The sequence below is a fragment of the Panthera leo genome, chromosome F2, assembly GCF_018350215.1.
Source record: "Panthera leo isolate Ple1 chromosome F2, P.leo_Ple1_pat1.1, whole genome shotgun sequence".
Classification (NCBI taxonomy): domain Eukaryota; kingdom Metazoa; phylum Chordata; class Mammalia; order Carnivora; family Felidae; genus Panthera; species Panthera leo.
Window position 1 is genome coordinate 9,835,238 of NC_056695.1, and position 288,358 is coordinate 10,123,595.

Consider the following 288,358-nt stretch of genomic DNA (forward strand, 5'->3'; position numbering starts at 1 on the left):
AAAGCTAGTGCTGACTTTATATTGAATGAATTGTCTTAGAAGAAGTCCCCTATCAGTTTGTGTTTAAGCAGTGATGACATTCAAACACAAAAGAGCCTCTGTGGACGATATTCATGTCCGGGAGTCTCACATCCTGTGCCTGGGATTCTGGGAAAGCAGGGAATTCTGGGGGATTGTAAGAATTCACAAAATGGGTTGCAAAAAATGTTAGACCTGTGGATGGGAGAAAGGGTTAAAGCTACTTCATGTTAGTGAAATACTGATGCTTACATTCTCCCTCTTAGAGATTTGCCATATATTATCACATGAAAGAGCTAGAGAATTCCTGCAAAGCAGTAATATGAACACCTTTGTGCAAATGTTACCTATCGAAAATTATCTCTTCCAATTCCACGACTGTGATTGCATCGTATCTGCATTTATAACATTGGAAACATTGTCAAATGCTTTGCTGACATCATTGGTCCTAACCAAAATGAATAATGGTATTTTGCACAGTTTTCAGAAACCCTGACAACTTTTTGGTTCTCTGGTATAGCAGCATTTTACCTGGAAGCTGTTTTAAAAGAAGCTGACAGTTAACTAAGACAGAGCACTAAGAGAAACGATGTTTATCATTCATTGCTTCCCTCTTCCTTATTCTGAGCCCACCAGAAGGGAATGAGGGGAAGGTAAAAGCGATAACTATTGAGGTAGGGACACATGGGATCACTTGCCCCTGCTGGAAGCAACTGGAATGCAGGGTAACCAACAAGCAAGACAGCCCCTCCGCAGATCTATTCTGGAGTTTGTCCAGTTTGGACAGCACTGACCACTGCTTTTATGCTCTGCTGGTATATATCTGGTGAGGGTCACTGATAGACGGCAGTTCTGTCATCACCCTGTCTCTGACATCCTCTCTACTGTGCCAGCATTTTCATTAGTCTTCTCTACTTATCAGAGGGGAGTCCAGTCATTAATAAAAGTGATCTATTTGAGCACTGTCTTAGACCTCAGCGTACGTAGTAATGACAAAATATAAACCTAGAGCTTTGCTCACTACGCATCAGGTACGCATGTTGCAAAGGCCATCCTTACGGGTTGTTTCTTTTTTCACACAAAGAGTAAAATGGAAAGGGTCCCAAAGGAATGAGGATTTTCTCCACTTCCATGGCTTACGATGATTTATTTCCTGATACGTTATCTCATTCAAGGATCCAGTTGTATTATCATTCCTGTTTTGCAAATAAATAAACCAAAGCTCAGAATGATTAAATAACTTGCCGCAGGTCTCAGAACAGAGCCCGAATCAAACTTAGATCTTCTATCTCCAAATTCCAAGCTCTTTCTAACAAGCCATGCTGCCTGTCCAAATACTGTTTTTCTCAATCTCGAACTCCATCTATCAGTCTAGTAATTCTATTTAAAAAGCAAAGACCACACCCAAAACCACAACCAAAATGACATGCGATTCACATCACATTTCTGTTGGACAGCACTGACCTAAGATTTGATGCAATCCCAATAAAAATCCCAGGAGGCCTTGTTGTAGAAATTGACAAGCTCATTCTAAAATATAAATGGAAGTACAAAGAAATAGGAAATGGCTAAACAAACTTGAAAAAGAACAAAGTTGTAGAACACACACCCTTTGCTTTCAAGAGTTACTAAAAAGTTGTAGTAATTAAGACAGTGTGGTGTGGGCATCATGATGAGCTTAGAAATTAATAAGGAAGCGTCAGAGTACAGAAGTAGATCTACACTATGCACAATAGATTTTGGATAAGTGTCAAGGTAATTCAGTGGGGAAAGGATAGTATTTTCATTTTTCTTTAATGTTTTATTTATTTTTGAGACAGACAGAGACAGAGCGTGAGCAGGGGAGGAGCAGAGAGAGAGCGAGACACAGAATCCGAAGCAGGCTCCAGGCTCTGAGCTGTCAGCCCAGAGCCCGATGAGGGGCTCGAACTCATGAACGGTGAGATCATGACCCGAGCCAAAGTCGGACGCTTAACCGACTGAGCCACCCAGTCGCCCCAGGATAGTATTTTCAATAAATGATGCTGGAACAATAGTATATTTGTATGCAAAAATAAAAATAAAATAAACATGAACTTTGACCCTTACCTCGCACTAAATATAAACATTTCCTTGAAATGAGTTACAGACCAAAGTTAAAAATAAACTTTTAAACTTCCAGAAGAAAAGCATGGTAAGATATATTCATAAAGTTGGGGTAAAAAAAATAATTCCTAGATAGAACACAAAAACGTATGAATCATTACATTGATAAATCGGACTTTATCAAAATAAAACAGCATCATTCTTTGAAAATACTGTGAAGAAAATGAAAAGGCAAGACACAGGCTAGAACATAGCCACCATACGTAAGTCTCACCGAACAACCTGAATTTGGAATGTATAAGGAACTCTTATAATTCAATAATAAGAACACAAGAACACTTAACAAATAATAAGCCAAAGATCTGAATAGTTCCATTACAAAAATATACATATAATGGCGTGCCAACGAGCTCATGAAAAAAATGGATGCTCTGGGTCATCCAAAGTGAAGCCACAAAGAAATATCACTATGCACCTGCTAAAATAGCTGAAATTAAAAAGATTGACTCTATTAAGTGTTGACAAAGACTTGGAGCCACTGGGACTGCTACACATTTCTGTTAGGACTACAAAAATGCCACAGACACTTTGGAAAACAGTTTGAAAGGATATATAGGATATAACAGTTTATAAGGATATAAAACGTAACATACACTCACCATGACCGGGCAATTGAATTCCCAGGCATTTACCCCAAGAGATGAGAGTGTATGTTCCCATAAAGATTTGTACTTGAACGTTCAGCACCTTATTCATAATAGCTAAGAACTCTTCGATAATAGCCGAGTGGATAAACAGATTGTGGTATATTTCCATAATAGGATGCCATGCGCCAATGGAAAAAAAAAAATGAACTGTGATACCTCTAACACCCTGGTCGAAGCTAAAATAATTATCTGAGCAAAAGCAGTGAGGCAGGAAAGGGTGAATGGTGTATAATCTCATTTTATGAAATTCTAGAACAGAAAAAACAGGGTATGGTAACAGAAAGTGGGTCAGGGCATGGCCCAGGTTTGCGGTACAGGTGGCGGGGAGATTGACTTCACACGGACAAGAGGGAATGTTTTGCGGTAATGCTCCGTATCTCAACGCTGGTAGAAATTGCATGGTTGTATGTGTGTGTCAAAGCTCATCACAATGCACATTTAAAATGGGTGTGCTTTGCACACCTGAAACTAATAGAACACTGTATGTTACCTGCATTGGAATTTCAATAACTAAATACATAAATATGCTCTATTGTATGTAAGTTACACCTCAATGAGTTTAACATAGTTCAAGTGTACGTGCAGAAATAGAAAAAAATTCCAGGTGCACATATATCAGTGTTATAACGCCCAGGCAGCAGAGTTGTGGCTGATTTTTACTTCCTTGATCTTGTTCTTCTGTGTAATCTAGCATTTCCATTAGTATACATAATGTTAGTGATAAAGAAGATTAAAAGTAAAAGTAATATCCATTCATTTAAAAAGAAAAAAAGCCATGGATATAGCTTTTTCATCCCCTGTAGTAATTTTCTTATTTAATCATGAGATTCTGGTTAGGCTGATGCATCACTTAAGCAGCTACCGAGCCCAGGTCCCCAGTAGGAGCGAATTGAACGGAAATGTTGCGTTCACTTTGGTCATCACCAGGACCTACACTGCCTGATCTGCTGCCTCTTGAGAATCATTCGGAATGTTCTCCATCAAGCCTCTTTTTCTGAGCCCTATCTACTAGGCTCTACCTAGTTTTAGAGCTCTGCAAGGCCTGTCAAGGAAAAATCCAGAGACGGACAGTAGTTCCAGAGGCAAAAACTGATTCTATCCAAGAACCATCGCAACAGGGGAAACCAAATCTCAGTATAGACCTAGGCTCAGTTCCACATACAGCAAGGAAAATTGGGCGTTTGTGGCCAAGGAGCAGCGTAAAAATTACTAAGAGGTGACGTGGGGATGGGGGAAAGGGGTTTCTGGCTAAACCAATTTGGCAGGATGCTTGCAGAAGGCAGGCAGGGTGAGCAGATAGCATGTGGGGTGGGGGGCTGGAGGGTGAGGAATGTGATCAGATATCAAGGGTGGTCAGATACTGAGGGCAGGGTAGTCTCACTAAACTGACTTCGCAGGATTCCTGCTCTTGAGATCAAGGCCCAAGGACGGGGCCCAGTCCAAAGAGGGCTTGAAGGAGCCTGATGAAAGTTAACTCTTTGTCGAGTGTCTTTTTTCGTCCCACTTCAAATTGCGTGCCCTGTGTTGGCAGGTTCTTTCCCATACGACCCGAGTGGGTAACAACTCCTGGCAGGGCAGGGCCACAGCCCTTTCCAGGGCCCTGTGTGTGCCCCTTGCTGGTGAGAGAGCTCCTCTCTCCTCACATGGTGCCGATACTTGCTTCCTGGGAAGAGGCCCAAATCTGGGGGGATCCCTTTGTGCAGTTTTCCCTCCTGTTCCGTTCACTCCTTGAACTCTTTCTTTCCTTTTTTGGCTAGCTTCTGCTCTCGTCTTACGATCGGAGGAGGCATTCCTTCCCTCACCCAGAAAGACAGAGGATACAGAAGCCTTACTTAATCCTTGTCACTTCCTGATTCCTCTGGCATCCCAGGCCTTTGGGGTGTGCCTCCTCCAAGAAAGATAAAGAAAACATCTAGTCTCTCTTGTACAGCACAGGAGACTCCTCCGGGCCAGGGTGACAGGCCTGACAAATGGAATCGAGGACAATGGGTGGATTCCCAGACAGAGAAAGGAAACTTATTACACCCCGGGAAGCCAGCCAGACAGAAGGCGGCGAGCGGGCAAAGGGTTCCCTATACGTCTTCCCGTCTTGCCCTCCGGGGTCTCTTCCGATGCCATTTTCCTCAGTCTTCTAACCACCATGTCAACAAACCCTAAGGAATTGCTGAGATGGTGCATTTTCGGAGAGTGTAGACAGGAGACTTGCACCTCCTGCTTCACTGGTGCTTCTGTTCCCACGATGGGGCAGGGGGTCACCGCATAGGAGATCAAGTCCTGGTGGCACTGAGGCCAGACTGGCATCCGTGACAAGTTCCGGGCTGTGGAAACTCGGCCCCAGGTGCCTGCGAAGTCTCCCAGACACGTGTTTACCTGGAGGGGCGTCGTTACATCGATTCCCTGTCTCCCCCAGTATAACGCACTGCCTTCTTGACTCTGAGTATGTGCTTGCGGGTAGAAGGAAGACGGGGGGACACCGTCATCTCGATAGGACTCCTATGGTTAGAGATCCGTTGCTAAATGATAGTCAATTTCTTTAGTTCTCATAGAAAAGAATAAACCTGAATTTAGTGCTAATGGGAATTTAGAAAGGCTGCAAGCCCAGCAAGGTCACTGTCATATTCAGTATTTGAGAAGAGGGTCTGTAAATGATGGCACAGGCCTTTGAATGGTGGGGAAATACACCCTCTGGTCCCGCACTAGGTATTTTCCACAAGCGAGGGCTCCTTGCTGAACAGGGGGTTTAATGGCAGAGAGACACAGCGCAATGCAAATATTATGCCAAATTCACATCCAAGGGATTGGGAAATGCAAGCTTCTCCTCTTTCCCTTTGCCTTTCCCTGTTACATTTAAAGGGGGAGCCTCACAACATGCCCTGTCTGTGATCAGTAGCTCACGCAAGACAGGGAGCATTCCCCTTTAACAGTTTAACTTGAACTCTGAGAACCTATGCGGAGCTCTCGCCCTTTCAGCTCAATGCTCTTTCGTCTGCAGGAAAGAAAGGCACAGGCACCTTAATTAAGTGTGATCAATGAGCTTACCCTGTGTAAGTTCTTAACGAGGTAGAAGATGGAAGAATATGTTAATCCATAATGAAAGCTGCCATTTTGTCTGCCATATATGGCTTTAGTCATTGAACAAAATGTGTTTGAGTCATGATCTTCAGTCACCCAAGAACAGGAAACTCATTTACTCTAAATAGGACAGCAAGGTAGAATCGTCCATTTTAAAATTCAAAAGAGATCCTCAAATGCATTTTTTGCTGACAGAAAGTTTGCTTAGCATTTCGGCAAAGCCGACGCACAATGGAAGTTGGGTCTCAGGATGATAGGAACGTTGCTACACGAAAGTGAAATCAGAATCGAACTATATGTATAACTTACCAACTTTCTTATTTTGGTCTCAAGCTATTTCCTTGGGAGGGAGTGTAAAATACAGGGAGGTGTTCTTTGGCAGTCTTTCTAAGAAACAAAAACAAATTGGGCTTTTGAAACATTATTATTCATGTGTTTCTGAAAATACTGAAGAATATTCGAATTTGTTCATTAAAATAATGAGATAAATAGGTTTGATATGTTGACAACTTAAACGTGCAATTTTCATTTTCATCAAATTTATGTCTTCATTCTGAGTGTAATAAGGAGCTATTCTGGGATTGATTGGCACTTATTATTAGGAAGGGGAAGGTAAGGTAGAGTTAAGGAGTCTTGGGACTATGACAATCTGTTATGTATGCTCAGGAAAAAAAAAGCTGTCATCATTGGTCTAAGCCTTAAATAATAGCACTCTGCACAGATTTTTTTTCTGGAGGGATCCATCCAACTCCACGATTCTGTAATTTTATAAACCGATTAAACTATATTCATTGGGGGAACAGCACAGTTACTCCGAATGTTCTGTGTTACTCTCTACAGTTCATACTCTTTTGCCTATTGGGATTTTAAAGATGGTACAATAGTCAGCATCACTGTGACCTCTACCAAGTTCTAAACATTTGAGAAATAAAATAATGGAATAAGGCAGGTGAAGACTAAGCCACGAATGTGGCTCAGACAAATGTATTCCTTCATAGTGAACCTAAAATCTCATCCGGGGCAGCTTGGGACAAAGAATAATGTGGGACCAGGACAGTCCCGCCCCTCACCTCTCCCCTATATTTCTCTCCCCCACAGAGCTTTCCCCTGGGGGGGGGTAGTCAAAGAGAACGCTTATTCTTTATAGACAACAAATTCCAAATGAAAGTGGCTAGCTAACGTGCTCAGATTCTCCTTCCAAGATCATCACATGGGTCACTCCATCTCTCTAGGAATGGAATGATTAAGACCCATAGAGGTACACTGATGTTTTTCTATCTGGAAGGGCACATCTGGATGGAATCATCTTCTGATACTGTCTCTAGTAAGACTATGGCCAGGTTTGTTCTGTGTCAAGGGTTGGGACAGTGAGATCATGACCTGAGCTGAAGTCAGACACTTAACCGAATGAGCCACCCAGGTGCCCCCATGGATGCCATTTTTAACAAAAAGGGGAAAGTAAACCACTGTTGATTCAGGTTCTCTACCTACTTTGGAACAAAAATTCCCAGAGTGGCCGTTCACTGGGCTCCTTTTTCCAAACATCTCAAAGCTTGGTCTGTAAAAGCAGTAACTAAGTTACAGGAGGAAGCTTAAATCTGTCCTTTTCTTCTCCAAAGTTTCTTAAGATTTCCTATTTTCTTCCAAGATAGAAGGATTTCTGGCAGAACTCTTACTATGATGTTTTCCACTTTGTATATAATCTTAACTTGAAAATGGAAGAGTGTTGTTTGTGGAAAGTCACAAACAAAGGAAGACAAAACAAAAACCCACTTTCTTAGCTCTCCAGCTGGTGAAGACTAGACCTTGGCAACTTTCTTTGATCTACCATTTTAAAAAGTACTTAATTCTGGAAAAAGTCATAAAGAAAAAATGTTTCATTCCATTTGAATTTAAGAGAAATGTTGGTAAAAAGTGAGAAGGGTACATAAATTTGAAAGTTGATTCAAATTGTTCTCCCAGATTCTCTCCTTCCTCTTACCTTTTTTTTTAAATGTTAATTTATCTTTGAGAGACAGAGATAGAGAGACAGAGCATGAGCAGGTAAGGGGCAGAGAGAGAGGGAGACACAGAATCCGAATCAGGTTCCAGGCTCCGAGCTGTCAGCACAGAGCCCCACACGGGGCTGGAACTCAGGAACCCGGAGATCATGACCCGAGCGGAAGTCGGAAGCTCAACTGACTGAGCCACCCAGGCTCTCCATCTCCTTCCTCTTACTTTCTTACTTGAAGTGAGAGCTTTATTTCTTTTCATTGAGAGCCGAATCTTAGTTTATAAGAGGCGTATGCTGAAATGCTCATTCATGGTTGTTTCCTCCATTTCTCTCTTCTATCTTTTCCTCCTTTTTGCCCTTTGGTTCCCCTCTGACCAGCTCCATCCAAGTCTAAATTATATAGTTCCTAAATTATTTAGTCATTATCATTTTCCCTCAGTGCCTAGGAGTCTTACTCTACAGGTGCTCACCAAGCTTCCTCCAGCCTCAGCCAGGAGAGAAGGACAGTGGATTTTTCTCTCTTCCACCTCATGGACAGGGAAAGCATTGTTCCCATCCAATCTCCGGAAGAGCGAGGCTACCTCTATGCTCATGCTCATTCTGAGAAAGGTGCAAGGAACTTACTCTAGTTAAAGGTGGGAGAGACAAACTCAGTCTTGTCACCAAGAAGAACTGGTAGTTTCTGTGGAGGTTTCTCTGCACTCAGAACCACGCTCCCTCTACACACACACACACACACACACACACACACACATCCCTGGCCCAAACCTCAGCCCCACTCGGACTCATGATTTAGGACTTGGAAGGTTCTGAGGGAGTATTGTCAACCCTACATCCTCAGGAATGCATCTGGTAATAACTTCCCTGCCCCCAAGGAAGCAAGTCAGGCACAGTTGAACTTGGAAAGTTTTCAAATCAACATGAAGTTTTACCCACAGACGTGACAGATTCTCTGGTCTCAAATCATGCCATTTAAAAAAAAAATTTTTGGATTTCTTAATTAGGTAGAGTATGTCATAAATTAATTTGCTTGTTTACAAACGTTATATCAGTTTGCTTAACCATGCTAAAAGATGCTATTCACTAGAAATATCAGTAGGGTAAAGAAACGCTTCTCTTCTGTTTTCATTTTAATGGTTTGGTAGGAAAAGAAAAACCAGTGGCGAGATCTTGAATTACACTCAAACAACAGAAAAAAAAAACTGTTTTCAAGGGAATTCTTAGTAGAAAATGTTGACGTACTAGTTCTCGGTTAAGAAGAATCCACTTACGAAAATATTTTCAATGGTCTATGGAACATCGTTAAACTCAAAAGAATACTCTTGGGTGAAATCAAAGTATCAGATTGCAATGCCTGGCTTCATTTATATGGTTGTCACTGAACTGATCTTCAAATCAATATTTCTACCCAGACAGGAAAGAAGTTACCCTGAGTCATAATACGTTCTTAGGACTTAGTCTCTATTTTCTTATCCAGATGCCATTTCCAAACCTGCTTAGCATAGATAATGACAAAGTCCCTTAGTCACGAGACTTCCTATTACAAACTATGCATGTTGTGGTGACGTGCCAGTTTTAAATCCCTCTTCCAGACTCACTTTGCACTAATTTTGAACTTGAGGCATTTAAAGATGATGCAATTTTGACCACCAATATGGTCTCCACTATACTCAGAACTCAGACACAGTTGTAGAGAGTTTTCCAAGTAGATTATTATAGATCCACCTCCCTGAAGATCCAATATGCTAGGTTAAATCAAAGAATAACAATAGGTAAAAGCATGCATTTTGCATATATATATATATATATATATATATATATATATATATATACACATATACACATATATATATATATTCTTTTCATTTACAAACTGAAACAAAAAGTAACTTGGTTTTGTAGGTCTTTATTGTCTGATGTCTATTCTTTCTCAGTGGTTCCTTCACACTTTGATAAAGTTGTTACAGTTAATGGCAAGATTGTGTAGGCACATATGTATGCTATGGAAATCTGTAGAAGTTTCCCTGGCTGATAAGCTTCAAGGGTAGCATATGGACTAGATAAACAAACTGTACACTGAGATAGATTGGAATGCTGAGCCCCCACTTAAATCTGGGAGCAATGAAATTCTTTTTCTTCTCTCCTAGAGCCAGTCGTAACTTTTCTGCTCCTATTACAACTAGTGGAAACCCTATTCATTCACCCAACATGATATATGTAAGATCAACTGATATATACTGGTGAGAATTTTTCCAAATGCAGGTCTTTCTTGCCGAGCAGGTGTAATAAATTCAGTTTTGTCTTACAGTTGCTTTCACATCCTTATTAACACTTGTTCTGTGAACTGTATTTGTCTGGTCAGACTATGATGTGCTTGTATTTGCCACACAGACAAAGAGAAAGACATCTTGATTCTGGTTTGCTCTTAAGCCAGTCTCTGAAACCTGTCTGAACCATTGCTCAAGTAGAAATAAATTTTTGTATTTATTTATAAGGTTAATATTCACATGATTGTTGTTATGACTAAATGGATAAAAAGCAGTGCAGAAACACTTTGTAAATTAAAACGTATTTACGAATGCTATGATGATAATAGTAGGTAGATGCATTTCTTATATTTTTCCTTAGATCCTGTTATAAAGACAAAGAAAAATTAACATTGCAGTAAAAGACTTGGTGAAAATAATGATAAATTTAAAAGTCTTACTTATCACTTTTGAAGTTGATGCTGTTTTTTAAGACCCTGAAATTCATTAACTTGAAAAAAGGATGTGCCAAAACAAAAACAAGCAAACAAAAAAAACATAACCTTTGAAAACTATCAATTTAAAATATCGTATTTTTCACTATCTATATTACCAGTCCACGTAATACTAGATATTGGGGTCAATATATAAAAATGCATATAGGACAGCTCCTAATCTCAAATAATATACAATTGACTTAAGCAGATAAAACCAATGCACACAAAACAGAGAATAATGTAATACTAAATGCCATGATTCAAGCTAAAATGCAATGTGAGTTTTAATAAACTATTATTAGTAAAGTAATTAGCATTCTTTGGCACTATTTTAAAACAGGAGAATCTCCGGGCGCCTGGGTGGCTCAGTGGGCTAAGCATCTGACCCTTGGTTTCAGCGCAGGTTGTGACCTCACAGTTTGTGAATTCAAGCCCCGCATCGGGCTCTGGACTGGCAGTGTGGAGCCTGCTTGGGATTCTCTCTCTCCCTCTCTCTCTGCCCCTTCCACTCTCTGTCTCTCTCTTTCAAAATAAATAGATAAACTTTAAAAAATGAAATGAAATGAAATGAAATGAAATGAAACAGGAGAACCTCAGTAAGAATGAAAGCAATCCATCATACTAAAAGAAATACATCATGAATCAGCCTGAAGGTATTATGAGCCTGAAAGTATTATCAGTTACATACCATAGGAAATTAGACTCTCACAGTTTACGTTATAACTATGTTTGTCTTTTAAAAAATCTTTAAAAGAGTTCATAAAGTACTCTTTGAGGGAAAAAAAATTGATTTCTTGAACAAAAGAGGCTGATTAAATGAGAAAAAATATTGAGGATAACAGTATTACATAATCACCTTCCAGTGGATTACCATAGTCTTGTTTCTTGTTTCTCTTTTTTTTTGTAATTTTTTTAATGTTTATTTATTTTTGAGAGAGAGAGACAGAACATGAGTGGGGGAGGGGCAGAGAGAGAGGGAGACACAGAATCCAAAGCAGGCTCCAGGCTCTAGCTGTCAGCACAGAGCCCGATGCAGGGCTCGAACCCACGAGCTGTGAGATCATAACCTGAGCCGAAGTCTGACACCCAACTGATTGAACCACACTGGTGCCCACTATTTCCTGTTTCTTAAACCAAGTTAAACGCAAATTTCTGGTCATAGAACCTAGAACCGTTCGATCAGAATCGCTGGTGGGTAGGGGAGTGGTTCCCATCTATCTGAATATTTAGCAAGCACCTCAGAGATTCTGACGCCGTTAATCTAGGGAAGACTTAAGAGAAACACACTCTAAGAGGAGAAAGAATTTATAGAGAACATGGCCTCTTATCACTTAAAACATTCTTAATTTACGAGTTAGAAAAAGTGTTTTATTTAGTGGATATAATCAGAAAGCTTACCCAGCTTTTAGACAATATACACATATCTCTCTTTTTTTAATATAATTTATTGTCAAGTTGGCTAATATACAATGTATACAGTGTGCTCTTGGTTTGGGGGGTAGATTCCCGTGATTCATCACTTATGTACAACATCCAGTGCTCATCCCAACAAGTGCCCTCCTCAGTGCCCATCGCCCGTTTTCCCCTCTCCCTGTGCCCACCCCCCATCAACCCTCAGTTTGTTCTCTGTATTTAAGAGTCTCTTATGGTTTGCCTCCCTCTCTGCTTGAAACTATTTTTCCCCTTCCCTTCCCCCATGGTCTTCTGTTACATTTCTCAAATTCCGCAGATGAGTGAAAACATATGATATCTGTCCTTCTCTGACTGACTTATTTCACTTAGCACAATACCCTCCAGTTCCATCCATGGTGCTGCAAATGGCAGGATTGCATTCTTTCTCATTGCCAAGTAGTATTCCATTGTATATGTAAACTACACCTTCTTAATCCATTCATCAGGTGATGGACATTTGGGCTCTTTCCATAATTTGGCTATTGTTGAAAGCACTGCTATAAACGTTGGGGTACAAGTGCCCCTGTAAATCAGCACTCCTGTATGCTTTGGATAAATTCCTAGTAGTGCTATTGCTTGGTTCTTAAACACGAACGTCACACTTGTAGATTTCACCACATTCAGTATCATATGGGCAACCATATGGGTCTATAACAAAATGAAAAGAAAACTTAAAAAAACTTAAAGCATGTTTGGAAAATTTAAATTATACTTTTAATTGTTTTAATTTTTTATTGGTTATTTATTTTCGAGAGAGAGAGAGTATGAGCGGAGGACGGGCAGAGAGAGAGACACACACAGAATCCCAAGCAGACTCCAGGCTCTGAGCTGGCAGCACAGATCCCAACACGGGGCTTGAACCCACAAACTGAGAGGGCATAACCTGAATCACTAGTGGACACTTAACCGACTGAGCCACCCAGCCACCCCTAAATTATACTTTTAAATAATTAATTTATTAAAGGCTATATTTTAAGGGAAATTAGAAAGTACCCAGAACTGAAGGAAAATATTACCTACCGAAATTTGCAGGATATAGCTCAAGCTGTACTTACAGAGAAATTTATAGCCATAAATTCTTACCTTGGAAAAAGAGAACGTTGAAATTTAATGAGCTAATTGTCAAAACTAAGACAAAGAGAAACATAAATTACTGGTCCAAAGAAAATGACAGTAATCAGATGATAAAAATAGGAGCAATAATTAAAGAACATAGCAACCACATCATAATGAAGATCAAGACAGCCAAAAATTGGTTTTTTGAAAAGAATACACTAAAATAGACAAAAATGTCTGCTGAAACTGGTCACGACAAAAAAGAGACGATACGCACACAGACAAATATGTTAACAGTGAAAATAGAAGCATAGCACATATAAATCATAGATTAAAATGGTATTGAGAGAATAACATGGATGGCTTTATACCTATGAAATTTTAAAGCTTGGCTAAAATGCATTGTGGAAAAGACTATTAAACAAAACTGGCTAAAGGAGAAACACACAACCTGAACACCTCTATAATATTTAAAGAAATTGAATCAGCAGCTAATAATCTTCGTGCAAAGAAAACCTAGAATTCGGTTGTTTTGTGAACTATGTCATTTTTTTTAAATCATCCAAATAAGAGGAAAAAGGGGAGTACTCTAAAGTTCATTTCATAAGACTAAAATTACCTTCATGCTAAAATTCTATAAGAAAAGCAAATAAAAATTATTTTTATTAAAAATAAGCTAATTCACTCATGTATATAGACTCAGAAATATCTTTTTTTTAAGTTTACTTATTTATTTTTGAGAGAGAGAGGCAGAGATGGAGTAGGGAAACAGGGAGAGAAAGAATCCTACATGGGCTCCTCACTGTCAGCATGGAGCCCGATGTGGGGCTTGAACTCGGGAACCATGAGATCATGACCTGAGCTGAAATCAAGAGTCAGAAGCTTAACCAACTAAGCCACCCAGGCGCCTTCTCAGAAATATCTTTTAGCCAAGTGAATCCAAGCCATATATGTCAAAGTGTAATTGATCATATCAAAGTGCTCTATTTCAGGAATCCAAGGTTAGTTTAACGTTAGAAAATTTACTCAATGGCTGAAATGAACAAATCAGGAGACTATAGATGCTGGCAAGGATGTGGAGACACAGGAACCTTCTTGCACTCTTGGTGGGAAGACAAACTGGTGCAGCCACTCTGGAAACCATTATGGAGGTTCCTCAAAAAATTAAGAATGGAACTACCCTATGACCCAGAAATAGCACTGCTAGGAATTTACCCAAGGGATCCAGGAGTGCTGATGCATAGGGGCACTTGTACCCCAATGTTTATAGCAGCACTTTCAACAATAGCCAAATTATGGAAAGAGCTTAAATGTCCGTCAACTGACAAATGGATAAAGAAATTGTGGTTTATATACACAATGGAATACTACGTGGCAATGAGAAAGAATGAAATATGGCCATTTGTAGCAACGTGGATGGAACTGGAGAGTGTTATGCTAAGTGAAGTAAGTCATACAGAGAAAGACAGATACCATATGTTTTCGCTCTTATGTGGAGCCTGAGAAACTTACCAGGAGACCATGGGGGAGGGGAAGGGGGAAAAAGAGAGAGAGGGAGGGAGGCAAACCATAAGAGAGTCTTAAAAACTGAGAATAAACTGAGGGTTGATGGGAGGTGGGGGGGGAGGGGAGAGTGGGTGATGGGCATCGAGGAGGGCACCTGTTGGGATGAGCACTGGGTGTTGTATGGAAACCGATTTGACAATAAATTTCATATTAAAAAAAAAAAGAAAATGTACTCAAATAATTCAGCACATTAATAGATTAAGAGAGCAAAAAACAGATGATATTCTCAATAGATTCGGGAAAAAAATTATTTACTAAAACTCAAAACCTATTTATGATAAACATTTAAACTCTTGGCAAATTAGAAATAGAAGATAATAATTCACTAACAGTTTACAGCAAACATACTTAATGATCAAATGATAGCAATCGGGAACAAGACAGTGATGTCTCATACCATCATTTGCAATGAACGTTGTTCTTGGAGACCCTTGAATTCAGGTCTGCATACATTGTACAAGAGACTTCCAAATGTCACCACAGCCATAGCTCCAGATACCAAGTGTCCCCTAGGGCAGAACTGGCAATTCACACACACCTGTCTTCCGTTGGAGCTGTTTTTCATACCACAGCCTCCCAGATAGTAACTCAGGTTTACAAGCATTGAATGGCAAACATCAGTTCAGAAAGATCTCTGTATAATCTGAGCTGAACCAAGTCCTTCTAGAATCGAGGAGACCTGAGGCCTATCATGATTCTTCAACACAAGCCAGGAGGCTATCTGTGGTCACTGATCGAGGTAGAGGCTCATAAAATCCCCACAAGTATAAAATCTGTGAGGTCGAAATGATTCCAGCCGAGGACATTCTTTAGTCATTGTGCTTATCTAAGAAACTCCTCAGCAGCCTCTCTCATTTCTCCCTTTCTGATTTCTGAAGACAAGCAATCCTGTCGTCCTCTAACAAATTACCACAAATATGGTTGATTAAAACAAAAGAAACTTAGATCCAGAAGTCCAAGATCAGTTTCCCTGGGCCAAAATCAAGACGTCGGCAGGGACTTGCTCCCCTCAGAGGCCCAAGGGGAATATTTTTCCTTAGCCTCCAGCCTCTGGTGGCTGCCGTCATTCCCTGCTTGTGCTGTATCGCTTCCATTTTTGCCTCTGTGGTCACATGGCTTCCCATCTTCTGGGTATGTCATTTGCCTCTGCCTGTCTCTTAGAAAGACCCTTGAGATTGAATTTAGGGCCCACCTGGGTAGTCTAGGACTATCTCCTCATGTCAAGATCCTTAATCCTATCTACCAAGATTCCCTTTCTCATATAAGGTAATATTTACACATTCCAGGGATTAGGACAGGATATCTTTGGGTGGCCATTATTTAGCCCAACATCATGAAGAGGAACTGGAGGTCCTGACTAGAAGACGACTCTGGCAGGGCTCCACTGGGCTTTACCTACGATGGCTACTCTCAAACAGGTGACAATATTAGGTTCTGTCTTTGCAGGCCAAGGAGTGATAATGCCTGTAGCTGCCATCATAGGAATGTGTAGCCACAACCTTGCAATTGTTGCCGGAATATATATATATATATATATACATATGTATATATATATATACACATATGTGTGTATATATATATACATATGTATATATATATATACATATATGCATACATAAGATACTTATTTTATAAGTATCTTATGTATATATATATATATATATACATAAGATACTTATTTTAATTTAACAGCACATCAGTAAACTCAAAATTAAGAGACACTTGCCTTCTGACTAGCACAGAACTTGAAACATAACAAAAGGTTACTAAGTAGGTGTTTAGTTGAGCCCCAAACCATAAAGATATTTGTCAAGGGAGGTTAGATAAGGAGAAAATGGTCCTCGTTTACTTTATTATAGTAAAAACAGCAGAAAACAGACCAGAATCTTCGTACTTGAGCAAGGGTTTTTTGGGTGCAAGGGGTAGAGATCTACTACCTGGGGGGTGGGGTTATTCTGAGAATATACATGGAGTACATAATTAGACCCAAAGCAGTTCCTCTTTATCCCTTTCTCAGACCTTGAGCATTTTCCTCCGGCTTTTTTTAAAAATTTTTTATCATTTATTTATTTTTGAGGGAGAAAGAGAGAGAGAAAGAGAGAGAGAATGCAAATGGGGGAGGGGCAGAGAGAGAGGGCGACACACGGCTCGGAATTATCAGCACAGAGCCCCACACGGGGCTGGAACTCACGAACCGTGAGATCATGACCTGAGCTGAAGTCGGTCGCTGAACCAACTGAGCCACCCAGGTGCCCCTGCTCAGTGTGCTTTTCTTCATGACTTCTTCGTGACTTCGGTTTGAGTGGGACCCATGACGGCTACCCCAGTCAGTTTGTCTCTCAATAGCTTTTGGTGATCTCTTTCTGAGTGATTCTACTTCAAAGGACAAAATGTCTGATTTCTCTAGCTTTTTTTGAACTAGAGCTACAATCAGAGATTATGGATTGGCTGACCTTGAAGTCCTCGTCAATTCCCATCCAAGGGCAGAGTGGGGAAAGGATTAAGGCAGGGCCATGTGCGAAAAAACATACCACCTGGGGTAGCAGGGGCTATATGAGGGTACGTCTTCCCATCCTAAACTTCAGATACCCTAAAACTATATCAACTACCGTCTCCTTTTGGAAATCTGGATCATTAAAATTCAAATGGCTCCTTATAAAGCCAGCATATTGTAAAGGTTAGAAATCTTAAAAAGCAAAATATACCATCTGGTTGTTATATTATAGGCATTTACTGGGGAATGGATTTTTTAAATATAAATATGCTCAAAATCTAATGTCACACTCACAGTATATCACTATTCTCTCTCTCCATCTCTTCGTTTCCAAACCTTCAACAGATTTACTAAAATTTCTCTTACCGTAACCTTACCTTCCAACTTCTCTTTGTATCCCCTCCTCTATTCTCACCGACCTCCTGGATTAAAAGGGTAGCTGAGCCTTGTGGGGCTTCGCCACCAAAAAAGGGCCACTCCTTGTCCCTTACCTAGCCATTTCTAAGATGCCTCACTTTCTGCTTTGTGGGAAGACTATTCTGAAGACTGAAGAAGTGAGAAAAAAACCAGAAACCAGTAGAGAGTTAAAAATCCCAAACCAGACCAGCACCAAAGAAGTTGCCAGCTAGTTCCTGAAAACTGTGACGTCAATTGTAGTGAAGATATACTTAGTGACATCCAGCTTTACACGTTGAGTCCCACTATGGACTGAGAATGGCGCAAGGCACCGCGTGAGGGCCGGACGGCCCTTGAACTTAGCAATTAAAAGAGACCTGGACCAAGTGACCACAATCTAAATTTCAGGCAGAAAAAGAGGTTTGAACCTAATGCAATAACAGCTAGAAGGATCTGGAAACATCGTCCTGGGTATTCGGGAAAGGTTTCCCCGAGCTGGTATCACGTTTAGTATATGAAGGATGTGGAAGAATTCCCCAGACAGACAAAGGAGAAGGGGGCAATTGCGGTACCTAAATATGCACAGAAGTATCAATTTGTATAAATATACCGAAGCCTACTGGTTCAGAACACAGCGGCTGGAATTTTCTGGATGCATGACAAGAGAAGGAAGGGTAGGGAGGAAGACAAGAAGCATAACCTGAAGCCACAGGGTGCAGGACGTGGATGGTCGGCCAAAGAATCTAGATTTACCTCTAAGTCACTGGAAGACCTGGAAAGGTTTGAGACAGAAGGAAACGATGATACAATTTGGGTTTGGCAAGGCAAGTGCAAGAGTAGATTAAAATGGGGAACGGTCTTCTGGTGGGAACTCATTTGGGACACCTTCACAACAATCCAAGTGAAGACGTAGGGAGGCCTGAAACAAGGCTCAGAAATGATTGGCATTGGGAAGGGGGTGGGGGGACATGTCAAAGGTGGAGTCAGCTGGAGTGTTCACACTGAGTAGGGAAAGGAAAAGAATCAGCCATCTTCGACAAGGCTTTGACCCTGGCTTGCTGGCTTGATTCAAAAGTGTAGACAAGGCTGTTTTTTAAATTTATTTATTTATTTATTTAGTTAGTTAGTTAGTTATATTCAGAGAGAGAGAGAGAGAGCGTATGAGCAGGGGAAAGGCAGAGAGAGAGGGAGAGAGAAAATCCCAAGCAGGCTCCATGCTGTCAGCACAGAACTTGACGTGGGGCTCCGTCTCAAGACGTGTGAAATCATGACCTGAGCGGAAATAGAGAGTCACTTACCTGACTGAGCCACCCAGCCCCTCCACGGATAATGCTATTAACGGAACTGCTCATGGAAGAAAGAACGGAGTTGAAAAGAGGTATAGAAAATTTGCGTTGAGAAAGGGGCCGGATGGGGTGGGTGGGGGTACAGGAAAGTACCAATGGTGAACTTCAAGGATTGGGTAGCATTTAAATGAGGCAAAACAACTCAGTGAGTATACTAAGAAACACTGACTTGTATACTTTAAATGGGTGAGTTGTATGGTACTGGTATCCCCATAAAGCTGTTACAAAAAAGGGGCGCCTGGTGGCTCAGTCGGTTGAGCGTCCGACTTCGGCTCGGGTCATGGTCTCGTGGCTTGTGGGTTCGAGCCCCGCATCGGGCTCTGGGCGGACAGCTCTGAGCCTGGAGCCTGCCTGCTTCGGATTCTGCGTCTCCTTCTCTCTCTGCCCCACCCCTCCACTCACACTCTGACTCTCTCTCCCTCAAAAATAAATAAACATTAAAAAAAAAAAAATCTGTTACAAAAAAAAGGTCAGGCCTGGGAGAAAGAATTTCCAAAATGGCAGAACAAAGGTAACAAGTTCAGGGAATAGAAGGTAAATATCCTTCAGATTTTTGTTTACTTTTCTTATTCTCTTATTTTTTATTCTTGTTTTATCATTCCTTGTTCTACTTCCAATCTCAAGTTGCCTGTTTTGCAATCCCCACCAAAGAGGGCCTGCAATTTCTTTCAAATGGACCCAAATTCTGATGATGCCGAGTCAGTAGTAAATTCACATATGCTAGCAGTAAATTCACAGATTCGCATTTCTCATAAAGGGAACTTGTGACTAGAGAGAAATTGTAATTTTTATTCGATGGAGCATGTGCAGAATGTCACAAGAATTTAATGCACTATCATAAAGTGAAGTGTTTTATTTACTGGATTTTTGTAAATGATTTTTAAAAACCACATTCGGAGGACCTTAAGAATGAAGCTTTTATTTGGGTAAACCGTAACCATACATAAATACCAAAATGCCTGTTGAGAAAAACTTTTTTATGTCCAATAAATGCATAATTCTGAATGTTTTTATACCAGTAATAAAGTATTTGGTATGCTTACTGACAGGTGAGGGACCCATGTGTGATTTCAAAATCATGTGATATATTTATACATGCTACAGGGTGACGGCCATGAATTTTCTATTAAAAAAAGAATGAGATTAACACCAAAATAGAACTATAATTTAAAATGGGGCAGGGAGGGGCACGACAAGAAGCCAATTCAGTGATCTTGTTAAAATGTAGGTCAGGTCATGATTATGTTGTCTCTTCTGCTCAAAACCCTCCCAAACCTTCCCATCTCATCCAGAATAAAGGGGGCCTCCCTGTGGCCTGTAAGGCCCCAGTCTCCCTGGACTTTCCTCACCCCTTACCTTCCTGTCCTGGGCTCCAGTTCTCTGTCCCCATGTGACATGCTCCTGGGTCTCTGGCTCTCCATGGGTCTTGAAGAACATACCTCTCCTGCCATATAGTCCTGGCCCTTTTTAAAAAAAAAATTTTTTTTTAATGTTTATTTATTTTTGAGAGAGAGAGACTGAGAGAACACAAGTAGGGAAGGGGCAGAGAGAGAGGGAGACACAGAATCCGAAGCAGGCTCCAGGCTCTGAGCTGTCAGCACAGAGCCCCACGCGGGGCTCGAACTCACAGACTGTGAGATCATGACCTGAGCCGAAGTTGGACACTCAACCGGCTGAGCCACCCAGGTGTCCCCAAACCAGTATGAATCTTAAGTACTGAAAATGATATGCATCCTCTAAAGGAAACAAGTATATGCAAGCATGTTTTTAGCCCAGCTATGGGTTCACTGCTGTTAACATCTGCTTATGTATCAGGTATCTATAAGAAGCTAACTCATCCAGTAAGGCTGAAATGCTATATAAACTTCTATATCAAAATAATTTTTTAGGAAAACAATCTTAGTGAAGTCTCCTGAATTCTTTTGCATGTGTATATATGCTTTCTGTAAATATATTTTTATGTTTATTCCTATGTGTTATACTTTTTGTTTTTTTGTTTATTTATTTATTTTTTAAATATGAAATTTATTCTCAAATTGGTTTCCATACAGCACCCAGTGCTCATCTCAACAGGTGCCCTCCTCAGTACCCATCACCCACCCTCCCCACCCTCCCACCCCCCATCAACCCTCAGTTTAGTCTCAGTTTTTAAGAGTCTCTTATGGTTTGCCTCCCTCCCTCTCTAACCTCTTTTTTTTCTTCCCCTCCCCCCATGGTCTTCTGTTAAGTTTCTCAGGATCCACATAAGAGTGAAACCATATGGTATCTGTCTTTCTCTGTTATGACTTATTTCACTTAGCATAACACTCTCCAGTTCCATCCACGTTGCTACAAAAGGCCATATTTCATTCTTTTTCATTGCCATGTAGTATTTCATTGTGTTTATAAACCACAACTTCTTTATCCATTCACCAGTTGATGGACATTTAGGCTCTTTCCATAATTTGGCTATTGTTGAAAGTGCTGCTATAAACATTGGGGTACAAGTACCCCTACGCATCAGCACTCCTGTAACAGTGTGGAGGTTCCTCAACAAATTAAAAATAGATCTACCCTATGACCCAGCAATAGCACTGCTAGGAATTTACCCATGTGTTATGCTTTCCGTATTGCTTGATTGTTAACTCTGGGTGCAGAGAATATTTATCTTTTTTTCTTGGTGTTGTTTTCACAAGTTTTACCAAATAGATTAGACAGCCCATGCTGTGTGGTGCTGAATGTTTGAAAGCACATAAAGACGAGGCTAAGGAAGCACCATATAATACGAACACTGTTGGCATAGTCCCCAGACTATCCGTTTGATTTTCTCACACTTGTTCTGTCCAGGGCTAACTCTTCATAGAGCTTCGCTCTGATTAAATAAATAAAAATTAATTGGAAATCTTTGGCATTTATGCCGTCTGAGAAAATAACGCTCATGAGATATCAGAAAACCCCCACATGCACATTTTAATAAGAGCCTCCATTTCCCAGCCCAAAGAACATCTGGTTCATTGGGGGACATATATCATGATGTTAAGAACATGAAGTGGCTAAAGCCGAAGAGAATGAAGTTCAGGGGAAAGTGTATTCAGCGTTATTGGAAATGTGTTTTATTGCAGAACAGTAAAGATTTATGACTGAGTCAGGAGGATTAGCAGTACAGTTTTCCCATTCTCTTTAATAAATAAATTATGTTAATAACAGCTTTAAAAAACATCAGCAAGGTACGCTATAATTTTTAAGTTACATAATAAATAGTGACTAGAAACATTACTAAACCAATTAAAATTTATATTTAAAATTCCCCACTAAATTTATCTATAATGATTTTTAGGGGTCTGTGAGGGTTTCCATCTTGCTGACCTGAAATTAATTACCGTTTAATGTGTTTTAGAGACACATGTTCAAATTTTTTAAATGTTTTCTTTTTTAATGTTTATTTATTTTTGAGAGAGACAGAGGCAGAATGCGAGTGGGTTAGGGGCAGAGAGAGACGGAGACACAGAATCCGAAGCAGGCTCCAGGCTCTGAGCTGTCAGCACAGAGCCCGATGCGGGGCTCGAACTCACGGACTGCGAGATCATGACCTGAGCCAAAGTCGGCTGCTTAACCGACTGAGCCACCCAGGCGCCCCTTAAATGTTTTATACAGATTATTAACCCATGTGACGTATTCTGCAGTCCACTTGAAAGGCATATTGAAAGTAAGAGGAACTAACAAAGAGTAGAAGTCTGCTGTGCATTCTTTCACGTCCTGAATCTAATAGAGTGTAAATATCACTCATTTAGAAAGTCGTTCTTCGAGGATCATTTCTCTGAGCCTAAATACAAGAGATTCGTAATGTTATAAAGACGAAGTTAAGCAGCCAATATCAGGGTGATTAGCTAACTGTCCATCATGGAAAACAGACTTTTCGGAGAGAGTGTAATGGAAGAAATATCTCAGGATTTATAGCAACTATTTGGACATCCAATTTCATAATATTATTTCCCTCTTCATGAGTTTGAAGAACCTGGATGGAATTCTAGGGGATTCTCAGAGCCCTGGGGTTAGCGTGGGGCCAACAAGCGAGTTTTTCAGAGGCAGGTCCTACTGTGCCTTCTACCCAGGTGAGCTCTGTAAACACCATCTGTAGGTTCCTCTGTCTTTAAATAAGTCCATTTGCTTCTTTCGGGGAGGTATATAATGTAAGACATTCACAGAAATGGGGTATAAATCATAGGCAATGCTCTTCCAACAATTCTACATTTAGATAAGTATATTCTCTTACAGCGACATTCAAATTAGAAAGCCTAGAACTTCTGGGAAAAAAACATGCTAAGCCCCCAAATATAAATACCCCAGCAATAAATCACCTCTTCCACAACTTTTCTCCCAACTTCTCAGCCCCTGTCGGACTATAGCTTGCCTCTCCAACTGACAGCCATCATGGTTTGTTAACCAGGAAGAAGCATCTGAGAAGCAAATATGGAGACAACCCTCTGAGGCTCGTTTGGGGATGTTTCCATTGACTCTCTGTGGCCCAGATGTGAGTTCTTACTTCCAGATCCTCCTCCAATATTATTCCTGCCCTATACTACGCTTTCTGGCCTTTTGGAAACAGGGCCAACTTTACAGAGTTAGTAGACTGAGTATATCCTGCCCCTTGGAGGATGTTGGGCTGGCTCCCTCTCCAGAAATGCTTCTCTTTATCCACTTAAGACAACTGACATTTCACCATAAAAGAAAACTTCACACCTTTGGGTTTCCAAACCAGAGAAACACCAATGGAAGGCTAAATGTTTCCATTCTTAGAAGTCTGATGGAAGCAAGGAATAACTCGTATGTTTAAAGACCAAGTTGCCAGCCTTCCCATTTAACAAGGAGGGGGTCCAAGTGTCACTTGGTTAACTTTTTCCCAAATTTCCATTAACATACTGAGTTGTTTTTTTTTTTAATTTTTTTTTAACATTTATTTATTTTTGAGACAGAGAGAGACAGAGCATGAACGGAGGAGGGGCAGAGAGAGAGGGAGACACAGAATCCGAAGCAGCCTCCAGGCTCTGAGCCATCAGCCCAGAGCCCGATGCGGGGCTCGAACTCACGGACTGCGAGATCGTGACCTGAGTTGAAGTCGGACGTTTAACCGACTGAGCCACCCAGGCGCCCCTGAGTTATTTTTTTTAAATATTTTAAAAAAACATATAAAAGTTTACATCTGCATTGTAGACTAAAAATTACAGAAAATGATATGCCAAGAGTCTAGGGCAAATTCTTGCTAACTACTGCGTTAAGAGCACTCCACTGAGAAAAAGAATCATGGGTCACCCCACACTGATACCGATACAATGCGACTGCGATGAAGGAATTAGGAAAACATTCTGATTTCTGCTACATCGTTCATTTCAACTTCCATCCCCACCACCCACCAGAGACTGAAACTTCCAGAGAAAAAAACACAGCTTGCATCTTAAAGGCCAAAAACAAAACAAACAAACAAACAAACAAACAAAAAACTAAAGAAAAAAAGACATTACAGACAAGAGAAGAGAGAAAGGTCCTCAAAGAAATTGCATATCAAGAGATTTGGTCTCTTATGTACCTAACCTGGACCAAAGGAACTACTTTCCAAGCACTGAGGATGCAAGTGAAAGAGAACAATACAAATCCCCCCTATTGCCTCAGTCTAAAAGAATGGCACTAGATAAGTATTGTATCAGTTGAGACTCTTTTCTGTGGGAAATGACAGAAGCCTAACTCACCTTCTGCCAAAGAGGGAAGTTTATTGGCTCAGATATCTACTCTGTGGAAAGGGCAGAGGTGAAGCTGGTCTTGGAGAAAGCCAAATACTACATCCGAGTATCTCTCCTCCCCGCCCCCCCCCACCCGCCCACCCTCCTTCTCTCCTTTTCCTCTTTAACTCACCTTCCTTCCCCCCTTCCTGTCTCCTTGGCTCCAGAACTTCCTCTCTCTGTCTCGTTCTCCATCGTTCCTTTGTTCTTTCGAAGTGCTGCACCCTCCACGTAGGAAGGGGACAGGCTACCAGCAGCCCTGTACTCCTACCTGATGGCTCTAACAGCAGAAGGAAAAGGAGTCTTCCCCGCCAGCTCCATTTTAATCTTGAGGGACACTGAGAGCCATGGCTTGGGCTACATGCCCATCTCCGTGACGGGAGAGAGAGTAACGTGAGCAACATGGCCTGAGTCAGATGTCCCTGTTACCAAGGTTGGGGGTGAGAGCACAGGAGGAGGTCAAAGGAAGGGAGAAATGTTTTCGAAGAAAAGGTGAAAAAATAACACCTGTGCTTACTGCACATGCTTGCAAACCATCGGAACATTTGTTAGGTCAGTATTAGCTTTCTCTCCAGGTATGGATTTGTTTTGTTTTGTTTTGTTTTGTTTTTTTACAAATTTATTTTGGTATCATTAAAGCACATTAAACGTCATGTATTAAAATGTACAATTTGATCAGTTTTGACACGTATACACCCTTGAAATCATCACCGCAATCAAGGTAACGGACATTTCCATCACCACCACATGGCCTCATGTTTCTTCGCAGTTTATCTTTCTCTATTCCCCTTACTGAAGCCGCCACAGACCTGCCTGCCATTACTGCAGATGAGTTAGCATGTTCTAGAACTTTGCCTAAAATGAATCATGCAGTAAAGGATCTTTGTTTTTTTTCGCCCTGATTTCTCTCACTCAAGATAATGTGTTTGAGAATCATCAGTGTTTTGTGTACACAAATAGTTTGCTTCTTCTCATGACTGACTTGAGTACGGATGTATTATAATTTGTTTATCCATTCCACAGTTGAGGAATCTTTGGGCTGTTTTCAGTTAAGACTATTACAAATGAAGCCATTATGAATATAATATATTTTTTGGAAAGTTTTGCTTTCCTTGTTAATTACTAAAAGTTGAATGACTAGGTCATATGGTTGGTATATCTTTAACTCTTTAAGAAACTTGCAAAATTTATCCAATGTATTTGTACCATTTTACTTTCCCCTCAGCAGTATATGCGAGTTCCAGTTCCTCCACATCCTCACCAACACTTGGTATGATCAGTCTTTTAACTTTTAGCCATTCTGCTGAGTGTATGGTGGTATGCCATGTTTTTCTGCATTTACCTCATGATCAATGATGGTGAGGATCTTTTGACATATACGTTGTCCATTTGTGGACTGTACATTCAAATCTTTTTATTTTATTTATTTATTTATTTTTTTTTTAACGTTTATTTATCTTTGAGACAGAGAGAGATAGAGCATGAACAGGGTTGGGGCAGAGGGAGAGGGAGACACAGAATCCAAAACAGGCTCCAGGCTCTGAGCCGTCAGCCCAGAGCCCGACGCAGGGCTCGAACTCACGGACCACGAGATCATGACCTGAGCTGAAGTCGGCCGCCCAACCGACCAAGCCACCCAGGCGTCCCTCAAATCTTTTTAAATTGAGTTGTCATTCGTTGCTAGAGATCTTTATATGTCCTTGTTATAAGTTCTTTGCCTAACGCACATGTTGTAAACGTTTTCTCCCAGTCTGTGAATAGCTGAGATCTAATGCAAAAAAATAAGTCCTTGGTGTTTATATGCAATTTCCAGCACAGAGCACCTTTGGAATTTCCTGAATGATAGAAATGTCTTTTTCTGTTTTTAAGTATAGTCCACACACAATATTGTATTAGTTTCAGGTGTACAACACAGTGATTCAACAACTGTATACATTATGTTACCACAACTGTAGCTACTGTCTGTCATCATATGCTATTATAATACTATCAACTATATTCCCTATGAGGTACGTACTTTTCATCCTGTGACTTATTCAGAACTATCTTTTGTTATTCATAAGAAGCCTCCCTCAGCCACTTTTGAATATATGCTAATGAAGGGACTTAGGTTAGGGCCACTAAAAGCCTCAGAATGGAATTGATCACAAGAAAGACTGATTAGATGATTGGAATTGTAAGCCCCACCCACCTATCTGAGGGAAGGGTCACCTGGAGATTGAGCTCTCTAAAAATTCCTGAACAAGGACATTTGGGAAACTTCCCAACTGGTGATTATATCCATGCACTTGGAGGGTGGCCTGCCCCAATTTCACGAGGTTAGAAGCTTCTGCACTTTGGATCCTTCCAGACCTTACTTTATATATGTTTTTATCTGGCTATCCATTTGTATCTTCCATAATAAACTAGTAAACATAAGTAAAGTGTCTTTCTGGTTCTATGAGCCATTCTAGAAAATTATCAAACCCTAGGAAGGAGTCATGGGAACTCTCAACTTATAGCCAGGGGGCCAGAAGTATGGGAGGTCTCAGAAATGCAGCTGGCATCCGACATAAGGGACAGTCCTGTAAGACTTTAAGTTGTGGGGTCTGTGCTAACTCTGAGTGGTTAGTGTCAGAACTGAACTGAATTGTTGAACACCCGATTGGGTGTCTGGAAAATCAGAGAACTGGTCGTTTGTGTTGAAAAACACCCCAAATTTGCCTTTTCGTTTTTTTAATGATGTCTTTCAAAGAACAAAGTTTTTATTTTGCTATAGTCCAATTTATCAATTCTTTCTTTTGTTTTTCATGTTTTTGGTGATCTAACACATTTTTGCCTGTTCTAAAATCTCAAAGATTTTTTTTTAACCTATGTTTTCTTCTGTGGATCTCAGAGTTTTAAAATTTGTATTTAACTCTAAAATCTATCTTGAGTTAATTTTTGTTTATGATGTGAGGAGTTGAGGATTTTTTTTTTTCCATACAAGTCCACAGTTAGCTCACCACTATTTGTTTACAAGTCTTACCTTTTCTACATTTAATTTTCTTGGAACATTTGCCTAAAATCTACATTTATATGTGTGGGTTATTCACAACACATGAAAGTAATAAGTACCCCAGCATACCTCCTACATTCCAGACACACTATTTATTCTGTTCCACTGATCTGTATGTTCACCTTTTCACTAATACAAATGTTTCAATTCTGTAAAATCAAATAGGGTGAGCCTTACTTGTGAGATTATTTTGGAGGTTCTACTAGGGGAGAGCAGCTTCTTGTATACCCTTGGCCAAAGAATGAACAGTCTTTCTCTACGGGGGAAGGTCATCCTCTCCCACCTAGAGTGCATCTTTGGAAGGAATATACATGGAATGGTGAGGGAGGAAAGGGACCCCTGCCTAGCCAGCCAGATCAGCCAGATCAACCCTGGAGATCAATGGAGTGATAAATGTTGCAGCCAGATGGCCCTCACGTCTGAGTAAGCCCTACTTGTGAGAGATTAATTACCTCTTTAAAATTGTTTTGTCTATCACAGGTCTATGGCATTTTAATACATATTTTTAAATTAGTTTTTAAAATTTATGAAAAAAAAGTCAACTGGAATATGGATTAGGACTGTATCAGATTGATAGATCACTTTGGGGAAACTTGCATTTTCACAATATTGAGTCTTCTAATCCATGAACATTGTCTATATGTCACTCTATTTATTTAGGTCATTTTTAATTCATCTATGCAATGTTTTGTAGCTTACAGTGTGGAGGTTTTAAACTTCTTTTGTTATTTATTCCTATGTATCTGTATCAGTCCGAGTTTTACATATATATGCATTTTTAACAGGAACTTGATCTAGTGCAATCATGGGACTCTCTAAGCCTGCCGTCTTTGTGTTTAATGCTGGAACAGAGCAGGTAATTCTGAATGGAAGATAGATGTAAAGTGAGGAACAGCAAAGACAAACTGAAACCCATAACTATAAGCCGAAACTTATGTGTATGAGTTGCCTGGAATCCAAGAGCACACCCTGGACCTTTATCAGTTCTCACCTCCACCGTGACAAATCGCATGTCCTACAGGAGAAGTCGACACCCTAAACCATGGAGATGAGCACACGTGTCTCAGCAATAGAAAAGCTGAAGGAGGATTTAAGGGTAAGTGGAGGACATACAGGCCCAGGTGTTGCCCCACACCAAGGAGGTGAGCCAGCAGGTGAACACCAACACGAGTGAGCTGCAGAAGCAGTTGCTTCGACCTCTGAAGCAAATACACAAAAGGGCTGCTTCTTCACTTCTGCATTCCAAATCTTGCACGAAAATACGACGGCGGTTCACCTGCACCAGAAATATTCAGGAAAGGGAACTCCAGGGAACACTTCATCCCAGATGAGTGTGACACATTACAAAACCACACCAATTATCTCCTTATCAACTTGCCACCCATACCTATCTCTTCAAACCACTCTTAACGTCCAAATAGAAATAATAGTAAAATCACATTGCCACTAAACATGAGGCAAAGAGTAAATACAGTGTAAGACTTTCCCCCCAAATGGATGCAAAGATGTGTTGGTGTCTCCGGTTAAATCATCTTCTTCCAGATGATTTACTCTCCTCATTTGACATTTTGTAATTTAAATACTGAGGTAAAATATAAACGACTATTAATATATCTCATGTTAACAAGGAGACTGGAAAAGTCGCAGAAAACAAAAATGTTGGTTAATATAAGCCTTCATATCAAGATAAGAAAATACTCAACTATTACAGTACTTAGTTCTCTAAATGTTCACATGATAATGGCTGGTAATTATAACTAAATTATTCTGCCACCCATTCAAAATTCCCTTTGCCTTCAGAAAGTGCAACAGTTGGTAATGGTTGGGCACTCTTGAGTGACTCAAACCTTCATTCCTGAATGCTCGAGTTATTAGCAATTCTTCCTGAATTGGGTTTTTGTAGTTTCCAATGACTTTAATCTCAGGACTTGAAAGTACTAAGAAATGCCCCCAAGGGATCTCCTACATTCCAGGCATACTGTTGCCTACCCCCACTGTGGGGTAGTTACCCAATTGTTCCTTAATGATCGTGATCAATCATCCCAGCCAATATAGTAAGGACTTTCTTAGCCTGGTGGTTCATTGGGTGAAGCATCTCAAAGTGGCCAGGCGACAGTCTTAATTTTCAGTTGAGTGGAATTATTGTTCTCACTCGTGGAAGACTGATCCTTTTGGAATAAAAGATGACAGAGTCTAAAGATGAAGACAGAGGAAGCACAACTTTTTCTTGTAGATCACCAGGAGTCAGAGTAAGGCATTTCCAATCCCACATTCCTGGATGCCTGAATCCCGAGTTTGGGGGACACTATTGATTTGAAGTACATACTGCATCCTGGAGGAAGTTTTCCTACCTCTCCAAGGTCCTCAAAAGGCCAGGGAATAGCCAGGATTAAAGCTGACTGGTCTCGACAGAAGAGGTCATCTCATCTACCTGATCATTAAAATTCTCCTCGGCTGACATCACTCTTTAGTAAGCATTCACGTGGAACGCAAATAGATTCACATTCTTCACCCATTCCGTCAGATCTACCCACTTTCCCCATCCCCTGATGGCTAGCATTTGCACTACCCTGATTGTGAAAGCCTCTTTAAATTGTGTGTGCCAAGCACCTCACTTGTCTCAGTCACTCTAGTCCTGGCCCAGGTTCATATCTCCACATCCAAATTACTTAAAAGACTAAGAGAATTCTATTTTCGAACTTCGACTGTCTATTTTTTTTTTTTTTTTTTTAGGAATTGAGGAAAATGGAAAAGATGCCAGAAGACCAAGGAGGTATAACTATTTACCAGTTCATAAACCATTCACTCATGAATCCCTTTATACAACATCAATAGCATGCCAGGCTGGGCAGTTTGGACTTTATGCTGAGGACAGTAGGGAGTCGTTGAAGAGATTTAAGCTTATGGGAAAAGGCTGATGTCATTAGATTTATAGTATTCATAGAAGTCTCTATGATTGCAGTGTTGACCATGGGAAAAAAGGGGAAGGGACTGGAAACAGGGAGGACACATTTTCTACCTGAATGAGCTTAAGAGAAGTGGTATCCATTATACCTCAGTAAAGCTTATAAGAAAAGAAAGAGTGTTCCGTTTTTCTCAAGCTAACCTAGGGGAGTGGCAGGGGGTGAGGGTATTGGAGTGGGAGCCAAAGAGAAGTTTCAAGGATGAGATAATACCAGCAGAGTCTTAGAAAAATAGGTAGAGGGGTGTCTGGGTGGCTCAGTCAATTGAGCATCTCACTTTTGATTTAGGCTTAGGTCATGATCTCACAGTTTGTGGGGTCGAGCCCCACATCGGGCTCTGCACTGACAGTGTGGCGCCTGCTTGGGATTCTCTCTCTCTCTTTCTCTGCACCCCTCCAACCCCCACTTGCAGGTGCTTGATCCCTTTCTCCCTGTCTCAAAATAAACAAACTTTAAAAATAAAAAAAGAAAGAAAAATGTATAGATAACTAATCGATTAGAAAAGAGGAAGGTGCATTCTAGGTAAAGAGCAACCTGATGATAGAGGGTCTAGTTGAAGAAGCAGCAGAGTACGACAAAGGCCGAAACCAAATCTCAGGGAACATCAACCCCTAGGGAAGAAGCGACTTTTTTCATCAAACCATGGGAAATTCCAGTGCATTCAGTGGAACTTACATATATGTCTCAGTACTAAGAGTTCTATTTCCTAGCTGTGGTCTTCAGGCAATTAATTAATCCAACCTCTCTTGGTTCCAGTTAAGTCTAAGGCACACTATTTTGAAGGTTGTTTACAGAATCGTGTAAAATCCAATTCTAAGCCCTCAAATGCTAGGTGCTTATAAGTGGCAGTTAATTTCATTACAATTGTTAAAAATGGTAACTTAGGGGCGCCTGGGTGGCGCAGTCGGTTAAGCGTCCGACTTCAGCCAGGTCACGATCTCGCGGTCCGTGAGTTCGAGCCCCGCGTCAGGCTCTGGGCTGATGGCTCGGAGCCTGGAGCCTGCTTCCGATTCTGTGTCTCCCTCTCTCTCTGCCCTTCCCCCGTTCATGCTCTGTCTCTCTCTGTCCCAAAAATAAAAAATAAAAAAATAAAATAAAAAAAAAAAAACGTTGAAAAAAAAAATGGTAACTTAAAGAATTATATAGTTATGTAAATTTGTGAGTCCCTCTCCAAAACCGTTAATTAAAGAATGTTACCCTGAAACAGAATCTTGAATGACCCTGTCTTTGGGTTTCTCTCAATGCGGTCCTATTCAAAGCATTACCGATAACTTCAACAAATCCTAGCATACTAGTTTATTAAATTTACGAACAACATAGAGCTTGGAGAAAAAGTATATTTGATAGCAAATTAGAATTTAAAAAGGGAGCAAAAATGACAGAAGCTTAAAACATTAGGCACAATTAGCAGACTTTAAAAATAATAACAGTAATAAATCCACGTTAACTTGCTTTCCATTCTTCAAATACACTGGGTCAATTCTTGTATCGTGGCCTTTGAGCTAGTCTTTTCCTTGACGGGAATGTTCTGCCCACTTGGCTGGTTCCACTGTGTCATTCAGATGTCAGCTCAAAGATCATCTTTTTTGGAGTGGCTCCCTTGAGCACCCCGTCTCATACAGCACTAGCCTCCTACCTCGTGGCAAGTTATCATATCACTTTCTATCATTGCCTTCGTTGCCTTTATCAAAGCCTAACAGGTCTTCATTTCACGAAGCTCGCTTGGAATACGGCAGGTGTTTCCTTTGCCCGGTGACCGTTTCTCTGATGACATTCACAAACCCAAGGCCCTACATGTATACTGTTAACTAGACGCCACGTCTGGACCCTGTGCCTGGGCTCCGTGTGCTCTGCTGGTCCCATACTCAATTTCCTTCTTTCTTTTCAGGAAGTGGCAACCTCCCAACGTGAAGAGCAGCTGTTGGTAAAAGTGAGGAGAATGAAGAGGGAGGCCATTTTCTGTTCTCTGAATGGGGCAGACTTGTTTTATCTTTTGGTTGGCAGGAAGTGAGGGGGGGAAATCGCCGGATTCCCACCTTTATTCTCACCAGCAGCTTTGCCCCATTTCATCCGACCAAATAGCTTCAGGCTAGCAATTGCAATTCTTAGTTCAACGCCACCAATCCCTTTTCACACCTTATGGAAAACTGTCTCAGAAAAGGGTCTAAGTGTTGCAGTAGGTTGACGGACAGCTGGTCCGTCTTTGGTCTTTGGTCTTTTCATTCTATTTGCAGCATCTTTATTTCTCTTTTAGAAAAGAAGTTAACGGGAGTCATATAGGAGCTACGGCACAGACTACTTTTTAACCACCTCAATCTCCCTACTAAGAACCCTTGGATTTCTTTTACTTGTAGCGTTGGCTACTTGAAGGGTAGGTTATTTGTTGCTCTTTTAACGCACCAGAGTGACTTGATCCTAATACCTCTTAAGCCCCACCGTGTAGGTTTGGTTTATTGTCCTAACCTGTTATGATCCCTTTAAAATCTGTTCCATGTTTTTCCTGTAATTACATGCAACTTTGTGCTGCTCGAGATGTCGTGGGTTACGTTCAAGTTGAGAAATTTCGCAGTGTTAATGTAACGTCTGTCTTTGTACATTTGAATACAATTTGAAGTGAAATATAATTGGCATCCAGGCATATATTTACATATATTTAATTAAAATGTAACACATAAAGATTTACATGCTTATATGTATTTAATTAAAGTATAATTTAAATGCGATGACTGGAAGCCTGCTGAACTAGCACAAAGTGAACTGCTGTGCAACCACCACTTATTAAAGAAACATCAAATTGTCAGCACCTCTCACGCTTTCCATGCTGCTTCCCCATTAGTAATGCCACCCCGTTCCCCTAAAGAAGTCCCTCCTATCCTGACTTCTAAAGGCATAGATTGGTTTTGCTTTTCTTTTTTTAAGTTTATTTATTATCTTGAGAGAGAGAGGAGAGCATGCGTGACCGTAGGGGAGGGGCAGAGAGAGAAAGGGAGAGAGAAAATCCCAAGCAGGCTCCGTGCTGTCTCACAGAGCCAGACGCGGGGCTCCATCCCGTGAATCGTGAGATCATGACCTGAGTGGAAATCAAGAGTCAGGCACCTAACAGACTGGGCCACCCAGGCTCCTCAGTTCTGCTTTTTATTCAACAGTTTATAAGGGGAATATATAGTACACGTTCCTTTGTACCTGGCTTCTTTTATTTAATAACGTGCTTAAGTTTCGCCCTTGTGGTTTTATATATCAGCAGCTTATTTATTCTTACATAAGTACGGTCAACTTTGGCAGACATTGATTGACAAAGTGCTTGTATAGACTTCTCTCCTACCAGTCATGTATCAGAGTTCCAGTAATTACACAAGCTGTCAGGTCTTTTGTTTTTTTTAATTTTACTCGTTCTTGTAGTTGCAGAGTGGTCACTTATCGTGATGTTAAACTGTATTCCCTGGTTATTGATGTGGCTGAATACATTTTTTTAAATACGCTTACTGGCCATTTGCATATCCTTGGGAATCCTGTCTAAGTCTTTGGCTCAGTTTTCGTTGTCTGTGAGTTCCTCGCATGTTTTGTACATGAGCCTTTTGTCAGTCAGATGTACTGCAATTGTCTTCAACTTTGTGGTTTACCTTTTGGTGAACAGAACTTCTTAATTTTGATGTAGTTCATTTTATTAGTCTCTTATTTTATGTTTTAATTACTATAGCTTTAATAACAACTCTTGGTACTTAGTAGTAAAATTCCTCCAGTTTCGTTCTTTTTCAAGATAGCCTTAAATAAAATTGTTGAGGGGCGTCTGGGTGGCTCAGTCGGTTGAGCATCCGACCTCGGCTCAGGTCATGATCTCGCGGTCTGTGAGTTCAAGCCCCGCATAGGGCTCTGTGCTGGCAGCTCAGAGCCTGGAGCCTGCTTCAGATTCTGTGTCTCCCTCTCTCTCTTCCCCTCCCCTGCTCATGCTCTGTCGCTCTCTCTGTCAAAAATAAATGAAAAAATTTTTTTTAATTTAAAAAATAAAATTAATTTGTTGAAAAGTTACTTAATTGTTTTCTTTGTGAATTTTTTAATCCAATGGGTTATAAGTTACTAAAAGCAAGACCATCATTTTTTCACTAGGAAAATGATCTACAAATTGTGAAATTATCACATCCGTCTGATAAAATGTCTCTTTCCCTGCTCTTTCCCGTGAACTAAATTAAAATCTCTGCTGACCCTAAAATGGAATCAACAGTATTTCTATCATACTTTGGCCTACAATCAATCAGGCAACTAAGAGAGTTCTAATTCACTTAGTAGACTCATGACCCTGTTTTAACATTAGAGAATCATATGACCCTCTACCTTCAATACATGGTCTTAATTACCCAGAATGAATTGTTTTCTAATTTAATCTTCTAGGACTACATGACTCCAAAGAATTTTTAACTATTTTACTTCTTAAATCCACAAAACTCTTCCCGATTGCAAAATAAAATATTTTCCTTTTCTAATTGATGTCACTTTTCTCATGTCTAGTCCTTTACAGAAATTCAGAACATCTGATCAGCCTGCTGTCTGCTGCATTCCTCAGACTCTCAGAAACTTTAAGAGTTGTCTCTCTTCTCTGTCCTCCTATGACCTGTTTCTAATTCCCTAAAAAATTGTGTCTGCTATCTTTAAAATGTGGTAACAGAAACTTAGACAAAACAGAAAGGAAAGGAAAGGCAACTTCTCAGACTTTGAAATTAAGCTTCTTCCAAACATACCTTTCCAGTATCCTGTTGAATTTTATGAAATGAAAGGTCTCAAGACTATCTGATATTCAGCTTATGAACTACTAAACTCAGTGGACCCTCCTTAACAAAATAGTGGTTGGCAAAAGCGTTTTCATCACTGGAGTCTTTAAGCAGAGACCATCACCCCATGATGAAGTAGGCACTTTGGGTATGAGATCAAATGAGACCTTCTCTAAGATCGAAGGCTGAGATTTTTTGACTCTCAGGATTTTTCCTTTTAGTACTTCCTCAACCTGCACCGTATTACATTTTCTGTTGTATTTATCGCTAGGGGTAATCATTTTGCCTTATTCTATATCATCCCACTTCACATCTATAATCCATTTTCAAGTCCGATTGAAGTCTGAAGTCTACTGAGGTTTCAAGTCCTTCTGAAGCCTACTTCAGAAATACAACTCAATTTCATGAAAGGTTCTTTCATCTTAATTACAGCCACCATGGTGTGAGTCACCTCCATCTGCTTCCCTGGACCACTGTAAAATTTCCATGTTGGTCGCCCAGCTTCCGTTCTTAGCTTCCGTTCCCCTATCCCCTGAAAATTTGTGACATCTCAGCTAGATTGGCCCTGCGGGAATATAAGGCAGATTATACAGCTTTCAGGAGGCATGCAGACTAAAATGTAAATTCTTTACTACAGTCCTACCTCTTCTCCAGCCACGCCTCCAACCTCTCCTTGCTCACTGAAGGTCTTCCTTGACTTAGATGGTGGGTTATGTCTCCACAAACTCATAGTAAGTTGAAAATACCGTACGTTGAAAATGCATGTAATACACCTAACTTACGAAACATCATAGCTTGGCCTCGCCTAACTTCAGTGTGCTCAGGACATTTATGTTAGCCTACAGTTGGGCAAAATTGTCTAACACCAAGTGTATTTTATAAGAAAGTGTTGACTATCTCATGTAGTCTATTGACTAGTATACCGACAGTGGAAAACAGAATGGTTGCAGGGGAACAGAATGGTTACAAGTATGTTTGTTGTTGACCCCTGTGATCATGTGGCTGCTTGGGAGCTGTATCACTGCCCGGCAACACAACAGAGGATCCTACTCCATATCCCTAGCCCAGGAAAAGAGCCAAATTCAAAAGTCAAAGTACGGCTTCTACTGAACATGCATATCGCTTTCACACTATTGTACAGTTGAAAAATCAGAAGATTAACCATCACATATTGCATCCTTCTGTACTTTTCTTCCTTTTTCTCAAACATGCCTAGCTCATTCCTGCCTCCCGGCATTTGCAATAACCATGCCCTCTGCTTGGAATGCCCTTTCCCCTTATCCCTGCGTGGCTGGTTCCTCCGATGCCATCTTCCCAATGAGACCTTCCTGACCACCTGACCTAACTCAATTCCGTGCCTCCGCAGTCACTGGCTTTCTACAGCATCATCTATTGAAAACAAACACACTCATCATCATCTAGAATTATCTTATGCATGTTTTATTATTTGATTGCTTTTGCTCTCCCACCATGAGAATACAGTACAAGAACCTTTGTCTGCTTGTTTCCTGTTGTATCACCGTAGAGAAACTTTACAATATACGTCGCTTGAATAAACGAGAGAATAAACAAATTACCAAATTAGTGAGTAAACTCTTTTTATGCTATGCCCATTCTTCCTGCATCTTCCTCTCCTGTCTTCCTCCTAATTCTGACTTGTTCTTGTAAAAACATTGCATGTGATTTATGCTTGTGGTTCGTCGAGAGCGTAACTGCTGTGATGTCATCTTGCTTTGTGAATTCTAAGAATCTATTTACACACAATCATGCAAACCTAACCTACAATATATAAATGTTTTAGATTTTTTTTTAAAAAATGTTTTAGGGGCGCCTGGGTGGCTCAGTGAGTTGAGCGTCCGACTTTGGCTCAGGTCATGATCTCACAGTTCGTAGGTTCAAGCCCCGCGTCGGGCTCTGTGCTGACAGCTCAGAGCCTGGAGCCTGTGTCGGATTCTGTGTCTCCCTCTCTCCCTCTGCCCCTCCCCCACTCATTCTCTGCCTCTCAAAAAATAAATAAACATTTAAGAACTTTAAAAAAATATCTTAAATTCTTTAATCTTGGATTGGTCACATTGTTATAAATGATTTGCCTGCCATTTGGTGAAGCACCAACAAATCTTTATACTATTGCTGCCATCCAAGGAGTCTTTTTAAATACTTGGAACTTCTCTTCTATAAAATAGCATTCTTAGATTCTCTTTTAAGAGTTTTGAAGCTTCTCTTATCAGTGCAGAGAAAAGAAATCCAAGTGAAAGGACCAGAAGCTGGAACTCTGTAGGCATATTTGTGGCTGGAGTTATTTCACTACTTCTGCATTATGTGGTTGACCTCAACATGTGGAAAAATACAGTAAGTCCCTTCATTGCACAGGGTATAGTTACAGTCTCATGTAACTTAGATGGTTTATTCTTTTCACAAATATTTCATGATAAACATCCAATAGGCCGAAATCTTTTCCAAATAATTAATGTGTATTTGCTTAAAGAAACAATTTTTATTAATAAAATTCTTTTAAACAAGTATGTTTCTGTCTGCCCCTTACCTCTACTAAAAAAGTTCCAATCCCACCAATGTGGGAAAATGTTTCCCGTTTCCTGAAGGCGTTTACTCATGGGAGTGTACAGAATAAATCAGATCTGTCTATCAGGAAAGACAGAAAGGAAGAATTCTGAGTGATGACTACCCGAGATTTGCTTACAAGAGGAAATTTTCAACTTTTCTACTCCAGATAACATAATTTCTCTACTATTGGATTAAATTAATGTATACAGTGCATCCAAAGTCTATGCCTCACATATTCCTTTTTTTAAAACTAGTTTTTTTAAAAACTAGTTCTAAGAACTCATCAAAATATTTGGTTTAGTTTTTTTTTAAAACTAGTTCTAAGAACTCATCAAAATATTTGGTTTAGTTTCTGACACTTTTAATGACCTAATCAATTTCACGAAAAAAATAATTAAATCATCCATTTTGGAGTTAGTCTTGAGGATCAACAGAATCTTAAAAATCTATTGTTTTATTTTCTTTGGGATCTTGAGAATTCATGAGGACCTAATATTGTTTTGCTATATCTGTAATATTAGACTTACTAATCTGAAGATAAAATTAAGATGATTTTAAAAACAGACCAAAACTTTTCCTTCCTCCAAAATCTCAAAATTGTTTTTAGGTACCATTTTAAAACATCTGTTTTATATTAAAATTTGTTGAATATGAAATCACATATTATGATTCGTATTATTATGTATTTCAATTAATCCTGTCTGTTTGTACCTTAAAACATTTTGTCTTACCATTTAATCATGTCTGTCAACAAGATCAAAAGTTCTCAACAGTAATATTGTATATTAAAGTTAGTGATAAATGCCCAATGACTGTCTTATGACTACCATCTAGCATCTTTTGAAACATTGTTTATAAGTAATCATTCAACTGACTGGTGTGCCCTTCACTGAAGATTCTTATTCTCGTCTCTTCTGAAGTTAACTTCCTTTTTTTAAAGCTTTGTCCACCATAGACTCTTAAAGCAGTTATCAACTGTTTATTTTATTTACAATTGTAATTTCTCTAACAGAAAAACCCTACGGTCCTCTTTTTAACCCTCTCATTGTATAAAGTCGTATTAAAATTTTATTTCCTCAAGGAAATTTTATAATCATCCTACATCTGACTTCTCTACACAATGTCTGTTTGGTACTTACTTGAAACTGATCTTGCATTATATTTATTCGAACTTGTTTGTCTGTTCCGTGTTTTCCTGAGTATATTCTATTACTTAAAGAAATAGGAAATTACCCATGGATTGAAATGACATCTTATAATTTGCTTATAACTCTGACCTCTTCCAGTCTTTCTTCATCATATGCACCAAGGATTCTCTACAAATTGCACAGATCATTGGAAAATCTCTCATTATGACCAAACTCAATTACAGATGGGTGCACCTCCACAAATTACATAATCACTTTATTCTGGGGTTGCAGTTAGGGCAGAAGATTGCAGCCTGCGCGTACCAATCTATTCCTCGTGCGGTGGTTTCCTAAAATGCTCTTTTAAATATAATACACTTCTACATTTAAATAGTTTTGTCCTTTAAAAGATTCAGTCATTAAGAGGAGCAAAGGCTTTCTCACTGCAATGATTAATGCATGTGCATATATGTTATGATCGGGAAGATAGAAGCTTATGAGCAACAGTTATTGACTCATATTATATAACATTCCGCAAAGTGACTTATAGTTACAGCATTGGATCTATTGCACCAGACAGAAAATCAGAGTCTGTGGGCGAAATTTCTAGCGTTGGGGGTGCTTTGTACACCCCATTAGGGAGGCCCGTCTGTAGTGTGGCCCGTGGAGTTGGGCACTGGAGGCCACTTGGTTTTGCATGATGGCCCTGCAGAAACCAGAGTGTAGAGGATATTACATAATTTTGAACTTCAGGGCCAGTCCTTTTAGTTAAATAGTCTTGAAACTCTGATGGATGTCTGGTCAATCTGTTATAGCCCGTGTTGTCAGAATGTACAATGGCCCTTACCAATCATTTTATTTAGTTGAGAATAAAAATTAAGATATAACAATAAAAAGCAAATTCTGTATTTAGGATATTTGTGAATAAAATAGAAGTGAGGCATAAAGCACAAAACGTAATATGACTAGCATCTAAAATTAAGGACTTTTACAGTCTAAACTGTCTGCAAATATGCCACAAACATTAAAAATTTATATTGCTTACATGAGTCTTATGTCTCAAAAAAGGAAAGATTTTGTAGTGACATTTCAGTCTCCAAAAAGCCCATCATTCATGAAAGCTAAAATTAATTATTTTATGCTGAATTAGTAGCATAGAAGCTTTTGTAATAGCATATAATCTTTCATGTGAATTATATATTCTGGGTTATTTCTCAGTCATCTAACAGTAGCTTTTAAACATTATTCAACCACATGAAACATTGAAAATTGAAATTTGTTACCTATCATATCAGAAAAAATATATACTTTTGAGCTTAAATCTCTTTAAAAAATTTTTTTTAATGTTTATTTTTGAGAGACAGAGACAGAGTGTGAGCAGTGGAGGGGCAGAGGGAGAGGGAGACACAGAGTCGGAATCAGGGTCCAGGCTCCCAGCTGTCAGCTCAGAGACCGATGCGGGGCACGAACCCATGAACCGTGAGATCATGACCTGAGCTGAAGCTGCACGTTCAACTGATTGAGCCACCCAGGCGCCCCTGAGCTTAAATCTTTTTTTAAAGGCTGAGGCACAGGAAAACAAACACTGACTTCATATTAGCTAAATGCAAATTAAGGAGTAGCTTGTTTATATTTACATAAGATAACATCTGCATTTCTAAAGCTATATGGAAAATGCAACATGTCAGGTGGGCTATACACTGAGGGGAAATGAGTGTACTTAGCCCATTCTAGCTACCCAAGAATATAAAATATGTATTATGTATATAACCTAGATGGAGCTACAGATAGCCCAAGCTATGCAGGAAAACATCTCTTGGGATTTTACAAGCTCAGTAACTTCCTCTGCCTATATCCTGTTGTATTTGGGGCTCCATTCTGGAATAACTAAAATCATGATTTCTGAAAAGCCTATTGGAAAAACTGTCTTTTCTCCAGTGAGAATCGGTCCTTTGCCAAATGTTAGTTGACTCGACATGCATGGGTTTATTTCTGGGCTCTCAAGTCTGCTCTGTGGGTCTATCTGTCTGTTTTTATATTAGCACCATACTGCTTGGATTACTATAGCTTTTTAACGTAGTTCAAAATCAGAAAGTGTGATGTCTCCAGCTACATTCTTCTTTCCCAGGATTTCATTGGTTGTTCAGGGTGTTTTGTGGTTCCAAATGAATTTTAGTTTACTCACTGGAGAAAAGTTAGTTTCTTCAATAAATCTTGCTGGGTTAAAATTGGATAGTCACATCAAAAAAGAAAGAAAGAAAAGAAAAGAAAGAAAGAAAGAAAGAAAGAGAGAGAAAGAAAGAAAAGAAAGAAAGAAAGAAAGAAAGAGAGAGAAAGAAAGAAAAGAAAGAAAGAAAGAAAAAGAGAAAGAAAGAAAGAAAAAGAAAGAAAGAAAGAAAGAAAGAAAGAAAGAAAAGAAAGAGAGAAAGAAAGAAAAAGAAAGAAAGAAAGAAAAAAGAAAGAAAGGAAAGAAAGAAAGAAAGAAAGAAAGAAAGAAAGAAAGAAAGAAACTGGGCCCTATCTTAAACCACTTACAAAAATTAACTCAAAATGGATTAAAGACCTAAGTGTAAGACCTGAAAATATAAAACTCCTAGAATGAAACATAAGGAGAAGCTCCTTGACATTGGACTTGGCAATTTTTTGTTTTTGTTTTGTTTTTGTTTTTGGATATGACATCTAAAGCACAGGCAACGAAACCAAAATAAATTGGTGGGGCTACATCAGACTAAAGAGCTCCTGCATAGCAAAAGAAATGATCAACAAAGTAAAAAAGCAACCAATGGAATGGGGTAAAATATTTGCTTACCATCTGATAAGAGGTCACTATCCAAAATATATAGAGAATTCATACAACTCAATAACAACAACAACAAAACACACATGCAAATAATCTTAAAAAAAACCCCAAATCATAGCAGCAGAGAACAAGCTGATGGTTGCCAGGGGTTTGGGGGAAGATGAGGGTGGTCAAAAGGTACAAACTTCCAGTTATAACATAAATATGTTCTGGGATGTAATGTCCAGCCTGGTGACTATAGTTAATATTGTTTTGTATATTTGAAAGTTGCTAAGAAAGGATCTTAAAAGCTCCCATCACAAGAAAAAGAAATGTGTAACTATGTGAGGTGATGGATGTTAAGTAAATTTAGTGTGGGGAACATTTTATTTATTTTTTTAAAGTTTATTTATTTTGAGACAGAGAGAGAATGAACAGGGGAAGGGCAGAGAGAGAGGAAAGAGAGGAAAGAGAGAATCCCAAGCAGGCTCCACAGTGTGAGCGTAGAGCCCAATGTGGGGCTTGAACTCATGAACCTTGGGATCATGACCTGAGCTGAAATCAGGAGCTGGACACTGAAACGACTGAGCCACCTGGGGGCCCCATAGTATCTACATACATGGAATCATTCCTTATTTTGTACACCTTAAATTTGTGCAATGTTGTATGTTAATTGTATATCAATAAAACTGCGGAGGGGGAGGGGGCAGAGAAAATATTAGCAAGGCCTTGTGATCCTGGAGGAAGAAAGCAGAGTTAGCTTTCGGGCATGCCCAAAGAACTGCTCTGTTTCGAGCTTCCCAGTATTCCAAAAAGCCCATTTTCCTGTGACTCCCCAACCACCTCCACAGCTCTGCCTGGGTGAGTCACGTCTCATTTGGAATTAAAACTGCCATCGCAACTCTTATTTTCTCAAATATAATATTTTCAGGTAGAGAACAAGAACACCTTATGCATAGGAAATTAACAGGAATATTTTGCTATTCATATTCTTAAATATGTGGCTTCACAAACTTTTTCAGACCCAAGGAAGATTAGATCTTCCCATAATTTTCCATTCTCATTCTCTCCCGGATTCTGATGTGCATCGCCAGGTGGGAAAGGTACCCTGCAGCCCGTCAGGAGCTGCACGGAGATCAGGGACTTCTGCCTGGCCTGTCAGCACTTCCCATGTTCCACGTGGTCAAGCAAGAATTACTGCGGTATAAAACTTTCGACGAGATCCCAGGGATTGGACGTTGATGAATATAAAGTGACATAATAATTACGCCACTATCAGAGCATGGATTTATCTCAGTGAATAGCTGGTGAAATTTTGTCAGCCGCTATGCAGTAGGGAGAAATTTCACAAGAGGGGTTAGCTGCACCCACTCTTCTCATACAGCTTACAGACTTCATGAGGTTAATGAAGAGCCACCCGAATACCACTGATTGAGCAGGACAATTTATTAGTGCGTAGTGAGGCCTGAGTTCAGAGAAATAGGCAATCTAATCAAATATAACGCAGGAGGACCTTCTAAGAACGGCATGATTAAGATATTTACTAAGAGGGGGGAACCCAGCCCATCCAAAATTCATAAGACTGTTATGGTTGATGGTTATGAGCAAATTGTGCTGGGTATTTAAATTTTCTACTTACTACTTTGCATAAAACTCTGAACTCACAGCTAACGAGGAGGTAGAGACTACCAGAGCGAGATGTGCTTGTCGATAAATGCCGTAATTACGTACCCACATTTTTGTAGCCTACGGTGACTGTGTGTAGCCACACTTCTCTTCTATCAGTGGCACCAAAATGGCAACATTTGCTGATTTGCTTTTCTTTCAAAGGATTTCAACATACTATGCTTTAGTCTTCCTGTTTACGGTCTGGCAGAGTTTGGACAGTTTTTGAATTGGGTGTGATGGTGAGCTGGGGAGTAGAGACATTCTCTTTATCGCCCCGTTCTGCCTCTTATTAACCTCCTTCCCTCGGTCCCTCTACCTTGTCCCTCTTCTGTGACGTGCTAGTCGGCAATTTGCAACTGCGGATGTTCGAAAAGGGTATCTACTTAGAAGTCTTGACTGCTGGTGGTGAAAGTAGCAGAAAATTTCAAATCTGCGTAATTTATGAGGCACCTGGCTGGCTCAGTCAGTTGAGCATCCGACGCTTGATTTCCGCTCAGGTCATGATCGCGGGGTCATGGGATCAAGCCCTGTGCCGGGTTCCGTGCTGAACATGGAGTCTGCTTAGAATTTTTTCTCTCTATCCCTTTCCCCTGTTTGCGCACACACTCTCTAAACAAGAGTATATGTGTATGTGTATGTGTATGTGTATGTATATGTATATGTATATGTATATGTATATGTATATACATATATATATACACACACACACATATACACACACACACACACATATATATACACACATACATACACACACACATACACACACACACACGTGTGTAATTTGTCAGGTAAATAAAATGAGTTAGTCATCGGACTAACTGCCCAAAAGATTGATTTTTACTAATTTGGGGAATGGAAGAATAATCATAGAAGAGGTAATAAAGAACACATTTGACTGGTTGTCATGTATTACACAGTGAACCAGGAAAGCTATTGTACTAAGTGCAGGTAAGATGTGAATGACTAAATGCATAAGTGAAAACATTGAAAATGAGAGATTTGCTGACAGAATGAGTGAGGGAGGATTGAGTGGGTGAACCAGCTAAAATTCGCATCTATACCAAAAGCACTCTGACATTTTGTTGCAAGTTCCTGGTAATTTACAGGTGATTTCTGCAAATGTCAGAAATACATTGCTCAGCCTTCGGATTACTACCAGGTGACTAAAAAAATCGAATGCCTACATGAAATTCTGAATATATCTTTACCCAACATTTAGAAACCATACCATACACTTTAAAAAGAGTTCAGGGAATAAACACACCCACTTTAAGCATGTTTTAAACAGAGGAAAATGGTTATTATGTATCAGTACCATCTGTGACTCAGAGACCTAATATTCCCTTACTTGTCCCCTTCTCCATGTTCTCTCTTGCTTATTACCTATTTTTACTGGTTGGCGTCTCCACCGCATAATGGTAGAAAGGAGCAGAAAAGTTCAAATTAGTTCATTTTTCTGGCTACTAATGAACTGGTTTAATATTTGATTAGGACGAGGTTTGAATTGAATTAGAGATTTCAGTTATTCATGCCGCCTCTGATTTTTGATTCCAGGGAAAATGAGAATTAGTGAGCTGTGTACAAAAGGGATTATAGTTCTATTAAGGAAGGAGCTTAATGTTCTAAGTTCACCTTGCCACAGATGGTTTAAAAATGCTGCGTATATGTGGCACATTATTTCCCACTATAGGAATACAGAAAGTGTGTATGTTAACCTAATATTCCATATACCGTGCAAGAAATGCTGGCAGCTTAATATTTTTCAAAAGTTTGGAAGATCTGGAAGTAAATGAAAGTTCTGAGCTAAATAGAAACAAGACTTCATGTATTTATTTTATAAAAGCAGACACATCTTCAGTCCTGATGCGTAGATCAGGTTTCTTTTTATGTTTTTTTTTTTTTTAACATTTATTCATTTTTGAGAGTTAGAGACAGAGTGCGAGCAGGGGAGGGGCAGAAAGAGAGGGAGACACAGAATCCGAAGCAGGCTCCAGGCTCTGAACTGTCAGCACAGAGCCCAGTGCGGGGCTGGAACCCACAAACTGTGAGATCATAACCTGAGCTGAAGTCAGATGCTTAACCGAGTGAGTCACCCAGGCGCCCCTAGGTCAGTTTCACAGCCTGAAAGGACCTAACAATGTCAAGCTCCTCTGCATAATTAACTTATTATATGCAGTATTTGGCAATCTAGGATGTCTCAGGAAATTTTTTTATCGTGGTTGCTGTCAATAATAGAATAGGAAAATCAGTTCATTCAGTTCAATTGAAAAGACAGCACCCATGTGCCCTCTGTGGTCTCAGCATCTGGGGAGAAGTTCCGTCATCAGCTCCAGCTCCTGGGTGCCCATGAGACCAACTTGTCCTTTATCTGTGCTGTTTACGACAGTTTCTGGCTCCTGCTAAAATCTAGGTTGAGTTCCCTTTTCTTGTTTGTGCTTCAGCTTCTCAAGAACTTCTGTAGGTAGTTCCCTGTATTCAACCCCCCGTTTCCTGCAGGGATCTTGACTGAAGAGTGGGGGGCATCAGTGCGGGGGGGGGCGGGAGAAGAAGAACTGTAATTATTGGCAGGTGGTGAGTGAGCATTGGGGGCATAGGAGGTAGCCAGATGGGGTCAGGTCCAGTCAGCGAAACCTTGGTTTGCCAGCATAACTCATTCCTGAAACATGCTTGGAATCCAAAGCACTTGTATACCAAAGTGAGTTTCAAGAACCATTGGCTCAGTGGTGATCATGTGACATTCGGTGTCACATACACTCCTATTACAAGACGTCGTTTGATTATCAAGTAAAAATTTACTCAGAATGTTTGCTCCTCTTATGGAACACTCACAGAACAATTTACTCTTGATCCAAGGTTTTAGTGTATTTGGGTTTGTTTGTTTATTGAAAAAAAATGTTTTGTAACATTTATTCATTTTTGAGAGCCAGAGAGAGACAGAGCATGAGCGGGGAAGGGGCAGAGAGAGGGAGACACAGAATCTGAAGCAGGCTCCAGGCTCTGAGCTGTCAGCACAGAGCCCAACGTGGGGCTCGAACTCACGAACTGCAAGATCATGACCTGAGCCGAAGTTGGTCGCTCAACCCACTGAGCCACCCAGGTGCCCCTGTTTGTTTATTTTTAATCTCCAATCCATTGCGGTCTGTTATTTGCATATATACTATAAAATAAAATATAAGGTCCCCGCAACAACAAATTGCTCTAAAAGTTTCTAAACTCCAGCTTTCACTTTCTAACTTCGCTTGTCCCAGAACAACAATAATCAATTTACAGACGACTGCTGGTGGGTCTACAGACGGCGCTCTGAATGCACTAGTCTGGTAGAGAGCTAGGAAAAAGAAAAAAAAAACCCTACTCTGAAGATCAGAAACTGAGGTGGAAGTCAGAGATCAAAATTCTGGAGTCCCTGACAAGTCAGCAGTAGTTGGGGACACGGAATTGGAAAACAGCGCGTAGGAAGAAATAGAGACAGAAGTAGAAACAGGCTGGAGCAGAACATCCGTGAACACTATAATGCAGCAGATAGTCTGAGAGAAACAAGAAGTAAAGTCGGGGAAGAGAGACCCCCAGAGGAGGACCGGGAAGCGTAAGCCCCACACCAGGCCATTTGGGTCCACTGAGGCATTCAAGAGGCCTCTTGTTCAGTGTGCTCTACGATTCAGGCAGGTTGTGATCCGTGTTTGCGCTCTCCGAAAGTCAAACGTTGACATCCTAACCCCCGCCCCCCCCCAACTGATGTTAGCACTAGGCATGGCCTTTGGAGGTGATTAGGTCATGAGGGTGAAGCCCTCATAAATCGGATTAGTGCCCTCATAAAAGAGACTCCAGAGAGCACGGTGCTCCGTTTCTCATTCTGCCATGTGAAGGACATGGTGAGAAGATGTCCGTCTATGGACCAGGCAGTGGGCTCTCACTAGACATTGAATCTGTTGGCTTCTTGATCTCAGACTTCCCAATCTGCAGACCTATGAGAAGTGAATTTCTGTTATTTATTAGCCATACAATCTCTGGTATTTTTGTGATACAATCTCTGGTATTTTTGTGATAGCAGTTCAAACGGACTAAGACACAGGAACATCAATGTATTACGTGTTTTACAGAGAATTCCGTCTTTCGAAATACTTGGAGTAATGTACGTGAGATATTCAATCACAAAGAACAGTGTCTTCATTGGTGATATGAACAAATATGTGAAACATCAGTGCTGACAGAACTTTCTGCAATGACTATGGCAATGTTTTTTTTTTTTGTCTGTGCCGTCCAGCGGGGCTGTATGTGGCTATTGGACACCTGAGAAGCGGCCAGCGTGACTGCAAAACTGAGGTCTTCGTCCAATTCAATTTTAACTCATTTAAATTGAAATGGGCACATGTGGCCAGGCACTGTATTATTAAACAGATGACTCACAGGCAAGTTTTTAGAGTAAAAAATATATAGGCTTTGAGGTCGGGTCACATAGACCAGCCTCTAAATCCTTCGAATATTAACTCTGTGACCTTGGGTATGTCACTGACCTTCCTTGGGCCTGAGTTTCTTGTTCAGAAAATGGGGGTTATAATATTTATGCTCAGGGGCATTGTTGCAATTAGAAACGAGGCTTGTAAATTGCCTAGCACAGACCACATATTCGGTAAACGATAGCTGTTACTAGTATTAAATGACGTAGGTCAGTATTCGTGAACGTAATTCGATTGTTTTGATTTCTCCGATCATCAGCATGAACATGTAATAAACTGTGAAATATGCAATAGGTGATAACCCTGGGGCTGTTGCCTCTGGTGGAGTAACCTCTTCCTGTAACAAAGGACGATGTTTTTCTCGTTAGTGATTCTCTTATCTCTGGCTGGCTGTGAGCTGTCCTTTTTCAGTGTGATTGCTTCTGGCAAATCCTAAGGAGCAGTCCTCACTGCTTTTTCCATAACCTCGGAAGAACTATACAGGCTGTTCAGGAAAAAAAGACAAATTGAGCTTGTTCAATCAATAACTTTAATTTTACATATAATTCTAAGTCAATGGAGTCCGATCAGATGGTTTCTAGAGGTTGTTTTTTCCCCCCTGTGGGATGAAGGGCACAAATTCAGAGACCTGATTTACTTTAAATTGATCATTACAAGCTCTCTTGGGAGAAGTCCTAAAACAATACACGTGCCCGTCCCTCCTCCCCCTAATCTGGAGACCTGGCGTTGTTAGGAGCACTCCAAGTGCTCCTAACCATCTGTTTCATGGTTTGAAAATTATTGGTGTATGCAATTTTTCTAGGGTAGGCTCTGGACAGAGGGGAGCCCAGGTTACATGAGAGATTTCTGAGCCACTCTAGGGTAAGGAAATGGCACAGACATCACACGGATCGGCACAAGGATGGGGAGGGACTCTGAATATCGGGCTGAAATTTTCCCTTGGGGAACCATAGCCTATCCTTTGAACAAGTGTCACTCCGAGCTGGGCCTGGATTCTAGAACTTTCCTTTCCTTTTCCTCCTAGGCTTCCTCGTCATGTTTCTGGAGATGGTTCACCTCCTCCATGTATTGTCTTTCTGTGGGGCTCAAACCTATGTATGGTATACTATAATTAGTAAGCTCCTGGGATTTCATGCATGAAATTTCACTAGTTATTGACATGGCCAGGTACATATCCATCTGAAGGAAAACCAACGAAAACTCTTTTCCCTTTAGAAACCACTCCAGAGGCTCAGAGCAATGCCTTTGGGTCTGTCCCACCCACTCTCTTGCCACCCAACCTCCCACTGTTCACAGTGACCTGTGAGTAATGGTTAAGCGACATACAGATTAGTGTATGGACGCTTGTTAGGGTACCAAGCCAAATATTGTCACATAGTTTTAGAGACAACAAGTTCTGTGGAACAAAAGAATTCCAAGCATAGGCCAATGGCCCACTTCTCCTGAACAATACGCAACACAATAAAATTCCAGCGCGACGACCAATTTCGCCAGCCCCTGGAGGTCTGTAACAGGCCCTAACGTTTTCAATCCAGGAAAGAGGAAATGTCCTACATCAGCAAAAATAGGGGATTACGGAGGCACGTTTTACTGGACTGACTGACAAGACAAAAAATTTGCTGGGATGTTCTGGTTCAGACATATTAATATTTTCTCTCCGGTTTTCTAACCACATCTTTTGTTAACTTTTGGTTTTAAGGAGGGCAATGTGAAAATGTTAAATCTGCACTGGGCAACGGTAATACCTTAAATGAGAACCTCAGTCCTATTAAAAGGTAAGACTTAACTACTAAACGACCTTCTTGGAACCTATTTTATTATGAAGGAGCAATTTAGGTGATCGAGAAGCTAGGATTCATTGATTACATTCCTGATCTTCAGAGCCTGGCTCACATGGGAATCTTTTACGGCCTTATGAGTGAGTATTTTGGAAAGAAACCTAACTTCCAAGAAGCTAGAAGGACAATTTATGGGTGCATTTCCTCAGAAATCCAGGGTTTTGACTGGTTTCAGACATGGCTGCCTGGAGGGCCTCATTAATGCCATCACCACTCTTCCTGTCTTCATTGCTCAGGTGGCTTTCTTCTTTTGGCCTTACTCTCTAACAGGCTACCTCTGTCTTACATGGCACTGTCTCAGAAGCTGTCATATCAACTCTGAAAAAGCCCCCCACCCCCCATCTTCCCAGATTAGATCCTCTGTATTTCCCCTCTTCCCTTTGTGCCCAGAGGATGAGAGGTACTCTCATTGGCAAGCTTGGGTCACGTGCCTCTGTGATGGCAGGGAAGGTCTCTCCTGCACAGTGTAAAGGAACAATTCCCTAAAGGAAGAGGTCGGGGCAATGCAGTTCATTTTTTTTTAGTAGCTTACCTTGGGATGAGAGAAGTCAGTTCTAATGTGCTACACAAAATAACTTTATTCTGCCGTTACACGACTTTTGGACACGGGGCGATGTGTGGGCATCACATGGAATGCATTAGCATGGCGAAGGAAAGTTCCCGGTATCATGTCACTCGCTTAAAATGGTTCCCCTGTCAGTAGCCAAAACTTGACGCTGGAAGTCTGAGTTTCATTTATTTGATCGTTTCTGAACTGGAATGATACAAGTCACACAGTTCAAATACAGATGATCTTTCTGAGCAAATGGGATGAACATAATTTTATTTCAAACGTACAAAAGGTATAAGGAAATCTCTGCTAAATATTCTAGAGAAGTAATTACGTTGTGAGTTCGTATCTCATTCAGTCGTTTCGATAAGTAGGGATTTCTTCTACTAGAGTTCCCAATAGCAAACACTAAACTGGAATGTGCTCGGTATTCCTAAAACGACAAAACCCTCAGAAAACCCAACCAAGTGATTAAGCGCATCGAAAGAAAAAGCATTTACAAACCATACATGATGAACATGAATCATCATACACCCTGAAACACTGAGTTAATTTGGAAACATCAGCCGGCCTGCACTCTAGGGGCAGTACATCGTGCTTGCGATTTTTAAAATATTCTTTACTGTTTTCTCCAAACATTTTTTGGAGTCTGAAAAAAAATGCCTTGAGAAATTAAGTCTGCAAATGCTCACAGCAGGCTCCCCAGAGTGTATGCAAGTGAGCCCACGGAAAATGTCAGGCACCGAGATCATCTGGATGGGTTGACTACCAGGTGTGGTTACCGCATTCACAAAAGGGACTCCAGGGTCCCCCCCGCGCCTTGTTCTGATGTGGGGCTTCCCGGAGGCAGCGGAGACCCTGTGGCTTCTTCCCCCCCTCCCCACCCCCCCAAGGGTGGGAGCGTCGGTGGGGGTGTGGAAGGGGTTTGGAGGTGGGGCCAAGGAGGGGGTGGGGGAGGGGGCCGGGCTGGAAGCGGGGGTGCGGGAGGGGGCGGGAACGGGGAGGGGGTGAGGAGGGGAGGGGCGGGGCGGGGGCGGGGCGGGGCGCTCTTTAGGGGCGTGCACACTCCACAGGGACACGCGCTCTGGGCCGCGGCAACTCGCTCCAAGTTCCCTCCCTCGCGCTCCGCGAAGCCCGCCTGAGCCCTCCCACTCGGTGCAGACCGAACCATCGCGGCCGCCGCCGGCCGGGCCCTCCACGGCCTTGCGTCCCGGGCCGCCTCGGCTCGCGCGGGCAGCTCCGTATCCGTGGCCCCGCGGAGGCGGCGCGAGGACTCGGCGGCCCCCGCGGCCCGCGCTCGGCCCTCCGGCGGCGCCGGCGGCCCGGACCCCGCGTGTGGCGGGCCCGACCTTCCTACCCGTCGTCCCCGGGAGCTTGGCGCCCGGCCGCGGACCGCACCGCCCGGGGCCGGGGAGGGCGGCCGAGGAGGTAAGGCCGGGCCGGGCAGGGGCTGGGGGTCGGGGCGGGGGGCCGCGCGGCGCCCCGGCTGCGGACAATGCGGGAGGCGCGCGCGGCCGGAACGCAGCCGGGTCCGCCCCCGAGCCTCCGCGCCGCGCCTGGCTGTCCGTCCGGCCCGGTCCCGCGGCCGCGCTGGCCCGGACGGACCCCGGCCGGCGGTGTGGGCCGCGAAGGGGGGAGGCGCCCGGCTGCGCGTCCGGGCTGGGCGGGGAGGCCGGGCAGGGGCGCTGCGGAGCCGGGCGGGCTTGCGGGGCGCGAGCGGCGGGCTCCCGGAGCGCGCCTGCTGCCTGCTGCTGGGGGAGCGGGCAGGCGAGGGACCGCGTCTCCTCGCGGGGTCTGCAGCCTCCGGGGCTGAATACTTGTTGGGGTGGGGGTGGGGGGGCGGGGGGGTGTGTCTGGATCTCCTGATCGCCGGCTGGGCAATTCTGGCAAGAAATGCAGATTCAGAGGCTCTGAAAGTTTGTATTTGGTTGCCCCCTCCGGCTCCGCCCGTGCCTCCCTCGTCTCCACTTTCTTTGAAAGCACACAGATTCGAGAGGGAATGAAAGTATCCTTGGCTCACTCGTGCCCCCGTCACCCAGCGGAGCTCATAACTTCGCAGCACCGCGCGTTGCAGGCTGTGGGGAGGCGCCGGTGCCCGCTGCCCAGCCTGGTGCCCGCCGATTGTTGTCGGAGCAGGAGCAGCGTGGTGGAAATGGCAGTGACAGTGGTGCCTCTGCGCAGGCTTGCGGGGAGGGTGGCAGGGGTGACTTTGCCGTGTGCTTCAGTTACTCGGGGAAAGTGGAAGGAAAACACCTGGTGCCCGGCTTCTTAACCCTTTCAAGTTGTGACTCGTTTCGTGAGCCGCAGAAATGGACGGGCTTTCTTCGCTGCCTGAGATCCGGGCAAACTGGGTTTCCCCCCCGCCACCGCGGCCATGCCCTGTGCAAAATCTGGCACACATCTGTGACAACATTGCATGGCTGGCATTGTAAGGACTGCAAACTGGTCTGTTTTTGAGAAGGGCAATGTGGTAGTAGACTAAGCGTTTTTGCAATATCAATAATATGAGTTTGCTTTTCCCCATTTCCCTTGTTGGTGTCGAAGATACCTATTCAGCCTTTCCCTCCGCACCGCCCCCCCCCCCGCCCCAATTCACACTTAGAGTCATTCTATGGAAAATACCTGTACTAACTTGTATATATTTTGTGACATCACAACCCCTGGTCATTCAGATGAGCTATTTATTAATAAGCATAATTATTTTAACCTAAGGGCGAGGTGATGATAAGCCAGAATTCTTTGTCCGTAACATCCCCACTGATTTATCCTACGATATTTCTGGTGCTAGTATGGATCTTAAAACAGTAAAGTCACTAATTGAACAGGGAGGTGGCCGTGCTTTGTCAACCTGATCATCGGTAAAGCGCTTTGAGCAGTGCCCGAAACCCAGTGCTAGGTGAGTAGCACCCTACTTTTCTTTTTTTAATTTTTGTTATCAGTCCCTGTGTTTTTCTGTACAGTTGTTTTTGTTTTTAAAATGGAAGAATTTCTAAGTCATGGTCTATTTTAAGTATTGGTTTAATTTTAGATCAGAATTGAGATTGGGTTGTTGTTTTGTTATGACTGACGATCTGTTGCGTGTTTTCTTCTGCACAATAAGGAGATCTGTACGGGCCAGCACATAGTCCTGAACAGTCCTATCCAGGTACATTTCATAATAAGGAGACTTAATTATCCTTAAGGGCCTAATTGAGGAGAAGCCTGGCCATTGGGAGAAACCCAGTCTGGACCCCATTCTGAACCCCCTCATTCTCTAGGTTGACAATAATACTTCCATTTGTACTTGAAAGAAGCATATTGGCACAACGGTTAGGTAACTCCCGCTGGGTCAAAAGGGAATAAAATACAAATGTGTGCCCCGTATATACATCAACCAGATCCTGTAATTCTTACTTGCACTTTAAATCTCTAGAGCAGCCTAATTAGCTAACATAAGAAAAATTAAAACAACTTACTTGCCGAGTGTCTGTACCCAAACGATTACGTTTGCTACCTAGATATTTTAAAAGATTGTCGGAAGTGTACATTCATTGTGAGGTTTTCTCCCACCGCCCCCAGCCCTTTTAACTTTGAAACGATATCTCTCTCTTTCCCAAACAGTTTACTTAGCTAAGCAAAGGCATGGCTTTAACTTTTGGGGCCCTGCCATACCATAGCTGCTGTAGATACAGTGTGGCAGGTAGGTGGAGCTGTGGATAATGCTGGTATAGACGAGGCACATTTGTGGTCCAGGAGAATGGGACGGATTAATTTAGTAATCCCATTGTTTGCCCTCTCCCCAAAATATACTCCCGCCACACCGATCCTAACAGCCTCCTTAGGAATAAACTCTGTAAAAAATCTGTCCTTTGTATGTCCAACTTTTTTAGACTGTTTACTTGGCCACACTTTTCTCTCTGAAAAGCCACGGTATTCAGGTGTTACGACGAACGGTGCTTGTAAAAATCTTACTTGATCGACCGTACTCTTTACTCTCATTTTTTTCCGTGATAGGATAAGGTTGATTGTTCTGAGCCCAGAGGATCTCCAAGTAACCTGGACTTAAAAAAAATGTTTGTTAATTTTTAATTTTAGAGCAGGGGAGGGGCAGAGAGAGAGGGGGAGAGAATCTCAAGCAGGCTCCCTGACAAGGGGTTCCATCTCACGACTGTGAGATCATGACCTGAGCTGAAATCAGGAGTCTCACACCTTAACCCTCTGACCACCCTGACACCCTATAAACCTGGACCTTTTTTCAATACTTAACTTTTAAGAGAGAGAAACAAATGATAAGAAACCCAGTTACGTCATGACTTGATTTAAGAAAACAGCTTCTCAGGGCGCCTGGGTGGCTCAGTCGGTTAAGCATCCGATTCTTGGTTTTGGCTCAGGTCACGGTCCCACGGTTCATGAGTTCAAGCCCCGCTCAGTGCTGATGGTGCAGAGCCTGCCTGGGATTCTGCCTCCTTCTCTCTCTATCTCTGCCCCTCCCTATCTCTCTCTCTCTCAAAAATGAATAAACAAACATTAAAAAAAATAGAGAGAGAACAACTTCTCGTTTATTCTCGTTTTTACCAGTTTTCTGACTCCCGGTATGATGCAATGAGAATTGATATGCAGGACGAAGGATCTGAAGCTCTGCAAAGCCATGACTCATCCGAGAAAAAATATATCCATTCTATTTAGTACAGCACCAAGGGTAGCAAGTGAATAAGAGGACTCAGAAGAAGAAGGCTTTCTGGACTGTAATCTGAGTTGTCTCTGTGGGCCGGCTCGGGGACCGGCCTCGTTCTGGGCAGTTGACAGCATGTTCTCTTTCTTCCAAGGCAGGATAGTTGTTATCTCCTTTCTGCTGGTGACGCAAAGTGACTGGGTGAATCGCAGTGGTTTTACCCCTGGGCCGTGTGTGCCCCAGAGCCCCTGAATCTTTCCACCACACCGAGGGGGATAACCTCTGTCTTGGAGGTACTCCCCTACATTCTTTTTGGGTCTGATACCAACAGATCTCTTCTTCGTAACCAAGTGACATGCTTTGAAGTTCTTGAGCAGTGCTTAGTCATTAAGGGGTACGAGGCAGGAGACCTTAAGCTAATTTTAGTGTTTAGAGGCCACCTCTTAAGATTTTGCAATTCTTTATTAAAGCCCCCTTATTTTAAGAGGGTTGAGGAGAAGGACGGCAGGTTTGACTTTCTTGAACTATGTAAAGGCGGGTGCACGTGGCCTAGAGGGTGAAGGTAGTGTTAGGACTGTTTCTGGCTTTCTGGCTCAGGGGATCTGGTGAAAGTCTTAGCCTCCTTGAACCCCCACTGACTTTCTTTCCCTTGGGTTAAAGGACCTGTTTTTCATTTTGATCACTTAAAAACATCAAATAATCAAATACGTTATGGTGATGAATGAAACGTTGGATGAACACTTCGTTCAGCGGGCTCATTTTTTTCAACCTGACAGTTTAGCCAGAGCCTAATTTCGTGTTTCTCGCAGCCACTAAAATTGACATTGTTATAGAAATGCAAAGAAGTCGTCTGGGGGAATTGTTCAGAACAGAACACAAATTCTGCCCAAAATGTTTACCAAAGAAACTAAAGGTAGCGTTGATTCTGAGGTTTGGATGGATACGTTACAGGATCGTCCGGCCCGGAAGATTGGGGAGAAAGTGGTAAGAAATACAATTTTTCTTTGTTTGTGTGTGTCATCATCCACGCAGGTAACTGCAGATAATTAAGGTATGGGCAAAGCTTCAGAATTTCTGCAGAATACATTTTCCTCCTGTTTTTAAGCCTGGGTTTGTTTCTAGATGATCTTTTGTAACGCAGCATGAATGACCTTACGTCATGTATCTTCCTTTTCTGACACGTTAGATTTCCTCCTTCTTGTGAGAAAGGACGAATGTAATGTTCACGTTTTTAACATTGAGTCTCATAAAGAGAATTAGAGAAGACCACAGCATTCAAAGACATAAGACTCATTTCTTCGTTTTGTTTTGTTTTGGAAACTTTAGTAGTTAGTAGATGAAACAAATTGCTTCCTCTTTCCAGTGTATGTTAGTGATAAAAATAGTGACCATGTGGATGATTTAAACAATTTTAAACTGGAACTGGAGCTAAAGCTGGGGTTTAAAATTGTAAACACTTTAGAGGGAAGTTCAAAGGTGAATACTGAGCAAAAGGAAACAGTATGTCACTTGGCCGACAGGTTTTCTAGAAGAATTATAAGAATTCTGTGGTATGTTTTATATATACATCCGAGCAAAATCAATGGGTTTTGAAATTATCCAGTCTAGATAAAGCTTTTAAAGATACAATTTAGAAACATATGGGAAATTTCTGAGTGGTTATCTGGGAAGGCAAAGCATTTGCTCCTCATAAGCCCCACTGGAAGTTTCTTTCTTTCTTTGTTCTTTCTCTCTCTCTCTTTTTTTTTTTTTTTTTTTTTGACTTTTCAGGAAGAATCACAGATACACTTCAAAATGATCATTGTCAGCATTTTTTTTGTCCCATTGGCTGGAACTTAATGAAAAGGAAGTAACTATGAGGGGTGCCTGGGTGGCTTAGTCAGTTAAGTGTCCCACTCTTGATTTCAGCTTAGGTCATAATCTCACAGTTTGTGAATTAGAACCCTGCATTGGGCTCTGTGGTGACAGTGGGGATCTTGCCTGGGATCCTCTCTCTGCCCCCTCCCTCAAAATAAATAAATAAACTTAAAAAAAAAATAAAAAGTAACTATACACATAAATGTAGCTTAGTAATGTCTTCTATTATGGTTATTATGTTAAATGGGTATTTATAGAGGATCCTTTGTGCACCTGCCTGGGTACTGGGGATAAGCAGTGTCCAAGGAAGACAAGGTTCCTACCTCTTTTAGGCTTTATGGCATGAGTGGAAGCAAAAGATAATAAGATAAACAAACAAATAATGACAGTAACCATCTGAACTGGGCTGGGTGGTCTTGGAGGGCTCCAAGAAGGATGTTTGAGCTGAGCCTTAAGTGAAAAAAAAGGAGGGGGGGGGGCAACCTCTGGAAGGTCCCTGGGTAGAGAGGGTGGCTTGTGCAAAGGCCCTGAGGCAGACAGAACCTGCATTTGTGAAGAACGGGAACTTGCAGCAGAGGGACCAGGTCAGCAGGGCCTTGAAGGCCATGGAGGGGAGAGTTTCTGTTTATTCTAAAGTCGTGGGTGCTGCTGGAGGGTGGGACGCAAGGAGGACCGGGCTCCGGCAGCTCATGTGGCCCACCTTTTGGAGAATGGACTGTCGGGAAAGAGCGGAAATGGGGAGTCAATGAGAAAGCTGTTGTGGTGACCAGCCAGTTGGGCTGGAAGGAAAGAAAGGCGATGAGGGGTGGGGAACCTGATATTGGCACCATTTTGAATGTCTCCTAACCTACCCCGCTGTTGATCTTAAGATGCATCGTTATCGCATGGCACGCTAAGAAGAGAAAACATACTACCAGTTAAACTGTGACGCACCACCCGCTGTGATATGAATCCTCATTTCAAGGTATTAAAATGGGAAAACAGATGTGTCTTAGAATCGGTGAAATAGGGTACATTCTGGAGCTCACGCTGAGAGGGCCTTGCTGCTTTCTGTTTTATTTCTATTTGCCTATCAGTGATACAAACCGAATCCTGTTATTTGGAAGGACCTGGGCCGGGGTGGGGGTGGGGGTCATATATAGTGGAATCCCCTACCTCAGGATTGGAAGCTAGGCAATTGCATCCGGTGGAAGCAGTCTTTCTGATACTTTAAAAACGTGTAGAGAAGGCATTCACAGATTCTTTTGCCCCCAGACGCACAACAGACTGTTAGTGTCAGAGATAAAGGAAATTGGGACGGCCCGGATTCGTCAGATTCAAGGGGAGTCGCAGACGCTGTGTGCACATTCAGAACGGGGTGGCAGAGCCCTTGGGAATTACAAGCTTTATTTCTGTTACACTGGGAGCAAGGCAGGGTGAGGGCAGGGTGAGGGCTCGGTCAGGGCCATGCGGATTCCAGGCCAAACACTTAGCTGTAAGCCAGCAAGTAGTGGAGCCCATGACCGACAGACTGAGAGGAGGTTTTATAGTTGAGTTTTTCTGGGTGCGGAGATCGGCTCTGTGTAAACTTGAGTGAGTTGTGGAGGCTTCTGGAACCTCAGTTTCCTGATCTGTAAAATGGGGATGACGTATAGCATCGGATTGCCGTGAGGGTTAAGTAAGATGATGCTGCCCAATGCCTGGTGCTCCACAGAGATGAGTTGCTGTTACGTGTTACTGTCTCGTAGATTTCGTGCCTTTTTCCATCTGTCTCTTTTTTAAATGTTTATTTATTTATTTGAGAGAGAGAAAGAGAACGTGGGGCAGGGAGGATAAAGAGAGAGAGAGAGAGAGAGAGAGAGAGAGAGAGAATCCCAAGCAGGCTTCACTCCATCAGTGCAGAGCCAGGGCGGGAGGGGGCGGGTGTCAGACTCATGAACCATCGAGATCTTGACCTGAGCCAAAATCAAGAGTCAGACACCGAACCGACTGAGCCACCCAGGCGCCCCCGTCCATCGCTCTTGTATGTTCTCATCACACGGGTCACAGGACGAGAGTCACGTTTTCAGAGACTCACCCTGACCGCTGAAGCTGAGGTCGCCCCTTCTCTGACCACCCTTCTTTCCCTCTTTCCCATCGTCCTGCCGCATTTTCTGCACAGCCCTCATGCCTTGCTGAAATTGTGGGATTTGTTTACATATTGAAAATACAGTTTCCAGGGTGAGAGGGATGCTGTCACGGAAGCTGCTGAATCCACGTGGCCGGAAACTGTGCCAAGCACCTGGCAGGCTTTCCGACCGGGGTGCGAGGTGAGGAGGTCCTTGCCTGTGGGACCTCGAAGGCCCTAAAGTCTGAGATGCCAGCTTTCAGGCACCTAGTCCCTCTGTAAAAACCACAAGAGCAGACATGATAGAGAAATGCACCCGCCGTAAAAACGCAACCAGTGCTTGGGAAACGGTGCTGGCCATCCCAGAAGCCGGCCCTGACGTTGTGGCCCCAGCCGTCAGCCTCATAGACCTGCCCGGTCAGCTGTGTGGACTGTGGGCTATCTCCCCTGCTTCTGAGTTATATTCAGTTACTTGTGATGCCCCATCTCATCACCATGACTTTGGTTGGGGCATTTTCATGTTGTGTGTATTTTGCAAAAGGGAATTATTTGTATATTCTTTTCCAGGCTTTTAATCTTTCACGGTACTTGCTTGTTGATTGCAGTCTTTGGGTGGAGTTTAGTGACTAATATCAAAGGACGTATTTTCAAATCTCAGTGCAGACACTCCACAGTCGTGGACGTGTGTGCATGTTTATTCACATACACGTACAAGCTCTTTCTTCCCTGGCTACCAGGGGGTCAGCGCTTCCACAGTGGGTCAGAAACAGACCGTTGGAAACTAGGAACTCAGACGTGCTGAGAAATACCAGTGAATCCTGACAACGCTTCTGTGTCTTGACTACGCGGTCAGAACAAGGTGAAATGGGAAAGCTCATTGTCCTCTTGACTGTGAGTTGGGGATTTAAAAAATCCTTTTAATCTGTCCCCTGGCCCGTGCTCATTCCAGTGCTCATTCATTGGAATGTTGTGATTTTTCAGAATCAGATGTTATTCTTCCCAATAAATTTTGTTCTTGTGTAGTGACCATGAGAGGAGAAGAGAGATCTTTGTGTCGGTTCTGAATATGGCCGCTCCCGGGTGCGATTCCTCGCTTTTGCGGGCTTCGGTCCAACCTGCAGCGCGGATCGGGTGTGTGACCACGTAAACCTTCTCCTAGTGCTTTGGTCAGCGTGGCCACCATCTTTGAAGGGATCAGCTAGCTGTCTAGCAGCTCAGTTATTTAATTTCGTGGAGATTTTATTCTATCTGATTCCTGTTAGCGGATTGAAATGTATAGCTCTTGTAGGGGGAAGAGTTTTCCAACCATACGCATCTGCATCTCGTGGTAAGTTGAAGTACGTATCAACCTGTGTTGTTTGGAAATTGGTTTTACGTGAATATTCCACCGAAGTGATAGGAGTTCATGTGAGGCATTGAACGCGAGGCATTCAGCTGTTGAAAAGCTCTCTCTGCCCTTCGGACCTTTCCCAAAAGGTGTTTAGGTACCGCGAGTTAGCGATCGAGAGACGGCATCACCGAGACCTTGTAAGGTCAGGACACCAAGACGTGATGAGACGTGTTTATACATTTGGTGTCCGAAATACTTGAATATCTTCATTTTAATTTGGACCTTGTATTTTACCAGATTCATACAGACCTTGTGTTAGTCAGGATCCTCCTGAGAAACAGAATCGATAGGTTGCTGTCTCTGCCTCTGTCCCTATCTCCGTCTCTTTTTAAGGGAGATTTATTATAAGGAAGTGGCTCGTGCGAGTATGGAGGCTGGGAAGTCCCAGATCTGTCACCTGGAGCCTGGAGACCCAGGGGAGCCCATGGTGTAAGTTCCAGTGTGAGGGGAGGGCAAGACGATGTCTCAGCTCACAGAATCTGGCAGTGATCAGATTGTCCCTTCTCCCCTTTTGTGGTATTCAAGCCTTCCACAGACTAGATGAGGCCCACCCGCGTCGGGGGGGTGGGGCGGGGAGGGCAGTCTGCTTCACTCAGTGGACAGGGTCAAGTGTTAATCTCACCCAGGAACATCCTTCCAAGCACACTCTTGCGTAACCAAGTATCTGGGCACCTGGTGGCCCAGTCAGGTTGATGGGTACACTTCTTTAGTCCTCATGCCAGGCCACTGCCTGTTGCAGGAGAATGGAAGTGACCTCAGTTCTGCTTTTGACCTTGTCCATCCTCTGAAGTGTCTGGGTGCCCGTGCTGAAATTGTCCGTGTGCTTTGCAAACGGCGTCCCGTGTACCCCAGCGATGCCTACGTGACATGGGGGACGCACCATCAATGAAGCAAAGGTTCATCTTTTTTATTTTAGGAGAAAAAGAAAGCTTAGCAAACGTTCATCTTTTTATTTTATTTTATTTTTATTTTTATTTTAGCTTCATCACGTTTTCTTTTCTCCATCACTTTTCAGCCCCTCTATCCGGTCTTGGAACAGAAAGTCATATAAAGGGAATATGATGTCAGCAGGCATTTTTCCCCTTGCATTTTGATAAGTAAAGAAGCAAAACTCCTGTAAGAAACTCCCCTCTCCCAATAAAAGGGTAAATTCCTCAAACCTGACATAGCAAACATACTCGCAAGCAAGACAACTTTTGTCTGTGCTCATAGATTTTCAATCGATCAGTCGATGCTTTGTGGTCTAATGAAATGACAACGTAGGAATCATGAAAAGCTTGTCTTCGGAAAGGGGTGAATTCTTTCCCCTGCATCTGAGCTGACGCTGACATCAGGAATGTGCCCCGTGAGGGAGAGGGGCCTTCAGATGGATGGTTCTTGCCAGCTCATGCGTAGCATCTTAATACTGAAGTTAGGACCCTGGTCCCCTTTGACATCCTCTCTGTCCCTGAGTCTGAAATATCTCTCCTGCTTGCCCGTCTCAGCATTCTTTTTTTTTTTAAGTGTATTTATTTTGAGAGAAGGAGAAAGAGAGCATGGGCAAGTGGGGGAGGGGCAGAGAGAGAGAGGGGGAGAGAGAATCGCAAGCAGACTCCACACTGTCAGCATGGGCTCATCCCATGACCTTGAGATCATGACCTGAGCCGGGTCAGAGAGTAGGATGCTTAAGTGACTGAGCCCCCTGCCTGTCTGCATTCTCAGTGCATCTTCCACCTTAGTCCATTCCTTGGCCATCTTCTCCTTTCTGTTTCGTGGTCCTGCCCTGAACCTTCTTCCCTTTCCTGCCTCTCTTGTACCGTCTCCAAAATTAGCCGAGGTATCCGTCTATCACCTTGTCCACCTGCTCCAAGCCCGGACCGCATGCTCAAAACAAAGTCTTATTAACGTGCCATTCCTGTTCTTCCCAGCGTGGCTCCCGTGTGCCTCTGGCATCTCTCTGCATTGCACCTGCTGTTTCTTCTGCCTCCGGCGCCCCTTCCCCTCCGCTCTGCTTCATGCAATCCTGGCCACCCAAAAAGGCTTCTGTCATGTCTCCTCTTTAATTATTTTCCCTGACCACATATGGTCTGAATGAAAAAGGGCAGAAGAAACAATCTTGTTTTTTATGATGTTTAAATAACTTGAATGCAAGGGCATAAAGGTAGATCTCTGCCTCATGACTTATTCTTGTGAATATCTGCTTCAGCCTTAAGCTACCTGAGTGGTTTTGCATCTCAAGATTGAGGTGAATGACTTCTCAGATGCCAAAGGAGTTGGCGGCTGAAATCAAGGCATTACTCTTGGTAATAATCCCGAGAGATCACGGAGAAGGCGAGAGGTGCCAGAATCGAGATAAATGCCCTGGTTTTTCAGAAAGTGACAAGAGATTCCAGACCCACACTGTCCAATATGGTGGCCACCCATGACTCCTGAGCACTGGCTGTGTGGCTAGCATGACTTCAGATATCCTGCAGGTGTGATATGTCAGATTTTGCAGATTTCGTTTGAAAACAGAATGCAAAATCACTCATTAATATTTTTCATATTACAAGTGAAAATGATATTTTGGATTGATTGAGTTGAATAAAATATGCTGTCAAAATTCATTTCATCTTCTTCTTTTTAATTTTTAATATACCTACCAAGAGGATTTGAAATGACATATATGGCTCACATCTGTGGCTTGCATTATATTTCCATGGGAGGATGCCGTTCTAGACTCTACAATTCAATTATTTTACTCCCTATCCTTGGCAGTGTTCTAAAACATAGTGTTAAGCAGATGGTTGTGTACTTGCAGGGAAGGGAATAGTCATAACTGAAAGCAAGAATCGTTTCACGAAGAACAAATCATGCCAAGCTAACCTCATTTTTTTTTCATAAGGTTACTAGCCTAGAAGATCGGAATGATTCTGTAGATTTCTATCTGGCTTTCTGTAAAAACATTTGAAACATCTCCGCTGATCAGCTCGAGAGCAACGTGGAGCCCATAGAATTGTGGTTGATTGCGTGGCTGTGTCTGTAGCTGGTTGAACTCGGTTCTCAGAATATCTTGTGTTGATTGTGGTGTCAGGAACAGGTGGGGAGGCTCTCAGGCTTCCCGTAGAGCCTGTTCCATTTGGGTGACACGAGGGAACAGAAACGAAGGTCGTCTGTGAAGAGGTCAAGTTTGACCAGGTCTGAAAGGAGGCATGCCACACCAGCCACGTTCTGCCGAATGGTCTGGATCCCATTCAGCGAACACATTTATTGAGTTTATATGTGCTCACGGCGCTCCGTTGGGTGCTGAGAATAAAAATTAATAATACATCGTCCCTAACCTCAAAATTTCCTCTGGCGAGAAAGAAAACCTCCAATAAAGTCGCACACTCGCTGGTAACGCATCGGTAGAGGCGTGTGTGTGTAGGCACCTCACCTCTGCGGCCCCAGAGAATGGCGTAGTATTAATTGGTCTGAAACTAAAATCGTTATCCTTAATGCCTCATATCTAACATATATGGCACCTTCATTTATGAGAGGGTTTTTTTCCCTAATTGGTTTTATTTATATTCTTCCAGCTTCACTGAATTACCATGGACAAAGAAAAGTCATACGTAGGATATACAGCGTGAAGTTTTGGCGTATGTATGCATTATGAAATGGTGGCCACAGTTAAGCTAAGTAACACATCCACTACCTCACGGAGTTACTGTGTGTGTGTGTGTGTGTGTGTGTGTGTGTGTGTGTGGCGAGAACATTTAAGATCTACCCTCTTAGCAAATTTCAAGTAGACATCCGGGTTCACCGGGCCCATGTACTAGAGTGGGTCCTTCAAAACTGTTACTTCTCAAAGAACATTCTGGCTTTGCTCACTAGGGACAGAAGCACGTCATCTGCCTTCTGGCCGGGCTTTTGGGCCCTCCGTTGAAAATTATGAACCGACTGAGCTCTTAACAATCCAAGAGGCTTATTTGTTGGGGAAGATTCTTTCACGGGTTTACGGAGCCCCTCCACTGCTTTGGTTTTGTCAACTTTGACCTTCCACGTAGGTGGCGCTAGGCAGCATTTGGGTGGCCAGGAGTTATCTTGGATCCTTTTAGAATCATCTTCCTGACAGCGTGGCCCTCTTGTCCCTCCTGCCCTCTGTTTGGGTTGAAGACTGTTCCAGAGGTGGCCATGACATCTCCCTCTGTATTTTGGTGGAGACGTCAGTAAGTACCTCTTGCACTGTTATCAGCCGGGGTGTTCTACACTTTACACACTTGAAAATGCGTCAGAAACACGTGAGGCAAATAATTTGATCAGAAACAATAAACTTGAAGCAAAATTTAAGCTCACCTATAGCGGCTTAGTAGGAAACTATGCGTAGTGTTTCTCTGTCTTGACCGGTTTCTGTGCTTTAATTTTCTCTAGGTTCTTAAACTACCTGGTTCCCTCTGATGACAATTTTTCTTAAAGGTATCTCACATCTTTCGTGAAAGAGGGCAGGGTTCACGGTAAAACCAGAGGAGTTCTTAATGTGATTTTTGGTCTATAAGTTGGTTGTTGAAAATCCTTTGTATTCGGAAGGTAGGAGTTACCTATGTGACCTTGTTGAAACTTGCATACTAAATATTTACATTGGGGCGGTCAGGTGTTTAATTCTTTATCTTTTGTGGGTGTGAAAAATATTTAGAGGTCATTTCTTTTTTCCCATCCCCAATTACAAGTTTTATGGAGTCCTGTGGCAGAAAATTTCTTCCAACTTAATTGCCTCTTGGGTAGAACATCTCAAAGGGGGGTTTGGCGATGTCTCTGGGCCACGAGCAGTGCATTCTGTGGGAGGGTGTGGTGACGGGAGCATGAGGCAGGCATACCCTTGGGATCCTGTGCCTTGGCGGGGGGGCTGCTGGTGGTCACCTGAGGTTACCCATTTCTTCTGACAACAACACTGCTGTGTCGGTATTGCTATGGTCCCGCCTACAGGGACACTGGGGCCAAAAGGTAGCACCAGTGGTATCTTCAAGTCACTGGGGAGTGGAAAAGCTGGTATAGAGCATATACTCAGTGGGCAGAAGGAGGCGTTCTCCCTGCCCCGCCCCCCCCCCCAGCCTGCTCTTCCCTTTCCCGGGGTCGCGTGTCTCATTTCCCTGAGGTGGCAAGGTGGAGTGAGCATTCCCACATTTGCCTTCTCGGGCAGGTGCCTCCCTGCCTGGAGCTGTTCTCAGAGCTCCTGCATTTCACCGTCCCCTGGGATGTCCCCTCTGCCAACCCTGCTTCCCCCCCCCAGGCTTGAGAGGGATTGTTGGTGACCCTCTGATGGGTTTTCCTGGAGCACCTTCCCACCCAGACAGGCTGTTTTGGAATTAGACAGGGTGCAACTGAGACTGACTGGGCTTTACTTAAAGATTTGTTTCAGTACCGCAAATGAAGGCAAATACCTGGTGTTCCAGAATCTTTACCTATGTATATCAAACACGAAATATAACAGCAAGTGCCGAGGCCAGTGTAAGAGGATAGGGGGGTGGGGAGGGTTGGGATATCCCAATGGCCGTCCCCCGACCCGCACATCTCGTCGGATGGAGATGGGCTACTCTCCTGTCCAGACGCCCAGCCCGGCACATTTCTGGGCTCAGTACACAGTAGTTGACTATACTCAAAAAGCCTCTGTGGGGTGGAGGGATTAGTGACTGCATGCTCTGCCGGTTGCCCAGCCAAGACCCACGGGGGAAAGTGATATGGAGGCGGGTTTCAACTTAATGAAGGTCACAGCTGCCCCAGATCAGAATGGGCTGCCTTATAAAGTGGACTTTCCGTTGTTGGGATGGGGAAGTGGGGGTTCGGAGGGAGCTGGGCAGTGGGCTTTCTGTCCCCTACGCTGAGACCTAGGTTGTTTTCATCCTGACTTCCCAGCTTCACCCACAACCCCCATGGCTATCGCCATTTCTAGCGGCATGTTTTTGACTTCTCATTTTGGGTTTATTTCATGATGCCTCGCAAGCTGAATCTGCTCCACGGTAGACTTAACAGAATCTATTCAGGGCACTCTCTCAGGGGCACGGTGTTGGAAAATAAGGTCACATCTCTCTTTAACACCAAAGTAAACTGATAACTGCTTGTAAGCAGAGTAGGAGAGGGGCAAAACGGCTGGCCTTCAGGTTGGGGCATCTGTCACCGTGCTGGAAACGAGACTGGAGCTTGTGTCTCCTGGGATCAGGGATTTTCTGTGCATCAAGATCCCGGCAGCCGCGGGTGCAGAGTTCTCTTGCCTTCCAATCTCTCTGGCTTGGCAAGTGCCCAAGCAAAATGGGAACTACTGGGGCTGACTTGGCGAAACAGCTCTTCCTCGAAAGGGCCTTCAAGACTCCCTAATCCAGTGATCCACACTGTCGACCCAGTAAGACCGTCTGGGATTCTGTAGTGTCCCGGGCTACCTTCTTCGGGTAGGAATTGGGGGGCACTGTGGAGTTTGCTGGTGACAGTGATGCACACAGGTGGCTGTGGGAGCCCTGGATCCGGGCCAGTGACTCCAAAACAGCAGACTTACCTAGAGGGTTAAATACAGATTGCCAGTCGGCTCCCAGAGTTTCTGATTAACAAGGTCCAGGGAGGACCTGAGAGTTTGCATTTCTAACAGGTTCCCTGTGGATGCCGAACTGCTGATCGGGGTGAAATCCTCATTTTAGGGGTGCATGGTGCTACCCTGAGAGCCCCCAGGCACAGTAAACTTTGCAGGATCCTGGGCAGGAGGGAGGGAGGGAGGCTCATGGAAGGTGGATGTCTTGTGGGAAAATGCCGCAGAGGGCGGAGTTACAGACGTTCTCCCGACAAAGATCTGCCTTATCACAGGCTTTCATTTCCCATCAAGAATCTGAAACAAAGCTCATAATTTTTAATGTAACACTTCTGCTTAATAAGCTGTGCGTATGTATGTTTTCCCCTAACCATTCTGCTTTCATCTTTAGTCTGTGTGGATACTCACATTTAAAATATCAGTTGAGGGGTTGCCTGGGTGGCTCAGTCCGTTAAGCGTCCGACTCTTGATTTTGGTTCTGATCACGATCTCAGGGTTGTGAGATCAAGCCCCGCATCAGGCTTTGCGCTGGGTATGGAACCTGCTGGAGATTCTGTCTCTCTCCCTTCTACCATTCATGCTCTCTCTCTTTCTAAAAAAAAAAAAAGAAAAAGAAAAAGAAAAAATTATCAGTTGAGTTATGATTTGCTTTTCAGAGTACCGTTTATTCAACATTTTTAGACGCTTGGAAGCAAGACTATGATAAAACTGTGTTTTATTTTAAAATAAAAATAATTAATGGAAATCTGGAACATATTCAGCTTTCATAAAATATTTTTAAACGTAGTGATTCTGAGGTGTTTTCGTTAACATAAAAACTTTGAGCCACAAAAGTATACTTACTTCCTTAGGTTAAAAAAAATGTTTTTATGTCAAAAAAAAGGCACCTGGATGGCCTAGTCAGTTAAGCGTCTGACTCTTGATTTCGGCTTGGGTCGTGATCTCATGAAATTGAGCCCTGCTTTGGCCTCTGTGCTGACAGCATGGAGCCTGCTTGGGATTCTCTGTCTCTCTCTCTCTCTCTCTCTCTCTCTCTCTCCCTCTCTCTCTCTCTCTCTCTCTCTCCCCCCGCCCCCTCCCCTACATGCACTCTCTTGTTCAAAATAAATAAATTCAAAAAAATAAAAATAAAAAATTTTTTTACAAAATGGTATCCTTGGGAGTTTTTTTTTTTTTAGCTGATAAATTTGGTGTTCTTTATTTTGAAAGAGCTAGGCTCTTTTTGTTTTAGGGTACATAAAATTTACACTCTTGGAATAATTTTTCTTATTTCAACAAAAATTAATGTAGATATCATTAACTTGATTAAATTTGGAGGAATATAGTAAAGGTGATTTCTAAATTTACTCTTGGGTCCATAGGTAAAAATGCCTTTCATGAACTGAAACATGTCTTTAAAGAGTTACAAGGATTTAAAGTAATGAAATGTGTATTCTATAATTAAAATAAGTCCTATTTGGAAACAAGTGTAATTCAAAGAATATCGAACTATTCCTTATCGTGTCATTTGACTCATTCTATTTTTACGGCGTAATTATATCGTCGACCCATTTAATCTGAATACCTCACAAAACAGAAACTAGGGTATCTTTTAAACCATTTTAGAATCTGAGAAATCCGACGTCCCTTTGGTGAGTGTGGCCAACGGGAGCTAGAACATGTATCCTCTGTGGCTCTTTGATGATTTTTTTTTTTTTTTATCTATGAAACGGATACTTTTAGATAAATGGGTATACGGAGCAAAAAGAAGGCTAGGAGTTGAAGTGAAATCTGTATTCTCTATCTATTATTACATAAGAAGTGACCACGAAACTTGGTGGCTCAAAAAATGACGTGTCTCGTCCTCCCACTTCTGTGGGGGTCTGGGGTGTCTCGGGAAATTGCAGTCAGCGTGTTGCTGGGGCTGTGGCCACTGGGAGCCTGGACGGGGCCTGGAGGAGGTACATCCAGGGGGGCTCAGCTGGGTGCCGGGTGCATTGATGCCGCTGGCTCTTGGGTGGGTGGGTGGACCTCAGTTCCTCCCCGCCCGGGGCCTTTCCTACCCCTGTTTGAACTGTTTCGGTCACAGGTCCAATTCTTGGCCAAGGAATCCCCAGGGAATGATTCTTCACTATGTCCAAGACTGGCTCCCCGCCCCCCCCAACTCTCCGTAGTCCCCAGGTTTTGGCCGAGGTGCTCCTTTGCTCCAGGAAGTGCTCTAGGGAGACACCTGCAATGTTCATTGCTTCCAGGCGCGGTGATCGGCATGTGCTAGCCTAAAAGGGAACGTGCCCGGCGAAGTTTTCCTGAGGAAGGTCATCCCCGAGCTGAGTCACATCTACCTCCCTAAGGTAGGTGTTGCGTAGGTGAAGGGATGGGCTGGGGGTGGGGGGCTGGGGGGAGAAATTCAGGAGGGAAATTGCAGCCAGACGCGCCAGACCAAGTCAGGGAACTGAAGCGTGAAACGGCTCGGGCCAGTCGGGGATGCTCCAAGCAATTGAGTTTTGCAGCTTAAGCTGAAATGTTTGGGTTGGGGAGGTCGGAGGGATGGAGAAGCCCCGTGTGCCCAGGTAGCGGCGTTTGGACTAGCTTCCGAACCGTGCAGCGTGGGCACGTGGGCACGGTACCTGTGCTGCACATTTTCTCGTTCATTCCTTCAGCAAAGACTTGAGCACCTGTTAGGTTTGAGGCGTGGCACGGCTCCACTTCTGAAAGGTGGAGGTGTCTCCATTGTATAGAGGAGAGCCTCGTTGAGGGAGATGAATTGACTTGCCAAGGTCACGTAGCCCGTGACGCGGGGGCTCCGGGTGTCTGTCCGCATCGGTGTGAAAACCTGAAGGTACAGATGAGATGCAAACTGGTTTTTTTTTTTTCTTTTTTTGTAGGAATCACCTGAGACACATATTTACAGTAAAGATTCCAAGGCCTCGCCTTAGACTTATTTATTTCTGGGGGAGGGGCCTCGGGTGATGCTTGGCTATTGGTGAAGTCGAGAACCTGGCTTTGCTTTGGGCTTGAACTTTGCACAGTGTGGGTAGGGAAATCGGGAGAGATGTAATTATTGATACGGCTAATTTTAAGTCAACTCTCTTGTTACTTGTGTCCTATTTATTTGATGGGTTTGTCCTTTCGTTCTGCCTAAGTTTGGATTTATCAAGTATTTTTTATTAAACATCTTTTTTAATGTTTATTTATTTTTGAGACAGAGGGAGACAGAGCATGAGCAGAGGTGGGAAGAGAGAGAGTGGGGAGGCACAGAATCCAAAGCAGGCTCAGGCTCTGAGCTGTCAGCACAGAGCCCGACGTGGGGCTCGAACTCACGGACCGTGAGATCATGACCTGAGCCGAAGTCGGACGCCCAACCGACTGAGCCACTCAGGCACCCCTATCAAGTATTTTTTTAGTATGCCATTTTATCTCCTTGGCTGTTTCGCCAAGGTTTGTTTTTATTTTTTACTGGTTGTTCTAAGGATCCATCTATTTAATACTGAATTCGTATTACAACTTTCAGTTTAATCTGAGAATCTTACAACAATACATTTCCATTTACCCTCTGCTGATCTGTTGTTATATATTTTGCTTCTACCTAAGTTATCAACCTCACAAGACAATAGTATGTTTTGCTTTGTAGCCGATTATCTTTTTTAAAAAAGGTAAAAAAAAAAAAAAGAAAAAAGAAAAACCTTTAAAATATTTATACACACTTTTACCAGGCCTACACTCTTTACTCCTTCTTGTAGATCGGAGTTCTTCTGTTTGGTGTCATTTGCCTTCAACCCGAAGAACTTCCTGCATCATTTCCTGTAATGTGAATCTGCTCGTGACAGATTCTGGCTTCTATTTCTCCTAATGAGAAACCGGCCGTCATTAATATCTTTGTATGTAATGTGTTTGTTCCCTCTTGCTATTGATTTATTTGTTTGTTTGTTTGTTTATTATACCTTTGCTTTTTATGTTTAGCTTTCAGAAATTAGACCGTGATATTTCTCGGTATGGTTTTCTTTGTATTTTTCTGCTTTGGATTCAATGAGCATCTTGAGTTAGCGGTTTGATGTTTTTCAAATTTGGTACATTTCATTCACATTCCTTAAAATATTTTAAATACCATCATTCTCTCTCCTCTAATTACTCATATTTTGGATTGTTTGATATTTCTCAAGTCGTTGCTACTTAGTTCATTTTTTTTCCTTCTCTTTTTCTCTGTTGAATATGGAAAATGTAAGATTACTGACTTGTTCTTTTGAAATGTCCAATTAGCAGACCCATCCAATAAACGTCTTTTTTTCCAGATTTTCACTTTGTTAATTTTTTCTTTTTAATCTCAGTATTATTAATATACCATGTTCTATTAATTTCAGGTGTAGAATATAGTGATTCACAATTCTATACATTACTCAGTGCTCATCATAAGTGTACCATTTAATCCCCATCACCTATTTTTACCCATCCCTCCTCCCTCTTCCCCTCTGATCACCATCAGTTTGTTTTCTGTATTTAAAAGTCTGTTTCTTGGTGTGTTTCTCACTTTTTTTCTTTGCTCATTTGTTTTGTTTCTGAAAGCCCACATACAAATGAAGTCGTATGGTATTTGTCTTTCTCTGATTTATTTCAATTAGCTCAGTACCCTCTAGATTCATCCATGTTGTTGCAGATGGCAAGACTGCACTCTTTTTTATGGCTGAATAATATTCCTGTGTGTGTGTGTGTGTGTGTGTGTGTGTGTGTGTGTGTGTTTGTGTGTGTGTGTATAAAACACATCTTCTTTATCTATTCGTCTATTGACGGCCACTTGTGCCGTTTCCATAGTTTGGCTATTATAAATAATGCTGCTGTAAGCATAGGGGTGCACGTATCACTTTGAATTAAAATTTTTTTTTGTACTTTTTGGGTAAATACCCAGTAGTGCCCTGACCGGGTGGTAGAGTAGTTCCGTTTGCAATTTTTGAGGAAACTCCATATCGTTTTCCAGAGTAGCTGCACCAGTTTGCGTCCCCCCTGGCAGTGCAGGAGGGTTCCCTTTTTTTCCCCATATCCTTGACAACACGTGTTGTTCCTTGTGTTGTTGATTTTAGTCATTCTGACGGGTGTGAGGCGATATCTCATTATAGTTGCGATTTGTGTTTTTCTGATCCTGAGTGATGTTGAGCATCTTTCCATGTGTCTGTTGGCCATCTGGATGTCTTCTTTGGAAAAGTGTCTATTCATGTCTTCTGCCCATTTCTTCACTGGATTATTTGTTTTTTGGGTGTTGAGTTTGTAAGTTCTTCATTAGATTTTGGATACTAACACTTTATCCTGTATGTCATTTGCAAATATCTTCTCCCATTCCGTCGGTTGCCTTTTAGTTTTGTTGATTGTTTCCTTCACTGTGCAGAAACTTTTTATTTTGATGTAGTCCTGATAGCCCACCTTTGCGTTTATTTCCTTTGCCTCGGGAGATATCCCATCCAAGAAACTTTTTATTCAAATGCTGTATTTTTAGATTTTTATTTAGTTCTGTTTTAGAATTTCTGTTCTGTACTAATGTATCTCAGATATTCTCCCATTGTACACTTATTTTTCCGTATTTTCTTTTTTTTTAACATTTATTTATTTTTGAGAGAGCCAGAGTGTGTGTGCTGCAGGTGGGGGAAGGGCAGACAGAGAGGGAGAGAGAATTCCAAGCAGGCTCCAAGTTGTCAGCACAGAGCCTGACGTGGGGCTCAATCTCAGGAACATGAGATCATGACCTGAGCCGAAATCAGGAGTTGGATGCTTAGCTGACTGAGGCACCCAAGCACCCCTATTTTTCTATATATTCTTCAATATATTTTTTGTAGTTGTTTTAAAGTTCTTAACTACTGGGGCGCCTGGGTGGCGCAGTCGGTTAAGCGTCCGACTTCAGCTCAGGTCACGATCTTGCGGTCCGTGAGTTCGAGCCCCACGTCGGGCTCTGGGCTGATGGCTCAGAGCCTGGAGCCTGCTTCCGATTCTGTGTCTCCCTCTCGCTCTGCCCCTCCCCTGTTCATGCTCTGTCTCTCTCTGTCTCAAAAATAAATAAACGTTAAAAAAGTTCTTAACTACTTATTTCATTAATGGAGTCATCTATGTTTCTTTTCTTATTGACATGTGTTAATTCTTAATTATGGATCACATTTTCCTGTTTCTTTGTATATTTCATAATTTTAAAAATTGTACCCTAGGTGGTGTAAATAAAACAGGAAAGACTGAAGTATAATATTTTGTTTGGTTCAGATCTCAGAGCCTGCCTGCTCTTTCTTCATAATGGAGATTAGGGTGAGGAACTGAATATTCAGATCCCTCAGAATTTAACTAAACTATGGGTTATACTTTTAATTAAAATGAGTTCACCTGATACTCCTTTTTTTTATGATCTCAGCATGTCATCTGGGAGAGGCTTGGACTACCATTTTAGATGCTTTGATTCCCCTTTGTCCTCAGAGATTGAAATACCATGAGAATGCATGGGCTCTGTGATTTCCCTTGGCTTTCTAGCGTCTTCACTGTTGCTCTCTTGTCTGCTTTTGCACAGGAGGGTATGGGGGGTAGATTGGAAGAGTTACTAGGAAAGGTGATTTGCTGCTGCATTTTTGGTTCTTCCAGATTCCAGTCTGTCTGTCCTACCGGTTCGCACTGTCCTGTAACTCTGGTCTCTGTTCGTGTTCCTGCCAGGTCAGGTCCGTCCGTGGACTACTTCCTCCCCCCTCTTCAGACTAGCCAGGCTCAGCCTATGCAGACATGCACCCTAGGCTGGCTTTCAGCTTGCCTGTGAAGTGCTTGTTTCTTATTGAATGTGGGTCATCGAGGCTTCTGTGCATTTATTACCCTTTGCTGGACGCCCAGAAAAGTATATTTTTATTTGGTCCGGGTGAAATTTCTCATTACCATGAGATCAAAGGCCTTTCTACGTGCTCCGTGTCGTAATTGGAAATGGAAGTCTCATTGTACATTTATTTTAAAGCAAATACCCAAAACTTTGAACTCCAGCAGTGAGCTCCCTGGGTTCCGGTGGGGTTCAACCGGTGGAAAACACTGGCAGATGATTGGTGTAGGGTAATGTGGCGGGATTCTCACACAGAGAGAGTCGTGACGCGGAGGCTTTTTATCCAGGAGGCAGCTTTTATTCATGCCGGCACCGCTCAGTTGGGTTTGTGCCCCAAGATCTGGGCGCCGCACATCACATGGCGTAGTTTTTTTTTTTTATACATTTTCTATTTCTTTGTCTCCTGTATATGGTAACACACGTAAACATGCAGTCTGATTAAGCAGGCTCAGTTTACAAGGTCATGAGGGATGTTGTCACGTAGGTGCATAGCCAGGTTACCTTGGAAGTTTTCTCTCCCTTTTTTCTCCCTCCTTAGGGAGGGGACCCTACCACAGTGAAAGTGCTGAGTGACATTCTTCCACTTTTTCCTTTCTCCCAAGATGAAAATCTGGGACCTACGCAATTCTAATGAGCCAACCCTAGTTACCGATAGCCGACAATAAAACGCGATAGTCCGCAAGAGAATAAAAAATAAAATCAAACGTTGTTCCCTGGCACTTGCTGTGAGACAGACTTCTTTTCAGTCATGAAACTGCCTGATCAAATGCAAGTCGGGAAGCAGGAAAAGTTAAAGATGCATACATAAAGTGAACCCAGAGCTGTCTTAGTCTGTTTGGGCTGCTGTAACGATCTACCAGAGACTGCGTAGCTTAAATAATAATCATTTGTTTCTAACAGCTCTGGAGGCAGGGAAGTCCAAGATCAAAGTGTGGGCAGATTCTGTGCGTCAGGAAGGCCCGTTTCTTGGCCCGTAGACAACTGTCTTGTCTTGTGTCCTCACAGGGCAGAAGGGGTCTCTTGTGTCTCTTTTGGAAGGGCACTAATCCCATTCAGGAGGGTTCTACCCTCATGACCTAACGACCCCCCAGTGGTACTGCTTCCTAATACTATCGCAGTGGGTTCATTGCAATAACATTACTACCACTGAGGATCCAACCATAAAGGATTATTTACTCTATTTCGGGTTTCAAGCCAGTGGTCGTAAATGTATTATCCTTGAACTCGGGACAACTCTGAGTAGAACGGAGATTTAAGTTGGGAATTGTGTGACTACAGAACATACACCTTTAACCACTAAGCTATAAATACTCCCTTGTTTAACCACTTTTTAACCCTTGTTTAACTTATGTGGTGTATTATACCACATAATATACCCCCTCATTTTAGGGGGGGGTGTTATATTTGTCTTATCCGTTACTTTTTGATCAGTCGGTAGTATTTTTATCCAATACCTAGTTTTTTTTGCGAACATTGATTTGAGATGGATATAAAAGAATTCAAAGACTATGTTTTTGAAACATATAATTCGTTTGGGGAAGGCTTACATAAAATAGCCACATAGCCAGAAACTACTACAAAAGATCATATAATAACTGCTATATTTGATGGAGCAAGCTGTATTTTTTATCGTGCAATTTAGTATTACCGTTAAGATCGTAAAATTGCCTTAAATGTGATGGAGCCATTAATCTGATGTTTACCAGTGGTGTCGCTCTTTCCTGGCCATTTATTTTGACACGAATTTTCCCAAAGCCCTAAAGCTAGGGCACAGCAGACATCAAAAATGAAACGTTCAGTCCTGGGTGTAACTGTACCCTGACTTATTTTACAGACACGCCAGGTGGCCTGGCTCACACTCCCCACCCTCTCGATTGCCGGAAGCAGCCTTGAGAAGGGAGCCATGAGGAGCACTGAATGCTGGTCTTCCTGGATCCCACTAGTGCAGTCAGACTCTTGCTGTAATAAACACAGGGACTTATATTGGGACCGTCCATCCGCAAGGGCCTCACTGGAGAGACTCGTCTGGCTCTGCACTTACATCCTAAGGGCAAAGACTTTCCTGGGATACGCGTAGACGCAGGCTAAGACATGGATGAACCTGAAGACTTAGGCTACGTAAAATGAGCCAGTCACAAAAGGACAAATGCCAATGAATCCCACTTACATGAGGTCCCTAGAGAATTCGTGGAGACAGAAAGAATGGTGGATGCTAAGTATTGGATGAGGGAACAGAACACAGAATTCACTCACTCATTCATTAATTTGTATTTAATGGGTACAGAATGCCAGTTTTTCAAAGTGAAAAGAGTTCTGAAGATGGGTGGTGGTGATGACTGGACAAGAATAGGAATGTGTACTTAACGACACTGAACTGTATGTTTAAAAATGGTTAAGATGGGGGGGCACCTGGGTGGCTCAGTCGGGTAAGCGTCCGACTCTTGGTTCGGCTCAGGTCACGATCTCACGGTTCATGGGTTCAAGCCCCACGTTGGGCTTTGCACTGACAGCGTGCAGCCTGCTTGGGATTCTCCCTCTCTCCCTGTCTCTGTGCCTCCCCCACTCACACTCACTCTCTCAAAATAACTAAACGTTTTAAAAAATTGTTAAGATGGTAAGTTTTATGTTATGTGTATTATACCACTATTTAAGAAATGTAATGATATAAAACATGATGGAAAGTATGCATTTCGATGCTGAGAAGAAAAAGAAGTGCCCAGTAGATTGTGTTACATTGTATTGACATTATGCCTAATTTTTATAAGATAGCAGAAAATGCCAGTGTTGATGTTGGCATTGTTCTATACTTGCTTATTAATGAGACCATTAGCTTTTTTAGAGAAAGCTAAAAGTAGAGATTCTTTGGCCTGAAATCATTGCCACCCACTCTGGAAAGTACTTGAAACGGACTCTGGTGATACTTCTCACCTAGACAAAGGGCCCCAGACCTTGGCATTGTTAAACAGAGATTTGTCTCTTGAGGACCAAATAAAAAACAACAGTGTGGGAAAGCCGCTGTGCCTGCATGTTTGATGAGCGTAACTAGTGTGTGTGTGTGTGTGTGTGTGTGTGTGTGTGTGTGTGTGTGTGTCTTACAAACAGTTTAATTGATACTTAGAGTCCCTGCAGTCCACATTGAATATATTATGGAGACTAATTGTTTTCAATTTATTATTTATTTTGAGAGAGAGAGAGAGAGAGAGAGAGAGAGCGCGCGAGCCAGGGAGGGGCAGAGAGACAGGGAGAGAAAGAATCCCAAGCAGGCCCCATGCCGTCAGTGCAGAGCCCAAAGGGGGTCTCGAGCCCACGAACCCTGAGATCATGACCTGTGCTGAAATCAAGAGTCAGATGCTTACCGGACTGAGCCACCCAGGCACCCCAGGGCACCCCTTCTTTTAAGGAAAAGAAAGGTGAGGGGAGACTCGAATCTGATCAACACCTTTTTTGGGATTGGGAGATGCCTTGTAGGATGGGAAATCGCCAGTTTATAATCATAGAAGAGAACAGAATTTTGTTGACATAATGCTGTGGCCTGGTGAGGTTTTTTAAGTACTATTACATAATTTTTATTATTTTGAGGAAGGTAGTGATTAATTTAGTAGATACTGGGTCAAAAAGTGTAGCTTATAAAAGTAGAATTATCGTATGCCCCAGATATTCTGCTTCTGGGTATACGCCCAAAAGAATGGAAAGCAGGGTCTCAGAGATATTTGTACACCCACGTTCACAGCGGTATCGTTTACGGTAACTATAATGTACAAGCAACTCAAGTATCTGTCAGTGGATGAATGAATAAGCAACCTCTGGTATATCCCTAGAAAGCGATACTATTCAGCCTTGAAAAGGAAAGAAATTCTGACACGGGCTACAATAGGGGTGACCCTTGAAGACGTCACACTAAGTGAAGTAGGCCAATCGCAAAAGGACAGATACTGCCTGATTCCACTTATGTAAAATACTCAGAGCGGTCGAGATCATAGAGACAGAAAACAGTTGCCAGGGACGGGGCGGGCGGGGTGGGGGTGGGACTTGTTGTTTGATGGGTCCAGAGTTTCCATTCTACAAGATAAAAAGAGTCCTGTGGATGGATGGCGGTGATGATTGCACAACGTTAGGAATGTGTTTAAGAGCACTGAACTGTACACGTAAAAACCATGTAAGATGGTACATTTTGTGTTGGGTATTTTACCGCCACAGAAAATTAAAAAATAATAACAATTTAAAGATCGGTCTCCAGAGACGATCGATGCTTTTTGGCGTAGGTTATATAGTAAGTTCTTCATTCCCATGTGTCTTCTTGAAAGAAGTCTTTTCCATAAGGTAGGTTAATAAGGGGTTTTGCACGGAAAATTTTGAGTAACTTACAAAATGTATGTTTTCTACAATGGTTTCTGCTGGACAAAGAGGTACAGTGACTTTGGAAGGATGAATCTGACAAAAAAAGAATCTCTTCGTGTATTTTGGATTTAGGAAATCTCTGGTGGTGTACAAGTTTGAAAAATTTCAAGGAAGGAGGCTCCTGTATTCTTTCTTCCCAAAGTAGCATGTTAGTCCTACAGAACGTATCAAAACTACCCTTGTTTATATTCACGTCCAAGCCCGTAAATAACTTGTCCCACCCACACCTGCTGGCACACACAGCTACTTACATACACTGTCGGTTTTGTGATTTTGTTAATCTTTTCTAAATGAGATCTTTCAGGTACTGACAATCACTAAAACCCTGGAAAATGGCAATATTAATAATTGGATCATAGCCAATCAGTTACATGCTCGATTTTTTAAACATGGATTTGTATGATAAGCTCTGTGTCGGGTGTTACAAAATGAACTTTGGAAATGTGCAGCGTTCTTTCTAAAAAAATGTGTTGTTTGGAACCAGGTGCATTTATCCTTAGGATACATTTGTGACACGGATATTGTAGTAAGCACTTGAGGGGTTGTCCATGATGACATTTTTCAGAAATTTCTGTCTCGACTCTAACCTTTCTTTTCCCAAATGTGTTTTGCTAATAAGTGTTACTGTTTATAGAGAATCGGTGAGCAAAAGTGATGATATACATTTGAGTGAATTTCATGAAACTTTTAAGTGTGCTTTTTCTTTTTTTGTCAAGCCTAGAGAAATATAGGTATCTGTTTAAACTTAGTGCAGTTAAATTAATTATTGGAATACATAAAAAGCCTCTTTTTCAGGTACTTAGGTGGCTCAGTCGGTTGAGCATCTGACTTCACCTCAGGTCATGATCTCATGGTTCGTGAGTTCAAGACCCACATTGGGCTCTCTGCTGTCTTCCCAGAGCCTGCTTCAGATCCTCTGTTCCCCTCTCTCTCTGCCTCTTTCCCCCCCTCAAAAATAAATAAACATTTTTAAAAGCCTCTTTTTAAACTGTCTTCACAGCATGTGAGGGGTATTATGTCAGGTGATTATGGTCTTGTTGGTTTGAACCTCCAGAAGATTCTTTAGTGGTATAATCCTGTCTTTTTGGAAAGAAAAGGTAATTTTCTAGGCTTAGAAATCAGTGATTCATAATCCAGTGACTCCTGTGTGCCTGGCATTTTTACACATTTTGTTGAGACCTATTATTGCGAAGTAGGCAGTATTTCCATTCGTTAAGGGAAAAGCAGGCAGGACGAGGCGGCTGAGACATCGGCATTTAGTGAGTGTTTGCCGTGTACTGGTTCCTTCATTACCTCCTTTATAATACACTGGCACATCGTCCTCACAATGGCCCTTCGAGGTAAGGGCTATAATTATCTTCATTTTATAGACTACGAAACCTGGGCTGTAAGAGGTCAAGTTAGTTACTCAAAGTCACTTAGTTGGTGAAGGCGTGGAAGCAAGATTTGAGCCCAGCTGACTTTGCAACAGCCGAGCACGTCCACTGGATAATCATTTTGGTTCTAATATTCTGTCCCAACTAGGGCTGCTTGGATTCTTTAGAAAGATGCCCGCGTGTCTTCTGTAGCCCTAGGATGATAGCATTTGTCTGGGTTTCCTCTGTGTCTCCTGCATAACGCAAGTTGATACACTGCTGATTGATATAAGGGCAGACAGGACATACAGAACTCGGCTACCTTGGAATCCCCGACTCGTCGAAAATACCTATAAAGTGTCACAACCTGGGCGAAATCCTAGGGATTAGGATAACCAGGCAGAGGGTTTAAGGTTTAGCAGGGAGATGCAGCCATAACTAATCTTTGTATACGGGGTGAGCGTTTTCCTGGAGACCAGTAAGCCGCCGTGGGCATGGAGCGGGGGGGACGTGGTAAAGCATGGAATTCTTCTCGCAAGAGGGCTGGGACGGACTCTGTGAAGGCCGTGTGGGCCGAAGGCTCCAGACACACGTCAGGAGGTGTGGGGTATTTCAGACCGCGAGTGGCACGTACACACTGAAGGCAAGAAAAAGTGTGGCCCTGTGATCATGTTCCGCAGTGATTCAGAACCGCTGGGCACAGCGTATGAGGGAGAGTGACAGAGAGGCGAAATTGATAGGGGGCCCTCTCGGCCAGCCTGCGGGGTGTTGGGGCCGGATCCTGGAGTGATCAGTGACCGAGAGCCCCTGAAAGAGCGCAAGCACTGTGGGCACAGGGGTGGGTGGGGCACACGGTCCTAAAAGGATACGAGAAAGATTGATTTTGCTGCCGCACGGAAGCTTGACAATCTGGGCGTTGAGAGACAGGCTGTGGGATGACAGGTAGCATGTTACCATGAAGTCTTAGAAAGAGAACGTGGCTGAATTCTCGGCTCAGTAAACTTGTGCTGCCAAGTCTCCCTACCTCACGAGGCAGCGTCTTCAAATTTGACATTGTTCAGGTGTGGGCGGGGGTGGGGTGGGGAAAATGGGTGATGGGCACGGAGGCACTTGTCGGGATGCGCGCTGGGTGTTGGATGTAAGGGATGAATCACTGGGTTCCGCTCCTGAAGCCAGGGCCACGCGGTATGTTAACTGACTTGAATTTAAATAAATACATTAAAAAAAAAAAAAAACGACGTTGCGATTGCTCAGTGATGCTATGTTGATATCACGAGCTACCTTTGCTCCTCTAACTCCTGCCATTCAGAATAGTGTCTCCTCCTTCCTACGATAATCCACCTTCCACCCCCCACTCCCCTAGTTGATTGAAATGTATTTCTTGGGCCTTTTCCTATCTGCCCATGTTTCAGTGTGTCAAGGTCCGACAGTATCCAACACCCCGATCAGCCTGGGTTGTATAGGAGGTACGGGGTAATTCCAGGCTCATACATCATCTTGGGGACTTAGCGGTGGGCGGATGGCAACATGCAGAAGGTTCGGGCACCTAAGCTGGACTTCAGAATGAGACTTGTAACGCGTACGTCCAGAGCGTAATAGAGCATTACCCTTCCACCTGTATGGTTGATGCAGTTAGAGCAGAGTAGTACTTCTGTGTATTTGTTTTTCTTTTAAAAAAATTTTTTTAACATTTATTTATTTGTTTCTGAGAGAGAGACGCACACAGCACAGCGGGGGAGGGGCAGAGAGAGAGAGGGAGACACAGAATCCGAAACGGGCTCCAGGCTCCAAGCCGTCAGCCCAGAGCCCGGCGCGGGGCTTGAACCCACGAACCGTGACATCATGACCTGAGCGGAAGCCGGACGCTCAACCGACTGAGCCACCCAGGCGCCCCTACTTGTGTGTATTTGTTTTCAATGTGATACTTTTGTTAGTTCAGCCTGTAATTTTACCAGTATTTTATGTATATGTAACACTTGAGTGATAAACTCAAGCTCATAGGTCTTTTTCAGATTAATTACTTTATCACTCCTAACTGCAGAGTGTGTTACTTATATTTTTTCGTTGATGAACTTAGGAGGGGCAAGGGCTCTTTCTTACTTAATCTTGGTGTCGTTTTCCATCTAGTTACCAACACATGGCAGCCCCTCGGGGAATATTTGCTAAATGAATGCAATTTTCCCTTATATCTGACACTAACACTATAAAATTATCCCATCTTTATACATGTAGAATCACTGTTATGTAATATTGTAGCCATTTTTAACCTCTGAATCAGCTATAATTTTGATAAGCCTACCTTACATCCTTATTTAAATCATAGGTAAGCTTGTCCAGTAGACCAGCTCAGAGCCTTGTGGATGCTTAAAAAATGTTTCCCAATTAACCTATCAGAGAGTTTTAAATAATAATTTGGAGTTGATTTACAATCTGACCCATATTTCTTCACATTTCCATACTTGTTGGGTTTTTTTTTGTCTCTGCATTTATTGATAATTCTTCAATCTCCTATATATTACCCCACATGGATCATCAGTAGTTTTAGGAAGATTATCCGCTTACAATGAGGGGGAGTTTATTTTAGACTAAATATTATTAGCCCATTTTTTGGAAATCTGTTATAAGGCTACAACCTATCGGAAGTTGTAGGAAAATGGAAGAATTTAGTTTCCCTATCAGCAATTTGACTATTGTTTTTTTTCCTTTTTCTTTTTTGGTGGTCTCTAGGTACTTACCCATCATTGATTGCTATAATCTTTATTGGAAGATGTTGGGGTGCCTGGGTGGCTCAGTCAGTTGAGTGTCTGGCTCTTGATTTCGAAAGCCTCAGGTCATGATCTCTCGCTTTGTGAGTTCGAGCCCCACATCAGGCTCACACTGAAAGTGCAGAGCCTGCTTGGGATTCTCTCTGTTTTCCTCTCTCTCTCTCTCTCTCTCTCTCTCTCTCTCAAAATAAATAAATAAACTTAAAAAAATAAAGTATTGGAAAATGTTGAGTACATTTTTAGGTTTTATTAATGAGATTGCTGATTTTCAAGTTAAATGATGGTGGCACTGAGTTTTGTTTGTTCTTAATCAGGTTTGTTTAGTTATACTGTGTATGCAATTAAGTTCACTGATTTTAAGGGTATAATTCAGTGAATTTTCACAAATATGCCCAACCGAGGCACCTGGGTGGGTGGCTCACTTGGCTGAGCGTCCAGCTCAGGTCATGATCTCTTGGTTCATGAGTTCAAGCCCCACATTGGGTTCACTGTTCTCTGCGCAGAGCCCGCTTCAGATCCTCTGTCCCTCTCTCTTTCCCCTCTCTCTTTTGCACTTGCTCAAAAATAAATAAAACATTAAAAAATTAAAAAAAACAACAACAAATGTGCACGATCATGTAGCAGTACTCCTACCATGACATAGATCATTTCCTTCCCCCCGCCCCCAGCATGTTCTATCATCCCTCTCTGCATTCACCCCTTCTCCCCGCACTCTGGTCCCTGGCAATAATTGATCTGCTTTCCTGGCTAGAGTTTTGCCTTCCAAAAAAGTCTATGTAAATGGATTTACGCATATAGTCTCTTGTGTTTGGCTTCTTAGTATAACGTTTTTGAGACTGACTTACGTTATCGTTTGCATCAGTAATTCTTTTCTTTTTATGACTGAGTTGTGTTCCTTTGTGTACTACACCATAATTTGTTTCCTTCTTTATCAGTCGGTGGACATTTGCATTCTTTCAAGTTTGAGGCTGTTATGAATAAGGCTGCTCTCCGCATTCTTGTGTAAGTCTTCAGCATTTGGGTCTTTAAATTTCTCTTGGGCAGATGCCTCAGAGTGGAATTGCTGGGTCGTCTGGTGTGTGTTTCACTTTATAGGAAACTGCCCGATTATTTTTCAAAGTGCCTGTAACATGTTGAATTTTCTGCCAGCAGGTGTATAAGGATCCCAGTTGCTCCGTTTCCTTGCAAACACTTGGTATTTTTGCCGTTTTAAAAGTTGGTCATTCTTGTGAGTTTCTGGTGGTATCTCATTAAGGTTTTGCTTTGCATTTTCCTGCTGACTATATTGAAGCTTTCTTCTTGTGCTCACTTGGCATTTGTTTATTTTCTTCGTTGAAGGTGTTTAAATCTTGTCTTCCCCCCCCCGTCCCCCCCCCCACCCCCGCCCAGTGGGGTCTTTTGTCTGGCATTGGGTTTTAATACCATTAACGAGTTATTCTGAAGAGACACAAGGAAGGTATTTTGTTGCTGACTTATTTTCAAGAAGGGAATTCCTTTCAGGGGGTATTTTGTTTCCTGCACCGTTTTTTAAATTATTTTTTATTTTTAATTTTTATTTTTATTTTTTTTAATTAATTAATTAATTAATTAATTTATTTATTTATTTATTTTTTGCTGCTGTTGTGGGCATGGCCAGAGGGATTCATCTGTTATCTGTTGGTTTCTTTTCCTGTATCTCACCCTGCTTCCTGACATCCATAGTTGACCCTTGAACAATGCAGGGGTTATTAGGGTGCTGAACCCCCACCATGCAGTCAAAAATCCACATCCAGTTTTAAACTCCCTCCAAAACTTAACTGCTAACAGCCTAGTATTTATTTTTATTTTCTTTAAGTTTATTTCTTTATTTTGGGAGACAGAGACACAGAGAGGCAGCAGGGGAGGGGTAGAGAGAGGGAGAGAGAGAATCCCAAGCACGCTCTGCTCTGTCAGCACAGAAGCCAAGTAGTGCGTGGGGCCCGATCTCATCAACCACAAGATCGCGACCTGAGCCGCCATCGAGAGTCAGGCGCTTAACCGACTGAACCCCCCCTTAACTGCTAACAGCCTCCTATGGACCAGAAGCCTGACTGGTAACACAAAAATGGGCACGTATTTTCGAGGTCATATGTTTTATAGAGAAAACAGAATGTTATTAAGATCCTAAGGAAGAGAAAATGCATTTACAGTACTGTACCCCATTTATCGGGAAAAGCTTGCGTATAAGTGGACCCTCACCGTTCAAACCCACGTTGGTCAAGGGTCAGCTGTCCTGCTTACTAAACCTGTCAACTCGTTCTCTGAGAAAACCCACGTGGTTTTATTAGCTGCCCCCCTAAACACACATACATACGTATACACTGATCGTGTGCAAAGCTTGCCTCACCTAGACGCCTCTATGAAAGCCCGCTTAATTATTCCCCTCATCAGCCAACAGTAGGCAAGGACAGCCTCTCATGCTTTTTGGTTCCCTTGTACCTGGCACTCGGCGCAGAGTAAATAACTGAGGAGGCGACAAATGACTGCTGATGGTAATAAGTTGCTGGTCTAGGTAAATTAAGTGCTCTTGAGTGATTCCAGAGTTTTGGAGAATAAGAGTTCTGTCTGAACTGATGGATCTAAAAGTAAATTATCTTAACTCTTACTTTAAAAACTGCTTATATAAGCTTTTACTGTAGAATACCTACATTTTGCTTGCTAGCTCTCTATAAAATCTTCTTGAAAATGTGTTGTAGCAAAGCTATGATTATGATTTGACTGTGAATAAGAGGGGGAAATTCTATTTTTAGAGTAGACGTATCTAGGTTAGCAAACCTAAGAGTATCCCAAATTTTATTTGGGACTTCTCCTGGGCATTTGTGGCTTAATCTAGCTTTATCAGTGGAGCAAAGGGCAGAGTATGTTTTTGATCATTTTGAGTAGCATTTCATATTAATGTAAAGTTAAGTTGACGTGTCAAGTGGTGTTCCTGCTGTGTAGAGTCATAGGTGTGTAGAAAATCGATGAAAATGTGAGCTCTGAAGAATTTATTTATAGGAATTAAAGATCAGTGAGGATCTAATAGAGCACTGGATTGGCACCTATGAAATCTGAGATATAGGACCAGGTGAGCTGTGTGACTTTGGAGAGGTCACTTGACCACTCTGGGCTTTCATTTCCTCGGATGTGAAATGAGCGGATTCGAGCCGATGACCATACAATGGTCTTAGCTTTAAAATACATGCTGTGAATTATTTTTTATGAGGATGATCTCGAGGTCACATGGCAACTTTGAAGACAAATACAATCCTGAAATTCATTTACGGTGTTATTCTCCATCCCGATCCGAGGTGTGACTTTTGACATCTCTCAATCATTAGAGTCAGGTTGACCTCTTTGTTGTTTTCTCTCTTCAAAAGTGTGAGAAAGAGAAAGCAAAAGTAATGATAAAGGTGAAAAGGAATTTGTGATATGATTTAGGGCAAAACAAAAAAATTGTAGTTGGAAAATAGTAAAATGTAAAACTTTTTACTTTGTTATTATGAGTCACCATCAATCCCAAATACCTCTGGGCCCAATTTAATAAAAATTTCCCTAATGCTTTGTCAAAGGTGTATGATTTTATTCATTTGAATTCTGGAATCATATACTTCAGCAGGCAAATAAAGTCTTTTTTTTTTTAATGTTTTGAACATTTATTCATTTTTGAGAGACAGAGACAGAGTATGAGTGGGAGAGAGGTAGAGATAGAGAGAGGGAAACACAGAATCCGAAGCAGGCTCCAGGCTCCGAGGCGTCAGTCCAGAGCCCGACGCGGGGCCCGAACTCACGGACCGCGAGATCGTGACCTGAGCTGTAGTCGGACGCTCAACCGACTGAGCCACCCAGGCACCACCAAATAAAGTCTTAAGTTGCAGTTAGTAAACAATTAAACAGAAATGTAGAACTTGGAGTTCATATTTCTCTTCTGATCTGGTACCAATTTTTACTTTAGGTTCTTGTTGAACCTTGTTAGATACAGGCACAGGGAAAGTAGATTGTTTTGAAAGTTTTAACTGTGAGTGTGGGAAGTGTCAGTCTGAGTTGTTATTTAAATAGACATTTTCAGGCTTGCTTTCTATTTTTTTTTTTAAAGCTATGCAAAATCTAGGTCAGGATCTGCAGCCTTGCTAATAAACTTCTCGCTTATCGTTCATTACACATCACTCCAGAAAGGAGATAATGATGGTTGGGAAAGTTGGCATTGACCCTAATGAAGTGGTTAAAATTTTTACGATTGCTTCCTCCTAGATCCATGCAAAATATACAGTAGATCTCAATAAAAAAGATAACTTGTTACGGTCAGTGCATTTTCCTTCCCTGTCCGTAGCTCCCACTTTCACGTAAACAAAGATCTAGTTATTTGGATTGATGATACACAAGGAGAACAGGTTTCAAGAGGAGACGACGTTTACATTTCCCACCGCGGTGTTTTCTTTTGAGTTGCCGGATGTTTAGAAAACAAGCACTTTCATGATCGATGCAAGTATATCCAAGTATAATAAGAGCATTTATGTGTCAGACAGATATACGGATTGGACTTTCCGTCTCTTTCCCCCTTTGTGAACCGGAATCACGTTGTTTCTGGGCCTGAGCGCATGCCTGGTCAATGTTAATTGTTTCCTTCCTAAAAATGAAACATTGTGCGCTCACGGTTTGGGACGACGTTGCCTCCGAGGTCTGTCCTGGCTCCAAGAGAAAGAAGCCCCGGGACAACGAGGCATGTGTGTGTGTGTGAGCTCATGCTTAGCTGCATTCGGAGAATGGGACGAGCAGTAAGGCCCGTTTCGTAATATCTTATTCCCTTCCAAACGTTAACCAAGTTCCTCCAGCGTAGCTGTTTCCTTCCCCAGTGATACAGTTGTTGGTGAAGAAGCTCGCTCGTTTCCCGCGTGGTTTTGGGAACTAGGACTGACAAGGCCTGTGGGGGCCTTGAGTTTGGAGTGCCATAAAGCCACCTGGGTGGGGGCTCCCGGCAGATGGCAGTACACAGGCTCCTTGTTGGGTTTGTTTTCCAATGAACGCCCAAACGCAGCCCCCCCCCGTGGTTGAAATTTGCTAGAGCAACTGCATTTGAAAGAGGCTTTGGGCTCCATTTTCCCCGGGGATGTTAGGAAATACACTGTCTCTGTTCTTCAGTGAAAATCGGTCTTTTTTTTTTTTTTTAATGATACTTGAAAAGTTAATCACTTATATCCTCCAGAATAATTTTTGTGTCTTTTTCCTTTAGAAATCCCCAGTTGGGCATCCAGAGCGCCTACCCTGTTCTTTCTGCATCTTGAATCGAGCGTTAACAGGACACTAAGGTCTGAAGGGGAAATAAAAGGTAATTAAAACTTTTCTTATTAAATTGATGTGTAACCCTGATGATCGTAAAGTAAATACAACCTTTTCTTTGTTGAGCAGAATTTAGGTGTTTTCTTCCACCACTTGCCCCCCCCCCAGCGCCCCCACCTTTCCATTCTGATTTACTTTCCCTTCCTCTCTTCTGTTCCCTCCTTTCTCTGTTCCTGTCTCTTTTCTCCCTTTCCCCTTCTTCCTCCTTCCCCCCTCCTCCTTCTCACCCCGCCCCCCCTCTTCTTTACATGCATTCATCCAGCAGACGTTTGTGACGTCTGTCCCGTGGTGCAGCTCACTGTCCTGAGCCTGCACATGCCATCCTGTCTTTCTTGCCCTGGGGGAGTGGAGGGATTGCCAGAAAGCCCCTCTTGGGACCTGCTGCCCACCTGAGCACCGTGTCTGCTGGTCTCTGCTCCTGCCCCTGGCTGTCACTGTCCTCATTGTCCCTGAAACCCATGGGCTCTCCCCGACCTTTTTGAAGCTGCCTGGGCGTTTAGCTGCAGGGGCTTTTCCGTGAATTCTGTGGCTGTTTTAACTCCCCAGTTTGGACTGTCAGGATCGCAGTCGCTCACGGGGTAAGTAAAGAAAGGCGCAGTGGTGTGCTGGCCCCTGACTGGTGCATTTGTAAGTGTTCTCGCTCGGTGTGAGATTTGGCATCTTTTTCCGAGCCACTAACATGATGCAGAGATTGCACAAAAATGAAATGTTACGGGTCTGCAACACAGGATGTTAACGTCTGCACTCATGCCACTCCCTAGCGATAATACTGCCTAAATTGAGGTGCGAACATGTTAATTCCTTTCCTCTCCACGCATGGACTCGTGTGGCTAATAAAGACATTCAGTCAGTAATAAGTGCCCTGAACCAGTTGGCAAAAATATCAGGGGTAAAAGTGGTTTCATATTTTCTGTGGAATATCTCACCTTTATTTATTTCGCGTTCCTGGTAACTGCCAAGTTGAACGGGCAATTTCTGGGGGGGGGGGGGGGGGGGGGGGGGGCGGAGGGGGGGGGTGGCCGCTGGGGCTCCCACGTGCCTGGTTCATGTTCATGTTTTGTAGTACACTGTAGTCAAGCTATTACTTAGGCCACATGGTGTTAAGAATGCATCAGTCACTGCAGTATTCCCGAGGGAACCTGGGCCTTGGACGCTCGGTGGGAATGGGGAGCTTCTCCCTGAACTGAAAACCTTTTCAAGCATGATTCTTGGGACGTGAGTCTCCTCTCTTCACAGTGCCTCTGTCTGTCCTCAGGTTGACAGTTGTGAAGTTAGTCAGTCCCCCCTGGGACCCCCTCCCCACTATATCCAAAAATAATTTGCCATGATGCCAAAAGCCCTTATTCTGTTACTTCCCCAGTTGCTGGCTTCCCTACACTGTTAGCTGGTGAGGCAGGTCCCCGACTTGTTAAGCTCAGTAACTGAGAGCCTAGTGTGGCTGGGCACATAGCCGTTGGTGACCATTGAAGGGACATAGGGCATCTGTGCAGGGCTCTTTATTCTGGGATGCCTTGTGCTCTGGGCAGTTAGAAGCCCTGGCCTGTGGGTCACATGTGCCAGCTATGAGGCCAGATTTCAGTTTCCTCCTTGTGAGTTTCTTCAGGGAAACTTGGGGGGGGGGGGCCCAGCCAGATTTATGAGTTGGCTTGTGGATTAGGGTGTTCGGCTGTGGCCGCACCAACCCTGCCCTTTCCTGTCTGCGCTTATAGCCCTTATCGTAGGTGGCATGGAGGGCAGGCATGGGAGAGCCAGATTCTTCGGGGTTGGTAAATAAGGTCGTGGCTTCGGCGTTCAGCACATCTGGGTCAGCATCTGTGCTCTGCCACATGGTGGATGTGATGTTGGGAGAGCTGTTGGCTTGGTGCCCCAGTTGCTTCATCTGTCAAGTCAGGATGATAGTGCTGTATCATAGGATTATCGTGAGCCTTCAGTGAGTTATTATTGAGTTGCAACGTAGACGGGCTCATGGGGAATGCTTAGTAGCTATTTGTTGCCATCACCTTCTGCAGAGTGGAGATAGTAACGTTTCCCTCTCCTGGTTACTCTACCCGTTAAATGAGGTGGTCATATACAGGCGGCCTTTGAACAACACGGTTTGAACCGTGTGGGTCCACCTCTATGCAGATTTTTTCAGTAGATCTACGTACAGTGTCGTAAATGTGTAATCTCTTCCGTATGCTTTCCTTAACATGTTCTTTCTCCTAGCTTCCTTTATTGTAAGAATGCAGTCGGTAATACATATAACATCCAAAATATAGTTGATCGATATTTTTATGTCACCGGTAAGGCCTCCAGTCTCCGGTGGGCCATCAGTAGGTAAGTTTCGGGGGAGACAGAAGCTATATGTGGATTTTTGACTGCTCAGAGATTGGTGCCCCAACCCCACGTTGTTCAAGCATCAGCGGTAAAATACATCGTGCCAGGCACGTAAATGCACTCAACATACGGTCGCCCTCAGTGGTGCTGGTCAAAATGACAATAGCATTGTCACAGCAAGTGTGTACAGAGTGGGACAGAGATTGTGACGCTGAACGCTAGCTGATACGTAACAGTAGCAGGCAAGTTCAGTTTGGCGACCACACGGTATGTATGTATTGACAACTTGACATCGTTTAAAATCTCATTAGCTGGTTAAATCATTGTCTACACTTTGGACACAAAAGTTAACTCAAAAAGGCTTTGTGTATGGTTAACTATTGGAGCGAATAGTTGAGAATTATATACCCCGCTCATCTTTTGATTCTTATTAGTGTCTAAGTTTTTAAATATGAAGGACAGCCTTTTCTTGAATTTTTACAAAATTTTTAAACTACCTTAAGAATAAATGATATTAGCTCTTGAACAATGTTAGAATCCATCAGCCTGTCCACACATGTCCTTGATCATATTTATAGGTGTGTCGATGTTTTGGTCTTTCTCATTAGACACGGCCTTTCCTTCGTCATTCTTAAGTATACTGAAATATTACCACCCATGTTATGTGGTTGTTCCAAAACTTTATAAAAGGGGAAGCAAACTGAACTCTAATAACATTTGATTCTACTAGACCTAAATTAAATGGGGCTTAATTTTAGAAAAATCTTTGACATTCTCTTTCCTATACTTGGAACCAAAGCACATTTGAATCCTTGGTGTATTAGAGAATTTCTTACCACTTTTTTTGTATGTTCGCTTTGGGTACACCGGAGACAAATGGCATTCCATGGCTTAAGAACATCAGTTAAAGGACAGAGTATATAATTCGAGTGACTGCGAGTGACCTTAGGATGTGAATGTAGTTGAGCCCTTCTGGCGATAGAGGCCTGTCGTGTTTTCTTCGCACCTGTGCTTGGCCGCGGGCATGCTCGGTGAAGCTGGGAACTGAATTAAAAACACAGCAAAGGCAATTGGAGAACTGAAAATGCCTTTGTTAGGATACTGAGAATATGATGACTTTTCAAATTTGCCTTTCATCTTACCGTAATCGAGTTTAAAGTAGAAATCAAGACCCTGTAGCGGGGGTGATACTTTGGGTGTATTTGAAAGCAGCTTTTTGCTCTGTCCTAAGTTTAGGATGCTGATGGGCCGGGGTCCACCTCCTCCTTCCTTCTGCCTTCCCTTCCTGCTGCCTGTGTCTCTCCCTGCCCCCCTCCTTCCCTGTCTGCCCTCCTGCCCCTCCCCACCCACCTCCTGCCTGTTTTTGAGATGGACCTTAAACAAGCCCCTGTCTGTCCCTGCTCTCGTGTTCCCTGTGCAGTGGCCTGGCTGTCGTCTTCAGAGGTCCTGATAAGAGTTCAAACCAACAGCAGCGAGCAGCCTCGAGCAGTCACGCCACCAGCCCTTTCTGCTGTGACTTGTATTCTGGTGGGCAGCCCCCCATCATTACTTAAACACCTGAGGGAGCCGTCCGCCTCTCCGTTAGAATCCGTGGCGGTACGTCTGTGCTCTTGAGTTACATCCGCCTCTTAGAGCGGTTTTGTCGGCGTCCTTTGCTACCTCATTCCTCGGCTAATTTGGGAAGGAAGCATTCTGCTTCTATTAACATCACTGTTTTCTGGCAGAGAACAGTATTATGGTTGCGTTTCACAGGAAAGACCCAGGCTCAGCCAGAAGTGTTAAGTTCTGTTTGGAATCAGACTTATTCTCTTATCTGCCAGTGTGTGTTCTTCATGACAGAAATCTAGCACTGTGGGGGCGCCTGGGTGGCTCAGCCGGTTAAGTATCCAACTCTTGATTTTGGCTCAGGTCATGATCTCTCAGTTCACGAAACCAAGCTCTGCATTGGGCTCTGCGCGTGGGCTCTGGGCGTGACCGTGCAGAGCTTGCTTGGGGTTCTCTCTCTCTCTCCTTCTCTCTCAGCCCCTCCCCTGCATGCACTCTCTCTCTCTCTCTCAAAATAAATAAATAAACGTTTACAAAAAAAGAAAAAAAACAAAGAAAGAAAGAGACCCGATACGGTGACTCCTGAACTGGCTTAGTATTCCCAGCAATAGACATTAATCTCTTTTCGTTTTGATTTTTAAAAGTTTTTGTATTTGACTGTAAGTTGGCACGCAATCGTTACGATTTTTTTTCCGTTGGAGATGTGCACAATTTAACAAATTCGACTTTGTTACGTGTTTGCACATAGGTTATGGTTTGCCCTGAGATTAAACAAGTAAAAAGAGTGAGGCTACTCCTCAAAATTTGTAGCAGTGACCAGTGAAAGTTTCTGGAAACCAGGGAATAGTTTAGTTGCTATTCTGAACGGGATGTTAGTGAGTCCCTCCTATCCATACCCCTGTCCCCTCTACCCTGGGGTCACCTGGGCTTTAAACTCTCACGGAGACTTGTTTGCTTTTGGTATAGATCTGACCTGAGTACCATCGAAGAGCAAACCATTTAAACAGGAGTGTATTTGAGTAGGTTAAATATACAGTTCTTCAAATCCTAGAAACATTTGAATTTCCCTTTACCAAGTACTGAGTGTCCTGTTTTTTATTTTATTTTTTTATTGTATTTCTGTAATGTAAACTTAGATTTTCTTCGATTTTTTTCTGATAAATATCCATCCTTCTTTCTTTTCTTCCTCCCTCCCTCCCTCCTTCCCTCACTTCCTTGTGTTTAGAGGAAGAAGAACAACATCTGATGGTATGTTGTCGTTTTTCAGGGTGATTTTGGAGACGTTTAAGTAATCGGTGGGCCTTCCATGTATGAGTGGCACTAAGTGCATGTTGATTTTTTTTTCCTATTTGATTTTAGAATCCCGGGCTCTGATTAACCTCCAAAGCCTGTTATCGACAGTAAATGAATTCTAATTGTTACATATGATTCTTAAAAGAACCAAGTCCTTAGCACTTTTTCCGGTTTTCATACACAAATATATAATTTGGCTTTCCTTCTTTAAAAGGAAGGTTGCTTATTGTATGGATTTCAGATGTTTCTGATTTAAGTCACACACTAGAGTCGTACAGATGAGGCTCTGTTTCAACCAGGAATACGGTGTTTATATAATCTTTGAAGCTTTTCTCGTTGCATCCCTTTACAATGAGTTCCATTCTCGGCTCTGTTTTCGGAGTTGTTTCCTATGTTAATTAGCCCTGGAAAGCAGACGTTTCTTTTCTCTTTTTCTCATTGTTGTACAGGTTCGCCTCTCCAGCCTCCACGGTTAGCATTTTATCTCCGAGGCTGCTCTCCTCTCTCTGTCGGCTGGATGGATAGGCATCACCACAACATGACACAAGCAGGGACTGTCTGGGTTTGAAATGCAGGGTGTAGGGGGCCAAATGAATTCTAGATTGTTCTGACCTAGTAACTCACCCAGTTTTTGTTTCTGCATCTTCAAAAGGTACTACTAGGAGGATAATTGAACCTCCTGCAAAAGGTCTTTCTCTCCCCGAGTGATTACTGCTGGCATATAAATCTGTGTTAGCCTCTTTTCACTTACATTCGAAATCTCAGATAGCACTCACTCCAGATCAGGTTGCATCGCTGCCCTCGTGGCTCCCCGTCGGCCCTGGGAACATTCTTGACGGCTGTTCAGCGCTGTCATATTTGCGCCTGACGTCATGGCATGTTCAAGATACGCATGTTGCAGATTTCACTCCGACTCCTTGATTTTACAGAGGAGAAAATTGAGACCACGTTTACAGTCGCCTCCGCTTGGGATAGCTGTTAAGAATTCAGCAAAGATGTCATTTTCCGTTGTCCTTCCTGCACTTCTGTAAATTGAGCATTTTCCACTAGGTCACAGAGATTGTTTTGATAGAAATTCCCTGAGGGAGGGGTGCCTGGGTGGCTCAGTCGGTTAAGCCTCTGACTCTTGGTTTCACCTCAGGTCATGGCCTCATGGGTTCGTGTGTTCAAGCCCCGCATTGGGCTCTGTGCTGACAGGGCAGAGCCTGCTTGGGATTCTCTCTCTCTCTGCCCCTCTCCTGCCCCTCCCCTTTCTCTCTCACACACACAAAATAAATAAATAAACTTCATTGAAAAATTAAAACCAAAAAAGAAACTCCCCGACGGAGCTAAAGAAGGCATATCCCTACCATGTTAGTTTATACAACTCCCCCCCCCGCCCCACCCCTGTCCTTCTAGGTAATTCTTCACAGTGTTGCCCTCTGTGCCGGAGACTGGATTGCAGTTATCCTGGCTGGCTGGCAGGTTCAGGGCCTCCTCACTGGCCCTGCTTTGGGGAGGGAAACTGAGCCCTGACTCATCCTCACTCTAAGAATGCTGGGAGGAAGTCCTTGTGAGGGCCTCCTCTGTGTGGGTCACGTTAAAAATGCAAAGAGCTTAGATTATTAGCCTTCGTGTGACTCAAAGACTGAACTCCTTTCCCTTAGAATGCGTGTGATGAGCTTACTTACCTGTTTGTTCGATCCCATGCTGGTTGGCACAGGGCTGGTGGCCAACCCGGAAGCACCAGCCATGGGCGGTGTTCCCCAAGAGGCCTTTGTCACCAGCTCTGTTTGCTCCCTTTGGAACACCTTCACCATCCACGCGGAAAGTCTTACCCATATGGGATCGCGTTGAGGTCACAGGTCTTGACATTGTATTCCCCTGGTACTCCTTTTGTGTGATTTGTTTGTTTGTTTGTTTTTTAATTTTTTTTTAAACGTTTTATTTATTTTTGAGACAGGGAGAGATAGAGCATGAACAGGGAGGGTCGGAGAGAGGGAGACACAGAATCCGAAACAGGCTCCAGGCTCTGAGCTGTCAGCACAGAGCCTGACGCGGGGCTCGAACCCACGGACCGCGAGATCATGACCTGAGCCGAAGTCGGCCGCTTAACCGACTGAGCCACCCAGGTGCCCACGCGTGATTTGTTTTTAAAATCGTAATTTAATTAATTATCTCTGTTTGGTAGGCTGTGTTGGGTACCAGGTCAGTCGGTTGGACAATGGAAAGTGCTGCAGGAATTTTGAAACTGAGTCCTGTTCTCCTCTTTCACCGTGGTTTGAGTTGCCCGGACAGGTCAGCTCCTTCTCTGAAGGTCACCTCTTCTTTGACGTACTATGCTGTCTCCGCCCTGCCTTTTTTCTTTTCCTGCAAAACATTTACTTTCTTCTGCTTTTGATTTGGGCACAGATCATTCTGTCCTCAGAGCTAATCCATCTGTGTGCTGTGACAGTTTATTTATTGAACATAAAAGCAAAGCAGTTTGGTTTTTTTCTAAGCAGTTCGTGTTTTCCAGTATCTGAAATAATGCTCACAAAGAGAAGTTGATGTGCAAACATTTAGAGACCCAGGTGCTCCTGGACGGTCACCCCCTAGATCAGGACCAGCATTGAAAAAAATTTTTTTAATGTTTGTTTATTTTTGAGACAGAGGGAGACGGAGCGTGAGTCCCGGGGGAGGGGCAGAGAGAGAGGGAGACACAGAATCCAAAGCAGGCTCCAGGCTCCGAGCTGTTAGCACAGAGCCGGATGTGGGGCTCGAACCCACGAACCTCGAGATCGTGACCTGAGCCGAAGTTGGACGCTTAACCAGCTGAGCCACCCAGGCACCCCAGGACCAGCATTTTTAAATTCCATGTTCAATGAGGCTTAAAATGTCTACATATGATATTTTTCCTTTCTCTACAATCTTTTTTTTTTTTTTTCAGCAGTCTTGTTGCCATATGATGGTTGATAAAATAAACTTTCGCAACAAATGCACACAATTTCTTGTTTTCGGCGGGGGTGGGGGGGTCAGAAATGGGGAAAGCTGAATTGCTAAGGTACACCACAGTAACTTAACCACGTGAATAAACATTAAGTGGAAATGTCCATTCCAGCAAGAAATAGGACCACGCCTTCAGCGTAAAGCATGATGATGTTTCCCACTCTTCTGTTATTCTCCCTTTTACCAAAACCTAAAACATGCCGCCATGAGTAGATATTTCTGGTGGTCCCCATCACGTAATTGGTGGCGACATTTCAGCCACCATGTTAGCAAGTTGATATGCTACTGGTTCTCCCCCCTCCCTCATTTGGATTGGTCAGTATTCTGTAGCTCCTATCCAGGGAAGTCGCAGCCAGAGGAAATTATAGCAGGTGCACCGTAAGCTGGGAGTGTCATTGCCAGATAGGGAAGGTGAGGGCGTTACCCTGGATGATGCAGTTCACTCACCGTGGTGATGGCCAGCTGTCACCCACATGTGGCATCGAGGTGTGGGGCTACACTGGCTGGTGGAGGAAGAACTTGGGGTCCACAGCACTTCCTGGTGTGAACCATCTGGTAAGTGAAGACGTTCCTTAAAGTAGTGTGTGTATGGCCGTTTTCTCCGTTTTAGCGATAGGGTTTGGTAATCCTGCAGTAATCTGATCACCAGATGGTTGGCAGACGGCTAACTTCTGCTTTAAGTCTGGAAGCGGCTCGAAAAAGGAACCCTATTTCCTTGTCCCTGAGTCTCTCACAGGGAGTAAGCAGGGGTCTAGCTTCAGTTCTTAGAAGGATCTGACCTCAGAGAGGCTGTGTAAAGTCTCCCAGCCTTAGCCTCCTTGTGTGTACCATGCGGAGAAATAGATTCCGATTTCTCTGCTTCCATAAGCTACAAGTTTTGATTTGACCATTATAATCAGGGGCTGAGTTAGAACACGTAATGTTATTGGACCGAAAATAATGTTATTCCTTCTCTTTAGATACTGAACCCTATACTCGATCCAGGATATTGCACTAAAATTGCGTTTATGATGAAGACATTTTAAAATTGCAGATGTTAATTGATTTAAAAATAGTACATATGCGTTTTTATTCAGCTGTTGACCAACAGGGCTCGGGTGCCTTTTCCTGATTGTGTAGCCAAAAGCAACAGTAATGAGGCTTGTGGGTGCAATGTCAGTGTCAGCGCAGAGATGATAGCACGTGGCCTCTCTGGGTTTTGGCTGCTTTTTTATACAGATCGTTTCCCGCAGCCTGTTTCTAGTTTATTCACCTTCTAGGTTACCTGGATCTTCTGCTCTGCGGATTGTAATTTTTTCCCAGCGAGCTCTCCCCATCTCCTTTCATAAGTGAGGGAGACTAGTTAGGTGATGCTAACACAGCCTCTATAGCACGGTTTGAGAGGTACTCTGGCCGGCTGTAGCACACCGAGGTAGTGCATGAACTCTGTGTGCCAGAGTTTACGGCGTAGGACTGCACTTTCTTTCTTTTTTTTTTTTTAATTTTTTTTTTAAACGTTTATTTTACTTTTGAGACAGAGACAGAGCACGAACGGGGGAGGGTCAGAGAGAGAGGGAGACACAGAATCGGAAGCAGGCTCCAGGCTCTGAGCCATCAGCCCAGAGCCCGACTTGGGGCTCAAACTCACGGACCGTGAGATCGTGACCTGGGCTGAAGTCGGACGCTTAACCGACTGAGCCACCCAGGCACCCCATAGGACTGCACTTTCTAATATGCTAGATGAAGGTGTGGGTGAGGAACTTGTCTCCAGTGTCGTGTTATGTTCCGCTACCTAAAAGCTACGATCTATAGGGGAGGAGCACCTGGGTGGCTCAGTCGGTTAAGCGTCCCGCTCTTGATTTCGGCTCAGGTCGTGATCTCACGGTTCGTGAGATTGAGCCCTGCGTCAGGCTCCACGCTGTTTAGGACTCTCTCTCTCTCTCCCCCTCCCCCTCCCCCTCCCTCTCCCCCTCCCTCTCCCTCTCCCTCTCCATCTCCCTTTCCCTCTCCCTCTCCCTCTCCCTCTCCTCCCCCCCCCAAAAATAAATAAATACAATAAACTTAAAAAAAAAAAAAGAGCTACAATCTGTGTCAAAACCCGTTATCAAACCTCCCTGGATCCTTGTAGAAGAAGTGAAATAGATATAAAGCATCCTGTCATTAGCATGCCAGGCCTTTTCGTGATTTCTAGATGTCCCGCTTTACACCCTGGAAACGGGCCTGGCTCCTGTCGGCCCCGGAGACTTTGAGTGACACTTTCATCTTTAGAACACATCCCTCTCCCTCAGGGCACCGGGGGCAGACGCTGTTTGCACTGTAGCCAATGAGATGGTTTTACGAGGGTAGGGCACCCGGGATCGGCTGGTATTTAAAGAACGCGGACGAAAGCGGTAGGTGCCTTGCGGAGGCACGAGGCTACAGCTTTTGGACACTTATTTCCTCCTAGGATCGCAAGTCTTATCGATGGCTGATTGTGTAAAGTGGAGTTGTTTGTCCACAGAGCGTGCCTCTCCCCGCGAGGAGAGGCAGCTAGTAAATGTCAGCTCAGGGCTGGCAGCATGTGGCTTCAGAATGCCCAGCCCCGGTGGCCTGTTAAGGATGACGCGTGTCAGTAATCAAAGCACTCAGGTGTCGTAGGCGTTTACTTTTTCAGATGTAATAAGTACTTCAAGCCATGGGTTTTGCCTTGGTCAGAAAGTTGGGATATAAACAATGTGGTCTCGGGACGCCTGGGTAGCTCAGTAGGTTAAACGTGGGAGTCTTGATTTCGGCCAAGGTCACAATCTCACTGCTTCGAGATCGAGCCTTGAGTGGGGGGCTCCGTGCTGGGTGTGGAGCCTGCTTGGGGCTCTCTCTCTCTCCCTCTCCCCCTTCCTCCCCCTTCTCTCTCTCTCTCTCTCTCTCCCTCAAGAAAATAAATAAATAAATAAATAAAACAGCATAGTCTCATAAAAACGGTTTCTTGTAGATCAAGAGTTAATTTTCATTCCGGAAGAGATCACCGACTAACCCTTAAACCTATGACAAGTTATTTAATCTCTCTCTGCTTTGATTTTCTTGCCCAGTGGATACTCCAGATCTGAACGCCTCAACAGTGGTTACCGTGGGCAGGCAGCATTCTGGGTACTGTGCACCTTATTCCCTCATTTGATCCTCTTAACAGCTCTGGGGTAGGGTCTGCTATTATCCCCATTATAAATGAGGTCACTGAAGCGTAGAGAGGTAAAATAGCTTGTCTAGGGTTCCACAGGTAACAGTAGTAAAATAGGACTTGCATGTAATCAGGATGATTCTAGAATTCCATTCCCTTAAATGATACGCGGTACTGGCTCTCCAAAAAAGTGGTATAATAGTCACTGATTCCTTTGTATTTGGTGAATGTACATTTACTCTTTCGTGGGAGGTGTTTGAACCAATGAATGTGACCGCCGTTTGTCTGGTACTTAAATACATTCTGCGGGGGCTGCACAAAGTACTGTGCTACTTAGGAATGACTTCCTGCAGCAGCGTGGATTCCTACCTAGACGTTGGGGTGCTCAGAGGCACCACATACGCTGGTACAGATGAATCCTGTGTTGGTCCTAGGGGGCCCCTCGCACAGACCGCCATGATCATGACATCTCTTAGACTGCGTTGTCCACAGCCTGTACAGTTGTATGCCCGGCTTTTTGCAAGCTGACGGCCTTATTTAGAAAACTTTCGGGGCACCCGGGTGGCTCAGTCGGCTAAGCGGCCGACTTCAGCTCAGGTCACGATCTCGCGGTCCGTGAGTTCGAGCCCCGCGTCGGGCTCTGTGCCAACAGCTCGGAGCCTGGAGCCTGCTTCCGATTCTGTGTCTCCCTCTCTCTCTGACCCTCCCCCGTTCATGCTCTGTCTCTCTCTCTCTGTCTCAAAAATAAATAAACATTAAAAAAAAATTTTTTTGGAAAACTTTCATGAACATGTAGAAACTGTAGTGTACCTGTGATCATAGTTCCTGCTTTATAAACTCACCTTAGTGTATCAAAGCTACCTTTGAATGAAGTGGAAAAAAAAATACTTTACATAGCAAACCTCTAGATGCTAAAATGCCCATGTGAAAGCAGTAGCTACCAGGTAAATAGAGAAGCCGTTTGGAATGCAACAGAAGAATCCAAATAAGCCCCTGTACTAATTTCTAATTTACAGGGACGTTAGTTGGCCAGACTGTGTGGGTATTAGAATTACAAACTCATCAGCTTAGTAATTTTGCAAATTATAGACCTCACCCAGCAAGTTCCCAAAATAAAAGCCATTTCATTGAACTATTTCAGCTGTCACTTAGCTTCAAGGCAGCGCAACTCGCGCAATACATCAGATTGTAGAGATTCGTGGATGCTCTTTAGCCAAGTGCCACTTCTGGCTGAAAGCAGGTGGCACTTGGAAATGCTCATGAGACAAGGACAAAATACTGTGTGGATGGATGGACACAAAGCCCTCAAACTGCTGTACCCACTAAATATGCTCAGTAGTAAATAGGTTATAGAACACCTGTACTATGTAGTGTTAGGAAGTAATGAGTGAACCAGGTAAAATAAAGCCGTCTTCTTAAGCAGCTTTAATTGGTGAGAAGTTTAAGCGTAATCGTCTGTTGAAAAGTTGTTTAAAAATTAGTGAAGTGGATTAATTGTAACCTGACAGTAAGTCAGTGTGATGTACGTGTGTGCCATTAGAATAGTTATGGCCACATTTATTACAGGGGGAGGCAGAGCCCTGAGTGGGCCACGTTGTGGGGCTCAGAGGACACTAGAATTGCCCTCTCTAGCCGCTCAAAGCAGCTCTGGATACGTCAGCAGTGATCACGGCCGCACAGTGGGGTCCCCTCTCTGACAGCATGGTCACACTCTCCCGTGTTGCTCTGTGGTTCTTCCGTGCGAATGTCGCCTAATAGAGGTTTGTGGTAAGCTCCGTGAGGGCAGGAAGTGTGGTGTGTTGGCAGCTGTCTCCCCAGGGCGCCTAGAGCAGTGCCTAACACCCAATGGGTGCCCTATAAATAGTCACCAAATGGAATGAACTCAACTGTGTCCCGATCTAACCCCATATTGTATATTAATACCCGGTCCATGGTCCAGCGATCCAGGCTTCTGAGACTTCTGCATTCTCCGAAATGATCTGTATGTTTTGTGGCGATTCTGAAGAGTGCCCGTTTCATAGATGAGGGAATTGAGGCACAGGGAGGTTGTAGGGGGTCAGGCATTACCTTTCAGATATAAAGGTCCGCCCTCCTTAAGTGCGTCATCTCCCGTTAATGAACCCAGAATAAACAGGATGTCTTAGTACCACTTCTACATCCATTTCTTCTTTGACCTTTCAACTTTAGGAACCCTCTTAGAGCAGAGATCTGAAGAAGGAACTCCGTGTGTACATCTTCCCATAGCTGGCCACATGGACTCGTAGTCACATTTCTTGATCTTCAGCTTGTATCGCCTACTCACGTCCACTTTTGCAAGAGGATAACTTACGTCAAGTCAGCGATGACCAGTTGTCCAGTTCAGAATACGACGTCTCCAGCCTCACGCTAGACTGTGTCATTCTGCCAGACGTTGGCTGTGGGGTCTTGGTTTATTAATGGTCAATCTCCAATGGATTACGCAGTGGCAGGTGGCTTTGCAAATGCTGGAGAGAATTTGCTTTACAGGCCATAGCTTGAACCGGGGAGCCTGCAACCCGCACGTGGCAGATTTCCAGAGCTGATGTTGTTGGGCAACCGTGAGGCTAGCGCACTTTCAACCCGGGAGAAAGTCAGGTGGGAGAGTTCCAGAGAGAAAATACCGGAGGTGGTAGGGGGCGTCTTCGAACGATACCGAAATCCAGTCATCCCAGGAGCGAATGTGGAAATCAGTAGATTTCTTTCCTTTGGAAACAGTAAAGACTATGTCAGAATGAGATACTCTCCGTTTTTGGGAAGCGGTGATACGAGCATTCTGAAGGACGTCAAATGATGTAGTAAGTCCGTCCAGCGGTCCCTGCCTATCTGTAGGGAAGAGGAAAATACCAGTTACCCGAGTTTTGGCATCATGGTCTGTGTTTGGTAGGGTGCTTGTCATGAGGTCTGAGGACTAGCTGTGTCTGAGGTGCACTTGGGAACTGCCATGTTTGTTTCTTCTTTGTGTCCTCGGGGTTGTCCCCAGAGGCCACCGGGCGTGGGCTGTGGTTCCAGGCACTGAGGCACAGCGGCTGTCCATGAGGCACGAGGGACTTCCTGAGATTGTAATGAATCGTGTTCTCTTCCCGCCTCTCTCTCTCTCTTCATTTTAAACCGATGTTAATCAAACAGTGATACTCTGTAAATCATTGAAGAGGCAGTTTCCCATCAAACGGTAATAGAGGAATTCTGTCTTTGTACAGTTGATACCTGTTTTGGTAAATGACTGCTCTCTTGTCATATGTAAGAGGCCATTTCACGTGGGTAATGAATATCGGGACTTTAGTTTTTAAAAACAGCTTCGTGCAGGAGGTTATCGTGCTCGGTCACCAGTTTGAGAATTTTGAAAAAAAAAAAAAAAAGCTAATGGCAAAGTAGGACTTAATTTAAATTTTAGCTTCTTTCTTTTAACTCTCTTTCACCTTCTACAGAAGTTATTAGCATGAAAGCCTAATGGATTCACACTCCCTGGGATATATATGCTGCTGAAATTCAGCATTTGGTTCTCAATACTTGCTTAATAATCCCTAAACCCAGCCTGAAACTCTAGGGTGCTTAGGCATAGTTCATTATTACGAAGCCAGTCAGCAGTGAATTACTTAGCTGTTTTGCAGTGGTTTTTCTCTTACTTAGTCCCTTTTGGATGCACCTGCAAATTCTCTTCAGGAAAATTATCTGTTCATATTTGGAGGATAAAAATAGAAGCTTTGAATATTCCTTTGGTGCAGGCTCGGTGGAGAATATTTTGGTGCTGCTGGATATTTTTCATTTTAAAAAGAATGTTCACGTTGATCTCACTGTTGTTCTTACCCTGCTGAGCCCTGACCCCCTCACCTCCACCGCCGCCGAGTCCCCTCCTTGCCTCATACCTCACAACATGTCAGTGGGTTCTGTTGTCCTGTTTGTGCCCACCCTGGTCCTTTCTTTCCCCTCTGCCTTCCCTCGGCACTGTCTCTTTTTGGTACTTTCTGGAGGTTCTCCATCCTGATACACAAATCTGGGACACTTTCAATCCTTTTCCCCCCTGGCCTCAGGACTTTGTGACTTACTGCTCTGTTTTCTGTTGTCTTCTAGGTCGGGGGCTCTCATCTCCTCCCTTTCCTGCCCTCTTTGTTCATTCCCTTACTACGGCTGAAATGTGCACATCCACCAGGGGTCTTGCTCAGCCATTTGGTCATTTTCAACCTGGAACATCATCTGGTTCCAGCTTTTCTTCCCGCAGTGATTATCTCAACATTTATGTCTCTTGCTAGATTCACTTAATCGATAGTCGAGCCCAAACTCAAATTCACGAGGACACGAATGGATCTCCAGATCTTCCTGCTAACAAACCAGCATCTCTCCTAGCTTTTCTGCTAAAGTACCCCTGAGCTTCTGATACGGAGGAACCATCTTTGGAAAACCTTGGAGAATCAACCACACTCGTGGGCGTTCACTCATTAAGTGGTTTTGTTCCTTGTTCATATTTGCCTTTTTCTTTCTTTACTGAGTTCCAAGTCGAGTGCCCATCCTCTTTCATCAGGTAGCGTCACTAAAGCTGTCACCAGCTGGCTGCTCCATCCCTCAGGGGTTCCATTTCCTGTCCAGCTTGTGTGTTACCTATAGGTGCATCTTGATAAAATGCTGTCTTCATGTTACCTACCTTCTTAAAAACCTTTTACTAACTCCCACGGACTGTGGGGGGTAAACGGTACAGGTGGGGTAGGGTGGGCACCTACCTGGTGCCATAGACGAGCTCTGACTTACCTTTCCAGTCCTTTCTGTTCTCCAGCTTGGAATCCTCCCCGTCAGCTTTATTGACCTGCTTGAGATCTTGAATGCTTGTGGCAAACCCTGCTCGTTTCCTCTGCTCTCACCCGGGCCTAGAGTCCCCGTCCCATTTCCTTCACTTAGCCCAGTCACGGCAATATGTGCTGTCACCCACAAAACGGAAGGGTCACCTCGTGCTTCTTTTAAAGACAGACTCTAAATGAATTTATAGCACTTCCTGTCTTAAGATCTCGCAATTAGTTTTGAGTTATCAGTGGGTCTCTTCACTGTTTTATTTTTAACTGTGGTAAAAAAAAAACCACAACATAAAATTTACCGTCTTAATTTCTAAGTGTACAGTTCTCAGTGGTGGTGTGTTATTGTTTTATATTATTTTCAATTTTTCATGGGTTTATTAGCCACATCTCAACCGTTGATACATAAACCATTTAAAGACTTGGGTTCCGTACTCTTGGCTGCATTGCCTTAAGTCAGTGCATTCGTTATGTGCCTGTTGTTTCTAAACACTGTGTTTTGCATCCCCGACTTTGTCTAGTTCACACAGCAGATGTTAAACATCTGACAACTGAGTTTAAGAAATTTCTTTTAGGAATAATTTTTGGTGGTGGAATTTGTAAACAGCTTGTATAAAGAGTCACAGCTCATTCGTTTAAAAAGTAAATGCCAAGCAAGACAAGCATTATCGGGGGGGGAATTTTCTCACTTAAGAGAAATCTTTGTAGAGTAATAGGGATTAAGATTTTTATTTCCTCCCAACAAGACTAGTGTGATAGATACTTGAGTGTGTGTGTGTGTGTGTGTGTGTGTGTGTGCGCGCTTTTAAACTGTAGTGCTCAGTATTATCTATTAGAATCATTTGTCTCCTCAATAGCATGGTTATTTTCATTTTACATTGCTGGGTCAAGAATGAAAGGTTTCGTGTTTGATTTAGGTCACACTCTCATATACTCTGTTTCTGGGAAGTCACTTTGGCTTTCGTACAAGTTTCTGTTTGGGGAATTTTAGAAGTTGGTGAACTCGTGTCCCCTTCCCATGGATGGGCACCGTTTTGTGGTTCTCAGGCTATTGTTTCAGACTGCTGCAAACTTGGTTGTGGTTAAGAACGCCAACTACCTCTCATATGTGAATAGATGACAGTGGATAGAAATACTTCACGAAAATCTCATTTTCTTTAATGAAAAGAATGCAGTTGGTCACAATCCTTAGGCGTACCTACAACAAATGTCCAAACTGCCCTGAATTAGATCAGATATTTCTTTGTAACTCTTAATATAAGTCTGGATGGATGGAAGGATGGATGGGTGGAAATATATGCTTTTTCCCCCCAAATCTGTGATTTTATTTTGCTCATTTTTTGTCTTTAATTTCATTGCATCTTCTTTCTTTCTTTCATTGAAATATAGTTGACGTTCAATGTTACTTTAGCTTCGCATGTACGGCGTAGTGATTTCGATAGATCTGTACGTCATGCTGCGCTCACAAGTGTAGCTATCATCCGTCACCACACCATGCTATTAAATTACCAATGATTATATGCCCTATGCTGTACGTTTTATCCCTGTGATTTATTTATTTCATAACTGGAAGCCTATACGTCCCCCTCCCTATCACCTGTGTTGCCCATCCAGAAAGTAGTATGGAGGAGTTTGGAGGTCCTCAAAAATTTAAAAATAGAAAGACATATGATCAGCAATTCCACTACTGAATATTTACCCAAAGAAAACAAAATACCAAATACTAATTCAAAAAGGTATATGCACCCCTATGTTTATTACAGCATAGCCAAGATGGAGAAGCAACACACATGTCCATCTATAGGTGGATAGATATAGAAGAAGTGGTGTATACACACACACACACACACACACACACACACACACAGAGGAATATTACTCAGCCATAAAAAGGAATGAGATCTTGTCATTTGTGACAATATGGATGGACCTAGAGAGTATTCTGCGAGGTGAAATAAATCAGACCCAGAAAGACAAATACCTTATGATTTCATTTATATGTGGAATCTCAGAAACACACACACACACACACACACACACACACACACACACAAGCAAAAAACCAAGCAAATGAAATGTACACTTTCTGAATTGATTGTTCAGCACCGTCACACCAAACATTATATAATACCCAGGTTATACCGTATCTTACACATCATACATACTAGTAATAGTACTGTATTGATTTAAATTGTTTATCTCAATTCTTAATAGACTTGTTTCTCTCTCTCTTAATAGCCTGAGGGTTACTGGAAAGCAGGGGCTGACTTATTTATCTGTTTTTAGTGCCTAGCAGAGAGCCTAGCATGGAATTGAAATGAAACAAACTTCTATAAGTTGAAATCACAGCAGACTTGCTTATAGAAACAAAATGAGATGCTGAACATTTATATTTTAATAAGTATTTACTCACAGGAAAAGCAATAGGCAAACAGCCTCTGATGCTTACTTTTTCTTATAATATGTGGCTGTCACATGTACCTTAGCATTCCCTAGAATTAGTCAATAAGCACTTACAAAGGATACTGCATATAGTAGATAGTCAGTTACTATTTTGATGAATAAAAGACGGACACTGTCCCTAATATACATCATAGGAACCTAAACAAGCTATAACATTGTTGTCGCTTTTATTGATGTTAGCGTTAGTCTGTTGCAGAAGGGCTGATTTCTATTTTAACATTTCTGAGAAGTACTGCTTTTTTTTGCATGCAATACTTTAGAATAGTCACTCTCATTAAAGATGTATGCGTCCTGCTTGGCCTCAGATTTCATGGCTTCATAGGAAGGATAGAGATTTCCTTCAGTGTTTCTTATGCTTTTCTTTCTTTTCCACTTGTTGGTTACACATTCATGCTCCTGAGGATAGTTGGCTAATCCCGGGAGGTGCTTTTAGGGTAGTGTCATTTTTATGTGAACAGAGGCTGGCTTAGAAGAAAGCATATTCGTTTTTCTGTTTCTGGTAACAGATCTCCGCAGGCAGCCATTTGTTACCTCACAGTTGAGTTGCTCCCCAGTCTGTCATGGCTCAACTGGGTCCTCTGCTTACAGTCTCACACTCAGGGTGTTGGTCGGACTGTATTCTCAGTTGAGACTTTGGGGAAAATTCAGTTTCTAAGCTCATTCATGTTTTTGGCAGGATGGAGGTCCCTGTATCCTGGCTATCAGCCAAGGGTGCCCTCAGTTCCTAGAAATTTCTAGAAACTACTGGCAGTTCCTTGCCCTGGGCCTTCTCAGGTGCCCTCTGACTGACCCTAGCAGAATCTCTCATCAAATACCTCTCACTTCTGAGCTCTTTGGTTTCTCTCCTGTGACCAGCCAGAGAAACCTCTCTGCTTCCAAAGGATCCATGAGATCAGGTGAGGTCCCTCCAGATAATCTCACCATCTTAAGGTTAATGCACCATATGGCATACCTAAGCATAGTAAAATCCATTATATTTACTGTCCTGGGACCATGCAGGGTGCGTACCGGGTTGGGAATTCCTGGGGACCATGTTAGAATTCTGCCTCCATAAAAAGTTCAGTTAAGATACCTGGGAAAGACCAAATTTACCTTCATACTTATACTTTGAGATCCTGAAGACTGTGTTTCATGGGCTCTATCTTTTTCAACCTTACTATATTTCTAAGAGAGAAGTAGTCCTTCATATAAAGGGATTTTTTTACAGTCAGGAGGGCATAGGGTTGAATGTTTGTGGTTTTCATTTATCGATCTGTATTATTTCAGACAGTCACTCCAGGGCTAGTGGTGGCCAGATGTGAGGACGGGAGTCAAGTGAGCAGAGTCTGCAATTAACATGGAAACCAAATTGACCCGAGTTTGGGCTTCATCCAGGAGAAGAACTTGACAAGTGAGGCCATGGGGAAGGCAGTGAACTTGACAAGCCAGGCCATAGAGAGCCTCCCTCAGTTCAAGACCAGAGAAATGACTTGCCAGAATCACTGTTTTTTGGCAGATTAACGTGGAAACTGTATTATGGTTAGAGGGGAGAAGCCAGAAGCAGAAACTAGCCAGAAATTCAGAAGTGAATGTTTATTTATCCATGGCAAGGGAGATTCAGGAATTAATTATGTTTCTTGAGTTACCTTAATAGCAATAGTGCTAGTAGAATAAACAAGAGTGGGGGAGCTTAAACAAGATAAACGAGAAAATCAGATTACTTTTTATGAGTTGTGATCACCTGAATAGCATCAGTCAGTTTTAGTGGAGACCGTGGATAAGTGGTTTTCAGGCTGCGTATCAGGTAAGTGATCAGTTTGTCGTTAACTTACCTGCCTTTGCCGTTGGGTTTATACGTATTGGTTTAGGTGCATATACATTTTTCTTATCGTCCAAACAGCTTTGCTAACCAGAGACACATGGGGTAAAATGGATACCCAATGTGTGTTTTACAGGGAGTTGTATTTCACATTTATAGCACTTGGCTTTGCCTGTTCCCCTACCCCTGGCAAAAAGTAACACTCCTTTAAATGAGATGGGTAATGGTTCCGTAACATTTATTACTACAGTGACAGGTTGTTGCTTCTGAATACTGTACTTTCTCTGTTTAAATCACATACTTCTGGTTTTCTTGGAGTCAGTATTCCAAAGGAGTTTGGCTTTTACTTCCTATTCCCTCCATGCATTTTTTTGACTGAAAGATTCTTAAGATTAGAAACAAACAAACAAACGTAGAAGTCCTCCCTGGGCCTGGGAACCAGACCGTGAACATATCCGTTTGCACGGAAGTATAAAACTGCTGGTTTTGCAAATATTCAGCGTGGAGTTCTCACCGCACAGTTGGCTGATAAAACCCTAGATAAACTAAAACTATAGAGCTTTTGTAGCCTGAGAAGGAGAACACATAGCTTCATCTTTGTGACCAAAACTGGCAATGCAACTACGGTAAAAAGAGGGCATAGTGATCTGTAGGTTAGCGATGGGATCGGAGACATTGAGATGCTGAGGGTTTTATTTTATTTTATTTTATTTTTTTTTTTTTTTTAAATTTTTTTTTTCAACATTTTTTATTTATTTTTGGGACAGAGAGAGACAGAGCATGAACGGGGGAGGGGCAGAGAGAGAGGGAGACACAGAATCGGAAACAGGCTCCAGGCTCCGAGCCATCAGCCCAGAGCCTGACACGGGGCTCGAACTCACGGACCGCGAGATCGTGACCTGGCTGAAGTCGGACGCTTAACCGACTGCGCCACCCAGGCGCCCCGAGATGCTGAGGGTTTTAAAGGAAACCTACGTAATAAATCACTTGTTCACTCAATAAATATAAAAATTTTTTTTAACGTTTATTTATTTTTGAGACAGAGAGAGACAGAGCATGAAAGGGGGGAGGGGCAGAGAGAGAGGGAGACACAGAATCTGAAATAGGCTCCAGGCTCTGAGCAGTCAACACAGAGCCCGACGCGGGGCTCGAGCTCACGGAGCACAAGATCATGACCTGAGCTGAAGTCGGACGCTTAACCGACTGAGCCACCCAGGCGCCCCACACTCAATAAATATTTATTGCTAACCTGCCCCAAGCCTGTTCTTCGACAGCTGGGGCTAGAGTAGTAAACAAAAAGAGGCAGTAAGTTCTGCCCTTGGGGGGCTTATATTTCGGTGAAATGAAGCAGACGTACAGAAGATAAATATACGAAATATTTGGGACTTCAAATGGGCAGAAGTACCACACGGGAAACTAAAGGGCGGGGGGATAGATGTGTGTTGTAGGAGAGGGCAATTTTAGAGGCTGTAGTAGGCAGGACTCTGTACTGGGTGGCCGGGCCAGCGGAGTGTGGAGTGGGTGATGAGTGTCACTACCATGATGGGTTACTGGATGACGTTATGTAAGACTCCATCAAAGCAGACTGGGCTAGAGTTTCTCCTGCTGGTCGTGGAGCAGTGAGCCGTGGGAAGGCCACGTGGCAGGAGACCGGGAACGACCTCTCAGAGACGAGAATGGCCCCAGCTCGCAGCCCCCAGGAAACCCGGGACCTCAGTCCGCCAGCCCCCGGGGACTGAATTTTGCCAACAGCCACAAGAACTCAAAGGGGGACACCTCGATTGCAGCCTTGTGAGACCTTGAGCCGAGGACTCCGCTATTGGGCCTTGACGGGAACAGTGAGATGCTCACTGGGTGTTGTTTTAAGCCGCAGAGTTTGGGGTAGCTGGTTACACAGCAGCAGAGACCTGAGGCAGACAGAGAGCCAAGGAAGGCCTGACTGCAGCTGGGGGCGGGGGGGGGGGGGGGGGCGTGTATTTGACTCAAGCCTGTACCTGAGAGAGTACATGCAGCTTTCTGTGGGAAAGGGCCCAGGCAGTGGGAGTGGCCAGGAGAGCAACATTTATGGGGTGGAGGGGAGCCCCATGCTATCAGAAGTAAGGTCAGAGAGTGTTTGGAGCCAGAGTGGAAAGGGCCCTTGGGCTGTTAAGGTTTTGGCGTTTGCCCTTAAAGGCAATGGGAAGTCATTACAGACAGAAGGGTGACTGAATCCGACCTTCCCTTTAACAGGGTCTCCCTGGCTGCTGTGCTGACACTGGACGAGACCAGTAAGACACCTGCAGTCACTCAGAGCACAGGTTTGGCCGCTTGGGCCAAGGTCCAGCTGTATGGGTGGGTGAGGAAAGGTCAGGTTCTGGAAATATTTTGAAATCGAGCGTGTGGGATTTAATGACATCTCAGATGCATAGTGTGATAGAGGAGAATAAAGGATGACTCCAGGGTTTCTCAGTAAAACACCTGGAAGGAAGGGTGCTGCCATTGAATATGATGGGGACAGGATCGTGGGGCCTCGCACACTCGAGCTGCTGCTGATGTGCAAAGGGAGACAGTGAATTGCTGCTGGGTGTACCAGTCTAGAGTTCAGGAGAGAAGACAGGGAAGTAGTTAGCACATGTACGGGACCTAAGGCCATGAGGACCCTAAGACCGTCACCGTAGACGGGCAAGAAAGAGATTTAAGACCGAAACATTGGCGCGCCACTGGAATATCTTCGATTATTTTATCTCAGGCATGAAATGTTGTTCTCTTCCTCTCCAGAATGTCAGCTCACTTTTTCTGTTTGCTTTCAATATATGGTATTACCTGCTGGACCCTGGTGGGAAGATTCTAGCAGGAACTAGGAGCAGATCTCTTCCTCCTGAGGGCAAATAGATGCGTAAGCCTAGAGCCTCCTTCTAGCCCCAGTTTCACAAGAGTAGGCAGAGCGTTTATATATCCTACCCTGACCTCAGCTTCATTACCAAAGAACAGATAAGCAGTCAGTGTGGCTTTTCAAGATGGGGTTTGCAGAAGACCCGTGGCTCGCTCGTATAGTTTGCTGTATTTCTTCAGTTAGACACAACTCAACCGATAGACAAGAATGGGAAGGCACCCTCTGGGGATTTAGTAGATCGGGAAAGATCAGAACTCCAAAAAGCAGGGCAGTTGGGAGGAGGTGAGAGAGCAGTCCCTGGACCCCTGTGAAACCTGCATTTATCAAGAGCCCTGGGGCTGGTGTATGTAGCCCAAGCCTCGTCGGGGTTGGTGGGTGTAGGGAGAGGCGTGACCCTCACAAGCAAAAGAGCCTACCTGTGGATACATCTGTGTTTATGTAAGTAATCCCTTTAGTTTGTAAATTTCTCTATGAGGCTAGTTACATATTTATTTACAAGTCTTACAAATGAACGGTTATTTCATTGTACTTTCTCTCTCTCTTTTTTTTTCTCTTTCTCCATTTTCCATCATCATATCAGGTGGGTCATTTAATCTAATATTGAATTGCTACATTGTCAAAGGTAGTACCTTTTTTAAAATAGAGTCACCCCGGTGGCGATATAAAATCTTTGGGAGCTGAGACGGTTATTCATACCCTCCAGAAAGGGCTTGAGCAGCAAACCTGAAGAGTTTGGGTTTCAACTGGTTGGCCCTTCTGGAATGAGGACACCATGCTGGCCTTGTCACCTGGGACAGTGAGCAGTGGGGTCAGAGGGCAGCAGTGCTGGGTGGTATGCACCTTGATTTATGGTGCTAGCCTGCCTGTCCTTTTCTACCTGCCCGGAGCATTTGCTTAGACCCGACCACAGAGCACAGGATCTTTGTTCCCCTCTGACTTCATTTGCAAAAAGCTCACCCTTCTTCCACGTCTGTGTGGCATCTTCCCCCCGCCCCATTTCGGGTTATATTCCTTTTTGGCATTTAAATACTTACCAGGCCCATTCTAAGGATTTCACTTCAATTAATTTTCCTTAAACCTGTGAACACGAGTTCTTTTGTGTCATTTGAGAAGAAGACATCATGCTTTTCCCCACTCCCTTAGTGTCGTGTGTGCTTTCAAAGAATGGCATTTTCAGTGCCCTTTTCAAGTTGAGTGAATCAATTGTGCTCTTAAGTAACATCAGTGATTTTTTTTTAAAGATGCTTTGGGCCTGTGGAGATCCAATCCTGGTCAAGTGAAGCCTTCCTTTGTAAGAACCCTTTCCTGTGGCCATCTTGAGTCACGCATAGGACGTGCTGTTTCCAGCTGGGATCAGCATTGACACCGGCTAATATGCTGTGTGCAAGAAAGACCCTCAAGTCTTCTGCTTCTTGATAAAAATTAGCAACTTCCAGAAACTCAAGAAACATTTGCCACATCTAACATTATATACTTGGATGCAAAGCGTTGCTTGCTTATAGTCCTTTTTTTGCTCTGAAGCGTCAGTTTCCGATATAAAAGACCAGATTCCGCACGGTTTTTAGTCTGGTCTGGAACAGAGGTTGACAAATGGTGGTTCATGGGCCAAATCTAGCCCACTGTCAGGTTTGGTAAATAAAGTTTTATTGGAACACAGCCACGATCATCTGTGTATATGTTGACTGCGGCTGCTCTGTGCGGTAGTAACACAGATGAGAAGTCATGACAGAGATTTGCGGAGCCTAAAACACTCACAATGTGGCCCTTTACCGAAACATTTGCCAACTGTGGTCTGAAATCTATAACTTTTTTTGAAGTAAACATTTTCGCCCATAACCCAATTTTGGAATCATCGCTATTTCCATCTTTTTAAAATTGTCAGGGAGAAAACAGCCAGTGGTTTAAAATACATCAAAATTCAGCGTTGTTTGGTTGTCTAATACCACTTCCCATTTTCACAGGTTATCAAAATTTGTTTAACTTAAGAAGCATAACGTGTGGCAATGTAAAACGAAAAGCATCTCAGGTCGCACTGAAAGAGAACATTGGCATTTCTACAGAACCTAAGTATTAGGTTACATTTTCACAGGGCTTGATAACATTTAGAACTAAAATCTTCATGAAGGCATAATTCACACGTCTCTGGAGGTCTCCCTCGTAAGCCACCCAGTTTGACATGTTTATAGCCTAACGGGAAGGCTGGATTTCCTTGGACTAAAATCAAATGAGAGGCTAGTTTGCATAGGTTTCTTTGTGTGTGCGCACGTCTGGGAAGACTTCAGTGCTTTTCTGGTACGTTAATTACATTTTCATCGTAATGCACGGCTTCTTTGAACTGCCGTTTCCTTTTCCATAGGCTTTTGGTGGTTACTGTGTGTTCCAGCATGATAAGGACAGATGATCCCCTCTTTCCCGGTGCCCTTGCCATGCCCGTCACCGGAGTAGTTGCAGGGTACTGTCCTACGACCTGGACCCGAAGAGAACATCCTCTCCACGGCGGTCTTGGGCTCTGAGGGCTAACGCAGGACACAGAGCTCCGAGCGAAGAAGTCTGTGCTTTCAGTGGGAACGATCTGCCTTTCTTTCCCATCCGGAGCTGGCAAATGAGGGCAACAGAGGGGCTGTGTTAAATGTGGCGAAATCTAATTACCGCTTGATTTATAGCCACATCCACACTATAGCTGAGGGGCGAGTTCCCTGCCATGAAACACACTCCGCCGGTTATGGGCTGGCTGAAGGGCTCTGCTGTCCTCCGCCGGCCTCTGCAGAAGGGCTGCTCTCCTTGGCGAGGACACCGGGCCGGCTTACAGGTCCACAGCCTGGACGACATCATGCCAGGGCCCCTCAGGCACATGATGCTGGCATGGGTGAGGTCCTGCTGGGCTTGCTGGACACACACACACACACACACACACACACACACACACACGCACAATGCACATTGAGAGCTCCGTGCAACGTTTTTTTTGGCAAGGCTGCTCTTGTCCATTTCCAGGACATGGGGAACTGAAACTAGCTTATTTTCCTAAAGAATAGAACTGGAGGCCCTGCCCTCTTCCTCATTCTTATTTCTCGTGCTGTTGTGCCTCAAGCTAGAGGACCCGCATTCTCCAAAGTGGAATGCTTTCCATCGAGAGACCCCCTTTTGTGACCTGCCCCGCCGCCCCCCCCCCCCTTCTCGGTCACCTGCAGAAGCCCCTGCGAAGGCTCAGGAGCTCAGAGGCAATCGTGTGGCTTCATGGTTGCAAAGGCGCCTGTCAGGGTCCCCTACCAGCGCGCCCCTGATTCGACCAGCCCCTGCTGGCAGCCTTGAGGTCACAGACCTCTCGGTTCTTGAACTGTGGAGTGGTGACAATAGTCAGTATCGGCCTCACAGAGTCATTGCAAGGATTGAGCGATTAATGGGTTCGTCCATGGGGCCACGTACGCAGACGGTATTCAGTGAAGTGTAGCTGTTCCTGGGCCGGAACTTCACGGGAGACTAGCCTCAGTCCTGTGTTCTCTTGTTTCTTCTTTTCACCCGCCCTCACAGGTGGGCAGCTTGCATTGCTTTGAATTTCAGACGCATTGTCACTGGGGACAGGAGCTTTATCACTGATACGTTTTAGCATCGTCTGCGTGCAGCTTGACTTTTTTTTTTTAATTTTCTGTAGACAGTGCACCCCCTTATTAGCTTAAGGGGGCCAGCACCCCTCCCCTCTCAAAGCTGTGAAATAGCTATCCACACAACTTTCTATCTAAGCAAAAACTGAGTCTTAAAGAAATTAAGTAATTTTACCTACCTTCCGGTAACCAGTAAGGAATAGAACAGATAATTCGAGCCCAAGACCGTCGTAAAGCCTCCTCTGGCCTCAAGACGCTTCGCCGTGAGCTTATTTCTGTGACACACAAGTCAGAGAAAATGGCAAGTGGATGCAGTCTGTTCGTATCAAATATGTTTTGATTTCTTCCAGAAAACTGCTTTATTACAAACATGAGACAAATAAAAGAAAAATTGGTCAGGTAAAGGCAGAAGACGCAAAAATAACTTACCGGAAAGGCGTTTTAAATGGGTGCTAACAGCAGTTAACTGTTGGAAATGAGCTTTCCCAGGGCCTATAAGTAGAAAAAGAGATTCTCAGGCCTGATAAAGTCATCTAAAGATAAAGGTACAATGTGACATTCACGTGTGTAAACTGTACCTGACATAAACTCGTGTCGAATTGAGTTCTCATTTCTTCCTTATGCGTACGCGGCATTCTACATAGAAATAAGAGGTTGAAAAATTCAGAAGAACTTAAAATAAAAATAGTTTTGTGAAGGTGTGAAATTGGTAATAAAACCTTGAACACTTTGTAGTGAGACTCTGTTGGTAATAACTGGGTTTTTTATACAATATGGGATTTTTTGGGGGGTAAAATTTACAGATCTTTAGTGTCCAGTCTGGTAAGGAAGGTCTAACAAACCCAAACACTCTTACAACGCCCCTAATAAAATTGTGGACCCTTTCCTTCACTCCCACAAGTTCTCTCTTGCCGTTTTGCAGCCCGATTTCCCCTTTTCCGCTCCAGATGAAATCATTGTTCTGATTTCTATCACCGTAAGTTAGTTTTATCTGTTTTTAAATCGTGTATCGGTGAAATCACAGTAAATGCCCTTTGTCCTGTTTCCTTTCACTCAATATCATGTCTTGGAGATTCATCCATGTTGTTGTCTCTCTCAGTGGCTGGGTCCTTTTACAGCTGAGTGGCACCCCATTGTGTGTAAATAGCGCGATTGGGTTTTCTCTGATCTTCTGTTAATGGATAGTTGGCTTGTTTCCAGTTGGACATTTTGAATCAAATTGCTACGAGCATCGCTCAACTGGACAGATGTTTTCCTGCATCTCGGACACGACCCCTGAGTGGAATTGCGGGCTCAGAGGCCAGATGTTTGATTAACTTCCGACTGTCCCATTAGCACCACGTGAAAGTTCCAGTTATCCCACGTCTTTGCGGACATTTGGTGTTGGCTCTTTATTTTCAGTGATTTGAGTGGCTGCGAACTGATGTGGTTTGAAGTGATGGGGTTCAGAGCCGGCGGCCCGGGAAGAAATCTTGAGACGATTTTGGTGCAAAAAAAAGGTGATTTTGTCAAAGCACAGGGATGTGACCTGTGGGCAGAAAGAGCTGCACTGGTGTTATGACGGGTGACGGATTTTATACTTTTAGTTGGGGGTTAGGGACGGCATAAGTCTCTAAGGAATTTTGGAAGCAAGGTTTCCAGGACCTTGAGGAGGCTAGCTCTGGTTAGGAAAAGTCATTTACGACTGTCTCGTAAACTCTCAGTCATGACACCCTCCAGATGTAGATCAGTGGGCCATATGCTTGGAAACATATATCTTGGAGAGGTAGAGATAAATAAAGGACGTTTCCAAACGAATTTCTATATGTTAAAGTAGACTCACAGGATCCTAAGGGGTCGGGCTAAGATTGTCTGTTTCCCTTAGCCGAGTGTCCAGTCCACATCAAGACAGTGGAGCTCTCAGAAGAAGGTCAGCCTGCCTGTCTCAAGGACTTGCCAGTTGTAGGGAAATTTAACTTTGCCTTTGTTTCCCACATCATGAGCTAGTGTCTTTTGGGGTTTAAGTTTGTGTTTCCCTCACGACTGATGGTGATGAGTACCTACCTCTTTGTGTGCTTACACGTCTTTTGTGTATCTTCTTTTGCCAAGTGTCTGTTCAAGCCTTTTTTCCCCTTTTAAAAGTGGGACTGTTGGTCTTTCTGTTACTGGTTTGTAGTTCTTTATTGTTTCTGTCTAAAAGTTCTTTTTCAGATGTAAGTAATAGACCTACTTCTCCCGTTTGGCGTTTGCCTTTTCATTTTTTCGATAGTGTCACTTGATGAGCAGAAGTTTTGACTTTGGTCAAAGACCAATTTGTTAATTGAAAAAATGTTTTTTAATGTTTATTTTTGAGAGAGAGACAGAGTGTGAGTGGGGAAGGGGCAGGGAGAGAGGGGGGGAGACACAGAATCCGAAGCAGGCTTCCGGCTCTGAGCTGTCAGCACAGAGCCCGACGCGGGACTTGAACCCACAAACCGCGAGATCATGACCTGAGCCGAAGTCGGGCGCTTAACCGACCGAGCCGCCCAGGCACCCCATCAATTTGTCAATTTTTTAACAGTGTTTTTCGTGGCTCTAGAAAATTTTTATCTCCTTCGGGGTTGCAAAAATATTTTCATCTGATTTTTCTAGGAGTTTTGCAGTTTTGGGTTTTAACTTGTAGGTCTATGATCTATCTCCGGTTTAGTAAGGGTCAAAGTTTACTATTTTTCTAATGAGTATCTAGCTGTTCCATCATCATTTATTGAAATACATTTCATTCTCCATTGAATTGTCCGAGTGCCTTTTTCAAAAATCAGTTGTGTATTTGTGGATCTATTTCTGGACTCTTCTGGGTCATTGCTCTAACAGTTGCTTCTTACTAACACCACAGCGTTGGCCTTTCAGTGTCTTTCTGGAACAGCTTAGTGTCCTTCCCGAGGAGGGGGAGGACACTTTCTTATCAGTGGCAACACAGGTGACTCACCATCTAGGTTCCACACAGTGGGACGCATGAACACAAAGTGTGAAACATCACGGATGTTTGACGCTGACATGGAATTTTGCAGGTGGAATGTGTTTTGCAGTTGGATGAGTTCGGTTTATTCAGATATGAAAAATTTGGTGTAATACATTCCATTTCACTGCAATTTGGGTCAGAGAACAATGCTGAAAAGAAATATGTACGAAGGCCTGAGTGAGCACAGACTACAGAGCAGCCCCAAACTAGTAAATCAAAAAAGGAAGATCGGTTAATTGATATTCCAATTAATATCACACAGCTGGGTCCAACCAGGGTTCAAAATGACGGTGTTTCAGTACAGCTCCCTCTTGGTTGTCGGTGCAGTATTTTTTCTTCCTTGAAAGATACATCCTTTCCAAAAGGTACACAGCATTAACATCTTTTGGCCTCTTTGGGGAAAACAGAAATTACGTTTGTTTCCGAAGGAAAAAAAAATCAGAGAAGAAATTCTGTGTCAGCTCCATTGCTGAAAATGAGGACATTTGAAGAACAGTAGCAACTACAAATCAGGAAAGGTCTTCCCTCTCTGTGCTTCCTTCCCTGGCCTGTCCTCGGCTGGGGTTTGAGGCAGGAGGTGTTGGCCCTCTCATCTGGAGCATCCGAAGGAGTTGGAGTGTCGATTCTCATCCATTGGGGCCCCCATCACTAATGGCGGAGAAGCAAAACCCGTAAGATTTTTCTGTCTACTTCACCCCAAAAGCCAGGATCCACCCTTTTGACTGGAAGCGCTGTGCTCATTATAGACAAAATAAAATTGACTAAGAACCACTGTCTGTACCCCCAGCTCATCCTCTTGGAACGCCAGGAACCCCCTTTTAAAGCCTGGCATCGACTCACATCACATCCTCAAATTGTATTTGCTCTTAAACACCATTAAAAACAAATGCAAAGATTATGCTTAGCCTTTGGAGGAAGACGACTGAAACGGCCCGTGCTGCTTTAGAAAATGCGGTGAATACCATCAAGGTATCAGGTGGGCAGTTTCTCTCGCCACCCTCTGAGCTCCTATGGTGCTTTTCTGCTCACCTGTTAGGTACTTTATGCCATTTATTCCTATTGCAGACCATTTCTGTGATGTTAACTTAAAAGCCTTCTATGTAATTTAGTACACAATCCACTTGTGTAGGCTTGACTCAGACTTTATGATAAAAAGCATTCATCACGTGCTGTTCCATGGAAAAGGAATTTAAACTCTCCTCTTCAGAAGAAGACCTGCCTGCAGTAGAAATAAAATAGCTTCTCCCTGAATGGAGCGCTGATTTGGCAAAGATCACGAGCAGTCAAGTCAAGAGGAATGTAATTGACTGCCTGAAATTTAAATTAGCTTGTAATCTGACTTTGAAAATAAAGCCGAAGAGAGACGCGAGAAAGTTTCCTGAAGGTGAATTCATGTCCTTCCCATCACTTCCAGTTTCAAAGTTAATAACATACCCACGATAAAAGTAATATGCAGTGAAGCTTATCTTTTCCTGTGCTTGTTCTTCCTGATATACTGACGCTGTGCTTAGAAAACATACCCTACAGAAAGAGAACCCACGTCCGCAGAAATGATTTTCAGATATCGCCACAGATTTACACACTGTTTCGGTAATGTTTGGAGGAGGAACTTTCCCCTTTATTGTGTCCATAAAGCATAAAGTGGCAACCCAAGAAAGAACCTTAAGTAAGTAACACAGATTTTCTTGTTTGCTTAGAAAGTCGTCAGATGTTCATAGTTTCAGAAGATTCTTTCTCGTCAAATAACTTATTCATTCTTGAAGGACACGTTATTTTTTTCTCCTTAAAATCACTGAGTGGTAAAACGCTCCAGGAGCGGAACATGAGTTAAAGGAAAAGGGTTCCCTAATTATTGTCACTGCCTTTAACAGGATTATGTAATGAAAAATTGCTTCTTTGCTCTAAAAGAAAACATGGAAAGAATGTGTACATTTGGAAGTAGGAACAGGAATCCAGATACAGAATCCAGATACAGATAGGGAATCCAGATACAGAAACTGGTCACCGTGTAAGAAAAACTTAACATTCGGGGTGCCTGGGTGGCTCAGTGGGTTGGGTGTCTGACTTCGGCTCAGGTCATGATCTCATGGTTTGTGAGTTCGAGCCCCGTGTCGGGCTCTGGGCTGACAGCTCAGAGCCTGGAGCCCGCTTCAGATTCTGTGTCTCCCTCTCTCTCTGCCCCACCCCTGCTCACGCTCTGTCTCTCTCTGTCTCAAAAATAAATAAACATTTAAAAAAAACACTTAACACTCAAAAAAGAAACTGGGGGTGATTATTTTCAGCAGGAAAAAAAAAGTCTTAACTTTAAAGGTAATTACACACTTAATAGTATATATAGATGGAGTAGGGCTCAGGTTGCTGCAAGGCAGATTTCTTTTAAAAAAATCCCACTTGCACATTAATTTCTATTGTGGAACTTAAAAAATTGGTCCCTAGATATAATAAAATTATCTTTAAAATATACACGTGTAAATGGAAATATCTTTCTGACAAAACCATTGAACCATTATCTATTAATGATACTGAGCTAGGGTTCACAAGATTTTTTAAACTGTGAAAGTAAAAACAGTATCTAGGCAGACACTCTAAAAGGGGATTGTTTCTCTTTACCTTATTTTAAACTTGATTCCTGCTGTAGTAGCAACAATCCATAAAGCTTCAGACACCTGCCAAGGTCCCAGTCGATCTTGAAGCATGCTAATGTTTCTAACTTTATATCCAAAGAAATTATTTTCCATTTTCTACAGCACTTAAACTTACTGGCTTCTTTCCAGACGTCTGAACCTGGCCATGTCTTCCAAGTATGTAAGAACGCTTTTAGATAAAAGGAGAGAATTATCCAAATAACTAAGGTAAGGAATATCTGAGCTGCACTTAGCAATGAGGGCTTGTGTGAGTGCCAGCAGAGGCTTGCCCTGATGTCTAATAATCATCAGCAAATTGGCTGACAATCCAGGCTGAACTTTTGGTTCCTACTCTAATGGTTTGACTTACGGCTGAGAACAATTAGCTCATCAAAATCGTGGTTGCTGAGGCTGCTGCTTACTGGCCGATTCCTCACCTGCTGGTTAGCAAGGCTGAGTTGCAGACTGGCTGTAGGCTAGATCTGTCCACTGGGGCGGGGGGGGGGGGGGGGCAACAAGAATCTCCAGGCCGAGACATTACAGGGGCTCTACTCATTAAACACTGGCCACCCTAGGTTTTTCTTTTCCTTGGGTGGGAGTGGGAAAAAACACAAAGCTTTAGTAAATAATTTATGTTAGTGATAGCACAGTAGAAAAATTTTTTAAATTCAGTATAATATTCCATTAATTTTATACCCCATAATGTATGTAACCGATTGGCTATTGTTGAATGGGATTTCCTTTCTCTTTTGACTCTCCAAGGGATACTGTGATATGACAAATACCGTCACTCTATACATTTTTTCATATATCCTCAATTATTTCTAATTTATTTTTGCATATGGTCTGTAGGATGATTTCCCCATGGTGAATGGCCAGGGGTAAAGGTATACACATTTGTCACATTTTCAAGACATTTTCCCACATTGCCCCCAGGAAAAAAAAAAAGCCATGCTCATTTAAGTTCCAGGATTTCTGGATGTTACTAACAAGCTCTTAACAGTATCACATTTCCCCTCTGGGTTGCACGCAGGGCATGATGTATTTATATTATATACTTATGTATATATTACGTATTTATATTATGTACTTCTTTTTCTAAGAGAGGGTCGGTTTCTCTAATAACATGAATATCATTTGGCCTGGATGTTTAATTTTGCCATCAGCCAAGTGTGGAGAACTTAATGTTTACAAAATGCTGGGTACTCTCTAAATGCTTGTTGTATATATTAACTCACTTAATCCACATAATATCCTCATGTTGTAGATGAGAACATTCAAGCATGGAGAAGTTAAGTAATTTACCCAAGGTGGCCAGCTGGAAAGTAGTAGATTGGTATAAAGTATAATGGGATAGGAGGTGAGAAGTACATGATGATGTTATTCTAGCAACATAATTTCCCCCAAAGAATATCATTCAGGAGGATATAACTTCCAAAGTTTTCATATGACCCCTTTCAAGACACGTATCCTTAGGCTTTAAAGGAAACTTTAAACGTTTCAGAAAGACCCCAGATGAATTTCATAGCAAATGATATTTGGATGAAGTAACCTTTCAAAGTTAGTAACGTTAAAACATAATTATGAACATTTCGTACGATACATACTTGAAGTGATTCCTTGAAGCTGTTGCTTAAAATAGCAGTATGCTTCAGTCATGCAAGATTATATGCCTTGATTTTTGGACGGTAATTGTAGAGATGCCCTCAAGAACGGGGGCTGATACTATGCAGAACTGCTTACAATTATAGGAAGCTTCATTTAACTGAAATATTTACGCATGCCGCTTTAGGAGTCAAAGCTACGATTTAGGACGTTAGTCCATTTATTGTAATTTAAAGTTGTGTAGGAATTATCGATGGTCAGTAGAGAAAGAGTCCAAGCCTGAGTCCTTTTGGTAGAACAGAGATTGTTGATAAGGTAAACACCTTCACATCCAAGAAGATGCCTGTCAGTGTCCATAAACCCTGGTATGATTTGAGAACAGAAGAAAAGGTAATATGCTTAGGAATATTACTGCAAGCCAATTCAAAGTTTATTATATTATTCTATATAAGATTATTTATGTGTATATATTATATATGATATGTGTGATGTGTTTATACATTATTATTTTTATATATAATATATATATAAGATATATATAAGATTATTTAATAATATTTAATTATTATACCCATGGGGTAATTAATTTTTTGTGTATAAGAACAAACATGATTTTAGCGAGAAAAGGAGCAAAATGGGAACAAATTGGAGTTCCTGAGCAAGTCCTAGTTTATGGCTCCCTTTTCTGATTTCCCTTCCTTCCCAACAAGCTCTCTGGTGCTCACTGCCTCCCTCACCTGTAAATTCCATCAAGGAAGACGGTATATCTCAACCCATGATCACATAAGTAGGGGCCCAATATACATTTCTCGAGCTACTGAGGCAATGTCTCCTTACTATTTTTAGGTTTTCAAATAACCCTCTCTTCCTTGTCCTAAACTTACATTTCTTAAAGGCTACAAGTCAGAATGCTGAGGATTAATCTTACTGGTTATTTATTTTTAAGTTTATTTATTTACTTTGAGAGAGAAAGAGAGAGAGAGAGAGAGAGGAAAAAGCACACATGGGGAAGGGGCAGAGAGAGAGGGAGAGAGAATCCCAAGCAGGCTCCGTGCTGTCAGCACAGAGCCCAACTCGGGGCTTGAACGCACGAACTGTGAGATCATGACCTGAGCCAAAACCGAGAGCTGGACGCTTAACCAACTGAGCCGCCCAGGCACCCCTCTTACCGGTTATTTAAAATCATTCCCATTAAGGTATAGATCACTGATGTCTTATTCCACCACCATGGTTGTGTTGTTGTTATTGTTAAAGTTTCTTAGTGATATTAATTTTTAATTGCTCGAATGTCCATTCGTGCAAGGCTCCCTGCTGTCCACATGTGTGTTCTGATACCAACATGTAATTACACACGCATGAAATGTCCTTGTGCGTTCTGCCTCATCGGCTGGAAAAAAAAAAACCCATGTTTGACTTGTAACCATGTATAAATATAAGTGAAAGGAAGGTAGGAGTTTTGGTTTCTGGAGAATATAGAAGTTCTTTTATTATGCAGTGCTTAAGTTCCTGTGAGTTATTATGCAATGCTTAAATTCCTGTGCGTTGAGATACTTTTAACACTCCCTGTAATTGACTGTTGGACTTTGTAATTAAGAAACAATCATTTGGGTGGAAATGGGCTGCTGTAGGAAATAGCTGAATCGAAAAGATGCTTTCCTCAGAATGTTGTGTTTGTGAGTTAGATGCAAAATGAAATCATCTTACGACGATTTTTCTTAATCTGCTGTTCATTAGGCACGGAAGTGTGCTTTTTGCGTCGGAATTTCAAAAGTTGCTTCTGTCACCCTAATCGTTTAGTTTCTCAGGTCTGGGGGGGTGGGGGGAAAGCCCCTTTTGCACTACGTATCCCAGCTCTCTTCTTAACCCCGTGGACCTGCGCGGAAGCACCTCTGTGGGTTCTTCTTAATTCACGCTGAATGTTGAGACTACCATCCTCTAAACAGGTGCAGGAGCTCACCCCCAGGGCAGGAGACTTGTTACTTCTTGTGCACAGCAGGCGTAGGAGGCCCGTTTTCCTGTAGGAGGACAAAGTCCTGGCTGGTTAGTTTTAGAACGCGAGGAGGTTTGGGGGCTGGGCAGCCCTACGTGGCCTGCTAAGGTTGTAGGCGCTTGGTACTTGGGCATCCTTGGGGTCAGGGTGCAGTACAAAAGGGTATGGGACATTGCAGAGGTCAATTTTGTCTGTATAAACTTTTTTGAGGGTTAGTCCCATACCTAAGGAATTCTTTGTTCTCTTTTTCCCCCAAGTGACTTCTTACCTCTGGGCCTGAGAAACCAGTTACATTCTTGGTTAAATCGGCATGATAGGGCTAATCCCCGTGCAGTGTTGACCTATGATTAGGTCGTGTCAAAGTCCAAAGCCCTAAATTCGGTGGTCCGCTGGGTGAGCTGGGGTGGCGAACTGGAAGAGAGGCTGAGAGCAGACAGGGCCTCATAGGTTTGTTATAGGGGGATACAGCAGGAAAGGGGCCCAAGGAAATGGGGAGAGGGGGCCCCTGGGAAACAGTCCGTCCAAGTGCTGTGGTCAAGTACCACCGACTGGTGCTGTCCAGCCCTGCACTTGTGGATCCTGTGAAGTCCCTCCGCGAGGGTGTTTGGGCCGCCCTGGGTCCTCGTTGACAGGATAGATGCCGAGAGTGCGAGGATGTCGGAAAGGCTCTACTCTGCGAGCGACTGCTAGCCATTCACAGCCAGCCTCCTGGACAGAGTCTCTCTGGAGCTAGCCGCCCCGCAAATTCATACCTCCTTAGCTGTCTCACTGTCCCCTACCTTCCCGTCTCTCTCCGCCGGCACTATAAAATATGAATCGTTCGGAGAAAAAGAAAGACAAGCAAAGGCGATGGCGCAGACAAGGCTTTGAGAAGACCCTACAGGATGCACGGCTGGATTGGAAACCGAGCCGCACTGAGAAGACTCACACCGGCTGCTTACGAGGGCTGGCAAGATGGTCGTCCAGACATAATCATCTTCCTCAGCAGGTGGCTTCCCAGGAGGCCCCGAGAGCTGACTCACACGACGGCATCCTGCGTTGATGGACGAAGGAACGTCGGAGGCCCTGTTTGCACAGCAGGGGTCACTTCGTGGCACACGGGGCAGTGTGCGAAGCATCCGAATGAAGAGGGGGTGCTGAGGACCGCACCTGGTCTTTGGCACGGGTGGGGGAATTTCCAGCAGCCCATTTTGGTCTTTCCCAGCCTGTCCACGTTACACCTGCTTCAGGCACCCGTGTGCTGCCTTCTAAAAAGAAAGAAAGAAGGGAAGGAAGAGAAGGAAGGAAGGAAGGAAGGAAGGAAGGAAGGCCAGTGTTTGGGTGTTATGAACAGAGAAGGAAAGAGCACTATACTTCCTAACTACTCATATGCTGTTCCATCAGTTGTCCCACCCCTGGTAGCCAGAGGAGACTTTCACAGCCTGGGCGTGCTTCTCTTTCCCTTGGAGTTGGGAGTCGGTGGTATGCTAAAGCCCTTCAAATGGTCTGGGGGGGAGCTGATCGTTAGCACCTCTGCCCAGTCCCACGCGCAGCGACTGCACGGTGGTTGGTGGCTTGAAACCCCACGATGGAAATGCGGCTGGTCAGGGCCACGCCATCCCAGGCTAGCTGTTCTGATACTGGCCAGCCCGTACTCCGCGTGGGCTGGGATCCGTGGCACGCCTCGGACCACCAATCAACCGCTGGTCCTTGCTCCTTCCTTTGGCAGAGCCGGGAGAGGAGAGCTGAGCTGCGGCTCCGTCAGCCAAGTGGGAGAATCCTTGGCCATGGAGGCCCAGCTTGTGAGCAGCCCTCCCCACGGTGGAACCGGATCTGGTTCCTCAGAGCAGAAGCAGCTTTCCTGGACCCCTTGCGGCAAGTTGGAGTCTGACAAACAACCAAAATACAGACACCTCGGATCAGTCTAAAGTTATCTAGGAGCCATAGGCTTAGAAAGAATCATTTTTAGTGTGGGAACTCTGGTTTCCTTTCCAAGGGAAGAAGAAAACTCGAACAGAACTCTGTATGCAAAGTCTCGACGCTTACGCTTTCCTCTCTTCATTCTCCAAGGTTAGAGAACCAAAACAGAACTGGGGGATTCCATTCAGGGAGGTTGATGCCCGTGGTGCGTGACTGCTCCTCCTTGCCCAGTGTGGCACACGTGAGATGCACACGTTTCTGTTCTTTGTCCAGGGCAGGGCAAGCGAAGGTTTTGACTTAGAAGATTGTGGGAACCTCTTACTCTAGAAAGAACCGAAAAGGAATCAGCAGTCATATTTTCAGAAGGCTTGGACCAAACTCCCTTCCTTCCTTCTCTGGTGGATGTGGTTTCCGGCTGTGTCTCCAAGTCCCTCCTTTGCCCTCCAGTCCCACCAGCCTCTCCAGGACCTTGACACTACCCCTGGCCCTCACCCACACTCCTTCAGCCACAGACCGGTCACCCCGCCCCCCACTTACATGCTTTCACAGCACCCCGCCCCCCCCCCCCCCCCACAGCGCTTCACAAGGGTTTACTGCCATCAGGGTTGCTCATTTGTTAATGAATCACTTGATGTTCATCTCCCTCATTAGAATGGAAGCTCCATTAAGAATCTGAAGGCTCTGACTCCTCCCTGTGCCGCTGTTGTCAATGTCCAGCCCGGTCTTTGCGCGCAGGAGGTGCCAAGCACTGTTCGTTGAGGGGGCGAATGGCTTTTCAGAATCAAGGACGAGTTGACAAAAGTTCAAAGACAAAAGTGCTCGTTCCGGAGGTTAAAACCAAATATATAGGCTCGCCCAGCAGAGTGGCAGTAAGAAAGATTACCAATTAACTGTTACCCGGTTTCAAACAAATATTGGTTCTAAACATGCGGAAAGATAAGACCGAAGAAAGGACAGTCGCTTCCGTCTCTCAGAAAGGGTCTGTTTAATGCTTCTACCAAACAGGCATGAGAGAAATTAATCAAACAGCTTTTTAAAGTGCCTTTTTTTGAGCTAGCAGTCTGTTAAATGAAGAGGAAGGCAGAGCTGTTCGATGTTTCCTAGATAAATGCCTGGAAGTGTTACTAGTCTGTATCCTGGCAGCCTCCGGGGAGCTGTGCCTTAGGCCAAATCACTGAAGCCAATTCCTCTTGGAGTTTTAGCTCCTGATGATGCTGATTGCGCTTTGATAATTCAGTGGTCGATGCTTCCAAGTTAACGCACGCGGCAATACTTTCCTTCAGCAGACTTGTCTCCGTCATGTTTCCCCCGACTTTGTGTCTGTGTGTACGTTTCTACACCCTTTTTCATTCTTAAGTTGATGGGCCATGAGTTTCTGTGCTCTCCTTTGGAGTTTATGGGCCATGTCTTGCCTTTCACTAGCTTATTTCCCAAACAGGTTGTGGGACACAAAGACTGGTGGATGAAAAATGATCCTTAGGCAGGATTCCTTTTCTGTGGCCACTGATTAATCCCTGGGGATATTTGGTTCCTTAGAGCAAATCATAGTGCCTTTTGAGAATGTCAGCTTTCTATCAAGGTTTTCAAATAAAAAGCAGAGCAAAATAAAAACTATAGAAATGAGAAGTTTGCCCAGTATCGTCGGATCAGAACTTAACTGGTAGAACATACCAGTTTCTGGGAATTACTGAAAGAACATTGAACAGATTAACAGATTTGATAAATATCATCCCGGGATTGTTAATTTTGTGGCACATACAAGAAAGAAATGACTTTTAGGGAAAACAAATGTGTAAGTAGGCTGCAGGGACAAAAGTTGCCTTTGACTCGCTGACTTCTCTCCTCTCCCCTTCTCACATAAATTTGTCAATTTAAATTTAACCAAACCGCTCATTACCAACTTTCCACAATTTATATTCCATAGAAAACACTTTCAAAATGTATATCATATAATCCATATTGCAAGTCGTAAATGAAATACAATTATATGCCCATAATTTCCTGAAAAGTCCTTTTAAGATCGGTTCTTACAGAATCAAGTGAAATTGTAGCAATTACATAGGCAAAAAGAAGGAGGTGTCATATTTTTTTTGTTGCTAGAGTGAATACAATAGTGATTCTCTGTGATTAATCAAGTCTGCCATTAGCTTGTCACTGTTAATTCTAAATGGTGTTTCTGACAAAATTCCACAGTGGGGAAGTGGTTAGATACTTTTTTAGAGTAGTGTGATACTGGAAAAGAAGGTAGGTAATAGGACGTCATGAAAAGATTGCTGCTATTAATAATAGCTTGATGAGAACTCACTGTGTGCCAGTCCCCGTGCTAAGTGCTAATAGCCCATTGACAATAATCCTGCAAGGTGTCTCGCATTATTGCCTCTGAGACACAGAGAAATCCAGTCCCTTGCCCGGTCACAAAGGTAGGAAATAGCTGATCCAGAACTTAAACCCAGCCAGTTTGCCACTTAGATGCATGCCCTTTAGGTTTGCATCAAACCATCCCTGACAGGATTTCGCTTCTAGAACTGATTCTACCGTTAAACTGTGAGGTGGGCAAATGTATTTAATTTTTGCTTTTATAATGACTTCTGATAACGCTTTTCCATCCCTTGTAACTCTGAATTATTATTCATCAGGAGAATCAAGATTATGACTTTTGACACCTTGAGTAGCCCTTTTCCCCGATGGACACAAACGTGCGTGGTATTTCCAATGATATTGAGAGATTAATTAGCACTTTAGGACAAATGAGTGGCAAATTGCTAACCCAGGGTAAATAAAGTGAGGCGCAGATTTTAGAGGACTTGGATTTTAATATCCTCACGGTATCGATTTTATGATTTCTCCCTGCTGGCTTCTGTGAAGTTGAAGGAAGCTGGTGGCACGGCACATCGATTTCACCACTCTTTGTTTCTCCAGACTGGAGAGAACACAGGCACGCGCTTGTAAGAAACACTTCTCGTTTACGAGGTGATGCATCCATCTTCAAAATGACAGGAAATCAAGATGATTTTTGTCTGTGGGGTTTTAATTTATTAAAATGCAATTTGCCTCTGTGCTTTTGCTCTAAGAGCTCTGTGCTAGCAAACTAGCTATAATTAGATTAGCAGCCTGCTAAGCGCTGGTGACAGCCTGCGCCTCAGAGAGCATGTGCTGGATTCTGCATGAGCCTCTCCTCATTGGTTGCTCGCCCTGCTGCTCGCCAGTTTGATAGGTTTCCACAGTACTCTTTATGCTGCATTGGAGACATAGATACAGAGATACTCTACTGTGTTCTTGCGACGGCGGAGGTGCTTGGCTGCTGACAGTAAAGGAGGAGGAAGGCACCGGAGAGAAGGTGTCCGTCTTTGTTGTAGTTCATCGGAGGCACCGGCTGCCGGCTCCCGGAGATCACTGAAGAAGTTTCAGTTCATGGTAATTACTTTGAGGCTTTATCTGGCAGGAAAAAAACAGGGCCATGCGTGAAATGAAGTGCGTTCGTCATGTCCTCCGTTTAATTTGATCTTGCTTTTGTTAATATCACGCGTGCTCCAGCTTTCCCAGACTGTAATGTGTTCTCCTGGAGAAGGCTTGGCTGGTAAACAGCTCCCCTGTTCACGAAGGAATATTGTTTTTACCTGGATTCAAGAGTGCAGGTAGCGGGGGATGATTCTTATTGGTTCTCTCCTGTTTTGGAAAGTCCGATGTTGCCTCAATTTAGGTGGCTTTGGAGGTGCGTTTCAGTAGCCAGGTGACTTTGTTTGCATGGAGTCCAGACCCTCATGAATAATGAGCAATCGAGGAGAGTTCAGTGAAACACACTTTGATGAGGACGGGGGAGCGATTCTCCCGGTGTCGGCGCAGAAGTAATGTGCTATTGTTTCTTCAAAGATGTGTGCAGCCTTCATTTTGGATGGCTTTCTTTGTTTCACTGTTTGTAATTCCCATTAAGCCTTTTTAATATGGAGAATATTAGCATATCCCATTGTGCCAAAAATACGTAGAGGTGCGTATTCAGCTGTGCCAAAGAGAGAATTTTTCACTCGGGGCTTTTGTTTCACAGGGATGTTACGTTGCTTTCGGAGTTGAAATGAAATCACAGAAAGGTGGGGTTCTGACCACTTTGACTGAGGTCTGACGACGTTTGAAAATTTCTATGCATGGTCGCCTGGACTGTTTTCCAAATCAAACCCTACCTAATCTTAAATTGTGTAATGAAGGTAGTATAGTCTGGAGGAAAAATATCTAAATGGCCAAGGCTGAGCTTCACGAAACCCAGACAAACGCAGCGTGAGTTTTTGTTTCTCAGCGTACCTTCGCCATAGAGCTGTTTGATTCAGAAGAACCCCTTGTTATCATCTGGTCCTCAAACTTAACAATTGATGTCCTTACCGTCGCCGACTGTGGAGACCAGAGAAACTTGTGTATTGACTCACCAGTCACACGGCTGGCTGGCTGCCACCATGCGTCTGGTCTGCTATCAGTGGAGAGCCCTGCTGATATCTGAAGGCTGTCAGGAATTATTGCCCTGCTCCTGAAAAGCCAAACAGTGCCATTTAAGTATTTTGTTAAAATGACTGCTTTGATTGAAAGCTACGATCTGGTTGGAAGGGCTTCTGTAAATTCTTAGGCAGAGGAAAACTTCAGAATACTAACTGTGCTTCACTCCCCACCACCCGGATCCCCTCCCTAGTCTATCCGGAGGTTGTAATAAATTGTCTAATGTGACATTTCTCCCAAGTCACAGTTTTAAGAAAAAAAATAAAGAATATATCAAGAAAGGGGGTCATTTATGGTAATGCAGCGTCATCTATAAATAACAAAGTTTGGCAGTCACTCATTGTAAGGCAGGGGCTCTCTGTGACTACGGGCAGTGGCAGCGTTTTGGTTTTAAGATAGCACGTGTGACGGGATGAATGTGGGAAGGGTCGCCCTCCCGAGAGCTCTGACTTCCTGTTTGGACTCCCCTGACCCCAGCCATGCCTGGTTCTGACTTCAGAAGGTTGCGTCGCCGTGGCGGGAGCGCAGTTGGTTACGGTGATCGTGCTGTCCTTCACACGGCCTGACCCCTCTCTCCAGTTACAGCCCTCCATCCTTTGCCTGACATGCTTCCTGCTGCAGGTGTGGAAAATAACCTGCATTTGACAGTTGGGCGTGGACACTCGTCTGCACAAGAATAAATTGATGCGGCTCCATAACTGCCTGTCCTCCTTCTCCTTCTGCTAATCTCCCGAAACCCCTCCTTAATCACCTTAGTCTTACAGAATTTCCAAGAAGGAAGCTGCCTGAAGAGTAAATTATTGTTGTCCTGCATAACCATTGTAAACCTCCCTTTTGAGCACAGCCCCACTTAGCATTTGGGAAGCTGTGGGAAATAGTTGTAAATGACGTTGATTCTCAAGGGCTGGATCTTAAAAGACTTTCTGTGTCTAGAAGGAACTTCTTAAAAATGTGATGTAACTATAAATGCACACGGATATTGTGTAAGGTACTATGATATCCCAAAGGGCCTTTTAACATATACTAAAGGGGCATTTTTCAAATAGCACTAAACAAAATGCCAGCCATCTTTTCTTAGAGTACCAAAACCTACACTTTTATCCTTCAGATCAATTACTACCTGTTTTTACTACGTTCAGAGGATTCTTTATGTAGTTCTGAAATGAGAAAGTAAAAATAAGTTTCTTAGACACTTTAAAATTTTGTTCTGCCCATCCTTGTAATTCTGTGGCTCTTTACTGCTGAGAGAACGGCATTTCTGACCAATCAAAAATAAGTCCGTTAGGGGCGCCTGGGTGGCTCAGTCGGTTAAGCGGCCGACTTCAGCTCAGGTCACAATCTCGCGGTCCGTGAGTTCGAGCCCCACGTCGGGCTCTGGGCTGATGGCTCAGAGCCTGGAGCCTGCTTCCGATTCTGTATCTCCCTCTCTCTCTGCCCCTCCCCTGTTCATGCTCTGTCTCTCTCTGTCTCAAAAATAAATAAAACGTTAAAAAAAAATTTAAAAACAAAACAAAACAAAACAAAAATAAGTCCGTTAGCATGAACTAGAATATAAAATGTATAATTTTTTAAATTAAAACATCAAGGGCTACTTCCTGACTTTTTCTCCTAGGGGCTTGTAATCATAGCCGAAAAAAATGGTAGTGAGTTTAAAAACAAAAAGTCATTCCACATAGAATAGGATGTGCCACAAAGCCCGTGGGCTGATCGCAGCCTGAAAATAATTGCAGAAAAGAAAGAGCAAGGTGTCGTACATGGTCTTGGATGTGAGGGTTGTGGTATGGCACCTCGAGGTGGCTTTCTGGCCAGATGCTTGGGCATCTGTGATGGCAAAAAGCAAGGGACATCTGTCCTTAGCAAGTGATTAATATCTCAGGATTGACCCCCCCCCCCCCCAGATTTGCCTGGGTTGGAAAAATATTTGAAGAGACACGGGGCTCTCATTTAAGTGTATTTCATTTTTTTTATTATTTTACTCTGTGATTATGTGCACCTACCAAGTGCCAGGTTCTGCGCTAAGCATTCATGAGACAAGGATAGAAGACACAGCTCTGTGGTAGAGGAGAGACCGTGAAATAAATAATAATAGGGGATAAGAGAACAGAGGCGTTTAGCTTGGTGATCCCAAGGAGAAAGGGCAGGGAGGGAAGGCTTCAGGAGAAGAGAGATGGTAACGCCCGGCCCCCCATCCAGAACTTTCTGATTGCCACTCACTTTGCACCACATCCACCAGAGCTAATGTCTTGTAGGAGTTGGCGTGGGCCACAGGGCTGTTCCGTAGCTTATATTGACTTTCAGTTTTACTATGTGGTCCTATTTGTGATCTGTAATGAACGTCCTGAAGATAAACCGTCGTTTTTTTTTTTTTCCTTCTGCACCTTTGCAGAATGCACCCTGGATTGTTGCACGGAAGTATTTATGTTTTAGTAGATTTACATAACATGGGACTTAAAAAAGACTTTTTTGAGGCATCCAGTAATTTAAATGTACCTCGTAATTTAAAAATCCATCTTCAAGGAATCTCAAAATACCTTCATTACTGTTGTACTCCCGAGCAATTCAGTGATGACTTTTGCAACCATGTGCCTTGCCAGGAATAATCTTTTGCTCTTAGAGGCCTGTTGACTCTTTTGTGGGAGTCATTTATTTTGTCGATGCTCACTAAAGACAGGCTTGTAAAGTTGGGGCGTGGATGATAACACTTGCCTTTGGCCTTACTATGATGAAGGCCTTCTGCTTTCCTTTCCTTATACATTTCATCGAATTTAGGCGTCTTTTAAATCGTGCCAAATGTGGGGGGAAGGTCCACTTTAAGGACAAGTTTGCATTAGATCTTCCACCAGTGAACCGTCTGCGTGGATACGGGTCCTGCATTTCCGATATTCGGGACCCGCAGTCAGAATTCTGCAGTGTTTTGCTCTAGTCGGGCCTCCGTATCCACGTTTTCACATCTGTCGTATCGCAGCCTTGACTTCCCTCTGCCTTCGCTCTACCGCTACTCTCTGTGTTGGACGTATTCTCCTTCAGAGCTGACCACCAGAGGCAGCAGCTGGGAGCGGGCCTGCTGGCCTCTGGGAAACAGCCCCCTTCCATTTTTCTCCTGTCTTGAATTGTTTCTTTCCAGGCTCCTTCTTTTCTGCCCACCTGTTAAGTAGGTATCCCAAAAGTTCTGTGCTTCATCAGCTTCTCTGACACCTGCTTTCCACTGGTTGGTTCGTCCATTGCCACAGACTTAGCCACTACTTTTGGGTCCCCGCATGTCCCCTGCTCCAGTCCTAGCAGCCTCCTGGGCTCCTTGTGCCTCAGGGCCCTGGCTGCCCCCTCTGCCTGGAATGTGCCTCCCCCAGTAGACCCCTGGCTAGCTCCCCCGCTGCCTTCAGATGTCTCCAGCCGCCATGGTAGCGGGACATTTCTGAGAATATAGTCTCCCCTCACTGGAATGTAGACGCTGAGGTCAGACATTTTTCCTTTCACCCACAGAGCCTAGAATAGAACTTGGTTCATAGAAAGTGCTCTGCCAGTACTTGAGAATGAATGAATGAATAATGAATGAATGAATACTATCATGGGGGCTTGACAGTGCAGGTAGGGGTACTCCTGGAGCTCTGCCCCAGCCAGCTGAGTGGTTTTTGTGAAGCCCCTTACCTGAGCGGGCCTCTTTCCCGTTCTAAAGGGGGGGGGGGGGGGCGCTACCAGATGGCCCTGAGGCCATTTGACATGCGAACACCCTGTCAGACCTTGGGTAGACTCAGACTCGGGATGTGCAGGGCAGCAGTTCCAGAAATGAGATGACGTCCTGTCAGCCTTTATTTATGTGACTTCTCACAACTCAGCGTGCAGATTCTTCTATATAATTGCCGCCCATGGTTAAATGTCTCCTTAAAAGCGTAGCTGAGGTGAGCAAAAAACCCTTCGCCTCTAAGTGAAGTGTGTGAGAACTAACACATTTTGGTGTACCTACCTGTTTGTTATCTGTTTGTTTTTTTTTTAATTCATGCTCCCATTTTTAAAAGAACCATCATTTTCCATTGCTATATATATCTAGTAGCCTGCCTATTTCTGTCAAATAAAAAAGCAATAGCAGTTTTTTCTCTATTTTCAGATATTACATGCTGCAGAGAGTAGCTTAAGGTAGAAAGGATTCCCTGTGACTTCTGCCTACCGTCCATAAAATACTCATTCCTCTTTCAAGTAAGTACATTGCTTGATTTGGACCCGTTCTGAGCAGAAGGTATTGATTCGCTCTGAAAACCTGTGACATTATTACATTAAGACAAAGAGGCTGAGAGGCTGAGGTTTCAGATATTTTGCTGTCTGACCAAAAAAGAAAAAAGACAAAGAAAAAAAAAAGGAGTTCCTGTCTTGGAGGTCTCTACCAGGACTAAAAGTAACAGTAACCTTGATTTACTTTTGCTTTTCCAAGGGATTCCATGATATGTCTTCTATGTATTTGCTTAGTAGTGACGGTTTTTTCAAAGGCCGTGTTGTATTTACCAATAATCAGTGACCAGCTACTCGTCACTGCGTGGGTTTGAAGGCGACATTAACAAGCGAACATCTTTGTACTTTAATGAAAAGTACACTGTCTATGGTCGGGGAATGAAATGGTGTTTTCTGACAGGCCGAATGGTGTAGGGCCAGCATTAAGTGCCCTGGGAGTTTTGGGGAGAGAGAGTTTTGCAGGATGGCTCCCAAAGGAGGCCATGTCAAGAGGCCAGAACCTAATGGCCAGCCAGGGGACAGACCGAGAAGGCCGGGGGCAAGTGTTGGCAGATAGCCAACAGCTATGGAAATGTGCGTGCTTCATGAAGAGACTGCTGGGCATCTCATCCTGTGTCCACACCACCCCAGGATTCCTTCCTGGTCTCCAGAGCTGATGGAGAGCCTGGAAACATCCTAGAACCAGACCCATTTTCCCCCGAAGGAAGCAAGGACGTGGATGAACAGTGGTCAGGGTCCAGATGGTTCCTCCCTTTTCCAGAGGGGCTGAGAGTTCGATATCACCAAACGAGGACATTGGAAATGTTTAGGAAGTTGAGAGACAGCTCTCCAGTTAACTGATGTCTGCAGTCACTTAAGCAGTGGTAAGGCACAGACGTCACGAGAGCACAGTCTTAACCTCAGCGCCATATTCCCAAGTGGCCACAAGCTCTGATTTGATCGACAGCCTTCCTCAAGCCTCTTTTCCAGCATCCATATGAATCGGGCCATTGCTCGTATAGTATTTCATGCATTCTGTAGTTTATTATTCCTGCATTATGCATGACATTGTTGGGTAGATGTTACCACTGTCCAGGAACTTCAGAATCTAATTTAGGCTGACAGGTAAGAACCGGCCTGTGCCAGGTGGAATTCTGCCATCTGTGGAGAGAGAGGCATTACAGAAAAAGCCAACAGTGCCCCCCAGTGATATGCCCTGAAATCCATCACCATATTACCTTATCTTCTCATCCCGGATATAAGAAGTGCTGAGAGGAAAGCCCTAGGCTCCTGTTGGCTGGAAGGAACTCCACGCCCTCCATCCCCCGGTCTGAGATTGCAAAACTGCCCCTGCACACAGGATTTAAGAGGGAGTGCCTCCAGCAGGGCCCGTGTTCTCCACTCGGCCTCATTCGAGGAGCCCACCCATCCCGATGTGCCCACAAGGGAGGGGGTTTTCTGGGACAGGTGCTAAAAGCAGGCCCCCCACAAATGGGCCTGTGGGTCCCTTTTATGATTCCCAGCTCCCGTGCTTTTTCAGACACCGCCGTGCGATGTTAATGCCCGGGGGGGGGCTCGGTCCTGAGAGCAGGTGAATTTGCGACCCTGGTAGCCAGGAAAAAAACACTGAGGGGTTGAGTAGACACGAGTGTGAACTCAGCTCCACTGCTTACCAACCCTGCGAACGGACTTTACTTCTCTGAGCCTCAGTTGCCCACATGCCAGCTAAGATAACAGCAAGCTAGTCGGGGTTTGGAGAAGGCCAAGGACATAGCTGTGGCAGTGCCTGGTTCCGTAGAGGCATGCAAGAGGTGAAGGAACGTCCTTTCTCCCTCCCAGACAGCTTCCGGAGAAGACAGGCAGTTACTGTCCCAGGCACAGCCGTCTTGAGTTTGTCGATATTTGTCAATATTCTCATTTAGCTGAGGTCCTGCATGGGAGAGATGAGAAAGGATCCAGCCACGTTGACTCATTAATGCGATGTCGCCTGGGTTGGAGACACTAACTCTTGGCCCTGTGTCTAAGTCAGTTAATTGTACACAAGCCGATTTCAGTTGTTTCTCTGCTGGTTTTCCCGTAAATAAGATGGAAACATTTACTTCAAAAGGGCTCTAAGAGATCGTTGTTGAAAAGCATAGTTTTTGTCTCGCCATCCAAATGTTTTCAACTGTTTGGGGTGGTTTTTGCATTTGAAGTGTATTAAAACTTTGTTTTGTTTCTGCGTTCTTGAAATAGAGATAGGTAACCCTATGGAGACCTAGGTACGAATCTTGTCATTCGCGTTTTTCATGATCACTCAAGACGTGCATTTAAGATTATGTTGTTTTTTTTTTTTAAATTTTTTTTTTCAACGTTTTTTTTATTTATTTTTGGGACAGAGAGAGACAGAGCATGAACGGGGGAGGGGCAGAGAGAGAGAGAGACACAGAATCGGAAACAGGCTCCAGGCTCCGAGCCATCGGCCCAGAGCCTGACGCAGGGCTCGAACTCACGGACCGCGAGATCGTGACCTGGCTGAAGTCGGACGCATAACCGACTGCGCCACCCAGGCGCCCCTTTTTTTTTTTTTTTTTTTAATTTTTTTTTTTCAACGTTTTTTTTATTTATTTTTGGGACAGAGAGAGACAGAGCATGAACGGGGGAGGGGCAGAGAGAGAGGGAGACACAGAATCGGAAACAGTAAGATTACGTTGTTTTTAAGAGTACAAGGTGTGGGGGTGCCTGGGTGGCTCAGTCGGTTAAGTGGCCGACTTCGGCTCAGGTCATGATCTCACGGTCCGTGAGTTCGAGCCCCGCGTCGGGCTCTGTGCTGACAGCTCAGAGCCTGGAGCCCGTTTCAGATTCTGTGTCTCCCTCTCTCTCTGACCCTCCCCTGCTCATGCTCTGTCTCTCTCTGTCTCAAAAATAAATAAACGTTAAAAAAAAAATTAAAAAAAAAAAAGAGTACAAGGTGTGTCTTTTTAAATTTTTTTTTTTTCAACGTTTTTTATTTATTTTTGGGACAGAGAGAGACAGAGCATGAACGGGGGAGGGGCAGAGAGAGAGGGAGACACAGAATCGGAAACAGGCTCCAGGCTCTGAGCCATCAGCCCAGAGCCTGACGCGGGGCTCGAACTCACGGACCGCGAGATCGTGACCTGGCTGAAGTCGGACGCTTAACCGACTGCGCCACCCAGGCACCCCAAGGTGTGTCTTTTTAAAACATGGTTCCTTACTCAAGGAAACTAAAAAAGAAAAGAAAGGCATAAAATGACCTTGCAGTGTTCTCTTGGTTAAACTTTTGAGTTTTTTCAGTCTAGAATATGAAACCCCCTGTATAAGGTTTATGTAAGTCGCCGTGAAAGAAACAAACGGTTTCTATGCATTATCCGTGTGATTACAATTTGAGGAAATAAGTTACAGTGTTTTAGTTTCTTATTATTGGAATCAAACTTAAGCAACTGATAAAGGCAGTTTCGCCTGGAAAGCTTCCTTTTCCAAAACTTCTCTGGCACAGATTTTTGTTCCTTCGTAGCGTGAGTGCTGGGTACTTGAGACATTGCCGGGAGCAAAAGCAACCTTTGCCTGCTTTTTGTGTGTGTTAAATGCTCCTGACCAAAAATCCGGGCTAGTTTTCCCCAAACCGCTGTTTCTCCATTTTAGTGTCTCCTGACGCTGGTCCTCCCTAACGAAAGATTTGTTCCTTGTCCATGACTCATCCACCTTTCACGCCAGCATCTCTGACTTTTTGCCTTTTCCCAGATCAGCTCTTTGCCAAGCAAATGACTCAGAGCTCAAGTTCCACCGGTACAGTCAGGTGTGGCTCTCCCAAAGCCGGCTCAGCTGACCTTGAGCAAGGTCTCCCCAGGAGCCAGGGAAGCCAGCGGCGGTAATGAGACCCGCCGTGCAGCCCAGTGGAGCCAGGCTTTGACCTTGCTTGGTGCTTTTTAAAAAAACAGAGGAAGAGGAGGGGCATCCTCTGGGAAAAAGTAGCTGGGATTTTACTTGTCTTATTCTCCTTCACAAAAATCATATAGGCTTCTGTGAAGTTAGACGTAGGGATATTCTCCTCTCTAAAACAAAATAGTCCTATACTCAGACGGAAAGTAGAATTCTGTTTTTGAGGATTTAACGCGTATTTATTATGAAATTCAAGAGGCCACTACTGATGGCAATTTAAATTGTTAAATTACCAGTTATTTGGCATATTTGAAATGCTCTTTTTTAATCAAAGGAAAGAACTTCTGTAAGTTACTGTGTGCCCATAGTTTTTTGTTGTTGTTAATTACTAGTGACTATTACAGTATACATCAGTTCATTGTCGATGTAGTCACTGCTTTTCTTTTTTTTTAAGTGTATTTATTTATTTTGAGAGAGAGAGAGAGAAAGTGGGGGAGGGACAGAGAGAGAGGGAGAGAGAGAATCCCAAGCAGGTTCCACATGGTCTGCCTGATGCAGGGCTTGAACTCACAAACTGTGAGATCATGGCCTGAGCCGAAGAGTCAGATGCTTAACTGACTGAGCCACCCAGGCCCTTAGTCACTGGTTTTCTACAAAGATTAGAAGAAGAGCTAAGCCCATGGTCCGTGGAAGGCCTACCTGGGGAGTGCTGTGCTAGAGGCATCCTGTGCCTCATCCGCTTACTTGCCCTGCAGAGAAGGCTTTAAGAATCTTCATCGTGTGGATGAGGATGCAAGAACTGAAGGGGTTAAAACTTCCTGAAAGGGCAACCGTGTGATAAGATGCACTGGGTATAAAATCCCAAGTCTACCCCCAGGCTCTTCTATCAATCCCTTACTAGACTTTTCATACCCATTGATTTCTTTATAATGCTAGGGTCATAAATGGAATGGGAAACATAGTTGAGAATAATTGGACAGTGGGAAAGTGGAACGGGAAGGTCACAAGACAACATGGATATCTTGTGGAATGTTGGAACCACTCCCTAGAAACTATGGGTGGTCTTCAATTAGACAAGGGATGAGACCAGAAAGCCAAGTGATGAGAGAAAGGGGCTGTAAGAAAACACCCACTAGAGAGAGGAGGACACATACAGAGTTGTGGCAAGTAAAAAGCTGGCCTGTCAAGTCCTTCACCTTTTATTCTCCAGCCTGTTGAGTTTCTGCTCCACCATGAGGTGTGGACTGAGGAAGCGTCCAAGCATCCTGACTATGCAAAGTTCAGAGAGGTGGAGGCTTATCAGGACCACGTGACTAGTGAGCATCGGAGTATCCTCTCCAAACTGGTCACTCTCTTCCAGAGCCTAGTGCTGTGGTCTCAGTGTGTCCCCCACCCCATTCATATGTTGGAATCCTAATGCCCAATGTGATCGTACTAGAAGCTGAGGCCTTTGGGAGGTACTTAGGTCATGAGAGTGGAGCCCTCGGGATGGGAAGGTACCTTGGTAGGAGAGGCTCCAGAGAGATCCCTTGCCCTTTCTGCCATGTGAGGTCACACCCAGAAGAGGGCCTTCCCCAGGACTAACCACGCTGGCACCTCGATCTTGGACTTCCAGCCCGCAGACCTGTGAGAAAGAAATGCTTATTGTTTATGAGCCACCCGGTCCGTGGCATTTTGTTGTAGCATCCGGAACAGACTAAGACCCCTAGGAGAAAGTTGGCCTCTGCACATGGCCTTTGGATGGTGTTTGGACGTACCTGCTCTCATAGCTTCCCATAGCACTGGTCTGTCACTGTCTTGAAATTGATCTCTTGCTTTTACTTGGGTCTGGTGGGTCTGACTCTAGAAGACATGTGTAAAGCCGAGCTCAGCTCAGCATCATCCTCAGACAAAGACATGCAGTTTCCACCACACGGTCACTGGAAGGAACTTCCTCTGGAAGGAAGCCCCATTGAGGCACTGCTGGCTCTTTACCGTCCGTGTCCAGGGAGGCCAAGCCTGACCGGCTTTTCCTCATGCATTAGACGTCAGACCCCGTCCCTTCAACACCAAACAGCTCTGTTACTGACTTCGCCTTATTATATCAGTCAGCCTGCCCTCTGGTCTCTGCTGTCAGACCAGTCCATTTAGCAGGCAGAACATTTTTTTGCCAACACTGTTTTCATCTTGTTCCTTCCCTGCTCCAAAACCCTGTTTTCTCCCAGGTACCCATCGATCAAATTTAAAGTCCAGAGCCTTGCAGCAAAAGCCACCTCTCGGCTGGCCTCTCCACACTTACCCAAAGTCAGGATCTATTACTCTTCTCGTGCGCCCTTCACACCTGGCTCAGCAGAGTTTGTGTGCGTCTTCCTCCCCACAATTCCTTATCAGCGCCTCACTCTCGGAGTCGAGGAGTTCCTTGGAGGCCCATCTCAAAAGTTACCTGTTCCTTAAAAAAGAAAAAAAAAAAGAAAAAAGCTTTTGTTGAGCAAAATCCAAGACTTTCTACCACTCATTCATTCACCAAGTTTCTTCACAATTTAGTATATACCATGTACATTTACAGGCACAGTCTCGCAGTCATCCTTTGGTGTAAGCATTTGTATGATTCTCAAATGATATGGTAAGTTTCTTTAACAATTTTCTCTTACTGTAAAGAACACAGGCTCACAACGGTGGCGTCTGAGCCATGGCGGGCATCCATCGGCACCTGCCCTGAAGGGGCACGGGCGGGGCTGAAATCTTAGAGAAGACTTTAGGATGTCCTGCAGCCTCGGTATGCTTCTGTGGACTGACGAGCTTCCTGAAGGGAAATGAAGTCATTTATCAATGCTGGAAGCCCTTCAGGAAAATCACAGTTTCGCTCAACAGCACAGATTGGAGAGCCGTTGTCGGTTCTGAAATGTCCATAATAGAGTGACATCTAAATAGACTTAGGGAAAACACAGTCGAGAGGAAACCACAGCATCTCCACTGGAAGGTAAAACAGACCCACTGACGACCAGAAACACAAGTAGAAACCCGATCAGAATCCCCCCGTGATTTGTGAGGTCCGGTTCAAGTTTCCCCTCCTGCGTGAAGACTTTGCTGTTTCCTAAATCGTTGTTATTTCAGAACATACATTACAAGCACTCATAGTCCCTTAGGACCATGAGTGTCACTGTCGTGTACTTTCTTCAGTCTCTGCATACATACGGCGTACTTACCGTTACCTGATTTGTGTTACGGTTATGTTTCCTCCGCTTCTTGCTGGCAAATTATATAAGCAATCGGAGGGTAGGAATTATGTTTGAACCCCGTGCCTTAGAATCCAGCACAGAATCTAGCAAACTGTAGATGATCGAGAATAGTTTGTGGACTTGAATAGGACCCAAGGGTTTCCTCTGCGTATAAAGGAAAATCACTGTAGGTCTCCTCTGTCTTTTACAAGTTCTGGTAGCAGCATCCTCTGCAGACACAAGACATGGCAGCAGGAGGGGTTAACGGGACCGGGTGCATCACTTCGCTGAAAGACAAAGACACAGTCTACATGCGGGAAAAGGAAGGAGAAAATGAAGTCAGGAAAAAGAAAGGGGGAAAAAAAAAAAGGAAAAGTTGAGTTGTTTGTAGCGAGTTACAGTTGAATGTTATGGTAAGAACTTGAGCTTCAACTTTAAGCTACTCAAACGAGGGAGCAGTGAACGCATAATTAGCTTTATCAAAAGGCTCTTTAAATCTGGACTCCTCAACTGCATTTAAATAGGGTTTTGTTTACAAAATTTAGTTTAGATACAGTTCTGTTCCTTAGCTCAAAGTCTGTGTTCCCTAGGGACTCAGATTCAGCATTCAAAAGCTCAATTATTTGTGCTTGGCCCCAAGTTCAATAATAGCCTTAATTTGCAATTTGGGGGAGGTACCGCCTCAAAAGACATACATCAGCGCTCATGAAAAATGAGGAATGAGCACAGCCATGCCTACTGTTCACACTCACCCCGGCTTCGCGTTCTGCCTGTGTGTTAATCCATTCATCTTTTCCTTAAAAAAAAAAAAAAAAAAAAAAAAAAAACAGGAATCCACTGCCTAGTGCACCTGGGGATTTAATGGGTATAAGGAACCTTTCCTGCCCCCTGAGACACTGACATTCTCCGTCCTTCTCGTGAAGGGATTAAAAACTTTGTGTTTGAAAACTAATTTTGAGAAGGGTGTCCGTTAACTCATCTCGGGGTTGGTTGTAAAGAAAATGCGAAAAGATCGAAGAAAATGATGGATTTTAGGCAGAACAGGAGCCCTGATCACATGCCAGGAGAGAATGGCTAAATCGTGGGTAGCTCAGATCCATGACCTATGGAAGATTCCAGTACGACTGAACTGTGTATTCGAATCTTTGGTCTATTCTCGTAGATCGTCGCATTGTCTGTGAATGCCAAGGGTCTTTTCTCTGTGTCCTCTGAAACCTCCATGCTATCTTTCCTGAGAGGTGTGTTTGTGACCTAGACCTTGCTGGCTGACATTCATCTCATATAGTGGACGTGCAAAGGAGGAAGTGCAACGCATTGATGGTGTGCACCCCGGTTAACAGACAAACATACTGTTTTCAAGCATCGTTTTGAAGGCAGTTGGCCCATACATCGTGGCAGAGTTTGAGATTTTAAGTGGTTTTGTAGGATTCTCGTGCTTGCTTTCCATCCAGTGAACCGTGGACTTGAATCCCGTTTTTTGAAAACATGACTTTTCACTGCAAAGCTTAACACCTTTTATACCCTGCCACTCTCCATCTCCCAGGTAGAGAGGGGGCTGCGAGGCTGTTCTTTCCATCTGTTAATGTGGATTACTTTCCAAGAGGTTCCACCGAGGTGCCGGTGGGATATTTATACTTGATTGCTGGAATCATGGTCAATATCCCCACCTAGTAGCCTTGGATCCTAAACTTAGCAAAGGCGTGAGCTCCCATACTGCGATCTCAAGACCCCCTTCTGCACACTGTCTTACAGAGTATGTCAGAATGGACATCCCTGGTGAGTCAGGGGCGGCATTGATACGTGACTGTCTTCCCCCATCCCACTGCCTCTTCTGCCTCTGTCTCAGGCTCTGTGTCCTTGCTCCAGAACCCTGGCAGTAGACAGCAAAAACTAAGGGGAGAAGGCAGGGCTTCATTTTCTTTTATTCTTGTAGTTTTATTTGTGGTTCATTTCATGCTATACTTTTAAGAAACCCCCCCCCCCTTTCTTTTCTTCATGCAATCAATGAGGAGATCTTAGAAAGCCAATACCCTCATAGATTTAAGATTTTGACCATTGGCTTGTCGCGAACCAGAAAGACGCGTGCGTTTGTTGAACTTGAGCCTGAAAAGGTTTTATTCACATTGGGTTTTTAGAGAATGTAATAAATGATCTCAGAATACACCTGGCATGTTTACTTATAAGGCATTTGAAGGCCGCGTGCATTTCCTCCCATACCGACATGTGTTTCTGCACTTTGAACCTTCCCCGGAACTCGTCCCTGTTACGTAACGTGCTGCATTCTGCTTTCGTGTAACTGATTCCTTGCCGCATTCCTTGATGCTGTCCTCTTGCAAATGAGGACCTGCCCGCTGCCCTGCTGTTCATCATGTGACTTTAAGTCTCTCCCTGAAGACACTTTATGCCAAATCTGCAACGTTTGGGGGTTTTTCATCGTATTAATGACACTTGACGTCATGCATTCACCTTAAATACAACAACCGTATTTCAAAGCACCTTATGATCATTAGACATTTACATCCAGTCGATCTTATGTTTTATGACTGTTGAAACCTGGTTTTGAATTGCTAGCTGAAATGTTCTTCTATTTTAAAGTAATAAGTAGCCATGTCGTTGACAGTTGGCCTCATACATAAGTAAGACCACCGCGCGCGTCTTAGGATATTTTGTAGAGGGTGCTACCTCTGTTTTAAGCTCACACCTTATTGCTGTGTAAAATACTTCACAAACTGCCCTCTCTGATTTCCGGTCTCCTCACTGGTCGGTAATAGATGGTGATCCTCTAAGACTACGTGTCAAATGCTGCTGTGTTTCCCGGTGAAGACAGTGGGATATTAATGGACAAATAGCTCCATAGCATAGTGACTTACACGATGGGGCACGAGCGGAAGGTGGTGGAACCGGTGTTGGCCTAGCATTTACTAGGCGCTTTTCAGAGGCCAGTCATCTGGCCTTTATGCATCGTCTCGCTTAATTCTCATAGCCGGCAGTTGTTGGAACGGAGCAGGTAATCAGGGGGCAAGATACAAGCCCATGTTTGGCTGCAGATGCAGCCTTCTTGTACACCTTGCCAAAGCGTGTCAGGAGTGATGGTGTACGTGCCAGATCCCAGACTTTGGAGCTAAATGTTTTCTTCCTATTTAGAAACCATATTCTTTTGGCAGATTAGATCTGCTAAAGGATTCTCTGAACAACAACAACAACAAAACTTGCTGTAGATGCCAACAACAGTTCCCCTCCAGGCTGTGGATTATGTAGTGGCCTCAAAGAGACCCATGCTCTCTGTCACCTCCATCCTTATCCTTAGGGGAGGGGTCTTGGATGGATCACCCGGCCGTCTGGGACTCGGATCATTGGGCTTTGCTGCCAGCTCTCTGAATGGAGGTTGGCAATTTGCTTTTTTTTTTTTTTCATAGACGTATACATTTTACAAAGCGCTTACGCTTTGAGGAACGGGGGGCACTGTCACCTCAACTTTATAGATGAGCAACAGAAGCATAGAAGGAAAGTGACTTGTCAAAGTAACGTGGCTCATAACTGGAAAAGCCGTGCGTGTGAACCCATCTGTCTCCTTCTCCATCACAACTCTGAAACAAGGCCTCTGCCCAGGAGACCTCATTTGCTTATCAGTGGAGTCAATGAATGGGGCTTCTTCAGTGGTTTTCAGCACCGTTCCCTGGAGCACAGACGTTTCCAGGCTGACGGGGCATTGAGATTTGAGGCCCTGCTTTAGCCAAAACCACCGTGTGTCTGTCTGTTTTACACGCCGATGTTCCACATAACCTTTACTTTAGAGACAACTTCTGCAGCCGACAAAATGCTTTGAAGACTTCCATTCGTATTACATTCTAAGCTCTACCCTTTAGGGCCCAGCGCCAACTTAATAATCGATGAAATTAATAGAAACACGAGTAAGTTGTCAGGGGTGTGGTTTGGCTTACCAAATCTGATTTGGCTTCCCAAATTAATTTGCAGCTTTCCAACGATGTTTCTGTTGGGTGAGGCCAGCAGGGATCCCCGGAAGCAAAACATCTGATACCCAGCTCAATACCACGTATCTCCTTCAAGCCCTGGTCCTACCTTCTCTGAAGTTTTGCTGCTCTCCTTGTCTGCCCAGGTCTACCTGCACGCTCCAAAGAGCACAGGTGATTTCAAGTGGCACGTTGGCCCCCACTCACCACTATTCACTGGCTCCCATCACTTACAAGGTCAGGTTCAGGCCACTTCACTTCAGATGAGATTCCCCATGACGGTCTGTTTACCTCTCCTGCACATCTTCCCCCCGCCCGCCCCTGCCCCCGACACACACACAGGGTTTCCCCAAAGGATCATGAAAGGACTCACAGCCTCTGTGAATAGCAGATTCTTAATGCTCTTGGGCTTGGGTTTTAGACCGTTTTCTGGCCTGGCACTCAGCTTTAGGAGTCTGCCCAGACGTCATCTCTTCCAGGAAGACTTCGTTACCCCTGACTCTACAGTTTACCCCCACGTGCTCCTCTTGGGTGGTTTCGTGGCTCTTACATACTTTATTTCTGCACTGAGATCAAATGTTTCAATTCCAGTGGTATCTTTTTCCCTCTCTAATCTGATCTCCTCAGGGACAGAGCACAGGAATCGGTCATTTTTGTATCCCTCATGGTTAGTCTAGCACCTGGCTCATGAGAGGGGCCCAATAAATGTTTGCTAAGGTGAAATTAAATGAAAAACTGAATTCCGTTATAGTATATATTTTAAGCGGTGCACAGAATAGCAAAAATGTACTTATTTTATACCTGTTAAAGTATGCGAGGATGATAAATAATTTCATAATTGATTTTAAAGGATAATCACATCTTTCGGTTTTTCCATTAAATCTCATTTTGCTATGTGCATACATATATTCAGTGAGTTTGTACATAACAGTGCATTTCCCCAGTTACCCAGTCACTCCGTAGCTGTCTTCCTTGTTTTCCTGAGCTGATGAATTTCTAGTTGTAGCAAGGCCTAAATGTTTTCAACTCACACATCCAGTTTAGAACTCCTGTGATAAAATGACGTTTCCAGACAGGCTTCCCCATCTTTTGTAGTTCAGTTCTGAATTCAGTGAAATGGTCCTTTTGCCTTCCATAACCCATTGTCTGTATTCTCTTCATTCTTGGAGGAGATTTGAGTAGGGGGGGGATTGTGTTTGCTTCTTTTTATGGGATGCAATGAACACTTAGTTTAATAAACCAAATCGTATGTTCTCCATTTTCCAAACTTGAGAAAGACATGATTGTCAGTTGATTGCGCGCGCTAGAATTTATGTGGAAGTCCCAAGAACACGGAACTCTGCTTCCAAGTTACGCCTGGTGCTTGGCGTGGCCCCATCCTGGATGTGAGGAGGAACAATAAGTTACGAGCATGTTCCAAGGGGAAGCGATATTTTATCCGAAAACCATCAAGGACAGATTTTTCTGCTTTTCATGCTGCCTTTCTGATCGGAGCGTTTACAAGATGAAACCCATGCACCTCAACTTGCTCCCTTGTAAATTTGATCCCTTGTAAATCTGCAACATTTTTCCTTGTTACAACAGTTTTATATTCCCGTGTACATAAATACTGCCTTTGACGGGATCAGAGCTAGTGCCACGAATATGCCTTTAGCGGTCGTGAAAACTCTGCAGTAAGGCGTTGAAGTTTTAGGTGACAATCAAATGGTCCCACAAAGGGCAGGCAGAAGCTGAAATAAAACCTTCACAGATGATTGGTTTTATTTCACATCAACTCTGTGGTCTTAATACTGTCTATCAGTTGCTGCCTTTGTGTATCATCCACGTGGATCGGTGAACTTCAGTGGGCGAGGCTCATAAAGCTTTTCATCGTGTGAAGGTCATCTGTGGCTGAGCTATAATCTCTACAGTTCTGAGAACATTCCAGATCTCTGCCAGCCTTGTCATTTGCACTGGGGATCTGTTTCGATGTTTACTGCTTCCCTTTGGCAGCTGCTTCCCTCAGTGTAGTGCTTAAAACACTGTGCCTTAAATTCGCAGTGATTTAGTTTCACGGTTTGATCTATTTGTGGGTGCCTTAGTTTTAGGAGTTCTGCTTTCCACAAAAAACTAGAATAAAAGCTGAGTCCAAAGACATTACCTTCTACTGCCCAGAGTACATTTCTTTCCCTGGTCATTTTCTTCTGATTAGCATCTATGGCTCTGCTTTGCAGATACTCTATTTGGCATGATAAATAGGTTATGACCGAAATAAAGACAAAAATAATTATGGCAATTTGACAACACATTCACTGGGTGGGAGAAAGCCATAAACATCCTGACATTGTAATGATTTGATACAGATAATTTGAGAAATAGATATACTATGGGTGTGCATTGATAAGTTTTGCTTCAAAGCTGGCTATTCATATTGAAAGTTCACATAGTCCTTCTTTATTTTTACATCAGGCAGTCAGTCACCTTTTAGGAGAAAGCGTTTCATAGAAGTAAAATACCACCAACACTAACCGCTACATTAAAAACATATTTTTGCCGTGATGGCATCTTTTAGGACATTTTATTTACACGTTCAAAGTACAGTTTCTGTGTTTCTCCCCCAATGTGCTGTTACCTTAGCAAGATTCAGAAGACCTTCAATTAATTAGTTTGATTCAAAATAAAGTCTAAGGTATCTGTGTACACTTTTGGAGAGTTCCGTTGAGAATCTCTTGTGTTTTCATCTCATCATTTAGAAGATTGACCTGCGTTTTTCCCAAGGCCTCGTAAGAGACCCTGCCTCAATTTTAATATTAACAATCTGATAACATCCATGGTAATGACATGTAGCCGCTGACATTTGTTGGATGCTTGCTATACTCGTGGCCCCACTTTAAGCATTAACCTGGATTTTCCCCCTTCATCTTCACAATATGCCCTTGGTACAGGGGAGGAAACTGCAGCACGCAAGTGCTGTCCTCGTGGGACCACTCTCTGCGGGGGGGCAGCCGTGCATTATAGGTGTGGCCTTGCCTTCACCCGTCTAGTGAATCCTTGACCGTACAACCTCTGTAATGGGCCCAAAGTTAATGCCACTCCAGAAGGCGAACCCTGTAAGACAAAAGAGAAGGCCATTTTCATGTTCCTCTCGCCACCCAGGATTACATTTGAAGCAAAGCAGAATGAGAACATTTCCTTTGGGAAAAAAAATCTCCCTTGAAGAAGACACCCTTATTCGGGAAGTTGTGATCGTTCATTTCCGGGTTACGGAGCGTCTCCCGCACTTGTCTTCCGTGTCTTTGGAAACCATGCTTTCTGCCCGATCCTTCTGACGATCCCCTGGTCAGTTGTCACAAGTCAGTTGTCCAGCGGGGCACACGAAGCCCCTGCTGGACAGCAACCGCTGTCTGCGCTTCATCTACGTGAAGGGTGCCGCACCTGTTGGGCGCAGCCCCTCCTCTGTCGGGATTCCACGTTGGACTCTTCCAGCCAGGGGTCTGTAACCCAGAGCATGAATTAAAGTGAAATCCGTGGGTGCCTTTGTCACCACCATACCTCCCCCAGAGCCCATGCCGATGGCCGTCGCCATTAAGCTTAGGTAACTTGTAAACATGAATGCCACGTGAATTCTCATGAAAACGAATAACCTAGCAAAAATCATAGCTGGCAGTGACCCTGAAAACCCCAAATGCAGATCTCCCTTCTTCCCATGCGGTCGCTGGGTTATAGGGAATGTGTGAACCGATCTCTCCTTGGCAGAGCAGCCCGTTACCATGGAAACGCACTTACTAGTTTCTAAGCCCTTCTGGCTAGTTCCAGGAACATTAACTCTATACTAGTCCTAAAAAAATAAACCAAAGGTTCATAGCTGGCTTTTGAATATGCATCGTTATTGGAGGAAAAGCTTTCATTTCAAACTCCAAATAGACTCTCCATCTGAGGGGTATTGCAATTTCTCTTATGAATAAAAATGCTTCGCATAAGCCGAGTAACCACCGCTAGGAGGTCGATGTTCTCCTGCCACTAACTAAGCCTTCTTTTTCCCGTATCATAGTTTGGGTTTGGCGTCGGAGTCATCTGGGAGAACATAATTTTATTTTGTCATACTTTGCTGTTTATGTACTATTTTTGTCTCTTAAATCTCAGCTTCCTTATGGAGACACGCTATATTTATCAAGCATACTGTCCCTGCACAGACAAGATAAGTGACTGTTCACTTTTCCCCGTCGACAGTAGCTTTTGTGCGTGGTGTCTACACGCCTGCTAACTCGTTAGTTTAAAAGTGGGAATAGGGGCACCTGGGCAGCTCAGTGAGTTGAGCATCGGGCTCTGAGCTGACAGCACGGAGCCTGCTTGGGATCCTCTCTTTCTCTATCCCTCTGCCCTTCCCCTGCTCACTCGCTGTCTCTCTCTCTCAAAATAAATTAAAAAAAAAAGTGAGAATAGAATCTAAAGGAATGTACAGAAATATTCAAGTTGATAGTCATTAATTGGGGTATATTAAATATTTAAATGTAGTTTTTAAAAGTGAATACTTACACTCCAAAAAATTGAACACAAGGAATTTCAGCATGTAAATCTCTTCAGTAAACTCCGAGGAAAGTTTCTCTCTTCGTTCTGGTTGTTAAGTTCATTCGGGTCCGATCCTCTGGTCTCCCTGGGCGGATTTAGTTGTCGTCTAGATGTTTAAGTGTGTATAGATATGAATACCGTACTGATATATTATGCGCACACACACGTATCCAACCTCACTGCCGAGTATATCGGCAGAGTATATCTTTCAGAGTATATCTCGTCTGTTTCCTGTGTACTTTTCATAATATTTCCTAAGTGTGTTTTGTGTTTTCTCATGGAGCCTATGGCCTTACACGCGAGTGGGCCGAACGAAGGCTCTGTGTTTTGTGTGCTGCGTTTCCAGTTTTGAAAATTTTCATTGATTCCTGTCCGTCTCTTCATTTTCTCTCCTACCACCCGATTGCTAAGCATTCGAGATATCAGCCTTTTGTTCCTGCGTCCTACTCCCATTTGGGGAATCCGTGCACGGTTTGCTCCGCCAGAGTGCCGTGTCAGTGCCATCCGCTCAGCTTTTCTTTTCCCCACTCCCCGATCTCTGTCCCTTTCTTTTCTGTTGTCATGTAGATTCTAGAAATCTCATGGAAGCCAGGGATTCTGTTCCTCTAGTTCTCTGTACTATCCAGCCCATGTACATTCCCAAGCTCTAGATACTGAAATAGCACGCCCTAAATTTCGTTCGGTGTTTCCTCCTATCCTTTGGGAAAAAAAACAATCGTTAATTCAATTTAGGGTCCTTGAAGTTATTCCCACAGGATGTGTTCTGAAGGAGGATGGACTCCTTCGAAGAGCAGCATACAAGTTGTTAGGTTTTGGTCCCCTTCTCAGTGGAATACACTTCACATATTAGTCGGCCAGCGCTGCCATAACAAAGTAGCACAGACTGAGTGGCTACAGCAATGGAAATGTATTCCCTGTCTGTTCTGGAAACAGAGACGTCTGGGTGAAGGTGTCCGGGGCTCGTTCCCTTTTCCCTGCCTCTCCCCCAGGTTCTGGTGGTCCGCCATCCTTGGCAATTTCTGGTGGCAATCTTTGGTACTGCTTGGCTTGTAGAAGCGTCACCCTGATCTCTGCCTGTATATTCACACGGCATTCTCCCTGTGTGTGTCTGTGTTCAGATCTCCCCATTTTTATAAGGACCCCAATCGTATTGCGCTAAGGCCCACCTTGTTCCAGTATCACCTCGTTTTCGCTAATTACATCAGCGCACCTTTATTTCCAAACAGGGTCACATTCTTTGTTACTGAGGAGTAGGAGGGACTTCGCTGTATGAGTTTTAGAGGGACCCGATTCAACCCCTAGCTCATATCATTACAACAAAATTTGTTTTGTATCCTGAGTCTACTCCGTGGTTTTACAACAGGTAGATCTTGTGTCTGGATCGCGGTACAAATCAAACACAGTTGGTGTGGGTGCTTTTAACAAATGAAGTCGTGAGCGTTTACGCCTTGGCCAGCTCTGCTTGGCACTCTGATTGTTCATGTACTTGGAGGGTCCATTCATTCCTAATCATACTAGCTCAACCTCATTTGAAAAATAAACAAACTGTGTCTAAATTTGTGCCAGCGATCGTTACCCCCCCACATGACAGTGAGATCGTTCAACGTCACTGTAACCTTTTCATCAGATGATGGTTCCATTTTAATCCAAAAATAACCAGGACCATATGAATATTTACTGAGAGTAAACCACGGTATATTATTAATGAGAGCCGTATTGATTTCCAACCTCGATGAACTCACTTCCCCCGAAACCTCATGTTCTTCATGTTTCAAGAATTAGTTTCTAGATCGTGCTCGACTACACTGTCATTTAATCACAGGGGATTTGAAAGCATTGGATATATACCTACAGGTCTTAAACCTTAATTTAAAATTTTTCTTACGTAAGTCACCAGCCAATGAGAGGGCCAGGTTCTCGGTGGCAGATGGCATCCAGTGGCTCACCATTGGCACTCTTGGTACCCGTTTCCTTGAAGCTGCGAGTCTGTGCCCCCCAGCCATGTGGCAGTTGTCGCTGCCAGTTGGAGTCCCAGGGCGCAGGCTTCACGCGCCCCCCAAGGGGAGACACTAAAGCGGCAAGCTGGAGCTCTAGCATCCACCAACTTCTATTTATTCTATTTAAATGGCGCTCGGGCCCTACATCTAAAACTCGAAAGCCAAGGAAATCTTCAGTATTAATGCTGCTTTTAGTTATCTTTCTGGACCGTCACATCTGCTTTTCCCTTGGTTCAGCAATGCTAGCTTATTCACCAACACTTTTCAGGAATGTGTTTACATGAAAGCACAGCCAGGATGTCAGAAGACCCAGATTGCAGATAACTTTGCGCTGCTTCAGTGGCATTCAGAGTGAGTCACCCTGCCTCAGTCACGGAAAGAGGGGCTCTGATTGACAGAACTTGGAAAAGACGATACGGAGCAACAAATGGATATTCCCGCGAATCAATCCACTTCTGTTTTAGAGCCAAAATTGGGAAATTATCTATTCGCAGCATACCAATTTCTGATTATGTAATTTGATTTTCATCCTAGAGGTTTACCACTGTTTATATAATTTGATCTCCAATAAAATACAGCTTTCTCCTGTCTGACCCTGGGTTCAGAGTATATCTAAATAAACTGTTTAAGAATATATATATTTTTTAATGTAGCCAGCTCCTTTAAACCAGAATACATGAGTTCTAATGATGGAAAGAAATTTATCTGGGCAAGTGTTAGTACAAAGCTACTTACGTTTTTGCACAAACGAGTTGATTTCCAAGGTCGTAACAACATATTTCACTCTCAGCCCCCAAGTGGGGTTCACGTCATACCTGCACACAAGCCCACTGCCTTCTCGCACGTATGACTCCTCATGCTTTAGCCGTGCCATTACGCAGGATGGATACTGGTCACCCAGGCTAGAAACTTCAAAACCAGTAAAGGGATTTGAAAGAAGAGTGACATGATGAGACTCGTGCTTTAGAAAAGCCTGTCGTCGTCTTTCCGTGTGCAATATTATAGAGTATAGTGCATCTTAAAAAGAAGACCTATTGAATGAAATAAGGCAATAAAAGGGTTGAATATATACCTGAGGGTCTTATGCCTTAATTTTAAATTTTTCTTATTTTGTCTAAGGCAGGTTTCAGTTCTCAAAATTAATTAAACTTTGTAAGGGGATACAGAGAACGGTTTGTACAGCTGACCCAATTAATGCAGTATATAGAGTCCTGCCGTGTATTTCTATACGCAAGTACCCGTGTTACGTCCCGAACATCTCGATCAGTCTTGATAGTAAACTGCACGGGTGCAGTTCCCCATGTCCCCATCATTTTCACTACTTTGACTCCTTCCAGGAGCCATAAGAGGACAAAAATGAGTCATAACAGTTTTATTTTCCCAGCACATTCTGTCTCCTTACCTGACACTTACCAGCCTTTCCTTGAAGCGTCCCTAGTGCCCCGCTCATAATTCTACTAGATGGCATATCGCCCTCTAATGTAGTTGTCTGGTTGCCTTGCCCAGCTAGAGCCCAGTGTGTCAAGAGCAGGGACTGTGTCATTCTTTGACTCACTTCTCATCACCCAGCGCTGGGTTTATTACTCAATATGTGTTTTCAAAATGAACGAATAAAGGAGGAAGACAGTGATGTCTTGAGCCTCCAGCCGGCTCCTTAATCTTTGCTTCTCTGCATACTTCTATTTCACGCTTTGATTTTTCCCAGGATTAGTCTTTCGAGGTTTAACCTGTCAACTTAAGAAACATACTGATCGGCTCAGATGTTTCCTGGTTGTACAGAATCTTGTGGTTAGACAGGGACACTATGGTTCCACCTGTTTTTCTCCAAGAATTGCAGCAAAGCCTTGGCAATCACGTGAGCATGCGACAGGTTTTAAGAAAGTCTAATAAAGAAGGGGCGCCTGGGTGGCTCAGTTGGTTAAGTGTCCGACTTCGGTTCAGGTCATGATCTCCCAGTTCGTGAGTTCGAGCCCCAGGTCGGGATCTGTGCTGACAGCTCAGAGCCTGGAGCCTGCTTCGGATTCTGTGTCTCCCTCTCTCTCTACCCCTCCCCTGCTCACACTCTGTCTCTGTCTCTGTCTCTCTCAAAAGTAAATAAACATTAAAAAATTTTTTTCTAAAACGGAAGTCTGGTAAAGAAGATTGCAGAACACCTGAGAGCAAGCTGGGTTCTAGGACTAAGTAGAAAATCATCTATTGAAACTACAAATAAAAATGAAATGTAAACCTATCTTTTTACATACAGGCCATTTTCTTCCTCATCCTCTTTGCACCTGGGAGGGGGAAGACCACAGGGCAGAGTGAGACTAGATTAAAAGATAGTGATCGTAGGCTTTTTTTTATAACGTGTAAAATTGATTCTCACTGTTCAAAGTCAACCTGCAGTAACTTGCTTGCAGTCTTCTGTGCTGTAATGCGGTACCTACTTGCTTTTGAAATAATTACTCCCCACAGTTTTTCTACGGATATTCTTTACTTTGGTGTTACCGTTACATATTTTCCAAAAATTCGTATCTGATTGCCTTTTTCACTCTTCTTTAAATATTGGAAATTACGGTTTTATATGCAAATAAAACCAATCAAAATAAAAGCACATTGTATGAAGTTATATTCCAAAAAGTTTCTCAGACGACTTGGCTCGGCGATTTCTTAAAGGCTAGAAAAACACTTTATTAATGGAGGAAACCAAAGTCTGTCTAAAATGGCTTTGGCCTCCATGTTACCTAAGGTTGAAGAACAAGGTCTAGAGCTAGAAACACCTGGGTTTCATTATAGCCCTACCACCAATTAGGGGAGTGATCTTGGCAAGCCAGGAAACTTCTGTAAGCCTCTGTTTCCTAAGGTTTGATGTATTAAATGGGAATTTGGATGTAAAATACTTAGTATACCGTGTTATTCTGTTATTATTTTGATGGGCCAATTTTCATTGCGTTGAAAGGGTTGAACTGTGTTTCAGTGTTTCATTTTTTCCAATACTCAAGTGTCATTTCAACTCTGAGCGTGTACGCAAAGCTTGGGAATTTGGTGATTGCCCCAGCACAAACAAATGCGAAATAGTTGTAGGCCATGGAGTTAGAATAAAACTGTCTAGTGGACTGGAATTGTGCCCAGTCTTTTCTCTTTCCTTTACATGGTTGCAGTCTACATGAGTTTCAGTCACGCCGTTTAGTTCATAAAAACAGTTACCCCGCACCACAGTCCAGATTTGAGTTCTCATTAGTGTGCTGACCATAATTGCATAAAGAGCAAACTTCGTAGCCAGCCCTTCAGGCCACAGATCACTACAGAAATAGCAGGTGCTCCTTCTGGCGAATGTCACAGTCATGTCACTTCCTTCAGAGTCACTGCTCATCGAGCGTCTACCGACAGCTGTAGGTGTAGTTGCAGTGCCCCCGTGTCTCCTGGTAATATCTCGCAACATTTTATGAAAGTAGATACTTAAAAAGGCAAATTGGCCAAGCCGGGATGGGAGCGCCACAGAGCAATGACATTGGCATCAAAGGGACACAGAAGAAAGAGTTCCGTGGGGAGTGTTGACCCTGCGTTGTTTGAGAGACTTCCAGATGTGCAGTGAGAGCTGACGCTTACCGCGTCAGTGAGGGAAGCGGATGTGACCAGGTTGAAGATGTCCCAGAGGAAGTGGGGGACTTCCTGTTAAAGCGACTTCCTGTTAAAGCGGTTTTCGGGGATATGCATGGCATCGAAAGCACAAAGGATTAAATGGTGGGAGCAGTGTGACGGTTCACCAAGGCGTAGAAAAGATGCTCAACTTCATTCCTGTCGGGTGAGGTGGAGAAGGCAACAAGCATGGATCGTTTGGGTCACTCTTGCTAAATTCCCACCAGAAATTAAAAATTCTCAACGTGTTTATGTTGTCGATTATAGTGTTTTCAATTGTAGCGTTCATTTCCCTACACATTTATAACTGACAAGAAGCAAGTTTTCAAGGTTTTGACAAGAAACTATAGAGACCACAGAGCCTTCATAATTTTTGCCCTTGTTTTAGTAAGTACCCACTGCATGGTTTCAGCCTATAAGGTTCTTTTTTTCTTTTTTTCTTTTTAAGTTTGTGTATTTATTTTGAAAGGTAGGGGGAGAATGGGAGTGGGGGAGGAGCAGAGAGAGAGGGAGACAGAGAGAATCCCAAGCAGGCTCTGCACTGTCAGAGCAGAGCCCAGTGGGGGGCTCAAACCCACAAACCCTGAAATCATGACCTAAGCTGAAACCAAGAGTTGGATGCTTAACTGACTGAGCCACCCAGTTGCCCCTGAGGTTCTTTTTCTAGCCATAACCTTGGAAAGGTGAGGGCCATCTGCAGTGAAAAATAGTCAAAACAAATCCTATTGCCGTATGGATTTTCCATTACTGAAAAATTAGCTCACATACCCTCTTTAATGTCATGATTCTCAATTACTGTCCTCGCCTTTTAAAGGCAGTTCATCTAGTAACAGATGCCTTACTGATCGTAGACCTTTTTCTGACTTCTCAATATCGGTTATTTTGAATTTTCAGAAAGGCCAGAAATTAAATATTCGAAGACTCCTACTTTTGTGGTGCTCTTAGTGAAATATTTTTGCACAACGAAAGTGGTTTGTTTCTTTGTTTTCATCATAAAAGAAGGCCCCGCTGCTATGTTTTGCAGGCAAACAGGCAGATCACTGCATTATACGTAGCAAGTTTTAGTGACAGTTCTGTCGTGATTACTAGATTTCCCGTTCATATCTGCAGTCTCTTGAGGGGTGAGAAATGTAATCTTGTTTGCTAGCTTAAGTCACCAAGCGGAGGGGATTTGTTGTGTATCTCATGCTAATGCATGCAGATCGTTTTGATTTGAAGACCTCTAAAGTAATTAAACCTGTCTTGTATCATTCAACCTTGTAATAATTGCCTGTAATTTAAAACCTCCAAATTGGTTGGTTTTGAAAGATGTTAGTATAATGAATAATAATAAGGGCCTCTGGGTTATCTTTAATGTCTTGTGCTGTGGTCTGTGGGTATAGCAAGGAGATGAAATGCTTTTGTTCTTTTCGGGACCTGCCCCCTTTATGTACATGAATTTGCACATGGCTGTTTATCATGTAATTTATCCTGTCATATTTATCAGCTCTATAAAAATTTTTTTTTCTTACTCCAGAACATTTGTTTCCTGAATCTGAGGTGGAGATTCCATGACGTACAATGAGAAGGTGACAGACATAATAAAGAAGGGGGTCTGGGGCGCCTGGGTGGCTCCGTCGGTTAAGCACCTTGATTTTGGCTCAGGTCATGATCTCGGGGTCATGGGCTCAAGCCCCGCATCGGCCTCCGTGCTGCTAGCGTGGAACCTGCTTGGGATTCTCTCCCTCACTCCCGCATGCTCTCTTTCTCTCCCTCAAAGTAAATGATTAAGCATTAAACATAAAGAAGGGTCAGAAATGGTGATTTTGAAGATCCTTCGCTAATTCTCAAATTCCAGTTATTTTCTTTGACTTCCATCTGTAAAAAGGGAAATTCCTGCAGCAGGACAATGAGTAAGGCACAAACCTGAGGCAACAGTGACATAGGTGAGACCTTCAGCAATCCTCGTAGGCCCACAGAAGGCCACCCCGAGCCCCTCCGGGACAGGCCTGCACTTCAGACTCGGTCTAAAACGTTACAGAAAGCCTCTCCGTTGGCTCAGATCCCACGGGACGCTTTCTAGCACCTTTAAGAAAATGGGTGACTTGGAATTCGGTGCTATTTCTCATTAGCCTCCTGGCCAGTGGTGTCCCCCACTCAGGGACACCGGGCGTCACAGCCCGGGCCTCCTGACTGCAGCCCGCTGCCCCTGATGGCCAAGAGGCCAGCCTGCGGTGCCACAGCCCTGCCCTCCCTCCCCACCCCCTCCTCTGGCAGCTGCAAATTCCCACCCTCCCTGGTTCAGCTTCTAGTGGTTCATGTCCTCGCTCAGACCATGCCTTCTGCAGGAATGCCTGCCCCTCTCCCACTCCGTCACTGTCACTCTGTCACTCTGTGAACCACAGATAGTGATAAGGAATTCTTTCCTTCCTTCCCCAAGAACTTTATTACTTCTTTGCCTTCATTACCTTCCTCCGGAAGTAATTTATTCTTAGCCACCATGACACCTCCTGTTTGGGTGTGTGTGTGGGGGGGGGGGGGGGTGCCTGTTATGCACCAATGCACTTGACACGAGTGATGTCGACCCACCCAGCAGCCCTGTTCAGCCCTGTTACAGACTCTGATAGATGAGGAAACAACCACCTCGCTCCGGAAGTCACCAGTAATTAGGAAATTTGGATTGAAATACTTGCTCTCTCATATAGCATGTCACACATTGTGTGGTTGTGTGCCTGCTTCATTTTTTTCTTCCCCGCTAGACTGTGAGGTTCTCTGTCTTAATCGACTTATCACTTCTACCTCAGCCCTAAACATTTAGCACCACCACCCTTGGCCCAAGGTCCTTGTTCCATGAATAAAGTTTATTGGAGGACCAGATGAGTGATCGAAAGTTTGAATCCACTCCCAGGTAGCCACAGGGTAAGAATAAAGACTAAAATCCAGTTTTATAAACGGAACATCGTATTTGCGGGAATATTTTTCGGCTGTACGTATCTGGCCACAGTGAGAGTCTGCGTAAACAGAACTCTTAGAGTCTCTGGGGCTGAGTTTACTCGTTTGGCCTCAAACAAAGGCACAGAAGCGATTTCAATGAAGGGCCCTGAAACATGGGAGTTTAGTTTTTCTACAGCGCTAACTCTGTGTAGGCCCCCTTTCTGGTTACTGGCCAAGCAGCATGTGAAGGGCAGTTTGGGGAGGGGGGCTTGTCTAGAGTTCCTCATACGTCAGCCCAGCCACACGTGGAAGATCCCAGACGATCCCACACAGTGGCAAGGTGCCCGGGACACTGATGGAGAATCCAGAGGGCCAGCAGGCATGCCCCCTGCCATCAGAAAAGCAGAAGGTTGTGGGATTGCCAGAGTGGCCATCTGAGCCAGCGCCATCCCGCCTGCCATGATTGGTGACCCTTCAACTAAATAACACCCTAGTGCCCTCGAGTCATTAATCTGTCCTTCGTTGCAATTCATTTACTGTGGAAGTGAGTCTGGCCTGGAGAGAACAGTCTACTGTAACGTATTCAGTCTACTCATTCGAAGGCTGTAGTGAGTGGCTCAGAGACAAGGCCGAACAGAAAAGTTGGGAACCTCGTGCCTTCCATGTTTATTCTGATTGTTCTTCTCTTCCACGGTTATCGACTAAAGCACAGAAGGGACGGTAGTCCTGAGAAACTGAGCTGTGGGGTTCCCAGAGGCCTGAAGGTTCCATCCAACAGAAGTAATCCAAGATTTGGGGCTAGCGGGAATTACACTTGCTACCTACTTCATAGCCATTGTTTACATTTGGGCTGGTTACAATTATTTGTTCCAGAAACTCTTCAAGGCAGATGATCGTATCGTCATACTCATTTGTTTGGACGAGGAAATGTACTTATCAGTCTGTTTGCCCCAAACCAGAAAGTACTACCAACTGCTATGATTAGAAAAAGGAAAAAAGGAATCTGTTGGTTTATTGATGAAGTTTATTGCTGACATTATTGTGCATTTTAATTAGGAGAGAAAAAAGAAAGGAACTGGTTACGATGATTAAAACTTCAATTTTTCTTTGGAGAATCGGTGGCCCATAAAATGGCTCAGAAAGGGGTCATAGTTGGAAGTGTTACCCTAAGTTGTGTGTAATGAAAAGTTAATTCCGTGTTAAGTAAAGGTAACAGTGTTTTTTTGCGTATTTTACGTGGTAGCATTATCTTCCTTATTCTCTCTTTCTTTACCATAAATCAGAGGCTCTGACCAAAGATTCTTTTTCTTTTCTAAAAAATTACTTCAGAATTTGATTTGGACTGTGTTATCAGCCCAGTATTACACTTTCTTTTCTTTCAAATGCAGACCAACAGGGGTTAGAAAATCAGATTGAAAGAACAGATTTTTGGGATTTTTTTTTCAGTGTTTGAGAAAATTTCCACAGAAAGTCAATTATACGTCAGGCATTTGAACATGTCACTTGAACAATAGTGTAAAATTGTGCCAGACGTTTTGAGTGACGTGGTGGGGGGCGGGGCGGGAACACTGATGGTGATTATTCCTCAAATAAAAGGTTAGTCTTTAAATAGCTATAAAAGTTGCTCCAGGAAAATAGATTCCAAATTATAGGAGGCCAAAAATAAAACCTTTAAAACGTTGTTTTAGAACATCACTTTTAGAAGATAGTGTAATGCTTAATTGTATGAAACGGATTTGATTGAATATTGTTACTTGATGATAGCAATTCATAAATTTTATGTTACAAAAAACATTGGACTTCTGAATAATGAGAATTAATTAATCTTTATGAAGATAATTTTATGTTTTGTATTTATTTACAATTCCGTGAATCTCTTTTTGCAAATATAAAGCAACATTCTAAACACACGTGTTCGTCTTGTACGAGACCCTGCCCTCATGTACCCCCTAAGTTTAAAAAATAATGCTGTGCTCAGAAAATGGCTGTCTAGATATAATGGCACCGGAATATGCTCTCCACTCCTAAACTGTCCATTCAATCGATATCTTGTTGGCTCACATTTAATGCAGACTTTAAAATTTTTAATTTATAATTTAATTTAATTTAATTCTTTTTGAACTCAGTAGATTAGAAGCAGGAATTGCAAAGGGGTGAGGAAACTTCTGGACCCAAGAATAATGGCCAATTAGAACTAATAGCCTGATTCCATGAGGAACACCAGAAACCTAAAACAGCAGACATCTCCAGGCAGGGTTTCTATGTACTATAGTTATATAATAACCATGAATCATCAATAAACACAGATATGCAAGTATATAAACTACTTTGAGAAGATACCATCACAGGGGCTCCCGGGTGGCTCAGTCAGTTAAGTGTCTGACTCTTGGTTTCGGCTCCGGTCATGATCTCGAGGTTCGTGAGATCGAGCCCAAGGTCAGCTGTGCTGACAGCACAAAGGCTGCTTGGGACTCTCTTTCTCTCTCTCTCTGCCCCTCCCCTGCTCACACTCTATCTCGAGAGCTCCAGAGTAAATAAACTTTAATAAGTAAAAGATACCGTCACAAATGCTTATTTAAGCAAACTGGATCCTTAAATAGACATGTGATGAGTTTGAGTGCAAAGACGAATTCTAATTTCTCTGTGCACCAGCCCCTCCTCCCCCAACCGTGGAAAGTAGTGAGGGATTAATTCTGCATTCTGTCAGTCACTCGCTGAGCACACAGTCTGTGCCTGGCACTGTGGTAGGCACTTTCCATGTCTTGTTTAACTGAGCTAAAAACAAATTCACCCTCAGTTATCCAGATACCCGTAATTCAGATTAGTTACACGTAAAGCAAAAGGTCATTGGTAAAAAGCAAATCCTTTTGGCGTTGTTTTTTCGTGCTGTTTAAAATCACGATATTCAAGTTTAAAATTAATATCATCCTGTCGGCAGCTTACTTAGTAGTTTTTACAAGGAAGTTCTAATTCGTTTTTGCTTGAAACATCATGAATATAACCTTGTAAAAAGCTAGAGTTCCAAGTCCCAAGTATCCAGATCTGTACCTTGAGCATTTGTAGGTCTGGTAACAATCCTCACTCACCCTGCAGGTGAACGTCACCTGTCTGTGACTCCCCTGTGACACCCTGTGCTGTATAGGGTGCTGCTGAGGGCCGGACCTGGTCCCTGGGTCCCCCTGGCGGGTTTGCGGCCCCACCTCTTAGGTACATGCAGCCCTGACCTGATCCGGCCTCATTCCAGATGCATGCTGATTCCCATGAAACCTGGAAACAATTTCTAGCTTTGTCTTCCCAAGAACACTCCCATAGGAAACATCCTCTGGCTTTATGGTTTTAAGGGATCTTTTATAGTTTCCTGCAAAGAAGGAAGCAAATCGCTGAGTGGGGGTGATCCGTTAATAAAGAAGGGTCTCCTGGGTACAGATCTTTAATGGTGTTTCATAGGTATCCGTGTACAGAATTGCTTTGGACTCATGTCTTGGCTAAAGCTTAGTAAGCATGGAAAATTAATGTCAGAGGAGAGTTTAAGTGACTTCTTCATCATTTTTTAAAAGGTTCGTGCTCACTCACAGCCCCTTGTCGCTTTATTTTGGTATTCTCTGTTTTAAAGTAACTCACATCCTGCCTTTACATTAATGTCATCTGCAAACTTAGGAAGTTTGCTCTGTCCTGCCCTCTGGGTCTTTAATGAGCATACCCTGTCCCTTAAGAAGGGAAAGACTCACTAATAACTCAAAGACTAATATTTGTAGAGGGAGACACTCTTTTCCCAGATGATCACTATGATATGAGACGGAATCACAAGTCCTGCTAGGTTCCATCTATAACTTGTCCGCTTTCCGTGACAAGAGAGTGTATCAGTCTGAGAGAGTTATTCCTAGAATCATCATTGTTGTTCCTCAGGTCAAATAGATTGATATTTCATAATGATTTATTCTGGTAATGATAGAGTAATAAATGAAATATTTCCATGGATTCTCAGAACTGTCTTTGAAAGCTGTAATTATGTGTAACACTCACTGGCATTCTCTCCAAGTATGCTCATTCTCGGGCCCAGTGGCCTTCCTCGTCCCAGCCAGCCTCACGTTGACCTCAGTGATTTTGCATTCTTGATGGGACTCCCCGTTCACCTCTTTTGAACCCCAGGCACAGGACGCAAGGCTCCTCCTTCTGGACTCAAACACCGAAAAGGGATTCCCCTTCTTAAAGTTAGCTGGGCACGTGGGTAGGGGCGGGGGGGGGGGGTTGCTTTAGGGGCCTTTTCTGGCCCTGAGCTGAGAGACAAAGTCACTAGGTGAAACAACCAAGTGTTCAGTAAGGGCTAACTATCGATATGAGCCAGGAGCAGTTCTAAATGTTTTGCATGTGTTAGTATAATTAATCCTGACTTAATCCTCGGAGAAGGGTAATATTTTTTATCTGTTTTTACAGATGAGGAGATTGAGACAGAGAATGTAAGTATCTTGCCAAAGGACATTTAGCTAGTCGGGTAGAGGCACTATCTAAACCCAGCAGGTGTCTCTCCAGACTTCATGCTGTGCTGTCCTCTGATTAAGGGCGATATGACAGGTCATCTTAATTGGCATCAGACCTCTAGAGTTAGTTCGGTGCTCTGAGGCTACCTGTTCCTGTCTCCTGTCCCCTCAGAAAGACAGGTGCCTCCCGGAAGGTTTAGCCTCCCGGAAGATTTGTTGTTTTAATTTGTGGTTGGATCACTGTAAGTTCCAGGAAAATCCCATTTTCCTCCGAACCTGTGACTCATCTGGACTAACACCGTTGTTTAAAATATTTCATTGTTCACTTACTTGTGCCGACCTCAATGCCCCATCCCATTCAGTTTCTTAAAGACTGTTTCTCTGGCTCACTTTCCATTTTTTTTTTTTTTTTTTGTGGAACTACAAAAAAGAATTCCCCTTGTATGTCTTTTGTGTAACTATAGAGTGCTATTAATATAGTATCTTTACCAGATAGTAAGTTCTACACACACACACACACACACACACACACACACACACACACTAACCAAGGCCATGCTAAGGTCATGTTAGGGTATGGGAGCTTCTTGGGACCTTTGCCTTGTTTCTGACCCTTTTCTTCCAGATGTCGACACTGCACACACACTAATGATACAGTGTGTGCCTTACTCAGATGCTAAGAAGTGTGTTACCCTGAGTATAACTTGGGGGGGGGGGTGGTGGGGAACCTCTTATTCCTGATAAAAGAATATGTTAGTAGAAGCAGAACAGCATAGTGATTATGAACTGGAACTTGGGAGTGAGAAACCCCTGGACTGGAATCCTAGTTTAGCCTCTTGGTAGCACTCCAGACTCTGGCAGGTTCCTTTACTTATTCAGCGGACATTGCCAGGGGCCTGTGAGCCCGCTACTGTTCTGGGCTCTGGAGATGCAGAGAACAAAGCAAACCAAGGCTGCTCCAGCGCAACTGAATACTAGCGTGGGAGACAGACAGTCAATAAATAAATATGTCCTCATCCTGTTGGCCCCGCCTTCGGTGCGTTTCCAGGAAATGACTGGTTCTTACGGTTCCACTGCTGTGATTGAGATCTAAACCGCTGGGATCACTGCAGTAGTCTCTTAACTGGTCCCTGCTTCCATTCTGGCCCCTACAGCCTATTCCAAAGAGCCCAGGCTAACTCCTGAGTCCAAATCCTCACTCCTGGGCTCGAAACGCTACAGTGGCACCTGTTCCCATGGAGGTGGTTACGGCCTTTGTAGCATCGCACAGTATGGCGAGGTTGTGCCCCTTAGGTGGCCCCCCTCCTCCCTCTCATGCTCACCACACGTGTGCCTTCAGGCCTCTGCACCTGTCTTTCTGCAGCATTTCTGTGATCACCCCCTCACCTCCTCCAGAACTTGGCTCAGAGATCTCTTCCTCAATGAGGCCTCCCTCTTTGACATACAGAATCTTGCCTGAATGTGGAAGGAGCTACCTTACCTGTTGAACATACAAATATGCCAACCCTAACACTCAGACCAGATGTGTTCCTTAGTACTTTTAATAGCTCGCTAACCCATCAGTAGAATAAAAGCTTATTCTGAAGGTTTCGGGAGCCTTCTTCTACAGACGCTGACATTTATTCAGATGTGTCGTGATAATAAATCCAGAGATTATGAACGAATGAGCATTCATCCTATTTGGAAGAGATAAGGAAAAGACAAGCAAGTTACCTTATTTGTTCCTGTCCAGAATTTCTTCCATTTCAGTCTTGTAATTCTGGATTCTGGGGGCTGGGGGATATAATAGACTGTAGAGCATCAGGAAAGGTTTGTTAACCGCAAAACATTTCAAGCTTCTCCTGAGTGCGATGCACACAGCATTTGGGGGCTGCCTCTAGGATTCTAAGGCTAGAAGCTCGCTCAAGACCTAAAGAAGGACAAGTGGTAAGGCTAGAATGCACGTGTCTCAGGACCCCATGGGATGGCTTAAAGCAAAGGGCCTCTTTTGTGGCGGGCTTATTTTCCAGCATTTTTGTGCTAGCCCTGTCCAGAATCCCTTAAGCAGGAAAAAAAAAAAAAAAAAAAATTGATCGTAGGTAAACCAATTAGGGAACCTAAGTGAAGTGGTTTCTGTGAGTCCAATAAAGCAGAAGGCAAGCTGAGCTACATGAGAAGAGCTGATATGATTCTGGGCACCGCTTTCTTGGTGGCAGCTGGACGCAGATACGGGAACAAAGAGGGGTTTGTTCAAGTTTACTCCCCAGTGGGACAATCCATGAACCAACATTCAGCAAAAGAGCCAGAGAAAACTTAGAAAGGGGAGAGCTGCAGAGGCCCCAGTTTGCATGGAGAAGCACAGAGCCACAGAACGATTGCCAAAAGTGGGGATGGCAGATATGGGGGGCCTCTTTGCCTCTGAGCACTGCACTTCCTTTGTTGGCCACACGTGACCCTGAGAGACGTCTGGCGCGGACCCAGACTGCCTTGTTTGCATTCGAGCCCTACTTCTTTCTAGCCGTGGTCGGGCGGGCATTTTCTTGAGGAAATTACTGAACATCGTAACATCTTAGGGCCTCAGTTTCTTCATTTGTAAAGTGAAGGACAGTAATAGCCCCTCCTAACTGTTGTAGGAGCTAACGTGTTCATATTCATAAGGCACCTACAGGAAGCACCAGCCAGGAGCTATTTCTGTAATCATTACTCCTATGTATGAGGCACCTAATGCATGTGTATATTAATAAACATAGTCTATAACCAAGGCATTTTTGCAATCTCCCTATTTAATCCGCATTAAACTTAGTTTCTTTAGAAAACAAAAAGAGATTAAATAAAGGACAGCATTTTAAAAATTTAAATCAAAAAGTATCTTTATAAACACTTATGCAATACTGTGAAATCTCTCGGCCTCCAAAAAGTCTCAGGAAGATTCTAGAATAAGGTCTTTGGTTATAAAAAAGATAGATCTTATGTGTGCTAATGTCAGGAACCTTAAATTTAAAAAGAAAAAAAAAGTTTACCTGGTTACCATCAATCTCTATATTGATAATAATACCATTGCCATGATCCCAAGAGATGCCTTGTCTCTTTCCTCCTCTCTCTACTGACCTTATTCCATGACATCATTCGTCATAAGTTTGATGAATGCGCGTATTCTATCCTGGAAACGCCAATCCCCGGTACTCGGGGTACTGCAGGTTGACACAGTGAGGAAGCGCACATCATTCACATCTCAAGAGCTAGAAACGTCTGGCCTCTTACTGAAAACGAAAAGGGAAAGGAGCCAGATACATTCCAGGGCATTCAGATTTCAAACGCTTTTCATTCCCCCAAACTGGTCATCTATTTTTGCAGGAGGCGGGAGGGACCAAACGTCAGGTCAAAGCGCTGCATCAGAATAGTGGCGGGCAGCTTAGCTACGTGGCCAGCTTCCGTGGAAAGCTTCATTGCCAACGGTTACTTCTAAGCAGGGGCTTCTCATCGAGGGGGATGCGTGACCACGGTACCGGTTGCCAAGATGCTTCCACAGAGCCTGCGTTAAGAGGGATGCTTTTACTCAACACACTCATACTTTCAGTTGCAAATCAGCAGGATCTGTAGCGACTACTGTTGTAAATATCTTCCGTGCCATTGAGGGTAAAGACTCCAAAACTTCCCCCTCTGAACCTTACAAGTGTGGTTAGCAAAGCACCTCTTTTTTTACAGCTACCATTTCAGATGTTAGTTTGGTGCAGACTGGGGAAAACCATCTAACTTGACGACGCTAAAACACATCATAATACTGACACGTCTAAAAAAACCACTCAGCCGTACTTGTGCTTCTGGCCTTCGAATCTCCTTTGCAGAGCCTCGTTTTAACATCGCCTGCAGACATTATTACTTTAAACATTCAGAATTCGTATGATCCATGAGTCTTCTGAACAGGGAGGGTAAGGGTATCCTCTTGTAGCCCGAGAAACTCGGATACGTGCCCATCCTCGTGCCTGCTGTCTCGGGATGGCTGAGCTGAAATTCAGGATGGAACAAATGGAAATCGAGTAGCAAATCTGAAAAAAGTTAGCCTGCATGCTTCCTTTTATCTTAATTTGTTTTCTCTTTATCGGGGTTTGGGGAAATGGCGGTACGTAAATTTCTCGTTGTGATAGTAGATCCAACGCTCCAAATAACTCGCTTCTCATCGGCAGGGTTTTGAGAAATTGGTTGAGACGTATGCTTTGCTTTTCTCGTGGGTCCTTGTAGTCGTCTCGTCGCAGTCACCATAAAATAGATTCAGACGACTCCGGTGGCTTTGCTTCCTCCCGCTGACTTGTTTTCAGACGTTCTTTGGGACTGTCCTGCTTCTCAGCCTTCTCTGTGCGGCGAGAGTGACAGCTGTGCCCTTCGGCACTCACCTGCCTGCTAGGTGCTCTGTACGTGTTACATCATTTTAAGTCCACGGCCATCTGGTAAGGTAGGTTGTATGTGCCATTCCTTTGCTGTCAAGAAAGCCGTAATCTGCTTCAGGGACATGCAGTCAGTAGGCAGTGGAGCCCAGAGTGAAGCCAAGATCCGTCTGACGTCCAGGTTCATACTTTCAGTCACTATTTGTACCGTCACCGAACCAGTGGGCAGAACATCCTGCCTCCCAGACCTGTGTCCCTGACTGAGCGACTCCAAGGGCACCTTCCGCAAGGGCACACGGTTTCTGATAATTCTATCAGAGGCTGAGGAAGGGCCCATGGCCTGAGCATATTTTAAGAAGACAGGCAAATTGTAGGTGCTCATAAATATTTATCATTATGGGGGACACCCCCCCCCCCCCCGCCCTGTACCTAACATGTTGCTTTCTTACTGAGATCACTTTGGGAAATCACTTTTTCTGGGTGGTTCCCTTTTGACCTACCTGATTTAGTTTTTCTTGTCTGGAATGCCCTGTACGCTATTTAATGGTGAAGAATGATGGGGGATGTAGGAATAAGAGAATAGCCCCACTGATACCTATTATCTACCAGGAGAAATTCCGGGCAGGGTACCTCCGGGAGTAAGTCTGGTATTTCAACAGGTGAACTTCTTCCTCTGTAGTTTATTTTTGTATCAGAATACTTGCTTACGGACTGCCTTCCCATCCCAGAGCGGGCTGCCCTTTTGCTGTAGATAAGGATAATCCACGGCGAATAATCTGCTCAAGAATTCAAAGGGAGGGAATACGTCACCCACATTGTTGAGGTTTTGCCTTATCTGCCCAAGAGCCCTGGTATAAAGAATCTAGCCTTTAAGAAGATGCCTCTGGGATCCACGAAGTCCCCAAGGTGAAGAAACCGAGCCGTAAGACAGGGAGAAGAGGGGACAGTGATTTAAAACACTGGAGGGGTGACTGCAATCAGAGTTGGCTGAGGCAGCTGTTCAACAGACACATCCCTCGCCTGTCCAGACAACGCCCGCGTGAGGTGGAGTTGAAGGGTTAGGGACGCAGAGTGTCCCCCGTGAAAAGCTCCAGTTCAGGGGATGCGCAGACGAAGCTGCCCCGGAGGCATATGAGAATCCTCTTTCCCTCCTCACTTCCCCTTTGCTCCTCCAATCACTTGACTCTAGTGATGCCCCCCGGAGATACAGAGGCGAATGACAGACGCCGTGCTGTCCTCAGGGACCTTACCTTCTGGTGCAGGAGACCGACAAACATAAGATTTCGGTTAGTGGCAAGCGTATGCAGAAAGCGTATGCAGAAAAATGGGACGGGGGTAATGGGAATGTACATGCTGTGTGGCTGCTGGTCTGAGAAGTGACATCTGAGCCGAGGCCTGGGGAGGAGACCGGAGGGCCATCGATCGCCTTTGCCCGTATGCATACGCGGTGCCTTTAATTATAAATACTCATACGTGCCTGCTTCCTGGAGCTCTTTATCCCCCAGGGTCATTTCTGGGCCAGTTGGTTACTCTTAAAGCCCCTCCACAGGTTCTGTGCTGTGACTTTTCAACACAGTGAGAGACAATGCGAGACAGCGGAGGGGGTCAGGGAGAGACCGTCTCTCTTCTTGGATTCCTGGGCGTTTTCTCTCTAGGTTTGTTCTGCCATCTGACAAAGCACACCCTCTGTACGTTCCCTAAATAAAGTTGCCTGGGAGGGGTGCTTTTGAATCCCCTCATTCCTAAAAAGTGTCTTTATTCGACCCTCCTGCTTGAAGAAGGAGTGCCTGGGCATGTGACTGTGGGTTAAACAAGCACGTCCCCTCAAGTTTGGAGATACGGCACCATGGTCTTCTGGCATCTGGTGCTGCTCTTAAGAAGGACAGTGCCATTCGGGCGCCTGTATGTGTCCTGTTTTTCTCTCGAAGCTTTTTAAAAAAGATCTTTTCTTGATCCTGATGGGCTGAGATTTCACAGTGATGTGACTTACCGTGAATTTTTGGTTTCTTTTAGTCTTTGGTTTCTTTGGTCTTTCTTCTTGGGACTGCTCATCCTGGCCCTGGATGCCTGTGTCCTTCCATGACTAACCTTTTTTTTTTTTTTTTTTTAATGTTTATTTATTTTTGAGAGAGAGAGAAACAGAGTGTGAGCACGGGAGGGGTAGAGAGAGAGAGGGAGACACAGAATCCGAAGCAGGCTCCAGGCTCCGAGCTGTCCTCACAGAGCCCAACGTGGGGCTCGAACTCACGAGCCATGAGATCATGACCTGAGCTGAAGTCGGATGCTTAACCGACTGAGCCACCCAGGCACCCCCATGAGTAACTTTTTAGTAGTATTTCTTAGATAATTTCTCTGCCACCTTAATCTCTGTTGTCTTTGCCTAGAATCTTTATTACTTGAATACTGGGACTTCTGGACGGAGCCTCTCATGTCATCACCTTTTTTCTTATTTCCTAACTTTGTTGTTTGTTGGTTTTTGGCTCTACCTTCTGGGAAAGCTCCCTGATATTCCTTCAAACTCTCCTATGGAATCTTTATTTCAATTCAGTATTTAATTAACAGCTCTTATTTTTGCTTTTTTTTTTTTTTTAAAGGAGCGTTTGTTTTTTATTTTGGGGCTGCAATATCTTTACTTATTTCTCTAGATGATTTCCTAAGCTTTTTGAAGTTTTCTTCAAATGTCCTTTGAATATCTTGTTTTCCTCCAGGTTTCTTTTTTTTTCGGTTTGATTATTCTGGTCTCTGGCTTTCATGTTAGAGTCTTGGCCGCCCATTACCACTTAAAAGGGAGTTACTGAGAATCAGATCAGGGTCTCCGTGCGAGAAGGTAAAAGCTGTGGATGGAGAAATGCACTGTATGAAACCCTGTGCTGAGCCACCTTCTCCAGATTGGAACCCCTAAACTTCAGGAGGTGCCCTGTTCCCTCTGCTTCAGCACACGCGTGCATGCATATGCACACACACACACACACACACACACACACACACACCCCTACCCGATCTGATCGGTTTCTTCCGAGGGAAAAAATTCCTTCCCGGAAAGCATCTTATGTCCTGCTGTTGGCATTGAGAGTTTGGCAGAGGAAGTGAGACCTAGGCCTATTCCTCCTCCCCGTGCTGGTGCCTTCACTGTGTCTCAGTCTTGCTTTGGGCCCAGCGCTGCCCACCTGGAGTCCCGCAGGTGATGGCAGAGATGGGGGAGGGGGGACACTTGCCTTCATGCCATGTCAGGGTGGGGGTCCCAGGGGCCCCCCGGTACTGTGTTCGGAGTTTCACAGGCTCCATGCTTTCAGCTCACTTTCTAGCCCTCCACTCTGGGCCTGTCCTGTGCAAGGGTCCTGCCTCTTTGGGGGTGTTGCCAGGAACATCCACTGGCTTGTCACTGGGATCTTCTGACACACAGTTCGATTTAATTTCCAGCGTCCCGTTAGGTTAGCTACTATTCATTCCTCTGCTTTGTACTATTCCTTTGCTTTCTACTATTCATTCCTCTTACTCTTTTTTTTGCCCTTTTTATTCTTCTCGTCTCATGTTAACAAGATTTGCGGAATGAAAGGAGATGCAAGAAATCACGCGACCATTCTGAACCGAAAGTCACATTTGGTATTTTTCCCCCCATTTGCTTTAGATGCATCTTGCGTTGTTCAAATTGTAGCCGTTGCTCCAACGGTGTTCTCCACGTGAGGCATCCACCTTTAGAAAACACCGTGCAGAAAATGCTAAATTCTGTAGCACATCAACATGATACGGTAAAGATTTTGTACACCGACGCTAATTATAAATTATTTAATTGACATGACTTATGCTTTAGAAGGATCAGTTGAGAAAGGATCTGTCAGCTGTGCCAGACGCGTTTGCAGAGCTGTCCTGACTGCAGAGTCTGAGACACAGCTTCTTGCTGTACGGACTTACTCGGGAAGACAGTATGAAAGCAGATTCTAAGTTAATTAATAGTGTTTGTGACAGGGATTCAATTCTCTTCTATTTATAGAGAAAACGTGTTCTCCTGATTCTACACAAATGAGGAGGATATGAGATCCGTATAGGAAACAGTTCTTCTTAATTGGATTTGCTCGTTTGCGCCTCTGCTAATCTGCCTTACTTTATCTCTCTGTTATCTTTTTTAACTTCTTCTTCTGGGGAGAGGATCCCTGGTTATTTAATATGAGTGTCAATCTAGAGAAGATAATAATGGAAGCATTCAGCTCTAAAAAGGAAGACAGGGTTCCCAAGTAACATCTTCTTGGCCACTCTTGGTGTAATAATTAGCCCTGGTCTCTGGTCTACAGATGAGAGGCCATACGTATATTGGCAGAACCTTCAGTAGATTAATTAGGATATTCAGTCATCCTGAAGTAAAACGAATTGGACCAGATGAGATTCTTCATGCCGTTCTGATGGTAAAATCTACCGTGAACCCCTCAGCTTTCTTGCTAGCGAAGCATAGTAGACCATTGCTCAGAAAAGTTGTACTGGATCTATTCTTGGGTTGCACTGTCCACCAACAAAGTTTCGTTCCCAAATCCAAACAGATCTGATAGACTAGCTATACGTAAACATTGGGATTGCATGTTACAATGCACACCTCACTTTTTTCATTATCTTTGCTCGCAGTCTTTCAATCCCAGAAACGCCGTAATAGGCTGCACCCTAGTGACGCGTGTAAAGACAGGCAGAGGCAAGGAGGAGGCAACACCGTAAACTTGATCGGTACGTTTTAAGATGTGCCAGAGGGTAGGAAAATCGCCTTTGTTACATCACCTATCCCATACTTAAATAGAATTTAAATTCGCAAAGCACGTGTTTTTAAAACTTTCCCACCGACTTTACGTACATCTGTGTTAGAATGGTCATTTAAAATATAGAATGAATGGGGAACGCTTAGGAAATGCCAAATGTGAAATCATTGAATCTTATTCCTCTAAATCAGTTACTGGGGAATTTAAGAAGAGAAAATGATTTGTTCCTTTCAAGTTTGCTAGACCGTGAAGTCCGCTCTGCCCCAAATCCTCTTTCTTTGATGCTAATTCTTTTTTAAATTTATTGTTAAAATAAGTTTAAAGCACTTCAATCTGGAGTAGGAAATCATTGAAATCTGTAATTGTTCTGTTTGGGTTTTTTTGTTTGTTTGTTTGTTTGTTTTTTTCTCTGTTTGAATTACATATGAAATTTTTCCTTGAAAACACTTTTTGGGAAACAATTTCAAAGAACACTATGAATGTGTGAAATTTCTTTTATCTCTAAAACCTCATCTCCAATACTTTCAGCTTGGTACCTTCATAAGCATGAGTAAGTTCTTAGGTTAGTACATTACTGTCTTCAGTACTATTTAAATGGCATATTACAATCCAGGCCAGATTCTGAACTGTAATAAGGGAAAAACACTTTTTTTTTTTTCGAAACAAAGTTTCATTTTAGAAACTCCTAGCAATTTAGAAAACACGGTTCCATTTTTTTATTTTGAGGCCAAAGCTTGAGTCTCAGGTTGGTTTCTCAATATGAAAATCTGAGAAATGTTAAAGCCCATTTCTCCATATAAAATGTCTCGTAATCTGACAAACATGTTAATTTCTATAGTAGAACCTATTTTATAGAACTATTATCGTAAAACCTATTATGTTTTATATCTGTGTTGTTTTATTTTTATTTTTTTAATTAAAAAAAATTTTGTTAACATTTATTCATTTTTGAGAGACAGAGAGAGACAGAGGGTGAGCGGGGGAGGAGCAGAGAGAGAGAAGGAGACACAGAATCGGAAGCAGGCTCCAGGCTCTGAGCTGTCAGCACAGAGCCCAACGTGGGACTCGAACCCACAAAATGTGAGATATGACCTGAGCTGAAGTCGGATGCTTAGCCACCTGGGCCACCCGGGTGCCCGTTTAATTAATTTTTTAAACGTTTATTCTTTTTGAGAATAGAGCGCACGCGCAACTAGGGGAGGGGCAACGCGCAACTAGGGGAGGGGCAGAGAGTGAGGGGGACAAAGGATCTGCAGTTGGGCTCTGTGCTGTCAGCACAGAGCCTACGGGGCTTGAACTCACAAACCATGAGATCATGACCTGAGCCAAAGTGAGGTGCTTAGCCAACTGAGCCACCCAGGTGCCCCCAAATTTCTGTTATTTTTAAAGTAATGATTTTTCACTTATTCCGGAAACAGATTGTGTGTTTCCGCCCAGTGTCCTGGGCAGGCTTTTTTTTTTTTTTTTTTCACTTTTTATTCTGAAATTATAGATTCATAGAAAGTTACAAAGATAACAGAAAAGCTACGTACCGTCTCCCAGCACTCTCTGTCCCCATGGTTATGTCGGATAGAATTATAGTATAGTATCAAAGATCAAAGATCAAAGCCAAGAAATGGACATTGGGACAATGTGTGGGATGCCATACATATGTCACTCTCATCACATGTATAGTTTCATGTAACCACCACCGCAGTCAAGATCCTCTTCTGTATGCAGAGGTCTCCCTTTCCGTACCCCCTTACACACACATGTGTACACTGCCCCCAGCCCCTCATGGCCATGTATGCATTGTTCTCCATCACTATAGTTACATAATTTTGAGAATGTTACATAACTGGGATGAGTCAGTATACGATTTTGGATATTGGCTTTTTTCACCCAGTGTAATGCCTTTGAGATGCGTCCAACTTGTTGCATGGACCAGTAGTTCTTTCTGATTTCGGAGAAGCATTCTATGGGATGCTTATGCTGAAGCAGTCACCCATTAAGGGACATTTTGGCTGCTTCTAGTTTTCAACTATTACACATAAAGCCGCTGTGAACAAGTATGCATAGGTTTTATGTGGGTATAGTTTTCATTTCCCTGGAATGAATGCCCAGGAGGACAATTCTTGGGTTCTATGTAAGTCTACACCTAGCTTTCAAAAAACAAAAAACAAAAACAGAAACCTGCCAAACTCTTTCCCGGCATGTCTGTACCAGAAAATATTCCTACTCGGTGCACACGGTGATCTAGTTTGTCTGCACCCTCACCAGCATGATCTTCGTGGTGTCGCTTTTTTTATCTTAGTTGCTCTAACAAGCGTGTAAAGATATTGCTTTGTCATCTTAACCACTAGTGACGTGGGGCATCTTTTTCACGTGTTTTCTGCCCTTCATATGCCCTCTCAGTCGAAGTATCTCTTCATATCTTTTGCACATTTTCCAACTGGATTGTCTTTTTTTTTTTTAAGTTGAGTTTTGACTTATCTATATATTCCAGACATGAGTTGTCAGATACGTGTTGTGCGACTCTTTTCTTTGAGTCTGTAGCTTGTCTTTTCCTCCTGGTAACAGGGTCTTTCGCAGAGCAAAAGTTGTTTTTTTTTTTTTTAATTTTGATAAGTCCGACTTACCCATGTTTCCTTTGTTGGATCACGTTTTTGTTGTCATACCCAAGAACTTTGCTTCATCAAGCCCCAGGATCCCAAAGACTTTTTCCTGTGTTGTCTCCTAAAAATCCTATAGTTTTATGTCTTACAAGTAGATCTGTGATCCTTTCTGAATTTTTGCAAAAGGTATGAAATTTAGGTCAAGATTCACATTTTGGCCTGTGGATGCCCAGTTGTTCCAGTACTGTTTGTTGAGAAGACCATTCTTCCTTCATTGAATCGCTTCTGAACCTTTGTCGAAATACGCTGACTGTACTCGTGTGTGAGTATACTGGTACTATATTTGGGTTTTCTGTTCCGTTCCACCGTTCTGTAAGTCTGTCCCTTCACAGTATCACACAGTCTTTATTATTATGGCTATTTAATAAGTCTTGAAAGTAAGTAGAGTGATTCCCCCCACTTTATTCTTTTTTTCTCAAAATTGTTTTAGCTATTAGAGTTCGTTTGCCTTTCCATATAAATTTATTTTATATTATATTTATATTAATTTATATTATATTATAAACTTATATTTCCATATAAGTTTATTTTATTACTTTTTTGAGACCGCGGACGAGAGGGAGGGGCAGAGAGAGACAGACAGACAGACAGAAGCCCAAGCAGGCGCTGGCAGCACGGAGCCCGACATGGGGCTCGAACTCACAAACCATGAGGTCATGGTGACCTGAGCCAAGATCAAGAGCCAGATGCTTAACCAACTGAGCCACCCAAGCGCCCCTCCTTTCTATATAAATCTTAAAAGAATCTTCTGTGAGTTTGCATATAACTGATAGGAGGTTTTACTTGATACTCTTCCTGCCTTGCACTGTTTCATTTTGGCCTGCTTCGCTTCTGCCGGCTTCTTCTTGTTGCCTGTATCGTCTGGCATATCGTCTAGTTGGAGAATATCAAGGGGTGGTCCCCAAATTGCTAAGCAGGTTGAATGCGATGCCTCCCGAAACCCCAGAAAGATTGTTTTTTGTTGCTACGCTTTTCATTCTCCTACATTTATTTTAACAAGAACATCTAGAATTTCCATGTGTTTTGGAAAATGACGACCAAAGAAATGACTTGCCAATACCACCAAGTGCTTTTAATACTTTCCATAGAAGTGACACCTTTACTGTAAAATTTGAGCAAACACCTTGGCTGTGCCAGGCCCCAGGCTGAGGGCCTTCCGTCCTTCCTATCACCTCAAATTCACAGCCGCCCAGGGAGGAAGGCGTCGTCGTCTCCACTTAAGAGACGGAGAAGTAGAGGATAGCGCGTCGGGGGAAGTTACTCACCCAAGGTCACAGGACTAGGGCGTAGGGAAGCAGGTTCGAAACACAGACCCGCTCGAGTCCAGAGCCTGCCCTGCACTCAGGGGTCCTGCTGTCTTCCTCGGTTCCTGCGAGGGACTCCTACCAACCGCTTTCTCAGATAATCCTACTTTTTGAAAATCACTGTAATCCTTGTATCATTTTGCTACCTAGTTCCCAGCAAGGCCATATCTTGAATATCCCCACTGTACCATAACATTCCAGCTCTGGCTAGAGAGTTGGACCCGAAGGTTGTAGTAAATTGTCCAGCTATAAGGCAACATTTAATAGATACTTTGTAGAGTAACTTTTTCGTGTGTCAGGGTGGGGGCGACGGAGGGATTATGTAAAAGGGCCTTTCCCATCTGTCAGAGAAGGTGTGTTTTGTCCCGCAAGTGGGAGAAATGGATTTTGGAATGACGCATTACTTTCTGTAGGTGTCAGGAAGTAGGTCACTTTATAGTATTTATCATAATACTTGAAAAAGCTGACACTGAAAAATGAGAAGTTGCATGTTGAGTAGTTCTTCGTCCAAAGACGAGATATGGATTACTAAGAGATTTTTTTCTGAGATAGACACTAGCTTTTAAAAAAAAAAAAAAAATACCATTTTCCTGTTTCCTCCCTAGATAAATTTCAATTTAATGGTCAATTGTGGCTTGATAAAAGGAGTCATTTTGCCTTCATATGTATATATTTTGGCTTCATTTATTGAAATACTTTTCTAGGTATACTTGTAAACACAAGAAGGCTCTAACCTCCTTATGCTCCAGAAACAGTAATTGCAGAGATCGAGAGAGCCTTGGTGAGTAAAACAGGTGAACATTGAAAAGCCTCCATCTATCTTTAAAAAGCTCTTAAACAAAAGAGAAAAATCCAATGCCCTCCCTCTAGAAATCGATAAAGAAAAAAGAATATCACAAAGGAGTTAGATGCCCTCGAAGCTAATGGAGGGGGAAATTACATGAATCAAAACATTCATTTTGGAGAGGCAGGCATTATATCCAGTGATTCCTGGGGTGATATCTCTCAGTTCAGAGCCAGTGGCCGCCTGTTGCAGGATTTAATGACTCCCATCTCTGAACTGCAGTCGTGGATGGAGGTTTTCCGAAAGCCTTTGGGGAGGACGTGACCTCCCGAATGAGCTGAGGCATCACACGCAAACGAAATGCTGCTGGTAGCACGGTGTCACGTTTAACTGCCCGGCTCTGGGTCACATTAGAGGCGGCCTCTGACCTTCAGGTATCAACCACCTGTCATCATTCCTTAGCCCAGTGAACGGCTCCTACGTGGTGATTTCCTTGGTGAGCCCATAAACTCATGGGGCAGTTTCAGGGGCTGTGCACTGCTCGAAAGACTCTGCACAGTCTGCATCGGGAGACATGCTGTGCGAGAATTTCAGGGCCATAAGAGATGTCAGAAATCAACCCCGGGTGCCGACCGAGAACCAGGAGAACAGCACAGGGAGAAAGGTCGTCGGCCTGCAAGGCACAGCTCGATCTCCGTGGCCACGGTTGACAAGACGTGTTGCTCTCTCTTCTCGCCCCTCTCCTTCAGCCAGCCCTCCTCACTCACACCTTCCTCTTCTTCGCTCTTTCCCGGAAGACCTCAGCAGCTTATCATAAGTATTCTTGCCGCTATCCTGCTGTCACCTGTGCAACTAGTGCTCGGTATCTTAGGACAGTCTGTCTGCAAATGTTTCTGCTGACTTCACGTGCTGTCCGTCCTCGCGTGCCTGTCCTCTTGCTCTGAGCGCGGTAAATGAAGTCTAGGCAGTGAGAGAAGTTTCAGAGAAGCAGACTTCTCAGAGAGGCACTTGACGTTCGCCAGCCGCGCCCTCCCACCCGCCCCAGGAATCCCCTCTAATGTTTCTCGGACACGTGGGAGGTCGGTGTCTGTACACGCGCGTCCTGGGAGAAGGAGCTCGCTCTCGGTTACAAAGGAGTTAACTCCTGCTCGGGATAGTTTTGATTGTTCCAAAAACGCTTCCTTCGACCGGTCTGCAGATTGCTTCTGCGGCCGCCTCGCCTCCAGCTCATTAAAAAAGAACGGTGGCGGGGCGCCTGGGTGGCTCAGTCGGTTGAGCGGCCGACTTCGGCTGAGGTCACGATCTCGCGGTCCATGAGTTCGAGCCCCGCGTCGGGCTCTGGGCTGACAGCTCGGAGCCTGGAGCCTGCTTCCGATTCTGTGTCTCCCTCTCTCTCTGCCTCTCCCCCACTTGCACTCTGTCTCTCTCTGTCTCAAAAACATGTCACAGACACACGTGCTGTCATTTCTACCCCTTAAAGAAAAAACCCTCCCTTGACCCTGCTTCCCCTCCAGCTATCACCTCCTGAACCAAGCCGCCAGCCCTCAATGTCCCCTTTCTTTCTTCCATTCTCTCCTAAACCCCCCCGCCCGACGCTTTGCCAAGCTCTGTTTTACTGAAGTCGGCCGTAACTTCCACCTTGCTAAAATACACGTTCTGTTTTTCCTTTTACCGGCTCTACTTACCGGACTACGTGTTTTCTTTCTTTCTCTTAGGTATTGCCATGTATGTGAGCCCCGTCTGTATCGTTCATCTTCTTCACGGCCCGGCATATAGTAGGTGCTCAGGAAACATCCTCTGAATGAACCGGGACGCCTCTGGCGCTTCCTGCATTCTAGACCGTTCTCTCTGTAGAAACTGGCTGGACCGTGTCCCTTTAGGGGCCTGTTCCTTTGAGGGCAGGGAGAGGATAGGAAGCTGTCTTTGCCGTATTGAGTGGGTCTCCGTGACCCGAAGGGTTCATGCCCAGGGGTGGGCCCAGCTTCTTCCAGACAGAATGTGGCTTTTATCTCATCCGGTGATGACTGGATTGTTATTTTTCGGTCGTTAGGAAGACACTGTCATTTCCTTAGCAAGATAGGAGAATAATTATTTCCCACTAAGCAGGGTAGAGTGCAATTTTGAGATCCCCTTGGAGCATCTTACCAAGCAGAGCTTTTATGGGCACTGCCACAAGTTGGGTTTATCGGGCCGGTTTTTCATATTTTACGAATGCCATCTCACAAAGTTTTCAGAACATCTTCCTGCCTCTTACTCCCCCTCACTGTTTTATCCTCTGGTGCGGCCACTGCCGCTAACTGTAGTGTCTCCCAGATTCTGCCACTGCAGCAGGAAGGAGGTTTCGTTAGGAAAGCAGCCAGAGGCCTGGCATCATCTGGGTTGGGGGTGGTGAGGAGGGCGCCCTGTCTGTTCTGTCCTCCCTTCCTTCCTGGCTCTCGTCCAGATCCGGCCCGTCTTCACTCCCTGCAGCCGCAGATGTTTCCATGTCTCCGCAGAGCAGTGGGAGAGCACAGGTTTAGAAAACAGACCTGAGGTCGACACTGAGCTCCTTCGACTGACCGGCTTCACGCCAGCCCCTCAGACTTCCCGAGCCTCAGTTTCCCCATCTGCCAAGGGGGACACATGACACCCGTTGGGCGAGGCTGATAAATGTAAGGCACTTATCCGGCATGAGGTCTGACAGAGGAAAGGTAGCCCACAAATGGTTGCTGCCGTATTTCTCTTTTTAGACCCAGGGATTGTGCCTAAAATCAAAAGCTTGAGAGATCGTGAAGCACTGAACATCAACAGCCACCTTTTGGCACAAGCGAAATAATTCTTCCCTGTTAAAAAGTAATGGAAAACTCCCATTTCTTGCCACACAAACAAACAAAACAATGCTAGAGACAGGGGAAAAAAAAACTATTTCAAAAAGCCTACCCCCTTTTTTCACTTTGAATGAGTCATTTTTCTTTAGTAAACAGGAGTGAGAAGCTTAAAATTAATCAAGATGGAGGCAGATAGCATCGTTTTGAAGTGAAAGCACGAAGGAGGGCAGTAAAAAAGTACATTGTATGTGAGTGGATACCAAAGGCAGAGTTTTCAGAGCGCGTGAAAGATGCATTTTGTTCATCCAGCAATGCCTGTGGTTTTTTTAAGTCTTTATCCAATTACTTTTAATATAGATTTAAGATTACTGTAATCCTTAGAGCGCCTCTTAAGTGAGCAGCTTTTTGTTTGTGTGTTTGTGCGTTTGGGCAGCAGGAGGAGGGAGACGGGGAAGTAAGCAAAGCCTTGGGGATAGGCATTAGCTTTTATTCTTTTACACTGAGGCACAGACACGTCCTGGACTGGACTCGGGTCAGACAAGCGTCCCTGCGAGAGATCTCTGAAGCCTGCCGTCCCCAGCAGTAAGTGCTGGGCTGGACAGACAGACGAGAGCCGGGTTGCCCGCCCTCAGGTGTGTGTGGCTGGGAGACGCGAGGGCGGGACCGCCCCTTGACTATAAGGACCATAAGGGAAGTGCCAGGGAGGAAGGACCGGATGCGGAGAGAGAGGTCAGACGAGGCTTCTCAGGGGCCTCGGGACACTTTCTCCAGCCAGGAAGGCTCCGGTCAAGGCCTGGCAGAGGAGGGAGCCGGAGCTGGAAGCAGGCATCAGAGCGCGTGGCCGGGAAGACGGGGTCCTGGCGGCAGGTGGGAGGGGGCTGCGGCCACACACCCAGATTACCCTTGGCCCCCGGGATCTCCTGTCCCTCCTAGCCCAGTGCCTGCCCCCAGACACCTCCAGGCTAAACTGCCCAGCAGAGCCAACAGTTTGGCCCCGTGCCTGGTGCTCTGGTGCCGGAATGGGCCCGGGCAAGTAGAGTGAACTTACCAGTCATTCCTGAGCTCCTTGTCACTTGGACCCAAAAATATTACTTCAAGCGCAAATCGTGGTGAAGCCCTACCTCGTGGCGTTCTAGGTTTGGAGATGATTCGCGTGAGACGCGTCAAAACGTTCAAGATTAAAAGATGTGCTGCAGAAAACACGTGTCTGGCTACTTACGTATCTTATTTTGAAGGTTATTTTTTTCTCCCACGGTGCAGTCTGAATCCTGGAAAATGAGAAAATGCTGTTACCTTTTTTGAGTACGTTTGAGGCAAAGAACTCGTCCGAACCGCTGCGGTACTAAGAGCTATTCGAGAACTCGAAAACGATTCTAGGTGTTCCTTGGCAAAGGAGATCACGTGTTTTGTTCGTTTGTTTTTAAGTGAACCTACTGGCTATGCTTGAAATTTCTACCTTGCATTGATGTCCTTTTGCAGCGTATTTGTTCCCTAACCACAATTCCGGGCTAATGTGCCCATGAAGTTGTGAAAGAACAGGTTCTGTGCAGTTGTGTGCTATTATACCAAACTCTGCAGTCCAAAGGAGGTGCTCTGGGGTGCCTGGGTGGCTCAGTCGGTTGAGTGACTTCGGCTCAGAGCCATGATCTCATGGCCCGTGGGTTCTGGCCCCACACCGGGCTCTGTGCCGACAGCTCGGAGCCTGGAGGCTGCTTCGGATTCTGTGTCTCCTTCTCTTTCTGCCCCTCCCCTGGTCATGCTCTGTCTCTCTCTGTCTCAAAAAGAAATTAAAAAAAAAAAAAACATTAAAAAGAAAAAGGCGATTTGAATGTGGTTTCAAATTTCTAAACAGTTTATTCCAAGTTTCACTTCCCAAGCTTTATATCTGACATCTTCATTGAGTCTCTGCCATATAAATTGACATGCTAGATATTCTACGGAGTGGTTAGCGTTTTAGTTCAGCTCAAGTGCTTACTATGTGCAAGGCGGGCAGCTTTACTGGAAATGGCAATAAAAAAGTGTGCGATCCCTGCTCTCTGATGCTCTGTGTAGTAAGACAGAATGAAATCACAGTCTCATGTTGCTTGTTGTTCCTTTTAATATCTCTCATTATTTTCATCAAAGTTCGGTTAACTTTCATAGATCCGCAGTCAGTGGTATCACGAAAGAAAATTAAATTAATGGAACCCAATTTATAAACACTTCACCTTCTCCGCTTGTGCATTTAAGCTGTTAGCAAATGGCATGGTTATTTGATTTAGCAAAAAATTAAGGAGATTTCTGTTCCTTCTCCATCTTCTGGGGGAAGCTGGTACTGAACAGCAAACAGCCCAAAGAGGAGATTTTTAGGAACTAAAATATAATTAGTGTGGACTCCTATGGCCATATTACCCAAATATAAAACATTCAAAACGACATCATTAAGAGCTCTGGGGTGACCGTGTGACACGGTGAGGTGGGCCGAAGTGTACCTGTACAGACCTGGGTGTAGAGCCAACAGCCACTCAGTATTGAATACCTTAGACTATTTGGACCTCCGTGTCCTCATCTGTAAAATGGGGATAATACTTGCTTTAGAGATATCGGCAGGATTCAATTTAAAAACCTATAAGATGCATTAGTACAGTCCTGGGGACATTATATATGCTTTATAAGAAGTGGCCATGATTAACAGGTTAATTTTCAAACGTAATACAAAGGAATTTACCTAATCCACTTAACAGCGAACTTGGCCCACTGTCCAAAAAAAAAAAAAAAAAAAAAAATGCTGCTTTACTTTTTCTCCCTTCAAGTTGAAAAATGGTTCACAATGTTAACACATGTTAAGGTTTATTCCAGAGTAAAATCTCCTCTGCCCCAAGGCTGATCACTAGAAATTAAAAATACTTTCAGAAATAAGGGTTCGATCTATATTGCCACCCTTAATCTCTGTTATCGTATATATGAGCTACGATTGCCGTAGAGTACAAGTCAACACACAGCTAAAGGAAAAAGCAGTATGCGCAGCGCAGATGCTTAGCGTCGATGCTGGTGGGAGAACGTAGGTGCAGGGTCCCCAGATGCACCCAACCCTGGATTCTGGTCACGGCCGTCAGGGGCCACTCACAAGTACTTCTTGCTTACACGGGGGCACCAGGCAGCCTCGAGGAGGCAGTTGTGAACACGGATGAGGTGGTCCTCTGACAGTGTCTGCAGGCACAACACAGATCCTTTTAGAGTTCCGAATCTTTGAGATCATTGAGCCCCTGGAAGGGTCGCCTGGTCTACCTAGCTAAGGGAACCAGCTAACACTGAGACCCACGTTAATTAGCAAGACTTCTAAAGCCTGTGATTTGAGCACACTAGTCTTTAAAAGAGGACAGTGGTCCCTTGAACTTGACGTTCATTTAGAATTTGGCCTCCCGCATTCTCACAGCGGAACGTAAAACCACATAAAACTCTAGGAGAGGATAAAAAGTGGCTGCGAGTGGGATCGTTTTATGTTTGTTTGGATAAGGCAAGCAGTCCTATTGGATTTTCATTAGGAATCCTAGTGGCCCTGTTTTTTAATTACTTGTAGTTATTGTCATTAAGCGAGCCATTGTATTGCCAAATGATTTTGGGGGCCCAGCTACACGCAGCCTTGATTTCTGTAATCTCAGGTGAAAGGCAGGGCTCCCCCACAGTGGAACAAGTTGCTGGGCCTCTCTTAGCAGCATTTTCTTCGCCTTTGGCCAAGGAAGAACGTTGGACCAGAAATGTGATTTTTGTCCCCCTCTGATTCTGTTTTCATTCTAATTGTCTTAAATAGGAGAATGGCATTTTAAAGGGAACCCATAACATTTTAAAATAACAGATTGACTTCAAAATGAAAACGAAGCATTTTCTAAATGACCTTGGAGAATGACATTAAAGAATCCATCATGGATTGAGATTTGACCTGCTCTTTTTCTCCTCCCAATTTTAGGTTTGATTTCATTTTTAATAATGGCTCTATTATTTACTCTAGCCTGGTTCACTCACATAACTGTTTGCTTTGAAATTTGAAACCACATATTTTCTCTGTAACTCAAATAAAAATGGGGTCATGCGAATGACCTTTCAGACAGAAACTGCATAGTCAATCCACTTTGACAGAAATAGCGCACACACACACACACACACACACACACTATGGCTTGAGAGCAATGGAATCATTTTAAGACAAAAGATCATTCAGTTCCCGTAAAGCTCGAGATCTGATGACGGTGATTATCAGTGCCAAGTTGCGGACACTGGGGACGAAATTTAATAACCGCTCACATTTACTGAACAAACGTGGTGCTGAGTTCCATGCTGAGCGCGTTTATATACCTCACAGAGTTCCCACATCCGCCCTATGGAGTGTAGCAGTCATTACGCGTAAGAGAGGAAACTGAGGCACACTCAGCTTGAGTAACTTCCCAGGGTTGCAGACCTTTAGGTGTGGTTGACCTTGACCCCTGGACCTGGGCTCTGAACTGAGGAGTGGCAGAGAGTGAACAGGGGAACAGAAAACCTGAGGGATACTGTGTGGATGGAGCCCTTTTGTTTTCTGGCCTGGATTCAGGAGGGATAAACAGGAAGTGAGTGTGCGCTTTTCTCTGTGCCTGAAGAATTCAGCCTGCTGAGTTCTCCTTTCCGTCCCTGGGATGAAATCTCAGATGGCACCCATAGCCTCTTCAGTGGGTCTTAAATAATTGAAAGTTCTCAGATCAGTTTCAGGAACGAAAGAGCCCAGTCCATCGTTCTGTCTCAACCCAAACTCCAGCCTTTCATCCGGTTTAAATTAGCTTCTCCCTCTTCCAGCTCAGGCCTGTGTTGGCTCAGGAGAGAAGGGGGGGGGGGGGGGTGAGGATTTACTGTGGAGGAGGGGACGTAATAAACATCGTGGGTTTTCCTCTCCTTTCTTGTTCCAGCTTCTTTCCCTCTCATGAGCAGGCGTCCCTTCTGACCTGAGTAGGTCCCGCGAGGCTCTGTGAATGTGCAGGCCAGGCAGAGTGCTAAGGGGAGGATCGCAAGGTTCCTGCCCTGGGCTCTGACACCTGTCATCTGGTGTGGTCCCCTGGGGAGGGGGGACTTCAGAGCTGCCTTTCTTTGGGAGCTTTGGGGCTCCCTGGGGGCAGCCGCACCCCTCCTACCGCTAGGGGGTGCTCACGGCCTTCCACTCAGCGCAGGGCTGGGGGCTTCCTTTCGGGGGTGAATCTTTGGGGGCAATTCTGTTTCCCATCACCCCAGAGCACCTTTTCCCAAATACCTAGGTGCACCTAGGAAACCCCCACTCTTGTACTCTTGGAAACACGGCTTCATCTCACTGTCTGAGACGAAGGTAGACAGACAGAGCCACTGTCCTCCATCATAGCTCCCAGCAGAGAGCCTGAGACTGCCCTCCATACTGCTTTCCTGCGGCAGAGTTGTCTCCCATAGCCGCCTTTGTGTGCCCCCTGGGCTTCATGAGGAAACACTGGGCATAGCAAGTGGCACCCACCCCCCTCCACTCTTCCCTCCAGCCTTGCTCAGCTCACAGCGCCACCTGGGGGATATTTCCATAACACAGGGCCTCCCCGGTTGTCCCAGTAATTTTCACACCTTGATCAAAATGCAGGCACAAGTTGTGTGCTGCCCCACCAGTGCACCTGGCACATAGGAGAGCCAGTGAGACAGTTCCTCTTCGTCCGTATCTATAAAGTCATAAGAAGCTAACGGCGGGGGCGGGGCGCCTGGGTGGCTCAGTCAGTTGAGTGTCCGACTTCCGCTCAGGTCATGATCTCACTGTCGGGGAGTTCGAGCCCCGCATCGGGCTCTGTGCTGATGGCCCAGAGCCTGGAGCCTGCTTCGGATTCTGGGTCTCCCTCTCTCTGTGCCCCTCCTCTGTTCATGCCCTGTCTCTCTCACTCTCAAAAATGAATAAATGTTTAAAAAAAAAAAAACAACAAGCTAAGAGTTGGCCTGTCCATCATCTCTGCACCCATTCCAACATCTTTTTCTATCCCGCGGTTGTAGAGAATGGATGTGCCGGAAGAAACAGGGCTGAAAGGGGGTGCCGCAAAAGGGGGGTAACGGTTTACGCCACCTGTGAAAGACTAAAACAAAGGAATGGAAACCTAGGGCAAGGGTTTGTTATTAAATCATCTGTGAAGACCTACTCTGTAGCCAACCGAAAAAATAAGCCGAAAAAGGACTAGGATACTGGAATCAAAAGTCAAAATGTTATTGGGAAAAGTCCCCGGTTGCCAAGAACATACGAAGGGATAGTGTGGTTGGAAGAGGATTATTTCACCAACAGCCTGGAGTTGATGTTGATGGCAACACTGAGGCCAAAAAAGAGAAGATTCAGCCGTCAGAATTATAGGCGAGAGGGATTCACCGGGCGATGAGACAGAACGAGGCACGTCATTCAGTAATTGAAAAAGTACAGGTCCAGAAAGGGCAGTGGTTTTGACTTAATGCTTCCAGATGGTGGGCCCTCTGATTTCTTAGTTTCAGTGCAATTTGTAGCATGCAAATGCAGTCTTTTTTTCAAACCTGCTTTTGTGACTTCCCCAGTTACTTTTCCACTCTTGATATTCTCCTTTGCTTTTGCACTTTTTGCAAGTTATTCTCCCAGCATGAAAGAAAGGAATAAAAATGAGCATGCGCTAGGACGGGAACACGTTGAGAACATGGCATGTTAATTAAAATGGACGCATTAACGTCTTCCAAATGGAATGGCGTTGCTCCCTTGAACCCACAGAACTGAGCGTTATTTGTGAATGCATTTTGCTTCGATAAAATAATTTTCTGTGAGAACCACAATATCGTTAACCGTGTGTGATGGGTATTAAGGACGTGACAAACGTTGTGAGACGCTGCTGGTTAGGAGACATCTGAGGCAGAGGGGAGGACAGGTGTGAATGCACACAGCTGGTTTGGAGGGACAGACTGCCATAGTTCGGTTTGGCTCAGGCCTGGGGTGCAGAGGAGGGAGGGATGGAAGAGAGAGTGTGTACCTCCCCACAAACCACTTCTGGGCAGTCAAACTGGGAGCCAGAATCATCCTCAACACGCCCCCCTCACCCTCCACACCCAGCGCGTCTCCAAGGTCAGCCCAATGTACTTCTTCCAACGTCTCTCGAAATTGTCCACACTTCTCTCCATCCCCAGAGACACCCTCCGCATAACGGTTATGTGAATGAAAAGTGTCTGTGCCCTTATCTAACCTTCTCGGGTCCTGTAAAGAGGTGGGTACTATTATTGTCCCCATTTTGGAGACGGGGAACCTGAGGCCCAGGAAGATGCCGTAACCTGCCCACGGCGGCTCAGCCATTGCAGGGCTGAGCCGGGATCCAGACCCAGAGGCAGCTACTCCGAGCCCAGCCACCTTCTCCCTCCCCCGGACGGTTCTGACTCTTCTATTGTGAGTGCATTTCTCTTAACGTTTGTAAAGAATTCAAAGGCTAACACTGTCATGTGAAACTGTGCATTTTTGCCGCACCGACAAGGATGTCTGTCTGTCCTTAAGTGGGAAAAACCGAGACTGTAGTTGCAAGAGTGACCCTCCTACCAGGTTGGGGTTTGATGCCTAAAGGCAGTAGCACAAATACTGTTACCACAACAAACAAAAAAATCAGAAAGCAGCATGGCCCAGGTTGATACGTACTGTCAGTGTTCTGTGCTCTGACTTGGTGGGAAATCAGAAGATCGGTTCTTCAAGAATTCTTACTTACCTCGAAGGTAAACCGCTTCTTTTGTTGTCCGCCTCCAGGAATGTTTGAACTGAAGGCATTTCCAAGCTCGCCAAATTCAACACATTCAGTTTTCATAGAGAAGGTCACGTTTGGTGACCGCAAGTGGAATTCAGCTCCCACCTGACGGCAACATTTCCACCTTTTCTCCGTAGTAACGCGCGTGGGAAATGGCCAGTCTTCACCTATTTAAGGAATGTCTATGGGTGAATCCGGGACTGTGTTGAATCCCAAGGTCCTGGCTCTAACTCCCTTGCTTTCTTCCTACGTGCCCCAAAGACCCCAGACTTGAATTCACTTGAGAGACAAGAAAGCTTGGCTCGTTTTCCTCTGCGTCCGAGGCACTTGGGTTCTAACCTGATGCTCTCGAGTGCAGCGGTGGGCTTCCTCTCGCCCCTCAAAGGTGCACCAGCTTCCTAGGCCTCGCCTGGGATCTGTGAGCGGCACAGGATCTAGGTCCCCCCCCCCCCCACCCCAGATCTACTTCAGGAGTGGGCGTTTGCAGGGCATCCCCTGGGGTGTACAGGCACGTAACAGCTTGAGAAACACTGCTTCAAGTGGGTGAGAGTCACCGTTTGCGCCTGTGGCCTCCAGCCCTCCCCACCCAGAGCGGGACCCCCGCAGATAACGTGACCCCTCTAGCCCCCCTGCTCCACGGTGGGGGGTAGGAACTGGCAGGGCCCCGCTCCTGTCACCCGAGGCCAGATTGCTGTGGAGTTCACGTGCACCCTGATACGGTGGACCGTTTTGTGTCTCACCTCTGCCAAGCTTTGTTCTCCGGTTCATTTTTTACTTCCGTGAAATGTTCAAATGGTTATTAAACAGGGGAGAATGTAGCCAAATGGTGAGCGGAAGTGTCTCTCTGCCTCGGGCTTATGTTCCCTCTTAGTAGCCGTAAGTCAGGGATCAGGCAGGACTGTATAATTACCTTTGTTGATGAAATTCTAGGCGGCCGAGCTCTGATCTTCCTTTCCTAGAATAAGGTAAAGAAATAGAAGCCCCTCCTGGCCGGTGCCTGGCCGCACCCGAGGGACCTGTCCAGGGGTCAGAGGGGCGTCATCTGCTCCCCGAGCAGAGATCGTGGTTGTCACACATCCGTGACCTCGAGATGTGGCCCCAGGGTTCCAGGCACGGCATCTACTATTTGACCGATCTCAGCCAGCACCGTGTCAACGTTGAAAAGGAAAAGAAGAGAAGTTAGGGATTATGGGAGCATTAAAAGAAGGAGCACCTAAGCCGCCTTCATTGGGTCTGAAGTAGCTGTAGTTTGTTGGCCAAAACAGATCCTGTAGCACCCACCCTGTTTCTTCCAGGAAGATGCTTTTCCTTTTCCTCTCCAAAGAGTCCGGATTAAAACGTGTAGGCTCAGAACCTGGTCATCTGTAAATATCAGGGTGTTGAAAGTTATTAGGGAGATTGGGGGTGCCAGAGAAAAGGGAGAAGGAAGGGGTGGAAAGAACAAGGAAATGCAGTGCAAACTGCTTCCAGTCACGACCTTTCTAACATAATCTTTTCACACCGGTTTTGTTCTAGTGCGTGCTTCCGAAGGTTAGATGGCGTGGAACAGATGGGAGTGCCTGCGGGAGCCATCCTGAGCGTCTGCCTCTGTTTACCCATTGCCTCGCCTTTTTTTCCACGAAGAAAGCAAACTGTGAAAGCAAGACAGGGAGCTTTCTGAGGCGGGTGCCCGGGTATTTAAATAAACTGGTGTCTGCCAGTCTTGTGAGCCGAAAGTAATGATTTTTGTTTCGTGTTCTCAACGACACGAAAGCCCGCCTTAACAGACAGGGCCATGCGGTACGGTCAGGTCAGTAGCGGTGGAGGTTGGGGCTTCTGGTCTTAGCAGGATAGGGTTAGAAGGGGAGACAGTCGAGCAGGCCAGCATGGGCTCTAATGCCAGTTCACATTACGTGATAAGGACAACTCATCATGCGGAGAATATTGTCCTAAGAACGGTAAATACAGGAACCACAATGCAGTCCTGAGCCAATATTCCCATATGCCATTTTGAAATTGGAAATAGCTCGCTCCTTCTTGGCTGCTCAGAACCACATGACTTGGAGGGAGGAGGGAACCACATGACTTAGAGGGATAGGAGGTGCTTGGGTGAGAATCTCACCCAAGCACCTCCTATCCCAGATGAGGAGACGAGGCCCCAGCAGAAGAGGCTCCAGGAGCTCTGTCTCCTGCAACCCACTGGACGATCCTCTCCCCTCGGCTCACCTTGCCAGAGGTTGGCTTTGGTCCCTGAGCACAGAGCTGGTGGGTGCCAATCTCAGTCCTGTCCTTCACTGTGTCCCCAGATGTACCGCCCCTGTCCCCTCTGTGGACACGGTTGGAAACTCCAGAGGTAACTAATCAGAGGAGACGTTACACATGCTGGGAAGAAACGTGGCCTGTCCCGGGGGCAGCCTGCTGTCGCGCACTCCGTCTGTGATCCGGTGGGTTGCCTCTGACCCCAGGCTCTCCTGCCTGTTCTGGCCCTGAGCCCCTCTGCGAAGGGAGCCCCAGTTCATCTTCCCAGGAAGGTGGGCCCAGGATGGTGGATGACCAAACGCAGAAGGCTCCGCAGAGAAATAGTCGCTTCCTTCTGGCATTTCGCTCAAAATGTGTTCAAAGAAACAATGTCACTGAATCCATGAGAGGGGGGAGGAGGCGGTGACATTTTAAACTACATAGCGCACAATTAAAGGAAGTTATTGTGTAGGAATTGCCTTGGGGCTTCTCAACTCTCGCATAGGAAAATATTTTTATTAGAACAAATCCTTTTGCAGATTCCCAAAATCGTCTCTTAACAAAACACGGCAATGGGTGTATTTGGAGATTGAGCTTGTAAAAGATGATGAGAGAGGAATCTCAGGCTTCCCTCCCCCCCCACCTCCATGCTTGTTATTAATGGACCCTTCATTTTCTTAATGTGAGAGCAGATGATTTTATACGTACGCCACTTTATTTTGTAAATTAGTTATTTGATGTTAGTGAATACATTACCCTTAATATTGCTTATTATAACCAAAGATGCTGAAAAGGGCTGTACCCAGTTACCCTGGGATGCTGACGTATTCATAAATGTTCTCTGTCAGCAGTAACAGGCAAAGAGACTTGTTCTTAGAAAAATGCTACATGGGACACCTGGGTGGCTCAGTCGGTTAAGCGCTGGACTTTGGCTCAGGTCATGATCTCACAGTTCCTGGGTTGGAGCCCCTGATCTCACAGTTCGTGGGTCCGAGCCCCGCCTCGGGCTCTGTGCTGACGGCTCAGAGCCTGGACCCCGCTTCCGATTCTATGTCTCCCTTTCTCTCTGCCCCACCCCCGCTTGTGCTCTCTCTCTCTCTCTCCCTCTCAAACATAAATAAACATAAAATTTTAGGGGGCGCCTGGGTGGCTCAGTGGGTTGTGCCTCCGACTTCAGCTCAGGTCATGATCTCATGGTTCGTGAGTTCAAGCCTCATGTCCAGGATCTGTGCTGGCAGCTCAGAGCCTGGAGCCTGCTTCGGATTCTGTGTCTCCCTCTCTCTCTGGCCCTCCCCTGCTCACACTCTGTTTCTCTCTGTCTTTCAAAAATGAATAAATGTTAGGGGTGCCTGGGTGGCTCAGTCAGTTGAGCGTCTGACTTCAGCTCAGGTCACGATCTCAGGGTTCATGAGTTCAAGCCCTGCATCAGGCTCTGTGCTGACAGCTCAGAGCCTGGAGCCTGCTTCGGATTCTGTCTCCCTCTCTCTCTGCCCCTCCCCTGCTTGTACTGTCTCTGTCTCTCAAATATAAACATTAAGAAAAATTTTTTTAGGGGCACCTGGGTGGCTCAGGTGGTTAAGGGCCCAACTTCGGCTCAGGTCATGATCTCACAGTTCACGAATTCGAGCCCAGTGTCGGGCTGTGTGCTGAGAGCTCAAGGCCTGGAGCCTGCTTCAGGTTCTGTGTCTCCCTCTCTCTCTGCCCCTCCCCTGCTCACACTCTGTCTCTCTCTCTCAAAAATAAACATTTTTTTATTTTTTTTTTTGAAAGATGCTACATATATCGTTCACTAAGTAGAGAGACAGCTGATAGATTGATACTGGGAGTATTGATAAATGTTTCGTTGTGGTGGTTTTGGTTGAGGGCCGGGGTGGTCAGATTGTTCAGAAAGCCACAAATAATAAATCCGTGAATACTCAACTCTTGCACCAGTTTTCTATAGCACAGACATGCTTAGGTATGATTGACGTCTTCACGTGTTCTTAGTTCTTAGTTCTCTAGGGGATTGGGGAAAACACATACCACAGAGAAACCCTTGATTTCTGCTCATGAAGTGTGAAACATTATGGAGCATTTATAATCAAATTAGTTAACTTGGTTAATCCGGAGGTCTTTCTAGTTTTCTTTTTTAATTAAAAAAAAATAAAATAAAATAAGCTTGCTTTATTGAACAGGAGGAGCTCCATACCGTAGACTTGGCTTTCGGGAGAAAGTGCTTTCAAATATATGGGTTGTCCAAAGTAAGATAACTGAAACCTGCTTTTAAAAAACTTGTTTCCATCTCTGCTGCCAATCCCGTGGCTCGCCCCGTTATCTTCAGCTTTTGAAGAGTGAAGGAAGCGCTCGTTTCAGACGTTACTGAGCGGTCGGTAGGAAGAAACCCCGAAGTGTTTTGCGCCGGCCGCCCGCCCGCCGGAGGGAAGGAGACGGCGCTCCCCGACTCCCCGACTCCCCGACTCCCCGACTCCCCGACGCGGTCGCCGGCGCGGATGCGGGAGCCTCGCAACGCCGCGCGGTGCAGGGCCCGGGGGACCCGGCCCTGGCCAAGCCCGCATTTCCACACCCACCCAGGATTTCCTGGGTTTGGTGCGAGGGACGCCCGCCGGGCGTGATCGGGGGGCGGATGGCGGCCACGGGGAGGCAGCCGCGAGAGCCCACACGCGTGGGAGAGCGCGGCCCCCGTGCGCGCGCGCCCCGAGCCCCCGCGTCCGACTGAGGGCGCCCGGGGCGCGCGCTCCGGGCCCCGGGGCCCCGCCGCCCAGGCGCGGCCGGTGGGGGTGGGAGGGGGGGGGCGGCGGCGGCGGGGGCGGGGGCGCCGCGGGCTTTCTCTGTTGCTACAGCCGTGATGTCACTCGCCCGTCCTAACCCGCGGTTGGTTGTTGTGTGTTTCAGCTCTGCCTGCAGTCGAACACAAAGACCTGGAGGAGACTCCCACGTCGTTCGGGGAGAAGAAAGGAGGCGGCCGGGCGCAGCAGAGGAACTCGTGGCTCGTGGCCTTCCGGAGAGGGGGGGCGAGCGGATCGGAGGCGGGGGGCGCGGGGGGCGGTCGGCGAGCCGTGAGATGAGGCGCCGCCGCCGCTGCTGCTGCCGCCGCTGCTGACGACACCCAGACCCCAGGCTCCGTGCGCCGCCCTGCGTGCTTCATGTACATGTGTCTGCCCCGCGCACCCGGAGGCGCCCAGACGAGAATCCAACACGGCTGCCGGGGAGAGGCCACCCACCATGCCCACGGAGACGCTCCCGACAGGTAGCATGGTGAAGCCGGTCAGCCCCGCGGGCACCTTCACCTCGGCCGTGCCCCTGCGCATCCTCAACAAAGGCCCCGACTACTTCCGCAGGCAGGCCGAGCCCAACCCCAAGAGACTCAGCGCCGTGGAGAGGCTGGAGGCCGACAAGGCCAAGTACGTCAAGAGCCAGGAGGTCATCAACGCCAAGCAGGAGCCCGTGAAGCCGGCCGTGCTGGCCAAGCCGCCCGTGTGCCCCGCCGCCAAGCGCGCCCTGGGCAGCCCGACGCTCCGCGTGTTCGGCGGCCACGCCAAGACCGAGAGCGGCGTGCAGAGGGAGACCCTGAAGCTCGAGATCCTGAAGAACATCATCAACAGCTCGGAGGGCTCCAGCTCGGGCTCGGGGCACAAGCACAGCGCCCGGAACTGGCCGCCCCACCGGCCGGACTCCGCCGACCTGCAGCGGCACTCGTTCGCCGAGTCCCTGAAGGTGTACCCCACGCAGGGCCGCGGCAGCCCGCAGGAGGGCGGCTCCCACGGGGGCCGGCGGCTGCTGGAGCCGGCGGCCGAGTCCTTCCTCCACGTCTCGCACAGCTCCTCGGACATCCGCAGGGTGACCAGCGCGAAGCCCTTGAAAGCGATCCCCTGCAGCAGCTCCGCGCCCCCCCTGCCTCCCAAGCCCAAGGTCGCGGCCGCGGCCACCGCGAAGTCCCCCGAGGCCGACGCGGTGGAACCGGCCTGCGGCGTCAGCCGGAGGCCCTCGCTCCAGCGGTCCAAGTCGGACTTGAGCGACCGGTATTTCCGGGTGGACGCGGACGTGGAGAGGTTCTTCAACTACTGCGGACTGGACCCCGAGGAGCTGGAGAACCTCGGCATGGAAAACTTTGCCCGGGCCAACTCCGACATCATATCCCTCAACTTCCGCAGCGCAAGCATGATCAGCTCAGACTGCGAACAGTCTCAGGACAGTAACAGTGACCTTAGGAATGACGACAGTGCCAATGACCGGGTGCCGTACGGCATCTCTGCCATCGAAAGAAACGCGAGGATCATCAAGTGGTTGTATAGCATCAAACAAGCCAGAGAGTCACAGAAGGTCTCCCACGTGTAAGACAGAAAGGCCGTGCGAAGGAGGGAGGGGTGGGTCTCTGTCTGTGCATCCGCAGTCGTGAAGGGTGTGAGGTCTCCTTGAAGTGTTGTGAGCTTCTCCACTCTCTTTGTGTTGCTTGTTGTGCAATGTTTCCAAGTTGCATGCCTGTCAACATGGGGACCGACCCGGCTTCCACGTCCACCATCGCTGCAGAGCCCGGCTGAACGCACGTCACCTGCCAAGAGTTTGCGGCCAGAATCCGGAATCCAACTAGGGCTTCGATCTTTTGAGCAAAACTGTTTACACGAAAAACGGTAGACAACTTCTTCGATATTTATGTGGTTCTTGTGTTTTTCTATCCCGCGCTATTGTGTCTTAATTAAAAATCTTATCCACTGGCTTTTAAGTTGAGAGGAGAACCGTTTCGAAGTAAAAAGCCAACTTGCCTACACGCGAGACCCAAACAGTGGGGAAGGAAATGGGATCTGCTACCAAACGGATAACAGTGACTGACCTGAGTGAGAGAACCAGGCTGGGTTTTCTGAGGAAGAAAAGCGGTGAGCCTGATGTTAAGCGTTCGCGTATTGGAATTCTCCTGCCACTCGTTAAAGTAATGGGGCAACCGTGCTACGTTCTGTGTCCGACTCCGTGTGTAAAATGTTGGTGCTTCTGTGTAATACTGACCCCGAGGAAAGACAATCAGATACAACGAGGGCGATTAAATCTAGGAGTCCGGGGGTTGGGGGTTTTGTTGATGTTCTGATTTGGGTTGATTCCAAAATTCCTACTATTACTCTTTTGACGGGAATGGCCATCCTAAAGCTGATACTAAATGTCTTAAAAAACAAAACAAAACAAAAAGGTTTTTGATCAAGAACTGATTCTGCTGATTCTCTTCCCTCTCTCCTCCCCTTCCTGCGTTGTTGTTTTCTTTGGGAGAGGGGGGTGGGGCTTGCGCAGGTTTGAGTTCTCTGAAGACATAAACACAAATGGAAATACCAGCCATATCAGTATAGAGCCTCCCATGCAGAAGTGAATACCTTCCGTAGCTGAACCATATCCGAGCAGTGCGATTGTGTTGTCTTGCCTATGTTATTCTCTCAGGCTGTGGACCTTTGTTACAGCTCTAGGAAACTGTAGAGACATGATGCCATGTAGCTTCCCGCCCCCCCCGCCCCCCCCCCCCCCGCCTTTGGTCTCTAGTGCTGCCTACCAACTTGTTCCCCGTTTTCCCCAGTAACCTGTCCCGCAGGTGGTTAGTTAGCTGTGGACCAGCTGATAGTCGCGGTGCGGTCGCAGAGAGGTAAACGTGTGGCAGTCTGCTTCATTGCTCTGTACTCATGCCCCGAAGTTCTCAGCAGCAGTACCTTAGACTTCATCGGCTAATGGGAAACTTTTTATGGTGTAAATGCTGTAAGACTTTGTACATACTTCAGTTGTTATGAAATCTTTAAGAAACAAAAAAAAGTTACGCTAATAAATAGCTCTGGTGCAGGCACTAATGGTGGTGGTTTCTCTTTGTCCTTTTCTTTGCTCCCTCCTTGAACGTTTAATTTTGGACTGTGGGCCAGAAGCGGATTTTTGGTCGTGTTGAAGACACATTGTTTCATTAAGCTATTTTTACCACATCACAGTTCTTCTGAATGATAGCGATAGCAATGTGCTTTTGTTAAAATAGCTTCATCCGGCTTCCTAAAATATGCTGCCTCTTCTTTACTTAGTTCACACGTTTGTTATTTTCACCTTTTCTTACACATCAGGATTTTTCACATCTTCTCCAAGACTCCAGTTGTAAATATTTATGAGTTCATACAGCGGAGACATCCCTTTGAATGGTCTTTATTTGTACAAGCCCGACATCGTTAACATTACATGTGTCCATACACGTGCCCACCCGTTCATTCGTTCCTCTTTCAACAGGTCATTGGACGAGCGGCTCCCTTTTTCAGGCCTCACGGTAGGCACATGACTATCGTGGTCAACAACACGGTCTCTGCCTCAAGGAGCACAGGTTCTCACATTTACTTTCCGAGAAACATCGCTCTTCTTAGTGGACCTACCTTATCTCCTCTTATGAGGACATTGAGTATTCAACTATTTACCGAATCAAGTTATTTGAAGGCTAACACTTCTTCAAAAGTTCCACATGATATGTTAGTGTGGAAGAAAGCATTCTTTGAAAACTTTTCAGAAACAGAAATGGTAAGATTCCCAACGACTACTGTTTGTAACACTTTCCTTCTGGAGATCAAATTTGGTTCCTTGACTCTCTGCTGGGTTTGAATTCTTTCTGGTTCTCTGATTAGTTTTCAGTTCAACTAGACTTCTACTTCCCAGAAGAAACATTCTGAAATGCAGCTTGGCGTGGGTGATGACACAGCACATTCAGGATAATAGAATGAAAATAGGTTTCTTTCATTTAGTTCAAAATAAGTTATATATATATATATATATATATAACATATATGATATATATAACTATAAATGTTATATATATATAATGTTATATATATAATATAAATGTTATATATATATATAACAGTTATAGTTAACATATATCATATATGTTATATATATATATATATATATATATATATAATACACACACACACACACACACATATATATATATTCTTATATTCCCTAACCATTAGGGAAGAAATGTGGCCATTTGAAATATTCATGGCTTAGCATTTATATATCCATCTCTTTCTAGGGCTATTGAAATACCAAAAATTGTGTCATTTTTCTAAGGAAACCAGTTTTTTTTTTTTGGAAGAAGAGCACTTCTTAGCTAATTTAACATCACTGCCCATGCTGTTTTAGTCATGGATCCTGTTGAATCTTCCAACATTTGAAAACCACATGTAATCTGCATCCCACCATAATTCAGTCTAATCCCGTGTGGCCTCATTAGAATAGTGAACAAATGCGAGCCTTTTGGTTCCTTTCATAGAAGGTGGGGGCCCCTTATTTCCTTTTTGTTCTTGAAATTAGAGTTTCTATAACGGACTGTTTCAGAGGCTTACTATTAAATCCTAAGCATGAGAGACTTCCTAATTTAAAGTCTGTTTCACAAAGTGCTGATTCTGTTAGAGCATGAGAAGTTATCTCATGTGTGCGTGCATGCGTGTGTGTGTGTGTGTGTGTGTGTGTGATGATAATGTTAGTAGGAATATAGCTCAGCATACTTTCCCCACGCACAATGCAGGGTGAAGCACAATTTCACAAGATGGCCCCAAATACTGGTTGTTTCTGAGAACCACCGAATTTTTTATAAAATTTTTTTTTTCAACGTTTTTTATTTATTTTTGGGACAGAGAGAGACAGAGCACGAACGGGGGAGGGGCAGAGAGAGAGGGAGACACAGAATCGGAAACAGGCTCCAGGCTCCGAGCCATCAGCCCAGAGCCTGACGCGGGGCTCGAACTCACGGACCGCGAGATCGTGACCTGGCTGAAGTCGGACGCTTAACCGACTGCGCCACCCAGGCGCCCCAAGAACCACCGAATTTTAAGACAGTCCTCCCGGAATCCACCCCCTCTGCCGTTGTCTTAACCCAGGCTCTCATCTTTGTACGTGAACTACTGTTCCTCTAACCTCCTAACTGGAGGACCCTCAGCTGCCAGCCAATCTCCCTTCCCATCCCGCTTCATGCCAAAGATACCATAATCAACTCTGATCATGTCACTTCTCTGGGTGAAAACATCCTCCAGCTTGAATATATTGCTGATAGGATAAATCCTAACTTCTTCTAAGAGAATGTGGGGTGTTTACTTTTCAGACCCCCTTTTCTCTGTCTCCAGGCCCCCAGATTCCAACCACTCAAGCCCCAGTCTCCAATCAGAGGAAGTTTCCATTGGGAGTTTTTGCCAGTGTGGTAGTGATCTGTTCTGCAAAATAAATTTCCCCAAAGCTGAGCAACTTATAACAACAAGTATTTATTAGCTCAGTCTCTGTGGGTCAGGAATCCTGGAGTGGCTTAGTCAGATGCTTGTGGCTCAGGGTATCTCATTAGGCTCCAGACAAAATGTCATTTGGGGCTGCATCAGCTGGAGGCTTGACTGGGGCTGGAGAATCCAAAAGTCCAAGATGAATCACGTGATGTTGCCAAGAGTCCTTACAGCATGGCGTCTGGGTTCCTCTACAGGGAGTGACCGAACAGGGACAGCAAGGAGGAAGCCACGATACGTTTTATGATCCAATATCTGCTGATACCCAATATCTGAAGTCACACACACCTCCACCATATTCAATTGACTAAAAGCGTGTCACTAAATACAACCCACACTCCTAGAGAGGAGGATTAGTCCTCATCTTTTAAAGGAAGAAATATCATGGAATTCATACCCATCTTTTAAAATCACTACTGCTGAGTTTCAGTAGTTTTTAATTCTGTGAGGAATGCCTTTCCCTTCCTCCTTGACTTTGCGGACTCCTGCTTTTTCGAGATTCAACACAACCATCAACCAGTGAGATTTTTGAGTTTCGATGTTGCCTTCTCCCATTACATAGTAACTTTTTGTCCTGCCCACTGGCCCAGCCTTTGCCAGCCTAAATGGTGCCTTTGTGTAAATTGTTATAAGGTATACCTTCCTCAAAACATTTGATTTTCTGCCGGGCTAAAAAAAAAAAAAAAAAAAAGACTGCCCTATTAATTCATAAGTCTCCAAAGAGTATAATGTGAACTGTGATCCCAGAGTTGGCCAGGGCACAGCACAGCCGCCTAGAATATATAGTAGATGCTTCGTAAGTGTCGACTGGATTTTTTTTTAACCTATCACTGTTCAGTCCTGTGCTAGTTACTCCAAAGTGTTCTCAGATGAACCCAAGGTGGTCGTTATTGTTCCGTTGTGCAGGTGAAGCACGTCAGTTCCATGGAGGTTAAGCCCCTTAACCGAGATCCCAGAGGAAGTAAGTGGCAGGAAGGGGTGTGAGCTCAACACTGCAATTCCAGCTCAAGACAGAAAAAGGCAGACTGAGTGTTGTACTTTAAAACCAAAGTGCTCTTAAATTCATCTTGATAATTTCATCTGCTGTCTGTATATACAAACATGTCTCAGACAGTCAGAATTTCTGCAGTTTTCACTCTTACCAAAACGGTTACCAATAAAATTTAGAAAAAGACTTCAGCCGTTGCATTGTGAATAACAACACACAGCCTGCTACGTTCAAAGAGACAACGCTGTTCAGAATGGCATTCTTTCAGTTCTGGGTGTGCTGTGTTTTGAAGGTACGTCCTGTCTTTTCTGACCAAGGACTTTCAGAAGGGATAAACAGAGATAAATGTCTGCCCGTAATTCAACAATCAGGGAACACATTTAGGCGATTTGGTGAATCAGCATGGTTCCCTTCTGCCGTCCTTGGGGAGGTACATGGAGTGTTCTGGCCAGAAGATGCGCCGGGGGAGGAATTAGAAGGCTAAGGATGCTCCAGAAAAACTGAAGAGATCCTTCACTCAGAAAGGATGATTACTCTCACCACAGTTTTGAAAATGTGGCACCTGCCTTGTCCACTTAGCCCTGTAAGGTGACCGAGAGTTCTATCGGCTTCTACACAGCTGTCCGAGAGTGACGCGATGAAAGACAGGCTCTGTGGTTGTGTGTCTGGCTCTGAACAAAGTCACCTGCATGGAGGGTTTCTCTCATATGTGTAGTTCACACTCTCTTGCTCTGGCAGAAACCCAGCAGAAGGAAAAGCCAAAGAGAGATGGGCCTCGGCAGCCTTGTGAGACCCCTTCCTCCGATAACTGAGACCCGTCTGCCTAAAACTTTGCCTCCATTCCCTCACCTGCAAAACAGAAGGAAAGTCATCTGGCGCGGGTGTTCCCTTGGCCTCAGGGCTTCGTGGCAGCACCGAGAGCTGTGTTCGGAACATTAGGATGAAGCGCAGGGTTATGAAAATTCAGAGAAGGCGGGGTTCATGTTGTCATGGCAAGTGAGATGGCAGGCAAGGCCTGATGGGGGCCAAATACTTCACTTACTGGCATTGTCTGCACCAGCCTCTAGTGGGGAAAAGGAATGAAGCCTATAAAAAGATTCTTCTCTGAATGGAAGGAATCTCCAGAAACATGTCATGGTGTCAGAAGGTGACAGAACTGAACGTGGCCAAGTGCACACCAATGTACAAAGCCGTGATAATGATAATGACGGAGTCGTTCACTTTATTGGGCACTTTATTCATTCCCCATTCATGAGACAACCATTAGTATGCCTTCGATGCGATGCTAAGCCCTTTGTCACGTTCTCTCATTTCATTCTCACAAGAACGTTAGAAGTAAATTAGAATCTGCTTTGCCGATGAGAGATCTGAGGCTTGAGCAACTTCTCCAAGGCACCCATCCAGTCAGTGGGAAGAGTGAAATGCAAATCCATGTCCATAAAGCACTCAGTCCGTGATGAGTTATTAGCATCTAGCAGGGTGGGGAGCCACTTTTGCTCCTTTGCGGGAGGTAAATTGTGTTGCGGGACGTTCCCCGGAACTTTCAAACCCAATTACGTAGGCTGGATTGTGATTCTTCCGTGCAGTGAGTGAGTCCAGATTAGTTCTCGCTTTTGATCCCATCAGGCCTGAAGCTTCTTGGTTCTTCTGAGAGGGACGTCACTGATCAACTAGCCCTCTCTATCGTATTTTATAGAGGAGGAAACGGGTGCCGAGCAAGGAGGAGGCGGGACTCAGGCAGGGCTGCGGAGCAGGTGAACTGACCAGTGGAGCCAGAACAGGGAGACGAGAGCTCCACCACCCTCACTAAGTACCAGGGCCAGGGAACGGTGGGACCACGCACCGCTAACAATTCCGTCACGTGACGTGGTCGCCATCTACTCTATGATTCCTTTGCAGGGCCCCTGGCCTCAAAAACTATTAGATATTTAAAGAAACCTTAATTAGATTTCCTATTAATGTGCATGACCTCTTTCTCAATTTAACCATAGCAGATATAAAATACTTAATAGAGATTAAGAAATTTCTCTCAGGAAGCTTCTAGCAATTTTGGAAAGACTTATCACTGTTTTCGTGTTATTTTGGTAACTCTGCCGTCCGTGGCTGCCCAGTATTCCTCAGGAGCTTAGGGACCATTTTTACCGGCCTGATTCTCGACATCCTGGGTCCTCTGGGGCAGACCGCTGCCACTGGTTCCAACATCCATTTGCTTCTTCCTCCTTCCTGCTCACAAGACGACTGCCTGTTCACATCCCCTAGCATTAGTTGTGGCCAATGAACCATGAATGGAAGTGACTATGTTAGAGGAGGGAGGAGCTGGTCCCAGATTTTTCATCTTCTCTTTCCTCAAACATGGCAGCCAGCAAAGTTCCAGAAGGCGGAGTGGCCCTTAGATTCCCGAATGAGGACAACGTAGAACAGAGCCCTCCACCCCCAACACAGAGTGGATATACAAACGCCAGGGGATGAACTCTGCCCTTGTAAATGACCCCGATCTGGGGGATCATTTTGCCCTAAGCCACAGCCTGGCCCATCCAGACTGTTGCCTCAGTTGGAATGCAACCAATAAGACTTAAAAGATGGTCACATTATTCCAGCAAGAGGCAGGATCAAAGGGCCGGCTCCAACCCTTTGTTTCTCAAAACGTGCCCCTGAAACATTGTATTTGAATCCCTTGAGGTTCTCAATACAAAGCAAATTCCTGAGTGCCACTCCAGACATCCTGAGTCAGAATGCCAAGGAGTGGGCCCAGGTATCTGCCTTTTTAACCTGTACCCTCCAAAAGTTACTAAATGGAAACCAGGGAGAATGCTATCATTGTCTGGTATTGGAAAATACTTTTGAGGGGCACCTGGGTGGCTCAGTCGGTTAAGCGGCCGACTTTGGCTCAGGTCATGATCTCGCAGTCCGTGAGTTCGAGCCCCGCATCGGGCTCTGTGCTGACAGCTCAGAGCCTGGAGCCTGTTTCAGATTCTGTGTCTCCCTCTCTCTCTGCCCCTCCCCCACTCATGCTCTGTCTCTGTCTCCAGAGTAAATAAACATTTAAGAAAGAAAGAAAGGAGATACTTTTGTTACATTTTGGAATCCTACTTCTGAGCCGTAGCCTCTGAACGCCTGCTCCACTCTGCTCCCCCCTCAATTCATTCCCGTTAAGCAACCAAAGGAGACCTTTGCAAAACCAACTGTGCGTAGTATCATTCCACTGCTCAAAACCATTCAGTGATTTCCCACCGATACTAATTTTGTACTATGACAAAATGAAAAATGCTGCACCTCAGGCCATGAGACCCTGTGGTGTCTCTCACGGCCTCGGCCCCCCAACACCGAGGCTCCCCATTCCCTCCGCTCTCACTCGTGTTTGTGAGCGCACCAGCTCCTCTCACCCCAACTCCCAGGGTCCAGGGTCGCTGCCTCCTTAACAGGCCATTGTCCTCTTGAAATTCCCTCCTCACGTGGCAGACCTGTCCTCTCAGGTTTCATTTCTGTTGCCATAAAGTTGATTCCTTGTGTTCATTAATCTCCGTCCCCTGCTAATTTCCTTCCTGGCACTTAGCGCAATCTGAAATCCTCTCATTCGGTAAGTTATGGTCGATCTTGGGTGTTCCTTCGCCCCCTTTACCCCGTTCAGCTCCAGGCACAGGAGTGCTGACTGTGGGGTATCCTCAGAATGAATGGAAGAATCCAGACCTAGCTCCCCACCTAATCCCACCTCATGGCTTCAGGGTCCCCTCATCAACTTGTCCTTCTGCCCCTCCTGTCTCTGACAGTGACACTCTGTTAGAGTCCTGCTACAGATGAGAACTGGGGTTGGCATCTAAGTTTCTCGCCCTAGTATTTGTTTTTGGAAAATGAAAACACAAAAGCAAAAAATTTAAAAAACAAAATTAAAAAAAAAAAAAAACCAACACATTTAAGGTCGTAGGAGTCCACAAGAGGGACTTCCCTGCATAAAAGGATTTTATAAGCAAGAATTTCTCACTCATTCAAAAGAAGTGGAGGGGCGCCTGGGTAGCTCAGTGGATGAAGCATCTGACTCAGGTCTCGATCTCGCCATTCGTGAGTTCGAGCCCCATGTGGGCTCTGTGCTGACAGCTCGGAGTCTGGTTCAGATTCTATGGTCTCCCTTTCTCTCTCTCTCTGCCCCTCCCCAGGTCTCTCTCTCCTTCTCTCTCTTTCTCTCTCCCTCTCTCTCTCTCTCAAAAATAAATAAACATTTAAAAAAAAAAAAAAAAAGAAGAAGGGAATCAGGGCGCCTGGGTGGCTCAGTGGGTTGAGCCAACAGACTCTTGATTTCGGCTCAGGTCGTGATCTCAGGGCCATGGGTGAGATCGGGTCCGCTGGCCAGTTCCACAATGAGCATGGAGCCTGCTTAAAATTCTCTCTCTCTCCCTCTGCCCCTCTCTCCTGCTCATCACCCCCCACCTCCTTCCCTCTCTCAGAAAATAAATAAATGAAAGCAAAAGTCTCCTATTCCCTCCAAACCGTAGCCCAAAGCAGCGGGGAGCTCTGCTTGGGATGGGCTGGGGATAGTGACCATCTAAGAATGCAGAATCTTTATCTTGACTTCCTTCCTCCATTTGTCTCAAAGGCCAAGGAGTAACACACCCCATTTCCTTACCTGAATACAAAAGCTTACCTTTTGAATGCAAATACATACTCAAGATAGGCTCCTGGGTATACACCGTTGAAAGCCCCCCCTGGCAGTCCGTCTCCACGGCAAAACTGGCTCAGAATCGCCTCCCATTTGAGCCTTTCAGTTTGTGCACGCTGACCTCTCAACCAGGGGCTCACCATCCTGTTCTCTGGGAAATTCTGCTCACTGGGGAATTAAAAAAAAAAAGGAAAAGGCCAACCATGCATGAATGTAATTTCTCTCTCAACTGGATGAAACTGTGGTGGCTGGTGATTGAGAACAACGGAAGATCGACTGGGAGAAGGGAAACCAGGAGGGAGGGCTCTCAGGGCTCTGCCTCTCAAGATGCTTGGGGTAGCCTGCTTTGCCTTTCTGAGTGTAGGTAAGTTTGGAAGCTTCTGAGGATTTCTAGGCGTGCTTAATCTGTGCCGGTGGTTTCCCCCTTTTTGTAAGAGACGGAGAACGGCAGCCAGGTGAGTGTCTTGTGTGCACCCTGAGCTCTCGGCTGCCGAGCTCCAAACTCCAAATGTTTCTGGCAGGCACATCATTTCCCCCACGGAGTTCTCGACCATGTTAAGGACCAGAACAACGACGCATTTTATTCTGGAAGGAAACGTGGTTGACACATTTATTCGGTAACCTCTGGGCATGTGGCTAGTTCACTAAAGGCTTTTCTTCTTTTCTCCCAATGAACTGACAGGTGCACATGGTCCGGGAACGTGGGGCGGATGTCTGCGGCGGCGAGAAAATTACTCCATTTGGTCTGAACAAAGGCTTGGTATGTTTTGTCCATGTTGCGGATTTCTCAGAGCAGCTCGGTGTGTGAGCCTGGGATTTAAAAACCACCCCCTTCCCTAAAGACTCCTTGCTCGGAGTTTATGGATTTTGTTTCCATCTGCTGAGAATTCTTTGCTGTAAGGAATCTGCGAGTTGAGATTTGGACAGCATTTCGGGTTCCCAAGGTTTTGTTTCCAGCCTTTAATTCACCACCTGATGCCTTTTAAATCCAGTTTAATGGCTGAAGTGGATTTTTGTGCTTTCTGCACTTAAATGATTACGTGTTCATGTGCATGCACATGTCAGACTTCTTAAAGAATGTACTCCAGACAAATGTACTGGGGGTCACGTTACACTACCGTTATTTTTTTTTTAACGTTTATTTATTATTGAGAGACAGAGAGACACAGAGCGTGAGCAGGGGAGGGGCAGAGAGAGGGGAAGACACAGAATCTGAAGCAGGCTCCAGGCTCCGAGCTGTCAGCGCAGAGCCCGACGCGGGGCTCGAACTCAAGAACTGTGAGATCATGACCTGAGCCGAAGTCAGCCGCCCAACCAACTGAGCCACCCAGGCGCCCTACACTTCCGTTATTTTTTTTAAATTATAATCCTGGCGATTTGGCGGAGGGGGTTCTTTGCAGGGGAATTTGATGTGACATGTAGCCCAGCAGATAGGAAGGCCGATTTCGAACTGAAAAGAAAATGTAAAGCATCTTCTCTAACATATACGTACTCTGAGCCCTCTTTGCCTGGTGATTGAACATCCTGAACGCATTCAGGTTTGGGGGAAAAGAAAAGATTAGAGAACAAACGTCTTGCCTAGTGAGAAGAGGGAGCCACAGCTAAGGTGGTAACACAGTTCCGTTCCATTTTCCTCTGTTCTCACATGCGCCCGTGCGGAGGTAACCTCCCTGAAGACGGGGACCCTTGCCCCACTGCTGTGTCGCCAGTGCCTCCTTGACTGTGGTGCGCGTATTGCGTGAAGGTGCTTCATGTTCACTGAATGAATACGAGGTAAGAAAAAAACCCAAGATCTCAGATTAGGAGTCCTAATCTCAGGGGAGAGACCAGAAAGGCTGAGCAGAGAGCTTTCCCTTCTGCCAGTGGCCGCCCTGTCCCAGGCGCCGCTCTGAGCCTGGGGACACCACGGTGAGCCCCGCAGGCAGAATGCGCCCCCTCTCAGAGCTCTGATCTCCCTGTGAGACAGACGAAATAGACAGATGTACAGATGCTGAGACAATCACACAAGCTTGGGACAAAGGAATACAACAGGGCCGCAGTGATAGGCAGTGGCCTTACTTGGGGTGTCATTTGAGGAAAAACTGAGGGAGGTGAGGGAGGGACCTCGGACATATCAGAGAAAAGCAACCCAAGCTACAGACACAGCAAATACGCTGCGGGACCCAGGGGGCTGAGGAGAAACAAAGGGGTTAGCTACTTAGTGGTGAGTCCCTAAGAAAGGAAAATGTCCTATCAGTCAGATGCCCTTGAGGGGACACTGCGGGTTGGGACACGCCAGTAAACCCAAGCTTGTTCTCTGGAATCCCCGTGGGGACGCTTCCATCCTGAGAGACAGGTGTAGTGCAGACTATTGCACTGAGTCAGGAACCGCTTTGGGGGAGCTCGGTTCCCTGAAGATCACAGAAACCAGCTGACGGCCAGGCGGGTGCGTGGCCTCATGGCCCGCCCTTGTCACCAGCTGTGTCCCCAGTACCTCCGAACCCAGCCCACAACAGTCAGACGTCCAGGAAAGAGAAGAAGAAGGCTACGGTGACCCGTGGCGTCAGATGACAGAAGGCACCCTGGGAAAAGATTATGTTCTCCCGACACAGAGCGTTTGTTTGCTTAGTCCTACTTTATTTTATTTTACATTTTATTTATTTTTGGTAGACAGAGACAGAGCACAAGTGGGGGAGGGGCAGAGAGAGAGGGAGACGCAGAATCCGAAGCAGGCTCCAGGCTCCGAGCTGTCAGCCCGGAGCCCGATATGGGGCTCAAACTCACAAACTGTGAGATCATGACCTGAGCTGGAGTCAGACACTCAACCGACTGCTTAGTCCTACTTTAATCACCACCAAGTACCACTGTTTGCTAGTCTTACTTTTTTTTAAAGCTTTATTTTTTAATTTTGAGAGAGATGGAGACAGTGCGAGTGGAGGAGGGGCAGAGGGAGAGAGAGAGACAGAGAGAGAGAGAGAGAGAGAGAGAGAGAGAGAGAGAGAATCCCAAGCAGGCTCCACCCTGTCAGCACAGAGCCCGATATGCGGGCCTGGAGCCCACGAACCGTGAGATCATAACCCGAGCCAAAGTTGGACACTTAACCCACTTGAGCCACCCAGGTGCCCCACGCTAGTCTTATTTTTATTTTGTTTAATTAAAATCATTTCTGTAACAGAAAAGTAAATAATACCAAGTAATACATGATTTCAAATAAACACCTTTTTTCATATCTTTATAATAAAGTAAAAGACGTGTATATAAATGTATATATATATACACATGTATAACTATATGGAAATACATTATGTATACGTATATAACAGACATACATATACAATTATACATATATAATATACATACATATATATGTACATAAATATACATACATATACTACAAATGTATAAATAAAAATATATATGCGCAAGTGTGTATATATATATATACATATATATGTATATATATATATATATATCATACCTACATAAGCTGGTCACACAACTTGAGCTCAGGCCTCATTTTCAGAACAAAGACCACGGAAACCAACAGCCCAGTGCAGACCAGCAAACCCTCGCAGGGTGGAGGCTCCCGGAGACAGAAAAATCAGTAGCCTAGACTGGAGCCAACCGGAGGCAGAAGCGTTTCTGCGAACTGGAAACTTCCGTGTCCGTGGCCCAGCCAGTGGTGGCATCTCACACTCTCCCATCCCCAGAAAAGTGCCAGACCCCCCCCCTCCCCCGCCATTCCCCACTCCGCTTTGGTTTCTGAGGGCTCCGCTCTCCATACCTTCTCTTCCCGCTGTGAACCTTCAGCAGCTCACGCAAGCTTGCTCGGCCTCAGTTTCCTCATCTGCAAAACGGAGACACTGTTTGGTGCTTCTTCCTCCTCAGGAGGAAGGGGTCATCCTTTTGTGAGGGTTAAATCCGTGTACTCGGCACCCAGTGGGCCTGGGGTCTCCCCTCCTCCTCCCCCCCCCCCCCCCCCCCCCCGTTCTCTTTCATTTCATGAATTTCTGAATGCATTGTCACCAAGAAGGGGGCCTGAACTTTAGAAAACAATTAGCCATGGGAAAACTTTCTTTCATCCATTTACGTAACAATTCCCACTGCGGACCAGCTTGTCCAGGGTTTTGTGGGACACAAAGGGGAATCCAACAGGTTAGGAGGGGAGAGGACACAACTCGTGGGGCATCCTTACCCCATCCCCCCCCAATTTCTGACTCAAATCCTGTGAACCCCAAACCAAACTACCCCCTTTCTAAGCCTTCCCGTCCCGTCACACCACACAGCTGGTCTTCCCACCTCCCTCCCGTGTGTGTGTGTGTGTGTGTGACAATTATTTATTGCAGAGAACGTTTGGCAATAAATCACACGTGGCCCTGTGGCACGTCTCCCATTGTTGTTTTAATTGTCGTTTCAAAATGTTGTTTAAATCTCACGCCAGTCTATTTAACTTTTCCCACCGAGAAAGGGATGGAAAACCCACCCCTCTAAAGGTTCACACTGTGGCTTCATCTGGGAAAACCCACTTTGCATACACGCGGCCCAGAATTAACTCCCACTTGACTTGACTTCGGAAGAGTTTCTGGGTTTCGTTTCTCTATAAAATTAACTGTAGTGCTAATAATCATTTTGATTCAAATGGGATGTAGAGACTGTAGATAGACGTGTGCCGTTAATTAAAACCCCGGGTAGACAGTCCCTGCTCTGAGCTGAACACTGCTGTTCCTTTCATTGTGAACACCTGAGGTCCAATATCCCTTAAACCAATTGGGTTTTTCACGGTGCTGCACTGTCACAGGAATAGGAACTTTGGTGAACCTGGCATGGGAGGGAGGGAAGCCAAGGAGAGGGAGAGAAGCTCTCCCTAAGTGCCGTGTCCCAGTGTGAACTTGACTGACTGAAATAAAGCTTTCTGTAGAACTTATTACTTATTATGGCTTTTCCACGGGCTAGAAATGCTGCACCTAGGAGGTAGGTAGTTGTGTCTACTCGCGGTAAGTCAGGGTTTGGTTGTGCAGAATTGTATTACGGCACTGAACTTGAAATCGAAAGAGGCGGTCTGCTGGAAAACAGGCCGAGAATGGCAACCGAGTGAAAACGAGCATATTTTCAGAGCTTGTCTGAGCTGATTTAGAGGTACAGCTCCCACTGCCAGCCCGGAAAGGCCTAGAAGCTGCAAGACCGTCAAACAGGAGTAAATGATGTTCTAGATGGACAGTGACAACTTTGGAAGACCTAGAAGTGTTGAACTGAAAGGATTTTGTGTGAAAGCTTTCTATAGAGATGTGTGTGTGTGTGTGTGTGTGTTCATACATTTATTAAAGAAGTTGTCCTCTTTACTTTCGGGATTTGAATGTGAATAGAGGGCACAAGATTCTACAATATAGGTTTTGTTGGCTGAGCCTTTTTTTTTTTTTAAGTTTATTTATTTTTAGAGAGAGACAGAGAGAGCAAGCGGGGGAGGGACAAAGAGAGGGGGAGAGAGAATCCCAAGCAGGCCCTACACTGTCAGCGTGAAGTCCCATGTGGGGCTCGAACTCACGAACCATGAGATCATGGCGTGAGCCAAAACCGAGAGTCGGTCGCTTCACCAACTGAGCCACCCAGGCGTCCCTTGTTTGCCGATTCTTATTCTATCTGAGCTGGTATTTTAAGTGCACTGATCTCATTTCCACCCTGAGACCTTGCGGATACAATGGATGTCCCTGCAGATAACACACAAGGCAGGAATGCACACCACACGGTGGCTTGTGACGCTGCAAACACACCCTCACTGGCACTGTCCCCTCCCTCCCAGTCAGTCATAGACCAGCAAAAACAAGGAATCATCCTGTCTCTCCAACGAGTGCTCGGCGCTCAGCATAGCTCGTTAAAACTCCACCAGCACTGACCTCTGTGTGAGGTGGCATTTCTTTCAAACGACTGCAGTTTGTCAATTTGCAAAAGGAGATTGTATCCCCGAGAATGCGGAGCTGACGATGGGACACGGGTGCTCTCCCCAGAACAAAGGGCAAAGTCTGTTCTAAGGATAAGACGGCTGAAGAAGCGAATGGCAACATCCGCTCAAGAAACACAGGGGCAGAAATGAGGGAGGGAGGCAAGCCAAGGACACTTCCAGAACGACAAGTCTAACCAGTCCAAGTGATGCTCCCAGCCTAGATTTTGTGGGTGGTGGTTTGATTTGTAAGCGCTCAGGGTCTGTTAACCTCGCACAACTATCCTCTTTCAAGATGAGTGCCTAAATATTTTGTCAAGCGGCGAGGTCACCCAGGAGGCCCGGTGGCTCCGGGGTGACAGCCCCAAGCGGATCCACAGAACAGTGCAGCCTGCCCGGAGAGACCACCAGGCTGCCTGGCCCCTGGCCCCCCCGAGCTCTGGCCACATCGCCAGCAAAAGGGAGGAACACCAAAAGGGTCTGCACACTGCTGTCCTTCTCTCTGTTTCAGTGTCATTTACTACCAGAGAATTCTAAACGGTCTACTGCAAACAAGTTCCATTGATCTCAGATCGTCCTCAGTGTGCTACAGTCCTCGGAGGCTGTGCCTGAGGGCACTGTTGGTGTGACCGTGCAGTACCACCCCCCCGCACCCCCTCCCCCGGCTCCCCTCTTCCCCTCCCCCCTCCCACCACATACCCTTGTGCATCAGCTGTGACCCGGGCAGGGCCGATAATAGAGTGTCCCGATTCTCAGGCCATGGGGCCCAATCAGAGGTCCTCAGTGAGAAGAGGGAAGAGATTCTACCAGAACAAACGGTAGTGGTGACCCTGGAGCTGCTGGGGGTCACCGCCAAGAGTGAGGCCCAGCAGAGACGGGGCTACTGTTCGGCCACGCCCATCCGACTTCCAGTTCTGTGAACCAAACCCCACCCCCTACGTTTCTGTATTAGGTTTGATTTGGGCTTTCTGTCACTTTCAACACCAGAGTCCCCACTAATGCCCTGGGTATGGTGCCTTTGAGACGGTTGGTTAGTTTAAAGATGGTGAATAGTTGCCTTGAGTTGGGGCCAGTTTCTAGGACTCATGCTCTCCTCGGAGACCTCGGCCACACAAAGTCATGAGAGTGTTGAGGCACAACCAGAAGGAGCCGATCCCTGGACTGCTAAGAATAGTCTGGGCCAGGGGTGCCTGGGTGGCTCTGTCCGTTGAGCATCCAACTCTTGATTTCAGCTCAGGTCACGATCCCAGGTTCATGGGATCAAGCCCTGTATCAGACTCCGACCTGAGCGTGAAGCCTGCTTGAGATTCTTTCTCTCTCTCTCTCTCTCTCTCTCTCTCTCTCCCCCCCTTCTCATGTTCTCTTTCTCTCTCTTAAAAAAAAAAAAAAAGAAGAAGAAAGAATGGGCTGGGCCGAAGAGCACCACTCGACTACCCAAGTCAAGGACTCCCTCCACCATGGGTTGAACTGCCCTCTGAAATGATATGGGCACTTTAAAACATAAACTTGCTTATTCCTATTATGCAAGCAATACATAGTAATTATAGAAAACCTGGAAAAACTGATCAGATGAAAAGAAAAAAGAAATCAGAAAAAAAAGATCGGATAAAAAGAAAAAAGGGATCATTTCGCCATAATTCTCACTGTACATATAGGTAAACATGTCATGAATTTTTGTCAGTCCCTCCATTGCACTTGAAACACACAGACAGGGCTATTCCTATGATAGTCCCAAGATCTAGCACTATGCTTGCCTCATGAAAAGCGATGAAAATAACGGGCGAGCGAGCGAATGCAGAAAATAGTGCGACACAATGGAGTACTTCCAAACCTTCCGGGCTCCCATGAAAAAGTCATATTTGCAAAGCATTCTGGGATAAATGAGGCTACTTGCAGTTGAAGACCTAGCCCTGCTTAGCTGCGCTATCTCAGGCACATCTCGTAATGCAGTTGGAGAAGTTCGGGAGTAGTTCTGTACAGAGGTTGGCTTTCGGGTGAGTCAGGCTTGCACTGGCTCGGAGACTCACCAGGTTTTGAGTTTCAATCAATGCCAGGTGTAATGATCTTACACGCTGGGTCTGTCCTCTCAAGACGCACAACCATGATTCTTCTTTCCTTAGCCCTTGTCCCGGGACAGGGAGTGCCCTCCTTGGAATGCAGACTTGAACCTGGGCCCACAAACCTCAAGCGGGATACATTAGGCTTTGGATGGCTCATCCTGATATTTAGAAATTGGATCCATTTGGGAGAACAATGAAAGGAAAATAATATCCGCGATCGAATTTGATTTTTATTTTAGGATACGATACAATTATAGAGTAGAGGATGCATCGATCATTCTGATGCAGTTTAAAAACTAAATGTTATCACAGAGCCCTTCCAGAAACCGAGCTCCAGGATATTTTAAGAAATGACGCCTCTGTGAGAATGTGGGTATCCTCTCCCACAATAACGGCTCTGCAGGATAAGCCTCGTTTAAATGTATGAGTTCCAGCCAGTTTATTGAAAAGCATATGTCCTTATCGTAATACATACAACTGCAATCACTTTGGAAATACCCAGTCACCTTAGGTTGGGAACATGTAATGTACTATTCGAACGGGGTCAAGCGTCTCTCGCGATCACACGCATTTATTGTCTAAGAGAGCGTTACTAGAACGCAGCCAATATGTGTGCTTTGTCTTGCGCCCGACCCCCACACGGCCTAGTGACCCTGCTCAACCTCACTCAGTCCCAGGTATCGAAGGGATTACAAGGACCAATTTTCAGGCTTGTATGAAAAGCCCAGCTCTAATAATTAGCAATGAGGGGCAAAGGTCCTCTTTAATTTTTATATCTGTCAGTCCTTAAAAATCATTGTCTGGGGGCGCGTGGGTGGCTCAGTCGGTTGAACATCCGACTTCAGCTCAGGTCATGATCTCACAGTTCGTGAGTTCGAGCCCCGCGTCGAACTCTGTGCCGACAGTGTGGAGCCTGCTTCGATTCTGTGTCTCCCTCTCTCTCTGCCCCTCCCCCGACTCACGCTCTGTCTCTCTCTCTCTCTCTCTCTCAAAAGTAAATAAATAAACAACAACAAAAAAATCATAATCCGAACCTAAGTGCAAGCTTGGATCTTAAAATTCTCTCTTGGAAACAAAGCAGCGTTCAAAAACTATGTTTGTTCTCTTTCTATATGATGTAAAATTATATCGAAAAGATATCTTAATGAATATTACATTGAAGTAAAATGTTAGGTGCTGCTGTATTGTGCATGTTCGTGGCATCCTATATTGTATTAATTGTTGGTATGTTCTGCCATATTAATAACAATCCCCAAAATATGCCCTGTCTCTAAATGAGAAAGAAATAAAATGATCATGAGAAGCAGCCATTAATACATGCATCTTGTTAGTTATGCGGGGGCACTGAGCAGGGGGCTCTTCAAACATAATCACACTTAGTTCTAGCAGCATCCTTGAGAGAGAAGTGCAGGATTCCCCTCTGCATGGCTGACGAAAGCCGAGACTCAGGCCGCCCAGGTAAGTTTTTGACCGTACATCCTCAGTCTAGAACATTATCTCGGGGCCAGAGTTTCTGGAGGCTGTTTTCTGTGGGCTGTTGAGGTCTGACCCAATACTTTTAGGGAGATCTTTCTTTTTTTCTCCCTCCAAGACACAAGGACATCTCTCTGACTGGGCCTATCTGGGATGAGAGGCTGGAGGGCAAGCGAGGCCTCCAGAAAAGCCGACCGCTGGGGGTTCCCTCCTGGGGAGGGGAACTCAGCCTTTCAGTTCCGTGTGAGTGCCAACAGAGATGCTGAAGGGCACGAAGGGGCATCCCTACAAGCTGTCTGTCCCAACCTCTGCCCATGAGAACCCTTGCCTGGAATGTGCTGTTCAGCCCCTAATGCCCTCACCATCAAAGGCCACCTCCTTCTTTGTTTCTCAGTAAATGCTGCTTACGGAGATTAAACAGCGTTCCCTGACACCCTGGTCCTATGATCCCATAGCACTTTTTGCAGATTTTGTCTACTTTTGGCTATTTGCTCTTGTGTTGATGGTCATATGTTTGGCATTAGACAGTGAGAACCACAGAGAGAGGGACAGTGATGTCGTGTCTGATGTCCCCCCAGTGCTTAACCACAGTAACCAGGACATGAATATTTACCGAGGGAGTAAAAACAAACCAACAAACAAACTACGTATACTCCTTTGTGTTATTCATTGTTCATATTATCAGAGCTCAATTTAGGCAACTAATAAATGTGGAAGACATCATTTGAGTTAAGATTTCACCAGGTTACCACCAACAGAGCAACAATTGATTCAGGCAACAAAACTTATACATACACGTCTGATGAGGAAAAGGGATACTTACATAGCCTCAAAGAGCCTCCCCCCAAATTACGAGTTAATTAGAAAGGAAAAATAGTAACCTTACCCCTTACCATGGATGGATTAAGATAGCGGATACCACCTTAACCAATGGATCCAAGTTAGCGTCACCAATCGGGACAAACCAACTTCACGTGATTCCTGGTGCGATGCTCCAAAAGGACAGAGCATCATGTCTGTTGAGTCCATGTGAGTAGGATCGGAATATGGAAGGAGCAGACTTTTCCTTGTCCTCATGACAACCCCAGTGACACACAAACCCTGTGATTCTAGGAAGGGCCCGTACCCATAATACAAACAAGGAAGCACCTGCAGTGGAACTCGATGAGTTGGCCAACAATCAGCCCTAGAAAGTGTGAGAGCCCGACCTCTAAGCAGGACTTCTGGCTCTGACCTGCGTCTTCCCTCCATGTCCTGCTGCCTCTCCCGGGCCCTCAAACCCACGAAAAAGATGACTGAGTGACTCCAGGGCATGGAGAGGGAGTCTGCAGGCCAGTTCCAGCCCCACCCCGGCCACCACCCATGGGAACGCAGATGAGGGGTCCTCTGCACCCCTGCTTCCTTTTCTGTAAAAGATGGTTCCTGAAAAAAAATGGGGCACCTGGGTGGTCCAGTCAGTTAAGCATCTAACTTCAGCTCAGGTCATGATCTTATAGTTCATGAGTTCCAGCCCCACATTGGACTCTGTGCTGTTAGCACAGCCTGCTTTGGATCCTCTGTCCCCCTCTCTCTCTCTGCCTCTCTCTCTCTCTCTCTCAAAATAAATAAATAAATAAATGTATTTAAACAACAAAAGATGGTTCCTGTATCATCTATGATTCCAGGAAGTAGATAGTTCTGTCTAGACTTTTGATGCATAGACCTGGCAGCCATTCATTTGTCGTATGACTTGGAAACTTGCTGTGAATCTTTTAAGAGAACCAATTTCCTTCAGAGTCAGATGTTTTGACACAATGACTACAATATCTTAGATTTGAGACAGGAACAGAAAGGAAAAATCATACGCCATCAGGAAAACCCTTCCAGGTGTCATAGAAAATGAAGCAAAACTTCCAGGACTCCCAATCACAGGTCAAAACCATTCATGCCTTCATTCATCCAATCAGTCAATCATGTGGTTGACCCATTGCTTCCAAAACCACATCTCTAACAAATCTCCATTCTATAAAACCCCTCTAGAGGTTAGAAACCTAAGTCTTGATTGGCTCATCTGAACAACAGAAAGACACTGCCACTCCCACCATGAAGAGGAAGCAGTCTTTGCTTAAATGTTCTCATTCCAGGGATATTTAATGAGCATTATTATGTGCAAGGCATTAGGCTCTGGGATACCAAAGAAGGTTTAATGTAGACTAAGGGGGATAACGATGAGGAGAGTCTACACGTAGAGAAGGAAGAAGAAAGGAGCTGTACAGGCAAACACAAGGAGTGAGAAGTCGGTCCTGTACAAAGAACCACTGGTCTCATTCAGTTCAGTTGCCTTCAGGGCATGTGCGTTTCAGGAGAGGGCAACGATACTGGAAGGGTAGTTTCAGGGCTAAGCAATTTGCACTCTTGTAGCCATTTACAGAAACCCCCGAACTGGGTGCTTTGGAGCTGACCCAACGCTACACTCCCGTACCTGCCTCTGCAGCGCGGCTTCTGCTGTTTTCCTTGGGAAAACCGGGCTATGGAGAACAAGGAGGGATGAAGCATCCGAGCGAGAACCACTGACAAGATAAATGATGGTTTTGCCCCTGGGCTCTAAGTATCTGGAAGGATAGCAGAAAGGGTGTGCCTGCTTATCCACATACCTTCTTTGGCAAGGATTTCCCATCAGACTGTGTAATGAGGAAACTCACAAACTGTACAGCAACATTCTTCGAAGGTGGGGTCTGGGAACTGGTGCGGGCCTCCACAAGGATTGCTGCTACTTCACAGAGAGATCGGTACAGAAATACTGAGTCATCGTTGACAAACGTCTCCGGCAATTTGACACGGCCATGACGCTCCAGCGTATGCTCGAGGGATCCATTTCCCCCAACGGAGCAGAGGCGAGAAACACTGGTCTGTGACAGATCGGAAGTGAAAACAACAAACCCAAACCCCAAACCTTCTTCACTGCAGCTAGTTTTAACAGCAGTGCTATGGCGAGCACAGTGGGGAGGGGGGTGGGTTTCAGTGGTTTATCAACGTACACTGAGTGCTGGCCGCTGGGGAAGGAGGCCTGGAGACTGTCCCTGAGGGACGCACCGTTCGGTTGGCAAAGCGGATGGTCCAACAGACTCTTGTAGCCCAATCGGATAGATGCCAGACTAAAGCTTTCTTTAAGTTTCCTCCCCCGCACCTCCAAAGCAAGGATGCTTTTCTTGCTTATTCGGGATGCCTGGGATTGATGATGATAGTGCCCATTTATTGAGCATTTACACTGTGCCAGCCTCTAGATTTAAAACTTTACATGCATTCTCTACTTAATCCCCACGAGAAGCCTCTGGGATGGGTACCTTACTGTCACTTTCGATGTATAGATGTGGAGATTGGGGCTCAGAGAGAATACAAAATCTTGTGCAAGGCCATAGATTTCATAAGTGGAAAAAGCAAAATTCACAGACTGCCTGACCTCAGGGTTCAAATTCTTAACCCGTACCTATGTTGCTTTTAACTGATCACATTGTAGTTGCCTGTTTAGTGAGAAACCTTACCCTTCTGGAAGGCATTGCCTCTTTAGCAACTTTTAAATGGTTGGTACATAGTAGGTTCTTGGGATAGAGGTGATGACTGTTCAGCAGACGTTCATTCCTTCCCTCCCCAACGAGACTCCAAGCAAGATGCGTAGATCCCACACCACTGATGGTGAACGTGACCAAGTGACTTGCCTGGCTAATAGAATGGGTCAGCATGCCAGCTTTTAACACAAGAGCATCACCTTCCCACTCGCCCTCTGGTGCTTCTGTGATAACCCTTAGAAGATCCTTAGGTATCTACTAGTCTGAGGAAGATATGGAATAGCATAGGCTCAGGACTATTTCATGGTTGAGAACCAAATGGCAAAGCCAGCCTCCATCAGGCAACACCTGCCCAACCAGAAGATGAACGAATAAGAAATAAAATGTTTCATGTGGCGTATCACTGAGGGTTTGCCATCATGGTTCAGCAATACCTGACTCACAAAAGGTTCAAGAGATATTTGTGGAATAATGTATCTGGTGCCATGGGGGGCATAGAAAAGGTACTGACACGGTGGACGGGGCGGGGGGGGGGGCGGAAAGAAGTCCTTCTAGAAGAGCACCTCCTCGAGTTGTTATTTATGCAGGCTTATCCGTGAGTGGATCCCCAGGGCCTCCGCCAGCGTCTGGCATCGAGCATGGAATTAACATAAATAGATGCGTGAATACCAAAACTAAGTTAGATTAATATAAAGTGATGCATATGAGCTGAACAAGACTTTTTATCCAAAGGATTAAAATTACTAATACCAAAATTCCCAACGCAGAGGCAGAGTGTCCCTCAAATGTGATAACAACTCAGTGTCTCGACTCTGAAACAGCCACACCAGGTCTCCATCCCTATGCGTCCCTTGATGTCACCGAAGGCCAATGCCCAAAATGCAGCCCTTTCTTTCTCTCTCAAGATGTCGATGTTCACGCAGTCCCTGCATCTGTCCCTTGCTGCCTGGGCTCAGAGCAGAAGTGACGAAATGCCTGAGGTAGACAATTTGCCCAGGACTGCCAGTATGAAAGAAAGCCCAGCGAACTTGCAAGAAAGCAGCCCTCAGGAGACTCTGGCCAGATTCGTGCAGATGCAGGAGGTTGACACAAACATCCAAACTTTGGCACGCTTATCAAGACTACACCTCTGAACCTGTCACACACAAAAAGATCGGAAGCAAGAGAATAAGAAGGACTGAGCGAGCTCGTGAATAAAAATCACATTTAAGTGTAAATGCCCCCTTGCTCCTAGTGGCTTCCCGCAGAAGGAGGACAGACAATATTTTGAGATCAGCCACAACCATCAACCTATGTAGGTCACATCTAAAACACAGTAAATAGCGTGTGATGTAGCCTTAACAGACACGATCCTAACAGCAAAATCCGGTAGATTTGTGTGTTGTAACACATCTTGAAGTAGAAATGTCTCTCCCTGAAGAATGTATTTCTCCATGAATTTGATCTCCGTGAATAGTTGATGTGTGTATATTCCTGGGCTTTCAATTTGTCTGCTGCTTAAGCAGATGGCTAATAGTATAAAAACTTGGAACATATTAAAACATCTGAATCCCAGGCCATTTGATTTATTTTTAAATACCAAATTGAGTTTTTGAATGTTTTAAATTCAAGTGCATAATTCTTATCACCTTGATTAGATCTTTAAATTCTGTACTCAGAGTAACAAATCATGGAAAAGTTAAAAAGAAAAAAAGGCACGATAGAGCCTCTTTAACACATAATTTGTTCCTCGGGATGGAGGAAGTAATATATTTCATGCCAACCCTTTCTCCCCTGATTATTTATATAACATAATATAAAGGCATCTTATTTTCTTCTATGTCACTCATGTAACGTTTTCACTATGTCACTCATCAGTCAAAATGTTCCCCTTGTATTGTGGTTTTTTTTTAACATTTATTTATTTTTGAGACAGAGAGAGACAGAGCATGAACGGGGGAGGGGCAGAGAGAGAGGGAGACACAGAATCGGAAGGAGGCTCCAGGCTCTGAGCCGTCAGCCCAGAGCCTGACGCGGGGCTCGAACTCACAGACCACGAGATCGTGACCTGAGCCGAAGTCGGACGCTCAACCGACTGAGCCACCCAGGCGCCCCTTGTATTGTGTTTTAAACCCAGTTTGCCTACGAGTTCCAAACATCCTTGGGCATGTCCAAGTCTCGTGGGCTTTACCTCCTTTCATCAGGGATATACTATTCCCTTGTCTCATCTACCTCCTAATCAGTCCTTCTTATGGCTTCCCAAATTGTTTGACAAAGATACGGCAATTTATTAATGTGTTATGATAGTGGCTGTCTCCTTGGGTAGGGCAGGAGGAAGAAGGCTGGGGTCTCACCGCACCGGGGAGCAGGAAAGCTGAGTTCTGCTGCCCTCCTCTCCCTCCCAGCTACCACCCGGGGCAACTTCTCCCATTGCCCAAGGACTCGGTCTCTGCAGTGCTGATCCCCGGGTCTTGTACAGCTTAGATGCTCCCTTCTGTGTGGTCTTACCTGTTAGCACTTAACCCTGGGCGGGGGAGTCCTTGAAGTTAAAAGCCCGACCGAACCAACAATCCCCTTCCTGGGATTGATCCGTACCCTCCTCCAGCTACCCTGTCTCATTTCTGTCTGTTCAAGGCCACACTTCTGGGAAGATTGGCTGCATTCTCTGCTTCTGCCTTCTCATGTCAGGTTCTCTTCTTAACTCACTACAATCAAACTCTGATGCTTTCAGGTCACTGAAACTCCCCTCGCTGGGGCCTTCCCTGACCCCCCTGTGTCACCAGATGACGCGGGCCTTCCCAGCCCACCCCGGCTCTTGGTAAGTTTGCGGCAGCAACGGGCCCATTCGCTCATCTCCCCCTTGAATCGCCTCCCCCCTCCCATGTCATGGACCACCCACTCTTGCTTTCCCTTTGGCTTTGCCTGCCACTCTTCCTACTTTTCTTTGCTCTCTTTTGCCAAAACAAGAAAATGGTGGAGCGCCTCAGCGCTTGCTTTGGAGGCCATTGTTCTCCTCTGCTTTATTTTTTTTCCTGCTTTCTCATTCAGTCTCATCAATATGCTGATGACACATATTTGTATCTTCAGCTTCCCCATCACACCTGAGTTGCACACTTAGAAGGCCCGCTCTCTGCTTGGTATCTCTACCTGGATAACTTCCAACCCAAAATGAAAGACATGGCAACAAAAGACCACCTAATCGCTGATTGAACTTCTCGACCTCTCTCCTCACCCCTCAGCCTTCCCCGTCTCGGCGATTGGCATCACTGCCCCCTGGCAATTCAAGCCATTTCACTACCCCCACTTCAAATCACTAAGTCAGTCCTATTGGCTTTATAATCACCATGCATCCCCAGTTTCTTTCCTTCACCCCACAACTACCACCCTTGTCTAAGACATCACCGTCTGTCACCAAGAATATGGCACCTGACCAGTAGTTCTCAAAGTGTGGTCCCTGGACCAACAGCAGCAGCATCATCTGGGAAATTGCTAGAAATACAAATTGTGAAATGCTGAATCATAAATTTGGGGGTGGGGCCCAGAAATCTGCGTTTTAACAGGCCCTCCTGGGGATTCTAATACAGTCCAGAAGGCTGAGTTAACTTTTTGTGCTTAATTTTTGTCTTAGATCATACGGTCTCACAAGAAAACTTCTAATGGCTTCAACTTGTTTTTTTAAAAAATTTTTTTTAACCAAAGCACGTACAGTCCCACATGTTCTGGTCCCTTTCTACATCTCTGATCACATGTCATGGCGTGTCCCCCTTTTACCCCAATGCTCCTATCCCATTGGCCTTCTCTGTTCCTTGATTATGCAAAACTCATGTCTACTTCAGTGCCTCACGTTGACTGTTCGTTCTTCCTGCCGTGCTCTTCCCAAATCCCCCAGTCTGCCTCGTTCTTATCGGTCACATCTCAACTGAAGTGGAAACCTTACAAAGAATCTCCCCTAGGCTTCCTATCAACTCGCCTGATCGCTTTCTATTAAGTAATTCTTTTATTTTGCTCATAACATTTATCACTACTTAGAACTATATTATTATCCTACCTGATTGCTGTTTATCTCTCCCAATAGAATTTAAGCTTCAGGATAACAGTGACCTTATCTGTCTCATTCATTACTCTATCACCAATGCCTAGACCAGTGCCTGACACATCCATATTTGTTGAAGGAGTGAAGATCCATGTTCTAGAGCTACCTCCACCTTGAACTTGCTGTGCGACCCAGAGTTAGTAACCCTGCAGGTCCTGAATATCTTGTCCTGTATAAGTGAAGAAGATGGAGTACTTAATTTCTAAGTTCCTATCCATTTCTACAAGTTGTTAAAATCTGGAAATGTAAACCCTCTTTCTGCCTCATGTTTTAAGAATCACTAAAGGCATTTCAAACAATTATTCTGTACGCAGTAAAGGAACACCTGAAAAGATATCTTAAGAAGAAAAGATGAGAAAGGACGGAATAACAGAGAAACAGAGACAATGAGGAGAAGAAGAAAAGGAGGAGGAAGAAGAAAAGAAAGAAGAACCTCTGATAGTCTCACAAGCCAGAGACAGTTACTGTTTGAATTTTTGTGTATTCTATCCAATATTCGTGCTATGGGTATTTCCCTTCTCTATCCTTAAAATGAGATTATATTTGTACTTTTTTGGTAAATTCCCAATTACTCGTCATGTTTTATAATCATCTTTTTACATGTATTAGTTAAGGTTCTTACTCGCAATCAACAAAACTTGATTCTGGTTGAAATTAACAGAAAGGGAACTTAGGAAAAGGATATTGGGTAGCTCGCAGATTCAGTTAGGGAACTGGAGAATCAGGGGTAAAGCTCACTGGCCAAAACAGCACTCAAAATGATACCACAAAATTGGAAATTATGGATACGGCTATTGCTACCCATGCAATCCATCACCAAAATACATCTTTTGCATCACCAGTTTTTACTTCAATTGACTGGCAAAGGCCTTTGGTAAGCATATACATCTTAGCAGCAAGAGAGCCAGGGAAAGAAGTATCTGACATTTTCAGCTTCTGTAGTTGAAGCCAACTTTGGATCCATAAAATAAGGAATTTCCCCCGTATGATTCCTCACAGATGCTACAGCCTAAAAAGAAGACAAATTTCCACTACAAATCACCTCTTGATAGACAGATAAGGGGCTCCTGGGTGGCTCAGTCGGTTAAGCGGCCAAGTTCAGCTCTGGTCATGATCTCGTGGTTCGTGGGTCCAAGCCCCACGTCGGGCTCTGTGCTGACAGCTCAGAGGCTGGAGCCTGCTTCCGAGTCTGTCTCCCTCCCTTGCTCATGATCTATCTCTCTGTCTCTCAAAAATAAATGAACGTTTAAAAAAAATTTTTAAACAAAGATAGAAACAATGGTACACACCACACATACACACACTCACACACACACACAATACAATTATAATGCAACATATAATGCAATTAACCTTCTCACAACTGAAAATATATTCACCACTTCCCCAAAAGTAATCAATGCAAATTCTTCAATTATTTCAGCCATCATGATTCAAAATGTCAAAACTATGTCCATTCTTTCTTTAGCTCTGTCCTAATCCTTTCTTTTTATTCTGTAGCCTATGGACTACATGGTATAGTCAACAACCACTAACATACACATGCACACACACACACACACACACACACACATGCACGCACACACACATACACAGACATAAAAGAAAGAACAATATTAGTTAATAAATATATGCATGAAAATACAAGAAATAAAACGCAATTACATGCCACAGTCCTTGTTTTCGCAACGAGTCCCCAGGCTTCACTTGATAATTACGCCTTGCCTCTTTCTCTACACAGTCCTTTTGCCTTCAGCCAGCATTTTATGGGATGATGAAAATTTTTGTTTCTAGGGGCCGTGTTCCCTTGGTAGTACTTCCTTTATAGGCTTCCTTTAGTTTTTCACGTACCGGCTCATGTCCTAACTACGTCTATAGTTTATTAGCAACCTGATTTTCCCTAGAGTTAATCATCACAGTAAACCATAACCCTATTTTCTTACTTGTTTGTCCAGTGAGTGAAGAGCCCGAAATATCTAGGTAACAATCTCAGCATGACCAGGTGCATAATTTGCAGAATCGTTTGTGAAATGAAATGTGGGTCTTTGGTTAAAAATGAATGAAGGATTTCAAGATGGCAACAGCTGAGCATTAAACCAAGCCTGGGGTGCTCTAAGCATGGAACACTGTGCGGCTACCGTGACCACATGCCCATGAGTTGGCCCTGAGTCTCAGTTTTTAATTCAATGGAACAAGTATGGTATCCTATAGCAGACTGCATTTTATTGCTACATTAATACTTCATTCCCCATGTTCATCTCCCAGTGTGCTATTAACACTCCCCCACTGAGAGTCTATGACCCCCTCCCCCTTAAATCTGGAAAAAATTCTTGTAATTGCCTTGATCAACATAATGCTTCTGTCTCTCTCTCTCTTTCTCTCTCTCTCTCTCTCTCTCTCTCCCTCTCTCTCTCTCTCTTTCTTCTGTCTCCTTCCTTTCCTCACTCTTTCTCTTTCTATGTACTCTGGGAACTCTGAGTTACCCTGAAGCTGCCATGTTGGAGAGGCATATGAAGTCTTCATATGAAGAGGCTATATAATGAGATATTCAATGAGCCCCAGCTATTCTGGCTTCCAGATGTTCTAGTCTTCCCAGTCCAGGCTACCACCTGACTACAACCTCATGAGAAACCACAAACCAGAATCATTCAGACAAATACACCCACATTTTTTACCCAAAGAAATCATGGGAGCTAATAAATGACAATTACCATTTTAAGCCATTAAGTGTTGGAGTGAATTCTTTTTCTACAGCAATAGGTAACTAATCCAAATCCTTTGAGCAATAGTCTCCAGCCAGCAAAGTCCAAGTCTTAGGTATGGGAAGCAAAAAAAATTATGCAAGAGGGTCATTAAGTATAATAGTGAGAGATACACTCACCCTTACATCCATGGGTTCCTGGATGGTTGTATTTTATTTATTTATGGAGATGGGCTCAGACCTAATACTGAATCCTAAAGGATAGCATCACAAACCTACAAGGGTGGTTTTCCAGTTAAAGCTATAATTGAAATGCCAATGAGTTGAATAACCATACAATTTATCATCTAAAGAAGGACATTTCGAGAGCAAAAGGGAGCAGTTTGACTAATTATTCTGGAACAACAAGGCATAAATCAAGGCCATCCTAGGCACGGCAAGATGGATAGTCACTCTATCAATAATAGGCTTCTAGGTCATGGGATACATAGTAAGAATGATAAGTCACATGAACAATAATTATCATCTTACATCTACTGAAGTAAAGTAAGTTCCTTGGTCAAAAGTAATGTTGTCTGGGTTCTCATGATAGAAAATAAGGTCCTCAGCAAATCAGTGACAAGTGGTTTGGGGCAAGAAAGTAACTTCAAATATAGAATATACCTGTGTATATTCCACTGAGGACCAATTATTATTCCCCCATGAAAGGCACACCAATCTGTCACAAGGTGACTTACAGTGGTCACGGTTGCTACAGCTCAGCAGCCAGTAGACCATAGTACACTTCAGTAAATGGTGGCTGGTAATTACAAGTTCATGTTTCGGAATCTGGTAGACATGCTCCTGTCTTGCTTTTTTTTCTAAACATCCCTCACTTCTTTAGCATGTGTTATTTCAGCTGGATTTCAGAATTATGTTCCAGTTTCCAAAAATCTCTCAAGGAATGGTGATTAGAATTCTACTACATTTATAGATTAATTTGGGATTTAATGAAGGCGATGGAGGGCAAGGGGCATTCTTAGACACGTAAAGTAGTAAAGGTATTCTTGAAACGATTTGCCATATGATACCTGTTTACTTAATACCTGGCATAGAATACCTCAGAAGAGGTCCCCTTGTGAGAGCCGCTTTAAAATGGACTGTTTTCAGATATTTCCTGGAAGAAAACAAAATCAAGTTTTCCCAAATGGCTGTCAAGATTTTTTAAGATTTTTATTTTTAAGTAATCTCTACACCCACCATGGGGCTTGAACCTACAACCCCGAGATGGAGAGTTGACTGCTGTACTGACTGAGTCAGCCACACCCACCCTCCTCGTTTCTGACAAAACAGTTATCATGCATTATTCTCTTTCATGGCAAAAGAAAGAAAATGCAAACAAAAGGTTATTACCACTTATTTTTTTGAGAGTGGGAGAAAATATATAGGTAGTGGATGAGAAACACTTTTTAAAAGCTTTTAAAAACCATTAATCAGCTAGATATAATTACAGTGATATGAAGATTCTGTCTTGCTTTCTTATTCTCTTGAGACAACTTTATAAGTTACTTGGTGAGGTTACAAATCTTGTCAATTGTATTAGCATCTAGTGTAATTAATATCAAAGTGCATTTCTGTGGCATTTCCTTATTAAGAATTACTGATGCTAAAGTAACCTAAGAAATGGGTAAAGATATATGAGATTTGTTGTAAAATATTTGGCTTTATGGGAAAAAAATTTACTATATAGATCTTTATCCTTGTAACTTCCAAAGCTTTAGTTAGAAATGATTTTCTTGCACTTCACCTGGAAGGAGATACTAACCTCAGAATAAAAGTCATACAAAAGAGGTTTAAGATTATTTAGTTACAGAGACATCCAGACAGAAAAAAAAAAAAAAAACCATAAAATTCTTTACTTACTTAACAAAAGACATATTAGGGCACCCTATTTCCTTTCATCTACATGTTTATTGAGGTAAAGTGCACAAATCGTAACTGATGAATTTTAATACATGGATATACCATGAATGAACCCTTCCTTCAGATAAAATAGGAGGGCATCCCAGAAGGCTCTCTCAAGACCCTTGCAGCCAATATTCCCTCAACCAAAGCTAACTGTTATTTTGCTTTTGTCACTGGAGATTAATTTGCCTATTCTCGAACTTTATGTCAATGGAACCACTTATAAAGTATGTACACACTTTGGGGCCACCTTCCTTCACTGAACACTGTATTTGTGAGATTCATCCATATCGGTGCATGTAGTACCCATTCCATTTTCATTTCTGTAATTGAAGACTAAAAATTGAACAGTAAACACTTTGAAAGAGTTTAGAGAAGAATAAAGAAATAACTAAAATTGGGTTAGTTAAGCATTGGTCTGCATCAACATTTACTCTCCAAATGAAAACCCCTGGGATTACCTACTTACTGTTCATAGCAATCACATCCCAGAATGACCGGCCATGAACCTGAGGGGACCTCAGACTGAATGGCATCCATAGGCTGGGTAGATAAGAATAAGGAAGAAGAGAGGGGAGCCTGGGTTAAGTTGGTTAAGTGTCCAACTTGGTTGGTTGAGTGTTGGTTGAGTGTCCAACTCTCAGTTTCAGCTCAAGTCATGATCCCAGGGTCATGGGATCGAGCCCTGTGTCAGGCTCCACGCTATCAGTGTATGGAGCTTGCTTGGGACTCCCTCCCTCCCTCTCTCTCTCTCTCCCTCCCTCTCTCTCTCTCTCTCTCTCTCTCAAATAAATAAATAAATAAATAAACATAAAAGAAAACAATAAGGAAGAAGAGAGGTGAAGGCACTCATCCTACAAGGTCAGGACAATGAAATGGTTTACAGAGTAGTTATTAAATGAGTATCTTGAATATTTTATTGAATCAAAGGGAGTTATTCTTCTGAAAACTTGAGAACATATTGGAGCCTTAAATTGAATGGGTAGTAACACAATGTTAAAGATGAGAAAGATTTGGGGTGCCCAGGGGGCTCAGTCAGTTAAGTGTCCAACTTTGGCTCAGGTAATGATCTCCGGGTTTGTGAGTTTGAGCCCCATGTCGGGCTCTGTGCTGACAGCTGGGATCCTGGAGCCTGCTTCACATTCTGGGTCTCCCTCTCTCTCTGCCCCTCCCCCCTTGCTCTCTCTCTCTCTCTCTCTCTCTCAAAAATAAATAAACATTTTTTAAAAAGATGAGAAAGATTTGATGCCAATGAGAATATGGAATAATAGGAAGGCAATCATACTATCTCCTTCTCTGGGAAGTTTGGGGAAAAAGTAGGAAATAAGTATTTCCAATAAGCACATGAAAATATTCAACTTCATATCAAAATAAAAGAGAATTGACCCTTGAAGTACACAAGTCTACTGACGCGCAGATTTTTTTTCAATAACTACAATATAGTGCTATAATTTCCTTTTCTCTTTCTTTTGATTTTCTTAACATTTTATTTTCTCTAGCTTACTTCCTTGTAAGAATTTGCATGTATATATATATATATATATATATATATATATATATATATATGTAAATATACTATATATATGTAAATATACTATATATGTGTGTATATATATGTATATATATGTGTATATATATATGTATATATATATTGTATTATGCATAACATACAAAACATGTGCCAATCAACTATGTTATCAGTAAGGCTTCTGGTCAGCAGTGGGCTGTTAGTAGTTACATTTGGGAGGAGTCAGAAGTTATAAACAGAATTTCAACTGCACGGGGATGGTTAGCACACCTATCCCCCATGTTGTTCAAGGGTCTGTATCAGGAAAATAATAATGAGAATTTGCAAAAGTTAAAAACGATACCAACATCAGTGCCGGCCAGCACATGGGGAATGAGCCCTCTAAAACATGGGCGGTTGGCAATAGATCAGGATACCATTTCTAGAGAACCGTTTGTATTAATTCAGTACACTCTAGCAGTAATTTCACGTCTAGGAATTTCTTTGGAGGAAATAAAGATGAAAGGGAGTTAAATGCAAAAAGGGTTTCACAATACTATTTTTATAACAAATATCTTCAAACATTTAAATATCTAGTAGATGGAGAACAGTTTAACAAATATCATATAGCAATATGATGGAGTATTATACAGCCATTTAAGACTTATCTTTAAAGGAATATTAAATGTTGGGGCACCTGGGTGGCTAAATCGGTTGAGCGGCCACTTCAGCTGATGTCACGATCTCTCTGCTCATAAGTTCGAGCCCCGTGTCGGGCTCTGTGCTGACAGCCTGGAGCCTGGAGCCTGCTTTGGATTCTGTGTCTCCCTCTCTCTCTCTCTCTGCCCCTCTCCTGCTCATGCTCTCTTTCTCTCAAAAATAAGTGTTAAACATTTTTTAAAGGAATATTAAATAACATGAGAAGATACTTACGAATAACACCAGGTGAAAAAGAAAGACATACAACTACACCCAGCAGCTGTTGTAAACTTTCTCCATTTGGCCTACATAATGCTTTAAACAAGCTTTCCAGGGACCTGGATGCTCTGACCCTTCTGCGGAACAGCGTGTTAGTCCCCTATATTGATGACATTGTGCACACGGTGTACAGGAAGGGACCCAGCCTCTGGGTGCCCTAGTAAGCAAGAAAGTGCCAAAGAGAAGGAGATCAGCCTTAGAAATATAGAGTGGCCTGCCACGTTGTAAAGTTTTAAGGGGCTGAGTGGTCTGGCAAGCTAGGTCAACCCCTTTATGATGAAGGACAAGACCTTGCATCGCATACCTGTATCGGTTGGATTTGTAGGCAACATATACCACGCTCGGGACCACCACTGCGCCAACCATTTATCACGTGACTCGGAAGGCTGCCTGTTGGGAGGGGTGCCCAAGGCACCCCTGCTTCAGGTCTATGCCCTGCCACTCATGCCGCATGGCCCAGCAGACCCAACAGTGCCGGAAAATTCTTTGCGTGGCTGTCCTCGCTAAAGAGTCTAAGGGCCCAGATGCTTAGAGTTCTGGAGTGAGGACCGGCTCTCTGCAGCAGGAAACCGAACGGTGACTTTCACGTGCTACTGGGCCCTCCTAAAGATTGAGCCCTCGATAATGGAATATCGAGTGACAGAGTGACCTCTGTGGCCACCATGGGCTGGGATTAGCCACCTGGTAGAAAGCATGCAGGGGAGCGATCTGCTGTGCTCTGGGAATGGAACGCAGTGGGGAATCACATCAGGACAGGTAGGAAGGACACAAGTATGCTACGTCCGTGGGCTCATACCGTTTTCTCGGAGGAAACGCATGGGGCTCGATATATCTGCGTGAGCTGAAAACGGGATTCAGGCCGCACTAGAGCCGAGTTTTGACCAATGGCAACATTCATGTAGCCAACGCTTCCAGGAAGACAGGTCATCGACTTTTGAGGAGTGATCTGTATACCGACTCTCGAAGACAAAAGTATAAACTAATCCCTCCAAACTTCTTAATCCCTCCAAACTTCTGTCTCACGGGAAAATGACACCATTCGGTAATTTACATCACATACTGGTTTATATGGGCAATAAACAAATATATAATTTTTAAATTCTTGGTCATTGACTCTTTCTTGGGATAATATTTAATATTGACAATATTAGACACAAACCCATTCATTTCTATCATCTATCAATCTATCTATGTACCCATCTATCATTTGTCTATATCTTACACTCTGATACCTTTTACCTCTACTAGGGAATAACCTTTGGGTTACATTAATTTTTGCCATAAGTCCGAGATGTCTTGACTCGGTCTCTCGTGAAGTTTTAGCGACAGTTTGTTTGCTTGTATTTGGTAACAGAAGGAATAGAATAGATTTTCAAATGGCTTCTCTGGGACTAGCGGCTGTTCTAAACATATCTAATTTGAATTTTTGATTTACACAGCTGGTTTTATTTGCTCTGAGGTATTATTGCAAAAAAGGATAGAAGCAGCACATGTGTTATACTAAGCTCAAGTCTCATTTAAACATTTTATCTTCCAAATCCTGAACTACAAATGACCCCTTCAAAGTTCAGATTTATACTTGCTCTTAGAATTATTAAAATTCCTATTTTTTATAAAAGAAGTCACAGAAAAAAACATTGGGAATAAAATCTGTCTCTCAAAGTCTCCTAAGTAATTATAAATGGAACTAAAACTGTTGATTTAATTTTCCTTAAATAGCTCCAAAGGGTATGAGTTAAGTGGACAAATAAAGCAATTCTTATATTTGCTATCATTTCATTTGTTTAAAATATTATTGTTTATTTCTGTTTCTTATCTATGCTCCTGACAAAAAAGTCAGGCACAAAAGGCCTCTTGAATTGTGTCTTATTTTCAAATTTTAGAAGACTTACCTACAAATATTAACTTTATGTTTTGGTGATGACTTTTTTTTATGGAATCTATTATAAAGCTACTAGAGAAAGAAATGTACTGATGGAACCATAAAAAACACATAAAATACTTCATGTGGAGTATTTTATATTCATCTTAAGACTAAAAGCTACTATAAGCTGCGATATTCTGAATAAAATAAATCATCTTAAATCATCTCTTTGGGTGTCATATTTTTTATCTAGTTTCATTTTAGAAAAATGAAGTACATTATTTATAAACACACTGGATTCCCTCCCCCCCCCCAAAAGGTACAGTTGATTACCTATGGAAACAGAAACATGACTTTAGCAAACCTTGGGAGTGAACGCTGAGATTTGCATCACATTAAATCCTTGCTGCAATGATCAGTCTTTTTACTTAGCAATTTATCGCACTCTTGGAAGATGGGCTGGGGACAGTTAAGGAGGAAGATGATTGGTGTTTAAGTAATGGCAGGACCAACAGTTTGAAGGCAGATAAACATGGAACAATACTGGGAAGGGTGTGCCCTTTTCTATGGCAAGACCCACGTGATGGCACAGGAACCCAGATGATCAGACATGGTGGAAAGAGGAGGTTCCTAAGACACAAAGGCTCTTGGATGCAGAGAAAGGACTTTGCTGTGGGAGATAGAAGGAGGCTATTGAAAGAATATTGTAAAATGGGTCTTAGGCATAAGTGACCGGTTTAGGAAGATTACTTTAACGTGTGTTTATGAATTCTTTTATTTAACAAATAACGTTGAGCTCTTAAAATGTGCCAGGTGCGTTCTAAATGATGGCAACATAAAGAGAACGTTGTATGGTCCTTTCTAGCAAATATTTCATTACTCTGGTGAGACTGTATAAGATGAATTGGAGAAACAAAATAATGAGGGCAGTTAGAAAACATTTTCAGCAGCCCAGGAAAGAAAACCTAAGCTAAGTTGGTGGCAGTGGGGTGGGTTCAGGATACAAATCTATGGAAAGTGGATAGACGTTCCTAAATTGTTTTACATGGAAAAGAAGGGGCAATTTTTAGAAAGACCTCAATAATGTGATAAATTAGAGATACCATCAACACAAACAGCAGCCTGTAAGTGTAGGTTTTGGGAACAGAATTTCAGTTAAGATTGGGATGAACTGACTTTCGAGGTCTTTTGGGGTATCTAGTTGGGTCAGGAATCAGAACAAGAAATCATGGTTGGGTTGGGGAAAGATGACCATACAATTTATCATCCAAAGCAGGATGTGCCCCTTTGAGAGTGCACTGGACAGTATTTGGACCTACACCAGGGCAGTGAACATAAATTGGAGCTACGTCAGGCAACCCAGAATGGATGGTGACTCTTAGTTATAACCATCCACTTCAGCTCAATAGTTGGCGTTGCAGGATAGTATAGCATTGTTAAGGGAGAATATGAAAAAAAAGAGGAACGGTGGATGAATGGCCACATCTACCCCACGAAATAGGTCATCCAACGGTGGTTTGGGAATCATTGTTATTAGATCACACCCTGGGAAGTTTTCCAAAGCTGTATAAGAGACTTTGGCAAAGGTAGAGTTCAATACAACACCCCATTTAATCTTTAGAACTTCATTTTGTACTTGACCATTTTGCCATAGAAAAGATCAAATGGAGAAGGAGAACGTAGGTAAGTTACGGCACTTCTGCAATCTCTGTTTTCAAGACCATATTCAGGGTTAGAAGCAGTGCACCCCTGTCTGAGCAGTTAGGGTAGCATTGTGGGCTCGTATGGGATGGGGCAAATGGAAAAGCCGGCCACCAGACATGCTCTGTAGAATAGACACAACCCGTAGAGGAGGGAATGCGAAAACGAAATGTCAGGGATCAATGATGATGTGTTCACTCACAAGAAACCTTTATTTCCTCATTGCATCCCCTTCACTGAAAACGTGTGTTAGAAGATGCCTAAGAAGTGTGAAGGGGATGGTGGGTGAAATGGAATGTCTAGAAAGTACTAATCTGGATGCTGACTGAAGGCGTCTGGTTTTTCATCCTTTAAAAGTGAAATTTGAGGCACCTGCATGGCTTAGTCGGTTGAGTGTCCGACTTCGGCTCACGTCATGATCTCACCGGTTTGTGAGTTCAAGCCTTGCATCAGGCTCTGTGCTGACAGCTCAGAGCCTGGAGCTTGTTTCAGATTCTGTGTCTCCCTCTCCCTCTGCCCCTACCCCACTCGCGCTCTTCTATCTCTCTGCCTCTCAAAAATAAATAAGTGTCAAAAAAAAATTTTTTTTAATGAAATTTTTTTTAAATGAAATTTCTTTTTTCCGGAATAATATTACTTAGCTCTGAAAGTCTTACCATGATATGCTGGAGCCAGTTCACACTAATTCACAAGAATCAATTATCAAAGTTTCAGGAATTTCTCAAGCCGGTTGTTAAAGGTAGCCATTATTAAAAATTGCACATTATACAATATTATGTCACATTATTATGTTCTATAAAAAGGTATAAACACTTGAAACTCAATAGTTTCTGATTATTTTATTGCATTTTACTATCATCTCTGCTCTTGAGGTTTTTTTACCTCTTTTCGTACCTACTTGGTAGAAATACTACATAATGCTGGCTAATCGTACATCTCTCCCCAACCCCACAATCTGTGATGTCAGCTTGGTAGCTTGAAATTGGTCGCGATGGGCATATTGACACCCATAATATAGATAAATGTTAAAATCAGGGCAACGCTCCAACCCTCAGCCTCAAGTCCTGGTTGTTAAATATTTATATAAATGCTATCTATCATTTCAGCTGTATATTTTGTGGTAAGAATTAATTAAGGGGATTGCATTTCATATGAACTGCAATACAAACCAGCGGCTGTGTGAATTGTTAATTGCAAATTATGGCAGACAAATCGTCAAATGCTTCTGTAGGACTCCTTTTGGAAGTAAACTCTCCATAGTGATGACACCATATTAGCACTCATTGCAAAAAATGCATCTGTTTAGGATCTGCCTGACCATTTATGTAAACTGAAACATTTTGGAAATATTTTTCTGGGAAAATTTCACTCCGGTAACCATACATTCACAAAACAAACAACACAAAACAGAAAAACGCAGAATCTTAGCGTGGGAACCACTGTGTTTTAGAAAATATAGATTTTATTCTGTATTCCTGGATCATAGGCAACAAATCTCAATTTTCTGAGAACTGGCTTCTTCCTAAATTCCTTGTGCACTCAGAGACTGGCTGGGCTCTTTTGAGAGTCTGTGTATTATTTTTACATTTGTACTTACTACTTTATCACTTTGATGATTTTTTTCCTTGATAAAAACATGCTGAGAAAGCTTACTTATAAAGCCTAAATTAATTTCTTTTTAACCGCAGTAGTTTTGCCACCACATGGTTATGTGCCAGAGTTAAATAAACTTTTTAATTTTCCTAACCAATGGGTGTAGCTCAGATTTAAATAGCTCTGACTCCAGCAACATCACTGCCCAGAGAACAAAGCCAAGACTATCTGCATTTGTTACCAAGGAATTTCAAGGAGTTGCTAATCAGCTGATTTTGATTTTAACTTTACAGTAGCTCCTTTTATTTGTTGCTTTTGCCTGCTGGTGTAGATTTCACTGAGACTCCTTTATCAGATTGGATAATCTAATGACAACTGAAAAGTTTGATTTAATTTCTCTTCCTTCTGCCTGTTTTAAGGGGCTTACAAAAGACTTGCAGGCATAAGAGGTGCATTTTAATTAATAAATCATAAAATAGGCTTTTAGCGTATCAAATTCAGGAGATCAAGAGTAAAAGTGATTTACATGAGGCACCTACGAGGCAGTATTATTTTAAAAAGAAGCAACTTCATGTAGTACATTAAATACAGCCATTATTTGTAGTTGGTAAGCCATAACCTTCCCTAGATTTATGGAATCGAATAGGACTCTTCCTAATCTTTGACTCTTCCCAAACATTGTGTGAACTCTGTGGGCTCTTTCAAGGAGCTACCTATATGAAGAGATCCACATGTGAGATTCTAGAAGGTCTTACTATACCAGTTAATTTAAGCCTTAGCTACAGCTGACGACTGCGGCATTCACGGTGGGCGGGGCGAAGTTTGGAGTTCCTCTTAACCTTTCATAAAGCTTCCCGAAAGGGTCTTATGGAAGAACACAGTGAAAAAGAACAATTTGAATGTAAAGAATGGTTGGAACTTTATCTTCCAAAAATATTTTCAGCCTTAAAGGTAAAAAGCGTTCGGCTAGACGTTAAGCAACAAGGTCATTAACTCACTGCACACTGACATGCTCAGTGCAAGCCTGAGTTGGGTTTTTCGGGGTTTGTTTGTTTGTTTTGAGGTAGTGCCTTCTCCAAAGACATTTCGATAATAAATAAATCTTATGGGTGTGTACTCTTTTTAATAGATAAATAGGTGATAGATAGGTAATAGAGATAGACAGACACGTGTATGTGAAATTGTATAACCAACTCCCTTTCTCTCCCTCTACTTTGTGCCCATTCTGTACGGGGTCCAGGAGCCCAGGGTCTGTCAAGCTCTTCTTTCCGTGCCCGCTGAATAAATGCCCAATGCGTAAATAAAAGCAAGTATGGAAGCTAAGCCTCCGCCCTCTTCGTTTCAGTATTTCAGCTCCAGCCTCACCACAAACCTTATGAGCACCCACCCAGGATGAAGGAAGTATTTAGGTCAGGAATTCATGGACGTCCTAATAAGAGCCCAGGCCAGTCTTGGGTACCAGATCACAGTTTGTCTCTTTACCCTGTAACTCTTCCAGGAGTGTCACTGCGTTACACATTGTTTTGATAGAAGCCTCCTAGAAGGAGCATCTTGAGTACAGAGCATATGGAGGCATTTGGCAAGGCCCCCCAACTGAGAGAGAGAACTGTTGTCAGTAAATCAGGCTCCTTCTACCCCAAAGTCCATTTTATGTTGCTAAGGGAAAAATAGCACTGAAACGTTAGTCATCTAGAATATGTTTTTCAACTCGGGAAAGCAACAGAATGTTTCTCTGAGGGAAATTCATCTGAAGCTACCTCTGCAAATGAAACGGGAGGTTTCTGAGTCTGGAAATTTGACTTAAGAATCACTTTTGGATAAAAGGATGTATGCTCACATTTTCAGGTAAATGTACGTAGAGCATCACCAATACCTTCCAGCTAAAAATGGTGGTGGGGAGGGGGGAGTGGGAGGGTGGGTGTTTGGATGAGAACAGTTGAGAAAAATTCATAAGAAGGCAATCCTCCAAATGAAATGATACGATAGTACTGTCACCTGGCATTTTTCCCCCTTTTTCTCTTAAATCTCTTTCTGATTTAGACAACGAGGAAAGAACATTATAAATACTTTTAGTAATAAATTTGAGTTCTACACAACTGACAGTAGAAGTGAAGTTGGCAGGTGTTTTGACTGACACTAGAAGTCTATTCCTGTTTATTCAACTCTGGGTTACCATTATTTTGATATTATGTTAATAGAGAGGGAAAAGACATACGATCATCTTGTCAAGCTATGCAGAGAAATAGATCTGATTTCCCAAGGGGAAATTATAAACATATCTTCTTTCCTGTTGGGATAAAATCAGAACTTTAGTTCATTTCCTATTTGGCCTTTTACTGGCTGTCTCTGTGTCACTGCGAGTGCAGACTCTTGGTGACATTGTTTGTATACCAAAATCATGATTGTGAAAAGTGTCTGTGCAGGAAAAGGATGTAAAGGGGAAGCCTAGAGGTTAAGAAGGAGATAATCAAATGCATATGTTGTTCTTCAACTGTATTTTGAGGATAAATTCTTGAATGTGCATAATTACCATGTGCTTTTCTTCAGAGGGTTTGTTTTCTTTTAATGTGAATATGTCATTTTTTTCCTTGGCTATAGCTCCATGGGTATTTGTCAAAAGATTCATTTTATTGAAACAACGGGTTTCTCTATTTTTTTTTTTTTGGCTAAATGTAATTACATGTTTATCAGAAATAGATGAAGGGTATTTAGAATTTCCGGTCTATAAAAGGCAAGGTCTGATGCATAGAGGCCTCACATGAAGGGAAATTTACCTCCGAGGTAGGGAAACTGAAGAGACGCCATTTTGGAAAGGCTCTATCTCCGCTGTTTTTCTGCTCGGCCCCATGTATTCATGTTCTCTATTTTGTCTCTAAATAAACCAAAGAAGCTATGGTCCCCCTCCAAGGGAGAAACAAGAAAGTTAATCATTCTCTAGTTTTGCCTAGGCCCCCTAAACACCTGATAACATCTAAGAAGAGCCTGATCCCAAACACGTTCCAGAACATTAGTTTCAAACAAACCTTGGCTGATGCTGACATCAATACCCCTTATTCTGGATAATTTAGAAAATAACACTGAGTATTCACCTGTTACTGACCTTTGATTGGACCCTACACTGTGTTCCTGAAGGAGTATATACCCTAGAGCCCTTTCTAATATAAAGCCCAAACCCCAAGCTATGACAAAAACGCATTCTTCTTTCCTTTCTGAGTCTCCCCGACACTCTGTTGTTCTATGTCTGTCACTCACATTGTTTGATAAACTCTGCTTTCACTTTCTCCAGCTTGAGTTTGATTTCCATCCTGCACAAAGCCAAGGACCTTCTTGGCTGGTCCTGGGCCCACATCACCTCCATGAATTAGAACTTGATGGGAGTTAGCAGTTTGATGAAGTCTTTCACTCTCTTGATGGACGTTTAAGAGGAAATATGCATTCTTGCATAAGTGACAGACTGTTGGCAAATGTGATCACTGCATAGACCTGGGATAATTAATGAAATTAAGTCTTCCTTATGGTAGCCAAACACATCCTGCAGGTCAATTCACTCCATCTCTAACCACCCTCTGTTTTCCTTCCTAACATAAGCCCTGGTCAAGTCCCCTGTACCTACAGACATAACCAAAAAAGAGATCTCTACTCTATCATAAGGGCTTCAATGCAGAAGCCAAATAAAGAGTAGAGATTTAATTGACCTTTAATAGAACATCAAGTCATTATTAAATTGCATTTCTGTGTTTCACAGAATAAAATTCTTTCTTCCTCTGTTGACTTTCACTTTAAGCCTACAGAAGTCATTCTACTCCTAATGATGATTACAAGGATATGAAATTAGATAGAAATGATTTTATTTATTTATTCAAAACATAGGGGTACCTGGGTGGCTCAGTGAGTTAAGCATCCGACTCTTGATTTTGGTTCAGGTCATGATCGCATGGATCTTGAGATAGAGCCCCAAGTGGAGCTCTGCACTACCAGCATGGAGCCTGCTCGGGATTCTTTCTCTCCTCCCTCTCTGCCCCTCCCTTGCTCGTGATCTCTGTCTCTCTCTCTCTCTCTCTCTCAAATAAACATTAAAAAACAAACAGAACAAACAAAAAAACAGTTACTGTAAACCTACTATGTGTTAGGCACTATTTTAGACCCCAGGATGCAGAGGTGATTAGACAAAGTCACTGACCTCAAAGGGTTTATGTTTTAGGGGAGAATCCAGGCAATACAAACTAAACATGTTGCCATGGGCACAGTGACAACAGCTTTTGAAGAAAAGAAAAGCAGAATCGGTGGGTGGAGGATGACCTGGGAGAAGGAAGACTTCCCTGGTTGTCAGGGAAGATTTCTCTGAGGCAGTGACATCTGAACACAGAATCATGCTGACAAAGGTTGGTGGCGAGCCGCATGAAGAAGGCCTGGGTGGGGTGGGGTGGGAGGCATCCCAGGGGAAGAGGAAATGCACAAGACTTGAGAGAGGAGAGGCTTTGACAAAAAAGGAATAGTAGAAAGGTTGATGAAGCTTAAGATGGAGTAAGTGAGTCAAGAGGAGGTCAGAGAGCCTGACCAAAGTCAAATCATGGGTGGCATTCCGGATTATGGGAAGGACTTGAATTCTCATCTCAGAATAATGGGAAACCACTGGAAAGTTGACAGCATAGCAACGACATAGCAGGTTTGTATTTAAAATAAAACCTTTCTGATTGTTATGGAATCACTGCGGGGGGAAGGGGAGATCATGGGCAAGAGTCGAAGCAAAGAAGCAAAGAAGACCGAGCAGGAGATGATGGCTGAGACTTAGAACAAGACATAGTGACAGAAGTGACAAGAAGATGTCACACTTGGGTACATTTCAAAGGAAGAGCTGATAAGATTTGCTGATGGACTGAATGTGAAGGGAGAGATGAATAGTGGGATACAGATATTTATAGGCTTATACCTGGAAGAATGGAGTTATAAGTTATGGAAACAGAACACTGGAGAAGCATGTTTCGGAAGTCTCTTCATTATGGCCCTGTTAAGTTTGAGATGCCTGTAGAGAAGTCAACACAGAGTTTAGAGAAGTGGTCTGGGCTGGAGATATGAATGTGGTAAGCCTCAGGATACGGATGGTATTTAAATCCATGGGACAGGGCAAGACTCTCTAGGAAATGAGCATAGATAAGAAAGAAAAGTTCTAAGGATTGGGCACGGAGCTCTGAGACCTTCACAATTTAGCAACCGAGGATAAGGGAGGCCAGCGATAAAGGCTGAGGAGGCACAGAGCAGCAGGTAGAACGCCAGGAGGGTACGGTGCTGTGAAAACCGAAAGAAGAAAGTGCCTCAGGAGGGAAAGAGTGATCCCTACATCCTATGCTCCTGAGAGGGTGAGTGTAATGACTTTGTGGCCTTGACAGTTATGTTTTCAGTCTGGAGGCACGGGAACAGTCTGAGTGGAGTGTGTTGCAGAGAAAGTTCGAGATGAGAATGTGGAGATGGTCCGCAGAGACAATTCTTTCTAGCTGGATGACGACAAGGCAACAGGTAAGTAAGGCCGAGGCTAAAGGCAGTGAGCATTCTTGGAAGAGCATTTTTATTTTTATGGGAACTATAGTATATGTATTGACAGTCATGGTCTAATAGAGAAAAATAAATTGATGAAACAGAAGAAGGAGGAAATAATTAGAAGATCAAAGTCCTTGAGGACATAAGATCCAAACACTCACCAAGTGGTTGGCCTCTTATAGGGGTAGAGGTGGTTCAAGCCTTGTAAGAGGGCACACAGAGAAGATGGGGCGAGCTGTCAATAGGTTGGTAGATTTGATGAAAGGTAGGTAGGGTATTTCTTTTCTTAATATTAGTATTTTCTGAGCGAAATGAGAAGTAAATCAATCATCTCAGAGTGCGAAGAGGAAAATGGTAATTGGAGTTTTGAGAAAAGAGATGGAAAATTGTAATCTCAGAGAGTGGAATCATTCATTGACTAGGGAATTAAGGTGAAGTTTTGAGCCGTGCTGAAGAATTACTGGAAAAATACAGCCTTCAATTTACAGCAAGCGTGTTCAGCTTCGGCTTGAGCTTTTTGCTCAGCCCATTCTATTGCTCCGAGGCCGGAAGCAGCACGTGCAGAACTTGAGTTGTTCCAAGTGGATATGATAGACAGCGATGGGTGGAGATTAGAAAACCTTGCTTGTAAAGGGTCAGGCGGTGTATACTTTAAACTTGCTTTGTGGGCTATACAGTCCCCGTCACAACTATTCAGCTCCCCGCTTCAGTGCAAAAGTAGCCAACTACAATGCGCCAACTTCATAGGTGTGACCGTGTTCCAGTAAAATGTGATTTATAAAAACAGTGGGCCGATCTGGCCTGGGGACCTTCGTTGACTGTCCCATTGGCCAGGGAATTGGCGAGTGTATGCAAGGGACTTATTGTAGTGATGGACTCGAGAATGGGCAACGCACGACGTGGACACAGGAGCATGTGACAAATTGCAAATGACTTGGAGGTCTAGATGGGTTTAGTGAACTACTGGAATAGGGACGCTAATGAAAATGAACTGGAAGGAGAGCAGTTCGTGCTTAGAGTGTTTGCTGCTTGACATCTCGTTGTGAGAGACAACACACTCATTGGCTAGGAGCCAGATGAGAACAGGAGCCTTGGAGTTTTGCAGGTGCCCTTTAATGTTCTGAGGCTGAGTCTTGGTGAGTGGAAGGAAGGCTCTTAGCTCATGCTCTGGAAGCTCTCTCAAGTCAGGGGCACTTAGAGTTTTATAAGCCTCCTCGTTAGATTACCCCAAGCAGCAAAATGGGCTGATGCCCCAGGACTCAGATCTCTCCCAAAGCCTGTGAGCAATGGCACGGCCACATAGAAGTCATTCTGCAAGAGAATGTATGCCCCGAAGTCCACTTGAATTCATTTGCTGCTTGGTGACTTCCACATCTTTTCCAGATCATCGTTAGTTAATATTCTACGGGAGGGGAAAACACAGGGTTATTTTTATTCTTGCAAGATCACCTTGCTTGGTAACGTCTGCCACATAGCATCCCTGACATACCTTTCACAGGTAGTGCAGTATTTATGCTGTAAGTCTTCTCATTAAGAAAATTTACTAGGCATCACAGATGTAGAATATTATTATTGGTAATTTCCCAAATTAATTCATCGATTTGCTTAGTCATTCCTCTTATATGCTAGGCAGACAAATATGGTCAACCCTTGAACAACACAGGAGTTAAGGGCACCGATGCCCCCCCAACACAGCCAAAACTCCCAGTAGAACTTTGGACTCCCCCCAAATGTAACTACTAATAGCCTATTGTTGACCAGAAGCCTTAATGATAACATAGTTATCTTAACATACATATATTTGTATGGTTGTACTATAGGCTGTATTCTTACAATAAAGTAAGCTAGAGAAAAGAAAATGTGATTAAGAAAATGATAAGGAAGAGAAACACATGTACAATACTGTATCGTATTTATCAGAAAGCATCTGTGTATAAGTGGACCCGTGCAGTTCAAACCCATGTTGTTCAAGGGTCAACAGTATATTTGAGGCACAGTCTCTGCCCTCAAGATACTTAAACTGGAAGTGGAGTGGCTTTTGTAAATAAATAGTTGCAAAACACTGAATTAATTGCTATGACGAAGCAGAGTAATTCATCACAAGCTACTTTTGGGGGACTTTCTGTATGCCAGGATAAAATGAATAAAATAAAAATAAAATAAATAAAAATGAATATGATATTTGCTTGCACTGTCAAGGTGCTTAGAGGCCTGGTGTGGAGCTGGACACATAGACGATTTCAAGACACTACCCTTGTTGCTACTACAACGAAGCGATGCGAATGGGCCACGGCGGTGGCACAGAGGAGGTAGAGATCCCTTTGCGGGAAGGCCGACGAAGGCTTCCCAAAGGCGAAGACTCCTGAACTGGGTCTTAAAAGGTGATTAGGATTATCACCAAGAGCAAGGGAACGTTCTAGGAGGGAGGAATCGCAAATCAGTGGAATGGGAGCTGGGCTAGTAAGAGAGCCAGAAAAGGGGAGGAACCAGAAGGAAGGGAACTGCAGACCTTACCAGGCCAGCTGTGGCAGAGACACCCTGCTCGGCTCCTGCCCACCCCCCAGGGCTTTAATCCGGGAAGGGAACATCACGCTTGCCTCTCAGAGAGGGGCTGGAGGATGGATGGCAGGAAGGTGATACTGGAGGCAAATGTTTTCTAGCCCATTTTTTATTGAGTTGTTGTACCCAGGCTGAGCAGTTTATTTGAATTCTCCAGTGAACATTTCGGAGCGGGGGGGGGGGGGGGGGGGTGGAGGGGTGGGAGGTGCTTCTCAGGGAAGTGCCCAGGGCAGGGCAGGGGGCTTGAGAAACCCGCCTGCCCCAAGCACTGGATGCGGGAACTTCTGGATCACAACGGGTTGAGTTATGAAACGCAAACTCAGAATTGAATGCTTGTCTAGGTCTTTCATTATTTGAATCTAGGCTGGTTTAGGTCCCCTTCTCCGCTCACGTCTATCAGGCATCTGTGCTTATATCTACCAGGTCAACAGTCACATAGGGCGTTTCTCGGACACCAGACTGGACATTCCTTATGGATGAGGCGCAAGACTGACTTCCCTCGGTGTACATCTACCCAAGGTCTCACCGTACAAGCTCCACAGCAATTACTGAACTGAACCAAACACTTACTGCTTTGTGCTCAACAGCTATGGTGAAATTGGGGACTGGGGGATAACGCCTACTAACAATATTCCTGGTAGCCTGAAGCCATATCGACCAACAGCCTCAAACTTCTAAAACACAGCTTAGCTAACACTGCAGAATCCAACAACCTGAAAGAATACCAAAAAAAAAAAAAAAAAAAAAAAAGGAAGTTCTACCAGACTTAATGCGATTCTAACTTCTTTGAGGTACAGATTTTGTACCCTGCTTGTAATTTATTTCCTAAAATGCTTCCTCATCCTACCATACATGAGCATGGCATAAAAGCAATTTTTGAGGCACTATTAGAAATGTTCCAGTTAGGGTCCAACTTAAAAGGACTGTCAAAAACTAAGCTGGAAAATGATGTTGTACACAGGCAATCTGCTGTTTGTCTCTATCGGGCTATGGCACTGAAGGCATTGTTATCTCTGTGGTTTTATCACATTCACCTGCTTAAGTTGAACCCACGCTGCTCTATTGTACCAACAGAATAACTGTTTTAGCAGACTTCCATTTTTCATTTTTTCTCCTGTACATTGCCTAACACCGTTGGATAGTGTACTGGCCCTATGTCAGTAGTTATTAGTCATTGGAAAAGATATAACATCAAAAATGAATTCCATATTGTACTCTCCTTCATATAATTGAAAGTATACTCATGCCCTTCAGCACCGTGAAATACCAAAGAACATAGCTCTCTGTCTGGAAGTCCTAAGGTGCAAGTGCTATCTTGAGAGTTGTGTCATTTTTAAAGAAGAGTGGCAAATAAATTATTTACGTTATTTACATTTAATAAGTCATTTACATCTCTGAAAAGAAACTGATCCTCGGGGCGCCTGGGTGGCTCAGTGGGTTAAGCGTCTGACTTCGGCTCAGGTCATGATCTCGCGGTCCGTGAGTTCGAGCCCCGCGTCGGGCTCTGTGCCGACAGCTCAGAGCCTGGAGCCTGTTTCAGATTCTGTGTCTCCCTCTCTCTCTGACCCTCCCCCATTCATGCTCTGTCTCTCTCTGTCTCAAAAATGAATAAACGTTAAAAAAAAAAAATTAAAAAAAAAAAAAAAAAAAGAAACTGATCCTCATGTGACCTGTAGAAGTGGGAGGGGCAATATCCCTAAACATTACTGGTTTGATACCTGTGGTTATGGCAGCAAGGATGGATGTGTCCTGGGGCACCTAGGTGGCTTGGTTGGTTGAGCGTCCAACTCTTGATTTCCCCACTGAGAGTGAAGCCTGCTTAAGATTTTTCTCTCTCTCTCTCCCTCTGTCCCTCCCCCGTTTGCCCTCTCTCTTTCTCTAAAATTAAAAAAAAGCATAGACTACACATACTTTAAAAGATTTATTGATCATGAATTAGTTTGCCTCTACCACATTTCTATGAATTAGGTCTTGTGGCATTGTTTTTTTTTTTTTTAATTTTTTTTTTTTAATGTTTATTTTTGAGACAGAGAGAGACAGAGCATGAACGGGGGAGGGGCAGAGAGAGAGGGAGACACAGAATTGGAGGCAGGCTCCAGGCTCTGACGCATCAGCCCAGAGCCTGAGGCGGGGCTCGAACTCACGAACCGCGAGATCGTGACCTGATCCGAAGTCAGACGCTCAACCGACTGAGCCACCCAGGCGCCCCGTGGCATTGTTTATATAGCTGACATATCCTGGATGATAAACAGGATGTCTGGCTTTTCAAGAGGAAGTCGAGAGAGAGAGCAAAAAGAGGCATTCTTTAGTGATGAATCTCACCATGTGACCACAGCAGTTGGAAGTCTGTTTGTTATTGTGTTTCTTGATGTAAAAGTTAGTCAGCAATCGAGGAATTTCCAACCCTACAGAATATACTGGGTCATTCTGAAACAATCACTTATCCACTGGTCAAACTGGTGGGCTGACAGAAACCCCAGGGAGCCTTCCGTCAGGGAGATTCTATCAAGATAGCACAGCCCCTTTGCTCTGTTTAATGCTCTACTCTTCTCATATCAGTCTCTTTGCTCTCTGTGACAGTTCTATACATATGGAAGTTCATAAAATTTATTTAAGGAAAAGCAGGAATGGTCGGGGCTAATGAAAAACTGAATTGGAATGAGTCCCTGAAAAAGACTATTGAATCCTGTTCACTCTGTGGTACCTGAGCTGTTTTGGATGAGATCCCAGAAAGCGTACGTGATGGTGAGTTTTATGTGCCAACTTGGAGGGTGTTTGAGGTGAGATTAACATTTCAGTCACTGAACTCTGAGTAAGCAGATTGCTCTCCATAATGTGGATGGGCCTCATCCAATCTGTTGAAGGCCTGCATAGAACACAAAGACCAGCTTTCACAAGTAAGAGACAGTCTCCAGGAGAGTGGCTTCAGATCTCATCTGCACCATTGGCTTTCCTGGGTCTCCAGGTTCCTGGCTCTTGGACTGGAACTTTACCATCAACTCTCCTGGGTCTCAAGCATACTGGCCAACACTGCATATTTTGACTTGCCAGTCTCCATAACCATGCGATCCAATTCCTTATGATAAATCTCTTCACATGAGGTGTTTGTGTGTGTGTGTGAGTTCTATTTCTCTGGAGAGCCTTGACTAATGCAGTACGATATTCATCAACAGACCAATTGTACCAGTTGCTCATCAGTAGACGTATAGAACTCTGGATCCCATATTTATTGGTTTCTAAAACCACACTCAAGACGATTGCTCGAGACGATATGCCTTGTTCTCAATATCTGGCTTACTCGCCACTCTGAATTTTTTCAAGACCCAGGGAGGAGGCAGGTCTGTGTGGTCATGATAGCTCCAGGTATCCCAAACCTCTTGGTCCAGAGGTGGATAATGACTAGGAACATTGGAGGGTGGCTAATCCATCTGCTGGGCTGAACTAAACAAGTGTTTGACCTTAGGGATCTGAATGAAGAGACATTGGAATGGTCAGACCAGACAGGGCTGATGAAAATAAGTACTTCTAAGAGGCTTCGTGGACATCTTCTGAAGCACACAAGAGGCTCACCAAAGGCAGGCAAGTGGAGAGTGAAGGAGAGCGGAGAATACCTCTAACGAGCCTGAGGCTGGGCGAAGGAGAATCATGCATTCACGTGCTAGGAGCTACAAAGGCTGAGAGACTGCTCTGCCCGAAGGACACTGAGAACGACCCACCCCTGCCAACACACCGTGGCCTTGGCTTTTGGCTAGGGCTGCACCATTATTTGACCTTGGGAGAAGTCACTCACCTCCTCTGGGTTTTAGTTTTCTCAGGTATAAAACAAAAGGCTTCCCTTTCATTATGGAATTCTAGAGAATCCAGCAGTTTCAAGTTTGTCCTATGAAACAGGGATTCTTTAATAATGAGTTTTCCTTTAATGTTATCGGGCTCTGTATTCTATCGGTTGCATCTGTGGCCACAATGACATTGTTTTCCTTAGAGAACTAATTTTCAAACTTTTTTTTTTTAAATACCAGGGAGCACTCTGTTTAAAGGAAGGCTTACAGGGAGATTTCAGCAAATAAAACAGATAAAAGCTGAGCGGATCTGATCAGAGTGACTGAGGCTTGGAGCTTCACCTCGGTGGCCTTTCCCAACCTCCCCCGTCCCCACGTCAAGCTCTGTAGACTCCAGGGTGAAAAAGCCTTTGCCCTGGAGAAACAACTAAGATGAACGTGGAGGAGGGAGAATGAAATAAAGTATAAACGGCAGGAGCAGCTGGAGACCAGCAGGATTTTAGAGATACACAATCTGGAAGTATTTCCTGCCTTGGCACGGCGAACTCCAGCCAGCTGCACAGACAGCAGCCTTGAAGGGCAGGGGCTCGGGAGAGACAGTTGCAAAATTGGGGCCAGAGGTGAATGGGTACTACGGAGAAAAAGAACAGGAGAAAGCCAAGGTATATGGTGGTGGTGTTTTTGTGTCCCTGGCTTCAAATGACACAGAAAATAAACCAGCGAAGGAAGAAAGAGGTTTAAATGCAGGAGACTTTTCAAAGAGGTACTATAATTAATTAAAAAGAGGACTTTTCTTATACCTTTGCTAGGAGAGACGAGATTGGGTGTTGTTTCTGTTGGAATCAAAGGCGCTGAGGGCGTCAACGGAAATGGTGGAGTAAAGACCTCCAAAAATTCTCTCCTCCATAAAAGTGATGAGAGCAGTGGCAAAGATGGTCAGAATCAACTTTTTCTGAGCTCCGCAAATTAACCAGAGCTTGTCGCAATCCGGGGAGCACTTATGCAAGTACAAGAGCGAAGTCTCGGTAAGAATAGTGAGTTTTGGGGAGTTTCCACCTCTCCTATCCTCATTCTCCTCTCAAGCTTTGCAGGAACCTTGAAAACGAACAGCCACAAATCACGGTGAAGATCAGCAACCTGGCAGCTTGGAGGCAGAATGGAGCTGCTAGAGCTCCTTCAAGACCCGTTCCCAGAGAATTAACATTATCTGACCTGTGTGGCATTTTCCTGCAATATCCCATTTGCAAGACTCCCTTTATTTGGCCTTCCTTGGCGCTCACCCCATACAAAAAAGCCCTTTTCCCATAGACATTTGTTGAAAATAATCAGAAGCAATTGAATATAGCGGCTACCTGAAACAGAAGATAGTTGGAACAAACAAAACCTGATCGAAATGATTGATAGGAAAAGTAGGGGCATGAGATGTCCATAGGGAGCTTTGAAAAGCCATGACCTATTCCTGGGCATCTAGAAAGCCACATGCTCGGATAGGGCTATTTGCACGCCTGGGATTGGTTGTGCACATGCCTCAGAAAAGACCACAGAAGGCTCTAGGCACTCACCTTGGGGTGACCTTGAGGTCCTGCACAAGCAGAAAGTGAAAACCAGACAGAATGGGAAATTGCCTGGCTGAGTGTTGGAGGCATGCCCCAACACACACAGAACTTCTAGTAAATACTGGTAAGAATTACTGGTTTTATTTGTAAAGTATATCTCTTTCTAATCATTAGTTGACCAATATGCTAACCAATCAGAGATGTCAGGGGCCACACAAAGAAGACAGACTTTACAGAATTGGTTTAGAAAACCCATTACGAAAATAAACAACCCCAACAAACGGTCAAAACAACAAACCCTGGGGAAGAGGGGATTGCCAGAGTTTCCACGATACATTATTTAAAATATCCAATTTCAACAAAGAACCATGGGACTGGCAAAGAAACAGGAAGGTATGGCTCATACACAGGGAAAAAAAGTCAATTAATAAAAACTGTCCATGAGGAAGCCTGGACATAAGCCATAGGAGAAGTCTTTAAATCACCCCGCAGAGATCATCAATAAACAGAGAAAAGTTATAAAAAAGAATCAACTAGAAATTCTGCGGTTGAAAAGTGCAATAACTAAAATTAAAATTTCACGAGAGGATTTCAATAGCAGATTTCAGCAGGCAGAAGAAGTAATAAACAAACTTGAAGCTAAGTCAGTTGAGATTATCCAGTTTGAGGAACAGAAAAGAAAAAGATTGAAGAAAAATAAACAGAGCTTCAGAGACCTGTGAAACGCTATCAAACGTCCCAACATACATGTAATATGAGTCCCCGAAGAAGGGGGAAGGGAGAAATGGGCAGAAAGAAAATTTGAAGAAATAGGACTTCCCAAAATTGAGGAAAAACATTAGGTTTTACATCCGAAAAGCTCGACAGCTTCCAAAACTAATAACTGCAAAGAGAGCCACACCAGACAGGTTATAGTCAAATGTCCCACTCTGAATAATGAATAAAACTACTGTACCGATGATCAATAAGGAAACAGAAAACTTGAAAAATGCTATAGGCCAACTAGAACTCACCGACATCTATGGAATACTCCACCCAACAACAGCAGAATGTATATTCTTCACAAGTGCACATGAAACATTCTTCAGTAGAGACTGTACATTAGGATACCAGATAAGTCTCGATAAGTTTTAAAAGATTGAAATCACATGAAGTATCTTCTCTGACCACAGTGGAATCAAGCCAAAAGTCAATAACATGATGAAAACTGGAATTCACAAATATGCGGATATTAAAAACTCACTCTTACAAAACTAAAAGGTCAAAGAAAAAATCTTAAGGGAAATTAGCAAGTACATAAAGACCAATGAAAACAAAAACACAACACACCAAAGCTTATGGAATGCAGAGGAAGCAGGGCTCACAGTGAGATTTATAGCAGTAAACACACACATTTTTTTTAAAAGATCTCAAATCAATAATCTAACCTTACTTCTGAAGGAAATAGTAAGAGAAGAGCAAAGTAAACCCAAAGCTAGCAGAAGGAAGGAAATGACAGAGTGGAGTTTAAATAGAGAATAGAAGATGGGGCACCTGGGTGGCTCAGTCGGTTGAGTGTCCAACTCTTGGTTTTGGCTCAGGTCATGATCCCAGGGTCATGGGATCGAGCCCCAGGTTGGGCTCTGCACTGAGCGTGGAGCCTGCTTACTATTCTCTCTCTCTCTCTCTCTCTCTCTCTTTCAGCCCCTTCTCCAGCTCACGCACATTCTCTGTCTCTTTAAAAAATAAATAGGAAGGAAGGAAGGAAGGAAGGAAGGAAGGAAGGAAGGAAGAAAGGAAGAAAGGAAGAAAGAAAGGAAGAAAGAAAGGAAAAAAAGGACGATAGAATCAATGAAATCAAAAGTTGGTTCTTTGAAAATATCAACAAAATTGACAAACTTTTAGCTAGACTGACCAAGCTAAAAAGAGAGAAAACTCAAATTACAAAAATCAGGAATGGAAGAGGGAAACATCATTACAGACTTTATGGGGAAAAAAGGATTCTAAGGGAATACTATGAACCCTTACTTGCCAACAAATTAGAAACTCTACTTGAAATGGACAGATTCCTAGAAATATATAAACTGCAGAAACTGACTCAATAAAAAGTTAAAAATATGAATAGACGTGTAACAAGATATTGAATTGGTACTTCAAGTTTTATCACACACATACACACACTGGAATATTGCTCAGTCATAAAAAAGAACGAGATCTTGCCATTTGCAACAACATAGATGGATCTAGAGGGTATAATGAGAAGTGAAATAAGTCAGTCAGAGAAAGACAAACCAAATGATTTCACTCATATGTGGAATTTAAGAAGCAAAATAAATAAACAAATGGAAAAAAAGAGACAAACCAAAAAAAACAAACAAAAAAAACTCTTAACTACTACGGTTCCCAAAGGAGAAGTGGGGCGGGGGGGGGGGGGGGATGAGTGAGAGAGCTGAAGGAGATTAAAGTGCTTACCATGATGAGCACTGACTAATGTATAGAATTGTGGAATCACTTGAAATTAATGCAACCGTGTATGTTAACCATACTGGAATTAAAATAAAAACATAATAATAAACAAAATAATAACGAAACAAAAAGGGGCAATGAATCTGAATACACATTTTCTCAAAGATTTACTGATGTCCAGTAAGCACATGAAGAGATGTCCAACATCATTACTCATTACGGAAATGCAAACCAAAATAACAATGAGATGCCACCTCACACTTACTAGGATGGCTATATTTAAAAAAACAAGAAGACAATAACAAATGTCAATGAGGCTGTGGGAATGTGAAATGGTGCACCCACTTTGGAAAACAGTCAGGCAGTTCCTCCGGTGCTCAAATATAGATTTACCATATCATCCAACAATTTCAGCTTCCCAGGTGTGTACCCAAAAGAATCAAAAACATATATCCACATAAATTCATGAATCGTCAAGAAACAGCATTATTTATAAAATCCAAAACTTGGACACAACCAAGCAACCCCAGACGTCCAACCAACAAGTGGCTAACCAAATGTGGTATGACCACATAATCCAATATTATTCAGCAATTAAAAAAAAAAAAAAACAAAACACGAAGTACTGATTTATGCTACAACGTGAATGAACTTTGAAAACATTATGCTAAATGAAAGAAGCCAGATACAAAAGACCATATATTGCATGATTCCATTTATATGAAGGGTCTGGAATAAGCAAATCCATAGATACTGAATACAGATTCAGTCGTTGCGAAGAGCTGAGGGAAGAAGGGAATGAGGCACTACTAATGTGTTATGGAGTTTATTTTGGGAATCACAAAAATGTTTTAGAATTAACACAACTTTAAAAAAAAATCACTGGAGTGTACACCCTTAAAAAATGAATTTTATGGTATGTGAATGATACATAAATGTTGCCGACTTTGAGTCTGGAGTTCTCTCTTGTCCAGCAAGAGAGCAGGCGCAGCATTGACTATGAGAGAGGCTAATGTCCGGGAGGAGACAAGAGCCCTCAGTAAAGGTCCTTGCTCCATATTTGTTAGGATCAGAAGGCTGACATATGTGATGGACGTGCAGAAAGAGACAATAAGACAGTGATCGTTAACTCGTGTGTGAGCAAAGGGGGGTTTCAAAGGTATGTGGTATTAGGGGTTAGGGTCGATACAAATCAAAGTCCTGGCACCGAGCAGATGGCCATTTACTGCAGGCACCAGGCACCGTGTCTGTTTATCTCAATTTTTTTTAATGTTTATTTATTTTTGAGACAGAGACACAGCATGAGCAGGGACGGGGCAGAGAGAGAGGGAGACACAGAATGTGAAGCAGGCTCCAGACTCTGAGCTGTCAGCACAGAGCCCGACGCGGGGCTTGAACTCACGAACTGTGAGATCATGACCTGAGCCGAAGTCGGACGCTTAACCGACTGAGCCAGCCAGGCGCCCCTATCTTAATTTTTCTAGGGGCTAAGACAGGTAAACCATGATCAGGTTAACCCTGATACCACAGGGTTAACAAGGCATTTTTTCGCTAATTAGCTCTGGGCACTTTCGCCCTGCAGCGGCTTTCTGCTCTATGCTTTGTTTTACTTAATGATAAATTCTGGGCATTTTCGCCCTGTTGCGGTGGCTTTCCCCCCCTACCTGTTCTCTGATGCTTTTCATCCTGTGGAAGCAGCTTTCTGCACTGAGCTTTGTTCTATGCTGAGCGCTTTCCTCCCGTGGTGGCTTTCCACCCTAAGCTTTGTTAATCCGTTGGTGCCAAGCTTTGAGACTCCTTAAACTTATTCCCCACACCTAATTTTTTTCTTTTTGGTTTTTAGAGAGAAAGAGAGAGAGAGAGAGAGAGAGAAAGAGAGAGTGCATGAGCAGGGGAGAAGGAGAGGGGGGTGGAGAGAGAGAGAGAGAGAGAGAGAGAGAGAGAGAGTCTTAAGCAGTCTCCATGCTCAGCACTCAACACTGAGCCCAATGCAGGACTCGATACCACGACTCCAGGATCATGACCTGGGTCAAAATCAAGAGTCAGATGCTCATCAGACTGAGTAGCCCAGGTGCCCTGAGTTGTACCTAAATTAGAAAAAAAAAAAAAAATCAAAGGAACTATGTTGGGGATCCTCATTGGAATGGCCTGAGCCAAGAGCTAAACAAAATAAATAAATAAACGAATGAATCAGCTCAGTTACTATTACTTCTTACTGTTTGTTGTCCAGCTCAACCAATGACAACCCTCTGTTTTAGGACGAATTACCTTTTTTCTAGTGGCTGTGGAAGGTTCTCACTTATTCAACTGATCAGAGGATGTGAGACATGGGGAAGGCCCCACAAGACACCATTGAGCTAAAGGCCATGAGATGTTAATAGTTCAAAGGAGAAGCTAGGAAGAGACTTCTAAGCAAGCATGTGCAATTGGGGTACAGTAGAAGTGGCAAGGGATTCTTCTCCTGCCTATGAAGGCAATCAGCCTAGAAGTGGTCTGTGAAGTGCTTGACGAGGAGGAGGAGTTTCAATATACAAGCCTAGATCTCCAGCTTCCCACTCATGTAAGCTGCACTTACGATGCTGGGGACACCATAACATCAGTCAAACCCCCCAAGATTCTATGAGTCAATCCTGTGTTATCCCAGTGCCCTTGGAACCACAGCTCCTGGAGATGTGGTCCTAGAGTTAGAAATAAAACCAAAACAGTAGACTTACAGAGATTTAAATCTCCAATTACATGTCAGATTTAGGGGGAAAGATATGAGAGCAAAATTGGCCACATCTATGGGGATTTTATGATAATCTCACACAAGGAAGCCAGGGTAAAGACAATTGACATTTGCTTTAAAAATTAAATGGCTGTAAAGTATGTAAAATATGGTAGTAAAATACTATGTACCTGATACTAACGACCCAAGGATCACGGCCAACTGGTTGAAATATGAACTGAGCAATCCAATTGTTAGAGAAGGGTAAACTTTTTAAAAAGCCAACGCAAATTGTTTGTGCAATTCCTGGGGCATTTGATCTCTGCATCTTAAGTTATAATAGTTGTTGCTCCTATCAAGAGTGTTGGCATTCCTAAGTCAGGAAGTACAATAATACTGCCATTTATTTTCACATTCTGACTGCCAACAATTTTGTGTAGTTTTTCCACGAAACAAAAGAAGGAGGTACACCTGGCTGTCATCAGAAGCCCTGAAGGAGTTGATAGAAAGGTGTTGCTGGTTGTCCAAAGCTGGGCTTTAAGGCTTCTATGGAATAGCTTAGTCAGTTCTGCAGCCCTGGCCAGCTGAATCAGAAACTGATCTATCAGAAACTATTTCCAGAATGAGGCAGATGGAAACAGAGCATTGCAACAAGGGGTAAAAGTAAGCAGAAGAATGGCATTTGGGATTATTGTGAGGCAGCAGAGAAATGGACAAAAATATTTCTTTTTCATTTTCCCCCAAAAATATTTTTTAAAGGGGCTCTATGAAATAAAACAGAAACTAAGACCATAAGGCAGACTTTGTAGGATAGGAAGACCAGATAGCATAAGACTAAATAGTCAAAAGATCCAAATCAAGGTAAGAAATTGCTAAATAAAATGTGTTCTAGGCTCCTATTTTGTAACCTAGAAAGCCACGTCAAATATAGAATGTTTGTGCTCTCTTGAGTTCTTCAATGAGAACTTTCCCTGGGGGAGAAGCCCTGCATCGCTTCTCTTTTCGCTCTGACTTCATCCCATATACAAGGGATCCGCACTTGCCTGGGGATGTCTGAGTGCAAACGCTCTACATTCCGGCAAACTGTGGCCACTTGGGAGGTTGTATCTGCACTTGGGAGCATGGTCTCCGTGAAGAGATCTGTGGAGGCCCAGGACATGGGCTTGGGCAGGGAATTCGAGGGTTCTGGGTACCTAAATGTGACTTTAAGAGTTCTAAAAGGGGGCTTGGATTTCAATTGGCCATGTTGCCTTCTCCCCCACAGATTCCTCAGCCCCTGGGGAAGGGTATTTCCAGAAGAGGGCCAATGAGAGGCTCTCTAAAATGCAGAGCACAGGGCAGGGACCCCTCCAGTCAGGGTCAAGGGATGGTGTTGATAAGAGAGTTCTGACCAAGAGATTAAATGCTTCTGATGACGGTTGGTGGAGCCACCAAAGGAGGTAAGGAAAGAGGTGAAATAAACAGAAAAATGGTAAGGACAGTACGACTTAGTTTGCTGCAAAACAAGTCAAGATTCAATAAAAGAAATATCCTAAACAAGAGTAGTAAAAAGCTGGAAACAAAGGGAGGGGGTAAAAACTCAGACGGGGGAAACCTGGAGAGATCATTCCAGAAAACTTAATTCACCACACTCGAGAGTGCGGACAAAATACAGCCAAAGATAGAGCTGGGTTGTGAAGAAGTAAAATGCGAAAGAGATCTCGATAAGCATTTTTGGTTTGTTTTTAGTACAGTTTAAGGAACATTTAGCACTCACAGAGATTACATTTGGTCAGTAGGAGAGGAGTCTTGCACAACAAGACAGAGTAGTGGCGATGAGGCAGTACAGAAGGCAGACAATATGGCAGAGGAGCTGGGTGTGGAAGAGGAAAGCCAAAAAGGGAACTTTCCTTCTTTCATCCCACGTAAGGTGCCCTGAAGCCGGGGAAGGAAGGGGGCCAGCTACCTCATCATGGAACAGCCAGGACTATTATTTTCAGCAGCATCAAAAATGTTTGTATTTTTTGTATTTTCTGTATTTTTTGCTCTGAAGTTCATTCCTCCTCTCCCATGACAGGCGTACAAGGCCAATTCTATCTAAATATTTTTTGCCCACCGTCCCCGATCCTGAAGAATTTAAAGTATTGTTGCTTGTAAACAGTATTAATCTATAAAACGCCTAATCATTTACAATGAAAATTTCCCTCCTGTAGACGGAGCATGGGAATCTGTCTCATTTAGCAAATAATTTTTGCTGGTAATGAAAAATTTCTTTCGTATGAACTCATTTCCAAGCCATCTTTGTTAATAAAATATGATAAATGGCGATTTTATATTTAATCATTACATATGCAGTTCATTATTTTAAACCTTAAGCTCTGTTGAATTTAAAGCAAAATGCCTTGGCTCTGGGGATAGTGACTTAATTGACTAGTGACTTAATTGACAACATTTAAGGTGCAGAAAAGAGTACCAAATCTATACACAAAAGCAGAGACTAGAAAATTTCATCTTTTTATTGCAGCTGGATATTCTACATGACAGGAAATATTAAACTGGGATTTAGAGACTCTTTCTTATATCATAGAATGGAGAGCTTTTACAATTTCACTTTAATTACCTTCAGATTTTTATTTGTTGTCTAAATCAATCAATGAAAGTTTTTGTCTTCCGTTTATTATTACCATATCTCTTGAGCAAAATTTGTTTCAGTCGTGCGAGAGACAGACCAAGTAAAAAGCGTTTTCGGAAATAAAATACTACTTTTCTGAATTTTCTGGAACACCGGTATTCTTTAGGTATCTGGTTCAATAATCTGTATGGGCCCGTATTTAATTGATTAAGAATATTATGTTACAGCGTAACTCACACTCCCTAAGTTTTTAAGTTTTCCTAAATATTTGCCTCTATCGCCTACTTGGCATATCCATGGATATGTCCATGGTGAGCACTTTTCTGTGGAAACAAGAGAGTCTGTGACACTGCAGACGTGTTAGTGTCCAAATTTGTCAGAGGAGTTGCCACCAAGTTTAAGTCTCCAACCAGGTTCACAAATAACCACTGCTAATATATTCTGAGCACATCTAACACATTCTGCCCTGAGCTTCTAACATGTATTGAAACACTTAATCTTCATACGACCCTATGGGGTACATAATGTTATGGTCTCCATTAAACAAATGAAGGCACTGAGGCACAGAGATGTTACATGCCATGCAAGGAGGCCCCAGCATGAGGAACCGAAACAGCAAAAATCTGGCTTTGTTTCCCATGCCATCCACGTATGATCATTGCTTTACTCTTAAGACAACGCTATTTAGAGATATGATGACGGTAACGTTGAGGTTATCATGCATTTATTTAAGTCTACATTTTTGATAGCCTAATAGTTGCTACCTCTATGGGGAGAAATAATCCAGCCCGAAAATTAAGTTACTTAAGATGAAGAAATATGAGCTGATATTTCTGACAGTCTCAAAACTCATTTTTCTTTTATTTTGCTTTCAAACTTAAAAATGTATTACAGGGGCACCTGGCTGACTCAGTCAGTTAAGCCTCCTACTCTTGACTTGGGCTCAGGTCATGATCTCGCCATTCGTGAGTTCAAGCCCGGCATCAGGCCTGCTTGGGACTCTCGGTCTCCCACTCTCTGTGCCTCCCACCCATCAAAAAATAAATAAATAAACATTCTTTAAATGTATTTGTAAATTCTAATCTTTGGCAAGGTTAATTAAGAAAGTGTTATAACTAGCACACACTTGTATTGAATAATTTTAATATACACACACTTTGAAATAAGGGTTTGCAATTTAATTGTTCTATTTTGTTTCTACCGTACATTGTTAGATTGTTGTAAAAATTATAAAACTTATTTGTACTACAGTGCGAAGAACAGATACCTGGGGAACAAATCCCTTTCTCCACCTCTATTCTCACCAATTGCTTCAGTATTAGATGAGGACAGAAGACAAAGAAGTAAACAGAAAAGAAGGAGAGATGTCTATCACCTTAGTCCCAAGAGGGCTACCTGATCTCTCCGTTGAGGGCATAGTTATAGCCATTCTGGCCAGTATTTAAAATAGTACTTTTGGGGGGCACCTGGGTCCCACTTTGGCTCAGGTCATGATCTCATGGTTTGTGAGTTTGAGTCCCATATGGGGCTCTGTGCTGATAGCTCAGAGCCTGGAGCCTGCTTCATATCCTGTCTCCCTCTCTCTCTGTCCTTCCACTGCTCATCCTCTGTCTCTCTGTCTCTCTCTCTCTCTCTCTTAAAAATAAATAAATAAATAAATAAATAAATAAATAAATACATAAATACATAAATACATACATACATACATGCATACATACATACATGAATGAATGAATGAATGAATGAATGAATGAATAAATAAATAAATAAATAAAATAGTACTTTTCGGACACCTGAGTGGCTCAGTCAGTTAGGCGTCCAACTCTTGACTTCAGCTTAGGTCACGATCTCACATTCATGATATCAAGCCCTGCTCTGGGCTCCATGCTGAGCAAGGAGCCTGCTTGGGATCTTTCTCTCCCCCTTCTCTCTGCCCCTCCCCCACTTGCTTGCAGGCACTCTCTCTCAAAATAAATAAATAAACCTAAAAATAAATAAATAACATGGTACTTTCTAATGGGGGCTTTTAGGGTGGGACAGTCAAAAGGAACCGACTTACATGGGTCTGAACATCTTGGAGCTTCCACGAGGTGAACTGAGAAACTCAGCCGTAGTGGTTGCCATCTTTCTCTGGTTCACGTACAACACAAGGTTGCTCCTGATTTTTATAGATCGTGGTGTCTTTTCAACTCTGCCTCTCCCAGGTGGGTTCTTCATCACACCTATACTGTAAATATCATTCATTACAGCACTGTGTTGTCATGTTTCTTAGATGTCAGCATTCTCCTGATAAAAGTGTTATAAATTCTTTCATGGGATGTATGCCCAAGTGAATTGTAGTGGTAAATTTTGCTTCACTGCTTGACTACACACACACACACACACACACACACACACACACACACTTATCAGGTAAAGAAGGAGGCTACTTTGAAGGACTCAAATAAATGCAAGTAGTTCTATGTATGAGCAGTACTTTTTCTTAGGTGGAATTCAAAAGCATCCTGCCAAATTCCAAGACAGAAAAGTCACTCTAATGGTATTTTGTATCCTCCAGACTATTTGTGAAGAAAAACAGCATGCTCCTTAAATGCAACTGGGGGGCAAAGGTTGTGATTATAATGTGCTGCATATATGAAAGTAGTATGTCTCTACTGTCCCCTTGGGAAATAATTAGAAGAAAATCCAAAGGATCATTGCAAACTACAAGTTGTTTATGAAAGTCTTTTCTGTACCAGTGGAACCATTATCTTAACCTCCCCTGTGATAAAAGGTTAATGTATAGGAGAGGGAAATTACACCCAGTGTAGTGCCTTAAAAGAAAAGATTGAATTTAATTATTTGTTATATAGGGATTTTGCTATTTAGCAAATAGATGATTACTAGCGATAGATTAAGAAAGTCACCTAGCAATTTGGTCCTTGGTAACCGGCCCATCATGGTGGGTCCCATTTTGGTTTGGTTTGTGATAGGACAGACTTGGTGCTTCACTCACATTCCTTATTGGAAAGAAGCATTTAATCCACTGTGGAACTTGGGAAATCCATGATTATAAGAGGTCTCGGATTCAGATTCTGTAGTGGAATTGGAAACAAGATTAAATGGTCTGATCAACAACAATAAACAATATACAAAAAAGTACATCATGAGAATAAAGAAACCCCAAATCCTCCACATTCAAGAGGGTATGGAATCAGGTGGGCAATGCTCTTTTTGCTATGCCTTATCCTGGGGGTGCCTTTTTCTCTAAGAATCGGAAGCTGTTTCTGAAGCTAGACGGTCCAACTCAGAAATGAGCAAAATAGGCCCCACCGGTCTTTACTGGGCGTCTCCCCAGTGGCATCAGCAAGGGTTCAGGATCATGTTTGTTTATTTGTTTTAAACTGAGTGCAATGTCTGATCTGAAAAATGTGCCACGGTTTTTGAAGACGCCATTCTCAGACACCTTGAAATGGTGGTTCAGATGCAGTCTTGAGAGCCTCTGTTGACTGCAGTAAAGGGCCGTCAGGGAGAGAACTGAAAACCGGAACACCTGGGATTGTCACGTGATTTAATATCAGAACTCTGTTTTTCAGCTGTTACACACACACACACACACACACACACACACACACACACACACAATGACAGTCCCCAGAGAAATGCTTCAGTGGGATGTGGTAAGAAGAGTCTAATACTCTGAATTTCATGCCTCTAGAAATTGAGAAGTGCAGACTTTAAACACTTGCTGCAGTGCCATAGCTCTCTGCTGGGTGTCTCCTGTCCTGCCTGCAAGCATTTCGGGAAGGTTCCATAGGATTGTACACAGTTTTTAAATGGAGGGATTACAAAAGAGACCCTAAAAGAAAGAGACATCGAGAGAGACCCCTTCCCCCCATCATGGTGTTTGATCAACCAAAGCAAGCAAGCAAACAAACAAGGCAAAACAAATACAACGAACAACTGTGGACACTTGAAGAAAACTCAGGTGACAGAAAGCAATGACACTAAAATTTTAAAAGAGGAATGTTCAAGGCAAAATTATATTTCATCCTTAGAAACGGTGGGGAATTTGTAAAACTAGTCTCTCACTCTTTATTGTTAATAACGGGGTGTTTTGTTTCGTTTTGTTTTGGAAGAGAGAAAAGCATTTCTCAGATCTAAACCTACATTTATTTGTGAAAGTGGAAAAAGTCTTTGAACGGAATACAGATTGTCACAGCTCCGTCCGTTGGAAATACAAAGAGAAGCACGTAGGCACATTAAATGTTTCAAGTAGCCACATTTTAAAAAGAAAAAACTGAAATCAGTTTTAATAACATATTTTGTTTAATCCAACGGACCCCAAATACTATCATTTCAGAGTTTAATCAATATGTAAAATTATTTGGACATTTGACCTATTTATTCAGACCGTTTTTGAAGCCAGTGTGTACCTCACAGGTCACCTTGGACTGGCCACGTTCTTCATTTCTAGTGTTCAGCAGAGCACTTTCACACCAGACCCTGCAGGCTTAACACAAAGGGGAAGAGTCCCGTCTTTGGATTGGACCAATTTTTGTTCAAACCACAACTGTAGGCTTATTAGGGACATGGCCTTACGCAAGCCCCTTAACTTTTCCTTTTTCCATAAATTAGAGAGAATAACATCTAATTTCTAGAATTTTGTGAGGATTAAAATAAAGGCTGTTTGTAAAACCCTTTCCACGCCACCTGTCTTGTGACCATACTCAATAAATGGCTAGAGTGCCATTCGGAGGGCAGCATCGTGGATTGCTAGAGGGCAGCTATTGTAGTCAGTTAAAAACAATTATCGTAATGTGGGAGTATCTATATTCCACATAGAATGAAGGCATCCATGAACCTGTGTGAGCTAAGCCATCTAGCCTCATGGCAAAGCTGGACCATTGAAGCACATCACTTCTATTTAGATTTTGAAATGCATACACACATACACACGTGTGTGTGTGTATATATATGTGTGTGTGTGTATGTATATACACATATATATGTGTTTGAGACTGGGTTTTGGGACATATGTGTATATATATACGCATATGTATACATATACATATATACACATACATAAATACATATGTATACATATGTGTATATATACACATCTACATATATATGTATACATATATATGTATATATACATATATATGTATATATACACACATACATATGTATATATACACATATACACATATATATGTATATGTTTGAGACTGAGGTTTTCCAAACCTCACATTAGGAGCTGTGAGTGGGCAAACTTTTGACATTCAAGCAATGTGATCCGCATAATAAGAACTAGCAAATGAGCCTCTCCAAAGCTCTAGAAGGGCCGGTTGCATTACGGGTGAGTCACAGAAGACCTAAGGCCAGAGTGCTCGGCCAAAGGAGGTGAAGGCATTCCTAGAGCCCCTGCATATCATGTAGTCAGGTACACTGCCTAGGGCCGCAATATAACTCATTTAATATTTTGGAAGAATTTATTGCCCTCTCTTGATCCTCCAAGGAGGGTTAAATTCTTACCAGCTCCTCCGAGGATACTATTGGTCTCAAGACTAGGGCTGAGGAGCACCTGGGTGGCTCAGTCAGTGTCTGACTTCAGTTCACAGTTTGTGAGTTCGAGCCCCACGTTGGGCTCTGTGCTGACGGCTCAGAGCCTGGAGCCTGCTTCGGATTCTGTGTCTTCCCCTCTCTCTGCTCTCCCCTGGTTGTGTGTGCGCTCTCTCTCTCTAAGATAAATAAATCTACATTAAAAAAAAAGACTAGGGCTTAATAACTTGATCATGATGTCAATGATAGAGATGCTTACCGAGCCCTGTGGTATGCAGCAGCCTCTTACTGACTCTCTTCAAGCCCAGTCCTCTCTGACCTGAAGGAATTTACAGTCTGCATTCCAGAAGTAAATGTTTTGGTGCCTTTTTTTTTTTTTTTTTTTGGTCAATTTACACTGTGAAATCATGTTTATCAGCATCTCTGCACCCCATTTAATCAGCGATTTTTGAATGATCAAAAAGACACAGCCAAAGAAACCCGCAGCTGTTGATGTTCAGAGCTGAGCTGGCTCTCCAACGAGGGAGAGCACGGTAGCAAACTGGCTAGTCCGTGACTCCGGGAAAGGTTTGTAAACACTATCCCTGAAAGCGTATAATGAAATCACATATGACAAAGTCTCTTCTCAAGATATCCCATGCTTCTGTGTGCGGGGAAGCACAGAGCAGGACCCCGTGATGATGAAAGCAATCATTTTCATTTTTATTTCCCCAGCTCTGCAACACAGAGCTCAAACCCAACAGGGATCTGAATAGGCTTCCAATGACTAAAAGATCCTCTCTGATTTTCACGACTCAGCAGCAAAAGCAGCGCATTCTGAGCATTCAAAGGAGCTCGGCTGAGTTGAACAGCTGAGTCGACGCTTTTCATAAAAAGCCGCTCACAGCCCAAACCCGGGGAATCGATATCTTGACCCATATTAGCAAAGCAGCTGAGGATTTTAAGGCTCATTTATTTATTTATTTTTTCTGAAGACCAAATATTCAAATTTATTTTTATTTTTTATTTTTTTTGCTTAAGGCTCATTTAAGTAAGACTGGGCACCAAAGTGCAATGCCCCACGGGATTGTCCCAATTGACATTTACTTGGGAAGTGAAGTACGTGCTGTTTGTCATGCTTACACCAAAGGGACATTGACTATGAGACGTCCAAGGCTGAAGTCTGGTCCGACATGAAGTAGTCAGGCTTCAAACCAGGAAGGACAAGAAAATCACATCGGTCTGTCTGGGATGGAGAAGGAGAAATCTTCACCGCTTCGCACGTTCTGTGGCGATATGCTGAGCACAGACCGCATATTCCATAAATCCACAACCCTGTCTGCAGTAAGAGCATTTCGCCACTTTTCAAACTGCAGGGCTAGGTGTTTTCTGGCCTTACCGGGCCTGCTGCCTCCTTATAAATCAGTGTGGCAAGGCTGCCCCACATACCTAGGTCTTGTTTACCAAGAGACCTGAACCAAAGCATTGTGTGAATTTCCAGCTGCTTGTAAGACACTCGAAACAGCCAGAAATCCTGTGATGTGTAGTTTACAGGCTCCCATGAAGGTAATATTTGAGCATAAATGTACAATATTGAAATTTTCTCTCACCACTGCCTCCCTGATAGATCCATAGGGGAACTCGGTTTGGGGAATGAAGAGACATTCTTGGAGGAGCTTTGTGGGGATCTTTGAAAAAAAATGTGACACACAGAGATATCCCTGCCTAGTGGAATAAACCTCAAAGAAAAAGCTCAAAGGCACAACTTCTTCTATTTCTGGTTCCACAAGCTGTTTGCCCAAGCACGAAATGCAGATGATAAGTGGCTTGTTAAATTATTAAAAGGAATTACTAATTAAGATGATTATGAAACATTTTGTGATTGTGAAATTAACTACAGAAGGTTCTAGAAGGTATAATAAAACAAGACTATGCTCTTACTATAAGATATAATAGGCCTTTCCAAGATATACCCTTTCATATTCCATTTAATTTATTTTATATCTTTATTCTGAAGAGAGTGTGCACCTTCTCAGACAAAAATTGGGGGGCAAGTTTAAAGTATGTGACTTTAAAAACTACACGAAATGTGGGGCACCTGGGTGGCTCGGTTGTTTAAGCGTCCGACTTTAGCTCAAGTCATGATCTCAAGGTTCATGGGTTTGAGCCCTGCATTGGGCTCTGTCTGTGCTGACAGCTCAGAGCCTGGAGCCTGGTTTAGATTCTGTGTCTCCCTCTCTTTCTGCCCCTACCTGCCTCCCCATGCTCGCTTTCTCTCCTACCCCCCTTCAAAAATAAACAAACATTAAAAAATTCATATATATATATATATATATATATGTATGTATATAATGTATAACTGGGAGAAGTTATTGCTCTACATGGTACACAGGCTTATAAATAAAATGTGAAAATATCTCTGCCTCTACCCAGTCCCTGTCACTTGTGAGTGGTTTGAAGTATATGGGAGTTGCCAGAATCCCCATGAGACATCTTTGTCTCTAAAATTGGATAAACATCTCCCATTGGAGAATCTAACAAGCAGGCACAGTTCTTCAGAAAGCATCCGGGCTGCTCTTGAAGTCTTGGAAGGTGGAAACATGGCTCTTCTGGCTATGTTCACGCCATGGCCCTTGGCACTCAGATTTTAAGTGCCAGAACATTCTCGAAGGGCCTGATCCGCATCTAATGCTTCCTGTCCCAGGGAATCCATTGAGAACATTTGAACACAGCGTAGTTGTGCAAGAGAAAAAATATTTTAGAGTGAAATAATACCATTTGGATAAATGGAACTTATTTTTTAGATATGTTGAGTGTGGGGTCAATAATAAGCATGTGGGAAATTGAAAATTAAGTATTCTATGCCATTTGGAATTCATCTAGGCCATGACCAAAGAAGGATCTTCTGGTTTTCAGGAGAGATACAGCCCTTAGGTTATGATTACTGACCCATGAACATTTTTGCAAAAGCAAGAACTCTTGACATGTTCTGGGAAAAATCCAATTATAGCAGTTTTGTCTCTTTCATTTCCCTCTGGAGGTCAATATGGGTCTGGTATTCTTGGCTATTTCTTCCTATGTGCTCTTGGATAATGTTAAAGACCTTGGAAACCCCATTTTATTTCTAAATTTTTCTATATAAGCCGTATATGGTTAAGCCCTTTTAAGGGGAGGACAAATAAATAAACAATTACAATCAAAGAACATCTCATTTATATTACAACTCATCTCCACTTCTTTCCATTCGCCAACTGGAATTTGTCTGATTCTTCAATCGAAAGATCTTCTGTAGCATCATAGCCTCATTCCCCATTATCCCAAGGACACGTTTAATATTTTTAAGATTCTTTTTCTTAGAAGTTGTATTAAATAGACAAGCCACCACCTGAATTCCTTCTAAAGCTTCATGTACTCTTTGGGGACTTAGGAAATGGCTAATTCCTCCCTTCAGTTTGATTTCAAATGACCTGCAAGTTCCCTGTGCAAAATCATTTACTTTGCATCATGGCAAGTGAGATCCAAAAAAATCCAGACTTCCTAGTATATTGTCAAGAAGGCACAGCACTGGGTGTGCTGTCTCACAGAGTCTGCCTCCCCAGGGTCTATGGGAAGCTAAGTCCTATTTGCTGTGCTGCCCTGAATAACAGAATATTGCGGTGATGTATGGAATTTAAGATGGCCTTTTCTCTATAAACTGTCATCTACAAGAATGAAAAAGTGCACTTTACCCTTCACTGGGACAAAGAAGGAGTGCTAACAAGGTACTTAATGCCGCCACGACCACAACAGTGGCTAACATCCTAGGAGCCCACATTGTCTTAAGCTCTGTGTTGCTCATTTACTCTTCCAATCTCCCCATGAAGTAGGAATTATTATCACCTCTATTTTATAGCTGAGAAGACTGACATATCGAGAGGTTAAGTGACTTGCCCATGGTCTTGCCACAAGTAAATGGCAGAGTCAGGATTTGAGTTTGGGAAAACATAGGTAGAAAATATCAAGTGGGAAATAGCACCTAATAGATAATTGCTTACTTCAGTGTTGGTTTTTTTTTTTTTTTAATAAATATCTATTATTGAGAAATTACATTTAAAAATGATCAACTCTTGGGGCGCCTGGGTGGCTCCGTCGGTTAAGCGTCTGACTTCAGCTCAGGTCGTGATCTTGCGGTTCGTGGGTTCGAGCCCCGCGTCAGGCTCTGTGCCGACAGCTCAGAGCCTGGAGCCTGCTTCTGATTCTGTGCGTGTGTCTCTCTCTCAGTCCCTCCCCCATTCATCCCTGTCTGTGTGTGTGTCTCTCTCTCAAAAAATAAATAAACATTTAAAAAGTTAAAAAAAAAAATGATCAACTCTTAACGCAAGCATTCTTTAACCAAGGATCCGTGGATCCCTGGAGGAGTCATAGGTGAACTTCAGTTTTATATAAATGTGGCTGAGTGTATGCATTTGTCTGCAGCTGTGGTCAAGAGCATTATTAAATCCTTAAAGGGATCTGAGACAACATCCCTCCTCCCTGGTGATAAGCCTCTATTAGGACCCAAGGGCACATTCTGTGTACCCTCCCCTACATTCTACAGCAGGACTGGCCATTAGCGTTCTGTAAGCTAAGGCTTGGTGAGGTACTTGCCCTAGCAATTTACTAATTTACCTGATCTAGTAAACATGATAAAAATTGGCTGTCAGGGAGCCATACAACTGTGCCATGACGTGCCGGCTGCCCCGGCTGTATCAGTACTTTGCCATATTTACGCTCAGGAACCTGGGCTCGGCTTTCACTTGTACCGACTCAGTATTGCAATCCAGTTTCATTGGCCTTGCCGTCAGTAAAAACTCCCTAACATGGCAAGAGTTTGATCCTCGACGTTGTGCGTTTGTATTCTTTGCTATGCCTGTACAGCTGTCTCGGTGGAGGTTTGGAGAGTCCACTAAGGGCGTGAAACTCAGGTCCCGTTTAAATCAAAATCCTCATAAGAGATTTTTGAGACCCTATCTGATATGCTAAAACGCCACTGGTGGAGTCGGTTGCTACAGGTCGTGTTATCCAGAGGCAGATGCCGAGAGGATGTCTCCTGGGAATCGGCACCCGCGGACAGCAGGGTGAGGAAGCCGAATCGGGTAGGAGGAAAAGTCAGATCATGAGGCAGTCGCAGCAAAGCCTGAACAAAGCCCAACGGGGAGCTCTAGGGCCCAGCAGAGCTGTCTGGATTCAGGATGACGTGGCAGGGCCACAATCAGTGGTTGGGTGGGCGTGCCTTTGGGAGAGCCGTCTTCGTCTTCGCAGCGAAGGCAAACTCTTGAGGAGCTGAAGCTGTGGGCCTGGTGCTGAAAACTGGGGCACAAGGCTTTCCTCCAACAGTAATCTGGGCAGTACCCGCCTCCTGTCCACTGTAGTGCGTGCCTTGAGCCACTGCTTCATACCAGCTCGGGAAGCACCTCCTTTAGGACTTTGGAGGGCCTCGCGTCTTTGGGGAAGAAGAGAAAGAGACAGTGGATGTCCAACGTAGTCCTGTCTCTTTCATGTGTAACAGCAGCCCTACCTCCTGCTGGGGACCAGGGCCAACTGTCCCCTCAGGATGACGACTCAGCCTCTTGCTTGTTGGTCCCTGGCACAAGGAGTCTAGTGCCCAGGTGGTCGTAGCGGCTTAAAATTAATAGGATGCTTGTCGTGTCCTCTGGTGGAAATCTACCAACATTAAGGACCAAGATCTCTCAACTCCTGTAACCTGTAGTCGTGGGAACCGGGGGCACAGATTCACGTGGGTGACTGGAACTGAGAGTAAACAGGGCCGGAGAACAAACAAACAAAATCCTTTCCTTGGTTATTTCTTCTTGTCCTTTACATCTTATTTTCAAAAAACCAAAATATAGAAGTCAGTACTCTGAGCCGCTCTGAAGAAACACGCTATATTTAGAAAGATTCTTACCAAGAATTCTTGTTGAAAGAGGGTGCTATTTTTTTTTTCCCAATGAAAAATGTTGGCTTCCCAAAAGATTTGGAAGAAGACATTTTTACTATCCTTATAAGCCCTTCAGATTTCTTCTAATAGGCGGTGGCAGATTTTAGAGTGTCTCGTACTGGACTTTATTTATGAACTTTATTTATGTTTTTAAATCTGTATTTACAAATATCCATCAGACCACAGGTTTAAGCCATGCTGACATTTGCAAGCGGCAAAGTGATGACTTAAGGTCTGGGAAGGAGGCACGTCACAAATGGGGGGAGAGATCCATTAATCTGTGATTGCACCTGTGGGTCTGTTTTGTCCCCGCCCCCCCACCAAATCCCTTTAATTTTAATCATCTCTTTCCCAACTGATACAAGTTGCTGATATTCATGCTTTTAACAAAGGGGTAAACAAAATCTGTAACACTGCTTTTTTCCTTCAACAGCATGAGCCTTACAGATTTTAAAGGTTAGGAAAGTAATTTGAACATCTCATGCCAGACAATGAATGAACATGACAATTTGGTAGCTCATTTTTGAGACACTATTATCGTCGAAATGTTTCTTATCTTATTTTCTATTGCATGATTGTGATAATTGAAAATTGATACTACAAACAGCTCCTTGGCCACCTCCCTTTGCAGGCAGGCAAGAGATTGAACCAAAGGAATGTATGACCTGGAAGACAAATTGGGGTAATAACAATAGATAATCATTGTACTGCTAATCCGAGCCCTACATTTTAATGATACAAATTGGGCTCTCAAAATTGTATTTCAACTAAAGGCATGACAATTCCAATTTAAGCTTTTCTTATTCTGCCTACTTTCAAGAAATATATAATGTATTTTATGGTACTGCTTGTTCTAAACCTCCCTAGAAAATGTTACAGCAGAACCCTGATAAAATCTGATAAAATCTCTGAAAGTTTTAGAAAATGAGCTTCCCGTGTAATATACAGATCAACTATACATATTCCTATAGATGATATTTACATTTTGAGTAAACCCACAAAAAAGTAGGATAAAGAACCAGGTAATTCAATATTCACAGAGCAATTTACTGGGGCATCTCTACAGAGAGGAAAATGAACATCTTTGTGCATCAATATTTAAATAAGCCCAATCAATTCTTTACACAGAAAATTAGCTGTAAATTTCTTATATGTGATAAAGTATGAGCAAATGTCTTCTTTAGATGGAATTAATATACTGGCTCTTCTGTTTCAACAGTATTCAAAATACCAATATATTGTTACCCAATATAAAATAAATAAAATAAAAGCTATTTTATTTCAATACAAAATATTGAATAATATATTATCAATATATTAATTTTAATAATATTAATTATTAATAATTATTATTAATTAATAATTAATTAATTAATAATAATTATATTATATATATTAATATATTAATAATATATTAATATTAATAATATATAAATAAAAGCTATTTAATTGGTTATGCAAACCCACCAGACTCCTCAAAAACACAGCTAACATTCTCATACTTACTGAAAATATTCAACTATATTTTCAGTGTTCTAAATGAACATAGGGAATATCTCCCCAACATCATAAATATAAAGAACAGCTTCTATTTTCTTTTTAAACATTTTTTTAAATGTTTATTTTTTGAGAGAGAGAGAGAGACAGAGCATGAGTGGGAGAGGGCAGAGAGACGGGGAGACACAGAATCCAAAGCAGGCTCTAGGCTCTGAGTTGTCAGCACAGAGCTTGATGTGGGGCTTGAACCCACAAACCATGAGATCATGATCTGAGCTGAAGTCAGACGCTTAACTGACTGAGCCACCCAGGCCCCCACCTTCTATTTTCTTTAGGATTATTATTTCTCTGGAAATGTTATCAGACTAAATAAACCAGTACTGAAAAAATAAAGTAAAATGACTTTGTTGGGAAAGCAAAGCAATGGAATCCACATTCTTGCTTCAAGAATTTTTGTCTGCTGGCTTTGAGATCGTCATTTCCAATTTCATTTCGACAATCAGTCCTGATTTTACAAAGCATTCTCAAACTTGCATTTAGAGTAATGCTTAAGCAGCATTATTACTTGCATGCCTGAAATTTATGGAAAGAGTATATTACATGAATAAGAGTGAGGAAGTTTGATAAATAGCTACAAACAATAGCATCAAGAATACCAACATTTGTAGATTTTCAAAATGTTAACAAGAAATACAAGCAACAAGAAATATGTATGTGAGAATATAGAATACTCAGAAATAGAAGGCCAATTTGAAACTTTAATCACTCTGTGTTAGCTGTTGAAACTCTTCGTGGGTCAAAAGGAGCATAGATATGCCTGTCTTCTAACTCCAGCTCCGTGGCATACGAAGTCATGCCAATCTGTCCTCCCCAATTCCATCATCTTGAGGATGGGGCTAACGACGTTTATCTCCAGTGGTTATTGTAAGGATATACTAGGTAAAGGACTTGGCCCAGAGATAGTGCTAGGCAAAGTGTGGGTATTATTATCCAAAACTAAAGTGACAATCTAAATCAAAGAGATCTCAAATCTTGAACTAACGGATTTTAAATTTTCAAATGACAAAAAGTAAACACAACAAACTGGACTCTTTAGGGTTATTTGGAACTATGGAATGTAGGCATCTGAATTTCTTCAAAAAGGCAATTATAGAGGTGCCTGGGTGGTTCAGTCAGTCAAGCGTCTGACTTTGGCTCAGTTCATGATCCCATGGTTCGTGAGTTCAAGCCTCGTGTCAGGCTCTGTGCTGACAGCTCAGAGCCTGGAGCCTACTTTGGATTCTGTGCCTCCCTATGTCTCTGCCCTTCCCCTGCTCTCTCTCTCTCTTTCTCTCAAAAATAAATAATATAAAAAAAAATTTTAAGGCAATTATATCAGGGCACCTGGGAGGTCCACTCAATTAAGAGTCCAACTCTTGATTTTGGCTCAGGTCACGATCTCACGGTCATGGGATCGAGACCCACATTGGGCTCCACGCTGAGCACGGAGCCTGCTTGGGATTCCCTCTCTCTCTCTCTCTCTCTCTCTCTCTCTCTGTCTCTGCCCCTTCTTTCTCTCTTTCCCTCAAAATAAATAAACATTAAAAAAAAACTTTATTAAAAAAAAGGCAATCCTATCACAGCCTAAGTGGATAACGAGGACATATTTTTGCAGTCAATCCATTAAGAATAGTGAGACGTCTTAGAGTATATGTATTTCTGCTTCAAGTCTATTATCCATGAAGAAATGGAGGCCCAGAGAAGCGAAGCTACTTGCCCAGAGAACTCATGGTGGAGTCAAGATGAGGAGCTTCTATCTTGGTTCCCACTCAACACCAGTGCTGCCCATCCCACCTCTCCTTTTATCTGAGCTGGCCAGCCAACACAACAATCTCCTCTGTTGTCTTCAGTCACTGGTAACTTGCGTCCCGTATCAGCGTTTCATTACTGATTACCCTAACTCTCCATTGTTTTCTCACAAATACTCTTTACTCTCATTGTAGTTGACAGTGAAGTACAAAACCACGCTGCACTTTTTGTTTCTGGGCACTCAGCTGGAGTGTACTTCTAACTGCAGTTAGGTGAGCCGTGGACCATGGACTCTTCTCCACTGCGATGTGATGATTCTCCTACTCCCAATCTTGATTCTCCTCCTCCCAATCCTGATTGTTTCCACCCCACTGGCTAATTGGAGCAAACGCAGAAGACCAACAAGGGATGGAGCCCTAGACAGAAGGGGTAGGGATCCCGAGTGACTGTGTGGAGTATGACACCCCCATTACAGCTCTCTCTCTTTGTCCCCTACTGAGTGGCACTGTATAATGACAGGAGTAAGAAATAAAATTTATTGGTTGAGGGGCGTCTGGGTGGCTCAGTCGGTTGAGTGTCCAACTTCGGCTCAAGTCATGATCTCCCGGTGTGTGAATTCAAGCCCCACATCGGGCTCTGTGCTGACAGCTCGGAGCTTGGAGACAGCTTCAGATTCTGTCTCCCTCTCTCTCTGCCCCTCCTCTGCTCACACTCTGTCTCTCTCTGTCTCTCAAAAATAAAGAACATTAAAAAAAATTTATTGGTTGAGTCTTTGGGATTTGAGGTTGTTTGTTTAGTAGTTAGCCTACAGACATTAATAGCCATACTCCATATATTTTTACTAAACCGTATCTATTTGCGCCCTTTTCCCAAGACCAATATTGGAGAATCTTCTAGAATCAATCTTCTATCAACTACCCTCTGATATAGAAGATAAAAATCGTGTGAAGACTAAAATAAACAGACTCATCATTTCAAGGAAATCGTCAAGGTGAGAGGGTCAGCTCTGGGTTTTCCACTATGGAGCATCTTAGGAAGGGGCAGTCCTGTTGAGGCAGGGCTGGGGACTTGCCTAGAAGTTATGAGCACACATTTTATTAAGATAGCTTAGTTGGGGTGGCTTGGTTGGGAAATGCCATTGATATCAATCACTAGGCCCATGTGGGGAGTAAGATATTTTCATTAACTTGAGACTCCAAAGACATGGAATATTTTGTAATTGAAAGATTCCGGCAAGAGCAATTTGTTCACTGAAAGAAGAAATTGGTGGCCTTGAAGTTGAAGATAAAGACACATTTTTGTACGTTGTAGAGATCAAATTGCGTACATCTGTCAATATCTATTAAACTTTTACCACAATAATTGCATCCCATTTGACCTAATGATTTTAACTTGGGGGGGTCCGTATATAGAAACAAATATTCCAGTACTTAGGGACACACATACAAATAGTTTTTTTCAATAATGTTTCCAGCGGTTGTTGCAGAACAGCAAAAACACAACGAAACAAAAAGCAACCCAAAAAACCACAAAAAGACACCCACACACACAGTCTTAATATCTATTACTAGGAGCATGATTGAATATTTTATGGCACATCGTGGTCTGTAAGCAATGTGGTTCGGCTACCGAAGAGAATTAGCTAGCTCTATGAATATTGACCCGAAGCAATGTCCATAGCGTCCTGTTGAGCGAAAAAAGCAAGTGGTGCTATAATGCATATTGTATCATTACGTCATCCCGTTCTGTATAATCAAAGACAGAACCAAAATCCTTACATTTGCGCCTGCAGAAAAAAATGGAGTAAAAGGTGATGTGGAAAGAGCCAGACCAACCTACTGTCGTATGTTAATTTAGAACAGTTGGGGAGTAATAGTGGCATTTTCCTTACACATTCCAACGTTGTTTTACTTTCCAAAGTTATGCTTTCTGATGTTTGAAAAGCTCCTGAGACGGAGGGGCACTTGAGTGTGGTGACTAAGAGCATGGCGTCTGGAGCCAGACTGTCTGGATCACAATCCAGCTCTTCGAGTTACCGAGTGTAGAGCTGGGGACAAGACAGCCCGCCTCTTCTAGTTTCAGTCTCCTCACGGGGGAATAATAAAACGGATCTCCAGGGTTGCAAAAAGTGCTTGGTGACCGCCAAGGCTCTCTAAGTAGTTATCCACCAAATGGAAAACTCTCAAGAGCCTGTCTGGATTGAGTCCCCTGGTGAGAAGCATTGTGCTGCACGGGAAGCTGGGGCGCATGCTAGGGGTGACCAGGTGACGCACTGTTTAGCTGTTTTGCACTAAACAAGTTTGCTGCCCTGCTTTTTTTCTGCCAACTGTTCAAAGAGAAGGAGTGTGTGAGGGGGAAAAGAAAAGAGCCCGCTGTGTGATGGCAGTGACCAGTGAGTCTAGTAGCTGGCATCATTGTCTCCCCATCTTCTCTCCTTAAAAACATACTACAGGTGTTCTGGTTGACTCAGCTTTTAAGAATTGAGTATATCACAGGGCGCCTGGGTGGCTCAGTCCGTTAAGCGTCCGACCTCGGCTCAGGTCATGATCTCTCGGTTCATGGGTCTGAGCCCCGCGTCGGGCTCTGTGCCGACAGCTCGGAGCCCGGAGCCTGCTCCAGATTCTGTGTCTCCCTCTCTCTCTGTCCCTCCCCTGCTCGTGCTCTGTCTCTCTCTGTCTCAAAAATAAATACACATTAAAAGAAAAAAAAGAATGGAGTATATCTGGTTGGTGCATGGTGCAGCCTGACAGCTCCAGGGGTGGCTTCGCTTCTGAGTCCGGCTTCTTGGTACTTAGTACTACTGAGTTGCAGGAATCCAAAACACTTGAGTTTATCAAAAAAACAAAAACAAAAACAAAAACAACCAAACACAACTCTCAGGCACTGTATGTCTCTCTTCACGTTCTGCCCGTCTGACTCTCGGTCAAATACACACACGCACCCACACGCGCTCATATTTGCTTACGTCTCATTCTGCATGTTTTGTCTCCCCTCAACCTGTTTTCCTACAGACGAAGCTTCGAGTGCGTCTATGACCTCACGCCTCAGGCTTCTCTGACCAGGGCTGTAAACCACTCCTACGTGATGTAGGGAAGAGATGCCTTTGGTCACCTTGGACCAAGTCACGATTCCTGGCACAAAGCTTATCGAGCTTAATGAGCTCGGTGAGGCCAGCGGTCCCTGCAATACCGAAAATACCCCCCAATAGCAAAGGAAACTGACCGAAGCTTCTGATTTCCTCTGTCCTCAGACGCTTAACTGACTGAGCCACCCAGGCGCTCTGTGATATACTCAATTCTTAAAAGCTGAGTCAACCAGAACACCTGTAGTATGTTTTTAAGGAGAGAAGATGGGGCGCGATAGAACCAGGATGGTGCCCTCCCCAATGACAAGTGGCACGATCGGTTTCTCAGGGACTGGTGTCTTCTTCCCTCACGAGTGTCCGTGGAAGTTCGTCAGGTCGTATCCTGCCAGTGCCCGTTCAGCTCCTTATAAGGCAGGCCCGCTGATGTGCCCGGACATGTCTGTTCTACCGAGTCCTCGTCGTCACTGTCACTGTTCTCCTTAACCGGGGCCACAGTTCAGACTCCATAGAAAATACACAGTGAGCATTCGTTTTGGGCTCAGAGGGGGAGACAGACATGCCCTGGGTACGTTTCTTGCCCCGAAGGAGCTTAAAATCCACGTCTTCCTAACCCGTTTTCTGTGTAACATGTCCTAATGTCCCAGAACATTAAACCATTTCCATGCCATCAGGTATGTGTATTCCAATACATAATCACCGAAGCCGCATGGGAAAATAAAGTCACTTATAAACCCTCAAAATGTGAGCAAAGGCGTCAAAATCTAGGTAGACAGCCCAGGCGATGGCCACTGGTACCTGTGGAGTGGTAGGAATCCCCCAGTTCCCCAAACCCGGCACGTACAAAAGAAAATGTTCCCCAGACTGGGGAAATATTTTGTCTTCCAATAAAACGCAGTTGACATCAAATGATTTGTATTTTCCATTAGTCCGTATGTGTTCATTTAGGTATTTTAGAGCCTAACACCCAGAAAAGACGCTCAGCGGAGCAAAGCTATTCGACGGCGCTAAAACCGAGGCCGGTTTTCTCCAGCCTGGAGCCTGGGCAGCTGTCTTGTCACGTGCCCGGTGTCCTCACACTCTGTCAACCCCTCTCTGAGTCCCTGCACTTGGCACAATGAACAGATGTGAATGTCCTCTAACCTCTTCGTGCACACCTTTGTTGTAGTATTCTCCTCATCCTTCTAGATTCACGAGAATTAGGCAATGATGTTTCTCTCTCATAATATCCATTCAGCTGCCATTGACTGCATCCTTTCACGCTGACTCTGGCCTTGGTTAAACTGAAACGGAAACTGGTTTCTATCAAGAAAGAGACGTCCAGTGACATTCTCCCCAGTGGGGAGGAGCGGTCTGACTTCGGCAGATGCAGTGTTGTGTTATGTAAACCCCCTCCCGCGCTCCACCCCCGGCAGGGGAAAACCATCCTTGACCACTGAGACAGGAATCGGAGTGTCTGCTCACGAGGTTATAGACCTCACCTTGGTCCCTGATGAGAACATCTGTCAATGTACCAAGAACCCACTGGCCTTGTCTCCACTACAAAAACAAAGGGAAAAATCAAGGCCACGATCTGAATGATTCAAATAGCATTTTAAGGAGCTCCAACAATTAAATAAAGGAAACAAAAATAAAGCTCTTGGCCCACCTCCCAGAGACATCGGGAAGATACAGGAAATAATAACCATGAAGGCCTTACATCACAGGGGAGGCAAATGGTCTTAATGTAACATATAAGCCCAATTTATCTTATGTTGTTTACATGATATGTTTACATGATATGATATGTTATGATATGATATGATATGTTTACATGATATGTTATTATCTTATGTTGTTTACATGATAATCATACTTTCCTTCCGCTGGCCTTTGTAATGGCTATTCTTATCCACTCAGTGTATCTGTTTTTGCCTGTGCCTTCATGCTGTTTATAATATTCATGTGTCATGTTCATATACTCATTTATTTAAGATATTTGATCAGTGTTTTCATGTTGCACGCATTGCACCAGTAAAACCCAATTCCCTGCCTTCAGGGGACTTACATTCTAGTGGGTGCCAGATAATAAATGAGTAAAATATAAGGGGTAAGCATCAAGGGGCAAAATAAAGCAAAGAAAGTGCCTTGAAAGTGTTGGGTGGTTCAGGGGTGGAGAGTCAGCATTTAAAAAAAATTTTTTTTGAATGTTTATTTAGTTTTGAAGGAAAGAGAGACCGAGTGTGAGCGGGGGATGGGCAGAGAGAGGGAGACACAGAATCTGAAACGGGTTCCAGGCTTTGAACTGTGTGTGAGTGCAGAGCCCGACGCAGGGCTCGAACCCATGGACCGCGAGACCATGACCTGAGCCACCCAGGCACCTCAAGAGAGTTAACATTTTAGCTAGAACCTTCAGGCAAGGCTTCACTGGAAATGTGACATTTGAGTGAAGACCGCAGGAATGAGGGAACAAGCCATGGAGCTATTAGGGGAAGAAGCTTCTAGAAAGAAGGAATAGCAAATGGGGGAGGCGCATGCACCTACAGCTGGGAGAAACTGCTGGCAGGGAGCCATGGAGAGAGACAGGGCTGAGCATTAGGAGTTGAAGTCAGACTGGTGACCCACCCATGGAGAACTAGCTGGCCACAGGAAGTGCCGGGAGTGCTCTGAGCAGAGGCATGTCAGGACCTCACGTAGGATGCGGTTGCACCACTCTGGCTGCGAGTTGTGAAGAGCACAAAAGAGGGAAGGGGAGCAGCAGGGAGGCCAGTGAGGAAGGAAGTCCTGCAACGATCCAGGTGAAAAGGGAAGGGGGCGTGGCCCTGGGTGCCACAACGCATGAGGGAGATTGGATTCCGAGTGTATTTGGACGGGAGAACCAACAAGATGGGCAGTCGGGTGGATGTGCAATGTGGGGGTGGGGGAAACAAAGAGGGCCCCAAATGTTTTGACAGCTGCAACTGCAAGATTGGTGACAGAGTCCAAACAGAAGCAACCTTCGAGTGATATTCACATCAGTTCTGGACGGGCTACGCTGGAGATGCCTGTGAGCCAGCTGAGCAGACAGGTTGGGTAAGCAGTTGAAGATGCATGTTTGGAATGCCAGGGAAAGACTTGGGCTGCAGACATAAATTTGGGTGTTGGAAAAAGGGAATATGGGAGAAGAGAGAAAAGCCCTCCGTCTCCCCATCCTCAAGAACAGAAAGTGGAACCAGCACAGACCTCTTTCTTGAGAGCACACAGGAGAACCAGCCCGGTGCCATGTCCTGGGAACCAAAGGAAGAATGTTTTTCAGGAAAGAGAGTAATTCTCTGTGTCCAAGATGGCTGACCATTGCCTTTAATGACATAGAAGTCACCAACAATATTGAGGAGCAATCTCAGTAGCATGAGAGAGGCAAAGTCCTGATGGCAGTAGATCCAAGAGAGGATAAGAGGGGATAGACTGGAGCCCGTAAGTGTAGACAACCGTTTTGAGGAATTTTGCTCTAAAGGAAATGGCGACAGCTAGAGGGAAAGTAGAGCTGAGTTGAGGGTGTCTTTTTAACTGGGCAGCTTAAAGCAACAGAAGTTTATTCTCTCCCAGTTCCAGAGTTCCAAATGTCCAAAATCAAGCTATCAGCAGGACCATGCTTCCTCAAGACTCAAGGAGAGCATCCTTCCTTACCCATCCCAGCGTTTGGCGGCCTCCATATTCCTGTCTTGTGGCCACATCACTCCAATCTCTGCCTCCATTGTCACACTGCCTCCTCGTCTTCTGTGTATCTCAACCCCCCCATCCTCTCCGCTTCTGTCTTACAAGGATACGTGTAATTGCACTTAGGGCCAACCAAGATAACTCAGGATAATCTCCCCATATGGAGATTTTTTTTTTTTTTTTTACTTAATCACATCTGTAAAGACCCTTTTCCCACATTAGTTGACCACCCACGGTTTCCAGGGTTGAAGGCATGAATAGATCTTTGGGAGCCATTATCAGTCTATCACATAGGCAGATGACCGTGATCCAACAAGGAAAGTCAAAATAATAATGCAGGAGAGGGGAGAGTTGCTGAAGCAAATGCCTTCATGTAGGACAGAAGGGATCAGGAGTAGCAGACAAGCAGAGGGGTTCACCTTACCTAGGGGCATGGACAATTCGCGAACAGTGCTATCAGCAACAAAACTTTATGTTGAAGTTTCAGAACACTTTAGCTTTGATGTATGTTCCGGTCTTTATTTGTATTAGCTCCCTCTCACTGTTTAACAGACAATTACCCATTTAGCAGTTTAAAACTGCACCCACATGCCATTTCCCTGCTTTTATCAGTCAGTCAGGGGTCTGGGCACAACCTGGCCGTGCTCTCTGCCTGAGGGGTTTGGCAGGGCTGTGGTCTCCTCAGAGACACTACGGAAAGATCTGTTCCCCAGCCCCTCAAGTTGTTGGCAGACCTTGTTTTCGCGAAACCATAAGACTGAGGATGTAGTTCCTTGCTGGAGTCCACACCCAACTGCTAGAGGTCACTCACAGTCCCTTGACACATGGGCTTCTCCAACATGGGCCTTTACCTCATGGCGGCTTGCTCCTTCAAGGCCAGTGAAAGGGACTCCTCCTAGAATGCGTGCCAGAAAGACAGCCTTATACATGTTGGAACTCCCATGACTGTTGCCCTATAACATAACCTAATCGTGGACACGACACCCCGTGGCTTCAGCCATATTCTTTTGCTCAGGAACAAACCAAAGGTTTTGCTCACATTCAAACAGAGGAGATACACAAGTGTGTGAATACCAGGATGTGGGAATCACTGGTGGTTTCTCTGCCACATTCATGACCAAGATTGGTATTGAGTCCAATATCCATGGATTTAGCAACCGCTCGTATTTTTTAGCATTAGAAAAGAAAACAGACAAGGCAGATACTTGTATACGGCATGTAAGGTAAGGTAGGACTCTCGGCTTTTGCACAATTTGAGTGTACATTTAGAACCAAAACCAAAAACAAGGAATGAAGAAGAGCCAGGTTAGAACGTTCAGATGATAATTCTAAAAAGTCGACAAACTTCTCCCTCAAAAAAGTGTACTTGATTCATCATCCTTATTCTACTCACATGCCCAAAGATTAGAGCTTTTACTCACCTAACCTGATAAGAGAAAATAGCACAGGATTTTACAACAGGGTGATATGCACCCATTCTATTAACTGAGATCTTGGTCAAATTATTCTCTCAAAGTGTCAGTTTCCCTTATCTGGAAATGGGGGTAATAAAGGCTTCTATCCCACGGAGTTGTTGTGGGAATTAAATCAGATCATCTCTTTGTGATGACCATGGCAGTGCCTGGCAGATAGTAAGCGCAGATAAATACTGACCGTTATCTTTTTTATTATTAGTCTGACTCAGTCCATGGCCAGAATTTGACAGACTTTTAAAACCAGGAAAATTTGTACAATAAGTTATGCACCCAGTCACTTTTTCCAATTGAACGTACTGCTCAACGGTTCTGTTACCTTCTGAACATTTCCCACATGTAAAGGTCAAAAGGCACAACCCATTATAGTTAAGGGGGGAGGTTCTGAATTTTGCCTGCTTTTGAATTCTGCTTCTTCACTTAAAGCAGTGGAATCTTGGGGTGCCTGGGTGGCTCAGTCGGTTCAGCGCCCGACTTCGGCTCAGGTCATGATCTCACAGTCCGTGAGTTCGAGACCCTGATCGGGCTCTGTGCTGACAGCTCAGAGCCTGGAGCCTGTTTCAGATTCTGTGTCTCCCTCTCTCTCTGCCCCTCCCCTGTTCATGTTCTCTCTCTGTCTCAAAAATAAATAAACATTAAAAAAAATTTTTTAAAAAAAGGCAGTGGAATCTTGAGAAGCCACACCCCATGTGGTTTAGTTCCCTCATCTGTAAATCGAGAATAATTGTTGTATTCCCCTCCTACGGTGTTTGCAGCTTACATGGGATGATTCATGTCAAGCAATCAACCCAATGCTTAACAGAGGGTAAGTGTTCAATATATAGTAGCCGGAAGGAGCATGGAATAGTCCAGTAAATAATGATCAGGCCCTCGGAAACGTCAGTAGGGAAAAAATTACCTGTATTAATACACGTGGGAATTTCTTCAATGTGTTTCATTACTTACATCCGACTGTCAGACAAGTCAGTATGGATATCCCAATTTGGGGGTTAAGGACCAATAAACAGTCTTTAGGATTTCAGGACCAATAATTAAAAAAAAAAAAATTTAGAGCCAACATTCTTTTAATTTTGCTAAATGAGCAAACAATGGTAAGTTTCCAAGAACCGAAAAAATACGAAGGACATAATTGCAATTTAGAGGTTGTCAGTCTTTCCAATGAAATTAATTTGGCTTTATGAAAACTCTCTTTTTTCAAGGACTTGTGGAAACTTTATCTTAAACCAGTGCTGCCTGCAAACCACTGATTAGGAAACACGGGGCTGTAACAAATTTAACCGTGAGAGCCAAAAACACATGGATTGACAGCAAACCTGGAGGGTGACTTTCACTTCCCAGCTATAGGCAAGGGACAGAGCCCCCCGTCCACCTGGAGGAAACATAGGCAAAATGGGTGGTAATGACTGGGGGGTCTTGAAGCACCGGGAGAAAGAAGGTGCAACGTAAACAGGAGCCCCGCTACTCATACTTAATATCGCCATATTCGCCACTTCTGTTCTTCTGCCCTAGAGAGACAGTCACCTCTGAAATGTTCGTTATGAATAATCCTAACATATTGTTTGTCCTTTTGTTCTTGCCCCTCCCCCTTCTCATCACCGTCAAACTTTTTTAACCTATTAAACCTTTTCATGAGGAGCCCCCCCTAGCTGGACTCCACTCGGAAGCCCCCAATGCAGGTTAGCCTTTGAACATAGGAAGTTGATGTGCACTCCAGGAACTTTCATTTTTGAATGTGCAGTTGGCAGCTCAGCGTGTTAATGGGAACTGAATTCTATTGAATGGTATGAGAAGGAAGAGCCCTTTTCCTCATAGATAACGCGCTTTCTAAAGAGTTTCTAATGATAAGCACTTCTGCATCAAGTTTCTTAGCGACACATGCCCACAAGATTAATTCCATTACAACCTTCCACATTTCACATTTTTGCTACAGGCAAAGGCAAGTTCACCATAAGCAGTTTTCTTTCAACCCATTTTGTGCAAAATGAGCCGGATTCTCTAACACGGTACCAGAGGGCCACTCCAGGCTGAATAGAGTGAGAGGAAATTGAAAGGCAAGATGTTGTTTATCTGAGATGTGAAATGGGTTGAAGTATTAAGTGACACTATCACATAAGGGAAAACTGTGGCACACGGACGCTTTCTCCTTAATGGTGTTGTGCCATTTCTTTAGACTCCTTTTCTTTTTTCTTTTTTTTTTTTTTTTTTTGGCCTGGAAAATTGGGGCTTTGGGGAAGACCTAGAAATTTCATCTCACAAAGAAAATCTTATTATGAGACGTGCAGAGTAGAGGTCTTTGCTCTCAAAGCTGCACACCCTGTCTTTGACTCGTTCGCTGTTCAAAATTTTCCACCCATATTTAAGGAGAGTCTGTACAAACAGGGACACAAAGGTGAAGTTGCTGCAAAGGAGATTTGACACAAGACCATTGAAAACTGCATTCCCTGAACTCCGGCAGCATTTACGAAAAAGGGCTTTCCTTGGAGACAATCACCCAGATGGAAGGGATGGATGGTGGTGGGAACAGAGGTTTCTCTTTCTTCCCCCACCTCCTCCGGTAATCTGGGAACACTAGAAAGAAATCCAGCAAAATGTCAATTTTCTAAGTCTAAACCCCAGCGAACCAAAGACCAAAGGCACAAATTGTAGTAGGAAAGAGAAAAAGGGAAAAGAAGAGATGTCTAAGAGTGCCTTTTTCAATTCATTATGTAGGCTGTTTCCCTAAAGGAGAGAGTCCATGTCCCCCCAAAATGTGCTGGAAATAACTGCTTATAATTACTTTGTAGTATCTTTTTCTTCTTTTTAACTTCCCTTGACAAGTGCGGCCTTAGACGAAAGATTAGGTTTGACAAAATAGATAGAAAACCACTCCCAGTTTCAGCTTTGACGTGAAATAAGCTTAGACATCTGTCATTCCAGCCCTTAATGTACGAAAAAGTGAAACAAATGGAAAAGAAATGACTTTTCTTGGACTGATCAGAGAACTGAGGTTGCACAGCAAACCTCTACCCAGAGATCTGGAAAAAAACAGCAGAATCCAGAGAGTCGTGCCTGACCTCTGCTACTGGAGGCACACCTGGAAGAACAAACAATCCTAAAATCTGTATGAAACCACAAAAGAGGGGTGCCTGGGTGGCGCAGTCGGTTAAGCGTCCGACTTCAGCTCAGGTCACGATCTCGCGGTCCGTGAGTTCGAGCCCCGCGTCGGGCTCTGGGCTGACGGCTCAGAGCCTGGAGCCTGCTTCCGATTCTGTGTCTCCCTCTCTCTCTGCCCCTCCCCCGTTCATGCTCTGTCTCTCTCTGTCTCAAAAATAAATAAACGTTAAAAATAAATAAATAAATAAATAAATAAATAAATAAATAAATAAAAAGAAACCACAAAAGACCCTGAATAGCCAAAGTTATGTTGAAAAAGAAGACCAAAGCGGGAGGCATCACAATCCCAAACTTTAGTCTCTACTACAAAGCTGTAGTCATCAAGACAGCTTGGTATTGGCACAAAAATGGACACATAGACCAATGGAATAGAATAGGGAACCCAGAACTGGACCCACAAATGTATGGCCAACTACTCTTTGACAAAGCAGGACAAATGGAAAAAAGACAGTCTCTTTGGCAAATGATGCAGGGAGAACTGGACAGCAACATGCAGAAGAATAAAACTGGACCACTTTCATACACAAAAATAAACTCAAAATGGATGAAAGACCTAAATGTGAGACAGGAAATCATCAAATCCCTAGGGGAGAAAACAGGCAACAACCTCTCTGACCTCAGCCGCGGCAACGTCTTACTCGACACATGTCTGAAGGCAAGGGAATTAAAGCAAAAATGAACTATTGGGACCTCATCAAGATAAAAACTTCTGCACTGCAAAGGAAACAACCAACAAAACTAAAAGGCAACCGACGGAATGGGAGAAGATATTTGCAAATGACATACAGGATAAAGTGTTAGTATCCAAAATCTAATGAAGAACTTACAAACTCAACACCCAAAAAACAAATAATCTACTGAAGAAATGGGCAGAAGACATGAATAGACACTTTTCCAAAGAAGACATCCAGATGGCCAACAGACACATGGAAAGATGCTCAATGTCACTGATCACCAAGAAAATACAAATCAAAGCCACACTCAGATACCACCTCACGCCAGTCAGAGTGGCTAAAATTAACAACTCAGGAGACAACAGATGCTGGTGAGGATGTGGAGAAATGGGAACCCTCTTGCACCGTTGGCGGGAAGGCAAACTGGTGCAGCTGCTCTAGAAAACAGAGTGGCAGTTTCTCAAAAAATTAAAAATAGGACTACCCTATGACCCAGCAGTAGCACTACTAGGAATTTATCCAAAGGATACAGGAGTGCTGATTCATAGGGGCACAGGTACCCCAATGTTTATAGTAGCGCTTTCAACAACAGCCAAAAAGTATAGCATGCATGCAGTGGAAATACCAGAACTAGAAGGAAGAGGAAAGGGAGCAGAAAAAAATATTTTCACTAGTGATGACTGAGAATTTTACAAAATTAATGCTAGGCAGCAAATAAAAAATCCAGCAAACTCAGGATTATACAGAAGGATAGATACCAAAAGGTCTACGTCTAGGCATATCATATTCACACTGCAGAAAACCAAAAAGAGAGGAAAAGAACTTCAAAAAGCTAGGGAAAATAGAACCTTTAACCTATAGAGAAATAGGAGAGGGATTGCAACAGTCTCCTCATCAGAATCAATAGTCACTTTAAATATGAGTGGTCTAAATACACCAATTAAAAGACAGAGGTCATCAGAGGGGATTCAAAAACAAGATCACAGGAGGCACTCACGTGGGAAATATGTATCTATGTAATTATATATCTTTTAGGTAACTATATATCTTTTAAAAAAATTTTTTTAACATTTATTTATTATTGAGAGAGACAGAGACAGAGTGTGAGCTGGGAAGGGTCAGAGAGAGAGGGAGACACAGAACCCGAAGCAGGCTCCAGGCTCTGAGCTGTCAGCACAGAGCCCAAGGTGAGTTTTGAACTCACACACCGCGAGATCATGACCTGAGCCAAAGTCAGATGTTTAACCAACTGAGCCACCCAGGTGCCCCAGTAACTATATATCTTTTAAGCAATTTTTATTCTCTTTGTTTGAAGCAATGCAGAAATGTTGTTGCTATTGTGTCTTCATTTAAACTGTCTCTGACAAGGGCACCTAGGTGGCTCAGTCAGTTGAGTGACTTCGGCTCAGGTCTTGATCTCGCGGTTTGTGAGTTCGAGCCCCGCATCAGGCTCTGTGTTGACAGCTCAGAGCCTGGAGCCTGCTTCGAATTCTGTGTCTCCCTCTAACTGCCACTTACCCCCTCTCAAAAATAAAAAAAAATTAATTAAAAAAAACATTAAAAACAATTTAAACTGTTTCTGACCTCCTTTTGGACCATTTCAGGACCAGGTACAAATCTCACTTTAGTCTTTTACGCTTATTAACTGTTGTCTTTTGAAAGAGAAGTTCGATGAATATATCTCACCCTGCATTTCTTCTTTCATAACCAAACAGTTCAGAAATTTCATTGCGTTTAACAAAAAGTAATGCAAAAGTAAAATTCTTACTGAATTGGATAAACATAGATACTAATACGTTCATTTATGCACTTGTAATTCTCCACTTTCCTTACAGGACTTTTTAAAATCTCTTTCATGTTTGCTCTTATTACTCCATCACTTTGTGTCATTTCTTTTTGCCTGCCTATCTCTCTGACCAAGATGATTTCAAATTTAATCATGCTCATAATAATGTATTTCAAAACGATTTACATGCAAAATAAGGAAAAGCAACTGTACTGATGTGCAAATGTTAAATCCCTCAGGTTCTGAGACAGACTATTTCTCAAGAGCTAGCCTTTGCTAATTTGGGGGAAGTATTTGCATATAAGAGTCACGGTGTCACCCGATTATGCTCATCCTGAGTTGCTTGGCTGTGATCAAGCACACAAGTGTCAACTTTACCTTTTTTTTCAGCAAAAAGTGCTTTAATGACCTCAAGATGTAACACATGAAATGGTCCCTTGGTGCCCTGAGTTCCTCCCTAAACATTTCTGTGATTTTCTCTAGTTCCGCATAATAGGAATTACTCTGTTTCTGTAGGCTGCATTTTCTTGGCTGTGTAAAGCAGTCTAGGATGTCATGTGACAGTGAACAGACTCTAATACTATGTACTGACCAGAGTCCTTAAAAACAAGTCTAGTTCATTTTTTCATATTTCTTAATTGAGGGACAATTCAGGGGAAAAAAATGCCAGGGAGAGAAAGAGAAAGAGAGACAGAGACAGAGACAGAGAACAAAGAAAGAGAGGGAAACTTAAAAAAGAAAAGCTTGCTTGGCTGCTGGATGGGCTGCGTCTTTGCTTCCGTGGCCTTGCAAGAGAGTCCGGAGGACCTTACTTAGCCCTGCCAATCTGCTATTGAAAAATGCATCTCAGTCTATTCAGTCTGCACAAAAATCAAAGCAAAGCTATTCATTCTCTTATTTTTTTTTTTTTCTGCTTCATGGGAATGAGAATAAGTTAACCAGAATGTCTTTCACTGAAGTTAACATTTCAATGTTTTCCTTTTTCCCTGTTCAGTCTTTTCCATGGACCCACTCTGCAATGGTATCTTCAGGACTTAAGTGCAAAGCCACAGAGACGTACTGAACATATTGATTACCAAGTAAAATGGTTTCCATGGCAACCATAACCCAATGAAAGCCCTTAGAACTGCCTTCCTTTCACACATGAAGGTTTTCTAATGATTACAGACATCACAGATAGCAGGGAAATACCTGCTTTAAATGCATTCCTGCAAAAACAAAGCTGATGCAGCAAGAGAGACTCTGCTTCATTAGCTAATATATTTTTAATGTATAATAGAAGTTTTTCAATAATTATAAAGTGAATTCATTTCCTCATGCATTATAGTATGTGAATACATTAGTTTTTTTGTTTTGTTTTGTTTTGTTTGTTTTGTTTTGTTTTTTTACTGCCATAATAAATCACCATAAACTTAGTGGCTTAAAATTAAAAAAAAAAAAAGTTATTATCTTACAGTTCTGGAGGTTAGAAGTCTGACCCAGGCCTCACTGGACTAAAATCAAGGTGTCCACAAGTCTGTGTTTCTCTCTGGAGGCTTTAAAGGAGAATCCATTTCCTTGTCTTTTTCAGTTTCTAGAAAACACCTGCTTTCCTTGGCTCATGGCCCCTTTCTCTTTTTTGTCTCTGGCCCTTCCTCCACTGTCACTTCACAGCCCATAAAGATTCTTGCTTTTAAAGACTTCTGATTATATTGGGTCTGCCTGGATAATCCAGAATGATCACCCCCCGCCCCCTTACAAGGTCATACCTTAAGTTACCTGCAAAGTCCCTTTGGCCAGGTAAGGTAACATATTCACCTGTTCCAGGGATTAGGCCACGGAGATCTGTAGACGATCATTATTCTGCCTACCACAATGAGTCTAGTGTTTATCATATTGAACAACAACAAAAAGGGCTTCTCGAAATATTGATGTCAATGCAGCATGCACTTTGAACTGCTTTCGTTTAAGTGCTGGTGATTATTTGCTATTGATCTAGATCAGAGATCAGCAAACTTCTTCTGTAAAGGGGCAGACCTTATATATATTTGGCTTTGCCAACCATGCAGTCTCTGTTACAACTTCTCAATTCTGCCATTGTCATGTGAAAGCAGCCATTGACAATACATCAACGAATGAACTTGGCCATGTTCCAATGAAAATTTCTATACAGAAACGGGCAGTGGGCCAGATTTGGCCTGTGGGCTATAGTTTGCTGATGTAAAAACTAAAGCTATGAAATCTCTAATCCCATAAGTAAAATCTGCCACACATTTTCAGAACTGAGACCTCTCTTCTTGGATGTAGAAGATAATAAAAGTAAAAATCTGCACATGGCTTTTTTTTTTTTTACATTTTTATGTTTAAGAGACAGAGAGAGACAGAGCATAAGTGGGAGAGGAGCAGAGAGAGAGGGAGACACAGACTACGAAGCAGGCTCCCGGTTCCAAGCCATCACCACAGGGCTCAATGCGGGGTTCGAACTCACAAACTGTGAGATCGTGATCTGGGCCAAAGCCGGATGCTCAACCAGCTGAATGACCCAGGCACCCCTGCACGTGGCTTCTTTAACCATATAACGAGGAACAGAGGCATTCTTCATCATCATAAAACCTTTGTTGAGTATCAGCGTTAGGGAATAGGACTACAGGAAGCTAGACCAAGAGCCAACCCTCAATGGGCTTGCAACATAATTGGATATGTGACACATACTCATTGAAAGATAAGTACATAACTTTTGACCTATATGTATTTAGTTAAGCACACTATTTAACCTCCAAAAATGTCTTTAAAAATTGTATAATGGGTGCTCTACTTCTGGTAATGGTAAAGGACTTTTTATGACTCTAACCTCCCTGAAGACAACAAAGATAAACTCTGGGCAAAATATTTTTAAAAACAAACAACTATATGTCGGCAGTGGAGATTGACTGAAAGCACACCAGCAAAGCTATACCGCAAGAAGTACTCATAGAAATTCTTCATTTGGAAGGGAAATAACAACAGATGAAAGCAAGGATCTACAGGAAGAACTAAAGAGTGTTCGAAATGCTAATTATATGGATACATACATAAGACTCTCTCTTGTTCTTTTTGACTATGTATTTTTGTATGCACATATAATATGTGTGAAGCAATATGTATTTGTTGCTTTTTAGACATATTTAAAAGCCATAAGAATGTTTAAAGCAAAAGTAAAAGGGAGCTGATAGGAGCTGTGAATCTATAATGTATTTGATGTAAGATACACAACAACAATAGCAAGTGGGATGAAGGATAAATTGCAATGAACTATCACATTGTCCTTACATGTTGCATGAAGTGATACAATATGAGCTCTGGTACATTGTAATATTAAGTATCTATATTGTAATTGCTTTGACAAACACATACACACACACACACACACACACACACACACACACACACACTACAAAGAGGCATGGCTACAAAGTCAACAGAGGCATCATAATGAAACACTAACAAGTATTAAATAAAGCAAAAGAAGGCAGAGAAGGAGGAATAAATGAATATAAAACTGATAGGAGAAAGAGAAATGAATAAAATGTATAAACCTAAATCCAAACATATCAATAATTATTAAACATAAATGAATTAAAGACTCCCAATAAGAAGCAGAAATTATCAGACTAAAATTTTAAAGCCATCTGGGGGAATCACACCTTAAATATAAAGGCAATCTATATATAAATATAGAGAGTAGAAGTAAAAATATGGAGAGTGATACCCCATAAAAATAACAGCAAGCACAAGAAATCTGAGTGGCTATGCTAATGCCAGAAGAAAAATGACATCAGTATAAAGATTATTACCAGAGATTAAGAGGGCCAGTTCATAATGATAAAACCTTAATCCACCAGAAATACATAATGATTATAAAGTTTGTGCAATAGTTGAAGAGCTTAAAAAATAGCAAAGCAAACATTGACAGAATTCAATGGAGAAATAAATAAATCCATACTCATAGATTGGATGAGTCAATACTGTTAAAATATTACTTCTCCAAAAATTGACCTATAGAGCAAATGCAATCTCAGTTAAAATCCCGGCAGGATATTTTTGGTAGGTAATTACCAGTTGACTTCAAAACTTATATGGAAATGTTTAGGGCCTAAAATAGCCAAATAATCTCAGGTGGTGGTAGGAAAGAAAATATTTGGAAGACTTTCATTACCAGATTTCAAGAGCTACTATAAAGCTGTATTAATCTTGATAATGTGGTAATGATATAGGATTGATAAATAACTAATAGAATAGATCCAGTTTTATACGATCAAGTGATTTTTTAGCCAAGGAAAAAAATTAATACAGTAGAGAAAGCGAAGTCTTTTCAACAAATTCTGATAGAGCAAAAGGCTGAAATTAACTCAAAATGGATCATAGAGCTAAAAATAAACCTAATATTCTATGGGAACATCTGGAAGAAAACAGGGGGATATCTTTGCAAACTTAGGGTAGGAGAAAATTTCTTAGGGTCCAGAAAACATTCTCCATAAAAGAAAATATTGGTGAAGTGTATTTCCTAAAAATTCTACGTGCCAACAGGCACGTAAATAGTCCACACTAGAAAAAGTATTGTGTATATACATATATTTTATATATATTTATGTATTAAATATACATAATTTATAACACATAATACATGTCCAGAATATTAAATATATGTCCAGAATATTTGAAGAACTCTTACCACTAAGACAAACAACTCTAAAAAATTAAGATGAAGAGAAATCCTCAGAAGACATTTTAAAATGGAGGGGCCCCTGGGTGGCTCAGTTGGTTAGGCGTCCAACTCTTGATTTTGGCTCAGGTCATGATCTCACGGTTCTCATGAGATCGGGCCCCACACTGGGCTCGGGGCCAACAGTGTGGAGGCTGCTTGGGATTCTCTCTCACCCTCTCTCGCTGCCCCTCCCCCTACAACACATGTGCTCTCTCTCTATCTCTCAAAATAAATAAACATTTTTGTAAAGACACTTTAAAATGCAATGTATACAAAGGTCCAATAAACACATGAAGAAGTGTTCAACATTGGTAATCATCTACAAAATGCAAATTAATGCCCCTAACACCACTAAAATGGTTAATTAAAACAAAACACCCAAACCCTTGAGTTCAACTCAAGGTATGAATGTGGAGTTGGTAAGAATGTGGAGTGCCTACGACTAAAATACCTTGCTGATGAAATGGTACAAACATTCTGGAAAAAGGTTTAGAAGTTTATCATGAATTAAATGTTTACCTACCCTATCAACTAGAATTTTCAGCCCTAGATATTACTTAAAGGAATGAAAATATTTATCTGTTTCAGAATGCTCATAGCTATTTACTTAGCCCCAAACTGGAAACATTGCAAATACTCATCAACAGAACCATGGGTAGATAATTTGTGGTATATCGAACAATGTAATGCTGATTAACAATAAAAAGGAATGAACAACTGACAGGTGAAAAACATAGTTGAATTCCACACAATTTATAAGTGAAGGAAGAAAGACACAAAAGAGTGCCTACTTATATAATACAGTTTATAGGAAGTTCTAGAAAGGCAAAACTCATCAGTTTCAAAAAATATCAGAACAAAAATGTTGGCTCTGGGAAGGGAAGATTTAACCTAGGAGTAGCATGACAGAACTTTCTAAGGTGATGGAAACAACTTGGAACTGGACAGACTATTACAGGTGGTTGGGTTTGTTAAATTCATCACATGGTGCACTTAAGATTTGTGTATATAATTATATATAAATTTTATGTGAAAGAAAACCCTACAAACAAAATTTAAACTCTACTTAGTAAGTTTGCTTTCCACACTGGGCATTGTTAGCAATTTGGAAACTACATTCTTGTTTTTATAGGAATAAGCAAAGGAGTGACATGGCTGAAGAAGCAAGTTACAAATATAAAAAGGCAAGGACTAGAATTTATCCTCTGATGTTTTATTGTTGTAATGAAATCGGATGTATCAG

General features: G+C 43.7%; 1 protein-coding gene, 1 long non-coding RNA gene and 1 other non-coding gene across 5 annotated transcripts; 2 read left to right on the forward strand and 1 right to left on the reverse strand.

Moving 5' to 3' along the window:
- The first annotated feature begins 51,768 nt into the window (after positions 1 to 51,768).
- Positions 51,769 to 192,363, forward strand: LOC122210637. 3 transcript variants are annotated; one of them, XR_006198144.1, is made up of 6 exons: positions 53,199 to 53,321; positions 69,152 to 69,250; positions 87,468 to 87,563; positions 134,033 to 134,121; positions 188,635 to 188,908; positions 189,405 to 189,519. It is a non-coding gene; the product is annotated as an uncharacterized LOC122210637 (long non-coding RNA). The 3 variants fall into 3 exon arrangements; XR_006198143.1 differs by lacking the exons at positions 53,199 to 53,321; positions 188,635 to 188,908; positions 189,405 to 189,519 and adding exons at positions 51,769 to 51,853; positions 192,229 to 192,363; XR_006198145.1 differs by lacking the exons at positions 53,199 to 53,321; positions 134,033 to 134,121; positions 188,635 to 188,908; positions 189,405 to 189,519 and adding exons at positions 51,769 to 51,853; positions 192,229 to 192,363.
- Positions 192,364 to 195,143, forward strand: FAM110B (family with sequence similarity 110 member B). The gene has a single exon (XM_042923401.1). It carries the CDS (start codon positions 192,559 to 192,561, stop codon positions 193,669 to 193,671), a length of 1,113 nt encoding a protein of 370 aa, XP_042779335.1. The 5' UTR covers positions 192,364 to 192,558; the 3' UTR covers positions 193,672 to 195,143.
- Positions 195,144 to 242,807: 47,664 nt separating this feature from the next.
- On the reverse strand, positions 242,808 to 242,892 carry TRNAR-UCG. Its single transcript has one exon. It is a non-coding gene; the product is annotated as a tRNA-Arg (tRNA).
- Positions 242,893 to 288,358: the final 45,466 nt, after the last annotated feature.

Excerpts from the sequence above, each read along its gene's own strand:
- FAM110B (XM_042923401.1), top strand. The coding sequence starts at position 192,559 with ATGCCCACGGAGACGCTCCCGACAGGTAGCATGGTGAAGCCGGTCAGC.